This window comes from Panthera pardus, unplaced genomic scaffold, assembly GCF_024362965.1.
Source record: "Panthera pardus isolate Hobbes unplaced genomic scaffold, ASM2436296v1 HiC_scaffold_21, whole genome shotgun sequence".
NCBI classification, from domain to species: Eukaryota; Metazoa; Chordata; class Mammalia; order Carnivora; family Felidae; genus Panthera; species Panthera pardus.
In genome coordinates, this window is record NW_026526777.1 from 909,847 (window position 1) to 1,136,826 (window position 226,980).

A 226,980-nucleotide genomic window follows, 5' to 3' on the forward strand; every position below is an offset into this window, starting at 1 on the left:
CCCTCTGCCGGCCTTCCGGGACGGGTTCCCGCCTCGTTCGGGACGGAACTCCCCACTTGTGCTCCTGTGTGGCCCTGAAAGGACGCAGTGTTTGGAACTGACCTCAACCCTGTCCCCTGCGGTTTCGTCTGCCCGTCGCCCGAGCCGGGCACGGCACGCGTGGACCCCTTCCGACGCGGACGTGTGAAGAAAAGGGGGCACTGGCTTCAGAGACCACAGAGTGGACCGTCACAAAATTACCGAATGTCTAACTGCCGGCATGTACGCACTCCCACCGAGGGAAAACAAGAGTCACCAGAACAGAAAAATATTTTCCAAGGGAAAGATGGCTTTCCTCTTCGGTGACCTGAGAGAATTGACCACGGCTCCATTCAACACCTTCAGGCACTTCACTTTTTTTTTTTTTTTTTAATATCCTTTACCTTTTTAATAAAAAGTAAAAAACAAAAAAAATACATCAATGTCCTGAATAGAACCTCTCTATGTAAAGGTGTCACTAAACAAATAACATAGGACCAGACAGAATAAATGGGGCTGCAAAGAGCAATAGAACATATTATGAAGCGCTTATGCGTGTCTATGTATATTGTATGTGAATGTGCAGGTGCCTGTGTGCACCTATGTGTGTATAAATATGTAAATATTTGCCTACATACGTCACACACACACATATTTATACTGACCTCTTGAGATCGAAGTCCAAGGCACTTTTTACAATGAACAGGTTAAAGCCATTAATTCAGAACACGACCGTTTCTGGGTACATATCGATTTGTGGCGCCCACATCGCAAGTCTCGTTTTCCGTTGCTCACCTCGGAGTGTCTCCGGTGGGTGTCATGACTGAGAGACCGGGAGTGTCTCTAGGCGATTAAACCAACTCCCCTTGCTAGTTCTCTCGGGGGAGGCGAGCGCCCACTGATGGGCGTCGCGGAAGTCACACAGCCCTCTCGCTCTGTCCCGCCTGAGCAGGGCCGGGCCACCCTCCCGCCGGCCCCGCTGGCACAGGCTGAAACCAGAAACCCGGAAGGGGCCTCGAGGTGGCTCTAGGCTACAAAGCAAGTTTTAGAGGAATTAGACTGGGAGAAGACCGCCCGTTTTGTACACGTTATATGACCTCGAGTGGAACTGTTTTTGTCCTCGTGATCGTACGGGACTTGACCTCATCGGGTGATTCTGTAAAGGAGGGTCAAAGAACAAATGGTTTAATTCTCCAGCTACCGCTTAACGTGCACACGGACCACTTGGGGATCTTGTGAAAACGCCAAGTTTCATTAAGTGGGGGGGGGGGGGGGCGAGAGTCTGCATTTCTAAGTTCCCAGGGGCTGCTGGTGCGTCTGTGGGCCACACTGTGCGTCCAGCCACAAACCCGAATTCCTGGCAAGGTCTGCTCTCCCCAAATCGAGAGTTTGCATTTGGTTTTCTTGCTCTAGACCGAAGAGTAACTTTGAGGGGTAAACAAGAATGCACCTGCTCTCTATGAACGTAAAAGTCTTAGTCTGAGAGGCTCTGGAAGAAACAGCCAAAAAAGACAGTTCTGTTTAGCAGCAGAAAAGCAGTGAGGGACAGATCAATTACCACCAGCACATTCATCGGTTAATTGTAAAATTGAGAACTAATTTCCTTTACCCAGTGCTAAACACAGGCGTCCTGCAGTCTGACGGAGCCCAGCCTCACGCGTAACGGAGGGCAGCGCAGACACCGAGAGAGTTTCCTTCACTAAAGACAAAGCGCGAGCAGCCTGAAGCTGGCCGTTTGGAGACTTCTCTTTCAGACGCCCGAGTCACTGACGCCTGGGCCTTCTACACGCGAGCTTGAGAGGGCCCCACCCTGCCCCAGAGAAAGCCTGTTGCCCTGCACTCTGAGCAAGTCTGCGAGAACTTCCGGTCTGGGGAGAAAGGAGACACGGTCCCGGGGGTCCTGGGGCTCCTCGCTTCGCACCTGTGCGGTGTTAGCCCGAAGTGAGGAAAACGAGAGAGGGGCCTCCTGGGGGGAGGCCCACGGATTCTAGAAAACCTTTGTTCTGTAACCAAACACATCCTGTTTTCATCTGGAAATAGTCCCTCCGTCATTCAGAGGAGGGAAGTGAGAAATTCTACATGTGTCTCAGCTATTCAGACGGGGGGGGGGGGGGGGGGGGCGCGGAATTCGTGAGTTGCGTAAGGAGAGAACTTCCCCCAATTCTGCCAGTGAAGACAGCGTCGGTTGAGGCTCCCTTCCTCTCAGCTACACTGGCAGGAAGGGAGCCCGGCTCTGCTGGGTCCAGCCGTTCACTGCTTCCTCCCTCCCTCTGGGCCAAGCCCCGTGTGGGGGTAAACATGGGGAGCCCCTGCTTCCTCCAGGGGCTCGCGCCTGCACGCTGGGTCTCACTGGGCCTCACTGGGCCTCACTGGGCCTCACTGGGTCTCACTGGGCCTCACTGGGTCTCACTGGGCCTCACTGGGCCTCACTGGGCCTCACTGGGTCTCACTGGGCCTCACTGCACCTGCGGAAGTGAAGCTCCAGGTCTGGTCTGACGCTGACACAGATAAGCTCACAGCGCCTAGATTTCGAGCCTTGTGTCACAGGAGCACAGGACTCTTCCTGGACCCGATTCTGACGTCCCTGAAGGCAAAGCCGGGTGGCCGAGTTTGAGACCCCTATCGTTTACGTATTTATGTAGCAGGGTCTTTGCGTTTACACAGAAAGAACCTGAGCATTTTTCGAACTGGCCGGGCACAGCTACCAGGGGGGTCATGGCTTTTAAAATCTCATCTGCAATGGCTTGATAGAATTTAGGGTAGAATTTTTCCTCTAAGCTTGGAACAGGGTTCTTTTGTCTCCAGTGGGCAGGTCTTGGAGAATCAGACTGTGACGGCTCTGTGGGTCCGGGTCGGCAGGGGTCGTTAACAGTGATGTGCACTCAGAAACAGGTGTTGGGAGAGCGGGCGACGCGCAGGCCGCCAAGGACTAGTTTGATACAAAATGTGAATTGAAAGTTACAATATATTTTATAATATAGCAATATATTTCATATTTAAAATAAACTTATGCTTTCTCCTATCATTAAAAAATAGCAAGCAGTACAGAGGCAAGATGCAAATTCATACTGAAGGTCACGTGATTCTGAACACAAACGCTCCGCTTTCTAAGTCGGCCACGAACGTGTTCCCTCCGCTAAATCCTGCCGCTCTCTCGTCTCCTCTTCTGTTCGCTGCACAAAGCGGAGTCTGGGACCGGAGTGAGTAGTGGCGCCATTAAAACCTCTGACGAAGGTGGCTGGGTCCTGGATGGGACTGTTCGACACGGCCGGAGGCTGTCCTTCCTCTGGGAACACGGCTGCTCCCGTCACAGTCATACTGGATTTGTCACTGATTTTTTTTTTTTTTTTTTTGGCTATAAATTCAGCATTTCTTTGGGATCCTAACTACGGGTTGGTGTTAAATTTTGTGCTTTTCCTCCATCAGCTTGATTGGTCACGACACTTCTTTAGTTTCAACACACGGTCCGGCCCAAATGCGGCTTCCAGAATGCGCTTCTCAGGCACGTAAACAACCGTCACTCGACAGTTGGCACCTGGGCGTGGAGGTCAGACGTTGGAGCTTCGAGGACGGTTTTGTTCAGAAGGACTCCAGCCCATGCGGGGCGTTTCCAGGGATAGTCACAGCGCCTCTCCTCTCTGTGTGCGCTCACACTGCCCTGCGCGGAGTGCCGTTTCCACCTATCTCGGCAAAAACCCTACGTGTCAGCCGTCTGACGGGAACTTAACGTTAACTTCCACCCGTGCAGCCCAGGCGAAGCACACTCGCCTCTACTAGCCGGCCGGGGGCTGGCGGTCCAGCCGGGCCCCCGGGACGCCCTCGCCCGGCGCCATCGATGGCCCCAATCTCACTCGGGGTTTCCTTTGGTGGCAGCAGAGAAGGAAGGGACGATGTCTAGGGCATCACTGCGCCGGCCGCCACGCTGGAGGCCACCGGACGGCCGCGTGAGGTGCGGGGGCAGCGTCGTCGAGTTCCTGGGGCGGCATCATGGCCACCGGCCAGCCTGACTCCGCTTCGGAGCCACTGTTGGGGAAGCGGGATGAGTGCCCGGGAGTGGGGACGCACGCCGGGATTTAAAGCAGTAACTTACGGGTGGTGCAAGGACTTCCCGGAATCTTGGCTGCGACGCCTGTGGTCTGGGGTGAAACACTGGTCCTGGGTGGGGGAGGAGCCGGGGCCCGTGTGGCAGTCCCGGGTCCCTCCTGCTGATTTCCCTTCCCAGGTGAGGTGTCCTCATTGCTTTCTGGTGACTCTCGTGCACATTCACACGCAACTCCCAAGCGTGGGCTCGACGGGACCCGGCGTGGCTGCTGCTGAAGGCCGGCGCGACTCTGTCGTAAAATCTATGGAGTACTTTGTACTTAGGGGAGCTACCTATCGGCTTCCCTTTAAGCACAGAGAAACCGAGGCGTGAGGTGGTGACATTAATTGGCCAAAGGCATGGGTCCAGCATTGGAACTTCATTACTCCGATTCTGTATCTCTAGCTTTCTTCCTGTTCCTCTCCTTCATCCACGTGGAAATCACTGGAACTCTGAGGGGGGATTCCTCAAATGTATCAGAATCATTATTTCTTCAACGCTGTTCCTTCTTGGCCTGTAAGCGGCAGCTGTCCTGGCTCACTCGAGACCGGCTGGCGAGGGCGTCCTCTGTGCCTAATTTATGAAGTCGCCGCTACGTGCCCGGCACCCGCTGAGGCTGGAAGGTAGCCACGACCCAGGGCCTCACCCCCCTCGTTCTCTCGAGTGGCGTTAAGCATTTTTAGAGATATCACGTCATGACGTTGCACGTCGTGACGATGGTAAGAGCGGTTCAGACACTTTATGACAATTTATTGATGTCGTGGCCTTCGATCCAAAAGGGGCAGGTTTTTATTGGGACTTCGGTCTAAGGAGGAGCGAGCCCCGAGTCTGGTTGAATTTGCCAACTGACGCCACGTCCCGAAATTCCACAGAGACCAGCGGTCTTAGACTATCACAGTCCATCCCTGACTTTACAGCACATGAGGCTACAATATGGCTTAAGTGACGGGGGGGTGGCTCTGGAGTTTTAATTCAAGTGTCTGGATATCTTAGGGACTCGTAGGTATCTTATCTGGCACTGAGTTATCAGAGAAGGTATAGGAGGGCTCTGCCATTGGGTCGGCCTTCCGCGAGTGGGCAGAACTCAGTTCAGCATTAGAGTGAGGTCATTGTGAGTGAGAGTTTTACGTTAGTTCACACAGCCGATTCTCCAGCAGACAATTAAATCTCCACCGCCACCAGACTCGGAACGAGGGGAACGAGAAGGCACAGCAATCACCCGCTACCTGGTCCCATCTGTCTGTGACGCTGAGGCACAGCGGGATTGGCCACAACGCAGGCTACGGGGAGGAAACCGGGGGGGGGGGGACTACACTTTGGATGATCAATACTGAGGTCATCAAGGTCGACTGCACTCGCAGGAGAGCGGATGACTTCCCCACATGAAGCCGAGGGGCTCCGTCAGGGATGTGCCCTCCCGTTTGCGGTCACAAGATTGGCAAAGACTGGATCACTTTGAAGACTGGGCACGGTGCCGAGGAAGAAAACCCCACACGGCTACTGCACTGCCGTGAGCTCAAGTCCTGCCACAGACGCCCCTGGGTTTCCGGGGGGCCGGTGGCCTCCGCTTCCGGAGAAGACTCCAGCCCCTCTTTACCAGTGTCGCCAGCTTGGTCTTCGGCGTTCGTTTCGGCGCACCGCGTCAGCGAGGGGTTGAAGAATTACCCGCAGACCTCGATGGCTCAACGGTGGCCTGTGCAGGGGGGTGGCAGTGGAACCTTGCGTGCCATTTATCTGAAATTAAGACTAACCCCCTGTGAGCGGGAACGTGCCCACACACGTCATGGGTCACAGCGGAATGGAAAGGGCGAGCAGGAGGTAACGGGCGGGGACCGTCGGTCCGCGACCGGAGACCGGACGCGGTCTCCGCCTTGTGAGTGGAATTGACGCCGTAAAGAAACCGCATGGTTATCTCATCTGCCTCCACATCCGTTTATATGCTCGGCTGCACTGCCACTGAGAACAGGAGCACCATTCTTGGGACACGAAAAAGGAGGGTGATCTGTCAGATGACTGACAGTTAAAAGAACAAGTCGAAAAAGAAAGAGCCAACAGCAGGGGCGGCAGGTGTGATACGCGAAACACCCAACGGACGAGTTCTCCGGTTACCACGAGGAGAACAAGCCCGCTTAGGGAAAATGGCAGCAACAGAAAGAGAGAAAAGGGGAAGGTTAGCAAGACGCCCGAGCTTGCCCGGTGCCAGGGTCACCCGCCTCCTGCCATCTGGTGACTCCCTTGTCCCTAGAAGGCCCGGCCCAGCTGACGTCAGGACGTCAGAGACGGGACGATGTCCTGCGCAAAGGGAGGCCGACCGTTTGCAAATGACACCCTTCCCTGAACAGACGGGATACCGCGAACGGTGTCGTTCGCCGCCCCGCAGCCGAAGTCGAGGACCTCACGACGGGAGCGGTGACGGGGCACGTGACGGCTGCGTCACAGCACACGGGTGGTGGCCAGACACAGAGTAGTAAGGGACCGCGTCCACGCGCCTCGCCTCCCAGCGCCTGTCACGACACTGGGTCTTCACGCTTCTCAAGTTTCTTGGAGTTTGAGACACATTCGAGTAGTTTTCGCACCAAGATCACCGTGGCGCAGAACAGGCTGCTGACAAGCCCGCGTCATCTGTCCCGGCCCACAGGGCTCCCTGAGGGTCCCGTTATTCTCGGAATCTTTCGCTTTGAGGCGGTCTCAGGCCAGGTAGAAGGGACCACGGCCCCCCCCCCCCCCACTTCTTCCAGCTCGGTGGCCCCCAGGTAGGGACTTGGGCCCCTTTGCGCTCCTAACACCTGGGGCTGGAGCCCTGCAGCTGCGTGAACGCAGCCGAGCAAAGCCCCGGACGTGCTGGTCCTCACTCAGGTGTCACTGGGCTGCACCTGCTGGCGCGTGCGTGCGCCCACGTGCAGGGACCCCGTGCCCTGCCCTCACGTGCTCCATGGGAACACGGCTGGCTCAGATATACGGAGGAAACTCTGTGGGGCTGTTATTTCTAGAAGACTGCTCATCCCTCCGGAATGCCAACAAGTCTGGCTGGGCGTTCATCTCTAGCCAAGCAAGCGGGGTGTGCCCCCAGGGGGAGGTGCCCTCTCTAGCCTGCGTCTTTAGGGAAGCTCAGAATATGCCCGACACTAGCAAACCCCCTGAGCTGAAAGCACCCACATTCAGATTCAAGCCAACTCCACGTGCATTACAGAGCGCCTACCGGGTCCCTTTCTAGTGGGTCAAGTTCAAACGAGAAAAGACCTGGGTTGAATGTGGGGTGTGTGCGTGCACAGATGTGCAAACACACAGGTTTATATGGGTATTAATATTGGATGGAAAATCTGGCTTTTTACTTTTTTTTTTGGTCTAAATTGGGTTTTATGACTCCGGCATGAGAGGAGACAGCGCCTGTTTTGGCCGGTGTCATCCAGAGGCAAGGAGAGGGGTGTGCCCAGGAACCCGGTGAGGAGCCCACGCCCAAGCCTGACACCGCCCCCGGGGGACCCTCCTCTGGGCTCCTTCCCCGTTGGCCCCTTCCGTGCACCTGTCTGCCCCCCCACCCCCGCTCCCGCGCGAGACCGGAGATCGCGCTTGGATTTCTGTTCTGCGCCACCGCTTCCTGTCCCCCCGTCTTCCCGCTCCCAAGTGGAGGCACCTAAACAGAGATTAGATTTCCGGTTTCGAGGCGTATCCAACCAAGCACGCCGAACGAACGGGAGCTACTTAATTAGCCGGTCTCTCTTCTTTGCGCTCCCTGGTCCGATCGTTCCTTGATGGCGCAGTGACCAGGACAGAGTCGATTTGCATCTTAAGACCTATGGGTTCCGCTTCCGGAGCGGGCGTTCATTTAGCAGCTGCTGGAGCTCGTGTACGGGGTCGGGAAGGAGGCGGAGCTGACCCCGAGGGGGCTGTCGGAGGGCGGGGGCGTGTGCGGGGTGCCCGCCGCGCCCACCCGGGCCTCGGCGAGGGCAGACAGGAGCTGCTGCTGCTGGCGGAGCGCGTCGGCGATGAGGAGGGGCAGGGAGCTGAAGCCGGCCGCCAGGTGCTCCAGCTTGGACTCCAGGCTGGCGATCTGCTTCTCCAGGTCTTCGCTGCGGTCGTTGAGCTCCGTGATCAGGTCGTACATGACGTTCTGCATCTGGACGGAGAGACGGGCACGGGTCGGCACGGGTCGGCCGGCCCCGGAGCTGCGGCAGAACCGACGCTCCCAGGTCGCGCGGGGGCAACGCCCGCACCAGCGCGTCCGGTCCGGCTGACCACGGACAAAGGCTTACCTTCCGGGGACCTGGAGGTGCGGGCGCGCCGAGTACCGACGCGCCGCGTGGGAACGGCGACGGCCCGTTAGGAAATGCGTTTAATGGGGAAAGAGCTACTGTTTCTCAGAGCGGGGAGTCTCCGGACCGTCTTCGGGCCCTCGCTGACCCCACCGCTCCGCTCAGAGGCTGCGGGAGCCTGACGGTCAAAGACAGGGCAGTGGGCGGGGCCGCGGTCCAAGCACGCGTCTGCAGCCGGGCGGCAGGCCCTGGGCCCCTCTGAACGGTGGGCTCCTTATCGAGCAGGAGTTAATAATAACTGCACGTGGCCCCGGCACCTTGGCCCCCGGCTGCTCCCAGCACCGCGGCCCGCAGAGTGGTGGGTGTCGGTGAGGGACCTAACCCCTCCCCGGGTGGCCCGCGGCCACGCGGAGTTCCTCATGCGGTCGCAGCCCCTCCCCTGCCCGGGCAGTGGGGAGGGGTGCCGCCTCGTCCGGCCCCCCCTCCCACCCCCAAGGGCCGGCTGAGGCTTTGTCCATCTGCCACGGTTCAAAGTCCGCCTCCGTCCTGTCCTGCCTCCTTTACTCGCGATCGGGCCCCCCAGGAAGCCTTCCCGCCTCACTGCCGTCTCCCGGAGCCCGTCGACCTGCCCTGTGTCCCGCGCCCGCTTCACGGCGCAGCCCCGCCCCACGCCCGCTCCAGGTCCTGCCCACCTGCTCCCGTCCCCTTTCGTACCACCTTCTGTGGCGCTAGCCCACTTCTTACCCCTGAGTGTCTGTCCTTGTCTGCGTCACCCACTGTGTCACCCACTGGGAGGGGGACTCCTTCAGGGCAGGGACCCTTCCTTGGTGGGCTCCCTGATGTGTCTCAAGGGCCTAAAACAGACCCTGGCACGTGGGAGAAGCTCCACGAACAGTCGTGGACGGGGTGGGGGGTGGATGTCCGGGGCACGTGGTGGGGGACACAGTTCACAGCACAGATTATCCCCGCGTACCTAGAAGTTTCCTCAGCGTTTACCACCGAGACCTGAGTGGAAGCAAGGGAAGAAGACCGCGAGGGCTCCAGCCCGGGGCTGCCTGTGAACGAACCCCGAAGGAGGCCGTGGGAACAGGGGCAAAGAGGGGAGCCCCCAGGGAGCTGAAAATCAAGTGAAACTCAAGAGCCATCAAATAAGCTTGCTCCTCAGAGGGAAGTCGTAAGACGGTCAGAGCAGAGCTAACAAACGGGGCTCGGGCCGGGCCACCCTTTCCCTCCTGCGTCAGGCGTGTGCCAGGGACCCCGTGTCCCCCAGGAGCCCCACCGCGCCCTCCAGCCGCCTGACCACAGACCTGGGTGCTGCCGCCCCAGCACAAAGTCCCACCCGGCCCGCCTACCCCCTCCAGTCCAGCCCATCATTGCACCCGAACCACGTGGCCCCCAGCCCGAGCCACGGTCATGCCCCACGGTCATGCCCCGACGTCCCGACATCTCCCTCATCAGGCCACTTTCTGATCATAATGTGGCTTCCTGAGTGGGCCTGTCACACACTCCTCTCTGAGACAGCGACATTTCTTAGTAAATTAACAAGTGACAGGGGCGTCTGGATGGCTCTGTCGGTTAAGTGTTTCACTCTTGATCTCGGCTCAGGTCATGATCTCAGTTTTGGGAGCTGGAGCCCCACGTCGGGCTCTGCACTGACAGGGAGGAGTCTGCTTGGGATTCTCTCTCTGCCCCTCCCTCCCTCTGCCCCTCCCCTGCTCTCTCACACACACACACACTCTCTCTCTCTCAAAATAAATAAACTTAAAAAATTAAAAAAACTAACAAAACAGAACAAGTGACACCAGGCTTGGGAGTGAGAGCCACAAGAGCCCTCGGCCCCTGTGGCTCCCAGTCCCCATGGTGGCCGTGGCCGAGGGCCAGGTTGGCGGTTGCCCCCAGGCGATGTGGCCCTTGGTCATCTGCCAGTAACGTCCTGATCTCATTCGTCTCAAACTCCAAGTTAGGCCAGCAAGACGCAGAGACCCTGGTGCCTGGGCCACGGGGGCGGGGACCAAGGGAAAAGCAGAGTAATGGCAGGTGGTCAAGTCTGAGGGCCGGAGAGGCGATGGGGAAGGGGACGCTGAGGGTCCCCGGAGGAGCCGGTGCAGAGGCGGGACGAAGGCAGCCCAGCCCGGGAGCCCCCAGAGGAGACGGGACGTCACCAATGAACAATCCAGAACCTCCTGGAGATGCACGCTGTTTCCGGCACGTTCATTTGCCTGCAGGGCCCGATGAGCCTCCTTTGAGTCTCGGCCTCCCCTCTGCGACAGAATGAGAACGGCCTTCTGCAAACCCCGCCGACAGTTCACGAAGCATCCGCACAGACAGCATCTCATCTGATCGCTTGAGCCTCAGACGTTAGGAATTATCCGCACGCGTTGATTGAAGAAAGCGAAGCCAACGAACAAAGACCCAGGTCCTCCGGCCGCCAGCCCATCACGTCCCGAGGCCACGTGCCCCTTTTCTTCATCTCGAGGGGACCAGAGGGCAGGGGTGGGAAGGCGGCCAGCTGAGAGGACGCGGCGCTACGGTGCCCCCGGCTCCGGTGACTGGCTGCTGCTGCCGGGGCCCGGGGTGGGTCTCCTGGGGGGGGGGGGGAGGGGGGAGCCAGAGCCCCTCTCTCCCAGCCTCACCCCTGCCCCACGCAGCCCTGCCGAGGCCTCCCTCAGCCCCTCCCCGCACACCGGTCCTTCCAGGTAACTCGTTCCGTCACTGACGGTTTAGCTCCCCGAGGGGCTTCCCTCCCCGGGCCTGCCCCTCCCTGGGCCCAGCTCCCGGAGACGCGGCGGGCGGCGTTCAACCAGCGCGGGCGTGAAGGTCGGCTGGTCTGCTGTTCCCAGGGGGACATCCGCCACTGTGTCTGCCAGGCGACGGGTGGGGCCGGAGACCTTGCTGCTCGCGGGAGGACCTCTTGGGTGACGCTGTCGGGGCCCTTCCCGCGTGGCGCTGGGCGGGTCCCCGGCAGCTTCATGCTGGTCGTGAGCGGTCCGCCTCTTGAGAAGTAAAGAGACCCCCCCTCTGAGGCCAGAAAGGCTGGTCTGGGGGGATTCGAGGAGGCAGGAAAACGAATTCCCGGTCGTAGCCGTGTGACCTGGCGCGTGGCCACCGGCGTCTCGGGCGTCCCGTCGGTGTGCGTCGCCCTGGGCCCTGGCCGTGCAGCTGACAGACACGCGGACGTCATCTGCGGTCCGGTCCCCTGCCGTCCCCGAGCACCGAGCGGCCGGCTCCCGGCCGGGTCCTCACGGCCGCACCCGGGAACTCTGGCGGCGCGTCACCTCGGAGAGGGCGTCCCCACGTCCCGCCACGTCCCGCCACTCACCTTGGAGAGGTCCACCAGGGTGTTGGCCTGGTCGCTAAGCTTCCTCTGCTCCATCTTGACGCTCCTCAGTCTGCGGGAAAGAGTCACCGACAGCCGTGCTCTCTGAGCGCGCGCGGCACCGAGCTCCCCGTGCGGCCCCCACGTCCACGCCCGTCCCCCTTGTTCTGGACCCGGCGTGGGGACCTCGAGCACGGGTGACAACTGACCAGAGTCGCGGCTGCTCAGGTCCCCGAGAAAGCAAGGTCTGGTCTCCGTGCACGCTGGCCCTCGGTGGCTTCCACCCCCCTGCCACTCTCAGGTCATCTCTGCCCCCCCCGCCCCCCCCCCCCCCAGCCTCCAATGAGAGAGAAAGGCTTCACCCCTGCTCCTCCACTGTGTTTAAAGTACCTCTCTGTGGGCATCCGCGGAGGTGCAGGTGTGTGCGTGTGACTGTGTGTGTGTGACTGTGTGTGTGTGTATGTGAGCGCGTGATGTGGGGGTCCGCGGAGGTGCAGGTGTGTGTGTGCGAGTGTGTGTGATGTGTGAGTGTGTGAGTGTGTCAGTGTGATGTGGGGGTCCGTGGAGGTGCAGGTATGTGACAGTGAGTGAGTGTGTGTGTGTGAGTGTGTGTGAGTGTGTCTGTGTGTGTGTGTCCGTGTGATGTGGGGGTCCGCGGAGGTGCAGGTGTGTGTGTGCGAGTGTGTGTGTGTGATGTGTGTGTGAGTGTGTGTCCGCGTGATGTGGGGGTCCGCGGAGGTGCTGGTGTGTGTGTGTGTGTGTGTGTGTGTGTGTCCGCGTGATGTGGGGGTCCGCGGAGGTGCAGGTGTGTGTGTGTGAGTGTGTGTGATGTGTGTGAAAGTGTGAGTGTGTGTGTCCGCGTGATGTGCGGGTCCGCGGAGGTGCAGGTGTGTGTGTGAGTGTGTGTGTGTGTGTGGTGTGTGTGTGTTCGCGTGGTGTGCGGGTCTGTGGAGGTGCAGGTGTGTGTGTGCGAGTGAGTGTGCGAGTGTGTGTGAGAGTGTGTGTGTGTCCGTGTGATGTGCGGGTCTGCGGAGGTGCAGGTGTGTGTGTGTGTGTGTCCGCGTGATGTGTGGGTCCGTGGAGGTGCAGGTGTGTGTGTGTGAGTGTGTGCGAGTGTGTGTGTCCACGTGATGTGCGGGTCCGCGGAGGTGCTGGTGTGTGTGTGTGTGTGTGTGTCCGCGTGATGTGGGGGTCCGCGGAGGTGCAGGTGTGTGTGTGATGTGTGTGAAAGTGTGAGTGTGTGTGTCGCGTGGTGTGCGGGTCCGCGGAGGTGCAGGTGTGTGTGTGCGAGTGTGTGTGATGTGCGTGTGAGTGTGTGTGTGTGTCCGCGTGATGTGCGGGTCCGCGGAGGTGCAGGTGTGTGTGTGCGAGTGACTGTGCGAGTGTGCGTGAGCGCGTGATGTGCGGGTCTCGGAGGTGCAGGTGTGTGTGTGCGAGTGTGTGTGATGTGCGTGTGACTGTGTGCGTGTGACTGTGTGTGAGTGTGTGTGTCGCGTGATGTGCAGGTCCGCGGAGGTGCAGGTGTGTGTGTGCGAGTGACTGAGTGTGCGTGAGCGCGTGTCCGTGTGAGGTGCGCGCCCGTGGAGCCTCCCCCTCCTTCCCCTTCCGCAGCGCCCCGCCTGGTGCTTGGGGGCTGCGGACGTGACAGGCGCCCCCGGGGCGTGCGGAGCGGGGACCGCGCGGGTCTGCCCCGTGCTTCCCGGTCAGGGGGTCCCGGCACACACTCACTGGTGGATCGCTTGCAGGAACTTTCTCTGGTGCTTCCGGACCTTGGCGTGGTCGATCTTCTTCAGCAGCTTCGTGTGCTTGTAGATCAGCCACGTTTCCCGAAGGACGTTGGCCGCGGCGTTCTTGATCTGAGGAAAAACCGACAAGGCAGGCGGTCGGGTTAGTCTTCCGAGGTTCACGTCGTCTGTTTGCTACTTTGGCCGCCTCTGGGGACCCGGCTCTGCAAAGACCCCTCGCCTTCAGCGACTCGCGCACCCTGACGGAGAGGGTGCCGGTTCACCTCCTGCCACTCCTGTCTGGGACACAGCGGACGAGCCTGCGGTCGAGGGCGTTTCTTGTCTCTCGGTTACTTCAGGCCGCCTCTCGACCGCTGCTCCCGGTGCTACATTTAGTCAGGCTGCAGCCCCCCCCCCGCCCCCCCGGGCCGGGCGGCCCCGGGGGCCCCCGTGGGCAGAGACACGCGGGCCACCGCTCCCGGCTCTGCCTGGGACCTCCGTCTGGGGCACCCGGCACCTCTCTGGGATTCCGAGAGCAAGCGGGTTTCTTAACGGCGGGCGATTCTGAAAGGCCCTCGGAGGAGAGGCAACGTCTTTCCCGCAAACGGAACCAGGGGCCCCGGCAAAGTCCACCGCGTTCTTTCCCAAACGGCCAAAGGCGTTTAGACGGCGGTTCTGCACGTAAGCGCAGCCGGCGTGAGGCTGAAACGATCTCAAGGCGGCGTCTGAAAATCGGCCAAGACGTTCGGAGCGTGAGGCCCGCACCGCGTCTCGGCCAAGGCCGGCTCCTTCGGGGCGCTCGGCGCTCCACGCCGTCGGCTGTCGACGTGGAAAGCGCCGATCTGCCCGGCTCCCGACTGAGCAGGGACGCGTCAGTGACATCCAGAGGGCAGGGGACGAGGTTTTAATCCAAACACAGACGTCTTCAGCAATTAGTGGCGAGCAAGGGACACTCCCGCACGGAGCGCGAGCCAAGCGGAGTCTGGAGGGGCCGCCCCCGTTTCCGGGAGCCGCGGGAGCCGGCCCGGTGCACATGGAGCCCCCGGCCAGAGGGACTCTGGGGGAAGCGGAGCGCCCGGGCCCGCTTCTTCGGACGGCCGTCCCGGACGGGATGCTGTCAAGACGCCGAGGTGTGTGCGAGGGCCCGGGAGGCACTGTTCTGCAGGCTGAGAACTTCTGTGTGCGTCTGTTGGGAAAATTTATGACCGAGGCTGGAGCATATTTTTCATTGGTGCTGAAGGGATGTTTTTAAAAGAACAGCTAAGTCTTCTCAGAAATGTCTAAGTGACATAAACACTGCTTTTTTGTTCGGTAAAAATCCACTGGGAAAATGGTTTTAAGTGGCTTAATTGCCTGCTTCTGGCACCTTCCTTCCCCGAGAGGAAGCAGGTGTTGGTGAGCAGGAGCTCACACCGGCGGGCGCCCAGGTGAGCGGCGGGGGGGGGGCCGGAGCCCCCTGGACAAGGCAGAGGGCGCACCCCCGCGACTTGCGCGCGGGGAGGCCCATCAGACACGTGCACCCTCCGGTTTGCCCGGGCGCTTAGCCTCCGAGGGAGGCCCCACGGCCAAACAGGAGAAAAACCCTCGCCCTGCGCTTAGGACGATCGGCCGAGCCAGGCTGCACCCTGTCCCCCGTGGGGGGCCGGCCGAGCCCCGGAACACCGCCGCGGGCCCTCGACACGTGTGTCGGCGTTGAAGTGGAGCGGACGGGTGAGACCGGAAAGGCTGCGGGCTCATCCTCGTTCCCGAAGTTCCGGGGCGTTTAGGGGAAGATGCTTAATCACCTCGCAGGTGGGAAACATCAGTCCTTACGCTGAGGCTGTTGTGAGGCCCCAAGGAGGCGGCTATGGTGGTGTGGACGGGGTGTCGGGCCCAGGTCCGAGCGCCTCGCGCTCCAAGTCATCGGCGGGGGCTAGTGCGACCCCCGTGAGACAGACGAAGGAAGAGACACAGCCCAACACCACGGAGTCATGGGTGGTAAACTGAGTCGTCCCGGATTGAAGTGTCGCCAGACTCTACACGCACAGATGATAGTTACCGTCAGCTCGCCCAGACCCCAGGACGCGGCGTGGGACACAGGGCGTGAGGGCTGGAGTCACACGGCCGGCTGGCGGCACAGCCAGGCCCGAGCAGGACGTGAGGTTCCACGTGGTCTGAGGAAAAGACCGGACCAGACTTCGTCTCCACACAGACAACCCTAGTTCCCGTTTTCCAGGATCACGGGATTGGAAAAGCCTTTGCACCTTTATTGTATTGTTTCTACTCCTCGGGGCTCTCGCTTAAGCCACATAACAGAGCAGGGGGTCAGGCCCGCGCCTCACTTCAGCCCAGGTCTCGGCCGGACAAGCACAGCACCGCCCGGGCAGCCGAGCACGCGGTCACGCCGTGTGAGCAGGGGCCCCCGGTGCACTCGGGAAGGGGACGTGAAATGTAAGCCTTGGTGCCGGCTCTGAAATTAACTGCCAGCAAAAAGCCTGGCACAAAGCTAAGCGCCTCGATATCTGCGAAAGGAGAACCGGGCTCTTAGCCGCACCGCGCCCTCCCAGGCTGACGGTCAATGCTACTCGACCAGGGCCCCCCCGGTCACCCGGTTGAGCACTGCCGACGCCACCGGGGGTGTGAGCGGTCGAGGTCGTGTGCCCCTCCTGGGGTCTGCTGCGCTGCTGGGAAGGGGGGACCGGGGACCCTCTGAGCTCTCCTGGCGGGCAGGGCCGCCAGGAGGGCCGGAAGGTCGCCTGGGGCTGGGGGTGGGGGCGGGAAGGGTCAGGGACCCGAGGAGGACCGGGCAAGGTCGGCCGCCATCAGGGGCCCAGGGCTGGGTAGCGGAGGCCTGCCCGCACGCGGCAGGCTGGCTCCAAACGGACGAACACACAAGCTGGCTGGGAGGCCACACGCGGTCTACCCCAGAGGACAGACTCGGTGACCTACGAGCTTCAGGGGCGGCTCTGAGGCCACCGGGCCCTGGGCCAGGAAGGTCCCGCAGAGAGTAGCACAGCTGACGTTTACCCAGCTCACTGTGTGCCAGGCTCTGTGCTAAGCACCTCGTGTTTACACGGTTTCCTTCACCCTCAGGAAAGCCTCGCCGGTGCCTGGAGTTACCGTGTGCTCTTTGGCCGTGCTGCCGAGTGTCCTTCACACAACATGCGATGAGCGCCTGTCCTGGCGGCGAGGACACCGGGGTCCTGCCCTCGTGGGGCACACGATCGTGCCGAGACAGCGCGCAGCTTGTCCTGTCAGGTAGTGAGGGCGGGAGGCAGCACAGGGCAGCACTCAGAGGGTGACGGCAGTGCTGCGGGTCTGTGTCCAGGACGGGGGGAGCCACCGGGCCACAGGGCCCTTCAACGCACAGTGGCTCTGCCTCTGCCCACCCACTGTCCACCCACTGAATGTGAGCTCCCTCCCCGCCCCCACCTCCACCCCCAACCCAAGGAAACGTCACCAAACACGCTTGCCTGTTCCCTGAGCTCTTGGCTGCATCACCCGGGCCAGGGGCTTGCTCCCCGCACCCCCCACCCCCCACCAATGCCCGGGCTGCCTGCCGCTCAGCCCCTCAGAGGGTTGTCAGCTGCAGGAGGACAAGGGGACAGCCTCGGACAGGCACCTTTCCTGGCCCCCGTGCCTCCAGCAGCCTCGGGGAGCCCCCATTGACCCTCCAGGGAAGGAATCGCCAGCCCATTAGCTGCCGGAATGGTCCCCGGTGGGGAGGGTGGTCCACCTGAGGCTGGAGAGGGGACGGGAGAGGAAACAGGGCAGGCCTGGCAGACGCGTTCGAGGAGCTGCCCAGGTTGGATTTAGATGAACAGAGGACATCACGGGTCGGCCCCGTCTTCAGGCACTTGTCGAAGGCCTCTGTCAGCACTGGAGGAGAGGGTCTCGCCCTCCCCACCTGCCAACCCCCTCCCCTCCCTCGCCCTCACCCCCACAGCCTCCCCGCCGGCTTCCTTTCCTCTGTCCACCCGCCCAGTCCTGCCCCGAGTCCTTGCCAGGCTTCACGGTCCGCACCCAGGGGCCAGCCTCAGTGCTGGGAAGGCGGCTCGGCTCGGCCCCTCAGCTGGCAGGAGCGGGGGGCGGGTGGTCCTGTGGTTCCAAGTTAGTCTGAAGCTCCTTGGTCCGAGTGCCAGGGTGGTGGATGGTGCTTAATTCCACAGGGACTTCAGCGTGGCGCTCGGCCTGGGTGCAGGCACACGGGCTTTCTCTCCCGCAGGCCTGGGCCCTAACCGCCGTGCCAGGTGGCCGGTAACTGACTGCTCTGAGAAGCCCACGGGTTATGGCCTGCAGCCCTAGTTAAGGCCCTGCGAGCTGCAGGTAATCCACAGGCCCTTTCTGGGGAGGGTTAGTATTCTCATAACTGGTCAATTGATTACTTGGTAAGGTTTTAAGAGATTAAGACCTGTTATGAGTAAACTTTTGAATTAACCTGCTGGAAGAAAAAGGTTTTTCCAGCAGGATTGTGATAAAACTTTTACATATGCTCATAATGAACAAAGAGTTTTCTTTAGCACCGATCAGTAGATACCGGGGTTACTCAGGGTTTTGAGCGGGGGTGGGGGTGATATGTTCAGAGCTGAGTCTTGGAGCCTAAGGGGACCCACACAGCGCAGGAAGCCCGGAGCCAGAAGGTTCACGAAGCAGGGAGGGCAGCAAGGACCTGTGCCGGTTCTGAGCGTGGTGCGTGGGGTGCCCGGGGGCCAGTGTGCGGGGACAGCCGTGGCCAGATGGAATCCAGGCTCGGGAAGCCCTGTGGGGTCCAGGGCAGAGAGGCAGAGACACTGCTAAGTTTCCAGGCCTGGAGACCAGGGTGGTCAGGAGAAGGAACTAGCCCAGGAAAGATAAGGGCTTGGTTTTGATCTTACTCGTCGACTTCGTGGGGAAATGTATTTAGACAAAGTATCTGTCACAGCAAGGGCAGGGAGACACAGTCCTCAGCCAGTGGCACACGCCGTGGTCCGACGTGGACAGTCCGACGTGCAGACAGGACGCCTCCTGCCCACGGTGCTCCTCAAGCCGTGTGTCCCCGGGGAATGTGCCCAATGAGCAGAGGTGCTCTTTGAGGGTGGGCGGGGACCGCCTGTTACCCACTGTGGTGTCCCCGGAGCACGGAGGGTGGTGGCCCACGGGTGACTGATGACGGGTATGTTCAGTCGCACGGAACAGAGAGACGGGGACTCGTAGCACTGAGTAGGAGGAAAGCTGGGCATCTGGTATCTTTTGCGTGTCTCTGTGTGCATCACACGTATATTGTCTGGCAGCCGAGGGCTCCTGCAGCAAGGTCACTGTGGGCAGGTCTGATTTTTTTGTTTTTAATTTACATCCAAGTTAGTTAGCATATGGTGCAACGGTGATTTCAGGAGTAGATTCCTTAGTGCCCCTCCACCATTTAGCCCACCCCCCTTCCCCAAGCCCTCCCGTAACCCTCAGTTTGTTCTCCGTATTTAAGAGTCTCTTCTGTTTTGTCCCCCTCCCTGTTTTTATATTTGTTTCCCTTCCCTTATGTTCCTCTGTTTTGGCTCTTAAAGTCCTCCTATGAGTGAAGTCCTATGATTTTTGTCTTTCTCTAATTTCACTTAGCTAATTTCACTAATAATAGCCTCCAGTTCCATCCACGTAGCTGCAAACGGCAAGATTTCATTCTTTTTGATTGCCGAGTAATACTCCATTGTGTATATAGACCACATCTTCTTTATCCACTCATCCATCGATGGACATTTGGGCTCTTTCCGTCCTTTGGCTGTTGTCGACAGTGCTGCTGTAAACACGGGGGTGCATGTGTCCCTTCGAAACAGCACACCTGTATCCCTTGGATAAATACCTGGTAGTGCAATTTCTGGGTCGTGGGGTAGTTCTATTTTTAGTTTTTTGAGGAACCTCCATGCTGTTTTCCAGGGTGGCTGCACCAGTTTGCATTCCCACCAGCAGTCCGCATCCTCACCAACATCTGTTGTTGCCTGAGTTGTTCATGTGAGCCATTCTGACAGGTGTAAGGTGGTATCTCATTGTGGTTTTGATTTGTGTTTCCCTGATGATGAGTGACGTTGAGCATTTTTTCATGTGTCGGTTGGCCGTCTGGATGTCTTCTTTGGAGAAGTCTATTCATGTCTTTTGCCCATTTCTTCACTGGATTATTTGTTTTTCAGGTGTTGAGTTTGATAAGTTCTTTATAGATTTTGGATTCTAACCCTTTATCTGATAGGTCGTTTGCAGATATCTTCTCCCATTCTGTCAGTTGCCTTTTAGTTTTGCCGATTGTTTCCTTCGCTGTGCAGAAGCTTTTTATTTTGATAAGGTCCCAGGAGTTCATTTTTGCTTTTGTTTCCCTTTGACTTTTTAAAATATTTATTTTTGAGAGAGAGAGAGACAGAGTGCGAGCAGGGGAGGGGCAGAGAGAAGGAAGACACAGAATCCGAAGCAGGCTCCAGGCTCTGAGCCGTCAACACAGAGCCTGATGCGGGGCCCGAACCCACAAACCACGAAATCATGACCTGAGCCGAAGTCGGACACTTAACTGACTGAGCCACCCAGGCGCCCCGAGAAGGTCTGACTGCACTAAATGCAGGAAGACATTGCCACCAGAGTTGACAAGTTATACAAATGACTGAACAGCCATGGATTCAGGCAAACCAGAAACTGGGTTCTTACCCCGTGCTGCCATTGGCTCCTCCCACCTCTGCGTCTTGCTCTGAGGCTCGGGCAGGTGTCAGAGGAGGGGAGCTGGGCTCTCCGAAAGTGGGTCAAGGTGAGCAGAGGCCAGGGCTGGCCAAGCGCACCTTCCTGCCAAGCAAGGTTTGGAGAAGAGCCTCCGGAAGGCCTGGTCCCTCCAGCTTTGAAAATCCTCGCTCTGAAAGAGGGGCCCCTTCGCTGTGTTTGCTTCTCTGGGAAGAGATTAGACGTTCAAGGGACATTTCAACGGACTTAAGTGTTCTCAGAGAAGCGAGCCACAAATACTTGTTGATTTGGTTTTCAGCCCTACTCTTCAAAAAGTAAGTGGCCTCGAGGAGGATTTACGGAGCGTCTTGGAAGGGAGGAAGCTGGCCACCACAGTCTGCGCTCGCACACTCAGACCGCAGGACGGTCGTTTATTTTCCCGCCGTATGAAGGTGCTGGCTCTCTGAGTAGCCTGAGACAAGGAGCACGGAGCAGACCAGAGGAGACGAGACGGTAAGGAAGCAGCTCCTGAGAAGGGTTCGAGGCCGGCTGTGCTGCCCCTCTCTCGCGCACCGGATCGTTCGTAGGGGAGCCGCCAGGGCGCCTGTGGCCAGGTGCTCCAGTGGCTTAGGTGACCTGCTCAGTCAGCACCCAGCCGGGCCTTGTGTGCACGTGCTGGGGCTGGCATCTGGGAAACCCACTCAGAAACCCGCCGGGAACGGCCCTCAGCGCTGCCGTCTTGAAGGTAAACTGTGTTTTCTCTTGTGCAGTGGACAGTCTGGGCCACGCTGTGCCACGTTCAACCATCCGCATGTCAACGCTAGACTATTTGCCCGGACCCGTTCCTTTCCACATCTGTGGAGGCTCTTTGAAGAATCCGATACATGTAATCAAAGACCAAACAGTCAAACCCCACCAATAGTTCTGCTGAGCATGCAGACGCCTCAGCACCCTCGTGTGCTCCCGCGGCCCCCCCAGCACTGGCCGTCCAGTGGCCGGCTGGGTCCCTCACACTTTCACTGCTGCGGCTGTCATCACAGGGTCCTGGGGAAGGCCTGCCACAGCGGCCAGGTCCCCAGCGCAGGCTCTGATGCCCTCTCGGCTCAGGGACAGGACAGCCTCACAAGACATCCTCTTGCTGACCTGTGTCTTGCCTGCAGCTCTAGAGAGTTCTAGAGAGTTCTCCATAAAAGCTGTCGTTAGGAAACGGCTCCCACCTTGCTTGTGTGGCGGTTGTCCGGGAAGGACCCATCTTGTCCCTCCCACGGGGCCCTCCCCTTGCCTGACGATCTGGCGGGCCTTCTGCGGCCGACCCCTCTCCCCATTCCCGCCTCCAGTTTTCCTCCTCCTTAACCGCCAGTGAGGAGATTGCCCAGAAACCCCAGAAGGGGGCTGGATGATGACACTTAGAAACGTGGGCTCTGCTGTGATGATCGTCTTTAATGATTTTGTGGATTTAGAAGTGGATTTAGATACATTTCCAGTATCATTTTTAAGACCCAACTGCCCTTCCTACTGTGAAAACATCTGAGCCTGAACGAAAACGCTGCCTCGTGCTGAGCGGTTAGTTCGGCGCCGCCGGGAGAGGGCGCGGGCGACACCACCGGGTGCCGCAGAGTCAACCGTGCCTGCACTGCGCACCGTGACCCGCTGGGAGACGGGAGCCCCCGTGTGGAGGCCGCGGGCCGGGCTCTGGGCTCCCCCGACCCCCTGTGGAGAGTGTGCCCCGACCTACATCGCAGGACCGTTTGCCTGCGGCTCGCTGCCACGCGGGTCAGAGTCCCCCCGAGTCGCGGGCGGCGCTGTTTTACCCGTTTGGTGAGCTGAGTGTCCATCATGAAGTTGTGCACGTGCTTCTCCGCCTTGGTGAGCTCCAACTTCCGGGCCACCACGGCCACCACGAGGGCAGTGCAGCCCGCACCCTGTGGGGGACAGCAAGGGGCGGGGGAGGGCACGTGAGCACAAGGCAAGTGCAGGCAGGAGACGGGAGGGACCCCCCTTCGCGCCCACTGCGGGGGTCCTGGGAGTGGACGGGCACCTGGAGCCTTCCGGGGCCCCGACTGCCACCCTCGGGAGGGGCCCGCCAGCCTCCTGGCTTGGCCGAAGGGCTCACCTCCGGGTGCCCGAATCTTCCCACAACCAGCCAGTTCCTAACGGAGCAGGGCGGGGCTGAGGCTCCGGGGACAGTCCCCGGTCATCGGCAAGGCTTTGCGGACACCAGGCCCGCTCTCCGGCTTGCTTGCGCGCGCCCAGCGCCAGCCCCAGACCGGGGCCACGGGAGAAGACCACGCCTACACCAGAGGGGGACCAGCTTCACTGCCCTGGAGACTTTCCCTGGAACCATCCAACAAAGAGACAGCGCAGCCCCAGGCGGCACCCCACGGCTGTGCTCGGCCCGCACTGGGGTCCTTCTGCCCAGAGGCCCCGGCTGCGACGCGGCCCCGGGACTGGCCCTGTCTCCCTCCCACCAGAGGCTCCTCGGGCCCATGCTGTGGACACAGAGCAACACTCCTGCTCCGACCAGGGCTTAAGGGAACCCCCAGACGCCCTCAGTCCTTCCCGGAGCAATGTTCTTACTCTGCGGGGCGGACGGGGGGGTCCCAGAGCCCCCTCCTCGAGCCCTCGGCCGCGTAAGTGACAGTCTGGGGAATGAGCACACCCTGGTGCCCTCCCTTGTCCTCCTGGTGAATCTGAGTCCTGTGCAGTGTCTGTCCCAACCCACCTGCCAGCTCGGGGACAGGGAGGTTTATCCTCTGCTCATCCTTCTGCCCTGCCCTGCTCCAGCCCTGCCCTGCTCATGCCCTACCTCAGCCTTGCCCCTGCCCCTGCCCCTGCTCTATCCCGCACAATGGCCTCATGGGAAGAGAGGAGCACTCTGGCCCTCTAGATGCCACACTGTTTGCCACAAGCCCGGTTTAGCACTTAGAGGTGGCAGGACTGAAAGGCTCCATCCTTGATGTTTTCGGCTCATCAGACTAACGGGATGAGTTAGAAATAGAAATGAGCGCTTTAGAAGGCACATACCCAGTACTGCAGCTGGGAGGGGTGTCCGTGGCGAGGCCCCTCCCCTCCGTGGGCAGCGAGGCCTGTGCGAGGCTTTGGCTGAAGGACCAGTGCGTTCCCTGGCTTTTCAGTGTCCCCATCGGATGGTCTCATGTTTCTCGGTACATTTGGAACCACCATTTCGAGCACGACCAACTGGAAAGGCCCGGGTCTGTGAACCCTCCTTTCTGACCTCGTCTTCCTTTTGTTCAGGGATGGCTGTGTGTTCTTGGCACCTGTGACTTTGCAGAAGACCGTGCCCGCTTTTCAAAGGATGTGTATGGGCACTTGGGCGGCCTGGTCTAATGCTGTAATTGATTTAACCAAGCCTCCAAAAGCAAAAAATAGCTTGAAAGAAGCTGTCCCGGGGGGAAGCTGTGCTCCACTCCCTTCAACCAGACCGCCTATAATCCTGCTCCTTTATACGGGGTTCCAAACGTACTCTGGGCTGACAGTCCAAACACAGGGACTTATCACAGCGTTAAAAATGGACATTAGATGGAGAGGACTCTCCCTAGGCTCCGTTCTCCCTCACCTCCCGGGGTCAGCTCTGCTTAAGTCGCCCCTGAGAGCTGGGGGCAGAAGATGCCTGAGGAGGGGGTCCCCCACTCATCATGTCGCTTTGGGGATTTCATTAAAACAATCACTCAAGCACCGTCCTGGATTTACAGGGTCCGAAAAGAGGGCCCCAGCTCTCGCCATGGCCCACAGCCTAGCTGGTTAAATGCAGGGGCTTCTACTTAGAAGTTAGAGTGTTTTAACTAAGGAACCATCTATTTCTTTTTTAATTTTTTTTTAACGTTTAATTATTTTTGAGACAGAGAGAGACAGAGCATGAACAGGGGAGGGTCAGAGAGAGGGAGACACAGAATCTGAAACAGGCTCCAGGCTCCGAGCTGTCAGCACAGAGCCCGATGCGGGGCTTGAACTCACGGACCGTGAGATCATGACCTGAGCCGAAGTCGGCCGCTTAACCGATTGAGCCACCCAGGCGCCCCAGGAACCATCTATTTTATACAACTAAGATAAATTTCTGCATGGAGACAGTAAGGTGGATTGGATTACATTTTCAATTTCTTTTCACTTAAAGATGCCAAGACTTCCTTGTGGATATTTCTCTGGAGAATGCTAGGTTCTTAACCTCTAATTCTAACCTGAGTACATAAGCAGAGAATACTCTCAACTTTATTTTTTCTTTTGGAAAACCCATCATCTGGATGTAATCAGGGAAGTCGCTAATCATGAAGCCTCACTTGATCATTTCCATGAAAAGACAACTTGTGAAGATGGGGTCAGACATCAGCAACCTCTGGAGAGTGGAGGGCTGAGAGCCGAAATGCAGACTGCTGGTCCTCTGCGCAGTGTGTGTGAGAGAGAGATGGAGAGACAGACAGAGAGGAGGAGGGGAAGAGGGAGGAGGAGGGGGCGGAGGGGGAGCAGAGAGGGAAGGGAGGGGAGGGAGGAGAGGGGTGCAGAGAGAGAGGTTGCTGGAGCAGAGACCAGACAGGGAACACTGGAGCTGCATCCTGAAGCAGCTGGCGGGGGGCAGGGGGCGGGGGTGGGGGCGGAGGGGGGGAGCGGAAGGAGGGAAGGGACAGGGAAGAGGAAAGAAGAGGGAGAGACGACGACGGGGGTGAGTGAGGAGCAGGAGGGACAGGGAGGTGAGGCTGGAGTCAGGAGGTAACGGTCGGTTGGCTCTCTGGTGACGGGAGCCCCTCCTGACGCCGTGTCTGCCAGTAAGCTGTCTAGTGATCACCTATGTTCCCGCCGGGGCAGTGAGCCCTTCTCCAGGCCAGGTGCCCGGGGGCGGGGCCGCGTGGGGAGATGGAGGGGCAGGGTGGCGTGGGATGGAGAGGACGAAGTGGCTGCTGGCGTGACCTCCACAGGGTCACCCTGGGGAGCAAACCCATGACTGAGACCTCGCCTTCAGACGTGCCAAGTGCAGAGTCACAGGTGACACCGGCTAGGCTCCTGGGTCTCCCTGGGCCAGCTCCTACCCCCGAGGGAGGGGCGGGAGGGCAGGGTCCACCTGGACCGTGTGCGGTGAGCAGGCCCACAGGAGCCGCCCACGAGGGTGAAACTGCCAGCTCATCCCTACATCTGGGCCCAGAGACCAGAGTCCTCCTCACCGGTCCCCCCTCCGGAGACCGGAGTCCTCCTCACCAGTCCCCGCTCCAGAGTCCTCCTCACCGGTCCCCCCTCCGGAGACCGGAGTCCTCCTCACCAGTCCCCCCTCCGGAGACCGGAGTCCTCCTCACCGGTCCCCCCTCCGGAGACCGGAGTCCTCCTCACCAGTCCCCCCTCCAGAGTCCTCCTCACCGGTCCCCCCTCCGGAGACCAGAGTCCTCCTCACGGGTCCCCCCTCCGGAGACCGGAGTCCTCCTCACCGGTCCCCCCTCAGGAGTCCGGAGTCCTCCTCACCGGTCCTCCCTCTCCTTGATTCCAAGAAACACTTTCCAGCTGCAAAACCTCAGAATCTGGAAAAACAAGCGTCCGAGGGGGAAAGGATGAAGCGTCCTTAACTAACGAAGCATAAACTAAAACGAGGCGTAAGTTACGGTGACGAATGGGGGAGTCCAGCCCGGAGGGTTTACGCCGTCTCTACAGCAGACTCCGCCCCACAACTAAAAGCACGGCAGTTGGTTTGGAAGCAAGGTGTCTCAGGGCGAGGCTCGTCTTCTCAAACTGACGGGAGGCAGAGGCGCCGCTGAGCCCCCCCCAGGTTCAGAGAGCATCTCTCCTGAGGCCTTGGGGGAGACTCAGCGTCCCCAGCAGACATCCCACAGCTTTGTCTCCGTGTCCCAAACTCAGGAAGGGCCACGGGGCGCGTGTGGCTCGGCTGCACGGAAATGGGGCTCCCGCGGGGTGGTCTGGGCCCCCGGCTCCCCCGACACCCCACACCCCGCAGCCGAGAGGCTTCCAAAGCACCGCCTCCCGGGTGTTGCCATTTCCAGTTCTGGTGGCTAAGAACCGACAGCTTTCTGTCTGCACTGTCACCAGCTCGTGACGTTCTTGGAGGAGAGATGCTGGACTTTGACAGACCTGCTTCTGTGGCTGAAGCCCCTCAAACACGCCGGGTCCGTGCCAACCACGGCAGGTCGTTCAGACCACGGAGCACCTGGCTTAATGGGTGATAATCACCCCCTTTCTAGGATCGCCAAGAGAAAACAATGATTAAGACTATTTACAGCCGCAGCACACAAACCCATCCTCCCCCCTCCCCCCCAGGCCCCGCAGTGTCCATGGTAACCAGGCGGGAAGACCTACCTGTCCTTGGGAAGTACCCGAGGGGCGGGGGTGCTGGGAGGCTGGGGGAGGGGAGGGAGGGCGGCTCAGAAACCCCAGCAAGAATGACTCAGCTAGAAAAGGGCCACTAGGGCTCCCTCGTCTGACCCCAGAGGGAGGTGGTGGACGTTAACGGGGCCACGGCCCTTGACCATACAGCCCCCCCCCCCCGCCCCTGCACCCGGAGAGGGAGACGTTTTGAACAAAAGAGAAGATGAAGGGCCTGAGCTGTGTTGTTCATGCGGGAGGGGATACGGGCTCCCCTCACCCGCTTGCTGCCCCGGCTTCAACCACCCCTCCCTGCACGGGGACACAGCCCTGCGCCCCAGGAGCCGAGGACCCCGCCCCCAGGAGGAGGCTGCCGGCAGGGGCCCAGGGTCCTGGGGAGCACACGCCTGGAGCCTGGGGGGGAAGCTGCCCATGATGCGCTCCGGGGGCACAGCCACGCAGAGCCCCGCCCCCCCCAACCCCCCCCCCCCCCAGCCGAGCCTCTAAGATGCCAAGGCTTCGGCCTTCGGGCCGCGTGTCACTAGGTGCTGGAGGGAGGCCATCGCCTGGTTTCTGATGGCAGCTGGAGTTCGGCCAGACAGACTCCTACCGCCCGATGGACAGGAGGGGACGGCAGGGGATCGTTCTGAGGCCTCGCTCACCACCGGGGATTCACACAGCAGGTGCTAAGCCCCCCCCCTCCCGCCCCCAGGAGGGGCCGTGGGCCAACTTGCTAATGTGCGCCCCCGCCAGGCCTCCATGGGAAGGAGCTGCAGGGGCACGGCGTGTCCAGGCAGGCGCGGCCGCTGGGGGCCCCTGACCCTAGACCCTCCTCTGCTCCGAGGGGCCCGAACTCAGCGGCCTGGTGTCCAAGATGGGTGCCAGAAGGTCAGGTCGGGGGGGGTGGGGCGGCCCCCACCCTGGTGAGAATTTAGCGGCCTTTACGCTGCAAACGGGGATGAATGAAGTCTGAGGAGCACCAAGAGGGAAGCCCCCCCCCCCACCGTGTGGGGGTTGTGGGGGGGCCCCGGGCACCTAGAACTGCAGGCCTGTGCGCGCTCACACCCCCGAGGCCACCCCAGGCTTCCCTGCAGCCTTCTCCTCGGAGCCTTGGGGGTCCTCTCCTGAAGAGAGGTCACTGAGCGGCGGTCCTGGGCCACAGCTGGCCGCACACCGACCCAGGACACGGGCCTCTCGTGGCCAGGTCAGCGCCCGCCCCGGATCCCCGCTCTGGGAGTTCCAGTGACGGTCCCTCGGACGTGGCGCTGAGTCTGTGGGGCCCGAGGGCCCTGTCGCTTGTGGCCGCGGGCTGGTGCCGGTGGGGGCACGGGGGTGGGGGCCAGACCCAGGCCAGCCCAGCCCAGCCCACCTGGGGGGCCGTGGAGAGGCCACGGCGGCCCGGGACGAGGAGCTCTGACTGTGTTGGAAAAGGAAACTGAGCCGAGAAGCACCTTCCTGGCGGTGTGCGGGGAGGGGGCGCCCAGCAGCCGTCCTGCCCGGAGGACCCCTCTTGCGCCCTCACGGCGTTCGCAGGTGGGGAGGGCGACGGGCGGGCCAGGTACTCACCATGATGCCGGTGAGGAGACAGACGCCCTTCCCACAGTACGTGTGTGGGACCATGTCCCCGTAACCGATGGAGAGGAAGGTGATGGAGATGAGCCACATGGCACCCAGGAAGTTACTGGTCACGTCCTGCTGGTCGTGGTACCTGCCGGGGGCGGGGGCGGGGGGGAGACAGCACTTAGTGGAAGGAACTGCCAGCCCCGGACGCAGAGGCCGCGGGCGAACCCGGATGGGGACGGACTGGGTGTTTGCTGAGGTGGACCCAGCGGTGCTGGTGACGGCAGGTGCCACGACTCTGCCAGCCCGGACCCCGCCCCCGCCCCCCGCCCCGGCCCTGACCCTGTCCCCCGCCCCAGCTTGGTCCCAGAGGCCGCGTTGGCCGTGAGTGCACTGTAGACGCCCTTCGAGTGTTGGTAAAATAGCTTCGGATGAAATCACGCGACAATGAAATTCAGACGTTCCCTTACAAGTCGACAGCCTGAGCGGACGTGGACGTGACTGATCCGAAATGATGGCTCCCGAGCAGGGGAGAATGTCAAACCCACCAAACACAGTTAGCAATCTCCCGTAAGGCTGACCGGTCCTGAAGAACCGTCCCGTCACCGCTGTCGGGAGGGGCGCCCCGGGGGCTGTTTCCAGGGGACACTGGGGTCCCCGCAGAGGGACGGTCTCTCTTCTGGGCTGGACGGGGGTCTTGGCTCCCCTGCCCGGGGAGGAACCGGCTGGAAGGACGCGGCCACCACCCCCCTGCCCGGTGCCGAGGGCGCCCCACCCTCTCCCTCCCTGCTCTCACCCCCAGACACCACAGCCCCTGTGTGCTGGCTCCGTGAAAAGTACGGACAAGTACGGAAACACAAAGATGAGCGAGCGGGACACGGCCTGCCCTCAGGGCTCTCGGCTCAGGGGACGGCCGGTGAGGACTTTCGCAGAACTGGGTAGACAGGGCGCTTGAGTGACAGGAGGGAAAGGGCAGTGACCTTGACCCCAACACCGGCAGGTTAGTCAGAGGACGGAGCCCCCAGGCAGGCCGGGAGGAGAGGGGTTCAGGCGGAGGGAGCGCCCTTATGAAAGCCGGGGCTCGGCTGGGGCGCAGCAGGTGCACCTGGGGAGGCGGGGCAGGTGAAGATATTCCCCCGCCCCAGGTGCCACCCCACCCCCAGTCGGGCTCCCCCTCGCGTCCCCTCTGTCCCTTCCACTCCTGCATGCTGCTCTCGGGGGAGCCGTGGAGGCAGACCCCGGCTCTCAGGGCCTGTCCTGGGGTCACCAGTCCGTCCTGAAGAAGTCTCGGGTCAGGTCTGAGACTTGACGGCAAGGTTGGGGCGCAGGGTGGAGAGGAGGTGAGCCGGCGGCCTTGGGCTTGGCTCACCTGGCTTCAAGCCCCACCTCCACATCAAGAGGCTCTGTGCTGTGGGCAAGTGACTTAACCTCTGTGACCCTGTTTCCCTATCTGCTGACAGGGGGGCCAGTGACCAGGAGCACCAGCAGCCCAGGACTCGTCCCAGGACGCGGGCACTCAGTGTGGGCAATGGCCACTGTCAGGGGTGGGGGGGGACAGGTGTCGTCACCCTGAGAAACTATCCACAGCACGACAGAGGCAGGGACTAGGACAGCAGGGGAGCAAGGAGACCTTTGTGAGAGTCTTGAAGTTTGGGCTGCAGATGTAATTGACACAGGAAGGCATCTGCTGCGAGTTCTTGGACACAGAAGGGACACAAGACACTGGTGTCCAAGGAGGACTGTTCCAGCAGCCGCCCGCAAGCCTGAGGAAAGACAGCAAGCCCCGGACACGAGACCCGCTGGAAAGTGTGCAGGTGGCCGGGGAGGAGCAGCGGAGAGCCTCCACCGCCAACCGCGGTTCTGGACTGGATTTGTAGCCTGTCTCCCGAGTGTGTTACTGGCCCCTGGGTCTTCACAGCCCGCCTCTCTGCAAATCCGATGCTTCAACTAGTGTTGCTGGCTGCTCGGCGGCCTCGGGACCCGGGCCTTTCTACCCGCACACGAGTGGTTACGAGAGAAAGAAATTAGAGTCCAGGTTGGGACTCAGTATTAGCAACAGGTAGCTGTCTTTTTGTCACCTTGATGTCTGACTTACTGTTTTGTCTCTACCCTCTCTTTATGTTCTTGTGGGTTTCTTCTTCATTCACAAATACAGTCGCATGGGAGCTGGCCGTGTGTGCTGCAGAGGGAAGCAGGTCTTGAGGACGCCATTCACACACCGCCTGCCAGACTGGAGTGCTGTTCCCTCCGGGGGCGGGGGGGCACAAGGACGTCCCACTGCCCCACGCGGCTCAGCAGGCGGGAGGCCGTGGGTGGGGCCTGAGGGCGGTGGGTGTGGGGACCAAGCCGTCTCGAAACCCACTCACCATCTTACAGTGGCTTACGCCTGTCACCAGCCTGCATAGTCATGTCTTGCCAGTGTTTGCAACAGAGAATTTTTCAGAGCCGTGTTTTGCTCTAAAGGCTAGGGAGGAAAAGGTGTCTTTTTTTTTAAGGACAGTTATTATAGTTATCAGTTTACCGTCAGGGTGTGCTATGGTTTTCCCTTTCTCCTACTATGAAACGGGTGACAGATACAGGGGCCACGTAACAGCCGGTTGCAACTTAAATGCACACACTGTTGCCCTCCGTAGACCCTCCACGCAGGCAGACGACCGGGGTCCCCAGAAATCTAAGGACAGTTGTGAACATGAAAGACACAGACCGAATCAGTTGACAGAGAAGCAGGACTCTCGACCACATACAGACCGTGGCGGAGAAGAGCTCGTGGGGAAAACCCTATAATCAAGGTGAGGGAGCCAGACTCTGGCCCCAGGAGACACGGGTCAGTGCCACACAAGGGGGTCTTTCTGGAAGGGCTGGGGGTCAATGGAGGGGTCTCCCAAAAGGCAGGAAAAGACAGAGATGAAAATACGAGAAAATCACGGAGTCTGTCTACCAATTCAGGTAAGAATAGTTTCAGAAAAAGAACTGGGAAAAAAAAGAGAAGGAGGAGAGAAGTCATCATTAAGGAAATTAAAATAATTTTTTTCCAGAATCAAAGAACATAAGTTTCTAGATCAAGGGCCCCCTGTCCCCAGCACAGTACACGAAAAGACTCACATTCAGGGGCATTATTGTGGAATTTGATAAAACCAGGGGAAAGGAGAGAGGCTATGGAGCTTCCAGAGTTAAGAGAGAGAGGGAGGCAGAGAGAAGAAGAGAGAGGGAGGGAGGGAGGGAGAGAGAGAGAGGGAGAGAGAAGGAGGCAGAGAGAGAGGGAGGGAGGGAGGGAGGGAGAGAGAGGGAAGGAGGGAGAGAGGAGGGAGGGAGGGAGAGAGGAGGCAGGGAGGGAGAGAGAGAGGGAGGGAGGGAGAGAGGAGGGAGAGGTCAAATGTGACGGATCAGAAATCAGAGTAACTTTGGACTCTGACAGCAACCCTGGGAGCCAGCAGTCCATGAAATCAAGGCTTCAAAATTCCAAAGGGAAATTATTTCCGAAGCAGCCAGGGTGTCAGTTAAGTCAGAAGGTGGAGGGAGGACATTTTCAGATGTGCAAGAGCCTCCAACATCTGTCTCCTCTGCACCTCTCACCGGAGGCCACAGGAAGCTGCGTGTCACCCGAAGGAAGGAGGAACCCCCGGACCGAGGAAGCGAGACCCTCCAGGAGGGAGGCCCAGGGGGCCGGTGGCGGGTGGTCCTTGGACGCGGCCGAGCGCCAGGCCTGGAGGGCCACCCGCCCCGGCTAGAGCAGGCCAGAGGCTCTGGGAGACACCTCTCCAAGACGCTGCCCAGGAAGTTAACATCGATGGAAAATCGAACGTGCCCGAACGTCCTGGGAAGCTGGACGGCTGCCAGAATGTGGAGCTGACTTAGTGATAAACACACATAAGGAGCGGGGCAAATGGACTAACGTGGCAGTTGCCCAGGAGAAACAAAAAGATCTGCAGGAAAGGAGCCGCCATCCTCCGCTGAAGGCCCAGCTATGAAGAGCCCGGGGAGTGCTGGCCGGACGTGCAGAAGGCTGCGCAGGAGGGGGTGTGGCGGGCGAGGGGCTGTGTCCTCATCCTCCACCTGGGGGGCCAGTGGGGCGCACAACTGAAGTTTGGGAAAGCAGCAGCCCACGCATGTTACCCGCAGACGTGGAGGCCCGCCCTGGCACGAAGGAGCACAGGAGGGCAGAGGGCTCCCTCTGGAGAGATGCTCCCTCGGGAGGAGTGCTCCCTCTGGAGAGATGCTCCCTCTGGAGAGATGCTCCCTTGGGAGGAATGCTCCCTCTGAGGGGTGCTCCCTCTGGAGAGATGCTCCCTTGGGAGAAATGCTCCCTCGGGAGGAGTGCTCCCTGGGGGAGTGCTCCCTCTGGAGAGATGCTCCCTCTGGAGAGATGCTCCCTTGGGAGGAATGCTCCCTCTGAGGGGTGCTCCCTCTGGAGAGATGCTCCCTTGGGAGAAATGCTCCCTCGGGAGGAGTGCTCCCTGGGGGAGTGCTCCCTCTGGAGAGATGCTCCCTCGGGAGGAGTGCTCCCTCTGAGGGGTGCTCCCTCTGGAGAGATGCTCCCTCCGGGGGAGTGCTCCCCCTGGAAGATGCTTCCTCGAGGGAGTGCTCCCTCCGGAGAGATGCTCCCTCTGGAGAGATGCTCCCTTGGGGGGAGTGCTCCCTCTGGAGAGATGCTCCCTTGGGGGGAGTGCTCCCTCGGGGTGAGTGCTCCCTCTGGGGAGTGCTCCCTCTGGAGAGATGCTCCCTCCGGAAGAGTGCTCTCTCTGGAGAAGGGTAAATGGGAAGATCCGGGGCAGGGCAGCAAATAGCACAGAACAACGGACTCTAAGCGTATCCTTGCATAACTTGCATAATATTGAACACAGAACCAAACCTAAGAGAAAGACCCCAAAAATATGTTAATGTAAAAATCAGTTGGGAAGCCTAGAAACACAATAAGCGTCCCTGAGCTCACTGCAACCTGCCTGCTGGATGGCCTCATGTGCTCTTTGTGTTTGGGCACCGCAGCCGCCGGGGCACAAGCTTCCTGCGTCTTTCCGCACAGGTACAGACACCTGGACAGCGTGTGGTCTAGCTGGGCCTGCTTCCGGGCGCCACAGGGATGAAATCGCACCCCAGGAGTGTGGTCACAGCCTCAGACACGGTCCCCTGCCTCCTCCACGTACTTCTGTAATCCCCTCCTCTGAGAGTGGGCTGGCCCTGGCGACTTGTCTCTGACAGACAGAACACGGCGGAAGCGATGGGCCATCAGCTCTGAAATCCAGCTATAAAAACACCACAGCCTCTGTGCCGAGCGACCCGAACCTTGTTCTCTTTGGGATCGCTCCCGTCCGGGGGAAGCCACTGGCGATGCCGTGAGGTGACCCTACGGAGAGGCCCGCCTGGTGAGGGGCCACAGCATGCCCACAACGGGGTGAGCCAACTTGGAAGCAGAGACCCTCTAACCTGAGCCTTGAGAGGAGACCGCAGCCTGGAGGGCAGCTTGACTGCAATCTCACGAGAAACCCGAGCCGAGGTGCCCGCTCAGGCTGCCCCTGAATTCCTGACCCTTAGCAACGGTGACGTCGGCAACATCTGCCGTCTCAAGCTGCTGAATTATGGGGCAACTTGTTATGCAGCGACAGATAACTGATACGGTGAACTCCTATGGACTGCCTTTTCCCCTCCCACCCGGGCCCCTCCCAACGGGACCCCCCACCCCCAGCCTCTCCCACTCTGGAGTCCTCCCACTGGGACTCCTTTCCCTGGGGCCCCTCCCACCAGGACCCCCTCTTCCTGGGACTCTGCCCCCTCATCCCTCCCCCTCCCTCTGGGACCCCCCCCAGCCCCTCCCACCCTGGGCCCCTCCCACCGGACCCCTCTCCCTGTGGCCCCACCCCCACCCCAGGGCTCCTGTGGCCCACAGTCCATCCGTGGCTCTTCATTGCCCTGCTGCGATCAGCGTGTCTGCAGGCCCCACAACAGCCCAGCCTCACCCCTGACTTTGGTACCCGCTTACCCAGAAAGCCCTTGCCTCAGACGATTTCGGGTCTTTGCTCAAACGTCGGTGTCTCCGTAAGGGGCTCCCTGGTCACCCTGTTTACACGGGCCATCCCGCCCCCCTTTGCCCCACGAACATACCGCCACCTGATATGATATATGCTCTGTCGGCCCCGTTAGAGTGTAAGTCTCAAGGGCAGGACGTTGTGTCCCGTCTGCTGCGCTGTCTCCACTAGTCGGTTCACATGGGTTGAATGAATGAGCGAATGACTCATTTTGTCTCTATCGCAAGCCGGCAGCACAGGGGCTCTTACCCCAAGTAAGCGAAAAGGCTGATTCTACACAGAGCTGCCGTGAGCAGCAGGATGGTGGCCGGGAGGGAGCGGGGGGGGGGGGGGGGGGGGGGGGTTGGCGAGCCTGGCCAGCTCCCACTGAGGGGAGCGGCTCACGAGCACTGGGGCCTCTTCCCGCCCCTGCCTCTGCCGCGTCCCTATAATCAAGGAATGACCCGGTGCCCTCGGAATGCCAGCTTCGGGGAAATCGCTGCCACTCCCCCAAGGGTGTCCCGTCAGCCTCAGTTCAGGGGCGTCTGGAGCCGCTTGCGGCCGGTGAGAGCCGCCGGCCTCGGAAGTCGGGGACCCCGAGCGGCCGATGGGCCAGGCTGGTGGTCGCAGCCGCAGGCGAGTTCACATCAGGGCAAACAAAACCAATGAAGTCCTTTCCCGCCTTAAAAAGCCTTTTCCCGGTAAGCATCTGGAAATGTGAGATGCACGGCCGTGGGGAGCCAGGCTGCCCACGGGGACCCCAGGCCCAGGCGGCGTGTGCACAGAGCCCCCCCGCGTTATTTTCGTGGCCGGCGTCCTGAGTTGTAAGGGCTGGCTTTGAGTTGAGGAGAGTGAGGGGGCTCCCTCCCGCCGGGCGACGCAAGGCCACGGCCGAGGGTCTCTCCGAGGCTGCTCTCGTGCTTTATTTCTAAGAGCTCGCAGCATGGGGGACAGGGCCTCCGGTCGTTTCCGAAAGGGGAGAAAGCCATCACCGCCACCACGCCCACCGAACCAGCTGCGACCCGCCACCGAGCAGATGTGGCCGTTCCCTTCTGCGGACGCAGTTCCCGCGGACCCTCTCGCAGAGGCGGTGGCACGCACGTCTCCGCGGGCGGTTTTCTGGGCGGACTTTGGCCAAACGTGGAAGGTTCGGGACGCGGGCCTGGGGTCGCACGTGGACGTGGCCTTGCTGACAGGCGGGAGGGACTCAGGCGAGAAGGCCCAGCTCAGCCTTCCTGGGCGAGCAGCTCTCCTCCGTCCGGTCTCCTCCTCCCCCGTGGTGCCGAGGCGTCCGGTTTGCCCACGGAGGCGGCAGCCGGGGGACCCAGCCGCCAGTCCCCTTTCTTCACGACGGGTGCCGTCACCCTCTCTGAACGGCTCTGAAACGGGAAACCAGCTGGCTCATCTGGCAAACCCTTCTGAGTCAGTTTCTCTACTCGCAATGTTTTCTTTCTTTGTGTTAAAAAATATTTCCGTGTTTCCTGATTTGGAAATGTTTAATAAAAAGCACGAAACCGGAGAAAAACAGTATGTTTGGAAGAGGCACTGCACCGTGTGGACCGCGGCAAGTGTGCGTTTGGCGGTGTGGGGAGGCGGTGGCCGCGGGCCAGGCCCTGGGTCCCCCCCCCCCCACCCTTCCGTCGTTCCTTCCGGAGCCTCTGCGCTCGGCCTTCTCCCTCGTCCCCCGTCTCCCCCTCCTTTGACCCGCACCCCCAGTCTCTCCTCTCCTCTTCCCCGGTCACTGACTCAGTCGCTCTCTCGCCCTCCCCCTGCCGGGAGGCCCACTTCGTTTCCTTCAGTTCAGCTGCACTTACGCTGCAAACCTGGACTGTGTCCCTACGGGGCGGCCGGACACCGAGGGCCCGCAACCAGCGGACACAGGTCTGTTCCCCCGGCCATCTTGTGTCCACGGACTCAGCGGGCACCTCCCACCCTCTGACACCAGCCCGGTCCCAGCCTGGGGCTTCGCCGAGGGAAAGGGCAGGTCAGCTGACTTGCCCGCCCGCCCCGCCCCGGGGCCCTCCTCCTCCTCCTCCTCCTGCCATCTCCCACCTGCGGGCAGTAAACGCCACCACCCGGCCACGCGGGGACACCTGGCCTCCGCTGCCCGTCCCAGCCACGCCCGCAGTGGCACCCACCTGCACCACTGCCTCAGTGTCCCCAGCCGGCCTCCTTGCTCCAACCCGTGCCCCACTCGGTCGCCAGGCAAGTCTTCCCCAAACACAAGATCCTCCCTGCTTCGTACCCGCCGTGGCTCCCACCGGCCGAGGGTGGGGAGGAGGGTGACCTCGGCGCGCACGCTCTGGGCTACAACAACCGTCGGTCCGGAACCAGCAGTGGCTGAACACCTGATGCTCGTGAACAGCCCACGTTTTGCGTCGGGGAACGTACAAACCCTGCCCCTATGACAAGCTCGCTTTGCTCTCTCGTGCTCTGATTCGCCTTGTCCTTGGGCAAGGAAGCGGGGGGACCCTATAAACCGGGGACCGCCTAGGTTGGGTTTCCCCTGTGTCGCTGGAGTAAGAGACACAAACAGGGTTGGGAGCAGTGGCTTTGGTACAGGATTGAGTCGGAACTCCACCCGGCGAAAGAGGCTGGGCCCCACCGACGCTCTGAGCCTCTCGCGGATGCCCTGGCAAGCATCTGCTGGGCCCCCTCCACCCCATACCCACCCCCCCGGCCACCACTGGATCCCTCTCCCACCCCATACCGCCCTCCACCCCCACTGCTGGACCCCTCTCCCACCCCATACCGCCCTCCACCTCCACTGCTGGGCCCCTCTCCCACCCCATACCAGGCCTGTCTCCTATCCCATACCAGCCCCCTCCACTGCTGGACCCCTCTCCCACCCCATACCGCCCTCCACCCCCACTGCTGGGCCCCTCTCCCACCCCATACCGGCCCCCCCGCCACTGCTGGGCCCCTCTCCCACCCCATACTGGACCCCTCCCGTGCTGGGCCCCTCTCCCACCCCATACCGTCCTCCACCCCCACTGCTGGGCCCCTCTCCCACCCCATACCATGCCCGTCTCCTATCCCATACCGGCCCCCTCCACTGCTGGACCCCTCTCCACCCCATACCCACCCCCCCGCCCACCACTGGATCCCTCTCCCATCCCATACCGGCCCCCCCTCCACTGCTGGGCCCCTCTCCCACCCCATACCGCCCTCCACCCCCACTGCTGGGCCCCTCTCCCACCCCATACCGGCCCCCCCGCCACTGCTGGGCCCCTCTCCCACCCCATACTGGACCCCTCCCGTGCTGGGCCCCTCTCCCACCCCATACCGTCCTCCACCCCCACTGCTGGGCCCCTCTCCCACCCCATACCAGGCCCGTCTCCTATCCCATACCGGCCCCCTCCACTGCTGGACCCCTCTCCACCCCATACCCACCCCCCCCGCCCACCACTGGATCCCTCTCCCATCCCATACCGGCCCCCCCTCCGCTGCTGGGCCCCTCTCCCACCCCATACCGCCCTCCACCCCCACTGCTGGGCCCCTCTCCCACCCCATACCAGCCCCCTCCACTGCTGGGCCCCTCTCCCACCCCATACTGGACCCCTCCCGTGCTGGGCTTCACTCACTCTGGCCCCTTGGGCCCAGGAAGTCGCCTCCTCCAGAAAGCCGTCCTGGATCAGGTGCCCTCCACAGAGCTGCCTCCCCCCCACCCCCCACTTCTCCGTGACAGGAGCTGACGGTGTGCTCACCCCTGGGCTTGCCCTCCTGCATGGCCTCCCCGCCCTCCCCCCTCTCACAGCTGCTACCCTTGGCTTTTGTTCAGCACCACGGACCCCGGCGCCATGTGTAAACTGTTCTCCTCCCGGTCTGGCCTGTTCCCGCCATCCGCCCTCCGTCGTGGAGCTGACCTGGGGGCCACGTTCTCAGCTTTCCACGTACAGACAGAGCGGCCCAGTGGCTGGGGTTCTTGGGGAGGGTCTCCTCAGAGACCGCTCATCTCGCAGTGTCTCTGGGACTCTCTCTGCCAGGTGGGCAGGCTGCACGTCCACTCGGCTTCACAAGGTAACAACGGCCTTTACCGCGCACCACGTGGGCCAGCCTTGGCGCGCATCGTGTTCACGGCAACAAGATTAGGATGGCCACTTGCTGTGGTCTTGAACTGGAAACCCAGGCTCAGCCGCACTAGGGAACTTGCGCAGAATAAAACACCCGCCACGCGACAGAGCCCTTGTGTGAGCTTGGGTCTGGCCCCTCTTGGCCGTTTCATGCCTCTGAGGAAGGGGAGGCTCAGAGGGCTTGATTGGAGAGACTGTGGGGATCCGGCCTTTCTCAGGCATCTCATCCTGGATCCGCATGAGCTGCCTTCACAGGGGGTGAGCCAACGCCAGGGCCGCCCTGCTCAGCTGGCTAGGTTGCACACTGTGCAACTCCACGGAATGCCATTCCCGGAGACTTCAGTGTGCACGCGGCCCCCTGGAGGGCAATGCCCCGTAGGCGGGAGTCCTGGCTGGAGCCTCAGAGGGAAGAAGGGAGGCTTTGTCCTCTCACTTATGACTTCCAAAGAGAACTAAAGGCAGGCAGCTCCCCAGGTGAACAGACGCCGTGGCCGTGCCTGGGCAGGGTTGGGTGGGAGGGAGGTGGGGACCACCCTGGGACCAAAAACAAAGAGGAAGAAGATGGAAGAAAGTCCCGGAAAGAAGTTTTCTCCTTGCGGTTTCCCAGCGCAGTGAGGCTTCCTGGTCAGGGCGTAGAGCCCTGTGTGCACAGCCTCCCCCTGCCACGGGAAGAGTGGGCCCCCGGGAGGGGGCGGCGTGGCTGCGGGGCCTTCCCTGACCATTAGCGGTCTCTGCACGTGGAGTGTGGCTGTCTCTGGCCTCTTCCCACAGGCCTGGGCACCCGGGGGGCACGTGTCCCGGACTGCGGGGGGTGGGCTCTGACCAGGTGAAGAGTGACAAGTCTGGGGAGGCCGGGTCCCAGGGGCTGCTCCAGGCCCACCTGTCCCACAGCCAAACCACCCACACCATGGTTCACATGACTACATGGAAAATTCTGGAACACATCAGAAGTCATGCTAATCCAGAAGCTCAGTACCATGTGAGGAAGAATGGAGAGAGCCAGCACGCACCCAACTTTCCCTGCCGGGGTGGCGGGGGGTGGGGGTGGCGGGGCGCTTTCCTACCGGAGGAATTTGTGAGTCTCCGTGGCTGGCGTACCCCAGCATCCTGGACAGCAGCAGCCGGAAGGAAAGGCTCCCAGCCGGGGCCTGGGCCGAGGGGCTCACGCCCTCCTGACTCATCTCCCGGTCCCGGGAGCAGGAGGGGACACAGCTGGGCCCAGACCACCCTCCGCATCCCGGCTCCTTTTTCCCGCCTCTCGAACTGAGACATTCTTGCTGGAGGAGGGCAAGGGGCATGAGACGGCCCCGGGAGACCCCTTCTCGCTTGCAGGGTCCGCAGGGCATGGTGTCAGGTCACCCTGTCGCTGACCTCTGAGAACGGGCCCAGCCAGCTCCTTCCCCGGCTGCCTCAAGGGGCCGCGTGGGGAGACACAGATACGCAGGAGGCTTGCCCTAAACTGACCCAGTGGTGACGAGTGTCCCAAGGAGCACGGAGATGGCTGCTCTGAGGGTCTCTGCCCACGGAACAGGCTCCTCCAAGGGCACGTTAGCCCAGAGGCCAGGACTGTCTCAGGAAGGGACACACAGACATACGGTCAGGACCTGGGCAGGGGACTTTGCCCCTGGGAGTCACAGTCTTGGGGTTACCCCTAACGCAGCGAACCCCTTCCTTCTAGGTAAAGTGACGGACGCCGGAGAGGGGCATGCTGGGGCCTGTGCCCTCACCCCCCGGCCGCCTCTTTCGGCCTGAGCCACCAGCCACGTGGGCACCGCGGTGGTTACCCCAGGAGAGGACCCAGCTGGGGGCTCAGACTCCAGTTTGCTGTGGGACCCTGGGCCTGGGCTTCCTTATCCGTAAATGGGAGGATTTGGCCAAACGAGCCCAGAACCCCTTCCAGCCCAACGGTGGAGGTTTCTTTGATCGCACCCGGCCCCCCACCCCGCCCCTGCCCAGTCTCTGGGGAGCCTGCGGCTGGGCACGGACCACAGACACAAGCAGCCTTGCCCCAGCACCGCCCCCTCTGCAAACCAAGGGGCTCCGAGTTCCACGGAGCCTCTGCCGGCCCCCGGCCGAGACCTCAGACCCCTGAATACAGGAGGTCCCGGCAACGGGGCAGGAGAGGGTGGGCCGGTGCCACGGCTGGGCTCGGGCCGCCACGCGGGCCCCTTCCTCCGCCTGTCGCCCAGCGAGCCCCCGGCCCCTGTACCCTGGCACCCAGCCCCGCTCTGCTTTACAGGAAGTAGCGTCACAGAAGATGCTCATGACGCGTTGCCAGGAAGCAAGCCTGCCCGGAAACTACAGCCCACCTCTGCCCCTTCACTGGCCAAGACCCCAGAGGAGGGAGCGTCCGAAGCAGACAAGAAGCTGGGGACAGGCAGAGCCCAGGAACTGCAGACAAGGCCACACAGCTGTCTGAGTGCCAGGAAGCAAACAGATGCGGAGGAAAGTCTGGCCCACCCAAAGGAGGGAGACACAGGAGGTGCGGAGGGAAGGCCTCCCGAATTTATTTTTGGGTCAGATCTGTCCTGATTAGCTTCGGGGCTGCTGGCGGTAATGAAAGTGATGGTGATGGCCCCTGGGGTGAGCACATATCTGCTTTTACCTGGCGAGTGGTTTCATGAAACGCATCCTGAGCAACGGAACCGCCGTCCAGAGCCTGCAGGAGACAGAAGGACCCCACTGCCAACGTCGTCACCCCGCTCACCCAAACACAGGTTTGTCGGGCCGTTAGCTCGCGGGGCCTTGGGCCCTGGGGTCTCGGAGCTCTGATGGGTCAGGGAGGGCCAGGCTGGAAGTGCCCAGGCTGGGAGGCACCGGGAGCCGGAGGACCCCGGAGGGGGGCCCGTGGGTGCGTCGGCCTCTCGGGGCGGGTACCCACACGGCTGTGAACGGGAAGACAGGTTCCCCGTGCGCTCGCCTCCTACAAGTGCCGGCACTCAGGTGGACGCTCTCTTAGGGACTCGCCTTCCGCTGGGGGAGAAGCAATCGAGGAAGCTCACACGGCGGCCGAGGCCCCCGCCGCCCTGGGCCCGTTTCTCTCAGTGCTGGAGAAAACACTGGAAGAGATTACCGCGAGGGCGATGGGGAGGATGCGTGCACATAACCAGCACGTGACAAACGGCTCCCTCCCTCCCCCGGGCTCGAGGTGACCCTCGCCTGGGGCTTCCGAGACCCCGGCCCAGAGCCCCACCGGCCCTTGGGCCTAACTTGGCCACAGCGACCGTCTGGCGAGCTCAGGAGGGCACCGTCTAATTTCCGAAATGACGAAAGCCTCGAGACACGCTGCTCCCTAAATAAAACCCGCACTTTAAATTACACGAAAGAACAGAACAAATGACGGGTGCTGGTAACTGAGGGGAGCACTCGCACGCACGAAGCTTGACACGGTAATTACAAAGCTGGACCCAGCTCCCCAGACTCACGTTTCCTTAACTCTGTAAGCTTGACGACATAGTGTTCACGTCATTACTTCTGACGTACACTTTCCCGAAGACCGTCTGCCCCCCGCCCCACGCGGAGGCGTGGCCCCGAGGGCCATGTACCTGAGAGCGGGAAGTGGCTTCGGCGCTCTTCATGGCACCGTCAGCGTCAGCCTAGGAGCCAGACGGCACGTCCCCAGACGATCAGAGGACTTCACAGCCCGAACTGAAGAAAGACTACAGGCGCTTCGCCCATTTTTCTCTTTCTCCCTTGGCCCCAACACACTCACGTAAGACACCCCTCCCCATTTAACACCCCGAGAGCCCTGCTGCAGGCAGTCAGGACCCCAGGGCGCCAGGCCTCCCCGCCCCGCAAGTCGGGGGACGGGACGGGTCACTGAGCCCGGCTGAGCTGTCGGGCCCTAATGCCCCGAAAGGGGACTGGGGCTCTACCTGTCTGCTCCCTTCCCAGGGCGGCCCGGAAGCAGCAGACCCGGGTCCTGGATTTTATGGTCTCCCGGCTTGTCACCTCCTCCTCTCGGAGCTTCATAACCCCGCGAAGGAGGCAAGACAGCTTGAAGCTCCAACCTGCAGGTCAGAACGAGGCCCGGGGAAGGAAGGGGACTGGCTGGGGTCTGACTTCACGAAGGGCAAGTGACTCGTCCAAGGTGGCACAGCCAGTCCCCTATCAGGGCTCGGCTTTGAGTCTGGGCTCTCTGACTTTTTGCCACCGCTTTCGATTCTGGACGCAATAGACTTACATGTAGGAATGCGAGGTGCTATTACAATCTTTGCTAATGTTACTGAACTTGAACCAAGCTGGTTTCATCACAGGTGGTCTAGGTGGGACTGCAAGGGCCCTGGACACTAAAGGGTGCAGCAGGGACTGCGATCCCGAGGGAGCAGTGAAAGGTTTTCAGGGGCAAGAGACGTCCCCGTGGGAGGACAGGCTGACGCCAGACACGCTACCCCTATGGCTGCGTGCAAGGCGGCAGGGCTGTGGCCGGGCGAGGTGGCGGGCAGAGAGGATCTGAGAGACGTTACAGAGTAGGAATAGCAGTCCGATGCCTGAATACAGAGCGAGGGTGCGGGCAGCGTGAGTGGTTTTGAGCCCCGGAGAAACTTATGACCCAGCAGCCCTTCTCCCCTTCTTCGTCAGTAAAAGAACCCAGGAATGAGCAAGGACTATCAATAATAAAGACTATGTTTTTCCATCCGTGTAACCGACCACTGGATGTGAATGAAAACAAGTGTTCCTTCCAGGACAAGTCTTTAAAGGGAGAGCACACATCTTATTTTATCCCTTCCTCCCTCCTGCAGGCTAGAAGGCAAGTGGGATGGCTGGAGCTCCAGCAGCCTTCTTGAACTATGAGGAAGAAACCATGCCCGAGGGCTGGCAGGGCCACAAGACAGAAGGAGCCTGGGTCGCTGATGCTGTGGAGCACCATACCTGCTCTGGACTGACCTTTCCAAGTCTTCTTTTGCATAACAAAGAAACTTCTATTTTGTTTAAGCTGCTATTATTTTGAGTTTCCTGTCACTTGCAGTCGAAAGCTAGTGCTCACTGACAAAGCTCCTGAGAAAAAGAAGACAGAAACAGAGAAGCAGAAAGCAATAACAGGCCGTACGCTGATTCTGAAGATGGACTTGATGTACGGGACACCGGCTTGTGAGAAAACGCATGTGAATCGGCCTGGATGCACATGGGGCGTCTGAGAGCTCTCCTGCCAGGGCCCCACCTCCCCTCCGGGCCACAGCAAAGTGGCTCCCTCCCTACTTCCGGCTTCCTCTCCAGGCAGGTGCCGGACCCATGTTCTTAGAACGAACCAGACCGTGTTACTCTTCTAGGTAAGAATCTTCAGAGGCTTCCCTCCGCCCTTGGCTTCCATGCCCTAGCACCGCCCAAGGCCCCCACCGTGGGCGTCCTGCCCCTCTGTAGCTCAGGCCACGGCCACACGTCCATCCATCTTCTGTCCTTCTGGTGACTCCGCGCACCGCGCCCTTTGCCGGCGCAGAGCCTCTGTACGTGCTGTTCCCTCTTCTTGGACGGCCTGCCCGCTTGGTCTGTAAACGGCTCAGCCGTTCTCTGCTGACGCATGACCTCTCCAGAGCAACCTTCCAGGCACGTCCCGGCTGAGCAGGATGTGGCTGTCCAACCCCATTACTTAAAAAAAATATATATATATTGCAACCTTGTGTTTAACTTCTTCACAGCACGTAGCCTAGATGTGAAATCACTCATTTGGTCCCCGTTACTGGCTTTCTCTGGTAAACTATAAGCCCCGTGAGGGGGAAAACCGTGTGTTTTGTCTTCTAAGGTATATTTAACCCCTAACACAGTGCCTGGTGAGTAGCTGGACCCAATATGACGAATAACACCATTATTTAGCAAGCCGTTCATACTAAAGCATCCTGCTCTGGGAGGCCGGGGCATTCCTGAGCTGGTAGCCGGGTCTCTGGGGCGGGCACGACGGTGGGCACGACAGACGATGTCCAGTCCAGGGAAGCAGATCTGGCAGAGGAAAAACTGGAAGAGACGGTCCAGAAAGCAGGGGAAGAGACCCCGACCCACGGCACTCAGGCCGCTGGCCGGATAACTACGGCTTTCGTCACGGAGACGACCAAGGGGGAGCGACGGACCCCAGGCTGGACGCCCACCCCTGCTAAGGCTGGGAGCAGGACACGGGCCTCTGGACGCTGTGAGCCCCACCGGATCCCCACGTGGCTTAGCGGCCTCCCGGCCTGACCTCAGCTGTGGTTCCTGTCCGGTGGTGCCTCCCGGGGCCAGGGTGCTGGACGCTCGCCTCAGGACTCGGGCCGAGCGGGGCGTCCGCATGCGCTGGGGACAGGTCAAGGGGAGAGCACGGGGCTGCGTGCTGTCCCGGGTCTCACTCCTCCGTCCCAGCCCACGTGCCTGCCCGGCCACTCTCAAGCTGCGTCAGAAGGAGAAGGATGCCAAGAAGAGAGGGGGTGGTGTAACATTAGGGGCGCTGGATTCGGTCTGGGGCCTCCGCCCGGTGGGGGCTCGGACGAGCAGGAGGGAGAGGTCAGGTCAGAACGGAGTCCAAGGAGCAGAGACCATCAGTTTCAAGAAGATGAGACGGGTTCTTGAATATCTAAGGGGCCTTTGGTGGAAGAGGGAACACCAGCCCGCTGCAGTGCAGGCCCGCAGTGAGCTAAACGCTCTCCCCCTGCCGAGGGCTTTCTGGGAATCAGAGGTCCTGCTGTCCCGTGGCTAGCTCGCCCACGGTCACCGCCAGTAGGAGCCCGAAACCATCTCTGGCCAGATGGAGGTGCTTGGAACACCAACCTGTGTTGCTTGAGTTTCTTTTGTGTTGATACAGAAAACAGAGTCAGGACCCAAGTCACAAACTAGGAGAAGGCTAATTATAACCAGCATCAGGAAGTGTTTCTGTCGGAACTGTCTGCTCAGAAGGAACGGTCTTTAGACTGGTGACTTCCTGGTCCCAGGGCGAGTCCAGCAGAGGCTGTAGGACTCCGGTCAGGGTAAGTACATGAACGGTGCGCAAGGCAGACAGTAGAACCAGGAGCCAGGCCGTCCTCTGACTTCAGCCGGGTCGTGTCCATCGCGGGACTCGGCCTCTGTGCACCGACACCCGCTGAGCGTATGTTGGCTCAGCCGAGACATGTTTGAAGTTTCCAAAAGGAGTTTTGCTACCTGGGCCCTGGGCCCTCTCCTGTGGGGTGCCAGGCCCACGTGGCCCGTGTCGGCACGTGTGGGCCGGCCCGCAGGAGCCCCGATGGCAGGCAGCTCCCACGAGCATCCTGGGAGAGTCTGACCGGTGTCAGGGCTGGTGATCCAGTCAGCAGGGGACCGTGGTGGGGCCAAAAGCCATAGGCCGTGCACAGCGGGCAAGTAGGTGTCTAGGTAACGGGGGGTGTCCGGGGGGCACTCAATGAGCTGCCATTTGGGACATGATGTGTCCTCCCCCATTTCCCTTCCTAGCTCAGCCCCTGGGTGCCTGTGGCCCAGTGTCGGGGGTGGGGAGTCTGCATTAAACGGGAGGAGAAAGTCTCACGAAAAGATCCCCCAGGGGCGGTACGGTGACATGGGGACCACAGGGGTCCACACCGGCATGGAAGCGGTGAGGGCGTGCTGACCCTGGGCCACAAGCACGCAGAGAAGGCCTACGGGCGAGGGCCTGGGGCCCTTGCTGGGGGGTGCCTGCCCTCGGGTGCAAGGCACCAGGCGGTCACCAGGGTCACACAAAGCAGCCACACGTGGAAAGCCTGATAGAATGTGGTTTTCCGGTCTTGACTAAGGCCAGCCCACGAGTAGCTGTGGCTGACGTGGCCTACAGGAGCCCCTCCCTTTCCTCACCTTAGCTCCCTCAGAGGGTTCCAACTCTCATAGGATTTTCGGTAACGGTCACCTCCCAGCCCTGAAGCCCTTTTCCACTGTCCCGGGATAAGAATTAAACCCTGGGGCCTTGGGCTACCTGGTAAGAAGAGCTTCCTTCCTTCCCACACACGGTGGTCATTCCATCCAGCCCCCTGCTGTGGAGCTTGGTTCTCGCCCAGACCCAGCCACAGGGAGAAGGCTGGTGCTCAGCAGGGCCTACCTCAAGGCAAAATCCTGGAGGCAGACACTGGCCCCTTCCCAGCAGAGAGCAGTTAGGGAAACCCAGACTTTAGGTTCGACACAGGCTGGCGTACTTTGGGGACCGACTTGCTGAAAAGATCGGATGGTTTCTCCTGAGTGCAAGACGGAGTTCACCTCACACCTGCACGGCCCCAAACGTAGCGCTTAGGAATGCTGGCTTTATGGAAATTCGTCATTTCTCCAATTCTTGACCCTCCTAAGAGGGGTCATCTATTATTATTTAACATAAAAGGCGAATACGATAGTCACAAGTGAACCGTTACGTGCTGAAGTGTCAAAGAGCACAAAATCGCCGCAAATGTGGAGAAGCCTTGCTGAATCACAAACCACCGAGAAAGAGAAAGTGTAGAGGAGTAAAGATGCGGAAAAATGTCAGACAGGCCCCTGAAACCAGAAGGGGGGCTGCTAGGACCGGGAATGGGGGACAACCCTGGAGCAGAGACCCAGCCCCAAGCCCCTGCCGGCCGACCTCACCGTTGAACCTGAATCCCGCGGCCACTGAGACCCCGCCCGCCGGTTCGCACTCCCGGCCCCGCCCCTGCAGACCCCGCCCCCTAGCCCCACCTGTTACCGCTCCCCGCCCCGCCCCTGTCGGCCCCGCCCACCAGCCCCCGAGTTCGCACTCCCGGCCCCGCCCCTGCAGACCCCGCCCTCCGGCCTCACTGTTAGCTCTTCCTACTCCGTGGAGACCCCCTCCTACCCTGCAGACCCCCCCCCCGCCCACTGTTCGCGCTCCCACACCTGCCCCGGGTCGGGGACAAGGCCGCGGCCTCCAGGAGGAACTTCACCTGAGAACAACTGTGTGTAAAACCCCAGCCCTTCAACTTGACCGTCCAAGCCCTGTTGACACGACACCCGAGCTCCTGCCCAGGATGAAAAGAGGGGTCTTGCGGAGGGAGAAGCCGCCCCCCCCCCCCCCCATTCCATTGAGGCATGAACACGAGGGCAGGACATGGGTGCAGAAAACACGATAAAACGGAGGGGAAATCACACCTAACACCCCGCGGAGGGCACTTAGGGTTTCTGTGTTGCCAACCACCTTCCACACGTCTGGTACCGATTTCAGATCGCAACCCCCATACGAGGCAAGCCCTGTGTCACGACTATTCTCCTGCCTTACAGGCCTCAACAGGCTGATTTTTACATCGTCACCCAACTGCCCATCGTAAGGACGCGCGGTGATTTACTTACCTGCTCAAACCCTGGCCTTTAATTTGGTGTCTGACTCTCCACCACTGGAGAGGGTGCCGTGCTGAAGCACCAGCGGGAGTCTCCCGTGGTCCCCCCACCCGGAGGGAGGTCTCCCGTGGTCCCCCCACCCGGAGGGAGGTCTCCCGTGGTCCCCCCACCCGGAGGAACCACCCCCCCACCAACAAAAACAGCTTTCTCCAGCCCTCATTACGCTTATTTAAATTTTTGTCAACTCCAGAGGAGAAAAAGTCATTCTGCGTGTCGTTTCTATGTGTGGTTCTCTGGTTAGCAAGGCTGAAGGAGTGTGTTCTCACTGGCCTTTGTATCTCTTCTGCGGTGGCTGTCCGTTTTTACTTCTGGCATTGTTTTTTGCTTTCTGAGAGGAGTTTTTCTGATGGGGTTCTGAGACTGCTTTGTGTAACAGGGATGTTTACTTCTTGTCACATTTGCTGCAAATATTTTCCCTCGTGTAACATTTGCTTTTTTAAGTAGGCATGTATTTTTTGAAGGGTGGAAATCTAAAGTTGCGCACAGGCCGTGCACAGAGGCGACAGTCTCTCTCTCCATGTTCTCTTCCGAGGTTCCTTCCCATCTCAGGATTGATTAAATATTCACTTTGTTTTCTGGAGCTTACTCGTGGTTTCTTCTTTCACATCTGACTCTTTAATCCGCCTGGAATTTATGTCGACGGCTGGTGAGAGGCGGGCTCTAATTTGATTTTTCATCCAGGGATCTAATCTCCAATCTCCCCGTTAACATTCACTGAAGAACCTACTGCTTCCTATTTGGTTTTCTTTCTCTTATCGCTTCTCAGCCCTTGACTGAGATCAACTGTGGTTTTCTTCCTCATCTACTGGGTTCTTACATAGTAGGGATTATTTCAGGGCTTCCCCTTAGGGTTCACTGATCTATCACTACTGATCCTGCAGTAACAGCACCGGGACTTAGTTTTATAATACATTTTAATATCTAGCAAAGTCCCTCTCGATGATCTTCTTTCAAAACAAGTTAAGCTATTATCGTTTATTTATTAAAACATCACAAAATCAGTACTTACTCCCCCTTAAAATTCCTAATTTTCTTTTATTTTTTATTTATTTATTTTTAATTTTTTTTTTTTAACGTTTATTTATTTTCGAGACAGAGAGAGACAGAGCATGAACAGGGGAGGGTCAGAGAGAGAGGGAGACACAGAATCTGAAACGGGCTCCAGGCTCCGAGCTGTCAGCACAGAGCCCGACGCGGGGCTCGAACTCACGGACCGCGAGATCGTGACCTGAGCCGAAGTCGGATGCTTAACCGACCGAGCCACCCAGGCACCCCCCAATTTTCTTTTAATAAAACCCTTTTTAAAAATGTTTTTAAAGTTCATATGTTTATTCTGAGAGAGGGAGAGGGAGAATCCCAAGCAGGCTCCACGACATCAGCACAGAGCCCGATGTAGGCCTCAAAGTCACAAATCGTGAGATGGTGACCTGAGCCGAAACCAAGAGTCGGACGCCCGACCAACTGAGCTGTCCAGGTGCCCCTTAATAAAAAACTTTAGGGATGTTTTCCCTCCACATACAACTTTGGTCACACCATGACATTTTTGTCAATGGATGCTTAAAAAGAAGATGTATTATTTGTTTACAGGCTACAAAGTTCAATATTTATCAGTTATTAAAGCAGTCAGTGATTCAGGTCTCAATCTCCTTATTTATTTTTGCATGGAAGTTCACAGTGTATGCTACTTTTATCCATATTAAATGGTCCTTCTAGACCATTTAATGCTTTTTTGCTTTGAATTCTAGTTGGTTTAAAACGAGGATTTCTCTTCAATTGCCCTTTGGTTTGTACTTACCTAATAAATCTCGGGTATTCATTTGTTTTTCCAGGTCTTTCTGCTTTAGGAACCTCTTCTGTAAACAGCATGAAATCAAATTTTGCTTTTAAATCCCATCTAGGAGACACTGCTTTCGAACAGCGGAGGGAAACTCAATTACGTTGACTGTTCTAAACTGTGAGGTTTTGTTTTTTTTTTCTCACCTGGCTTCACGCTTTCTGTGGTTTTAAATTCTTCCTACTTCTTTTGTCCTTCTGCTCCTGACGCTGTTTGTGTCTCGTGCAGGGGTGTGGAGGGGGCACGTTCTCAAAGAGGGGAGAGGTGGGGCTCTGGGGCGGGGTTTACGGATCTCAGGTCGGCCACTCCCCAGTCCTGGGGCCAACACGACACGTTGTTTGGACCGCCCTGTGCCTCAGTTTTCTCACAAGGAGGGTAGAGATGAGTGGCAGCAGCCCCCACACCCCACGGAGCTGTGGTTAAGTGACATAACGCGTGGCTGGTGCCACTGCTGTCCTCGTTGTCACACTTCCAAACTCCACCTGTGGTTACCTTTAGGTCTAAAAATTATTTAAACTATATCTCTCTAATTATCAAAATTGAGTGATACGGCTTTAAAATTCTTTTCTACCTGAGAGGACAAAGGCAGTCCGCTCTGACTCATCCTTCTTTGTCTTCTCTCCACTTTCTAATCTGAGGGTTTGCAGCTTCTACCTATTACGCGTTTTTTTCTCCTCGTCTTCCCAGAGTCTGCTGTTTGCCTGACATTGGGGTTGGGTTTTGCAGCCACGGTGTTGCCCACCTCTCTTGCTCTCACATCACCCCATCAAGACCTTTACTGGGATTCATTCCCCGAAACTTCTGAGCCCACAGAACTCCAAGCAGGACTTCTGTTCCTGTGTCCTTGCGGGAATGACACTAATGTCTGAAATGTAGGGCTCCAGAGGAGAAGCGTGCTCTGTGCAGCCCATGTGTCCTGGGATGGCTGAACCTTCAAGTTCAGGCAGTTTTCCAGAAGGAGTTTATTTGCAAACGTGTAGGTATACCTTCATTTCCCTGTTCTTCTATGTGTCCCTCTGTCTCATCTTTTTCAAAAAATTTTAATATTTTTTTGGGAAAGAGAGAGAGAGTGAGAGAGCAGGGGCAGGGAGCAAGGGAGAGACAGAATCCCAAGCAGCCTCCACACTCAGCACAGAGTCCGACACGAGGCTCAAACTCCCCAACCGTGAGATCATGACCTGAGCCAAAACCGAGAGTCGGACGCTGAACTGACTGGACCACCAGGTGCCCCCGATCTGCCTGGTCCTCTCCCCCACCCCCCCCCCTCAGGCCGCCAGTTCTGGAAAAGTTTTCTTGGTGTACATCTTTGATGACGCTTTTTTCTCCAAATTATGCTGGTTCTTGGGTTTGGCCTTGATTCTAGAACCTCCAATTCTGACCCACGATTCACCATCTCTCATCTCTTTGTTCTGTTCTACATTCTGGAAGAACTTTTAAGTTTGTCTTCCACATCCCACATCTTTTAAAAACTCAGTGCCTCCGATGTGAATTTTCTTTTTGCTCAGACAATTTTAGTTTTCTGTAACTCTGTGCCTATGTGAACCAAATACGGTTTCCTTTCATATCTGCTCCCTCTTCTCTGGCACAGAAATCACAGCCTCTTGCACCATTAGAGAAGCCCCAGAACCTTCTAATGTTGCTCTCTCCTCTCCGTGTCTCTCATAACAACGTTCTTCTGCACCTGCAGGATTATTTCCCCGTTCTTAATGCAGCAGGTTTGTTTCCAGGGCCTCGGGGAGGATCCCCCCCACATGCTCTGCCGTGAACTTGCCTCAGTTTTGGGGTGACTGTCCAGACCCGGCACCTGCCTGCCTTGGGCTCTTCTCTGCCCCCAGGGACACTGGCCTCTCCCTCCTCCAGCTGGAGGGCAGGCTTCTTCCAAAGTGGCAGGTGCTCTCCTGTCCTCACTGACTAGCCCTCTGACCCTCCAACCAGTGGTTTGCAAGGTTTCGAAGTCGTGGACTCCCGTTGGTACAAAGATTCTGGGCGCGAACCCCTCTACTGTGTGTGTATTTATCATACGTTGCGCACAAGAGTTACCATCCACTCTCACGGTGAGTACTTAAAGGCTGAAGTTTTGTAGTAAAAATGACTGGACAGAAGTCTTTCCCATCGTCCCCGTGGGTATCAGTGTGCATCCCACGCTGGCGGCCGCACCGCAAACCCCTGGGGGCCCATCAGAACCCACAGCCCCTTCTCAGCTCTGCCCACAAGGGCTTGGCCTGGGGCTGTGTCAGCCCCACCCAGGGGGCCCCCTAGACCGCGTCCCCACTCGTTTCTCAGCCTTGAAGCCCCCTGCCCGTAGTGGCAGGGGTCTGTGGGAGGGAGAGGCCAAGGAGGGGGCTGTCCTCGCTTCTTGGCTTCTGGCTGGCGCAGACCAGACCCAGGGATCAGACCAGACCTGAGACCCAGGCATGGGAAGGTTGGCTCTGTGTGAACGAGAGAAAGAACGGGCCACTGGTGGTTTCCGTCCGGTTCCAGGGGCAGGGCCTCCAGAATCCCATTTCTCGCTGAAGCACAAATGTGTGGAAAGAGATGAACGTTCACACCGTCACCAGCAAAGCCCTGCCGACAGGCTGGCTGTGTGCAGAACTCAGAGCCGGGAGGGAAGGTCCACAGGGAATCCGTTCAAGAGGCTGGAGGTCGTTTGCCAAACTTTACAGATCCCGCCCACGTCATCCTCTGCTCGATCACAAGACTCTCTGCACTTCATCAATGTTGAAGGGTCCTTGTTGCCGTCCCCAGGACGCTGGGGACGCCCGTGGGGGGGGGGGGGGGGCAGGAAAGCCCACTTCCCGAGCCTGCGGCCCCTGAGGCCGGACTCTCCCCCAGCCGGGCTGCTGGCGGCGACAGAGCTTAATGAGGAGGTTCCCACGACAGGCTCGGGGGAGGGCTGTGGGAGGCGGGCAGGCGGCCAGGAGAATCCCGGAGAACGCCCAGGCCACAGCTGTCAGGCCCGCAGCCGTGACGGAAGGCGGCTCCGGGTCCAAGGAAAACAAGCTGTTGTCACTGCCCTGCCGGCAGCCAGGGGCAGCCCGCCCTGGGCGAGGGCCACCTCCGTCTCCTTCCTCAGAAGGAGCAAATGTGCAAACCCGTCCTTGTCGCATAAAAGCCAACCTGAGACACCAGAAACGTCTTTTGAAACGCGTCTTGCCGGAGAGGGGTCTCCATAGCAACCCGGGAGTGTGTGTCCATGACGAGCAGGGGTCCGGGCCGACAACAGCGCCGGGGTGCGGAGCCTGCCCCGGGCATCGGCACATGCGCGATTCTCTAGGACCGCCGCGCTGCTCTGTGACCTCGGGCAAGCCGTGGGCCCCCTGCTGTCCGCGGGGACAGAGGCGTCCCCAGGTCAGCTGGGCCAGATGGAGGTCACCTGCCGGCGGCCCAATGCCACAGCCCCCAGGGCAGCCCAGCTTCGGGCCAGGCTCTGACTGACTGGCTCCTGCCCCTTATCTATGACCCGACACCGGGAAGGGCCATGGCCACTTAAGCTGGACCCTGAAAGAAACTGCTTGGTCACGGCAGGAGGAGCGTTTCCCCGAGTAGGAAAAAGTGCACTCGTTTGTACATGTTGTCACAGTCCCGAAGGCCGGACTCGGGCAGGCTTCCCGCAGGGCTCTCCCGGGGCTGCTCCGGGTATCGGCACCCAGGGTGCAGGGCGCAGGCCAACGGCGGCCGTGAGGTGCCAGGGGTCAGAGGGCGCCTCGGGCGACCCCTCGGGGAGCCCTGGAGCCCGGACGGCCCCGGGTAAAGGCGCTGGGCCTTTACAGGCCTATGCTGACAGGTCTCCGCTGGGGCTTTAACTTGGGCCAGGCAGCTCCCTTCAGCCAGGGCAGCTGTGGGGGAGGGGCAAGGCCTGACAACCCCCTGGGGGGAAGGACTGGGCGTGTGGGTGGCACCTCCACTCGGCCTGAATTTACCCAGAAGTCCCTCCTCACCCCCCTTCACCCCCACCCCGGCCAGGACCACGGTACAGGGGCAGGAGCGCAGACAGCAGAGGCCTGGGGTCTGAGCTCCAGCTGAATGGCCGTGACCCTCTGGGGTCGGGTCTCCTGGTCCCCGGGAGAGGCCAGGCCACAGGTTCCTTGCGAGGGCGAGAGTCGCCTGGGGTGGGAGACATACGTGGGCCGGGTTCACACTCTGGGCCCACACTTGCCAGCTCTCCCACACCTCCACCCCAGGCCGGCGCTTTCCCCCAGCTTCCTCAGCTCTAAAGTGGGGATGCTCAACAAGCCGAGACCACGGAGACGACACACAGAGAGCTGGCGGCAGAGCTCGGAGCCAGGAGCAGCTGCCAAGGCTGGGCTGTGCCTCAGGTGCCATCGAGAGGAAGCCGTCTGGGCAAAGGGCCTTTTCACAAGAGGAGGGGGCCCTTTAGGAGGACTTGGGACTTGCTCACTGTAACTCCGTGCCTTTGCTGGGACCTCAGCACGTCTGCGGGCACGAAGCCAGGGGAGCCCGGCCCGGGCTCAGAAGCCTCGGTGGGCCGTTCAACGCCAAATAAAAGGCAACAGAGTACTTTGCCAACTACGTGCTTATTTTTGAGTCAAAAATAGTCACGGACCCGTGGCAGGTTCAAGTTGCAACGAAACTCACTTGCAGACGTCTTGGTCCCGGTTCAGCCCATTTGCTCGTCTAAAAGCCACAGTGAGCATCACACGCACGCAGGGCTGATGCAAGGGTGTGGGAGGTTTCAGACACCTTAAAGGGCTTGGCGAACTCAATTACAGGTGTCGGAAGGCTCGGCTCCGATCAAGTAGGAAAGAAAACAGGGAAGCACGGGTCCACGTGTGGTAGGAGCTGCTTGCTTCTAATTATACAAAGAGGCCACGAAATTCCCAGGAGTTACCGAAAGATCCCCGTTACGATTGATTTCCACTCTCGCGGTGAGGCAGTGCATGGGCCCCACTCAGCACCGACGACAAGGCCTGGAAAGTAGGTGTTATGACCCCCGCTTGCAGGTGACAGACCTGAGGCCCAGGGAGGTACCGTGACCCGCACAATGTACAGCCAGGAGTACGATCGGGACTTTAGGGCTGGACCCAAGCCCTCCCCGCAGGACGCGCGTCCCCCCCCACCAGGCGAGCTTGTTAACATGCAAATCCTGTCTAGTGGCTCTGGGTGAGGCCTGAGCCTCCACGTCTGACAGGTTCCCGGTGACGCGAGGCTGCCGGTCTGCGGACCGCTCGCCGCGTAGCGAGGCTCCCACAGTGCACACTGAAAAGGGTTTCTGGGTGAATACCTTTGAGAAAGTCTGGACTCAACAAAATGAAACCAGTTTCCTTATGCCGGGACCTCCCAAAGCCTTGAAAATGCCGGTGAGGCATCGTCAACATCCAAGAGGAAGAGACAATACGTAACTGCAAGGTGTTAGCCGCGAGGACGGGCGAGGAACGCACCGGATTCCACGCGGGTTTACAGGGGACACTGAGGACAATGCACGCGGCACCTAGCTTACCCGGCCTGTGGTCCGGCCCCGCCCGCTCCCCGCCCCCCACCACCCCGGTCCCCCGGCCTCGCTGCCGCCCCAGCCGCCGCGGAGCGCACGCGTGTACCTTTCGCAGACACGCACGGTCCAGGCGGCGATGATCCACAGCGAGATGCTGAACACCAGCAGCACGGTGCCGGGGCAGATGGTCATGAGGGTCTTCATGACGAAGCGGGTGTTGAAGTTGATTTTGTTGAGCGCCCCGATGCTGCGGGACGAGGCGTCCGTGAACAGCTTGCTGTGCAGCAGCATGACGCGGGCAATCAGGTACAGGCGCAGGAACATGGGGATGGACAGGATGATGTCCACGTCGGCCTCCGCCCGCGACGGCGTGTAGGAGAAGGCCAGGCGCGCCGTCCAGAAGAACTTGTACTCGCCGGGGACGGGGTGGATGGCGCACACCAGCATCTCCAGGCTGATGCGCAGGACGCGCTCGCAGGTCATGGCTATCCGCCAGTCGTCCGCGCCATTGTCAATCACGAAGAGCTGGGGGGGCAGAGAGCGCGTTAGAGGGGCCAGGGCTCGCCTGGGGCCTCCGGGGAAGGGCCGCGAAGGGGAAGAAGAGGCTCTCGTTTATATTCACAACAGGACGCTGGGCCCCCGCCAGGCCCTCGAGGGGACGCGGAGAGGAAAAGGTGTTTCCTACGCGAGCGAACTCCCAAGGCTGGTGTAGACGCCCGTCCCCGGCAGAGGAGGGATGCCAAGGGCAGCCAGCACCTCGTCCCCACGACGCAGCAGAGTGTTCGCGTGGGGGCCCTAGAGCCAAACTGGCTGGGTCCGGACCCTGAGCCCAACACTAACCAGCACTGGGATCCTGGGGACGTTAGTGAGCCTCACTGTGCCTCAGTTTCCTCATCCGGGGACCAGACAGCACCTGCTATGCAGCCACCACTGGGAGGCTGTGACGGATTAGCCTACGCGACAGGCTTGGCCCCGAGCCGGCACCCAGGAAGCGTTAGCGGTGAGGACTCCGGGCACCACAGACGGACGGGGTCCCGCCTTTCTGTAAAATGAGGGTTGGGCCCAGTGATGGCTGCGGACCTTGGGGCCCTCCCCCGGCTTGAAGCGGAGATTCCTGCTGCCGTGTGGCCGGGCCTGGCTGGCGCTGGGGTTCACATGTGGGGATGTCACATATGGGGATGGCCCTGGCCCCGTTCTCAAGGACCGTCCCGCCTGAGGATGCGAGGTCAAACAGAACAGCTCGGACGGAGCGCAGCCTCCGCGAGGGGCACCGGGAGAGGGCGCTGAGCCCAGCCGCCAGCCGGGACTCCCCTCCCGCCTCCCCCAGGGCAGCCGAGCAGGGGGCTCCCGGACGCAGGTTTCCACCGTCCCCAGACACAGAAAGGCCCTAGTGGCTGCTCCGTGGGTGCCCTCTGCTCCTAAGTGCCACTGACAGGCCACGCCATGGCCGTGTGACTGCTGGCCAGACTCTTCCCACACACAACGAAAACCATCCACCTGTGACAACCAGCGTCGGGTTACTATAGAAACTGGGTTCACTGTGGGCAGGAGCTGAGGCAGTGAGTGGCAGACCTCCCAGACTCCCCGGTGGGGAGGGAGACGGGAAGGCTCTGCCCGGCTTGACAGGAAGGTGCCGGCCCCCCACCCCCCTGGGGGGTACCACGTGCCCCTCAAGGGCCTGCTGGTGTCAGTTTCCCGGGGGGGGGGGGGGCGTGGGGGTCGAGGCCAGTGAGCGGCACTGGAGTGTCTACACCCAGTTATTAGCTGTGTGACCTCAGGCAGGTCAGACCGCTTCTCTGAGCCTGTCTCCACGTCTGTCCCGGGACTGTTAGTGTTGACCCTGCCCGCCTCGGGGGGCCAGCGTCGGGATCCAGTAAGACGGATGATACGAGGAAGTGTGCATCAGCAACCTCTCCACATACGTGAGGCATCCAGGCGGCCGGCCCGGGGGTGGGGGGGGTGGGAGGGGCACTCACACACGGCGTGGGGGAGCGATGGACGGATGGACGGACGGCCATTCCCAGCTGCAGACTGAGAGCCTCTGCCAGATGGGGCTCCAGTGCAGGGACCCACAGGCTGCAGGGTGGCCAGTGTGTCCCAGGAGATCCCACTGCTGTCCCCCATGAGGACACCCTCACGCCCACTCCCATCTGACCCCTGGAGCCCCAGGACGGCCTCGCTGCTCCCAGACTTAGGAAGGACCCCACCCTGCCACGTCCTCCCTCAACTTCCTCCACGGCCCTTACAAACTGCAGATCTTGGGGCGCGTGGGGGGCTCAGTCAGTTAAGCATCTGACTCCTGATCTCGGCTGAGGTCATGATCTCATGGTCTGTGGGATCGAGCCCCACGTCGAACGCTGTGCTGACAGCATGGAGCCTGCTTGGGACCCTGCCCTTCCCCTGCGCGCGCGCGCGTTCTCTCAAAATAAATACATAAACTTAAATAAAATAACAACTTGCAGATCTCAATATGTACCCGTCATGTTTCCTCGGTCCTTGTGGGTCTCTCCCCCCGGGACGCCAGAACTGCTCGGACAGTTTGCTAAGGACACCCCTGCCCGGGGCCATCCAGACCAAGCGGATCCGGAGCTCTGAGTGTGAGGCCCCGGCACTGGGTGTTTTCTTCGAGCTCCCCAGCCGACCGGAGCGCCACCGGGCCGGGGGTCCGGCGATCACAGCGGGAACTCCAGAGGGACAGGGGCTGTGTCCTCCGTGTTCCCTGTGACGCCTCTGTGCCCAGCCCAGCTCCTCACATAGACCAGGTGTTTGATGACTGCTTTCCGTGGGGGCCGGCGTGGCTGAGCTCTCCCCTCGGGCTGGGTCTCCTCCTCTGAGGACTGAGGGGCAGGTCAGATGGTCCCCCGTCTGGCTTGGCCCTCCCACCTCTCTCTCCTCCAGAGCCTGGGTAGACGGTCACTGGGACGAAGGGTGTGCAGGGAGGGGACCGTGTCTCCAGCACCTGGGTGGGTGGTCACTGGGACGTCGGTGACTGAAGGGTGTGTGTGGGGGGGGGGGAGGGGGACAGACCATGTCGAATGGAAAAGCGCAATGTCTCTCGCTGACCACCCGGAGCGGAAGTCCCCACGAGAAACTCACTCCTAAGCCTGAGACCAATGAAATACCTAACGATTCATCCGACGCCGTGGGAAGGACACCCGCCGATGCCCAGGGGTGGTCCAATCTGGAACAAAGTGTCCCAGGTGAACTTCAAGCCCAGAAAGTTCTGGAGCCAATCTGGAACCAGGATCTCAAGCAGCATGGACCAGAGGGGTGAGGACCCTCCTCCCCTGAGCCCCAGCCACGCACCCTGGTTCCGGGGCAGCCTCTGTGCCCCGAGGATGCGGACGTGGGGGCCCTCGAGGTCTGCTCTGGGCAGCCATGGGGCAGAGGCCTCGGAGGCCCGTCCAGGCTGACCGTGAGCGCCCTCCCACGGTCGCCCCAAACACCGGCCACGTCGTCCCAGATGCTGAGAGCTCCTGTCCCCGAGGTAAGGGTGACCTGGGACCAGCGAGCAGCGCCCTGACTCGAGTCCGCTCCACACGTGACCCTCTGCCACCCGAGCAGCGGATCTAGAGCCCCGAGGACACGCAGCCGTTCCTGCCACCCCGACACCTTCAGTACAACCCCGACAACACGGAGCAGTTAGTGAGAGCCGACCACAGACGTGCAGCGGGGCCCCTGAGCCGGTGACCGCGGCCGAGCGCGGGGCACTCGCGGAGCCTCCAGCGGGCCCGAACCATCTCCCGTGAAGCCCGTTTGCTAACGAGATGTGGACGCTGTCCCGTGATGTTCTGGACGCCGTACGGCGAGTGACAGACAGAGCGGCCGCGTGGGGAGAGGCGGTTGCCAGTGCGTCGTCTGCTGACCCTCGTGGCCTCGTGGCTGAGCGCCACGGCCTCTGGCCACGCATCACGAGGGGGGCCGTCTCACACACTCCCAGCCCAAGAAACGACCCACGCTCAAAATTCCCAGTATGATTTCTACCGAATGCACGGGACCTTCACGGCACGGTGAAGTCAGACCAGTGCGCGCGTGACCTCGGGCACAGCAGGCACATGCTCAGAGAGCGACGGCCAACGCTTTCCCACACGGAGAAGGGGACGCTGGGCGGCGGTGCGGTTACGACCCGGCCGGTGGCAACCATTTCACAACGTAGATGTGAAACGTGTGTGATTTTATTTGTCAATCATTCCTCAACACAAAAGAGCCAGGCAGGCGAGGACACAGCGGGCACCTAAATATGGGTCCGACATTCGCCCAGGAACCGGCTTGTGACCTCAGACAGCCCCAGCACAGACAGGCAGGATGGGGAGCCTCTGCGGAAGCTTCTGGAGCGAGGCGGGCCTGGCAGAGCCTGGAAGGCCTGTGTCAGGCAAACCCGGGATGGCCACATTCCTCCCGTCCCCCTCGTACCACCAGCCCCCCCCCCCCACCCCCAGCCTGCATCCTCACACAGGGCTCTGCCTCTCCTCCCAGAGGGAGGTGGCTGTTCCCCAGCCCGGAGGGAATCCCAGCTGGGCCGCAGCCTTGCTGTGGCCTCGGGACATTAGACGCAGCAGCGGAGGGAGAAGGGGCGCAGCGGGGCACCGCCCGCAGGGAAGCCCGTCCAGACTGCTGAACCGTGCCTCACTCAGCCGGCTGGACGGAAGGGTCCCGCAACTCGCCCGCCCGCCCAACACTTGCCTCCTCCTGCCACGGCCCAGAAGGCACCGCCGCACCCCTCCGGCCCTGCATGCCGGCCTGGCCTGTCGAGCATCTGGGCGCCTCTCCGGGGAGGGGACCCTGACGAGGGCACTCCCGCTTCCCGCACCTCTACCCCATCCCGCGGACGCGGCAGGTCACGTATCCGACAGTAGCTCAGAACCTTCAGGAAGCTGCTGTGTACGTGGTGCAGGATCCCGCCTGCTAAGTGCTTCCCACGTGCGAGCCTGAGTCAAAGAACAAGGGCAAGTCGGAACTTACCGGGTGTGCAGGGGAGAAAAAGTGCAGGCAGCTTGGGGACAGTGACTCTTGCCGGCAAATCTGGGGGGTAAACCGATGAGCGGGCAACGAGCAAAGAGGTCAGTGTGAGCGTTCTTGCACTGAACGGCCGGTTAGACGTAGAAAACACCCAATCTATGTTGTTTATGGGGGCGCCTGGGGGGCTCAGTCGGTTAAGCATCTGACTTCGGGGTGAGGTCACGATCTCACAGTTCGTGAGTTCGAGCCCCTTGTCGAGCTCTGTGCTGACAGCTGGGAGCCTGGAGCCTGTTTTGGATTCTGTGTCTCCTGCTCTGCCCCTCCCCCGCGCTCGCTTGCTCTCTCTCTCTCAAAAAATAAACATTAAAAAAAATTTCTTTTCATAAAAAAAAAGAAAACGCCCTATCTCCATTGTTTATGATTCTCCAGAAACACTCGCATTTTAGCTGTGGCTCTCGGTGCAGCACAGACAGCTGTGTCTGCGAAGCCGGCGGGATCCTCCCGGACGCAGCCCTGCCTCGGCGAGACCATCCCCACGCTTCCCTCTGGGAGCCGCTCCCAGAGTCGCCAGGCCGCTCACTGGCTCCGGCAGCCCGACTCTGCAGGGCCGTCCGGTCACCCCAGGACCCCAGTCCCTGCGGCGCCCGAACCCACAGGTGCTTCTGGCCGCAGGGCCCGGACGGGCGGTCTGGACAAGCGGCGGATCCCAGAGGCTCCGGAGTCTCCCCGACACAGCAGGACCCCGCCAGCCAGGCCCGGGAGCCCCTGCCCTTCCCTCCAAGGCACACAGGGGACCAGCCTGTTGTGTTTGGAGGTGATTCACCGGATTCACCAGCTCCCCCATTCTACTCGGAAAGGCCGAGGTCTTTCAGTTGCTTTATGTGAGCAACACCTTTCATCAAAATGCTCTCAGCTATTGGGGGAGATCCTGCTGAGACGTTTTCTTACTAACCTGGCAAACTTTGATTCTCGTGCAAGTATGAATTTTTATTTATTTTTATTTATTTATTTTTTAATATTTTCATGTTTATTTATGAGAGAGAGAGAGAGGGAGACAGCATGAGCGAGGGAGGGGCAGAGACGGGGGAGACACAGAAGCCGAAGCAGGCTCCAGGCTCCCAGCTGTCAGCACAGAGCCCGACGCGGGGCTCGAACTCACAGACCGCGAGATCGTGACCTGAGCTGAAGTCGGATGTTTAACTGACTGAGCCACCCAGGCGCCCCTGAATTTTTTTTAATTAAAGGAGAGAAAGCACAAAAGGCTTTTTGTGTTCTCTGCTGTTCTCTCTCTAGAAGAAAAACTCCATGGAGATTTTCACCATTTAAAAAAATATATGCAGAACAAAAGCAAAAGAAAGAAACTAAAAATTTTCTTAAAATCTAGTAATAATAATATATTATGTAAAAAATATATATATATATATTTTTTTAAATTCTAGAGCATATATTATGCACATATACCAGGACTATGGGGGTTTCCATGGAAACAACATCACAAGTCCTGTAATACCTAATTAGGTTTCCCCAAGGACAAGAACTGATTGCCAGGGGTGAAATGCATGTCCGGGTTTGCAGGGATGGTTAACATAAACCTCCCTTCAGTAAACGTGCCGCGGACCTGCCGAAGAAAGGGACGAGGGGAGCGAAGGCATATCAAATGTACCTCTGAGAGAGGCCAGCTCGTTCGGGGACGGCCAGAAAGGTCTGCCCCCACTGCCACCAAGACTCAGTGGCCGGGGGACGCCCTAGGCGGCTCTGCGTCGAAGAAGGAATCCTCCCCATCTGACACCGTCGTGACCGACTGAGTCAAGGGATGCCGGGCCACGTGTGAAGTCCCACGGTGGCTCTCCAGCCCTGCCGGGCCAGGGTCGCCCCTGGTGCCGCTCCATGGGGCAGAGTCTACCCCCGGTCTCCTGCCAGGTGCATGAGAGCCCACGGGGACTCCTGAGCCTGAAGTTTGCTTGGGACAGTCCGAGACCGGTGGTGACCATGAATCCTTCCTGTCCCCAGTTCTCAGAGAATGAAAGCCAGTCCCAGCATTTGAGGGCACAAGTAATCTTCACTCACACAACGAGAACGTCTTCACCCCCGACACGATACCACTGGGGATGAGCATTTAGTCACTGACTATCCATGCACGTCCTCTTCCCTCTCTGGTCCTCGGATCCCTCCTCTGTGACACGGACGGGTGGGTCCATTTGTGATTTTCCATTTTCTCCCAGACATGGAGCCGTTTCTTCCAATGAGATTTTTCATATAAGTCCAATATGGGGAAGAGATCAACTCAGAGCTGTTTAGGGTAGCGGTAGGGGAGGGGGTTGAGGCATCCACGAGAGTCCTCCGGCTGGGGCATCGGGGAGGGCGGCGAGGGGCGTTCGAGGGGCTCAGGGCCGGGGCTGGTGCCTGTGCCGAGGCCACCCCGGGCCCGAAAGCTAGGGGTCTGTCCACAGTCCTGTCTGGGGCATGTATCTACGGCAGCAGCGGCTGTGTTTTCTGGATTGTCCCCAGGTTAGGCCAACAGGACCCTGCCACTCCATTGTCTCAGCTGGTCTGTCCTACCTCCGCCCACCTTCTATGGCAGCCCCAGGCCTCCAGACTTGCTCTGAAGGGATTTCTGCAGGCAACAGCCGTGAGAAGGGGTCCAGGGGCCAATGTTTGGGAAGGTCTCCCGGAGATTCACTGTGCTTATTTGCATACGAAAGTTTCTGAGACTCTAAAGAAACCTGCTCAGCTTTGAGCGGTGGTTTCCCACCTATGTGACCGTGACTCTGGTCTGGGGGGAGTGGTGCTCAAGATGGACTTGGAAAGGCAGGGTGCAGGTGCTGAGGGGCGCCCCCAGACACCCACACTCGCGTGGCCCGGGACAGCGCGGCCGCGAGCTCGCCGGGGCCTCCGTCCGCCCTCCCGTCAGCCAGGCACGTCCACGGGCTCTGAGGAATTCTACTCAAAGCGGCACCGGGCGCTCACTCAGCGGCAGGCACCGCTCTGGCCGCTCCACGGACACCAGCTTCTCCAACCCCCGGGACAACCCCGTGGGACGGGCCCCATTATTATCGAATTAAAGATGAGGAAACTGAGGCCTGAGTTAGCGACACGCCCAAGGTCACACAGCCGGAAAGTGGTGGGGCTTCTAAGCCGTCTGGCTCCAGGGTCCAGGTGGATTAGCTTTCCACCTGCTGCCGTAACAAATTAGCACAAAGTTCATGACTTAAAACATGTTCTGCTCTTCTGGTTCTGGAGGCCGGAAGCCTGAAATCGGCCTCGCTGGACGGAAGCCACGGCCGTGGGCAGGGCTGGCTTCTGCTGGGCTCCGCACCCCCAGGGGATGTCCCCCACCCCTCGCTTCCTCTCCCGTCACCGGTTCTCCTCCTTTTATGAGGACACGTATGATTACGTTCAGGGTCCCCCCGGAAAATGCGGCATTTATCTCCCTGCCTCGAGATCCCGAGTTTGGCCCCATCTGCAAAGTCCTTCTGCCACACAAGGTGATATTCGCCGACCCCAGGGACCAGGCCCCCGATACTCTGGGGGGCCGTATTCAGCCTGTCACACCATGCTTTCAGCCACTGTGCTACACCAGCCTAATTTCCTAAACAATTCTGGGAGGACGTTGCCGTTAACCCTATTCTAGAGATCAGAAGGCCGGGTCTCTGAGAAGTCAGTGAGCCGGCAGGGGTCACCCAGACGGCAAAGGTCGCAGCCACAACACAAGCGGGGCCTGCGTCTGCCGCTGGGGGGCTCGGGGCGCACAGGCCCCTGGGGGCTCCGAGCAGGTGCTGTTTTTGTTGCCCCCGGAAACCTGACGAGGGCCCTCGATCCGCCGAACCCACGAGATGCGCGGACACTCCGCCATTTGCGGATCCTCTCCGGGGTTCGCGGGCACCGGGTCGAGAACCCTCGCTCTCGAAAGCAAGATCTCGGAGAGGTATTTGCGCCCCGTGTTCACTGTAGTTTACTCCCAGCGGCCAAAGATGGAAGGGGTGGCCCCAGGGCCCGTGTCAGCGGACAAGCGGACGAGGAAAACGGGCTGCGTACAGAAGATCACTCAGCTGTATGAGGAAGGCGCCGACTCTGACCCGTGCCACAGCACGCGTGGGCCCGAGGACACTGTGCTAAGCCAGACACGCCTGCCACAGAAAGACAAACCCCACCACGCCACTTACGTGAGGCCCGTAGAGTCGTGCAACTCGTAGAGACGGAAAGTAGGTGGCGGTCCCGGGGGTGGGAGGAGGGGGATGGAGTTTCGGTTTTGCAGGAAGAAGGTTCTGGAGACGGACGGCGGTGCCGGCTGTACAACACATGAAAACGTACCTAACAGCCCTGAAATGTGCACTTAGGACGGGAAATTCTGTGTTGTGTGTTTACCACAGTGTTTTAAAAAGGAACGCTTGCTTAATCCGAGCGTCCACGCGGGGAGCGGTCACGTCTGTCCCTCCTGTGGCTGGTGGGAGGAGGGGGCTCCACGGCCCTGCGCCTGTCGCTGCTGACCGCTGGCCCCTCTAGAAGCCCCGCAGCCTGGAGATCGAACAGCCAGCCCAAGTGTAGTCAGAAACAAGCACGGTGAAAGCACCGAGGACAGGCAGGAGGAGGCGGCAGGACGAGCGTCCAGCTGCTCACATGGCAGAGAATGGTTCACAGGAACCTCTGAAGGGAGCGCGGGCGCCCATGCGCATTTTGCCAAGAACCCGAAGGCCCTCTGACTTGGTAGCGACCACGCCACGCACGGCCCTCCCGCGGCCACGCACACGGCTCTGGGCAGTGCTGTCCCCGCCGCCAAGTGAGTGGGGTCATGAGATACCTGAGGATTTTTTTAAACTTCTCTGCTGTTTGCAGGAATCCAGAAGGAAGAGCCAGACCCGCTCCAAGACTCACGTCCCCTCGGGCACCGGGCCAGCCTCTCGGATAGCAACCCACCTGCCAGCCTGTCTAAGAACATCCTGTCCGGGGAAGCATCCTTCCACGGGGCCAGGGGGCAGCATGGGAAACAGCGTGATGCAGGAAAATCCGTGCCAGCGCGGCAGGTGGAGGGGAACGACCAGCGGGGGTGGGGGGGGTACCGGGGGTCAGCGCTGAGCGGGGCAGAGGGGAAGGACCAGTGGGGGCTAGGGGGGGTACCGGAGGTCAGCCCCGAACGGGGCGGAGGCACAGGGGCATGACGGTAAGTCCCGTCTGCGCTGTGGTATGAATAGGTGTCCTCACTGCAGGGATCTGGAAGGGGAACAAAGGGCCGCGACATGGCTGACGGGTGTCCCTCTGAGGCCCAGCTCGTCCCCTCCCTGCGCCCCTGCCCTGCTTCTGCAGCCACGCCACATCCTCTCCCCTTACCAGGGAGTTGTGTTAAGTGGCCTTTCATCCAGCGACAGAAGGAGGTGGGCTCTCAGTGGAGCCCAGTCTATAAATATAGGGTAACAATAGGAACCAGAATGTTCCACAGGAAACCGGCATGCCTCGCCCTCCCCACACAGAGCACGGAAGATTTTCACAGGGATTTCTGTGCACGTCTCTCCCAATTACAGTCCCAGAAAGGCAATGGCAAGCTGGTGAGTTTATTCAGGTGATATCCGTGAGACATAGTTCTCTTTAAAAGGAAGGAAATCTGCATGTTTTGTTATTCCCATCCTTCATTCCGTTTTAACTGGTCCCTGAGAGGCTTTAACTACGGCAAGAGGGATTTTGGTTACAGAGATGGCCAAACCTTGCACAGGAAGGGGAGCCCGGGGTGGGGAGGGAAGGGGGGGTTGAAGAAATCCGCCCCCCAGGGAAGTATTTTCTAAGCAGAATCCTGACCCATCCATCTGGGAAAGGAAGTCCTCTCTGGTCTGTTTTGATGGAGTCGCCTTCTCTTGCCTGTGATCCAGGGAGAAGTTTGACGTTTCTCTATCCCTGAAGGGGTCTCTGCGTGCACGTGAGCACTCGCGCGTGCACACACACACACACACACACACACACACCGGATCAAGGGCAGCTCCTCGGCCCCGCACCAAGAGCAGGAAGCCCCCAACCCCAGACCATCCCACGAGGGAGCAAGCACCCCGAAGCCAGTCTGCCCATTCCAAACGGAGATGGACGGTTCCAGAAGAAAGGGCTGTTTAAAAGCTGTAATAAATCATGTGCCCCGTGAGGTGTCAGACATGCAAACAGCGAACGCAAAGTCAGAATTGCAAGAGAAGCCGGGTTTTCAGCCACCAGCAGCCGCCCGGTTCCTTCTGGCCTCAGCACAGGCCCAGGGCCGCGCCAAGCAGTGCGCCCCCGCGGCCGGGGTCCCGCCTGTCTGCCGCTTACAGAGGGGATCCACCTGGATCCCCATCCCTGCCCCTGCAGCAGAGGGGAAGGGAGAGGGCCGTGGGGGCTGGGGCGGGAAAGGCACCCGAGGGTGTGAGGCTTACAGGCTGGGATTGGCAGACCCTGTGAAAGGCAGAAACCACGTGCCTGGGTCAGCAGTTACTAGCGTAGACCCCGACTTTTCAATTACTCGTTAATAATACTTGAAGTAAAGGAAGAATGCACCAAATCAGTACTCAGTCTTGTAACTTATTCAAGAGGCTGGGAACTACCCCCGAGGGTTAAAGGGCGGGGGCTGAGACACAACCGGAGAACGGCCGGCCAGCGCCAGACCCCAGCTCCGCCCGGGGGCCCCACGAGGCTTCGGTGCCCCCACCCCCGCCCCCCGGGCACGGAGGGGGCACAGTGCCAGGAGCTGCAGACGCGGAGCTCGGTGCTGCTCAGGGCCTTCCGCGGTGCAGGTGACCACAGGTGGCCCGCTCATGGCCTGCCGACCGGGGCCGGCCCTCTTCCTCCGCAGCCGCCCCCGCCCCCTGCCGGTCCCGTCCCTCCTCGCTCCCTCCACTTTGCCACACTGGCCGCCTCTCAGGCCGGCGAGCTTTCCCCCGGACACGCGGGGTCTGCGCGTGCTGCTCCCTCAGCTGAGAACGCCCTTCCCTTCACTCCGCGCCAGGTCGGTGGCTCTCTGTCCCCGCCAGCCAGGGCCACCCGGCTGCTCGTGGCACGTGCGCGCTTGCAGTCTCCTGGTTATTTGTGCAGCTACGAGACGGAGGCCAGGAGGCCGTCAGCCGCTGGCGGGAGGGGCCCACAGTCGAACCTGCCTCCGGGGTCCCCCCCGCGACGCCAGGTGCTTAGTGAAGAAGTCGAGGGGCGAGAAAGCGCCTTCGGGGGCTGCCCGGCAGGAAGGACACTCCGTCCTGTGGAACCGGGCCCGGCGGCGCGGGACCCCACAGCCGGCCCTGCTCCCGCGTGGCCCCGCGAGGACTCTGGGAAGACACCTGAGCTCCTGTGGAAGGAACACCGGCGTCACTTAGGCACGTCGGCTCTGCGAGTACCAGGCCCGCGGCCTGTCGTGTGTCACCAGCCCCCTCTGGGGATACAGCCGCGGCCGGGTCCCCGCAGCCCACAGCTCTGCAAGGAGCCCTTACGGCAGTGGCTGAGGTGGACACCACCTCGGGTCACTCGTAGAACACTCTCTGAAACGCCGCCCGTGGACTTCGGGAGAAGGACATGCCAACGTGTCTGGGGGACAGGGCACCGCATCCCTGGGGCCTCGGGGCCTGTGCAGCTCTCGGCTGAACAAACATGGAAGCCCCTGAACAGTCACCTTTGAAATCTGGGAGCCCCGTCCCCTCCCTGACTGGCGTCGGCCGGAAGAGGTGGCCGCCCCAGGCTGACCCCCTGACCCCCTGAGAGGGCGTCCTGGGTACACGCACGGGGATGTGTGAGAAAGGGGACACGGCAGAACCACCTCTGTGGTGACGGTGGTGAGGCCCCGTCTACTGACCACACTGGAAAGAGGCCGGGCCCTCCCAGCTGACATCTGGAAGGAAGTTGTATATAATTTACTCGATTGCCAAACATTCGGCGACACGCGTCTTCTCTGAGACACTGGATAAGGCACTGGGGGGGAGGTGTGCGGCTCAGGGAGGCCGGAGCCTCGAGGGACAGTCACCCAGACACAAGCATCGCACCCAAGAGGCACAGGGGGTGTGTTTGCGGGAGGCCCGGGCTCTGCAAGGGGGAGGGCAGGCTGGAGAGTGAGCCAGGCGAGGAGGGGCGGTGGGAGCAAAGGTGCAGAGCCGGGGCGCAGCAGGGCCGGGGACGTGGGGGGGCCGGCACTGCGTTCAGGGAGGGAAGGGCACGGCCGGACGTGACTGCGGAGCAGGGCAGGGCCAGGCCGCGGCCGCCTCGCTGGGAGATGGTGGTCCAAGGACAGCGAGGCGCTGCTGAGGTCAGACGCGTGTGTCTGTCGGATTCCTCGCGGCGACGCAGGGGGGCTGGGGGTGGGAGGGAGGCGAGGAGGCGGGGTGCCAGCAACGGGGAGACGACGGGCGGACATCGTGAACGCCCCCGTCAAAAAGTATTTTCTCTTAGAAGATGCTCACTCAGCAATGACAGAGAGCTCATGTACGCTTGAGTGCCCCCAGGACGCTTTCCCTGGCCTCCACCCCGCCCCCGCCTCCACCCACCCCCCACCCCCAGCCTCCACCACCCCCCATCTCCACCCCCCTCCCGTCTCCGCACCCCCCCACCTCCACACACACACCGCCCCCCCGCGGCCTCCACACTCCCCTGCCTCCACACCCCCTCCAGCCTCCACCCCACCCCCGCCCTCCATCCCCCCTCCCATCTCCGCATCCCCCCCCACGCCTCCAACCCTGCCCCTGCCTCCACCACCCCCCACCCCCCCACCTCCACACCCCCTCCGGCCTCCACCCCCAGGCCTCCACCGGTATCTGATCCTCCCCCCTGCCGGCCTCCACTGCTCTTTGTTGTTGGTCGGTCTGCAACGCATTACGTGAGGAGCGTCCTCCCCGCCCCCTGTCTGCGATCGGCCGAGGGCAGCACCCGCCTTGCACACTGCTCTAAATTCCACCTGCCAGGCCTGGTGCCCGCCATGCCGCTGACACCCAACCACACACACGCGTGCTTTTGTGCACACACAGATGTGCAGGTGTAATTTTTAATTGCGTCAACAATTTAGGTGCAGCCACTGCCCGGCTACAATTCATCTGTCCACAAAGACTCAGCGAACTGAGTGCAAATTCGCAGTTTGGGGGACGAGTCACGACTCGAGACCTGCTGTGTCCATAAAGCCGTGGGTTCAGAGGTGTGTGAGGCGGGGGCCCCGGGGGAGGAACGTGCCCGCCCCCTCCCCCCCCCCGGGACGCTGCACAGACTCGCGCAGGTGTGCGAGCTGCTTGTCATCCAGGGCGGGACAGGACGTGGCGTCCAGAGGCACGGACCCAGCTTGTCTGATCGTATGGTTTGCTTTTGTGATGAATGGTCGGGTTTTTCAAATGAAGCTGGTGGGATCGAAACAGCCATTAAACCAGGAAATGAAAAGGGCGTTTGGGAGCTGGGACCCAGGCGTGAGCCGACCGTGCGTGCGGAAGCAGGGGCTGTTCTGCCTGCCTTGTGACGCACCCCGGACAAACTGTGACCTTAAAAAGCTGGTCTTCGACAGAGCCCGCTGGCTGCCAACGCGGCCAGTCCCACGAGAAAAGGGAGGAAGGCCGCCCGGGTTCTCACCTCATCTCTCCCAAGAGCAGGAGGCAGACGCATCCTCCCTTGGGGTCTTTCAGTGCCCGTATTCATGGTACCATATCACCATGCACGCTTCGGGCAGGGCTGTGCTGACTCCTGGAGACAAGCAAAGACGGTGGGACAGACAGAGTGGGGTTCAAATCCTCGTCCACACACCAGCTGTGCGGTCTGGGAGAGCTAATTAACCCATCTGAGACTCAGTGTCCCGAGGAGGCAATGTCGCAGTCCGCGGGGAAGGAGGGATGGATATTGGGAGAAATAAACATCATGTCACCGAAACCACCAGCCCAAAGAGGTCTTCCTGGACACCCCACCCTCCCTGGGGCCCCATCAGCCTCCATCGCCGCCCCACTTTGTTCTCTGTCCTCGTCTCCACTGACAGGGGCCCACCCGATCCTTGTGGTGGCACACCTTCCCCACCGGACAGAAGCTGGAGGGCAGGGGTCGTACCCGTCACGTTCATTGTCGTGTCCCCAGTGCCTGGGAACGAGCGAGCACCCTTCCGAGTTCTAGTACCTGAACTTGGACGGGGAAGACAGCGCCGGGCACACAGTGGGAGCCCAAGGGCTGGTGGTCAGTCCGACCCCGACACCTGGGCGGCCCAGCGCGTGGAGCCGGCAGCCAGCTCTGGCCAGGGTCGAGTCCATAACTCGCTGTGTGGACTTGGGTGAGTCTCCTCCCCCTTGGGGCCTCAGTTTCCTCATCTGTTCAAGGAGGAGGGCGGTCTGAAGATGACCGTTGGGGACCCTCCAGCATTCCCTGGCCACACACGGGCTCTGAACAGGACAGGACCCTGGGAACAGCCGGCCCCGGCGCATGTGTGACCCTCAGCTCTGCAATCCCCATGCAGGAGAAACCAGAGGCCTGGGTATGGCTGCTGGGAAGAGGTGGGTGTGGGAGGAGCCAGCAGCCGCCGGAAGCCCCCTCCCCCACTCCCTCAGCCTCACGGCCCAGCATCAGGCCTGGAGGGTCACCAAGACTTACCGGGACAGGGAAGCTCACCTCTTAGCCTTAGACCTGGCTTGAAAACCCAGGAAGGAAGTGGGGAGGCGAGGAGGGGAGGAGGGCAGGAAACAGGTGGGCATGAGCTAGCTGGTGGGGTCCTCACGGCAGCCTGGCGGTATCATTACCCCCCATTCACAGCCCAGGGGGCACTGGTAACACCCGGAAGCGAAGCGGCCAGTGACAAAGCAGGAAACACAGCCGAGCCTTCACCTGGACGCTCCCCACGCGGAGCACCATGGTGGGCATTCACCCCCAGCCCAGCACTCAGGACTGTTCATCAGGGTTCACGCCAAGCGTAAATCAAGGCTGCTTCTGGAGGAGGCGTCGTCCCCTCCGAGGGAGTGACAGGTTGAGAAGCGCTGACGTGCCCAAGGGCTCCGGGGGGGGGGGGGGGGGGGGGGGGAGGGAGCACCTGCCTGTGCACCTGTGGCTCCGTCCTCACCACTGGTGAGCAGCTCGGACCCCACACGAGGAGAAGAGCTGGGCCCCGCGAGGCACCATTCTTGCCGAGGCCACGCAGGCGGGCGGCGCGTTATACGACCCTCACACGCACTGTGCTTCTCTTATGTTAATATAATGTTTGGCACACAGAAAGCACGCTGCATGTAATGATTTTTACTGTCACGAGACCGCGAACGCCATCCAACGGAGATGAACAGAGGCACATGCCCTCCGGTCTCAGTCAGCACTGTCACCAGACGGCCAGGGTCACTCTCTGTGACGGGGCCAAAGTTCAGGATCACTGCTACTCACTGGGTGAATGCCCGGCGGTCCCCCGCATTTGCCTGTCCCGGTCAGGGCCCAGTGCAAACGGCCCCGCCCTGGTCAGAGCCTCCAGGCCCACAACCTGAAGCTGCCAGGGGTCCTGTCCCCTCCCCTGCACGGGATCACGGAGGAATTCAGCTGAACATGCCCCAAAGACTGGCAGGTGGGTGGGGCTTAGCTCCCAGGATAGCCGGGAGAGACCCCCCCGGGGACAGGTGCCCTGGGGACAGGGAGGCAGCAGCTGGCTGCAAGCCGGCCCTGACCTGCACCAGGCAGAGTGCAGGACCCTAGGACGGTCACCGAGATCCCTTCTGCAGCTGGACTTAAGTGGCTTTGAGTGCTGGGGTATCTGGGGCTCTGCACCCCAGGTCAGGAGATAGCTGCCCTGCCCTTCACTCTCTGGACAGTCCTGGGCACGTCCCTTGACCTCTTGGCCCCCCCCCCGGCCGCCCCAGGGCCTAAACACCGGTCTAGTCGTGCGTCTCACGTGTGGGAGACAGCTTTGCAGAAGCGTAGAGTCCTGACCAAACATAAGGGACTCTGACTTTACTATTTCGTCACTGTGCTGTTTCGGATGGTGTCGCTGGCCGTGTTCATACGGAACAGATCACATGAGCAGCTCACTCTGAAATAAAAGGACGGCCTTGTCCCTCCCTGTGCCCCAGCCGGCGGATCGCCCACCGCCTGGAACCACGAGTGACCACCCACCCCTGCCGGAGAAGAAGCTGTACGTTCCTTCCTTGACCATCCAAACTGTCGAATCCCTGCTGGGGCAGGGCCCAGGGCTCCTGCTGGACACCGTGGCGGCCTCCGTCAGTCTCAGAGCGCGGCGGCCCCACGGCAGGACACGCACGAGGAAGCCAGGGCTGGCTCGGGGTTCTCCTGAGCCAAACTCTCACCGAGGAGATGATGCTACGGGCCTGGGTTTGCGGTGGGGTCCCTGTGGGCAGCTCCAGAGCTGGCCTGGTGACACCCGGCCAGAATGCGGGACCCGCAGGGAGAGCAAACAGCACGCAGCCCTTTGCAGACCCCGCTGGCGCCTCCTCCCTGGGCACCAGTGGTGCCAGCCGGCCTGAGGAGGGGTCTTCCCGGGCGCCCAGGGAGCAGCATTCCTTCTTCCCTAGAATCCAGGCTTCCCCAAGAGACACCTGCTAGGAGGAAACACATAAAAACTCTACACTGAGCTGGCCGGGGGTCTCCAGCCTCCAGCCTCCTCTGTTTGAGACTCTGGGGCAGACCAGGGGGAGAGGGAGGGGGAAGACCCCCCCACACCCAGGGGCGGCCCTCCAGTCTTAGGTGGGGAGCCCCGCTTCTTCTCTCACTGTCCCTGACTAAAGAAAACGGTTCGTCTCGGAGAACGGGAGAAGGCCCTTTGTGTTCTGAGACGACGTGTCAGCACGCAGTGACCACTTATGGTCCCAAGATGCCCCTGGAATCGCTTTTTAGTCCTTTCTACGCACGATCACTAGGGGCAACCTCCCTGCAGCTTCTGTAGAACCCACTCACCGGAGGGACGGAGATCAGAGAGCGAGCCAGGCCAAGAGGACAGAGGCCACACGCTCCTGCCCCCTGAAAGGAGAGCTGACCGAAAAAGTTCTCTCAACAGACACCTACTTCTTCTCTTTTCCACGGAGGAACAAAACCTCTCTCTGACTGACCTCTCTCGCGCTTCAAATGATTGCCACTTTCGGGACTTATTTTTAAGTGCACTTGCCTTCGAGTGGGGAGCAAACCCCGGGAAGGGGTCAGCCCCCCCAAACGGCCCAGGTTGGGGGAGGAAGCTCCTGAGAAGGGCCCGAGGGGGTGCCCCCTGAGGGTGTGCACACTGAGTGCCCGGCCTTCGGGGCCCTATGTCGGCTGGGGGAGGGGTACTCAGTGGGGAGGCAGATGGGGGCAGCGGGGGGGGGGGGGCGGGGAGGGTAAGGAGTGGGGGCAGCTGGCTGCCCTGAGTCACACCCTGGCACAGACGCTGAGCCGAGTACCCACTGAGCACCACTTCCTGGACCGGTCACGACCCTTCATGATGGCGCTGAAACGACCCTGCCTCTACAGAGGAGGACACGGAGGCAGAGAGGCTGAAGCCAGGAGCCCCTGGCTCTAGAGACCCTCTGGGCCGCCTCCGGGCCGCACTGTCACCCAGACCGGCAGCACATGCCCTGCCGCGTCCGGGACTCGATCTCCGCTCAGGACTTTGCATAAACGCAGGGAGGGGGCGGGCAGGAGCCGGTCTGCGTCTAGTGACCACAGGGCTGGTCGTCCGGCTCAGGGAAGTGGCTTTACCTAGAAGTCACCGAAGGCGAGGCTCTCCCTCCCCTGACCTGAGCTCTTCTCCCCGTGCAGGCTCCCCGGGACCGGCCGGGAAGAAGGGACCCCACCTGTGTGGCGCAGGGCTTCCTGCAAACACGACACGAGTCACATGACGGCTGCAGCTGAAGTCAGGCTGCGCCCACACAGGCAGCTCTAACTGCTTCCGATAGGAAAACCCTCCGGGCGGTGGGTCAGGATCGACACCTGTCATTTCGGTAACGACCTGGTATCATTACCAGCTCACCTCACGGCCCTTATAAGCACTCTCATCACCCGGGTGATTGTCTTCAGAAGCAGAAAACCTCCAAGCCTGTCGGGCAGACAGGAGCTTCCTTCTCTGAACACATGTTTTACGCTTGGACCCAAAGGGGTGTTGAGTCCTGTTTCCAAGCGTGTTCGACCAAATGGGGACAGGAAGTGATGGTGGGGGTGGGGGGCAAGGCAGCCCGAGCACAGCTGTTCGCACAGCTGGCGGGTCTGTGAGCCGAGCAGCGGGTGGAGGGGACCCAAGGGCTCCTCTGCAAAGCGCCCCTCCCCTCGACGAGTGGGCCGCCTCCTCTCCCACAAATTCACGGCACAAACTTCCCACGTGTGCACGGCTGGCCCCGTCCCGGGCGGTGGTGAGGGCCCCTCACTTGCGGGGCGTGTCCCCTGCCCGAGGGCCGGGGGCTCGGGTTCACAGGCACGCCGTCACTGGCACGGAGGGTCCGAAGCCACACCGTCATCAAGCTCTCGTCCAGGCCAGGCTCTCGTGCACCCTTCCCCCGTGGTGTGGCCGGGGCTCACGGCGCTCCTGCGTGGCCACTGCGATCCGCCTGGGGTGCCGTTAGCAGCAGAGCTTAGAGGGAAACTCCTGGATCCAAACCCAGAACGCGCCGTCCACGTGCTACATTTTCTTTTCATAAAGGCCCCGTTAATATTTCAGCCATTATTGATTGAATCCCGGCAGCATGAGAGCTCGGTCTATCAATCTGTATTTCCACCTTGAAAGGCGCCAGCCATGAAAACGTGGAAGCTTCGAGAACCACAAACTAGATGAGAAACGGGCCCGAAGGGAAGTCGGGGCCAAATGAATAAATGTTGTGTGAGCTCTGAGTGGCCGAAATACGGCCACATGCTGGGGTTTCCCAGGCCCCCGCGTGGACCGGGCAGGTGACGGAGGGTGCGTCCCGTCCCCCCTGAGGCCGACCAGGATTCCCACCGCACTGGAATGTTGCACCAGCCCCAGGAACTAAATTTACCCTGAAGGGACACCCGGATCAGAATGTTCTCTGCCGCACGATCCTGCCCCCGGCGCCCTCGCCCTGTGTCCGGAGCCGGGCAGCCTCCAGCCGTAAAGCTCAGCCCTGTCAGCTCCACTCGAGAGCCATGCGCACGAAGCCAGCCCACAGTGACAGGCACCGCGCGTCCCATGTGAAAGGGGGGAAGGCTGGCGCAAGTGACACAGGACGGCGGCGGGACCCGGGGAGCGAGGCCGGTGTCGACAGCGCTCAGAGGAGGGTACAGGGAAACCTCTGGGCGGCCGGCTCCCGCGCTGGACGCGCCACCAGCAGCAGGGGCCGCACGCGACAGTCTCAGCCTTTGTCTCCCCTGCGCTCGCGCCTCCTGAGCCCGCTGTGAACTGAGAAGCCCCCACGGCAGCCCTGGGTGACGACACTGACCCTGAGGGCCACCGCCAGCCCAGGCCTTGGGGACAGGGGCCCCGTTTGCCAGCACTCTGGAGGGTGGCCCAGCCTCTGTGCGTCCCCACGCCTGCGGGTGGCAGGCCGCGGGCAGAGCAAACGCCTGCTGCAGGGGAAGCTGGGGCTCCAGGCTGCTCGGGAACCGTGTGTTTTTAGGCGGCGGCTGAGTCTGGGAGCAATAAGGGAAAGAACAAAATTGCAAAACCCCAAGGTTCTTGTAAAGGCACCAGCCCAGCCCGCTCCACGTCTAAAAAGACCCAACAGAGCGAGCCCCGTGAGGCCCCGGCTGCCTGGGGGTCATGTCCCACCAGCGAGGACCCTGCTCTCCCCCACCCGGTGGCCACCATCTTTGTTCCCCAGGAGGGAGACGGGTCCACGCTTCCCCTAGTGGCGCCGATGCCAGCTGGGGGCCAGAGGCGGGCCCGTCACCTCCCCCCATCTCCCCCACCCTGTGGGCTCAGCACTGAGTGAGGCTCCCTGGCTCACGGACGACGCTCCACTGACGCAGCTGCGGGACGAGCTCCCTGGCCTCCTGGCCCCGGAGCCCCTTCTGAGAGACGAGGGCCACCGCTGTGCAAGCAGGTGCCGACCCCCCACTCCTGCTCTCCGGCCTCCCTCCAGCCCACCTCTCACCGCTGCCGCACAGGACCTGCACCCCGTCCCTGTGCCACGGCTGCCCGAGCACGTCCCTTCCCCACGGCACCCTCGCCCCCGCCGAGGCCCAGCCCTCGAGGCCCGTCCCAAACGGCAGCCGGGGGTCGCGCGGTGCCCACCGCTCCCTCACTCTGTAGGTGCCCCAGCAGCGGGCAGCCAAGGCAGCGGTGGGACTGGAGTGCCGACCTCCCCATTCGATCATAAGCCCGTTCGGGGCAGGGACCGGGCCGTCCCCGCGGCGCCTGGCTCAGAGCGGACCTTCAGTAGCCCCGCGTCGAGTGCCATCGTCAGCTTCTGTCCAGGCCTCAGCGGAGGCGGAGAGCGGTGGCTATTTCTAACAGCGGCGGGAAGACAAAAACCACCCTGCCCACCACCTCCCCCCATTTCCACACACGGTGGTGGCCATTTCTCGGTGCTCTCAAACCAGTAAGGTTTCTGGCACATTCTAGCAAGAGGCACCAGAGAGGGCTGGGAGGAACCTTGGGAGCATTTAGTCCCTGGCCTGGCTGCGCAGAGGCGGGGGCTGAGGGCGGAACAGTGCTGGCTGGGCGCTGACCCAGGGGCCGGGGCCGCTCTGCACCGGGCGGACGGCTCCACCGTGGCTGGCCACTGATCCCTGGTGTGTGGCCGTGGCCAGCGGAACCATGGGTCAGCAGTCGCGGCCGAGCCCAGCTGCCGTGACACAGCCCGTTGGGGCAACACCGTGATGACCCAGTCTGCTGGTGGCCAAGTTCACGGACGGTGGTCGCACAGAGAAGGCGTCCGCCCGGTGGCTCGCAGCTCTGCGCCGCACTGAGCACGGCCCTGTCGACACCAGCCACGTGAATGCAGAGCCGGGCTTGTTGGGGGAGGGGCATAAAACCACAGCCCACGGGAGGCCACGAAATGCTCAGAACCAGAAAGATCTGCAAATACTGGAACTCCTTTTTCTCCGTTCCTTCTGTCTTTAACCCAACGAGAGGATTCTCTCCCCAGATTCCATTCCTGGCTCCACGTTTGTATCAATGGTTTGGATGAAGCTGCCACAGTCAGGCCCACGGAATGTGGGAGGACAAGAAGGAGGCCACCAGACGCACAGACGAGACCCGGACAGGCCAGAGGCACAGCCCGGGAAAGGCCGGGGACAGAGGAGGCCTCCGCCCCAGAGAGCCAACTGTGCGGCAAGGGTAGGAGCCTGGGCCGGGGGTGGGGAGCCAGGGGCTTAGCGGCTCTGCGACAGAGCGTCTGCGCGAACATTAGATTCAGGGTGAACTAGCGGCCGGAAGCCAGGCAACGGCACTGGCTGTGGCTGCGGGAACGGAACGGGAAGGCAGGCGTGTGGCCCTCTGTGCTGCCCAGCTCACACCCCTCGGCAGGCACAGACCAAGGGGGCCCAGAGCAGAGCAGCAGGGGCAGGGCGGACACGGGGCCCCAACCGTCGGGGATGCTCCGTGTGCAGGGCAGAGGACCCTGGAGGTCCGACCAGGGAGGCGGGGGTGAGGCTGCCGGCCCCCTCAGTACAGCACAGCCAGGAGGAGGAGGGAATGTGGGCGGGGAGACAGGAAGCTGCCGGCCTGACCCGCCCAGGCCACTCACAGCCCAGAGTCAGCGTCTAAAGGGAAGGCCAGATGCAACCCGGGCACACAGCTCAGGGTGGAGGCGGCTCTGAGGGCCGGGGACCAGGCGGGGAGTGTTCAGGCGGCCGGGATTGCTGCCCTGAACGTACCGGACCCCATCTTGGGGCGGCCCTGGGGCCCGAGGGGAGGACGGCAGGGAAACCAGGGGAATGATAGGGTTTCCAATGAGTAGGAGAAGCACCACAGAGCAGAGCAGAGGCTGGGGTCCCCCCTGGAGGGGCTGCCGCGGGGTCTGCTTGCTGTCTGTCCCACGCCGGACTCTGCCGTGGTAACACCTGCCGTCTGGGGAGTGGAGCCCCGTGGCTCAGCCCGACCTCCGGGCTGCTTTTCAGGCCCTGTGGGGCCAGGAGAGGAGGCACGGTCGAGGGGAGAGCTGCGTCCCCGAGGCAGGAAGCCTAGTGGGCCTGCGGACAGCTGGCCGGGCTGGAGCCCAGCCCGGTGTCCCCTTGCCACACGACACTGGCCGTGTGTCTCACCTCTAGGCCTCAGCCGCCTTACCTGTAAAACAGGGATGATAACAGAATCCAGTCCCGCGACTGTCGTGAGGCTTCCCCGAGGTCGTAGAGGGCACGAGCCCGGCACACAGAGATCAGCACGCGGAGGGGCCACCGCCATCGTCGGTGGGTTCACAAACCACTTTCCAAATCTAAGCTCGGGGTCGCACCCTGGGGCCTGTGACGCTGGGCCGGGGACGCAGGTTCAGGGTCTGGAGTGGGGCCTGACGGCGGAGGCGGGAGCCTGGAGAAGGTCACCTCCCGGAGGAGTGTCCACACCCACGGGCCATCGGGGGGGCATAAGGTTACACACAAGGCGACGGTCTGCCCTGGGGCCGGACGGGGACGGCCAGCTGTACAGCAACGTGCAGGAACTCACTTAGAAACAGCTAAAACGGTAAATTTTGTTATGCATGCTTTACCACGGTTTTTAAAAAGCGCTTTTAAATGGCAAAGTCATAGCTTGGCCCCGGGTCTACTGGCCACAGGCCCAGCATCCTTCCCGCAACCCCGCAGGTTTGTGCCAGTGTCGTGTTGGGAAAAAGGCAAATCGTACTGAGTTGTCTAACTCACAGGCTGACCAAGGAGAGCCCAGGTCTCCTCCGGTTATTGGGTTTTGGAGAACCCGGCCAGTGGTGACTTTGCCATCGTTCCTCCTAAAAACAGGACGACGTCATTCCCGCCACGAAGGACACGACCACGCTCAGACTGCTGGTCGTCAGGCGCGGCAACGACACCGTTAACTCCAGGCTGCCGTCCAACCCCCAAGTCCTCAGGGAGGGGTCTCTTCACAATCACTGTGTTCCTACCACTTCCTGCGGCGGGGACGGCCACGTGGGCTGTGCCCGGGGGGAGGGGGGCTCTCCAAACACGAAGCAGTGGTGTTCACTGGCCTTGGGGCCCAGGCAGAGCTCAGGGGGTCTGGTGCCGCCCCCGACGGAGACCCACCACATGGGCAGAAAAGATCAGCAGCTAAAGACAGTAGCAAGCACAATACTAAAGGAGACAAACAGGGTCTGGGCAGGTCGTGGACGGCACACGTGGGCCCTCTCAGGGTCACAGAATGCGACCCGGGGCTGTGGCGAGGGGCAGTCTGTCCTCATGGAAAGAGGCCGGGACTTGGCACCGGGAGGAAGGGAGGTCGGTTACAGGCTTTAATTACCCTAAAAGCTTTCAGATGTCTGACCGGTTCATCCTCGTAAGACTTGTAAGAGTCGCCTTTAAACTAAGATGTTGGAGCCAAAGAACTGTCTTTGTGACTTTTCCCGTTTCAGATGCGAAGAGGGGACGGCCAGTCCCCAGGAGGCTACGTGGAGGGGACGGCCAGGCCCCCGTTGGGCAGAGGCCAGGCGCTCAGGGGAAGGGCAGGAGTGCCACCAGTCTGGGTCCCTGTTACCGGGCCCGCTCACGGCTCCTTCCCGCCATCCTCCCCTCGGACCCTTCGGACACGGAATCCTGATACGATCACAGGCCTGGGAGGCCATCTGACCCCGTCTGCTCCCTCCACAGAGGACAGCACGGCGAGGACGGAGGGCCCCCTCCTGCTCTCGCCCGAGCTCACACGGAGATCAGGCCCCTCGAACCTCGTAGAGGTGACCGAGGCCAGCGACAGGGAGGCCCCCGGCTGGGGCAGCAGCGTGGGCGGCTGTCTGCAGACCCCTCGGTCCACTCAGCCCCCCGAACTGGGATGGACGGTGATGTCTTGCACCCTGGAATTTCAGCGGAAGCTTCTTGAGAAGCGTGTCTCTGCCCCTCACTTCACAGGCACTTCACTGACACTGTGTGGTTTCCGAGGCGACGCAGGGCCTGGGGGGGAGGGGGGGAGTGCTACCAGGTCCTGAGCCAGCAGGGGGGCCGCCTTCCCCCTCCTCCCGAGACTGGCTTCCCTTCCATCCTGCTGCTGGTGTTCGAGGGCAGAGGGCAGCCCTAACCTCTCAGACTCCTGGAGCTGAGGAAGCTTCTGGAGGCCCCGGCAAGAGGCATTTGCATAGGAGTCCAAGAGCTCCCAGGGCCGAGTCTGCGGCCCGGACTGTCCGTCCCGCCGGGCAGGTCTCAACGCGCCCAGGGCAGCGCTGTGCACACCTGTTAACAGTCGCTCCACACGCTTGTCGAGCAGCATGAGACAGCATGACATTTCCAAGCGACAGAACAGAAGGTCCACACAGGGGCCCCACAGGCTCAGGGAGCACAGCAGGCGGGAAAGCCCTCTGCAGCAGAAAGGGTTAAACCCCAAATGTCACACGGAGACCGCCAGGGTAGCCTGGTAACCATGGCAATCGACTGCCAGCTGCACAGGGAGGGAGGCCCAGCGGGCAGAGCGGCAGGGCGGCGGCCGCAGGCTCAGTCTGCACAGAGGCTCTCCTGCCCAGTGAGGGGAGACCTCGGCCCGCCTGCCCCCACCTGCTCTGCTGGGCGCTCGGCTCTGGGACACAACAGTGAGTCACGTCGTCCCCACCGCACAGCAGGGAGCCGGTGGGGCAGGAAACAGACGCTTGATTCAGGGGTCAGGGCCAGGGCCAAGCCAGCTCCCCGCCTGTGGACCGTGGTGACCGGGGAGGCTCCTGGAGGTCTTGGGATCTCTGGGGTCCCCCATCCGGTCAGCCCAAAGGGACTGCCTCGCCCAGCCAGACACCGGCCCGTAGGAAACGTCACCAGATGTGTTCGAGGACACAGGCCCAGCCCCACCGGGGTCAGGCAGCCGCCACGTGGAGGACAGACGGCCCTTCCTTCCTTCTCCGCCGCCCTGAGGTGCCCCAGGCCAGTTCTGTCCGGACGTACAAGGTCTCCGCTCCCGACAAAGATGGGGCTCGGCTAAAGCCTCATCTCCCTGTGAAACTCGCCCCCGTGGCCACACGGTTTCACACACGCCTCACGTCACGGCGCTGAACCTGGTCCCAGCGCATCAAGGTCTTGGACAAGCAGCCTCCAGGGGCCGAGCGCCTGACACCCACGGTCCTCAGGGGAGAGGAAGGGCGAGGGCCCAGAACCAGACTTGGCCTGAGGGGTCCTCCCTTCCCCAGTGGGACGACACCCCGGCTCAGCCAGCACGGGGCCCCGGAGCCTCTGGCCCGTCCGCCTCCTGCGAACCGACGCCCGTGTCGCAAATCCAGGAGGGCGCTCCGACCCACGGACCCGTCGTGCCGTGGGGGTGAGCCCGTCTACAATGTGAGCTGTCTGCTGAATGCGATTTACGTCCTGTAATTTGGAGGAATTTCCCCGTCGGCTGAGGACTTGGTGGCATTTAATAAAAACACCCACTTAACACACACCTGATAGATCACCGGTGTCCATGCGCTTGGAGGCCCCCAGCTGGTCAGCGTCACACTCCCGTCGGGTCCGCACTAGACGGGAGGCCCCCAAACAAGAGCGGGAACCTCAGCCTCACTGTGCACGCGACCCGTGAGCACGCTCACGTCAGCTCCCTCCACAGCTCCGTGGCGAACTTCCCGCCCCTGCTGTGTGCCCGATGGCTTCACCCGGCTCCGCTCCTGCCCCCAGAGGGGTGTGTGCACGCCCACCCCGGCCGGGCTCTGAGCCAGGGCACTTCCCCTCCCCCTCCTGCGCGCTCCTGGACCAGAACCCGGCCCCTTTCTGGCAGCCGGAGGACAGCAGTCCCCGGAAAAGTGGACGAGGACCCTCCCTCCGCACTGTGTCTGCTCCAGCTGCTATCCTGGCGTCCCCGCATTCGCAGGCGACGTCCCAGGAGACTGGCCCGCACTCACCACCTCGCCCCCACTCTGCCCGGGGACGGATCCCGCCACGCCTCATGCAAATGACCAGTGTCCCCAGCTCCACAACAGGGTACCGGTCTCAGCCCCACCCTGCGGAAGGAGATTGACGAGGAGGGATCGGAGGGATCGATCGAGTAACTTGCTAAGGGCTGCCAGACACACTAAAATGTGACAACCACCGCGGTTCGAACCCGAGCTCGCTACTCTGAAGTCTGTTCTCTGGCGACCCGCCTTCCGGGACAGCACCAGGGGCGTCGGCCCAGCCGTGGCTCCGCTCAGGGCGGTCAGTGGAGAGCGCTGGGCCCCTGCGCCGGGCTCTGCACGGAGTGGACCCTGTCGCGCGTGGTGAGTGCGAGAGGGGGGCCGCGCCAGGGGCCCCGACACCACACGCGGGTCTGCAGCCCGGGGAGAGGCGGCCGGCGCCGCCACGGGGCCCGGTGACGCCAAACCGCACGGTCCGTACACCGTGCGAGGTCGGCGGCGTTTTCAAAGTTTTGGTAAATAAACAAAAACGCGTTGGGTTTTGTGTCTTCACTTCCTTCCAGGAAGGTCACACTGGCCTGAGGATAACAGACGCCTGAGCCTTTGAAAGCCCCACCCTCTAAACAGCCAAGGACAAAACCCGAGGAGAAACGTGGCAGGGGCCGCCTTGTGGGACACCTGCCTTTGTGGCTCAGAAGCGCAGTCGGGCTGAGTGCACGTTCCGGGAGACCCCTTCCTGTCCGCAGAGGGGCGGACTTGCCAAAAACCCACGCTGCCTATCACGGGAGAGTGTCCCTCGTCCACAGGAGACCCCTGCACCCACATGAGATCCCCCTCACCCAGAGGAGACGCCTCGTCCACAGGAGACCCCCCCTCACTCACCAGAGACCCCCCTCGCCCACCGGAGGCCTCTGCCCACGGGCAAGCGTCCCTGTCACAGGCGGTACAGGTCACAGAGGTACAGAGGCTCCTGCACGGGTGGGGGTGGGCACCTGGTCACCTCTGGGAGACATCCACACCTGCGGCTCCACAACAGAAAGCCACCCCGTTTCAGAATTCTGCCTCGAGAACACAAGTCATCCAGACTGACACTAGGAATACCATTCTAGAAGGTGCCCCAGGCTTCTGCGCACCGGGGGGGAGGGGGCGCAGACACGGTCATCTGGTCCCTGCTAAAATTGAGCCAAGTCAACAGCAACCCGTGGGCAGTGGGGAGTCTGGGAGCACGTCCTTCACACAAGCCCCTGACACCACCCCAGGGAGGTGATGGGCCACACCCTGCCCTGCTCCCCCTGAGGGCGTTCCCGGCCCAAGGGGGGGCGGGGGCCCTGGACGCTGGCCAGCGTCCAGGCTCTGGGGCAGCCCGCCTCCGCCCTCAGGAAGCAGGTCCCCGGCTGTGCCCAGACCTGCACCGGACAATTACAGAATTAGAAGGCTTCGATTCCCAATTAATAGATGAGGCCCAAGACCACAGAACGGAGGGATGATCTAAATTGCTTTGGAAACCGGGTGTCTAGAATCCAGCACCCTTTCCCTCAGGACGTGCACCGCAGATAACCTGCTCGTCAGACACCATGGGTCCCTGGAAACGTAAAGATAGTGACCTTACCATCCCGAAGTCTGGGGAGAAAGACACAGAACAGAGAACAGTAGGGTCCACCGAGGTGCGTACAAGGGGCCCTGCAGGAGCCGGCCCTCCCCACGCCACCTGGGCCCACGCCATCCCACCTCCCCGTGGCAGGAGAAGGTCGGCGCAGGGAGAACTTTACTGGAAGGGTAAGCTTCCAGAGGGAGCCACGTGCCGGTGACTGCCCCCGTGACGGAGGCCAGGTAGGCTACGGGCACAGCCAGGGCAGCTGAGAGCCAGGCGGGGCTGGCGGGGGTGCGGGAGGAAGCCCAGCCGGCTGCCGGTGCCGGCGGTCAGCAGGGGGCCACCTCGTGGGCCCAGCTGGCACACGGACGGGCGAGGCCCAGCTGGAAGAGTGGGGCAGAGGGGTCCCGTGCCATGACCGCCCACCCTGGACTCCACTGTTCCCGACCCAAAGTGGGTGATGTGACTCCTATACTTCACCCGGGGAAACTGAGGCCTGGAGGCGCTGTTACTGGCCCAGGTCGTGCAGACTGAAGTGTCTGAGCCAGGACTCAATGACACTGGCTTCACTTTGTTTCTGCAAGTGCTGAGCGCCAGGCCCTAACGGCGGAGACAGTGTCCTCTACTGCCCGTAATCAGGACGAAGCAAAGCCTGGCCGCGAGCTGGGGCTGGGACAGAGGGCGCCGGGCGAGGTGGTGTCCCCGCCCCAGGCCGGCGCTGAGGCCACAGGCCCGCAGGAGGGAACCAGGGCCACGAGAGTACGGGAGGGAGGAACGCGTGGCTGAGCGTCACGATTCCCACGATTCCGCCTTTTCTCTTGGGCCCGGGTGACATCTCGCGCAGATCAGGGCGATACGCGCCAAGGGGCTCCCTCCAGATGAGGACGTGAGGGTTTGGTGGGGTTGAGGGAAGCCCCGGGCGCCACGGCTGGTTTGGGGCCCAGACGGTGACCCCCAGCCCTGTCTTGGTCCCTAACCCCCACATCCCCCCCCGGCCGGTGCTGGCTCCTGCCTGGGGTTGATGGGACAGTGGTCTGGGTCGGGCAGTTCAGGCTCCAGGAGGGAAGCTGGTGGCAGTGTCTGAATGCCCTGAGGGCACACGCCTGTCTGAGTACCGCAGCCCCCGGAGACTAGAGTCGCAGCTCCTAGATCCGTGTCCTCTGGTCCTCAGCTGCCTGGAGCCCCGCCAGGGTGGCCGGGAGCCAAGGCTTGCCCATCCAGGCCGGCCGGGGGCCCCCAGACACTGCCAGGAAGGCAGACGGGCCCACCCTGCCCAGAATGCCCCGTAACGGGGACGAGGTTGGCACGGTGTTTCCCGGCTCCCAGAGCACATCCTGTCCTCACAGCAGCCCGAGAAAGGTTGCGGGGCCAAACAAAAACGCCCTGTAGGAAGGGGTCCCAGCCGAGATCCAGCTGGTCTCTCTGACCGCGAGCTCTGGTCTTTGTCAATGTGTTGCCTGCGGCCCAGACGCGAATCGAACTGTGTTCCTCCAGCCCAGGGACCGGGATTATCTCCAGACTCGCATACGTGGGAGAAAAAGCATCTGGAGGTTTTAGAACTACCCGGGTCTCCAGCGGGGCCGGTCAGCCTGCAGGGCCGGGCAGTGCGGGCGCCCCGGTGTCCTGGGAAGATGCCACAGACCCTCTCGCCGTCTACCCTTCCTGGCCCGCATGGGACCCCTGTCAGCCAGGCTGGAAGCTGGGCCCGGAGGCCCAGCCGACGTTTCTCTGGCGCAGTCACTTCCGAGCAGCCCCTCCCCACATCTGACCGGTATTCCGTCTAGAAAATGACCCCTCCCAGCCTTCAGGGTCTGCGGCAGGTAAAGTCTACACCACTCAGAGATACAGAGTCCCGGAGGGATTCGGTGCAATTCGAGTGTGTGTGCGTGTACGTGCGTGTGCAAGGGGACGGGAGATAGGTCTGCCTCCCTGGGGAATTCGGTGGCCAAGGTTCTGAAAGGCCCAGCGAGAGAAGGAAAGCAGTTCTCAGTGCACTGGCATTAAAGAGCCGCCCCCAAATCGTGAAGCCACATTCGCCTCTGGGACCCCCAAATAAGACGGCGTCACAGCTGCTGAAGCCCCAGTTCCCTCGCTCTAAGGGTCCAGACGGGAGGGGAAGAGCCACAGTGTGCGACACCACCAGGCGGCTGCACGGGGTGGGCTTTGGGGTGGGGACGGGTGCTGCTCGCGGAGGGGAGAGGACGGCACCTACCTGGACTTCTCGCGTGTGGTAGGCGACGATCAAGCCCAAGAGGATGATGGTAGACAGGCTGATAAGGCATTTCAGGGCCAGCGAAAACATGGAATCCTGCAGGAGAAATGGAGACAGAATTAGGGCAGCCAGGAAGGGGGCTCCGGGGACGGGGAGTGCAGGCCACGGCACACAGGGAGCCCTTTGGGCTGGGCCGCGAGCCGCTGGGGCCAAGCAGCTACCCCCAGCCCCTGTTTTCTAGGGTGAAGTCCCGTCTGCTCTCCTGGAAGGAGCCGGCAAGACATTTGCCATCCGTGGCTCAGTTTGCTGCTGTGTGGCTCAGAACTGTGCGTCCACGCTCGTAAGTCACGTGAGCACAGTTCCTTTTCGTGCTGCCATGTGGTTTGGGCATCGGTGCTGGCCAGCTTAGGCCTCTCTTCTCTCAGAACAAACCTCAGACAATCCCCGAGGTTCCTTCCGTTTCTGATGATGCAGAGTTCCCTCCGGGACGGATCAGAGCGTCCCAGCAGCTGTTCTCACCCCCAAACTAGGCTCAGAGCAGGGAGGGAGGCAGGGGGGCTGCTGGAGGGCGAAAGGGGCTGAGCGCGGAGCAGAGAGGGTCCCCGTGGAGGGTGGGGCAGACGCGGGCGGGTCCCCTTTGTGCACCCCGTCTACCAGCCCCAGGGCGCGTAGAGAGCCCCAGGGCTGGCAGCATGTGCCCTAGACACGGCCCCTCCTGGCTCTGTGGCTTCGGGCCTCTTACCCCACCTCTGCCTCAGTGGTCTCAAGCGTCTGATGGGGAAGACATTAGGACCCGCCTAGGGGCCTCTGGGAAGAGTAAAGCAGTTTGTGAACGGTCCTAGACGAGCGCTGGCCGCGGACGGCTGGGCTACTTCTGTCATTCACGTCACATCCCCTGCAAATTTGGGGCGTCCAGGCTGGGACTCACCGCCCTCCTGGGCGTTTGGGAGCCAGGAAGTAGGGAGGACTCCGGTCCCAAGGGAGGATGGGAACACAGCCCGAGCAGAGGTAGCGGACGAGAGCCGGGCGGCACTCACTGCCGAGAGACGCACACCATGAACAAACGCCCTGTGCTCACCGGCCACGGCGCATCACCACGCCTGATTTCCCTAAAGCACGCTACGGTTCACAAGGCGGCTTCATGCGTCCGCTCTTGGCCATCACCGCGACACCCCTGGCCTCTCTCCCGACTGTACAGACGTTACAGGTAGAGGCGCAGGGGGAGTGCCTCGTGCCAGAGTTCGGAGCCAAGGTCTCGGGCTCGAGCCCAGAGCCCTGCCCGCGGCCTTTGGGCCGTCCCCGTGACAAGAATCGGCGGAAGGGAAGGCCGGACCCACTTAAGCAGATCTAAACAACGGCCCGACGGGAACGGAGGTATTTCGAAGGCAGGGTGTGACGGACTGCCAACCCCACGGCCTAGTGGGCTCGAGGGAGGAGACCTCACCGCCCCAGAGAGCTTCAGGGGCAGACAGGGGGCTCGGGTCTGCGGGGTCAGACGGTGTCGTCCGGGACGGAAGCACTGGGGCGAGCGGAGGGCCTGTGCCAGCAGGCACCCAAAGCCACGCTCCCACCCCACCCCCGCAGGCTGACGGAGGGAACCTCTCCCGGGGCCCGTCGACCCACCGCTCGTTTACTCGATACAACTATGGGGGCCCACTTTGTGCCAGGCACAAGCTGGCGCTGGAGACTCAAGGGAGGACTCACGAAATAGTTCATGCATTCATTCGTGACGGTTTCCACCACGTCTCATTTCTTGAGCGCCCGCTGCACGAGTGACACCGCGCCAGGGCCGCAGGGTGTCCGGGGAGTGCCCTGCACGCCAGGCCTTCCCACGCGGCTTACGCACAAGCTCCAGCGGCGGACGCCGGGCGGGTCCGTGCGCCCGCTGCGGGAAGTCCCCCGCTCGGTCACTGAGCCTCCACGCTCCACGGCGTACCCAAGAGCAGCCCCCACTCACGGGCCCACACACGCGTCCACGGCTGCAGGGAGGGCACGGAGCACGCGGGGCACAGGGACAGCCCTCAGGAAGGGTCCTACCTTCGAAACCGCGACCCGGTGCCTGAGACGCCGGCCAAGCCCACGGGCCGGGCCTCCGGAGGGGTGAAGGGAGCGGGCACTGAACTCAGACTGCGTTAGAAGACAAACCAGCCTACGGGGGCCGGCGGGGACAGCGCACAGCGCTCTCGACTCAGAAATGACCCTCGCTTCTCCCTCCAAGGGGTCTGAGGGCATCTGGGGAACATCGGGCCTTGGCTGGGAAGGGTTTGCGGTCAGCAGCACATTTCACCCTCTAATTTATTTCTTTTGGCAGAAATCACTAAAATCAGAATCCAAGTCTATTTGCATCACGTCTAGAGGAAGAGGTGGAGGGAGGGGTCTCCTCCTTCGAGCCTCTTCCTTTCGCTCTCAAACTCAGAACCTTCACATAAGAGGCGACTCCCCCCCGCCCCCGCCCCTTGGGTTCACCCAGCCCCGGAGCAGCGGGACCCTCGCGACTCTGCAGATTTCCTCGCATTCTCTATCACGCGTCCACAAAAAGGAAACCGTCGACATGTTTACCAGCCGGAAAATACATCAGAATGGCTGGACTAGATATGTTTCCTACTTGTCAAATGTTGAATTGTCATCTTTTCTTGGCTGCCTGAACTCCATCCAGCGAGGCCTGAGATTAATACGGTTCTTCCGGCGACGGCAGCCAGCGAGGTGGTGGCCGGACGGCACGTGGGGGTACTCGCCTCCCTGCTGAGGGGCCACAGGGACTGACAGGCCACGGGGGGTGGGGGGCCCATCAGCTGGGCGACTCTGCAACTCAGAGCTGTTCAACGACACAGTAGTGACCCTTCATACACAGAATTCTTAGGGACTAAATCCCAACAGATGAGCCATTTTTAAGCCATTTATTCCTAAATGCCCAACACTATCAGAGTGGTTAAATACATTTGGGAATAGCCAGTGATAGACCACTAGGCAGCCACCGAAAACCACTTCTGCAGAGAACGTTTGAAGAGGAAAAGCTCATGGTACAACATCAAGTGAAAAACTCAGACCACAAAGCTGCATATACGGTATTTCCAATCATTTTTAAATGTTTTACTTTTTTAATGTGAAAAAGACCGCAAATGCAGGACCACGCTATATAAAGCATCAGAGTACACAACCACGGCATGAGGCTCACAAGCTCGGGGAGAGCCTGAGAACCAGGGACACTGTGTCCATGCTGTGTGACCTCCGACCTCTGACCACAACAGGTGCTTAATAAGTGCTTCTTGAAATTACTAAACAGAACTTTTACTTTTCCCTGACACTTACTGAGTACCGACTGCGTGCCAGGTCCCAGACTAGGCTTCTACACAAATTACCTCACATCCTCACCCTACAGACAATTCCACAATGTCTCCATTTACTGATTAAAAAAAAAACCAAAAAACAAAAAACAGAGAATAAGAGAGACTTTTCCAAGGTCACACAACTAACCCAGATTTTATCTACACACCAGATTATTCTTTCTTTTTTAATAATTTTTTTTAATGTTTTTATTTATCTTTGAGACAGAGAGACACAAAGCATGAGCAGGGGAGGGGCCGAGAGAGAGGGAGACACGGAATCCGAAGCAGGCTCCAGGCTCTGAGCTGTCAGCACAGAGCCCGACGCGGGGCTCGAACTCACGAACCGTGAGATCATGACCTGAGCCGAAGTCAGACGCTCAACCGACTGAGCCACCCAGGCGCCCCTATTCTTTCTTTTTTAATGTTTATTTATTTATTCTTGACAGAGAGAGACAGAGACAGAGAGAGACAGAGACACAGAGACAGAGCAGGGGAGGGGCAGAGACAGAGGGAGACACAGCATCCGAAACAGGCTCCAGGCTCTGAGCCGTCAGCACGGAGCCCGACGCGGGGCTCGAACCCAGGAACCATGAGTCATGACCTGAGCCCCCCAGGATTCCAGATGTTTCTATTCTTTGCCCCACCACGTGAGTTAGCTCCAGCCATCCTTGCACAGGCCAGCCACCGCCATCAGGGGCCACAGAGGGACTCGTGGCAGAGTGGGAACGTGTGCCAAATGCCCGCAAGCCACCCCCAACCACCAGCCAGCCCTTCCCAGACCTGCGACCCCTCGTTACGACACCCGCCTGTGCTACAGCGGTACCCTCGGCAGTATCATCAACCCGCTTTTGTGGCGGAGGAAACTGAGGCTCGGAGAAGTCAGCTCACCGGGTGAGCAGGCTTCAAGAAGCCAGGATTCCTCCAGACTCCGAGTCCTGCCGGCCCCGGTACCCTGTCTGCCCCGCAGTCGGGCCCTGCTGGCCTCCAGTCTCTGCCGTGAAGACCCTCGGGGCTGCCCGACCGCCTGCCCCAAGGCTGGGTGGAGCGTGGGGGCCTGTGTTCCCCGGCTTCCGAGCCGCCTCGTCGCCTGCCAGAATCGTCACGATTACGGCACATCTTCCCAGAGACGCTGAAGTTCTAAATGTCCTTGATCATTTGGGACACTTGAAAATGACAGAAAAACAGACTCCCGGGCACAAATATCAGCTTAACCAGGACAAGGGTGTGCGGGCACCTCCCCAAGCAAGCTGACGGCCCCAAAGTGTGTGTGTGTGTGTGTGTGTGTGTGTGTGTGCGCGCATGGGTGTGCGCGTGCGGCCGTGCGTGCGCGGAGTGTGCGAGCGCGTGTGCCAGCGTGTGCGCCCTCATACGTATGTGGTCCGCTGATGGCTTGTGTCGCCGGCCGGAGCCCCCATGTTGTGATTCACTTTGGGCCTGACGGCCTTCGGCCGAGCACGCGGGTCACGGGGCACCCCCAGCACGTCTGCCCTCGTCCCTTTTCCCACCTCTGTACCTGACCGGACGGTGAGCAGCGGTCAGCAGTAACGTCGCCCGCGCCGTCTTCACGACAGAACAAGGCCGCGGACAGAGAAGGTCCTCACGAGCCTCCGAAAGTTCGAAAGACCAGAATTCAAGTCCCGGCTCTGCCGTCCCCCGGCCGTGGGACACTGGACCTGTCGCGTAAGCTCTCTGGCCTCCTCCTCTGCAGGCCGGGTCTCACCTGCACCCGCACGCATGGGGCGAAGCAAGAGGAGCCACGGGGACAGACTCCTTCTTCGCCAACGGAAGCCGGACGCGCCCCCGGCACCGGCAGCTCAGAAAGGGCCGAACATGCGTGCCCTCCGGTCACACTGGGCACGCGTGCTGAGCACCTGGCCGCGGCCGGGCCCCGTGCAGGGTACTCAGCCCGCCGCCCCCGCCTGCTGAGCCTGGATCCCACCCGGCCGAGGAAGGGGCAGGTGAGCCGGGCCTGGAGACGCTGGGCTGGGACGGTCAGAAACGGGCAGAAGCCGGGGTGGCGGGACAAACACCTACAGGCGGCCCCTCTAGCGACCGGGGCGTGACCCTGAGCCCACTCCCTGAACGTGGGGCGTGACCAGGGGACGTGAGCGTGAGCCGACGTCCTGAACGTGGGGCGTGACCAGGGGACGTGACCCTGAGCCCACGCCCTGAACGAGGGGCGTGACCAGGGGCGTGACCCTGAGCGGATGTCCTGAACGTGGGGCGAGGAGTGCCCGCGGCACCTTCTCCCCGGAGATGCGACTCGCCGAGGAGACAGGCCCCGGGCCGGCCCTGCGCCGGGAGTCCTGGGGTGGCTGAGGCGTGTCTGACCAGACCCTGGGGCCGGATGGGGGGCTCAGCCCCTGCGGCCTCCCTCACTTCCCTGTTCCGGGTCCCCCACCGCGGCTCGGGTGCGTGAGACATATTCCCCGGGAGCACAGAGCCGAGGCCACACAGGTCACCCTCCTCTCGGACCCAGATGCCGCAGGGACGCTGTGGGCCAGCTGACGGGGGCCGGGCGGGAAGACGGCTCCTCGCCCGTCCTCAATCTTGGGGTGTTGCTCGGTTCACGACCCAGATGCCATGCGGGGTGATCCCTGCACCGAGCAGGCCCCCAGCCCGCCTGGGCCCCAGAACCGCCCGTGTCGCCAGGTCAGCCGCACCTCCGCTGGGAAGCCCAGTTTGCCCACCGATGTGCGCTGGCTCGACCGTCAAGGTGGATGCCCCAGCCTGGGGGGGGGGGGGGGAGGCGGAGTTTCCGATCTGTCCACCTCCGCGCGTGGAGGGTGTGGTCGGGCACGCGGCAGGCCAACAAGTGTCAGCCGAACGTGGCGTATTCGAAGGAAGGGCGCACGTGGCGAGGTGCGTCAGGCAGGAGACACTTGCACCCTGACTTTCCGGACACAGGAAGCAGGGTGCAGGGGAGGGCGGCGGCTGACGCTGACTGTGCGCTGCACTGCCAGGTGCTGGGGCGACTCCGAGCGACCCCCTGGAGCCCGGGACGCTTGCCCAGCAGCCCTGACCGAGGAGGAGGAGGAGGAGGCTGGATTCCAGCGTGGGAAGCAGGAACCAAAGGTCTGTGCTGGCTCCCCCCGGGGAGCGCTGGGACTGGAGGACGGCAGGGATGAGAAGGCACCTTCCAGGCCTTCCCGCGGGGGTTAGCCCCGTGTCACCTGCCCTGATGGGGCCCCAGCCACGTCACCGCTGAGCCTCGGTCACCTTCTGGCACAACAGACCCCAGCAGCCTCAGGTCAGGCGGGGGGTCTGCACCAGCCCAGCAAGTGCAGCCGGGCCCCACCTGGTGTGGGGCGGGCAGGCGGGGACGTGGCCAGTGAGGGAAGCCAGCCTTCCGCGAATAAAACCCACCGAGTCAAGTTGGCCTGGAGCGTTTCTCCGTGGCCTCAGCCTTGTCATTCCCAGAAGGGGATGGAACCTGGCGTGTAAGGGACACCACGCGGTTGACAACAAGGACACTCGGGGCTGAGCGGAGGGGGCCGCGTGATGCTCAGCGAAGCCGGCGTGACGGCCAAGACACCAATTAGGAGGAAATGACCCACCCCGGGCCCTGGCTCTCCCGCTGCCTGATGCCCCAAGGAAGGGAAAAAGGTCACTTGGGAGACTATGGCACCAAAATATCAAGTCAGATGGGTCACCCCCCAAGGCCACAAACATAATTCCAATTAAGGAGATACTTTCCTTTACAAGGTCTGAGCACAGGGGAACTGGCATATCATGAATTCTCTCCCGCCCGCTTGTCTGGAATTTATTTCCCTGCCCCACTTACAACATTGGCAAAGATTCCGTGCAATTCAATCAAATTTTATATTACGTGCTTGCCACATGGCCGGTGGAAACGCGCACGACGGGGTCTTTCCAACCGCTCCGAGGACGGCCCGACTCATCCAGACACACAGTCGGCACCTCACCGATGTTTGCTGGGGGGCTGGGTGTGGAGGGGCCCAGACGGCTCAGACTGGAGCCCTCCAGCAAGGCAGAGTGAAACCCGGGGCTTCTGTCCCCCACCCCCCATCAGGCAGTAGGGGGTGGGGGAAAGCTCACCCGCCAGGCACCACAGTCCCTACCCATCTAGGCCCGAGGGGCCCATGGACTCACTCCAGAACAATTAAATCAGAGTGTCTGCTGGTGAGGCCTGGACACTGACATGTTAAATTTTGAATATTTTGGTGATTCTGATGTGCAGCCAGGGATGAGAGCTGCTGGGCCAGGCGCACAAGAACATTCCGGAAAGCCGGGGCCACCATCACAGCCTGCAGGAGACACTGCCAAGTGGGCACCTGCACACATAAGTAGTGGAGGCCCAGAACCTAAGAGTGAAAAGGAAACTTAAAAGCCATCTAGTTAAATAGCCCAGGTCTCCCTGTAAGAGTCCCAGCACGTGGTCATTCAGTCGGCTTGACTACCTCCAGGGACAGGGAACTCACTCCCTATCAAGGCCGCCCATCTCTACTTTGGAAGGCTCCGATTGTTTCAGAGACCTGGATTCGGCCTTCTGGAGTGCTGTCCTTGGGTGAAGCCTTGCTCTGACGGTGGCGTCGCAGACGCCCGTGCCAAAAGTCCTCACTCTCAACACCCTCCCCTAGACACACACTTGCAACACAGAACGCCGCGCCTGGAGGCATCCTGGGAGATCAGCTAGTCGCCACACTTCGCTCTGTGTGAGGACACAGAGGCCCAAGAGGCCGGCTCAGCCCCCATCAAACACCAGCCTGTGTTGAGCTCAGAACCTGGGTGCTGGGGCCTCCCGGGCCACCCCATCCTGGACACCACCTCCCGCTTTCTCACCCGGCGGCTCTGCCTCCTTCTCCCATAAACACTGTGCCCCTCGTTACCCTTCCTTCCCCGCTGCCCGTGAGGAGGCGAGCGCTCCGGGCCGTGACAGCCTCCTCCCGCGTTGACAGGTGCTCATCCGCCACCAGGGGCGTCTTGGGAAGGCCTGTCGGGAGGGGCACATGTGCCCGGTTGGTCCCGGCAGCCCCGGGCCCTGAGTTACAGACAGCCACCTGACCCTTCCGCGCCGGCGTGCGGCAGAGCCCCACTCTGTCTCCCGTCCCTGTCACCGCGAGGGCTTCCCCTGCAGACGGCCACGGTGCCCCCACCAAGGCCGTGGTCCCCGTGTTTCTTCTGGCCAGCAGGAGCCCCTCTCTTCTTACGTGTTCCAGAATGTGTGAAACAAATAACTGTGCATTCTGTGTGGCTGGCTTTGAAGTCGTTTTATTTGCTCTTATTAAAACCTGTCTGGCCCCAAACCAATAAAACAGCAAGCAAGCACCTTGCCCTGCAGGAAGCTGCGTGCGTGCTGGGCTCCCAGCTCGAACCGAGCGTGCCCGGGCCGGGCCTGTCGCCTCCCGTCCACCCAGGTAGCGGGCCAGACTCGCGGCCCCTCCACAGCGGCTCTGGCAGCCAGTTGCAATGAACCAGTCAGTTCACCTCCGCTGGACGGGCCGCGTCTCCCGGCAGGCACGGGAGCGGGCTTTGGTTTCAAAAATGCCAAGTGAGGCCTACGGACCCGCCTGTGCCCCTCACCTCAGCCTCACCTCCCTGCCATCTTGCCCCTCCTCTGCCCTGCAATCTTGCCTCTGCCTACACCAGAGGCCCCCATCCCCTTCCAGCCCCATCCGGGAACCCCACTGCCAGCCTGGTGCCCGGAGGCGAACCATCTCCGCCCCCACACGGGGCAGAACCATCCCGAGCCTAGCAATGTCTGGGCCGAATGAAAATTTTAAGACGCCCAGGAATCCCATATGGTGAGAAAAACAACCGCCCGCAGGCTCCGCGGGCTGCCTGAAGGCCGTTCTGGAGCCTCCCAGCTAAGGAAGAGCCTGTCCGTGCGCCCCCTGAGCACCCAGGCAGCCGGGAGCAGGACGCTGAGGGCACCTCCACGGCCACGTCCCCCCCGGGGCACGAAGGCAGCAGGTCCTCGGCCAGATGCTGGGACTCAGCTGGAGGGGCCTTCTAGGCGAGCTGCCCCCCACCCCACTCCAGGCCAGGAAAGTGAGGCCCAGAGAGGGACTCTGTCCCGCCCAAGGCCACACAGCCATAGCAGAAAGCGCTAACCTGGCCCTAAGTCTCCAGAAGCTGGGCCAGTGTTTGCCCCACCCGCCTGTCGGGCAGGACCCTGTGTGACTCACTGCCATCCGTCCGCGGGGACCGACCCCGTCTGGGGAGCAGGTGTTCCTGCCGAGGCTGTTTCGGGGCGAATCAGAGAAATAACTTCTGGAAAATAAGTAAAGTTCTGCACCATACGGTGGCCGAGGGGACTAAAACAAGCTCTAGTCCCCAACATAGAGACCCCTCTTCTGGGTTCTTCTTCCTGCGCGCGGGACGCCGCACGGACGTGGAGGGATGGCCGTGCAGGGACCGGCTGGGCCGCGTGGGTCCCAGCGATTGCGTGTGCAGGCCGGCGCGGACGGAGCGGCACCCACCGACTTGCCCGCGTCCTCCTGCCCCCTCTCTCTGGCACCAACGTGGTCGGAGGAACCCTCAGCCCAGAGCCTCCCGCCCGTGTGTGCAGAGCCGGGGTCCCGCCGCCCGGACGGCCTGCCACACCTCGGGGAGCCGGGGGTCTCCGCCCCTCTAGGTACTTATCGCATCCGCTTCCTTCCTGCAGGGACTTGCAGCCCGGACCTCAGGCAGGCGCTCACCCGCCCCAGCGGGTTCGCATCAGAGCTGCTGCGGGGGGACCCCGCGGTCCCCGCAGGGCGCTCTTCCAGGGACTGACCCCAGATTCAAACTCTACAAGGATGTACGCGTCAGGCCTGAGGCTACCGTTGTCACACAGGCGTCACTCGAGCCTCAGCACAACCGTGGTCCCCACTTGACAAACGAGGACACAGGAGGCTCGGGGTGATTGCAGTTTGCTGAGATCACGAGGTAAGCGGAGAGCCTTCTGATTCCGTGCTGCCCGTGGCCGCGGCCCCTTGGCCGCCACTCACCTGAAGCCACGGCTGCCGGCTCATTGTCTCCGCAGGCACGGAGCCCCCGACTCCAGCCAGCGGACGCCTCCGCGTGGGGCCGGCCCCCGGGAAGCCAGGCCACGCCGTCCGTACGGTTCCGTCACTGTCCTTAACACCCACCAGGCAGAGGAAGAGTCCTCTCTTCCTTCCAGACTTCCCGTGAGAAGACCAGAGAGTGCACGTGGAAACACTCTGCTCCCGGGCCCCGGCGTTTACGGTCTGCGCGAGGGGTGAGCGTGCACCCCGGGGCCGGGGGCCGGTGTGCGCCCGTCACCCGCCGCCATCAACAGGAACAGTAACAATTAACGTGATACCAAAGTTTCCCTGTGTAGACAGTGAATCGTGCGATCCGCCGCCACAGGGTCTGAGAGACTTGGGGGCCGGCCCTGCCCCTCCGGCCCACGCCTCCCAGCCTCCACACCCACCACACAGAGGCGGGGGCTGGGATTCGCAGACCTCGGCCAGGGCCCCTGCTCAGGCTCCGCACAGGCCTCGTGTCTGGATCACGGCATCATCAGCGGACACAGTTTTCAGCGAGGCAGTGTCACGGCACCTGCGTTAACCTCGATTACCCGGCCTCCCTTTCGGGTGACCCCATCTGTTACGGACAGTCTCACGCCTGCCTGAGCCCTCGGTGACTTGAATTTCTCAGCACCCAGGAGGCTGTAACTCTGGAGAGGACCGAGTATCAGAATGCATCTGCTACCAAGTACTTGCGTCCTGGGTATCTGCTTAGGGTTCTCCTGCTTACAAAGCATTTTTTGGCCAGGTTTCCTATTTGATTTCGGGGAGGCAGGGAGAGCCACTCCCATCTCAGAGATGGGAAAACTGAGGCTTGGGATATTTGCACAATTCCCCGAGGTCACACAGGCGGGGGCCCCAAATCTCCCAACGTTGTTTTCTGTACAAGCCCGTGAGTGTGACCTGCGTGGGACCCTTGGGAACGCGACCCCCGGGCTTCAGCGGGCGGGCAGCCGGCCACCAGGCAGGCAGAACAGCGTGTGCGGGCGCTTGGAGGCAGGTCTGCCCGGGAGCAGTCACGCCTGCCGCGCAGACTCATCCTGTACCTTGAGCATCTCTCACTGACAGAAAGAAAGCAAAACCAGAAACTCGGAGAAGAATATGTCCACACCAGAAAAACAGGCAAACGTAGAGGCCAGACCCCTGCCTCCGGCGTTGGGCTGGGAGAGCGAGGAGACGGCAGGCCTCCCACAGCCCCTTCGAGGTGTCGCTCACACGGGGACGGGGACACGGTGCCGTCCGCTCGAGGACCCCCTGCCCCGTGTCTACCGCGCCCTGCGCCGGGCCCAGGATGTTAGTCCCGAGCTGATCGCCAAGATCCCCCTCCAGGGGCCTCATTTTACAGATGGGAAACTGAGGCACCAAGCAGGAAGTGAGCGGTCTATGGCCGACTTGCCAGGGCGGGGCTGAGCCACCACGTGGGCCTGTCCTTCTGTGGGTTCTGGGTGGCCACGGCTATGAGCCACAGCGGGGTCTGGGGTGCTGAGTGGGGCAGTCTTGGAGCGCTTGCCGCCTCCTCCCTGCCACGTGCCCCTCCCCGGCCCCGCCTTGCTCTCCGTACCCACGTGGCCTCCCCCCTGCGCTGTGTCCATTTCCCTGTGTCCCAAGAACAGAGGTGACGATCGTCAGCTCAGGGTTCCTGGTCTGAACAAGCTCCCCAGGCTCCACAGCCCCGGGGCTCCCGTGGGCGGTCACCCCAGACCCTAGACTCTTCTGTGCAGGGTCTGCGTCCCATTTGTCTCTCTGTCCCATTACCTCACACAGGGCCTGGCACGTAGGAGTAGGTACTCAAGTACTTGGTGAGGGAATGAATGAATGAATGAATGAGTGAATGAATGAAATATCATGCCAAATTCCCAAGGAGGCAGAATCAAGCTGAACTACCCCATCACAGGTCTGAGCATCCAGGTGGTAAAGTGCACTTATGGTGGGGCCGGGGTGGGGTGGGAACAGGGTGGGGTGGGGGTCCTGGGGCAGAGGGGTGGGGTAGGGGGTCCTGGGTCAGCGGGTGGGGTGGGGGGTCCAGGGATGGGGGTTGGAGGGTCCTGGGGCAGAGGGGTGGGGTGGGGGGGTCCTGGGTCAGCGGGTGGGGTGGGGGTCCAGGGACAGGAGGGTGGGGTGGGGGCGGGCGTCCCGAGCCACCTTTACTTTCCTCATCTCACTGACTAAACAGATACTCACTTGTTCTGAACCCATCCTCTCAGCCGCTAAGCATAACCTGTGAGCAGAGACCCCCAAGCAGCCCCCACCCGGCTCCTTGCCCTGGGGAAGCTGTGGGGCCAGTGCCAAGGCTAACAAACAGCAGAGGGATGATGCTCGTGGAGGAGAGCCCGTCCTCCCCCACAGCCGTCCTCCCTGCACGGTGCTCGGGGCCGGGCAGGAGGACCGGAGGCTGGGGCCCGGCACCCAGTGCCGACGGTGACAAGCCTTAACCAGGTCGGCGTGGAGGAGCAGGATGGCTCTCCAGAGGCACCGAGGTCACTCCGAGGTGTCCCTAGCTTCCGGGCGGCCCCTCCCAGTCCACTGTTGTGTCACTGGGGCCGGGGGCCGGGGGGCCCAGGGGAACCAAATGTCTCCCTGCAGAGCCCAGCTGGGCCCTGGGCTGTGAGTGTGGGGAGCGTCCCTGCGGAACCGTAAGGGGCCAGGTGACGAGAGCCACGGGATTGGGGGAAGTCACCCGGCTGCGTCCAGCTGCCACCAGCTGGGAGTGTGTGGGACAGCCGGGAGACACGGGCCAGGTGGCCAGAGGTGGACGGACACGTACGGAACAAAGGGTCACGGCTCTGGAGAACGTCCTCGCTGGAGCTGGCCGGTCTTACGAGCCAGGACTTGGCCAAGGTCCCCGAGCTGCCGGGTCTAGATCTGGAATCCAGCTCCAGAGACCCCTGCGCTCCTTCTGTGAACCACACACGCTCCACGTCGTTCATAGCAAACACTCACGTGCCGCCCCTCGGCCCAAATCCCTCCGTGGCTCCCCGGGGCCTCCGGGAGAAAGCTGGATCCCCTGAGCACGGCACCTGCATGACGTGACCCCTGCTCACCTCGCTCGGGGCACGGACCTTCCCCTCCCGGCCTTCAAGACCCAGCTGCGGGCTCGCTGCCCCCGCCGCCCGACCCTCCCGAGAGGCCTCCTCTTGTCCGCCTCCTCCCGGGGAGCCCATCTGAGCACATTAACGACCGCGGAGCAGGCCGTGAGCTCTTCGAGTCCAGGAACCAGAACTCTTCTCATCTCTCGGTTTCACCCCGGCCTCCAGCACTTAGCACAGCGCCCGGTGTGTGAGAAAAACTCCATTAATGTTCATGGAATTAATTTTCCAATTAAGAAGCGAGCGAGCGCCCGGGCAGCCCGAGAGAGGACAGACAGGAGCACTCTCAGTCCCCCTCCCCCGCCCTCCGTGTGCGTGACCGCGGCGGGGTCTCCGGCCACAGCCAAGGGGCCAGCAAGGTGGTACCCCCGCGGGGAAAACGGCAGCAAGGCCCAGGGGCCCCTCGGCTGGGACAGGCGCAGGTCACAGAGGGTGGTGGCCGAGCAGGTGCGCTGGCTGCCGAGTCCACTTGTCCCCGAGATGAGCCCGCCAGCACGCGGCTACTGCCACAGAGGGAACCGCGATCGGCGCCCTCCGGAGGCCGGGTGGTGACGTGCGCACCCGCCCACCCTGTTCCCAGGCTCCGGGAGCCGGCGCCGGAACAGGAGCGGGCCCCCATGACCGAAAGGAGACCCCTTGGGGGCCCTCAGCTGTGATTGCACACCTTTTCCCTTCCACGTCCCGTGTCCCTACGCGAGGTAGGAACCGGGCGTTACACCTGCTGTGCGTCCCCGCCACCACCCACTGGGAGGGAGGACGGTGCCCAGCACCCGGCCTGCGCACAAAGAGGGTGGCCCACGCGCGGGCGGCCACGGGCTGGCCCAGACCCCACGGCTCCGCGGGAGGGTCACTGTGCTCAGCCAGGCTCCGCTGTCACCTGGCAAAGTGCCTGGGGCAGACCCACAGCCGCGCATCTGAGCCTTTCCTCCGCGGTCCCGGCCGCCAGCGGGAGTGTTTGGGTGGCGGAGAGCAGACAGCACGCCGTGCGGACGGCCACGTCCAGACCTGCCCCTCAGACCGCTGGCTGCTCCTGCGGGAGGCGCCCCGGGAGTCAGCCTGCCGGTCGGAGGGAACGGCACTGGAGACTGTGTTTCCCTGTTTGGTCGGCCTCTTGGTCTCTTGTAATTTATCTAGTATTTCCCAAAAGGTCACCGGGTGGCGATTTCAATATCGTAAAGTTTGGAGAGATGCTGCGAAAGAAGTGTGCAAATTCCACGGGTTTACACTGGCTTAAAGGTGGTGTATTTTATGAAAGCGTCCATACTGAGTGCACTTTGGATAGGATTTGGTGACCGATTGGTTAGAGACCCAAAAGGCCTTGCTATTAAAAGCCCCGCTGTTGTGGGGGCGGGGGGGGGGGGGGGTAAAAAGAAACAGATCAAAGGCATTTGCCAAGTAGGGTTTGTGGCCAGGCGAGAAGGCGGGGACGTGGTGGGTGACATCACGGAGGAGCCGCCCGAGGCAGGGAACCCCGACTGCCCCCTCAGGGGCCCCAGAGCTAAACCCAGTGTTTGTCACCCGAGGGAAGCTGAGCGAGGAGCTGTCTGAGGGACGAGAGCCCGGGCTGGCTGCAGGCCCCCTCTTGCTCCCGAAGCAGCGGGACACAACGTCCCGGGGCTGAGGGACGGCTGAGGGTCCGCGCTCCCTCGGGCCCGCAGAGCCTCACACCGCCCGAGCCCCGCCCCCACTGTGTCCCCCTGACGCCCTGCCCGGTGCCAGACCAGGTACGCCGCAGGCCTTGTGGGGACCAGCGTCCCATCCCCAAAGCCACCAGGAGGAGACTCACGGGGACACCGGGCTAAGTCACCCTGGAGGGACTCGTCTAGTAACGGCGGCCCTGGACAGACACCTCAGGGTCAGCCCTCGGGGCAAACGCTTCCTCTCCCTCCAGACCCCACGCCAAGCAGAATGAGAGGCAGGGGGAAGAATGAAAAAATAATCCCCTCCCCTGGCTGGGTCCTCCCCGGGGCCCGCGTTACCGCCCTCAACCCCGCACACCTGCGCCGGCAGCTGACGTTCGTGTCGGGGGCGGGGCTTCTAAAAACCCTGACACCCGGGGTTGCACCCCGACCCATAAACAGGGCAGGAGCCGGAAGGAGCTGGAAGCGTCAGCACCGGAAAGATCCGGCTGATTCCAAAATGTAGCCGTCTGGGACCCGCCGAGGGGGGTGTGACTGTTACCCCCGCTGAACAAGGAAACTGATACTCAGGGAAGTTAAGTCTCAGGTCACACAGCCGGTACTGATGGAGTCGGGATCTGTGACTCCAGCGCGGGGCCCCCCAAACTCCAAATTTCTGCAGGCACTGTCCCGCCTCCGCCCCCACCCCTCCCACCCATCCAGGCTTCCCCAGGACCAGGACCCCGCGGGCGGCCCTGGGGGTGTGGGGCAGCCCACTTCAGTTCTCTCCAGAACAAAGCCTGGCCTGAGAGCAGGGGGATGTGGGAGGGAAACACTGAAAAGTACGTGTGTGGGTGAGTCCCAGGCAGGTGAGGAGGAGGAGGGCAGGGAGGCAGGTGAGGAGAAGGAGGAGGGCAGGGAGGCAGGTGAGGAGGAGGAGGGAGGCAGGTGAGGAGGAGGAGGGAGGCAGGTAAGGAGGAGGAGGGCAGGGAGGCAGGTGAGGAGGAGGAGGGAGGCAAGTGAGGAGGAGGAGGGCAGGGAGGCAGGTGAGGAGAAGGAGGAGGGCAGGGAGGCAGGTGAGGAGGAGGAGGGAGGCAGGTGAGGAGGAGGAGGGCAGGGAGGCAGGTGAGGAGGAGGAGGGCAGGGAGGCAGGTGAGGAGGAGGAGGGCAGGGAGGCAGGTGAGGAGAAGGAGGAGGGCAGGGAGGCAGGTGAGGAGGAGGAGGAGGGCAGGGAGGCAGGTGAGGAGGAGAAGGGAGGCTGGGGAGCCAGTAAGTGAGGGAGGGACCGGAAGGCTCAGACCAGAAGCCCGGGGTCAGTCGGCCTCTCCACTGGCTGTGTTTCTCGGGGCACATCACTTCCCTCTCTGAACCCCAGGTCCCCCACTCCTGGGTCTGAGCGGGTGTAGGTATAGGAACACGTGTGGCCTCCTGCAGGCAAACCCCCAGCCCTCAGGGGGGCCTGGCCAGGCTGGGGAGCCCAGTGCACCTGCTGACCCTATGACCCCAGGAGAGGAGCCCCTGGGGGTCACACCCCACACCTGCCCAGACTGACCCCCTGAGCAGGGCTGGTGGCAGGAGGCCGGCTCCACCCCACCAAGTACTGCCCCCCGCGTGGGGCCGAATGGACCCGACATCTGGAGTCACCCCACCTGCCTGAAAGCCCCCCACTCCCCTCCAGGCCGCCGACCCGCGCCCTGTGCTGGCTTCTTCCCAGGTGCCACACAGCGTCTGGTATCCCCACGGGGCTCAGGGCCACCCTCTGTGACCTTCCCTGGGCCTCCGTGACTTCCTGTCTGTGCCACTCTGTTCCTGATGCAAACCTCTCTCCTGGCACACGTCACCCACCACGTGCTCACGCCTCTTTCACCATGAAGACCCTCAAGGGAAGGGTCTGGTGTCAGCAGAGGCAGCAAAGCACCAGGGTCAGGATGCCCCCCCCCCCGGTCATCGCGGGGGGGGGGGATCCCCGCTGGCGCTTACAGTCTACACTGCGTGAAGCGCGGTGACTGTAAATGCGATGGTGTGTGTAGAGAGGGGCTCTGCACAGGGCCGGCTGCTCCACGGGGAGGTCGGTAAATGGGGCCACGAGCCCCGTTCCGTGTCCGTGGTCGGCACGCCGAGCAGGAGCCCCGGCCCGCAAAGCTCGGCGCCTACTGTGTACGCGGCCCCGACAAGCTGCTCAGCCTCTGCGGGAGCTAGATGCCCGCTCCCCGGCTGGGCTCGCCCTGTGGCCGCCGTGCAGACCCCCTTCTCCGGGACACGGAGCTGCCCTCCCGGTGCCAGCAAGCCTGCAGCCCGGGGCTGGGCGAGGGCCCAGGGCGGGAGGAGCAGGTGGCAGGGCCCGCTTCGCAGCCAGGGGCAGAGACCCTGGGAAGCGATGCCCGGAGGTGCCCGGGGGACAGCCGGGGACATCCACGAGGGGCTCTCGGCCACACTGCCCTCAGCGCCCCAGGAAAGCCTATGATGCAGACGGCAGACACGGCCGCTCAGAGACGCGGTGGCCCCCGGGGACTCTCAGGGAAAGCTGTGTGTGCGTGAGGGGGGGCTGGGGGTCCATGAAGCCCCTGCACGTGAGAGGCCCGCTGGGCTGAGGGCAGGGGGACAGAGAGGCCAGCAGGGAAGGCACAGGGGCCGAGAGACACACAGCCCCCCACCCTCACGCTCCCCACGTTCCTCCAGGCCCCCCAGGATGCAAATCAGGTGCCGGCACAGATTTGCATAATCATGCATATTAAACTTACGGTCTCGTCAGGTTTTGGAGCCTATAAAGCAATTTTGCTACCTTTAACGGAGAGTAAGAATCACGGCGAGAGATCTCCTGTCCTTTCCTCATTCAACGTGAAGTCCCAGAATGTGAAGTTGGGGGGGTTTTCCTGGGGTCTCGGGACGGCCACTCTGTTGACACCTCGGCGGAGGTAGGAAGGGCCCCGCGTCAGGTGCGCCTCTCACTCCGCCAGAGAGCAGTCTGGTCCCAGGGGGCAGAGAAGGCAGAGAGGGCGGATGGGACCATCATCAGGTCATCTTGGGTCCCTGGGTGATTGGGCGACAATGGGGGCCCCAGCCTGGGCTTGAATCGCTGCTTATTCTTCGCAAAGTGCTCTCACTCCGCCCTCTCCGTTGGTCCCCCGTCATGTTGGAAGGGCAACCTCCTTACCCCACCCTGCGGCTCCTCCCTACCCCACCCTGCAGACTGTTCTTACCCCACTCTGCTGCTCGTCCTCACTCCACCCTGCGGCTCCTCCCTATCCCACTCTGCAGCTCGTCCTTACCCCTCCCTGGGGCTCAGGAGGCTGGCCCCAGAGAGGGGCAGCTGCTCACCAGGATCAAACACGGGCCCCTCACGCTGTTTCCACTGCACAGGGGTAGGGAGCGGACCCCTTCCCACCCCTGCATCCCTCCTTGCCCAGGACAGACATCACAAATCAATCACCACACTCTCCCCACCAAGCTCACACCTTGGAATCCTTCTCAACACAGCCCTTCGGGCAGTTAGTGCCAATCGTTCAGGGCAGACCCCTGATGGAACCTGCTTGCCCCTTCCTACACCACACCCCACCCTCTCCTCCACATCCTGCCCACGTCGCCATGCGCCACGAGCTTCTGGGAAGGGCCTACGGTCTCAGTGCAGCCTGGCCGCTCACCCACCCACTGGCTTCAAATGGGCTCCAAATGGAACCAGATGCACCTGCATTGGGGAGCAGGCCCAGAAGGGGGGTCTCACCCCCCTCAGGCAGTCACACAGGTGCACTGAGGCCCCCAGTGACTGACACACGTGTGCCTCAGGCACAGCGGGGCCCGCGGTGTCAGGCTCCAGAGCAGACCACGCCTTGCTGTCTCTGGCAAAGAGCCTCCGAGGGTTCAGGCGGAAGAGAGGCCGAGCACACGGTCCTGGGGCCCAGCGCCTCGCCAGCCCGGGGACACCCTCCCCACCCCACCCCCCACGTCCGCTGAGCCTATCCAGTCTAGAGAGAAGCTCCCACAATCCTTCCACGTGGGCCCTCCCACAACGCTGTTTAAATCACGGTAATAAGACTCTGAAAGTGCTCATTTAGATCTTCACGCACGCCCTGTTATGCAAGGTGGGAAAATGTGGGCCCCAGCCTGTCTCCTGTCCCCCCTCCTCGGGAGACAGCGGCCGCCCAGCTGGGGCTTTCCTTCTGGAAGCCGGCAGGTGGGACACACCCTTGTCCCAAGTCCTGGCCACGTCTGAGGGCCCGTGTGGCCCCAGCTCACGGCAGCCACCCGCACCCCACATGCCTCACCCCTGCCCTGCCCTCCTCCCTGCGGGGTCGTGAACGCCCAGTCTCCATATCACCTCCACTGCCCCTGTCGCCCCGCCAGTTTCCCTCTCCTGGACTATCTCCACACAGACAGCGCGGGAGGAGGGAGAATTCTCCGGGAGAATTTTATCACCGACCTTATCTAGAAGAGTTGGAACGTGGTAACAATAAAAGGCAGACTGACTTTGACTTAGTTGTTTCGGTTTTTTTAAATTTTTTTAATGTTTATTTATTTTTGATAGACAGAGCATGAGCGGGGGAGGGGCAGAGAGAGGAGGAGACACAGAATCCGAAGCGGGCTCCGGGCTCCGAGCTGTCAGCACAGAGCCCGAGGCGGGGCTCGAACTCACAGACCGTGAGATCATGACCTGAGCTGCCCAGGCACCCCCATTTTTCACCCTCTCTGCAGAAGACGCTCCCCCTGGCCGTCTGCACTGCCCCACCCCCGCCCCACCCCTGCCCATGCAACCTGTCCACACGGGCCAGGTCTCATCTCTGGAGAGGCAGCCAAGGAGAAGAGCAGAGAGGAAGCCCAGCCCAAGAGGCACCGCCTCCCCCGGCCCAGCACAGGCGGGTGGTTCAGGCCCCCTCAGTCCCCAGGCCGCCCCTCAGGGCGGTCCTGCCCGATCTGCCCACTGTGGGGCCCCATAGGAGGGATGCGTGTGAACTAGGCCTCAGTTCGTCCCGGCGCTTATCCACCCAGACCCATCACTGTCACCGTGCCCAGAGGCAGGCATCACAGTGGCCCCCAGACCCAACCCGGTCCTTGGCCCCCGCCCCCCACACACGGGTGGAGACAGAGGCGCAAAGCCATCCTGGTAATAAGGGCAGAGCCCGAGGCGAGGCCCGGTTTGCCTGACACCTTCACGCCCCCCGCCCCCCCCCCCCACCCGTGCCCTGGGTTCTCCTCACGGGCCACCCCTCCCTGCCCCCGCCCCATCTCTGCGCCGGGCACCGTGGGGCGACCGACACCCCTCACCCCGGGGGATCCCCGTGACGCCCACACTGCCCTGCAGAGAACCCGCATGTCTGTCCGGGTCGCACAGGCAGAGAGGGGCGGAACCGGCGTGGATATCAGGCTATCGATCCCAAAGCCAGGGCCCTTGCCCCTCGGGACTCAGCCCGGGCTGGCCGTGTCGCCCCCCGCTCCCGGGCACCACGCTGGGCTGGCCGGCGGTGCGGCTGGGGTTCTGGAGCGCTGACTCCGAGGGAAGTGAACCACGCCAGAGAAGACCCCGGCGTGGCCCGATTCCTGCCGACATCCTCCTGGGATCCCCCAGCCCCTCAGAGCCCACACATCCAAGACAAAACTCCGTGTCGCAACCCCTTCCCCGACGTGTGTCTGTTTTAAAGGCGACACGGTCCAGGGCGCCTGGGGGCTCACTTGTTAACCATCTGACTTCGGCTCAGGTCACGATCAGGTCACAGTTTGTGAGTTTGAGCCCCGCTTCAGGTGAGCCCCACTTTTCCCTCTCTCTCTCTCTCTCTCCTCTCAAAAAAAAATTTAAAAAGAAATTAAAAACAATAAAGGCGACACAGTCCTGCCCCACCCACCTCATCACGGCCAGTCTGTCACCACCTCTCACGGATGAAACATGGTGGCCGTTTGTTGGGCGAAGAACGTTGCACCTGCGTTCTCCACGACCACCCTGCGGGCATCACTACCCCATTTCACGGGCACAGGGACTGAGGTGCTGGCCCGGCCCTCGCAGGCCCACCAGCCGGGCTGCGACCTGGCACGCCCGGGGCTGTGAAAACAAGCAGGAGGGGGCGACGCCGGGCTGGCGGCTGCTCTCTGGGCTGGGCGGGCTCTGAGCGGGGACGGGACGGCCCGCAGCGACCTGCACGTACAACCGGGGTACTCGGGGCGGAGACGGGGGGGGGGGGGGGGGGGAGGGAGCCCACACCGCCTGCCCCCACCGCAGCCTGCTTCGGCCCCGACTTCCTCCCTGGAACCTTGGCAGGGCCCCTCCCGGCCAGCCTCCTGCTTCGGCCCTCCTACGAGCCTGCCGTGGCTTGGCCACACTGCTGTGCCGCTCAAAGGCCTTCCCTCCCTCTCTGAGCCTTTAGACCCGAGTGCCTGCTGGGCAAGGCCCCGTGACCGGCTTCCACGCCCCTTTCCAGCTTCTGTTCCCAACACTTCTGGAAAAACCCACGTCCTCCCGCCCCTCCCTGAGAACACCCGGAACTCTCCGGTCTTCGGGCCTCAGCCAGACTGTCCCTTCTCCCTTGTCCCACAAAGCCTTACCTTCCTTCACAGCCCAGCCCAGCCCTCACCTCCTCCGAGAAGCCTCCAGACACGAAGAGGCACGGGCGTGGCCCCAGCACGAAGCTGTACCTGCCACCGGTGCCCGCCCCGCTGTGGCCTGACCACCCCAGACCACGTGCTGTCCGCCTGTGTCCCCCTCCGAGACCAGTGCCCAGCAGAGAGCGGGCGTCAGTGAAAGGCTGCCCGGTAGAGGGTCCTCAGCCCCTCAACATGTTGATGCGGACCCTTCCCCGGCTGCAAGCCCTGCCTCTCCCGGGGGTCTTGAGCTCAGAGCAACACTCGTCTCCCGTCGTGGCCACGGGGGAACCCAGAAGGATCCTAGCAATGCCGGGCCGGCGCACCCTACTCTCCCCCTGCGAGGTCTGCTCACCCAGCTCTGTCTCCCGCTCACAGCGGTGCAGAAATAATGGCCCTGCGTTTTCCTGCAAACTCCGCGTCCCAGATGGAGACCAGCCCCACGTGCTCAAGGAAATGCGAAACAAGAGGCCGGATGGAGCAGGTCTGGGAGGACACCGTGCAGCCTTGCAGGGGCAGGGGCGTCCTGGGCTCTCCTCCCCCCGAAGCGTCATTCAGGGCTGGGGCAGAAAGTCTATAGTCGGTCCATGGCCTCTGGTCAGCACGTCGCAGCTGGCCGAGCGGCCCCTGGCCCCAGGTGGCTTCAGAGACACCGCTGTCCCATTTACGGACCTGACCTGGCCTGTGGGGGGACCGCGAGACGCTAGGAACAAGGAAACGCCCACTGAGGCCAGTGTTGACCCGGGCCTTCCCGCCCCGGCCAGAGCCACTGAGCAGAGGGTGTTGTGAGGGTCCGACGCAGCATCGACCGGTTCTCGCCTGAGAGCCGGGGAGGGCCAGTCCCCCAAAGCAGGGTCTCCCAACCTCTGTGACATGTGGGGCCGGGCGATTCTTGTTGTGGGGACGGTGTGGCGTGTGGTGGGGGTGTCCACCAGCCACCGCCCCTCGAGATGTAACCAACCCCTCCCCGACTCGCAGCAACCGATGATGTCAGCAGGCACCGCTGAGGGTGCCCCTGGGGAGCAAAGTCACCGCAGTTGGGCAGCCCCTGACCTAGAGGCAAGGGGTTGGGTCCCAGGTGTCATGGGGGGGGGGGGGGGGGGCGCTATTCACTCTCCCCATCGATGGGGAACAAACCTGCCGCCCTGGAAGGAGGAAGGGCCGAGGGCCAGTCCTTCCTAAGTGTCCGGTCACCGAGTCAGGTCCCGCATCAACACCACCTCACAAAACGGCAAGACAGGCACCGTCACCCCCTTCTCCACGTGGACAGACCCCAACATTAAATCACCAAAGTCCCGACAAGGCTCAAGGGTCCCAGCGGGCCTGGGCTGCCGGAGCAGAGTGGCCCCGGTCCGCAGGTCCTGAGACCCTCGCCCTCCAGGCCCAGGTCCCAGCACGCGTAGACCAACGGAGGAGGCCTTAGGAGCGAGGAGGGGTGGACCCTTTCCCCGAGTCCCCCCCACCCACCCAGCCGTCAGGGGGCAGGTACGGCGGGCCCCGTGCATGGTCCCAGAGAGCCCTGGACACTGGGCTACACGGCGTGTGAGCGTGAGGCTGGCAGGCCCTGCCGCGGTGAGGCCTCTCCCTAATCCCGCCCCCACGCCCTGGTCAGGTGATGCTCGGGAAAATTAGAAACGCAGATCTCGGCCATGCTAGGGGTGCTTTCCACCGCTCAGGACCCTTTTCATTCATCGAACTGCTCTGGGGTCAGCCTAGGGCAGGGAAACCTGACCTTGAAGCATGGTTCTGGCCCAGAAAGACCCCAGCGACCTCCCACGGCCCTCCGACCCGTGATCGTGGTGGTGTTGGAGGAACAGAGAACTGACGTGAATGCTGTTGAAATGTGGCCAGTGGCCACGAACCGTCCCCTGGAATGAACAGCAGGAGCCATCCATCCGTCTCGGCGCGGGGGCCCAGGCAGAGCCTTCCACGCCCCGGGCACATCCTGTGACCTCCCACCACCTCTGGGGCTGCCACCCCCTGACGCACCTCAAACCTCAGTCCAGCCCCAAATCCCACCTTCCCCCCAGTCTTCTCACATTTGTTTGGCCCTCTCCTGACTCCCCTCTGTCTCCCCACCGCCCCTTCCCCAGCACTACCACACCCCACATCCAATCCCCAACTTCCCAAGGATCCAACCGTGTCTCACCTCCCGCTGGTCCCGCCCCCATCCAAAGCACCATGACCCTCACCTGGCCAGCGGCCTTAGCTGGGTCCCCTTTGCCCCCACCCCCCCCTCTGTTCCCAACTCTGTGGCCAGAGGGATCCTATTAAAATGTATGTCAGACCTCACGACGCCCCTCAGAGACCCCACCTCACCCGGGGGAAGAGCCAATTCCCGCAAGATGGACACTGGCCACAAGACCACTGAGCCTGGCAACGTGGCCCGTGCAACAGGATTTCTAAGCATATTTCATTTCCGATAATTTACATTGAAAATCGATGGTCCGTTCATTTATTGGGAAAGCTGTAGACCTATTTGCAACAACTTGGTGTCCAAGTCCACTGTTTTAGCCACAAATTTTGAACTCTAAAGGCAGATCTGGGACTCCTCTGAAGATCTGTGCCCCACTGAGGGTGCTGTGAGACGCACACCGGATTTCAAAGACACGGTAGGAAAAGCAGAAATTAACTGTCTCAGCAATTCCTTCCATTGATTATGTGTTGAAGTGGTAATATTTTTACTATATCGGGTTAAATAAAAAACATTAACGTGAATTTCACATTTCCCTTTCACCTTCTCTAACACGGGCTCCCGGACGGTGTGAAGTTCCAGACGTGGCCCGACTTCGGTCTATACGGGCGTGGCCGTCAGACGCTCAGATGTGGCCCCGACCCCGGCCTCTTTCCTCCTCCTCTTTCAGCTCCGGAAAAACCCCCTCATCACATGTCACCTCTGGGGAGGCCCTCTCTGCCTCCCCACCCAGCTTTGTGTCTCTTCAGGGCATTTAACACCATCTAACGGAGCTCGCAGGTATATTACAAAGTCTACTGTCAGTTTCACCTACTGAAACGTAAGTTCCTGGAGGCTGGGGTTTCTGTCTGCTGTGGTTTCCCCGCTCTGTCTGCAGAGCCTCCAACAATCTGGCCCATGATAGACGTTCAAACCACATCCGCCAAATGCACAGAGTTATCTGTTTTCCTGCTGGCGTGCCTACTCAGCTGCAAATTTCTCAGGGGCAGTGCTAGCACATAGTAGGCTCTCGTGTGGTAGGCTGATCTGTTCCCAGGATCACGGGGGAAACAGAGGCGGCCTGGCCGCCACGGAAGGCAAAAAACCAAGTAGCAAGGGTCCTTGAACCGCACACGTGCCCCCCCCCCCCCCCCACCGCCCCAGGAAGGTACATGTCCTTTCCCTTCCCATCGATTTTTATTCTCCCAGTGAGAAGACAAATCTGTTTCCCTTCCGCCAAAAAGGCCTCAAGCCACGGCTACTTACATTATAGTAATTAAATCCCTGCTGCTAGGAGAGCTCAGGAGGTGAGCAGGCCTCACGCCAAGGGCTGGCCTGCAGGGAGGAGGCAGCAGGGAGGGAGGCTGGCCAGAAGGGCCTGTCTCTCTCAGCTGCTTCCCGAGTGACAAAATCCACTTAGCCACAATGCCTTCGCAGGCTTTCACTCCCGGGCCAGGGGGCCTCGGAAGAGGACCAGCTCGGGGAACCCCAGCCTCCCCGGCTCACTCCCTGGGCCTCACCTCCCCACCGGTGTGGCTGTTCCAGCCCCATCCTCACCTCTCCCATTTGCCAGATGACAAAACCGAGGCCGGGAGACAAGCCTCCCCACCCCAGCGCAGGGACGTCCTCTGCACCTGCACTCCCGACTGGCACTCAGCGCAGGCCCAAACCACATCACGTGCTCTGCCTGTGGGGTGTGCCATTCAATCCTCACAGTTGCCCCAGAAAGAGGGTTTCTGATTAACCCCCAAGGGTAAGAATAGAAACACCAAGACAACTCGCCCAAAGCCACGCACGCAGGCAGTGACGGAGGCAGGCTGTTCTCTCCTGGACAACGTATGCAGCAGGGCCGGCTGGGAGGCGGCTGCGGGCACATGAGAGACGGGGAGGTAGGGGGAGGACAGGCAGGAACGGAGACCCAGCAGGCCTCGTGCACCTGCTTCTGCCCCGCCCAGCCCGCCCGTGAGCCCCACGTCTTGCTCGGTCAGTCCTGGACCCCACAGCCCGGCAGGACACCAGCACCTGTCGGCCTCCTGAGCCAGCTACAACTGGAGACCGAGGGTCGGGGAGCAGAGGGCAGGGAGCGGCTGGGTTTCCTGGGACAGACATGGGCAGGACGGACAGAGGAGAGCGAGCCATGAACTGGGGCTCCACGAACGGGACGAGGCAGGGGGGGTGGCTGCGCAGAGACAGCAGGGGGTCGGGGGCGGCCCCGCAATTTGGGTTCTGGTGAGCACATGCGTCTGGACGTTTCCGATCACACGATGACAGTGTTGGGCACTTCCCCTCCGGGCGAGGGTGGAGTCACGGCACCCCCACCCCCAGGTCTGGAGGCCGAGGTTCCAGAGGCTGACCACCCCCCCTCCCCCACACGGACGCACAGCCAGGAAGCCCAAGAGAGGGGATGGGAATGCGGGGAAAGAACACACTGTCCCCCTGGGGGACCTCGGCCCCAGAGCCCAGCCTGCCCTGCCAGCCTCCCAGGGCTCCTGGAAAGTGAACAAATCCCTCCTCCCAAACCCGAGGCACTCCCCCTCCCCCGAGCTCCAATCACCCATGGGAGGGCCTGGGTCAGAGCGGGGGGGGGGGGGGGGGGGGGGGGGGGGGGTGGCGAGGCTGGCAGGGTGGACGCCTCCAGGAGAAGCACTTTGGCTTGAGAGGGCCAGGCCACAAGGTGGCCACACAGGGGGGTGGGCTTTGAGGGCACTCGTGGGTTCAGACCACAACTCCACTCCCTCCTGGCTGCGAGGCCCGGGGCGAGCCTCCTGACCTCTCTGAGCCTCGGGCGGGCCATCTGTCACTCGAGGGGGCTGTTATGAGGACTGAATGAGACAAGAGGCAGGAAAGCCCTGAGTCATGTCCCGGTCTGGCCTCGTCTTCACTCCCGAATAAGACTACGTTGCTTTGTTGTCGTTTTTATGGAAAGAGAAGACGTTTCCCCTTCATGAGAGCAGCGTGTTCCTCCGAGCTGCTGGACAGGAGCGTTACAGGCGGCCCTGCCCGGCCACAAGGAGACCCTCGGGACCCAGCCTCCACCCCGGACTTGCACTCGGCTCCAGACACTCCTCTCCCCCTGGGGCACCTGCCCCTCGCCGGCGGGCAGGGCGGACCCGGTCTGCGGGTCTGTGTCTCACGCCGAACGTCCTTCCTTCCGGCTCAGCACCGCCACACTCCGGGAGCAGTGACAACGTCTGGTCCAGCCCAGAGCAGGAGGGCAGGGAGTCTCGGGACCAGCTGAGGGATCCCGTGGGGATCCCGTGGCCACTGGTCTCCGGGAAGAAAAAGCAGGCCTCGGAGACCCGCGCGGGCCTAGGAGCCCCCTGGGGCCAGGTCTAAGCCATGCTGAATCGCCCACCTCCAGCCTCAGCAAAAGGCATTACAGTCCCACTTTCCAGACAGAGGCCACCGATCAAGGCCACACAGCTGGACAGATCCGTGGTGGAAGGCTGAGCTGTTTCGGGAGGAGCGGGGGGAGAGCAACACATTCCAGAGGAGAGTCCCCCGTGGCTCACGCGGTGCTTACGGGCGCGGACCCCCGCAGTCCTGGGAGCTGGAACGGGGCCTCCCCGTAGCAGGCGTACTGGGCCCCAGCCTCGCCCTGGCCGCTGGCCACGCCGAGAGGCCTCGGACAAGTCGCACAACTTCCCTGGGCCTCGCCGTCCTGCGAGGAGGCCCGTGGCCCCTGCTCTGCCCCCCTCACGGAGGTGGGCAGGGGCCACAGCCACCCAGGCCAGCACACCTGCAGGGCCGTGGCACGTGGCTGCCCGGCTTACAGGCTCCACCCCGGCCAGGTAGCCACCGGCTCCCCCGGGCCCCCCCTTCACGCCACCAACAACACCGCCGCTCGGAGCCCCTCCAAAGGCCCGACCAAAGGCCCGACCGAGGGTGGCGCACCCTGCCCGAGCCCTCATCTTGGAGGAAGGCGACATCACCTCGGTCAGCGGCTCCCGGCACTGCCACGTGGGGGCCTGTTCGGGCACTGGCTGAGCAAGCCGACCCCCGACCCAGTAGAGGCCGGAAAAGAGAAAACATGGCCAAGCCCCAGTTCGTCAAAAGCAGGAACCTTCTCACGAAGGAGAACAGCTCTACACGAATCCCTGCGAGGATGCAGCCAAGCAGGCGCCCGGCCAGGAAGGACTCCCCTCGCGGGCCACCGGGGGCGGGGGGTGGCTGGGGTGCGGGCCACGAGGCCGCCGGGCCACGAGCACGCTCGCCCCACGTGCACACGGGGAACGCAAGGCTGGCAGAGTCTGAGGTGCCGGCCTCACGGTCACCCGGCAGCGAGGGGCTGCCCAGGCCGGCCCCCGCTCCCCGCGGGCTGCCCCAGGCCGGCCGCCAGCCTGCCAAGGCCTAAGGCCTAAGAGTTCAAGCCGAACCAGACCACGATTCCCACGGGTGCCGCCCGCCGGCCCGGGGCCCGGGCGCTCTCCAGGGCCGACACCAGCCAGTCCAGCCCCCGGGGGAGCGACCTTTCAGGCACCTGCTCGCTTGCTTGACACAGCATCACGCCCGTCCCTTAAGGAAAAGGCCCGGCAAGCGGCCTCAAAATAGCAGGTGCCAACGTGCGTGTTATTTCGCACATCACTTGCGTGTTGTTCATTTAGCACTGCCGGGGCCCCGCTCAGAATACAACTCTTGTTACCTCGCCACCAAGTAGCCCCGTGGGGGGAAACGTGCCCCACACGGGGGCAGGCGCTGACCCCGGCACGACCTCCCCGCCCGCCGCAGCACAGAGCCCAGAAAGCCTCAACCCACAGGCCCCACATCCCCGAATTCCCTGTCACGGGTCTCAGAGGAGAGCCCGTCATCTCGAAGTCACACGAGAAAGCCCCAGCGCTTTCTTGGTCCCCTGGCTCTGTCCCAGGCGGCCCCCCCCGGCTGGCCCTCTCCCTGCCGCCCCTGCTCTCGGGCCTCGTTCTGCCTGGTCATCGTGTGTCCCCCTGACCTTCCTCCTGGACGCTCGGCCTCTGGCCTGACTCCATAGGCTTATTTTTGTTCCCTCTCCACCTGTCCCGTTTGCACGGCCACACCCGGTCAGCTGTGCCCGGGCCGCAGCTTGCTGACCGTGAGCAGGAGAACTGGGTCCCACGAGACGAGGCCAGAAGCCCAGGCCAGGCTAGCGCTGCGGCCCCTCCTCCCGGGGAACGTCCTGCTTCCTCTCACGGCCCAGATGCGCCCGTGCAGACCCGTCCGGGAACATGACCGGGGCTTGTCGTCCAAGGGGGGGCCGTCGGTTTCATCAGAAAGGGGGCACAGGCCACACGTGCTCACCTGGTCCAGAGCCACCGGTGTGGGAGGCGACCTGCGCGCCCACGGTCCTCCGAGTGGCTGTGGGTCGGCGGGAGCGCCATGTCGGCGCGGGGCTCCCCAGGGCAGCAGCGGCACGTGTCAAGGCTGAGTGCGCGCCCGGTTCTGCACCGGGTGCCGTGCTACGGGCAGGGCCGAGATTCCCTCTTGCCGTCTGAGAAGTGAGTTTCAGATCCAGGAAACTCCCTGAGGACCCACCACCACATTCCAAGTCGGAACTCAAACCCAGCGCCCGAGCCCTTGACCGCCACGCTGGGAGGTCGGCCATGCCGATGCGTCACAACTCTGGGGACAGAAGTGCAGCGGGCAGGGCCCCCGCCAACTCGCCATGAAACGGCCCCCACGCCCTTGTCCCTGGTGCAGGCATCCCGCTCCCTGCTTCCAGCCTCTAGGACGACACGTGGCCCCAGCAACCTTCCCGGGCCTCCCTGCTCCACTCCCCTCCTGGCCTCTGCATCCCTCAGCCCCAGCTCCTGAGACTCCTCGTTCCCAGAAAGGCCCCTGCCCGTGACCCTCCCATTCTGGTCTGGTTAACCCTCGGGGACTGTCCGCAGGGAGCCTCCCCAGTAGACGCTGTGGTCGGCCTGGGTGGGTGGCACCTGGGTGCGGGCCTGGCCGAGGACAGAGCTGGAGGACGGCGGCCTGTGTGGTCTTAGCAGTGGAACATCACAGACGCACATTCGGTGGGGTCAGAAAGCTCTGGGACGGGGTTGGGGGGTCAGCGCCAGGGCCCTGCCCTCGTTTCCGAGCCGGAGAACCAGAGGCCCAGAGAGGTGAAGGGCCCTGACAGCAGTTGCACGGCGAGTCAGAAGCAAGAGGGAAGCAGACCAGCCTTTCTGTAACACTCACTGCCGCTCACAGAGCCAAACACGGCCTCACGCCGCCGAGGTAGGAAGCTGAACCTCCAGCGTGAATGAGGAAGGCAATTCTAGAACCAGGACGGAGAAGCTTTTGGAGGTTCCCTCCCTCAAACCCCCAGCAGAGGCCTGTGGCAGCTCGGCACAGGGAGACGGCAGGTGCTGGGGCCCTGGGCTCTGGATCTAGAACCATCTCTCCTGAGAGGGGCACCTGGCACGCCCACGCACCCCTGTGCACCCCACTTCCCACCTGCGAACAGAGCGGCTTGTAGCGACCCCAGGGCCACGGTGGGGTCGCGAGGAGCTGAAAGCACGGAAAAACCGTGAGCAGTGGACAAGCCGAGCCCACGGTCACCCCCAGTGGGCACCCAGGTGGCCGGTACGGAGGAAGAGGCCTCCCGAGGAAGGGCAGGGGCCAGAGCCCGGGGCTGGCGCCAGGTTTGGGGGGCGGGGAGCCTCACAGCGAGAGCTCTTGTTCTGTCTGTAACCCCCACACCCGCCCTGTCCATCATCACCCGGGGGCAGTACGGCCAGGCCTCCAGCACCGCCCCGGGGCCTGTCCACCACCTCACCCGGCACCCAGGCTGCACCTGCCCCGCTCTCCCCGCCCCTCCCCGGTACAGTTCCCTCCCTCCCAGTGTGGGGCACGCGGGTCTCCGGCCTGGCCACCTAGATCTGTCTCTCTGCGGAATCACAAACAGTTTCTCCGGCAGCAGCAGGCGAGGAAAGGCCTCAACTCGGGAGTCAGATGGGCCGAGGGCCCCGGGTTCTCACCCCAGCACCGCCGCCCACTGACAGCGTCCGGCCTGGGGACTTCTCTATGAGGGGACGGGACCACACCCACGCCTCCCAGCACTCCAGCCAGGACAGAGGACAGCCATCGAGGCAGAGCACAGAGCGGCCCCTGCCTCCCCCTCGCCCAGCGGCCGGCACAGGGCCAGCCCCCAGCCCTCCTCCGGCACCCTTGCCTGCAGCCGAGCCCCTGGGGGGCCGGGGGGAGCCCGGGGGCGCCGCGGAACCCTGGCCTCCTCCTGGCCTCCTCCTGCAGACTTTCCTCCGCAGAAGAAAAGGCCCAGAACTTCCTCCCCGCGGCTCCGGGAACAGCGTGGCCTCCCAATCCCCCCCTCATTATTTAAAGAGGAATGACTGATTCTTTCCCTCTCCCTTTGGGGTTTGGAAAGAGAGAGAAGGAAAACAGGTCCGAATGAAGGGCGGGCCTGCCGCTGAGCCAGCACAGCGGGGCCTCCACGCTGCCCCCTCACAACCTCACTCTCTCATACGTACTCATTTTCTCCCCCAAATGTGCTTTACAAATAACTGCCACAGAACCAAAGCTCTGTCTTCTGATTTTACATTTCCATCCAGGCCGCGGCTTCTCTACGGCGGTTACTCGAATTTCCTTTCGGTTTGTGTTGCTTTACCTTCGATGTTTTGAAGTTACCTTTGCGGTCTTTGGACCGCGGCCTCGCCAGTGCCCCTCCCCGAAAGCTCTGTGAGGGGCAGGCGAGGGGGTCCCCCAGCTTTCCGATCAGCCTGCACAGCAGACACGCCCAGCGATGGACGCTGCTTGGGGGGCAGGTGGGGGGGGCAGGCACCCCGAAGTCCCTCCCGGATGGTTACAAACAGCGTGACGATGCCCAAGGGGAAGCAGGTACTGTTGAGTCGTCCCCTCTGGGGTTACAAACGTTTGACTCAGCCGTAGGCCGTCGCGAAGCTCATAAATAAGGTCGCCACCACCCTGGGTGGGAGCAGGGCCTTGCTTCCACGCTCTCAGGGCGGCTCACGAGTCCTCCCTGGGCCAAGACACTCAGCGTGACCTCGGCGCAAAACAGACCCCTGGCTCCGACCCTCCTGCCTCCTGCCGCTGCGCCCTGCAGGCCGTGACGCAGGAGGGTCCCTGGAGGGCTCCGTCCCGTTCAGCAGCGCCAACACACCGGAAACCACAGGCACGGGCACCCCGAGGCCGCTGTCCGCAAACACGCCGCCTACCCGCCCAACGCGGCTCCCGGGTCTGGCAGGAGGCGCGGGCCGGTCACCCCGCCGAGCCCGGCTGCCACTTTGCCCTTATGCAGACAGGGGCTTCCCGCGCGGGGACCCGCGAACCTGCTCGGTCATCCGGGCTGGAGGCCGAGGGTGGACCCCCTGACCTCTGTGAGGTCAGCAAAGACACCCCACAAGTCGGCCCGAGGGGACCCCGTTTTCTTCGCAGCGCGGATGGCCAGGAGCCCAGGCCCCCCTGGGCGTGCGGAGAAGCCTGCCTCCCCCCCCCCCCAGGTGTTCTGAAGGAGGAGCAGCACTGGAGCCGGGGTGGGGGGGAGGCCACGCGTGGGAGGAGATGGGCCAGGGGGACCCGTGGCCGCGGCGGCCCCCACAGCAAGGCCAGGCAGGGGCAGCGGGAAGAGCAGCGGGGCCCCCGGCAGCGGTCAGTTCTGCCAGGGAGGTGAGCCCGGGGGCGGGTAGGGGCTGGAGGTTGGGCACACACGGGGACGGAGACGGCTGCCTTGTGGCAGCAGCATTTCTGCCCCCCCACCTCCGGTGGTCACAGCCGACACCAGAGGTCCCTGCGAGGAGGCCCCCACGGGACCGGCCAGCCGGGGCCGGGGGCTCCTCGGCTCCGGGATGGAGGGGGCCGGGCCCTGTGGTCCCGGTGCACACAGCACAGCCAGAGGTGTGCCTCAGACCAAGTCTGGAGGAGCACGGAATGCCAGGGCGTCCCCAAAGCATCGCTGCCTCCGTCCTGACGGGCACAGACGTGACAGACCACATCCCTGGGACCTCTTGGCGGGACCTCTAACCCCGGCCCTGCCACGGTGTCTACGCCCTTGACATAAAGCACCTATTTGTTTTTTTAACCCTAGACTCTTCGTCCAGTTCAGGGATAGCCCGGAACCAGTCGGAGCCCACGAGGGCCGCCTCGGGCACTTGTCTGCTACGGGGTGGGGGGGACTCATGGCCCCGCCCCTCCTGCCATCTGGACCCTGCTTTGGCCCACCTCCCCCCCCCCCCCCCCCCCGCGTCACCTCAGGCTTGTGAGGAGGGGACCGAGGACCACCCTGGCCGACTTCTCACCTCCTCACTCTGGCTCCCTTTTGCACGAACTCTGAGCCTCAGGGCAGGGCCAGGTTCCGTCTCCAGAGAGCCAGCCCCACGTGGCAGATTCTCCCCCAGCAACAAGTATCGGCCAAAGACGCAAAGGGGGGTCCGCAGCCCCGTGGAGGAAAACAGAGAGCTCCAGAAAGCTGCAGGTCTGGCACCCGTCAGCCGCCTTCAATCACTCGGGGAAGCAGCGGGGACCCCTCCGAGGGCCCGTGAGCGGGAAGCCCCCCACCAGTGCACGGCTACCAGCCCGCCTGGACTACGTCCACACGGGTCAGCAAAGCCACCCGGACACCCAGAGATCCCCAGCGAAAGAGAGGGCAGCCCAGCTTTCCCAGCTGGCGACACTCCTTCCTCCCCCAAACCCGCTGGCCACGGTAGAGCCTGGGGGCAGACGTGCCCTCCCTACCACCCACCCGTGATCGGAGGTGCTTCCAGCCCCTCTCAGAACTTCTCCCCGACAAGACGCAACTTCTCACGCCACTGACGAGCGTTAGCTCCCAGTCTGTCAAGGGCCCAGCTGATTCCGGAGCCAGAGTTGGTGGGAAAGACCTCTCTGCCCTCATCACCACTATTAATAACAATGACATGAGGCCCCGTGTTGGAGCCTTACACTTAGCAAGTTCGCTCTCCCCACTGACAGCTGGGGGACCGGCTCGCAGAAGTTACATGCTTGTCCGAGACCACAGCTCTGGAAGCGACCGAGCTGGGATCCAACCTTCACTCTGATTCCCTAAAATGATCCTGTTTGTGTCTGGGACGAGAGGGGTAGCCGCCTTCCTCCTCCTGGGTACACGGGCCCTGACACGGGAGACCCCAGGAAATGCTGCTTCCCAAATAGACGGCAGACGGGAAGGCTGGCAGGCAGGGAAGCGGGTTAAAGGGAGCCTTGTTTCTACAGCCAGGGCTGTCCCAGGGGCACACAAGGCAGCCACCGCACCAGCTGGGCCCAGCAGGACCTTCCTGGTCATAACCCCTCGTGCCGCCTTGAGCACCAGCGGTTTAGAAGCGGGGGACACCCAGCCCGTTGGCCCCCTGACCCTTGCTCCACACCGGACCCCGCTTCCTCCGGCTCCGGGTGAGGCCCTCTCCCTGCCCTGGCCCCTCTCCTGCCAGTGGCAACCCTCCTGTGACATGAAGAGCACGCGCACAGACCTGCCCCAAGCCGGGTCCTCCGAAGAGCTCCGACCCCCGGGGACACTGGGGTGCTGGCCTCTCCCCTTCCCCCCACCTCCTAGTCCCGGGGCCTTCATCATTCTCCCTCGGTGACGGCTCCTGGTCCCCACGGGTGGCTGGAAGGAGCCAGAGCCCCGCCGAGGGGGACAGCCCCTCCCCCCCCCACCAGCGCCCTGCCCCCCCCCCCCCCAGGCGGCCCTGAGAGCTGCAGCCTTCGGGCATGACTAAGTGAGCTGTTTCGGCCGGGAACCCCACTCACTTCTGCTCTCTGAGGGGCTCAAACCCCATGCTACGGACATGCAGCCAGCTGGGGCGGCCCCCTCTGAGCAGCTGGGGCCCTGGGGGACCCTCTGCACAGAAGGAAGTCTAGGTCCTGGCTACTCAGGTGGCTTGACGGTTCTGCCCGTGCCCTGCTGGAGAGAGAGGCTGGGGACAGGGAAATCCGATCAGCACCTCCTAGGTTTTTGCGGCTGGATCTCAACAAGGAATGTGACAGCCCCACAGCAGCTGGGCCCAGCCTGAAACAGGCTCTATTTGAAACCTCCAACAGCTGAACCCCTCCCAGCCACCCCCTGCCCGAAATGACAAATAGGAAGAGAAATCCAAGGGACAGGCCAGCACGCACACATGCACTCACACACCCTCCTCCCCAACAACAAATCGGGGGTGAGGGGTAGAGTGGGAAGAAATCCGCTTGTCCAATGAGTGCCCGGGTCCCCCGAGCCCTCCAGCCCGCAGCACGAGGGCCCCCAGCAGGCCGAGCGTGGCAGGAACCCACCTGCCGGGAATCACCACCACCCCCCCCACCCCCGCCCCCGCCAAAGGCCGTGATCTCCAAGCCTGAGGCTGAAGCCCAGCCACCAGCCGCCCCGGCTGCACACACGCTCCACCTGACTGATCCGGGAGCCCTGTCAGCCCATCTGAGGGAGAGGTGCTCCCCGGGGCTCAGGCCACGGCGGCACCCACCTGCTCTGCTGGGGACACCTGTAGCCATTTTCGTCAGGCGGCAGCAGCTTTATTCTGAGTGCTCTCTCCCGAGGGAAAGGACCGCGGGTTCCCTCCGCCCCTGTTTTCACCCGTGCCCCCCCCCCCGGGAGACTCGGGTCACGGGTACGTTTCTATTTTGCCCAAAAGTCTGTCGGGGACGAGGAGGAAAAGAGAAACTTGGGAAGAGGGGGAGAAGCCGCAGAGAAGGGACAGGCATGGAGTCCCCACCCCCCACCCAGACATTTATTTCTCTTCCATCCTGGGGAAAATGGAGTGGAGCAGGGCGGGAGCGGAGGGGGAGTCGCGGGGACTGGCAGGCACATCAAGGCAGAGTGTAATTAATTGGTGCGTGAAGCCGCTGGGCTCCGCTTTGGTTCGCGTGAGCCAGGAGGAAAACGGTTTCTCAGAAGGGACTCTTTCAACCTCCCCGGCACAGAGTCTGCAACAGACACAGTGCACGGGGGGTGCTCCCCCCAGAAGGCGAGGAATGAATTCTCCCGGGGTTGGGAAAGCAAGCCAAGTTCGAGCGCTCCATCTAATTGAGCAAACGCCTCTCCCCACCACCGCCCTCCATCAATCTTCTCTCCCTTTCCTCTCCATCCATCTCTCTCTCTCTCTCTCTCTCTCCCCTCTCTCTCTGTTGCTACCTACATATTCCTTTTGTTCAAGGTATAAAGAGAAACTGCAGCCCTACCTTTGAGTACAAACCCCAAGAGAGCTCGGTCTCTATCACCATGACAACAATTCCAAACATCCCAAAAATCAGAGCATAGTCACTGAGACGCTTCCTCTTTTCGAACAGGGCCCTCCTGTGTCCCAGCTTATAGCCAATGTTTTGGTTTTTCCGTTTGTTGGCTTTGGGGAAGGTGGCGCTGCCGGCGGAGGTGGCCGGGCCGGGGCCGGGGCCGGGGCCGGCGTGCTGGTGGTTGTGGGTGGCGTTGGGGGGGTGGAGCAGGGTCTGGTGGGTATGGTTGTCCTCCCGGGAGGAGATGATGATCTCGGGGGGGTTGCTGGGGCTGAAGAGCTGGAGGGGCTGGCCTTCGGGCTCGGCCTCGATGAGGTTCCTCCGGGAGGCGCTCAGCCGGCTCAGGGGCTTCATGACCCCCCCGCTGTACTTGCAGGAGCTCATGGCGATCTCCGTGAAGGGGTTGCTGTCCCGCCGGTGCGCCAGGGGGCTGGCCTGCCGGTGCCGGCCGCCGCCAGCGGGCCCACTTGTGGCTGTGGAGCTTGGAGAGTGGCCGAGCAAGTGGTCATTGAGATTGAACTGGCTGCCTTGCCTGGAGGAGGGGCGGAGGGCAGCGGTGGAGTTGGCCGAAGGGGGGCCCCTGAGCGTCGTGGGTGAGGAGTGCGGCAGGCCGGGCTGGACGGGCTGGCTCTGGACCTGGGCGAGCAGAGACAGGGGACGCGCTGGCTGCTGCTGGGGCTGCTGCGGAGGCTGCAGCAGGGGTCCCGGGGGCTGCTGGGGGGCTGCTGGGGGCGGCGGCGGCGGCGGCGGCGGCGGCTGCTCATCCCCGGACGACGGGCAGGGACCCTTGGGGTCTTCATCCAGGTCCCCCACCCCCGAGTCATGGAAGTGCCCAGAAGTGTCCATCTTGGGGCCTGGCTGGATTCCCTGCGGCACAACCCCCCACCCCAAAGCCACCCTCGCTCCAAAGATGTCCTCAGAGGCAGCCGGGCATCCAAGCCCCCAGCAGGTGTCCTGGCCCCGTCTTCGTTCTCCGGCTCCGGTTCTCTGGGGCTGCCCGGGGTCCAGACGCCGCCACTCAGGGGTGCATGGCCCTGGGCAGGAGGGGCCTGGGGCAAGAAGAAGCGGGGAAGGAACTCCGTCTCAGGAGGCGGCCCTCTGGGAGCGCGCACGGCCAGGCTCAGCCTCGCTCCTCGCGGGCTCAACAGCTCTGCTCTCCCCTCCCGCGGCCAGCGCTCCGCTGCAGGCCCAGCCCACTTGGTGGCAGCGGGGCTCATTGGCTCGGCTCGGGGCGCCGCCGCCTCCTGACTCCGCCCCCGCGCGGGCTCCTCCCCGGGGGAGGGGCCCGCCGCCCCCACCCCACCCCCCACCCCCCACCCCCCACCCCCGGCCCGGGCCGCGCGGCGAGGGCTGGGAGCTGTAGTTTCCGCCGCCCCTCCCACCCCCACCCCCACCCCCCAACCCCGGGCCGGCCCTCTCGGCTGCGACAGGTGTGGCACAAGCCCGCGAGGCGACGGGGACGTGCGCGCGCGCGGCGCGCTGGGGAGGAGGAGCGGGGCCTCGCAAGGAGGGGGCTGCGCACCCTGACGCGGGGGTGGGGCGGGCAGGCCGCCGGTCGTTACCGGCCAGGGTCTACCGCAGGTCGACCCCAGACGCCCGGGGACGTGGGCCTGGTGTCCCCAGTTCACAGCCTGATGCTCCGAGACGTTGAGCTACAGCTCCAGGGGTCACAGAGCAGACGGGCCCCCCAGTCTCCCGACCCCAGGTGGGTAAGCTCACCTACTGAACGCCGGCAGTAAGCGTGCAGGCGCCGCTTTGTTACTTCCACCCCCCACTTCAACCCTATGCAAATGATGTCATCATTCTCCTTTTACAGATGAAAACTGAAGAACAGATCACACAAGCACAGGTAAGTAAATTGCCAGATGTCACCGGGCCGGTGGAGGGTGCTGGGATTTGAACCCAGGTCAGCGGGACCCACAGCTGCTATCCCGTCCGCCCGGAGGCCTTTCCCCTGTGCTGCTCAGGGCAAAGCGGGTCCTCCATGAAGTGGCCCGCGTGCTGGGAAGGAACCAGAGAAGGCTTGCAGGAAAACCGGCCTTCCCACAGCAGGGCGTGTGAAACAGACCAGCTCCCGGGCGCTGCGGCGTCACCACAGCGTCTGGCAGGAAGACTGAAACCCCCCCCCATCCCCACCCCCCCCACCCCCCCCCCCCGCCGTGGCCACTCCCCCACCTGATCTGCCCTGTGGGGCCCTGAGAGTCAGAGCTGGGAACAGCTGCCCGCTTCCCAGGTTCAGAGCCATCATCAAGTATTTATTAAGCTCCCACTGTGTGCAAAGGGAGTTCCAAAGAGATGGGAGCAGAGCAGAATTCATTTCCCCTTCTAACCGCAGCTGATTTAGGGATCAGTGAGGAAGGGGAGGTGACGGGATCCCCAGGCACAGCCGGGGTTTCAGAGGGAGAAATGATTTTTCTGTCCAGGAAGGGGAAGGGCAGGAGAGCCATACACCCTGGTATGTGCACACATGTGTGTACCTAGGTGAGCGAGCACTGGCCCACAAGCATGCTCGTGTGCACACACGTGTGCACGCGCACACACATGCACACACACACAGTGGGTTTCTAAAGCAGCTCTCTTGAATGCCGAGCTGCAAGTGGACAGAGCTCCCAACAAACGGGCCAGAGAGCCCTCTGCGTGCCAGCCTCACCTCTGCAATCCCTGTTGGCTGCGATTAAGAGCTAAATATTACTTGTAATCTAAGCCACAACCCCAGAAACCCGAGTACGGCTGCACACAATAATCCCGATGGTGGTTGTTCTCACCAGCGACGTGGTCGTTCCCCCTGCACCCCCACCCCGCCGGCACCAGTCATAGCGCCCGGGTCAGACCCGAGCCTGGCGTCTCCCGTGCTTGCCCGTGGCCGTGCAGGCCCTCCAGAGCCCACCCGCCCTCCGCATGCCCTGCCCTCCCTCCCTTTCCCCTCTGTCTTCTTGCTCTTCTCCCCCCACCCCCATCCCCAGACAAAGCACCTGTTAGGCTTAATGATTTCCTAATAAATTAGTTGTTAGTAGCCCAACGTGCCGTTAGCATCGGTTCTCAGTGCCAGACACAGCATCTGGGCTGTGAGAATCATTGTTCAGGGCCAGGCTCCTGGGCATTTCTGTGCCCCCTCCGGCACCGTGACCTGCCTCCCGCTTCAGCTGACCCTTCTGGGCCAGCCTCCCGCCTCCGAGTCTCCCGGCTGTGCCCTCTGGATCCGGACAAGGACTGTTACACTATGTCCTGCTGTCACGGACAGCGTGGGGGGACCAAACTGTGCCAGAGCCGAAGGTCCACTGCAGACTCTTCTGGAAATGGCTGGAGCTGGACAGCGGAGCCACGGAATCGGCTCCTCCTCGCGGCCGCCCTGTGGGAGTGGGGAGAGCGCAGAGCCCGGGCTTTCGTGGCCGAGAGCCCAGGCTGGAGTCCCCTCTGCCGCACGGTGGCCACGCGACCACAGGCAGCTAACTACCTTCTGATGTTCAGCTTCCCCCCCGAAAAAACAAGATAAAAGTAGGGTCCCCGCCTCTCGGGGTTGGGGGGAGGGACAGATGCGAGCGGGTATTCGCGGGCCAGCCCACCGGACCACACTGGGAGCTGCTCAGCCCGGCCCGGATGGCATCAGCTCCCCCACCCTGGCCCGCCGCCTCGCCTGCCCTCCACTGCTGCGGGCCGAAGCCCCCCTGCTGGGAAGCCCCAGCCCGTCCCCCAGCCCCCAGCTACACCCAGGTCCTCAGAACAACCGGTGACTTGGAGCCATCAGCCATTTTACAGAGGAGGAAACTGAGGCAGCAGGCGGGTGTTAAAATTTGCCCGCAGTTACTAACGGGGACCTAGTGGCGTGGCCAGAATCAAATCCAACCCCAAAGCCCCAGCACTTTCCACGTGTCCCGAAATCCACATCAGTAGGGCTCGGTCTTCTTGGTATTTATTAAACTAAACGTAATCACAGGCAGCCCTCAGGAGCTTATGGTCTCACCACAGAGGCTATACTTTCATGGATGAAAAGGAGCCGCGACCGAGATCCCAAGTGTGGTGGAGACAGGACGGCTCATTGAAGGCGGAGGTAGCACACTGAGGCTTCGTGGGGGTGGGTGGTGGCGCTTGAGCCACACGATGGGCTCTTCCTTCAGGCGAATCGGCCTCTCCAGGTGCCTCAGAGACACCTCGGGCTCGGTCCCAGCCCCCTGCAGGAAAGTAAATATCGCAAGAAAGCAAGCCAATGAATTTTCCGGTTTCCCCCTGCACACAAAAGTTCTGTTCACTCGGGGCGCCCGGGGGGCTCAGTCGGTTAGGCGTCCGACTCTCCATTTCAGCTCAGGTCATGATCTCCAAGTTTGTGAGTCCGGGCTCCACGTCAGGCTCTGTGCTGTCAGCACGGAGCCTGCTTGGGATGCTCTGTCCTGCACGCTCGCTCTCTCCATCTCTCTCTCTATCAAAAATAAATAAACTTTATTTTTAAAAAGTTATGTTTACACTATGCTATAGTTTACTAAGTATGCAATAGCATTATCTACAAAAACCAACGTATGTACCTTAATTTAAAAATACCTTATCGCGGGGCACCTGGCTGAGTCCGTCAGGGGGCATTGACTCTCGATCTCGGGGTTGTGAGTTCAAGCCCCATGCTGGGTATAGAGATTACTTGAAATCTTTTTGAAAAAGGCTTTATCGCTAAAAACTGCTAACCATCATCCGAACTTTCAACAAGTCGTACTCGCTGATGACGGATCACCATAACAAATATAATAATGAAGAAGTTTGAAATGTTGCAAAAATTACCAAAATAGGACACAGAGACACAGAGGGCGCAAATGCTGTCACAAAAATGACACCGATAGACTTGCTCGACCCAGGGTGGCCACAAACCTTCCATTTGCAAAGTAAAAACATGGAGTACCTGCAAAGCTCAATAAAGCAAGGGACAATAGATAGAGGGGCACCTGTTCAGGGACGAAGGCCAGAGGGTGCGGTGGGGCTCCTGGGCTCGGGGGAAGCGAGTGAGGTTGCGCTCATCAAGCCCGGGAAGGAAGAGACGGCCTTTGGCCACCAGCCCCACACCACGCTGCCCCTCGCCCCACCTCCTCTCCGCTCGCGCCCCACCACCTCCCTCCTTAAGCCCCAATAACACCCGCTTCCGGGTCCTCCAACAAGCCATGCTTCCTTCTGCCTGGCATGCCCTTCTGTCCTCTTCATCTAACAGGTTTCTCTTTGCCCTTCAAGAGATGACTCACAGGTCTTCCTTCTAGAAAGCCTCCCCTGAGCTCCCCAAATCCAGATCAGGGGCCCTTCTTCTATACTTTCACGCCCTGTGCTCTACCCCCGTCTTTATCAAGCAGTGTGGCTGTTACCTGTTTGTGTGTCCTTTTCCCCCTTGACTGTGACCTTCTTGAGGATAGAAATGGTGTCTTGTCCATCACTGTATCTGCACATCTTGCCCATAGTAGATGTTTCATAAAGGTGAACTGAACTGAAATTAAAATCCAGGAGAGGTCATTCAGAAGCAAACAAGAGGACGTTGTAGCATTTTCCACAACAAATAACCACCACGATTTCCCCGTCGGTGAAATGAATGACATAGAAGAGATGATACCTAAGATCACTGACCTTGAAGTCCCATAATCCGTGCTCTGTGGAAACTGTTGCTGCCAAAGGTAGAACTGTCTGAAAACGGGGGTAAGGAAAGTGATGATTTGTGGCTTATATGGCTGTCTTTCCCACTAGACTGCAAACTCAATGAGCACAGAGAAGGCGCCTCATTTTTCTCTGTATCCCCAGAGCTAAGCAAGGATCTACTCAATAAAGGTTTATTGGATGGATGGATGGATGGATGGATGAGGGATGGGTGGATGGAGGGTGGGTGGATGGATGGGATAGATGGATGGAATTTAGATATAGGATAAATAATAGTTTTTAGAAAATCCTATGAGGATGGGGCGCCTGGGTGGCGCAGTCGGTTAAGCGTCCGACTTCAGCCAGGTCACGATCTCGCGGTCCGTGAGTTCGAGCCCCGCGTCAGGCTCTGGGCTGATGGCTCGGAGCCTGGAGCCTGTTTCCGATTCTGTGTCTCCCTCTCTCTGACCCTCCCCCGTTCATGCTCTGTCTCTCTCTGTCCCAAAAATAAATAAAAAACGTTGAAAAAAAAATTAAAAAAAAAAAAAAAAGAAAGAAAATCCTATGAAGAGTGCTTGGGTGGCTCAGTTGGTTGAGCATCTGACTAGATTTTGGCTCAGGTCATGATCTCAGTTTGTGATTGAGCCCCGAGTCAGGCTCTACCCTGAGTGTGGAGCCTGCTTGGCATTCTCTCTCCCTCTGTCTCTCTGAGAGAGAGAGAGAAATAAAATAACAAGGCTTGGCATTTAAGGGATATCCTTAACCTTCCAAGGAGAGACAGTATCAGAAAGTCAACCACACCCTCCCTCAGACCCTGGACGGTTGGGGCATCGGACCAAACAGCTTACTAGCCCATCCAGGTGCGGCCATTACCATGTTCTTATCTAGAAGCCTTATTATTTTAATAATAAAAGCAACTCCAGGGTCCGAACAGCACTCGCACATGAACTACTCCATCCCACCTCCCAGCAGCCCCGAAAGGCAGGTCAGGAAGGCTCTAGTGCCCATCCTTTATGCCGTCCCTCTGTAAACTAATAGTTAGGAAGGTTTAAGTGACTCGCTTGGGTCACCAGTTAGTCGGGGATTTGGACCTGGACCCCTCTGACCCTGGACTCCCGCTCTTTCCCACTCGTGCCGCCGGGAATGCCACCCCCACCCCACTCCGTATCCGGTCCTACTGGAATTTAAGGCGAGCACGCAAAGCCGTCCCAGACCTCCCCTCCTCTGCCCCTTCCCCCAGCGTGACACCATCCCCTCCTGAATTCCCTTAGCACCTTGCTTGTGTCTTTCTGGGGACGCCTTCACCTCACGCCTTGTGCCGTAGCTGTCTCTGTGCATGTCTTTTCCCTGTGTGTAATTCACACCACAAGCCCCTTGGTGACAGGAGCTTATGGTGTACGTTGTAAGGCACACACACAACCCTGCACCTCCCCCAAGCCCCCCTCCCCACATGCACTCAGACCTGCACGGAAGCAGGGAGTGAGCGGGTCTGCAGACACGGGAGTTCAGGGCACTTTGGCCCCGGATACGTTGCTTGCCCCTTACCTGCCACTGGCCATAGGAGGCACTGACCGGTGAGCAAAGTTCTCCCGGGTCCCCGAATGACCAGATGCCTGGGCGGGGGGCTCACAACTAAAACCCACCCAGCCTTTTCCAGGCCTCAACAGAGAACGGGTAAGGCAAGGCCATGGCACCCCCCACCAGCAGCTCCCGGCCACCCGTGGGTGCTGGCCCCTCAGCACCACACTGTCCCCTCCAGCCTCCTGCTTTGCCGGAGAAAAACTGAAACCTCACCCGGGTCGCTCTGATGGGGACACCCGGCGCAGGGAGCCACGCCCTGGGGCATTTACTTGGAGCCGGGCTCCTGCTCCGGTGTTTTCGACAAGCCAGTGGGGTAAGATTAGCGTCCCATTCTGCAGACAAGGAAACGGAGCTCCGGTTCCGAGAAGGTGGCTGGCTCGCTCTTGTTCTCGGGAGGCAAGATGCCCGCTCCAAGCCAGAAGGTCTGCCCACTCGCCGGCCACCCCTGCATGCAGCCACCGCCGCCGAGAAAACGGGCCTCCTGCTCCATCTTCTCCGTGAACCTGCGTCGGACAAAAGGAGCGGGAAGGTGGGGGTCTGTGGGGCTGACGGGGCTCCTGCGGGTCCGGGCGAGGCCTGAGGATGGTGTGGAGCCGCAGGGAACGGGGGCTCGGCCCGTCCGGCTCAGAGCCACCACGGTCCCGCCCGCGGCACACCAGCAGGTGCCCCGCTCTGAGCGCACAGACCCGGCCTGTCCGTGCCTCCCTGCGCAACTGCTTGTGAACATCAGACACGGTTAAATGCCTCTGCGGCAGCTTTGGGGGGAAAACTGGCGCGTCCGGCCAGATGAGTCAGTCCGGATGCCGTGTCTATTTACTTGAGGGGTCAAGGCTCAGAGCAAAGGTGCGGACACCGTGTCTGGAGAGAGGGCATGAGAACTGGGGAGAGAGAGCACTTTGTCACCGTGCTGTGGCCGAGGGAAGGCCCCTGCAGATCCCTGCTTGGCCAGGGCACAGCTCTCAGCCTCGTCCCCAGAGCCTGTCTGCCCAGGACTGACAGGGCCCGTCCGGGGTCACAGGGGTGTGTCCGCTCCGGCCCCACGCTGTAGTAGCATGGGTGAGGGCACCCTTGCCCCTGCAGAGATTCAGCTTCCTGGGGGCAGGGTTTCTGTCTGCTTCGTTCCCTGGGGCCTCCCCAGTGCCTACCACAGTGCCTGGCACAGAGCATGCTCCTGGCCCCAGTCCCAAGGGCTCAGAGGAAGCTAGCACCTCCAGCAGTGTCACAAGCCCAGAACAGGCACCCGAGCTGCCCCCGGGAGGGCCAAGGCCCCCGGTGCCGAGGGAGGCAGTGAGCCCGTCGCCGCTGCCCTCGCTGGACCACCCTCCTGAGTTAGGGGACCGCGAGATCCACCTCTCCCAGGGGCCCGGCGGGCACCTGAGGCCTGAGCCCTGGACGCCAGCTGTTGCTGTCGGCCCCTCCCCAGACCCCAGCTGGCCGGTGGCAACTAAAGCAGGGAGGGCCCGGGGGTTCGCGGCCCAGCTCCGGCCCCGGGACTGAGGCCCAGCGGGCTGGTGCTCACCAACCTGCCCCCCCCACTCCGCTCACGCGGCCTGCCCCGGTTTGTGGGGAGTGTGGCACCCTCTGCTGGTGGCAGATGCGCACAGCTCTGCACTCCCTGCTCCCGGGAGGCGCGCGGGGAGATCCCAGGCAGAACGCCCCCCCTCCGCCCGCCAACCACCTGCCTCCTTCCGTGGAGGCCCAGGGGTGCGTCTGGGGCCAGGATGCACCCTCGTGAACATTTCGCAGAGGTAGCTCCTCCTGGCAGGTTCCTTGACTTTTCCCCCCATCGGGGAAGAATTACCCCTGCTGCCACCCTCGGTGATGCAGGAGGAGAGGGCGGAGGGGCCACGAGCGGCCTCCAGGCCCCGCCCTCTCAGCACGGATGGCCTCCCTCTCCGAGATGGGAGGTCGCCTAGGCCCACAAGTGAGGTGAGGACAAGGGACAGAGCCAGGGTCCCCTCAAGGGGCCTCTCCTCGCTCGATTGATTGCTGCACGGCCCTGGCACGCCACCCTGGCCCTACCTGCCGGCTCCCCCCTCCGCCCACCCCACCCCACCCCCGCCGCACCTCTCCCCACCCCTCCCCACTGGCTCCCCCCTCCCCGCCAGCTCTGCCCTCCCCGCCAACTCCCCCCTCCCCCCCTGCACCTCTTCCCACCCTTCCCCGCCAGCTCTGCCCTCCCGCCAACTCCCCCCTGCCCCCCTGCACCTCTCCCCACCCCTCCCCGCCAGCTCTGCCCTCCCCGCCAACTCCCCCCTTCCCCCCCCCCCGCCCCGCACCTCTCCCCACCCCTTCCCACTGGCTCCCCCCTCCTCACCCCTCCCCGCCAGCTCCCCCCCCCCCCGCGCCCCTTCTCCCCCCTCCCCCCCAGCTCCTCCTCCCCCTCCACCCTCTACCAGCTCCCCCCTCCCCCCCCCCGCACCCCTCCCCCCGGTTCCCCCCTCCCTTCCTGCGCCCCTTCCCACCCCTCCCCGCCAGCTCTGCCCTCCCTGCCAGCTCCACCCTCCCCCGCCCGCGCCCCTCCCCACCACTCCCCACCAGCTCCCCACCCCTGCCCCGTGCCCTCCAAGCCCAGGCCCCTGGCTGCAGCCCGGCCTCGGTGCCCAGCACTTTGATATGAATAATGCAGAAGGGCAGGCATCTGGCTCACTTCCCTGCTTTGCCCCCTTCCCTCCTGGTACAGTGGCAGCTGGAGGGTTGCTATGGACACTGTCCCTCCTCAGTGACAATCCGCAGCCGCCCTCCCTGCTGGAGTCCCCAAGCCGCCGCCCGACCGCCAAGCCTGCAGCAGCGGGAGGCCTCGCGGAAGCGCCGCAGGGGGAGCAGGATCAGATGGGCTGAGGGGAAGCTGGGAGGCGAGATGGAAACTGCACGAAATTGGAAGCAACAAGCTGGACCCGTGCAGGGAGACTGACAAACCGCAGTCGGCTTAGCCAGAATTGGAAAGGCAGTGGTGTCTTGACAGGCTCCCATCGAAACGGACATCAATCACTCGGACAGCATCCCTGGGGCAGGTGCAGGGAGGGGGGTGCAGAGGCCCCGCAATGGAGTGCGCGGATGGTGGGCGGGGTGGACGGGGCGTGGACGGCGCGACGGAGTGGGCGGGGCGGGGGCGTGGACGGGGCGTGGACAGGGGCGTGGACAGGGGCGGGGAAGGGCAGGGGCGCGGACGGTGGGCAGTGTGCCTGAGGGGGCAGCGGGGAAAGACGGTGTGGGTGGCGGGCATGCGGGGCGGTGGTGGGTGGCAATGGGCCGTGGCGGGGAGGGCAGCGGGCGTGGGCCTTGTCTGCAGGAGAGACCTTGACGGCCCCTGGCCCTTATGTAAGGACAACCACGGAGGTCTTCTGAGCTGGACTCGTGGCCACTCTGCTCCCCCGCCTGAGGACACAGCATGCGCCCCTCCACCGATAATGCTGTCTCTGCCTTGAGGACCAGAGCATAATACCTTCTTGAACCTCGGTCCAAGAGATGAGGACAGTGTCACTGTTATTCTTGTCCCTACCACGAGACCAGACCTTGTTCCCCACCACTGAGCTCTGCACCATGAAGTCCGACACCCTCGCCCCTGTCCATGTCCCACAGCTGCCCACCTGCGGGTCACCAGGTCACCAAGACCACAAGCCTCCACCTGCCCAGAGACCTCAGGCCCACCTGGACAGAGGGTCCAACGTCGAGCTTCCTTTCTCTGCTTTCAACCAAAGGCCACATGCTAGCGGGCAGGGCACAGCTGGCCTCACCCTCCAGGGCCCCAGTGGCCACAACGGGCCTTTAATGGGAGGGCCTCTGGGACAGCACACCGGGTCTACACTACACCCGCTGAACACATGCACGATGGTGGGGTGGCCTCGTAGGCTGTGCCCACCCCACTCGGGTGTGGCCATGAGGGGGGCAGAGTAGCTTTGCCTTGCCCTGACCGCCCCCACGCGCCTCTTTCCCGCGGCACTGACCCTGGAGTAAGAGTAGGAGCAGCTGGGGGAAGCCCGTGTCCAGCCTGGAAGGCCCTGGAGACAGAAAGACCCAGACACAGGCAAACACACGCACACGTGAGAGCCCTCGGACACGTGTGTGCATCTGTGTACATGTGCAGAGACAGGGAGGGAGGGAGGGAGGGATCAAAGGTTTTGCCAAGTCCCCACGTTCATCTCTCTCGTGTTTTATTTCTGCCGTAAGATACAGGCAGCAAACCAGAAAGCTCTTCCACGTCCGGACTCTGTGGAAATTCCAGAAGTAACCTTGAACACAGGGCCACAGAGTCCCCACAGAGTAGGCGTAGGGCAGCCAGCTAGGCTCACTCACGAGCGGTGACTCAGTCCAATGCTGATTTTACAACAAGCGAACTCCCATCCCAGCTCAGGAAAGCCACAAATCACCGCCCATCCTGGACCACGAGGCCACTCGGCCACTCAAGGACAGTCCTGTCGCAAACGTTGGGGCCAGGGAGTGGAGGGTCTGCCGTCCTGGGCAGGAGGATGCGCAGCCCTGCGGCCTGGTGTTGACTGCAGCAGAGGAACCTGCTTTGGGCAGAGGCACAGCCCCACGCGGACTTCCCGGGGCCACGGCGCAGCCTACGGCAAGCGTTTCCGACGGAGCAATGGATGCCGGGCTGTAGGGAGCCCTCGGTGGTAGAAGGTGCCGGTAAGCAGCAGCCTGGAGGGCACGTCTCGAGACCGAGGGGCCTTCGGACCTGGCCACGACCTCTACCTGGGGAACCTTGTCTTCCTGCTCACAAGCCCAGGAGATGCGGGAGGGTCAGGGGAGGAGAGAACATTTCGACTCCAGATTTCCAGGCTGCCCGTCACTGGATGGGGAGGCAGGGTGTGCGGCCCACCGGGGGCACCCCTCCGTCGCTCCGTCACCGGACCTGGACTGTGGCTCACAGTCAGACCCGGCCAGCACCGGGGAGCACCTGCCAAGAGCCCGGTGTTGTGCAGCTGCCTCTGTGAGTCACTTCTTGTCCCCCTGTTCCACCGAGCAGCTGGGACCCCGTGAGGCCCGTGTCCTCCCCAAAGACCCAGCACTCTCATCTCGGCCATTTTCCTTTGGGCACTTGGAAGTCCCAGGTCAGAATGGCACCAGGGTGAGGCCGCAGACCTCAGAGAGAATATGTGCCCCGGACCCACCAGGACCCTAACGGGGGTGGGGGGTATGTGCCCCAGACGCACCAGGACCCTAACGGGGGTGGGGGGTATGTGCCCCAGACGCAGCAGGGCCCTAACGGGGGTGGGGGGTATGTGCCCCGGACCCACCAGGACCCTAATGGGGGTGGGGGGTCTGTGCCCCACCCCCAACAGGACCCTAATGGGGGGGATGCAATGCAGGAAAGCCCGCCTCCTCCTTGCGTCTGAGCCTGTGATTTTGTGACAAGAGGCGGCTCCCACGTTCCTTGTGGCCGTGGTCGCGGGGGCTTCTGGGAGGCCTGGTGAGCCACTAACCCTCTTTTCTTGGTGCAAGTTCTTTTTCGTCCTGCAAACCTGGCGATTAAGCCTCCAGCACAGGCAAACGTGAGCCCGGAGTGTAAGGCCAGTGGCTTTGTACTGACTTCTGGTTTCCGCCCCCATTAGAGAAGCTTCTGAACCAGCCAGGAGGGGCAGCCCCGCAGATCCCGCGTCTGGCCCGTCACTGGGGCATTGCTCCACCTCCTAACGAAGGCAGGGAAAGCGCCATCCCCCTCCCCTTGCCCAACAAAGAACTTTTAGGGTCCCACGTGCTGTCAGACCCACGGATCTTGGCCGATGGACCTTCCAGTGTCGAGAAAGGACAACACTACAAGGATCCAGAGACACCTGACCCCCAGGTCTGGGACTGCAGGGACTCGATCTGTGTGTTTGGATACCAAGACAGGAATTTTCCAGAAGAATAGAGTGCCAGGGACAAGCAAGCAGCCAGTATCTCCTAGGTAAGGCTGGACCCGCTCGAACCGGAAAGATCCGGTCTCCTCGTGGTGTAACTGGCCGGAAGCACTTAGCACCACGCGGGCACGCGGCGGGTCCCAGGCAAACGCCCCTTCCTTCTCTGCTCGGTGCATCCCTCTCCCGTGAGGGTGTCCCGCTGGCGGAGAGGGAGGGGGGACAGCAAGGAGCCCTCCACTACTGCATCAGGAGCACGAAGGCGCTGAATGCGGGGAGCACAGCCACACCCAGTTCCTGCGGTTGCTCGGGAGGGAAAGGGCCAGGCCCGCGGCTTTCCACGGGAAGGCGCTCTGAGCAAAGGAGCCCTCGGCCACGGGGCCTGGGGGGCGGGGGGGCGACATCTGCGGCGCTTGCTTCCGCCCACAGGACCCCCAGCTGCCCGTCCTGGGGGAGGCGACGCCAGACTAGCCCAAGGGGTGTCGGGAGCCCGACTCCAAGGCCAAGCTCAGCCAGGCTGGCCCTATTCTTGGCCAGGGGTGGGGGGGGCGGGTTAGCCTCTCGCCTCTCCTCCGGTGGCCCAGCCTTGGCCATTTTGAAGCAGCTTAGCCGAGTGACGCGCCAGACGGGAGAAGAGACACATGCACCCACGTGGCATCCACGTGGCGGTCTGTCAGCTGCACCACAAAAGTGATGGTGGGGGGGCGGCGGAAGCCGGTGACTCAAAGCAGGTTCGGGATTATCTGCTGCTTCCAACCATCCACGTCCCTCATCACCATGGAGAACTGAGAGCTGGGTGTATCTGCCTCCCCCTCAGTGCTGGTGCTGGCATTAGAGGCGTGATTTGTACTTGGGGCAACGGTGGCGAAGGGACCCGGTCTCTGCAGGAAATTCTCTCCAGCGCCGAAATGTCATGAAATAGCTCTCTGCACCTGGTCCCTCCCCTCTTGGTCCCTTTAAAAATGGCTGGAAAGAGGAGCACCTGGGGAGCTCAGTGGGTTGAGCATCTGACTTCGGCTCAGGTCATGATGTTGCAGTTCGTGGGTTCGAGCCCCGTGTCCACCTCTGTGCTGACAGCTCGGAGCCCGGAGCTGCTTCGGATTCTGTGTCTCCCTCTCTCTCTCTGCCCCTCCCCCACTTGTGCTCTCTCTCTGTCTCTCAAAAATAAATAAATATTTTAAAATTCTTTTTAAAAGACATTTGGGGTGCCTGGGTGGCTCAGTCGGTTGAGCGTCTGACTCCGGCTCAGGTCATGATCTCACGGTTCGTGGGTTCTAGCCCCACATCGGGCTCTGTGCTGACAGCTCAGAGCCTAGCGCCTGCTTCGGATTCTGTGTCTCCCTCTCTCTCTCCCCCTCCCCAACTCTCTCTCAAAAATAAATACACAAACTTAAAAAAAAAAACACAAAACAAGGACGTTTATTATCCCACACATTGAGGACTGGAGAGGTTAAAATCGTTCTAGGGGCCATTAATCTGGTGGCATGTGTCCCCGTGAACAGAGGTTGTTTCTGACTTTCTGCCCTACTGTCTTCAGCATGTTGGCTACTTCCTCATGATCACAAGATGGCTGCAGTGCCTCCAGGCATCCCATCACCACCCTTCAAAGTCTAGAAACAGTAAAGAGACACACCAATCTTGGATCTTCTTTTAAGAGAGGAAAACCGTCCCAGAAAACTGTCCTCCATGTCTCACTAGTCAAAAACAGGTTACATGCTCAGAGCTACCCCCATCACCCACCGAGGCAGGTGGGGGCCATGTTGGCTAGACTGGGGCCTGTCTTCCTCTGAAGCAGATGCTGACGGGTTGAGCACTGAATCAAGGAATCAGAGATTCAAGGAGGAAGCGAGCCCAGCACTGCGTCCACCAGACCAGCCGGAGGCCCAGATGCACTCACCATAAGGATTCTCCCCCACCAGGACAGCTCCCCAGTGTAGACGGCGAGGACGGTGCCGGCCCAGTGTCCTTGTGACTCAGATAAGAAGGGGTGAGACGCTGGCTCGCACCGAAATGAGAACCGCCAGCCTTACTGTGAGCTCGCTTATCTAGAAGACACGCGTCCACCTTCCTTAGAGAGATCTGGGGAAGGGATCCTATTAAAGATGTGGCCTCCACGCACCCGGGAAGCAAAGCCTCTGGCGAAGGCCAGCGGGCCGTGCAGGTGATGGGCGCCGCTGCGCGGTGCCCGGGTCTTTAATTTCCTGCAGGAAACCTGACGGCTCCCTGTCTGGAGATGTGTCCGCTCACACAGGAGCGGGGAGCCGGAGTGGAAGAGCCCTTCACACTTTCACGTCACGGACTCAGGCTCCTTGAAGAGACGCCTGTCCAGAGACGCGCCCGCCGACTCCGCCCCCTCTGAGCACCCTCACGGGCAAGTTGGGGCTCGCTCTTTGGAACCAAGTAAGGGGGTGACCCAGAGCCAGGCAGGCGACGAGGAGGAGGGGGGAGAGAGGTGTGCAGAGCTGGGGGACAGAGCAGCCCTGGGAGGGCCCGCCAGCGGCTCGAAGGCCGAGGGGCCGGCCGCACGGAGGGGACACGTGGAGGGAAGGGAGGCCGCGGCAGAGGACAGAGGACAGAGGACAGAAGGAGGAGAGCCCGAGGGGAAAGGCCTCGAGGGCTCGGCTCACAGCCCCCCGGCCACCACTTTCTCAGGGACTCTTGTCAACACCGACACTTGCCGTGGGAATTTCCAGCTGTGGGTCACCTTCTCGCGGCCGAGGACAGAGATCCAGGGGGTCACGCCCCGTCTTTCCAGCCGGGCAGGACCCAGATGTTTCCAGACCCGGGACCAGGCAGTACTGAGAGGCCGAGCGGTCATTTTCCAAAGAGGCCTGGGACACACAGGAGTCTTGGTTAAAGGGAGGGAAGACACAGCCAGGACCCCCAGGGTCGTGATGACGTGTGTGCTCAGACCTTCGACCCTTGTCCTCCTGAGCCCCGCGGCTGGGAGGACCGCGGTCTGCAGACAATCCACACACCCCGGCGTCCCTCACAGCGCACGTGGGCATCTCCAAAAGTAATCCCCAACGTGGCATACGCTGTGTCCCTCGATAGGCTGCCTAGAGAACTCTTTTTCATCCCTCAAGGCCCTGTTCAAACGAGCCTCCTTCGTGAGACCCTCCCTGATCCCCACAGCCCCAAACAGGGTCAGCCGTGACCTCTGCCATGAGCCTCCGACACTGTAGGGACTCCCAGCGGGAGTGGCTTGTCCTTACGCGTCTGTGTGCCCGGCGTGGGGGACAACACCAGGAACAGACAGGGATGCCACACACTTGGGAACTAACAGATGAGCAAATAAAGAAGTCTGACTAGAGCGTGAGCTTCTCAGCTCACACGGAATTAAATCAAATCCCAGAACTTTGAAGCCAACGGGGCTCGGTGTTCACCAAGCCCTTCTCACATCCCTGGAAATACTTTTCTAATCTATGCCAACCTGTACACATAGGAGGCTTTCAGTGTTTTTATTTACTTCTCAGGGGCGCCTGGGTGGCTCAGTCGGTTGAGTGGCCGACTTCAGCTCAGTTCGTGATCTCACAGTTCGTGGGTTCGAGCCCCGCGTCAGGCTCTGGGCTGACAGCTCGGAGCCTGGAGCCTGCTTCGGATTGTGTGTCTCCCTCTCTCTCTGCCTCTCCCCTGCTCGCACTCTCTCTGTCTCTCTCTCTCAAAAATAAACATTAAAAAAAATTACTTCTCTGAATTCTCATAGTAATATTTGCTTGCTCATATAAAAATCTGGAAAGAACAGAAAACAATAAAGGAGAAAATGTATAAGCCACCTACCTGAAGTATCGTTAACGTTTAGCAGACTGCAGTCTTCTCTGTGCATTGTGCTTTCCCTGCACAGCTGAGACCGTCGGTTTCAGCGCAGTTGTAGTGAGCGTGTACCTGATACTTTCTGTCTCGCTGATTTCATTAAAGGAAGCCGCGCAGATACATTAAATTGCATCCCACTAAGACGCCACCACCAACCCCACCCGCCTGGCATCTTCGTTAGGTGGCGCCGCGCTCCCCGTCCGGCTCCAGGCTGTGCTCAGCCGCTCACGAGTCTCAGGCACTTGTCAGGTCCTGCTGTTCCCGGCGCCACTGCCCTGAACCTCCGGGAGGAAGGTGTGTGTGTCTGGGCAGCACCAGACGTGGGCTCCGGAAGGGCCTCCTCTCGGCCAGCTCGGGCGCAGGGGACGCTACGTGTGCTGGGGCCCGCGAGCTGACCCTAAAGGCAGCACCCCTGGTGTCCGGACGCACACGAGGTGAGCTCAAGGGGCAGGACCCGCCTGTCTTCTTGCCATGACCCACCCGGAGCCTCCACAGAGCCCAGCACGTGGTGGGTGAGTGAATGAGTGAGTGAATGAGTGAGTGAATGAGTGAATGAATGAGTGAATGAATGAGTGAACGAATGAGTGAACGAATGACTGAACGAATGAGTGAATGAATGAGTGAATGAATGAGTGAATGAATGAGTCAATGAATGAATGAATGAATGAGTGAATGAATGAGTGAATGAATGAGTGACTGAGTGAGTGAATGAATGAGTCAATGAATGAGTCAATGAATGAATGAATGAGTGACTGAGCAGTGCGGCCAGGGGTGGGTGAGCTGTGCCTTCCACGTGTCACACCCCACGACGGCAAACACAGAACCCCAAGCCTCTGGGGAAGTCTGGGGACATAATGTGGCAGTGGCAGGACAGTGTTCCACGTGCCTGGGCCAGAGAGTGGCGGGGCGGCCAGACCACGGCCCCAGCTGAGCCGCAAACACTAAGGAAGCGCGAGGCCCCCATCTCCCACCCCCTCCCTCTCTCACACCTACACAGTCACTGCTATGCACCTGTGCCTCTCCGATGGCATCCGGGGCAACCAGCTGGACAGGAAGCCCACCAGGTGAGGAAGGCCATAGCGGGGCTCTCCCGTGGTCACCCGAGGAGCGGCTCTTGTGTGACGGCCGCTCGGCGGACAAAGCGGGTCAGCAAGCCCGAGGGCATCTGTCCAGTGGGTCACTCGCCGGGCCCCACACCTGAGAGCCAGGGGTGAACGTGTGTCCCTCCTTGCGGCGCCCACCTCTCTGTCCCCCACACCACCCCCCCAGAGCCCCAGCACCTCACATGGCAGGTGTGCCCCCGGTCCTGGTGACCCAGCCTCGTGACAGCTCCCAACATCGCCCTCCCTCCGTCCCTGCCCCTCTGCCCCAAGTCACATCCCTCACACCTAACTGGCCCCACCGCCGTCCCCCCTGCCCTCAAACCCGCCTCCGCAGGGCAGCACAGAAATCGCTGGAAAACGCAAATCTGACCGTGCCGCCCCTTCCTCTGCTTCAGACCCTGGAAAGGCTTCCCGGAGCTGCAGGATAAAAGCCAAGTCCTCGTGGGTGGCCCCCCGAGGCCTGGCTCTCTTCCGTGCCGCGCCCTTCCCACCCCACCTGCCACACACGCTCTCCCAGCCCCTGGAGAGCCCAACCCTTCACCACCCAGGGCTCCTCTGCCTGGAACTCTGGCAACGTCCCCCCCCCCCTCCACCTTCTTCATCTGCCTGCCAGGCCCTCCCCCCGCAGGACTCCCAGGCGACCACCACCTCCTCCGGGAAGCCGTCCCTAACTCCTCAGGCTACTCCGGTAACACCCTGCACCTGTCCATCAGGGTGTCCGTGGTAATCAGTGTGTGCTTAGCACTGGCGCCCCCCAGCCTGACACCCACTGAAACAGAAGCCCCAAGGAGTGGGCACCTGTTACCCTAGGGCCTGGAGCACAGAGGTGCCACAAGACATTGTTAAGTGACAAATACAGTGCGGGGCCAGGGTCTGTGACAGTGGGGAGAGCCACGTGTGTCAACCCAGGAGAGTGGGCGGGGCTGAGGGCATCTCCCTGTATAATGAGGGGAAGGGCTGGGGCGTCTCCCTGGAGAGAGGGCGGAGCTGGGGAGAGTGGGCGGGGCGGGGGCGTCTCCCAGCATAGTGGGCGGGGCCGGGAGTGTCCTCGGAGAGTGGGCGGGGCGGGAGCGGCTCCCCGGAGAGTGGGCGGGGCTGGGAGGTCTCCCTGGAGAGGGGGCGGGGGTGGGGTCCTTTCCCAGGGTCTGTAACGCTTGAGCTGAGTTCTGATGGGAGGACCCGTGAGCCAGCTGGGGAGCAGAAGCCAGGGTAGTCTCACTTCCGGCTGAGAGCAAGCTTCCAGTCCCGCTGGGGAGAGTGGGGATAATCCCACATGGCCTGTGCTCAGTGAGTTTGAGAGCACTCCTTAAGACAGGTGCCAGAGAATAAGTAGGAGGCAGGTGCGAAGGGCCTTACAAGCAGGACAAGTAGTTAGAAGAGGGAGCATGAAAGGATTTACGCAGGGGGTGCCCCTGCTCCGGCTGCAGAAAGCGGGCATAGGACCGAGGCTGGAGACAGGAAGGCCAGCCAGTGTGGAGGCCACTGCAGCCATCCGGGGGGTGGGGCCTGTACTCCAACGGGGTGGAGAGAAAGAGCAAAATTGGAGAGTCATCAGACAGGACTGACAGGGCTTGGTGACAGGAGGGATATGGGGTTGGGAGAGAAAGGATCATCCCCAAATCCTGCCCTGAGCAGCTCTAGAAGGTACATTCCCCGAGACCCAGAATGCAGGAGAAAGAAGGGGCCGGAGGTGCTGACACAGCACTTTTCCGGGGCTGGGACAAACCGTGCACGGGCCAGACAGGCCTGGAGCTCAGGACAGACGCCAACAGGGCTGTAGTTCAGTTCAGAAAAGATTCGTCGAGCCCCTGGGACGAAAGGCCAGTGCTCACAAGTGTGAGCACCACAGAGCTGTGGGAGTGGGGTGCACAGCTCCCAGAGGGACCCCAGACACGGCCCGGGATCCCCGGCAAGTGCCGGGGAGCTGGCGGTGCAAGGTGGGGAGAGGCGCACGAAGGGCAGGTCGCCGGAGCCCCCAGTGTCCTTCTGGTGACCTGACACTCGGAAGTTGCCGTGTAGCCCCTGGAGGGGGTGATCAAAACTCTGACACGGTCAGATGTCTGGCCACGTTGGGAGACAGTCAGACAGAGGGTAACAGACCCCACCAGCCACGGCCCCCCTACTTCCTCGTAACAGAACCCAAGGTTTGCTCAGTCCTTCACCTCCCATGGGGCCGAATGTCTCAGAGAAGGGGGCTACACCTGTGGGCCCAGGGGTCGAGTCACAGCTGGTCGGAGGCCACTGCGGTGACCCCAGTACCCTTCACGGGCCAAGGACGCCCCTGGAATGAGAAGAGGTGGGCAGGAGAAGAGGGGCAGGATTAGGATGAAGTGGACATAGAAGTAAGGATGTGCCTTCAACAGCACCGTCCACACCGCTCGCCCACAAGAGGCACCACGCAGACTACACCCAGAACTACAAAATGAGTCTCGCTCACTTTGGAAGAATTTAAGCCACATAAAAATATTCCCTGACCGAAAGGAACCTCAATCAGAAATCAGCAACAGAAAGATCGCAGAAGCCTCCAACACTTACAGGCTAAATACCACACTTCCAAATAACCCACGGGCCGCACAGGAGATGGGGAGAGACGGAAAATGTTTTGAACAAAAAGAAAACACAACAAATTGGAATTTGGGCAAAAGCGGTACTTAGGGAGCTGATAGCCTGTAAGGCTACAGGGATCAAACGCCTGCATCAGAGAAGAGAGAAGGCCCTGAGTGAACGACTTCAGCTCTTACATTAAGAAATTAGGAAAAAGAAGAGAAAACAACCCTAAGTAAACGAAACAAAGGAAGATCAGGGTTGGAAATCACTGAAGTAGAGAACATAAAAGCATTAGAAAAAATCCATCCAACCAAAAGCTGGATCTTTGAGAAATTAAAAAAAATGGGGGCGTCTGGGTGGCTCAGTTGGTTAAGCATCTGACTTCAGCTTAGGTCATGATCTCACAGTTTGTGAGTTTGAGCCCCACATCTGGCTCTGTGCTGACAGCTCAGAGCCTGGAGCCTGCTTCGGATTCTGGGTCTCCCTCTCTCTCTGCCCCTCCCCTGCTCATGCTCTCTCTGTCTCTCAAAAATAATAAACAAATGTTTTTTAAAAAGTTATTAAAAAATAAACATTTTTTAAAAATTGATGATTCTGTAGCCAGACCAATCAGAAAAAGAGAATAGTCGAAAATTTGTCAGTCTCAGGAATGAGAAGATAACATCCTTACAGATTCTCAGATGCCAACAGGATATTAGGAAGCATTGTAAATAACTCCATGCCAACTCGTCTGACAGCTCAGAGAAAATTTAAAGCCTGGTTTAGTGTGAAAGATGCAAACCACTAAAGTTCACACAAGAAAAAATAAATAATGTGAGTAATCCTATATGTAGCAAAAAACTGAATTTGTAGTTTAAAAACTCCCCACAAGGAAGCCCCAGACGGCTTCAGTGGTAAATCCTAAATAACACTAGTTCTACACAAACTCATCCAGAAAACTGAACGGAAGGAAATATTCCCAATTCATTCTATGAGACTAGAATTACCAAGATACCACCACAAAACAAAGACATTATAAGAAAATGCAGACCAAATTCCTCACAAACACAGGTACAAAAATTCTAAACCACAATTTAGCAAATTGAATCCAACAATATATAAAAAGGATAAAACACCACAATCAGTGGGATTTAGCCAAGGAAAGCAAGGTTGGTTTAAGGCTTGAAAAATCAATGAGTAGAACTCACATGTTAACCAACTAAAAAAGAAAAATATATATGATATAATTTCAGAAAACGTATTTGATAACATTCAATACACATTCATGATGAAAACCCTTCAGAAAACTAGGAATGGAACAAACCACCTCAACCCGATACACGGCATCTACAAAAAGCCTACAGCTAACAGCAGACTGAACGGTTAAATGCTGAGAGCTTCCCCCTGGGAATGGAGAATCATTCTTGCCCACTCTCATGACCTTTTCGACATGAAGTTCTGGCCAGTACCGTAAGACAAGAAAAAGAAATCGAAAGCATCCAGATTAAAAAGGAAGAAGCGAAACTGTCTTTATTCAGAGATGTCATGAATATCCAATAATCTATGGAGAAAATTTGGTAAAACTCTCCAAAAAAGTTACTAGAACTGATGTGTGAGTTCAAAAGGTTTCAGGATAAAAGCTCAACATAGAAAACTCCGTGGTATTTCTACATATTGGCCATCGACAACCAGAAATTGAAATAAACAATGCCAATTACAGGAGCATCAAAACTATGACACAGGGATAGTTCTGATCAAGGACATGCACCGTCTGTGCCCTGAAAATCACAAAACGTGGCTGAGAAAAATTAGAGATGTAAGAAATGGCAGGACGCATAGCAGGGTCATGGGCCAGAGGCTCAAGATGGTTCAGAGGCCAACTTCCCGACTGATCCATAGGTTCAATGCGATCCCGATTAAAACCTCAGTGGGCTTCTTAACAGACATTTAGGAGCTTATTCTAAAGTTTATGTGGAAACGCAAAGGACCTAAAGAAGCCAAACTTTGAAAAAGAAAGTGGGAGGATGCACGCTGCCTGATTTCCAGAGTCATTACTGAGCTGAAATAATTGAGACAGTATGGAGCTGGGACAAAAATAGACACAAAGATCCGTGGAACAAAGCAGACCCCACACAGCCGTGGACTCCTGGCTTTCAACAAGTCGGCAAAGGCTGTTCAGCAGAGGGGAAAGAGCCCTTCCAACAAATAACGCTGTAACACCTGGAAATCTATATGCAAAAAGATTAGCTTTGACCCTTACCTCACACCATGTACAGAAATTCACGTACAATGGACTGCAGATTTCCATGTAAAACGTCAATGTATGAAAATGTCCAGAGGACAGCGTGGGAGAAAATCCTGGTGACCTTGGGTCGGGCTGGTCACCGGATCTATGCATTAGCGCAGGACCTCTGCACAGCGCGCCCAGCGCCACGGGCCCGTGGACCTCGTTGGCTGCACGCCTGGCGGCCGTCACCCCTTCTCCCCCAGAGCTCTCCCTCTGGGAGCCACCCCCACCCCCGTACTTCGTAGCAGCCACGTGTCTGGGTAGGACGGACCCCGTGCCAGTTCCCAGGTGGTCCCCGCCTGGCACAAGCCATCCTTCGTATCGCACAACGACTGATTCAGGCCCAGGAAGTGATGCCAACCTAATCACAGGATGCCAGCCTTACAGCTGATCCTAATCCGGATCAGCCCAGTCCAGCCACAGGGGACTTCTGCCCCGTGGCTGGGGCAGAAGACATTCTCTCTTGCAGCCCACACGTGAGCAGGATGAATGTGTCGTCCACAGGGTGGGGGCAGCCACCGTGCCCTGGGGAGAAGTCAGCCTGAGAAAGAAGCCAGCACCTAGAGGAGAGTGGAGTCTAGGGAGCTAATGGGAATGAGAGCCTGAGCCCTGATCAAACCATGCCTGAAGTTAGTCACTTCTGAAATTCGGTCATCTGAGATGATGAATCCTCTTTATTGCATAAGTCTATTGGGATTCATTTTCCTCCGTTACCTGCAACCAAAAGCATCCTCACTGATCCGGGAGAAAAGAAGAAGGCCATTAATTGCATCTGGTAACACGGCGGAGTGGGGGGCGGGGGGAGCGTCTTTCCAGAGAGGAGGTCCTTTCGCTTTGATCTATAGGATGAGTAGCAGTTCACTAAGAACCAAGAAAGGTAAGAGTGATGGGGGCTGAGCCCGCCAGGCAGCTGGTCACCTCCAAGTGACCTTGAGGGCAGCCCGGCAGCCTCCTCTCCGTTCAGCCCTCCGGCACTGAGTGAGTGCAGGCCAAGTGAGTGCAAAGTCAGGAGAACCTGCTGGAGAAACCCCAGGGCATAACAAAGGACACACCCAGCTGTGCAGTCATTCAGAATCTTCAATCTTGCAAGCTGCCTCCTGCCTGGGAGGGCCTGGAGACCAAGACCGGTGGGGTCTGGAATTTTCCCAGCCTGGGCACTCCTCACCCACAGCCCCGTGTGCCTTTGTCTCACAGCCAACAACCTCAACAACAAATCCACGTGTGATCATGACATCCCCAAGTAAGTACAATGAATCCTTTTTCCTTTTGAAAAACAATCCTCTCTCTCTTGGGCTGAAATCAAACCCCAGCCTTCCATGTGGCCTGTTAGCTTCCCGCTGATGAGTTCCAGCACATTAGCTCATGTGAACTTCACAGCAGCCCTGGAATGGGGGCGGGGGGGGGGGGGGCATTACTGGCCCCAGGTAGCAGGTGGAGACCCGGAATGGCTTGCTCAAGGCAACAAGGCTAATATCTGCTGGAGGTGAGACTTGACAGAAGCTTTTGGGGCCAGTTCCTGGGCCCTGCACTGCCTCTCTCGTTACACAAATTCTCAGAAGACCATCTTACTGCTTACCCAGTCTGCATGCAGACAGCAGCAAACCTCACCAGAACAGCAGAGTATTTCTGTCCTCCCAGAAATCTAGGAACCCCCCGGGACCACGTTGGGGCTCAGCTGCCAACGTGAGGCCTGGGGCAAGTCACGCGAGGGGTCGGAGCCTCAAATCCCTGCACGGGGAAGGGAGACCAGCCGCCCTGCTGGCAGTGGGGAGAATCAAGCGGAGTCTCTGTGCTCTTCCCACAGGCTGGCATTCACCTTGGGCCAGAGCCACCTGCAGAAACCGCCCCCAGCTGGCGGGGCGGCACGGGAGCCAAGGGCTGCAGGGCACCCCGCTCGGCTTGGGGACCGTGGGAAAGCCGCTCATGGCAGAAAGGGGTCAGGGGAAGGGCAACTTCCGACCTGCTCCCTGGGAACCGCACTCGGGTTCCACCCCAGTCACCCGGCCCCGCAGCCGCTCCCTTTCCCACGCCGAAATCCCGCCTGCGACCGCCCCTGCCTGCTGCCCGCCCCACCGGAACCACAGAGCCAGGAGGCCTCGGACAGACGGCGGCTCCCGTCCAGCCTGCCCAGTGCCCCCCTCTTCCCCCCACCCCGCCCCATCTCCTGCCTGCCCAGGGCCAGGGAGGCTCCGCTTTATCCCACAAGCGTGCCTCCCCTCTCCTCCTTCCGTCCCAGACCCCTTGCCTTCCACCTCCTATGCCCTGCAGAGGGAGAGAAGGAGGGGGGCGCCCCGCCGAGGGAGAGGAGGAGCAGGGAGGGGAAGGGGGGGGTGGACGCCCCTCCAACGGACAGAAGGAGGAGGGGGATGCCCCACCATGGGAGAGAAGGAGCAGCCTTCGGCAGCAGAAAAGCTGGCCTGGCAGAAGGGCAGAGGCTCCCCTCTGAATAAACGTCTGGGGACGGTTGCAAATCAGCCTCAGGTGGGTCCCTGAGAGGAAGTGTCCCCCGTCATCCCTCCCTCGCCCCCCCCCCCAGCACCCCATGCCAGCACCACCACACCAAGGGTCTGCTTCTTGCGTCCTGGGGAGACCTGGATGGAATCTGGCAGGAACCCGTCCGGCCCTCGGTGCCCCCCCCCGCCCCACCGCCCAGGAGGACGCGGGGTGTCCCTGCTCCAGTCCCGAGTCGGATCCCACCCTCCTTCCTCCTAAGACCAGGCTCCGGCCCGTCCTCTGCTGCATCATCAATGTCTCCTTTTCCACCCGAGCCGCCAGCATGGTGCCCACCGACCTTCCCCTCCTTGAATGCGGTTATTCTCTTGCTTTGGGTCTCGATTTGCATCTTCTCGGCCTCCTGCCTTAGAAGCACCGCTTCCTTGGTTTCATCTTTCAGCGTCGTCGAGGACCTCCGGGCTCTTCCCAGGGCCCTCCTCCTCTCTGGACGCTCCCCGGGGTGGGGGGGGGAGGGGGGCCGCCTCCTGTCCCCGGGGCTGGAAACTGTATCTATGTGCTTCTGGCTCCCAAATGTAGAACTCCGGGGTCTCCTGTCCGGGTCTCCAGACGCCGTTCCCAACCGCCTACGGGCGGCCCCCTGTGGGTGTTTGATGAGCCTCTCAAACTTTGTCTTGGGCAGAACAGACTCCGGACGCCCTACCCCTAAATCCATTCCTCCCTCAGTGTCCCCTCCTCAGCAAATCACATCGCCTCGTGTGCTACCTCGTTACTGCGTCCAAAGTCCGTCCGCTCCACTCCCCCCCCCCCCCCCCACAGCTGCGCTCCTGCCCGAGGAGGCGCCTCGGTCCCTCCTGACGGTCTCCCTGCTTGGCTCTTGCCCTGTTACCTGTTCCCTCCCCAGTGAGGGTGACCTTCCAAAAAACAACTCGGTCACATCGCTGCCGTGATGAAAACCTTCCAACGGCTTCTCTTCACACTTAAAATTCAAACCTCTTGCCCTAGCTCGAAAACCTGTACCCGGCCAGGCCCCGGCCAGGCCCCGCACCCACATCTCGCCCCCGCTCTGCCCAGCGCCCGCCCTGGCTGCCTTCCCTCCTGCCTTCCGGCCTCCGCACACGCTGCCCCCCCGACTCCCGACCTTGTTTTCCCCAGAAATTATTTTCTCGGCCAGCCCGGCTCGGCCAGCCCCCCTCCCCCCACCGTCACACCCGAATCAGCGCTCAGGACGGCAGCCACAGCTGCCTGGGTGGCTGCCTGGCGTTTGCTGCTTCGTGCGTTTGACGTCCGCATCCCGCGACGGGAAGGAGCCCCACAGCGGCGGGAACCTCACCGTCTTCGTTCTGCGCTGTGCTTGAACGGGGCGCGCACTGAACAGCCACCGACTGTTTGTTGACTGGATTAATTTTTTCAAAAAAAATGTCTTATGTTTATTTTTGAGAGAGACAGAGCACAAGCAGGGGAGGGGGCGAGAGAGAGGGAGACACAGAATCCCAAGCAGGCGCCAGGCTCTCAGCACAGAGCCTGACTCGGGGCTCGAACCCACGAACTGTGAGATCATGACCTGAGCCGAAGTTGGACGCTCAGCCGAGTCCCCCGGCGCCCCTTGAATGAACGGGTTTGTTGAGTTGGCAAGGTCACAGCTAGACCCTGGTACTGGATACATTAATACGCAAAAGGAGAGAGGCTGGGTATGGAGGGGCCGCCAGAGACAAGAGCCAAGGCCAGCAAGGACGACGCAGGCCAGCCACACCGGGAGGGTGGGGCCAGCATCCTCGTGACGGGTCCGCAACAGCACAGAGCTGTCCCTCTTCCAGAAGGGAATTCGCTCTCTGTTTAAAATAGGCAGCGGTCGTGACCTCCGACCCAGCACTCCCCCTTCTGGGGGTTTATCCTGTAGAAAAACTCCCACAAATGTGCGCAGAGACATTCACTGTTGGCAAAGCAGAAACCCGGACCCCCCGGACGTCCAGAGTAGGGACCGACCGCACGGCCACGGCAGAGCCGCACGGCAGACCACGTGCAGGAGAACAAGGCAGATTCACCTGCATTTTCACGGGAAGACGTCCACGCATTTCAATGAGAGAAAACAAGTTACGAGATGAGCGGTACGTACAATTCTACCCTAGTTTTGTTTTTGAAAAGAAATGACAGTGTGCTCGTATGTGCATAGAATTTGGGAGAGCAGACGCTCGCTTGTGAATAGTGGTTATTTGGGGGACTCGGCACGGGGCGCTCTGCCCTCTGCGCTTGGCACTCCCGCGTTTGGGTGTGTACATCTGTGCGCCGCTTTCCGCGTTCAGAAAACACAAACGGGAGGTCACGACTGGCAGGCAGGTGGTCCAGGCCTGTGGCAAAGGGAGGGACGCACGTGAGTCCGCAGACAAGGAGGCAGGGTCCACAGAAGCTGTGCCACGAAATTTAAACCTGGACGTGGCGGCCTCGTGACCACCCTGTTCACGTTCCCCAATACGCAGGCCAACCTGGAGCCTCCCATCCCAGGGTGACACCTCTTCCGAGAAACCACAGCCCCCCCCCCCCGGCCCCCACCGGAGGAGGCGCTCCTGTTCTGAGGTCCCTCGGATGATAACACATCTCCTGTCTCCCGATTCCCCTGGAAGGCACCCGCGAGAGCTGCAGGGCCACGGACCTCACGCTGCTTCCCGTCCAGTGAGGAGGCAGCCACACGGTCACAGGGCCCAGCCACTACAGCCCTGTGGCCAGCGCCCTGGCCTCAGTGTCCTGCAGGTGAGGTGTCAGTGTGCCCGGCGCGCCCGGGCAGCACCTTCACTGGCCTCGGGAGGCTGAATGGGAACACAGTCTGCACACCAGAACAGACAGCAGTTAAATTCACAGATTGACCCCAGAACCGAGCATGCATCAGACGCAGACCTCTGGCCCAAGTGTCGGGGGGCTGGGCCCCTGCAAGCACGCTCAGGGCCCGTCACCCCTCTGTCCCGGGAGCAGCAGTGAACGCCCTTCGGGCAACTTTCCCAGAGCAAGGGAGCTGCCTGTCCCCAGTGATGGAGTCACCACCCCCAAAGACAAAAACTTGTGACTTTTCCTTGACAGTATTTCCCTTCTCGATTCATCACGTTTCCAAACACCAGTCTGAGACAGGCACCCGGCACGTGCACCTACAGGCAGGAGCGGGTCTGCGGGCGAGGACGAGGCCAGTCGAGGGGAGCCTGTGGGACACCCGTGCAGAGAAGCAAGAACATTCAGAAGTCAGCCCCGTCACCTCAGGACACACTGGCCAGGGGAGAGGGAGAGAGAGGGCAGAGGCCAGCAGAGGAGAGAGAGAACCGCCAGGACCAGAAGAGGGAGGAGGCACCACAGATAGGGCGGGGCCAGAGGCGGGAGATGGAGGAGGGAGGAGGGAGGAGGGAGGAGGGAGGGGGTGGCCGCTGACGCTGGCTGCATCCCTGGTGGGGGGCCTTCAGGGAGCGGCTTTGCAGAGAGAAGAGCAGAGGCCGAATTGGAATTGCTAAGCGTTGAGGAGAGAGCCCAGGTGGCGCCCACAGGTCAGCAGACACAGGGGAGGACGGACGACGGGGAATCCGAGGGAGGCCAGGCCCGGATGGGGACACAGGGCAGAGGGAGCCGAGCGCAGGCAGGAACCGAGGGCAGGCCCACTACCCCCACGCGTGGACTGTTTTCTGAGCTGGTGGGGTTCAATCCCACTGATGTCACCACAGTGAGGCCCATGGAGAAAGACCGACAGGAGGACAGCAGGTGTGAACCTGCCCCGAGCTTGCGCATCCAGGACATGCTGAGTGCAGACCTCAAACACCCGCCGGTTTTCAACTAGAAAACCACAGGCGGTCCATGCGGGGAGGGTTCTGGTCCCAAGGTGTGCAGAGAAGCCGCTCTGGGCCTGGGGCCACCGAAGGGCGCCCCTGAGCCTGCTCCAGGGCAGACTCTGCCTGGCCACCCACGTCCTCCTCGTTCAGGGTGGGCTCCTGCAGCCCCTCAGGGGGCCCGTGCTTAGGGCCCACTGCCAGAGGAGGGGTGCAGAAACTTCTGGGAGGGCCCGAGGACACCAGACGACCTGCTGGGAGGCCTGGGAAAGTCTGGGCCAGCCAGACATGCGGAGAGGGAACGAAGGAGGAGGGTCAGCGTGGGGAGCCCCGGGGAAGCGAGTGGGGAGTCAGCACCACACAGGCTCAGCATCAGCCCTCTGCCCTTTGTTCACACGCCCATCTCTAGATTGCTGTTTCCCTTTATTTCTTTTGGCTTCTTTCTAAATGGTTTGTTTATTTTGAGACAGAAAGAGACAAAGAGAACGAGGAGGGGAGAGAGGGAGACAGAGAGAGGAAGGGAGAGAGAAGGAGAGAGAGAATCCCAAGCAGACTCTGAGCAGTCAGCACAGAGCCCGACCGAACCGTGAGATCACGACCTAAGCCGAAACCAAGAGTCAGACGCTTAACCGACTGAGCCACCCAGGGGCCCCATCCTTTAGTTCTTAGTAAGAACTCATTTCCCAAAAACGCCACTTTTCCACGTGTGCCAGCGGGCCGGATGGGGGAACCGAGGTTCAGCTCCAGGCCCAGACCTACCAGGTGGCTGCCTGCTCTGGGGCAAGGTGGGCCAGGAGGTCACGGCCCTGTGCTCCTGCACGAGCACCACGCCCTGGAACACGCCTGACCCCAGGAGCCGGGTCCCCAACGCTACCAGCCAAGGCCACGGCTCAGAAGGGGCCCGACTGGGGCAAGTTGCCACAGGGAGTCCAACCCGACCACACAGCACACTCGACAAAGTCCCTTCACCTCTCTGTGTCCCCCGTGTCTTCAGTTTTAACAAGGGAACAGGAGCCATCGGCGCGAAAGCACGCGGGAGTCGCCAGCCCGGCCCGGCTTGGCCACCACGCAGTGGCATTTGTCGCACATGTCCGGGTGTGCCGGCCCAGCGCCCCACCTGGGGCCCGCAGTCGTCTTCAGGGCCAGCCCGAGGGACCCGGCCGCCGCTGGTGCGGGCTGGATGCGCCTGGAAACTCACCGGAGCCGTCACGGCACGGGGACGTTGCTGGGGAAGCGTCCACTGGCAGGTGCCCTCAGCGCCCCCGAGGAACAGCACGTGTGAGTCTGCACCCGTCTCTCTGGTCCTTGTCCCCCGGTGCGCCAGGACCGTCCCCTTCCGGGAAGTGGCCCCGTGGCCTCCTCGCCCGGATGCAGCTTGATTTACCAGAGCAAGACACGCCGGGCGGCCCTGGCCTCCCCGGGAGGCACGAACCGGGCCGAGCTCCCGAGGGCTCGGCTGGGCGTTCTCTGCCGCCCTGTGGGAGAGGTCTCGCGCTCTCTCGGGGACACGGAGGGCAGGGGACGCGCCCGGAGGGAGCTCAGGAGCCCCGGGACCCGGTCACCGCCAGGTGCTCCAGGACCTGAGCAAACCAGCCCCCTCACCGCAGCTCAGTTTCCTCACGTGCAAGCACGGCATCTGGAGCTCGGGGCCATTACACGTGCATCCCGGGACATCACGTATCCAGGCAGCCCCCGGTCCCTGACACAGCGCCCCCCCAAGCCCCGGAACCGGAAGCCGTCACGACAAAGCCAGTCAGCAGGCAGCAGGGCCCGCGTCCCTGACACCTGGGGCGCCCCCGCCGCCCTCAGCCGGGGCCCCCGAGGAGCGCAGCTTGGTCCGGACGCTCTCTGGACCCCCTGGAAGAAAACGGTTAAAAACCCAGGTGGACAGAGGGGCTCAGCACCCCACCCGGCTGTCGGACGAGGGGGTCCTGGCTCAGGTCCTGGCTGTCCGGGTCCTGGCTCAGGTCACGCTAAGGCCACACCCGGGCAGCCGCTCATCTGCCCGCCGGACCGCACGGGCACTTGATGGCTGAGACGCCCGAACGTCCTCGTCGTTCCTCAGGAATGCTTTACGGGAACCGTGAGCACTGGCGTTTCAGGTGTCCGCCTCGCCTTGGAGCATGCCAGCATGTGAATTCCAAAAATAAAGGGGAAAAAAAATCCAGAAGCATCTAGACAGGGAGAGGAGGCTACCTTCAGAGGGACAAAACTCAGGGCGGCCTCAAGCTCAGCAACATCAAAGGGCAGCGGACGGCGGAACCAGGCCACGGGGCCACGTCCACGTGTAGACGCAACGGAACGGCACGGCCTCGTTCACAGGGGCTCCGAAGACAGACAGACGCACCACTTTCGAAAAGAATCCTTTGAGGGGCGCCTGGGGGGCTCGGCTGGTCAAGCTTCTGACTCGACTTCGGCTCAGATCGTGAGCTCGGGGTCCGTGAGTTCGAGCCCCGCGTCAGGCTCTGTGTTGACAGCTCAGAGTCAGCTTGGGATTCTGTCTCTCCCTCGCTCTCTGCCCCTCCCCCGCTTGCTCGCGCGCGTGCTCTCTCTCCCCCTCTCTCTCTCTCAAAATAATTTAATAATTTAAAAACATTTAAAAAAAAAAGAAAAAGATATCCGAAGGCACATCCACCGTCTGGAGAGGAATTAAAATACCAAATTTTTAAACGGGTCAGTTGAGCCGTCACGAAAGGCCCAAAGTGAGCAGTAAACCCGTGAAGTCTTCCAAATAAATTCCCGTCATAAACGCGTTTTAGAACGGGCTGTTAACCGCCTGTGTGGATCTGTCGACCAGGCGGCTGTAATCTGCGGCGGAAGAAGCGGAAGCCGCAGGGGCTCCGGGGGGGCAGGGGCTCCGGGGGGGCGGGGGGCAGGGGGCAGGCACACGGCTCCACTCACGTGCGGAATCCAGACGACGACACACAGAAGGCGGAGGAGACCGACCCGTGGACGCAGGCAACAAGCTGGCGGCCGCAGGGGGCACGGGGGTGGGGGCAGGGGTGGGAGGTGCCCGCCGGGGGACGGGTGAGTCAGGCCAGGGGCACCGCAATGACCTACACGCCGGTCAAATGGCTACGCTGGACACCCGAAGCTGCTGCAACGCTGTGCTCCAACTATACCTCAGTAAAATAATTCTTTCAAGTTTATTTTGAGAGAGACACAGACAGCACGAGCGGGGGAGGGGCAGAGAGGGGGAAACAGCGGATCCCAAGCAGGCTCCACACCGTCCGCGCAGAGCCCAGGCGCGGGGCTCGATCTCACGGACCACGAGACCACGACCCGAGCCGAGATCGAGAGTCGGACACTCAACTGGCTGAGCCCCCCGGGCGCCCCTCGCATGTGCTTCACCAGGCCCGACCCTAACTACCTCACGTTTTCATGCTACTGCGATTTCAACCTTTGTCGTTCGTTGCTAATAAACAGTGACACAATAGGTTTTTATGACTCGACCTTGTATCCCACAATCTTGTCGAACTCACCTATCAATTCTATGAACTTTCTTTTTTTTTTAAATTTTTTAATGTTTATTTGTTTTTTGTGTTTTTTTTTTAATTTTTTTTTCAACATTTTTAATTTTATTTTTGGGACAGAGAGAGACAGAGCATGAACGGGGGAGGGGCAGAGAGAGAGGGAGACACAGAATCGGAAACAGGCCCCAGGCTCCGAGCCATCAGCCCAGAGCCTGACGCGGGGCTCGAACTCACGGACCGCGAGATCGTGACCTGGCTGAAGTCGGACGCTTAACCGACTGCGCCACCCAGGCGCCCCAATGTTTATTTGTTTTTGAGAGAGAGACAGACAAGGGCGTGAGCAGCGGAGGGATAGAGAGAGAGGGAGACACAGAATCCAAAGCAGGCTCCAGCCTCCGAGCTGTCGGCACAGAGCCCGACGCAGGGGCTCGAACTCATGAACCTCGAGACCATGACCTGAGCTGAAGTCAGGTGCTCAACTGACTGAGCCACCCAGGAGCCCCAAATTGTACACTTCAAAAATGTGCGGTTACTACAGATCAATTATATCTCAATAAAGCTGTTCAGAAATGGATCAAATAAATTTTTAAGAGAATGTCAGTGCTACAGATCATTATTAAAACCACGTGTACCAGGGCCCTGGGTGGCTCAGTCCGTTAGGTGTTCAACTTTGGCTCGGGTCGTGATTTTGCTGTTTGTGAGTTGGAGCCCCACGTCAGGCTGCCTGCTGTCAGCCCAGAGCCTGGAGCCTGCTTCGGATCCTCGGTCCCCCTCTTTCTCTGCCCCTCCCCTACTTGTGCGCGCTCTCTCTCTCTCAACGTGAATGGATTTTAAAAAATAAAAAATAGCACGACGTGACATAAGAACAACTTCACAGCAATCCTCGGATACCACACCCACAGACAGAGTTGGCAAAGACGAGCGCAGTGGGGTGGGGAGAAGGTCCTGACATAAAAGCAGCTGACGTGCTCATCATAACACAGGGCATCAAAAGTTGGGGTTATTCTTGACTTTGATATTTAGAGAAACGTGCGGCTTTTTCCAAGTACAGAGGAACTTCAAATCCAGCAGAGGTGACTCTGGTCGGCCACCGGGCCCCCACGTGAGGGGGGCGTCAGGGCCAACCTGTCGAAGGGCGGGGGACGGACCCGCCGGCCTCCCGGGCCACATCCTGTGACTCTTCCAAATACCCAGAGCCAGGAACCAGGTGGGCAGCCCTCCCGGGGCGGGCCCGCCAGCCCCCTCCCCTGCCCCAGCGCTCCTGACGGGAGGCTCCCTGATCGACCGGTGATCAGTGATCACCTGTAGGAGAGGAAAGCACTACCTAGAAAACACGTCTCACCCCCACGTGCACCACTGCCACACGCACAACAGCCAAGACGTGGAAACACTGCACCCGGGGACGGACGGACGGATGAGGAAACTGCACTCACGCATACACACGTGTGCACACACCTCACACCCCACACCCCCCTGCAGACCCTCACACACACACCCCCGCACACCCTCACGCCACACACTCACGTACACACACGACGTACGGGGCACTGAGGCGCTGGCTAGCCGTGCTCTGCGGTGACCGCTCACGACACACACGGACAGTCACGCGGAACGCCTACACTTACACGTTGGCGTGTGTGCATCACATCTCAAAAAGCTGGGGGGAAAGGACAACCTGCGATCCTTTCTCCAGCACCCCACGACCCAGGTTCAGGCCCTCCTGAGCCCCAAACAACCCCGTGTGCGGGCGGGGACAGCCGCTCCGGGTGGAGGGTGGCCGAGGGACACTCGCCTGGAAGGCGGACAAACAGGGCTTCCGGGCCCAAGCGTGGGGGATGGACACGCAGGCCCCTGGAAGCATCCACGGGGCCCTCGCGTGGTTCCTGGTGCGACGGGAGTGAGGACACCTGCCTCTGGGTGACAGACAGTGACCCCAGAAGCCCAGGCTGTCGCGTGACCACCAAGGCCGTGGCCGCCAGACCCGCACCGACACGGTTCACCACGTCCACACCTTCCGCTCGTCCTTCGTTCTTCGCTTTCCGACGGACTATTTACATCCCGTGGCGCCTGGCAGGCGCTCAGTAATGGTCTCTCGTCCCTGCCATCACCGCCTTTGCTGGGCCAGGCGCTGGGGACCTGGGTAAGCAGGCACAGGCTCATTCCTCGGGTCCCCTGGGTGCACCCCCGGACCTGAGGAAAGCGCCACGAGACATCCGTGGGCCCTCGAGGGGAGGAGGCTGGGACTCACGACAGCCCGTCCCCTTGTCCCCTCGTCCCCCGGAGACCCCCACTTCTGAACAACCTGTCAGAAACGACCGCGAGTCACCGGGGCTGAGTCTGGTGAACACGGGAGGCTCCCTCGGGGTCACACACCCGGAGCGGGCGTGACGCGTCAGGGCGGGGGGCTCACAAGCAGCCTCCGCTGGCAGCTCTGAGGGCCCCCAAGAGCCCGTCTTGGAGCCAGCTCGGCGCCGGCCCAACGGCTGGAATGGAGGCCCCTGGGGGTGAGGAAGCCTGTGCCGCGGTGACACGCACACCCCAACCTCCCGGCACCTGCCGGGGGCCAGCACGGCTCTGGGAGCCAGGGTCACGACTGCCAGACGGACGTGGCCGGCCGGTGAGAATCGGAAGGGGGACACGGGGACGGCCACCGCAGAAGAGGACAGGGAGGAGCCCACGGCGCCGGCGGCCCTCCAGAGCCAGGGAGCTGACGTCGGGAACGGTGAGCCGGGCGGCAGGTCTGGGCGGCGACACGCGCAGATTGGTTTGGGGGCCGTGTGGGCGGGGGGGCGGGGCACAGAGCCGGGTGCCCGGGGAGGCCAGGGCAGTGGGGCCCACAGCCACCAGGACGGGCTGTGCCCGCGTGCGGGAAAGGAGAGACGTGGGCTCTGAGTGGGCTCCAAGGCGGTTTATTAGGACCCACGCTGGGGAGCCGGGCCCCTGCCTGGAACGAGGGGCTGAGAGCGTCCCCACGGGGAGGCAGGGCCACCCACGCTCACGGGCCGGGCACCGTGGACACGGTTCAGGCACGGCCAGTCCCCTCCACAAAGAAACGAGGTCCCCGGGGCTGCCTCGACTTGCCTGGCGCCTGCCAGCCCCCCAGGAACGGGGCCCCGGGCCCCCGGCCTCTCCTCACGCCAGCCGGTGTCGGAGACCACGGTCCGGCAGGGGCGCCCCGGAACCCAAAGCTACAGTCTGGAGCGGACAAAGGCCACCAGGCTCTGCAGCTGCTCCTCCAGGCGCCCCGCGTCCCCGTGGTTCTCCACGACCCAGTCGAAGTCCTCCAAGTCGTCCAGGCCACACTCCGACTCCGCGTCGTCCACCCCTGTGCAGGAAGCAAGGTGACGTCGGCCCCGGCCAGCCCCGGAGGCCCGAGGGCCCCAGATGGAGCTGCCACCGCCCAGCCACACGGCCACCGCCCACAGAGGGTGGAAGGGCCTCCTGAAACCACACGAGACCCCAGACGAGCCGGAAGGGCGGCTCCACGTCCACCCCCGCTCGGCCCTCCGGGAGGCGGCTGCTGGGCGGGCTGACCGTGACCGAGGCGAGGTCGAGTGTCCGCGGAAGTGCCCACGCCCAGGAGACTGCAGCGTCGGGAGCCGAAGCTCCCCGGCCCACGGGGCCTCGCGCGGGAGCGGGGCTTCAGCGGTGTCCCAGCTGCCACAGGGCAGGTCCCGGGCTTGCACCGCTGGGGCCGCCTTGCCCACCACACACAGACACTCCGTGCGTCGCACGGGATGCCCGCTGACCCAGCAGGCCGGCAGGCCGGGTCCCGGACACATCTCGCGAAGCCCACCCGCCTGGAGAGGACAGGGAAGGGCACCAGCCCCGGGTCATGAGGAGCCTTTAGCCCGAGGACACCCTCCCCCACCCACGTTCCAATCTGGGGACGGTCCTGAGCCACAGGCCCCCAGGTTCCCTTTCACGACCCATCGCTCACGCCCCCACAGCCTGCCAGGAAGAGGGCAGGAGACCCCGACCATGGAGGCGGGGGCCAGGGTCTACGGCGGGGTGGCGGCCGGCGTGCCAAGCCTCGGGGGCCAAGGCCGGGCGCAGCTCACCTGGAGTGAACACCCAGCCCCGCTGCCGTCGGCTCTGCTCCGGGGCCACCACGCGGACCGTCCGGGTCAAAGCCCCGTAGGCCTCCCGAAACCACTGGATGTCCGACACCCTCCGCGTGTCACTCACCAGCTGCAGGAAAGAGACACGGGCAGGTGACCGACAGGACACGGTGTGACGGGACAGGGCCCCAGGGAATAAGCAGGTGCATGGGGATGTGGGGGGGGGGGCTATAGAGCCCAGACAGGTGTGGTGCCCCTCCCCATTCTCACCCACCGTCCGTCCTCCCTGCGGGCAGCCCTCCCTGGTCACGCAGTCCACAGCCCGCTCTGCCCACACGTGTCTGCGGTCGACACACCACGTTCCGTGGTCACCGCTGAGCTGAAGACGAAGCCTCGGGCTTTGAGGCCAGATCAGCGGGCCCAACAAAGTAATTCTACAGACAGACAAACCGAGGCCAGAAACAAAGGTGCTCTAACTGGTCCCTGCTCACGAGCACTTTTCACAACCTAAGCCTGACTTTCTCAGGCCAGGGCACCCCACCTCTCAAAGGGCCCCCATCATTCTAAGAAGATCCAAAGCCCTAACCCCAGCTTCCGAGGGCCTACGAGATCCGGCACTACTCCCGTGGCCTTCGTGCATCCGCTCCGCTGCAGCCGGCCGGTCCCCCTCTCCCACACGCCAGCCGCGTCCTCCTCGGGGCCCTGGCACGAGCGGCTCCCTCTGCATGGACGAGCGCAGGCCAGGGCCCCCCACTTCATGCCCATCTCCGCTCCGGCGTCCCTCCTCCGGGAGGCCTTTCCTACGGCCCGACCCCCTTCCTGTCCCTCTGGGTCCAGACACGCTGTCCACGAAGTGCTCTTGCCACCGTCACCATCTGCCGGGAGGTTGTGTTCACTGCCCGCCCGCCCCAGGTCCGTACCCGCGGCCACATCCCAGGCCCCGGCGCGCCGTGCGGCACAGGAACCCTCGGGAGCACGCGTTCGACAACCGAATCCGTGAACAGAACGGCCGGCTGTTCCCCCTCCGACGCGGACACGTTCCGTTCACTCACCAATTACCAAACATGTGGCACAGCGAACCCGTGTGTGGGCGCGGAGGGGGCGGGAGCCAAGCGGCCGGCGCTCACCCCCTCGGGGCCCAGTCTGGGGGGCAGACGGCGGCCTCCGGTGCGGTCAGCGCTGTCTGCAGGCGCGTCAAGCTCGGCACGACCGAGACCGAACTCCCCGTCTTCTCCCCAGGCCTTCCCTGCTCAGAACCACCTCCCGCCTCCCACCCTGCAGCCACGGCCCAGCAGGCTCAGCCTTCGCGGCCCGTGCGGAGCCCACCGTTCTGAGCCACAGCCCCACCGCCCCCTCCCAGCAGCCTCGCCTCTCCCCTGCTCAGTGGCCCCGAAGCACCAGAGCCCGGGCCTCACCTCCTGCCACGTGCCCCCCCCCCCGGCCGCCCAAACACCCACTTGGCTCAGCCCCTTGTCTCCTGCAGGCTCTGCTCAGGTGACATCGAGTGGGGGAAACCTCCCCGGCGCCCCGCAGGGCAGCAGCCCAGCCCCCCATGGAGCCCTGGACTCCTTTACTTTGCTCCTCAGTATTTCTCTTCACCCCACAGGACACGTTCTGTATCTGTTTCCGGCCTAACTCCCTCCAGCCCCAGTAATAACGTAAGCACCCACCCCGAGGGCAGGGGCTTCATCCCGTTCTTGCCCTGATACGTCCTCAAATCACCTGGAGCCGGGCCAGGTCCAAGGAGATACTACTGGCTCCCAGAGCGAGGACGGAGCGAAGGGGTGAGGTGCTGGGGGAGCACCTGGCAGCATCACTTAGGCTCAGGTATCAGGGCAGGCTTCCTGGTGGAGGCGCCATGTAAGCGGGGCTGGAGGGAACCAGATGAGGACGGAAAGAAAGGGCGGTCCTGGCAGGCAGAACTGCACAAAGGCCCGGCCTCCAGAAGGACCTTGTGTGTCTGAGGAACGGAGAGAAGGCGGGTGTAGTGACAGCCTAGGGAGCAAGAAGGCCGGCAGGGCAGCAGGGCCCGGTCACACAAAGCCTAGAGGTCTCCGTGAAGGGTTTCACTGCGGCTTGTGGGAACAATGGACAAAGGTCCCAAACAGAGGAGTGACAAGCGTTGGATTATTTTTAACAGGCCGTTCTGGCTGCTGGGTGACGAATGGGACACGTGGGACCGGGGCAGGAGCTAGGAGGCCACGGATGAGAAGTGGCGGGAGGCGGGGCCAGTGGAGTCACAGGCGGAAAAGGCGGAACGCAGCCCTGAGCACACTCACCCAGACGGGCTGGGAGATGCCCTCCACCACCTTCCTGCAGAAGAAGCCGGGGTCGGCCTGGCGCTTCTCCTCGCCCCAGCGGATCATGTCCCTCCGGTAGGCCTCCTTGTAGGTGCTGGCGTCCAGGAGTCTCTCGAAGTCCAGGCCGTGCTCCTGCCCAAAGCACATGCACCGTCTGCACCTCCGGTCTCCGGCCTCACTGGTCCCTCCTGAAACAGGAGGAGGGCAGCCCTGCCCTCTCCCCCCACCCCTCCCCGGGGACCGATGCAAGGACCACGAGGTCGCCACCAGGACCCTGGGCTGCAGGGAGTAAGGAACCCCAAACAGCAGCAGATGGAAGAAAAGCCTGGGGATAATCCAGAAATCACTTCGGTGTCTTTAAGTCGTGTGATGTGGTTTTCTCTTCTGCGACAGCTTTACCTCCCCAGTGATTCCTGGCTTAAACTAATCCTGAAATTAGTCTGCGTCCCCTGGGCACAGGCTGAGCCTCCAACCGAAGAGGGAAATGTGAAACAGCGCACCTCTTCTGGCCCAGTCCAGCCCCACCCCGGCCCAGGACACCTGGCGGCCCCCTCCCGCATCCCGCTGCCCCCGCCCCCGCCCCCCAAGCTCCTGGCACCTCTGCGGAAACAGCAGATGCTCCTGGGGCAGGGGGAGCTGCCTGGACCACCCCCGCCTCCCCTCCCTAGGGACACAGCCAGATGAGGGGTCCATCCAGGGCCCTGGGGCGGGCCGGGGTCTGAGACAGCTTCCAGCTACTCTCCTCACTCCCTGCAGCTCCACCCTCTTGGGCTCGTTTCTCCCCTGCAAACTGAAGGGCCACGACCGACCGTGCGAGTCCAGTCACCTTCCTGTGCCCTGCCCGAGGCGAGGCCGGCGGCTACCTCCTGTCTGTAAACTGGTTTCCCACGCTCTCTAGCAGAGGCAGGGAGAGTGGCCGCCAGGAGCGGTAGGTTCTGTGTTTCCATTAGATCTCTCATGGTGACTTGAGAAACGCAACGCATTAAACGTTTCATTTTGGATTTTTTTTTAAGTATGCTCCACACCCAACACGGGGCTGAACTCACAACCCTGAGGTCAAGAGTCACGTGCTCTTCCCCCTGAGCCAGCCAGATGCCAGTGGAGTTGTTTTTAGTGGGAATAGGAGTGGTACAGGGGTAGGCTGGCCTATCCGTTTCCTATCGAGGTTTTTAAGATGCAAACTCCTGCCCACGCCACACCCACGCCAGCCTGGCTCGTAGGTCTGGAGTGGGGGCTGATCTGGGAACTCTGGAGCGCAGATCAGTGGTTTTCAAACTACTCCTCAGAACCCTGGGGTTCCCCAGAAGTGCCCAGGCCCCAGGGGACAGGCCGGGAGCCCCCTCCTCCACCCTCTGTCCCCCTGCACCTCCCCCACCAGAGACCCTCAGGTCTGTCTACCGGGTACCAGGAACTTCCTCCTCTAACGCCATTTGGGAAAGGTTCCCACTAAAAAAATCGTAGGGGCACCTGGGTGGCTCAGCTGGCTGAGCGTCTGGCTCTTGACTGAGGCTCAGGTCATGATCTCATGGTTTGTGGGTTCAAGTCCCATGTCTGGGCTCTGCTTGGGACTCTCTCTCTCCTGTTCTCTCTGCTCCTCCCCTGCTTACGCTCTCTCAAAATAAAAAAATAAATAATAAATGAATTAATTTTAAAACCACTGCACCTGTTATCCCCAGGACCCGCCAGGCTGCTACAATGCTACAGTGATCCCCTACCTCCTACAAATGGGTCTGTTTAGCTGGTGGGAGAAAACCAAAAGGCACAGGAGAATACTGCCATGCATATGGACTGATGCATGGAAGGGGGGGCAGATTCATTCTGTGTGGCCCCAGAAGACCAGACTCAGGCCGACTGACCAAAGTGCACCTAGAAGTCAAGGGCAGAAATCTAAGCAACGAGGGCTCCTCACTGCATGGGAAGCTGATCTGACCCTCCAGGCTCCCTGTCTGAAAGCTAAGGCTCTAAAAGTTCCCATTTAGTTTTTACAATCCTTTTTTTTTTTTCAATGCTTATTTATTTTTGAGAGAGAAAAAGAGAGAGAACACGTGTGCGTGCAAATAGGGCAGGAGCAGAGACACAAGGGGGACAGAGAATTCCAAGCAGGCTCTGAGCTGTCAGCACGGAGCCTAATGCGGGGCTCCGACTCACGAATCTTGAAATCATGACCTGAGCTGAAGTCAAACGCTTAACCGACTGAGCCACCCAGGCGCCCCCTACGATCCTTTTTTTTTTTCTTTAAATCCACATGGTCCAAAATTCAAAAGTTACGTATTTGTTTAGAGTGAAAACTCTCTGCCCGGCCCCTGCTTGCCCCTTCCTGGAGGCACCCAGTGACAGTGGCCTGCGTACCCCGCCCAGGCTTCACACAGCCCCAGCGCTGGCAACAGTGAACCCAAGGAGGGCCCCCCACAGATATCGGTTACCTGGCTGAAAGTGTAAGCAAACGTATTCAGAACTCTCCTCCGTTTACATATAAATGGAGTATTCCCTATGCACGTTTCTACATCTTGCTTTCTTCACTTAATGATCATCTTCACAACTCAGGTGATTACATTTCTAAGGGGAGAATCCCAGCTCAAGTCCGCAGCGTTTCCTGGATACGCGCTGGGGGAGGGGCCCGGAAGCGAGTGACAAGGTGAAAATGGCCCCAAACGGTCCAGCACGCTGCCAACGGTAGTCACAGAGACCCTGCTAGTGACCACAGCAGGCTCCTTCCAACCCACCAAATGCCGCGAGGCCGCCACCTACCCGCGCGTACTGCTCCTTGAGTGGCCCGGACAGCCGCAGGACAGCGCAGACATCAGCTCCGAGCCTACAGGACAGGGAGGTCCAAGCCCAGTTAACCTAGTTTCCAGACGAGGCTGGAAGGGGACGGAAGTCCCCTTCCTTTTTTAAAGTAAGCTCCACACCTAACGTGGGCCTCGAACTCATGACCCTGAGATCCACAGTCACAGGGTCTCCGGACTGAGCCAGCCGGGCGCCCCTCTGCAGTTGCGTTTCTGCTGCTAGTATCCGTAACTGTCAACGTCTCATCCTCCCTGACCCTAACTGCTCATCTACAAAGCGGAACAGCACTCTCTGTTCGGTCTCCTACAGGATTATTCCCAAACTGGAATGGGAGAGTTCCGCTCACAGGCAGAACAAACATCACAATTACACGTGCACGGCCGCCACCGGCGATGCTCTGGCTCGACGAGGTCGCTGCTGGGCCCTTGAACTAGTTTTCTCACGGTCCGGGTGTATGCGTGTGCACGGACTTGGTCATCACAACAGAATTCACTCGCTCCTTCAGTTGTCCGACGTACTCAATCCACCACCTGTCGGGTGCTGTGTCTGGACCCAGGTACACCGTCCCCGCCCTGACCGTGAGGTGCTGACACTTTGACTCAAACACTGACACAGCGAGACAGGCGTTCTTAGCTCTATGCTTCACACGAGGAAACGGAGGCAGAGTGAGACCCGATACGCTCAAAACAACACTGCAAGTAATGAAGCCAATGTAGATAAAGTGCAGATACCAGCCAGCATTTACTTCCTGTGCCTTTACTAGACGGCAAGAATTGTTCTGAGCCCTTCACGTGCATTGTCTCATGTCATCCTTTCGACCACCCTATCTTTAGCCCCATTTCACAGAGGACAAAACTGAGACACGGAGTGGAGGAGAATGCTGTGCAAGGTCACAGGGGGACACGCGGGGAGTCAGGGTGCGAATTCCAGCAGTCCAACTGCACACGCTGCTCCTGTCCACTGCCTGACTCCTGTGCTGGGGACAAGGAGAAAGGCAAGCAGGAAAGGTGGTAGGACGCTTGTGCGGAGCCAGAGGCGACCTCTGCCCCGGGTCCCCTCCCCCACAACCTCGTCGACCCCTGTGGTGCACGACCCCCCCCCCCCAGCAGCAACGCCTGGTCCCCCACCCACCGGCGTGCGCCCACGCTTTGCGATCCTCGCTCTCGTCCAGCACAACCGTTCGACCACGACGTTCAGGGTAAACAGACTCAAGCTGAATCTGAAGCCTGGACCTACGGATCCCTTGGTGACCCCCCACCTTTCAGAGCACCCTCAGCTACTAACACCCCAACAGGGAACCTAACAAAGGAATCTTGGGGTTCGACGGGATCGCGCACGGAGGACTCCACGACCCCCGACCACGGAGCGGCCGCCCCTGCCGTTGTCGGGCCGCGGCCGACCCCGCCCCAAGCCCAGCGTCCGCGCCCCGCCCCGCAGACACCTGCTCCGCAGCGCCTCGGCCACGAAGTCCTTCCCGGACTTCCTCTTCCCGCTGAGCAGCAGCACCAGGCGCGGGGCGCCTGCTTGCGGGGCCATGCCGTCCTCCCCCCCGCCGCCCGGCCACCCGGCCGCCCCGCCGCCCCGCCGTGCTCTCCGCTCCGACGCGAGTACTCCGGGAGCTGCTCCTGCGCAGCCGCGGAGAGGCCTGTCCGTGGGCACGTCCACCGCCAAACGCCGAGGGGGGGCGTGGCTCTCAGGGCGGCCTTCGCCCGAAAGACGCTCCCCCACAGGGATCACTTGGAACGGCCCGGCCCCGCCCAGAGCCTAACGTCACCTGGACACAACCATTCCCCTGGTAGCGGGACGTCTCTAAATTTCCCGACGTGAGCGTCACGTTGCCTACCACCCAACCCTACAAACATTATGGGAAACGATCAAACGAGATCACGCTGAAGAGGTCTGCGAACCCGCCTCCTTATTTGTGCAACGCAACCCATGTGTTCAAGCTAATCTGTCTGTACCCCGCAGTGAATGTGGGTCCTCCCGGAAGCCACCCGCGGCTGAGGCGCCGGGGGCGTGGCCGTGGCGTCACGCGGGGAGGGGCTTGGGCCGGCGCTCGCGTGGCCGGCCGCGCGGGTTTGGAGGCGCCGCCTGTTCTTCCCCAGGGAAGTGCAGGGACTTCACAGCGCAAAGCGCTGACCCCGACGGGGTGGGCTCTGGGGCTTGGAGGCCAGCCCCGGACGGGATTGCCTAACTTTATGCGGAGTCCAGTCGGGAGCTGCGAGGGTCTGTCCCCTCCTCGAAGGCCCGCTGCCGTGACAGCCGGTCCCAGAGGAGTAAGCGCAGTGGCCTCCAGCCCTGACCGTGGGCCCGTATCTCTGAGCTCGTCAAAACGGATCCCGGAGCCCATTCCTGCGAGCCACAGAGTCACTCAAGGAGAAGGGGGGAGAGGACGCCGGACCCGCGTGGGAGGAGCCGGAAAACGGCACAGGAGCGATGAAGGAATGGCCATGGGTCAGATGCAAAAAGGACGGTCTCCAGGAACATCTTTTTTTTTTTTTTTTGAAGCAACTCTGAGATCACGCACTCATCAGTGCACTTAGAAGGCAGCCCCAAGTGGGGTTTTAATCCCAGCTCAGACACTTCTCCGGTCACCCTGGTTCATCACTGGTAACGCCCACCTCACAGGGTTGCCTTGAGAAGGAAATGGGAAAAACACAATGTAATTAAAACCCTTTGTAACTTCTCAAGCGTCATCCAGATGTGGAGTTGTTATTTATGCTGAGCACGGTGTGGTTTTAGAATTCAGCACAGGATCCGATCTCCCAGCCCACCTTCACAGAAAGCTCAGATCCCTCCTCTTCTGTCACTAGAAAGGACTCCGAACTGCCCCCCACTTTCTTTTTCACCTGACTCAGACCTCACTCCTGCCTTTCCTATCCCCGCTGGAATTCCCTACTGATGATCAGCACATCCTAACCTCTTAGAGCTTCTCTCCTGCTCCCTGCCTCAACTGTGTCTCACTGTCCCCTGCTGCCCTCTCGCATAGAGTCTTATCACCTCCCCCCCCCCCCCAGCCCTCAGATCTCAGCATAGAGTGTCTGTGGCCCCCTTCCTTCCCATATCAGCTTCCTGACCTTCACTCCCGTGCCTCTTGGGAAACTCCAGCTCCTACAAGGCTCATAGCCACCAGGCTGGGTGGCCTTTGCCCTCGTCAGTGCTGACAGCCACCAATCCTGGCACCTGTTCCCATTCAGGCAGCTTAGCCACAGGCTCCCGTCACCACTGTCTGTGATCTTCCTGCCTGCTTGGTTTGACCGCTCCGTCCCTTGGCCTCAGACACCAGCTCCCATGGGGACACCCTGGGCCTTGCCACCCCCCAGAGCCATCCAGCCTGCAAATTTGCACACTCAGCCACCTTGCTCTCCAAGGTCACCTGCTCAGATAGTCTCCGGAGCAGTGCTTCCCTCTCAGGGACACATTAGCCCTTGAGACTCTGTTGTATGGCACCGCCTCTTCCCTCCACAACCAAAAAGAACTCACAAGAGTCAGCAGGTGTGAGATGACAGGCGGGACGCTGCAGACAATGAGGCAGGAAAGAGGGAGGAACAGGACTGTCCGCAGGACAGACAAGCTCCCTCACAGACAAGCTGGGAGGGAGTGGCCAGAAGCCTGGCGGGTGGGGGGGGGGGGGGGACTGCGATGAGAAGCTGGGGATGCCAGACACGCTGCCTCACGGGGCTGCCTCACGGGGCTTCCAGAAGCTGATGCTTGAGGAAGCGGGTGCTGGCCTCGGACCACAGAGCAGTGGCCCCACGACTCAGGAACACAATTACCCCAGAGGGTCACTCCTCACTAAAAAGGCAGACGGTCTGTGGGGCACCTGGGGGGCTCAGCCAGTTAGGCGTCTGACCCTTGATTTCAGCTCAGGTCGTGATGTCATGGTTCACGGGATTGAACCCCACGTCCGGCTCTGTGCTGACAATGTGGAGCCTCCTTGGGATTCCCTCTCTCTCTCTCTCTCTCTCTCTCTCTGCGCCTCCCTCCGCTCACACATTCTCTCACACAAAGTAAGTAAATAACAAAAAAATAAAAATAAAGAGAGGTTTGCTTCACTGACCCAGAAGACGGCTCGGAAGTCAAGTCCAGGCCTATTGGAGGAAGCCCGCTCACGGTGTCACCAAACCCAGAACAGTTTGAGCCCGCAGGGGACCAGGGCCTACACTCCTGCCGAGCCGAGAGGAGGGAGGGAGGGAGGAGGCGGGCTTTGTCAGTGCCCTCCCAGCACCGCCCGGGGCGAGGGAGCCCCGATAGGTGGCACCACGGTCCACCCCTGCGAGGCCAGCCTGCCCCATAGATGCCACGTGGCTCAGTGGTACCACCGGTTACCCTTCCTTCCGCTTCTGGCTCCTCTTCCTGTGGCCGTTGTGCAGCTGACCCAGCGCCGTCCTGCACCAGTGCCTGTGACCGTGGCCTCGGGGGCCGTGCAGCGGGGCAGGTGAGGCAGAGCGTGGGGCGGAAGGAGCGCCCAAGAGGAAGAGAAGAGAGGCAGTCTGAGTCCTTGGGAGCCGAGGGAGAGAAGTCCGTTCGTTCGTTCATTCGTTCGTTCATTCGACGTCTGTAAATGCCTGAGACGCACCAGGTACCGCTAGAGCTGGGACAGTGAGCGAACGAGAGCCTGCTCAAAGAGCATTTGTTCCCCTGAGGGACCGGCAACGATAAAGCAGCTTCAAAATAGAGCGTGAGAAATTTCATCCCAAAACTGGAGAGGGGAACAGACATAAATTAACATCCGCCTGATGCTCTGATAGAAGCTGTAAGTGGCTCTAAGTGGCACCATCGTGTGGTTCCCCCTGCCTGAAACACCCTTCCAGCTGTCTTTCTGCGGAGCAGACTCTGAGTTGTACTCCAGCACTTAGCCTGTGACACCTCCTCCCCGCCTCCCCACCCCTCTGCCTTGGATCCCTGCTTCCTATGCTCCTGACATACCTCACGCTCACCTCACACTTGCTTACCACTTACTCACACATCCCCCCCACACACATAGGTAAGAGTTACTATCTACTGAGCGTTTACTACGTGCCAGACATTTATTTACTCAATCATGTGACATAAACACTACTATCCCTACTTAAAGATGAGGCAACTTTAAGTGGCACAATTATTAAATTTTTTCAAGTGTATTTATTTTGAGAGAGAGACCGTGAGAGGGGAGGGGCAGAGAGAGAGAGAGAGAGAGAGAGAGAATCCCAAGCAATATCCATGCCTCCAGTGCAGAGCCTGATGTGGGGCTCGAACCCACGAAACCCTGAGATCATGACCTGAGCCGAAACCAAGAGTTGGACGCTTAACCGGCTGAGCCTCCCGGGCGCCCCGAAGTGTCACAATTATGATGAGGCTCATTATAATTGAGACACTTGCCCAGACATCTATTAAATAGATTATTGTACATAGCGCCCCACCCCCCGGGATCACTCCGGAGAGAAGGGGCAAAATGCTTCTAAACACACAGGTGGACAGTCAGAGACTTACGACCCGTCCCCTCTCGTGACCCGCCTTCCCTAAGTTGCTAAGTGCTCAGCAAGGGTGAACCCAGAGGAAGGACAAGGCACCGGCCAGCTGTGAGTTTGTAAGTTCTCCGGCCTTAAGAAACGCCACACGCCGACATCCCTGGAGGTGAGAGGCGTCGAACCTCTCACTGGACAGTGCGCGCTCCCAAAAGACCGACGGAAAGTTGGATTCCCCTGCTCAGTCCTCGGTCTATGAATTATCTCCGCCGCTATGAGGTAAGTGTGTGACCTTCGCTCTTATGGCCGAAGCCGTTCAGAGGGCACGTAGCAGAGTCTGTTGGCACCTCCAACTCCAGCTCCCGGCTGATCTCACCCAGAACGCCGGGCAAAGCAGGGATCCTCCGATGTTCAAAAGAAACAAGCTCTAAAAAGTCAGCTAGTCTGCCCATGGATGGTGGCCACGGCTCAATCTGGAATACGACACAAGAACAAACAGGATTTTTGCTTAAGCAAGCCCTATACCCGTGGGGGGGCTTGACCTCATGAGCCAGAGACCAGGAGTCGTGGGCTCCACCGACCCAGCCGGGCGCCCTTAAGCAAAGATTTTTTTTTTTTTTTAAATAAAGATTCAGGATTTAGAAAAATCTTTTTGTTCTGTGAGATTATGATGTACTGAATGCCAGCTTTGGAGCTGGGGACTGGCCCCACCTCAGCCGTTGAAGAGCGATGTGTTGATTTCATGTCACCGTTTTTCACCATCTTCGAGACAGACGCTGGTATTTACTCTCAAAAGGAGATGGACAGACTCAGCTCCAAACCAGGAGCTGGAAGTGGCCGAGCTGGGTCTGCGTGGCTCCAAAGCCAGCGGTTCTGGCAGCCAGGGGGGCCTCCGGGACCCTCCCCGCCCCCCCCCCCCCCCCCCCCCCCCGCCCCGCCTCGGCCTGCCGTGTAGGTCCTCGCCTGTGTCCCTCCCCAGGCTGCCAGAAGGCAGGTCTGGTGGCGCCAGCCGGGCCAGGCCTGGGGAAGCGCTGCATGAGCCACGATAAATAAATGAATGAGCAAATGGATGGCTCTTTGGGGGAGAGTCTGGAGGCCAGGCCTCTGCTCCTGAGGCCCCGAGGGCATTTGCAGGCACCCTCAAGGCCGAGCCTCGGAACCCCACACCCCGTTGTTCCGGTCCCGGGGCGGCTCCCCCCGCCTCCGCCCCGCTGCAGTCCTCCACGGGCAGCCTCCTGTCTGTCTGGCTGCCGCTTCTCCGAGTGGCAGAGGGGACACCAGACGTCCCTACAGCACCAGCTCGAGCCACCCAAGGGTGACTTCAAAGCTCAAGGGCAGAGGGAGGAAGAACCGGTTCCCCCAGACCTCGCCTTACAAGCTTGAGGAGCGGAGGGAGGTGGGGGGGGGGGGGGACAGGACGGGGACAGGGGACTCTTAGGGGTTGACAGCCAAGGGCTCCAGCCCCAACCCACCCCTAGCAAGCTTCGTGACCCCAGACAAGTGATTTCTCTTTCTGGGCCTCACTTCTCACTCTGAACCAGAGGCCGGCTTCATGCCCGTGAAGGGCCGCTCCGGACCCAGCCTCCTCCTGCCCACAAGCTGGGGCGCATAAGGGGCTGCGGTGGCCAGAGAGGAAGTGCCACAGGGCCAGGTACCCACGTGGCTGGGTGGGGGTGTATGGACCAGACAGAGACACGGGTGGGAGCTCGGGCTTCCCGGCCTGGGGCCTCCTGGGGAAGGTGGACAGTGCCCGCGGATGGTCTTGGTCACTGTCCAGCTGTGACAGGACCATAGGCAAGCCACCTCCTCTCTCTCTCTCTCTCTCTCTCTCTCTCTCTCTCTCACTTGTCTGTAAGAGGGTACTGACGGTCTTACCCTCTCTAACATCTGCTTGTCCGTGAGATGGGAGAGCCGAAAAGTCTGTGGCCCAGGCGGGTAAGGGGTGGCCGGTCTCCGGGCAGGCCTCACGCCACGTGGGGTTTCTGCAAGGGCCCGAGGCCACGTTCCGGATGAGCCAGCGTGGCAGGCCTGTTTGGTCTGTGGGTGACTGACGTTCCAAAGGGGGCTAACCCTTCCTCTCCACGGTGCACGGCTTAAGTTTCTGCCTTCCCTGCCCCAGCCTGGCGACCTGTCCCTCTGACCCTCAGCAGACAGGTCACTCCCCCTCCGGGCCACTCCCCCCACCCTTCAGGCTCAGTAAGGTTAAGAGTCTGACGCTGGTTGGACCTTCTCCAAGGGGGCCCTGACTTGGGGGGATGGGGAGAGGGGACGCACAGCCGGGGAGCAGTGAGGGACCTGCTGGGAGGCTGGCTGCCCCCCCATATCTGGCAAAGTCAAGCCCAGCTGCCTTCCCCTCTCCACCCCCCCCCCCCCGACAAGACCAGCCCCGCCCCTCCTCCTCTGCCAGCACTGCGGGGCGGGGGGGGGGGGGGGGGGGGGGGCCTGCTCTACCACCTGTGCCAGGGCTGGGAAACCCAGCGTGTCCTCGACCGCCCGCTTTCCCCTGGCCTTGTCCCATCCAGGCCTGGGCCACTCGAACTCGCTGCTCCGGCCACGTTGCCTCTCTCCCAGGCTGTTGGCTGACACCTTGAAACTACCCCGATGTCACATCCTGGCCACCCGCTGCACAGCGCCCAAGCCTACCGGCCCTGGTACAGGCGCCCAGCCTCCACTGCCCGTGGCAAAGCCCCTCCTTAGACTTGCAGGTGGGCCTGTGGGAGAACGGTGAGCATGAACTTAACCATCTGGCCCCAAGGCTGTTCCCCCTCCCCGGGCCTCACCTCTGCCCTCATGGCAAATCCTACTGTCCTTCAAAGTCCAGGTCAGAGGCCAGCCTTCCCTCCTCTTCACGCCCTGCTGACTCCTCCCTGGCAGCGTGAAGAGAGAATTCTGCCTGTTAAATCCATCCAGCTGCTTGCAGGGGCGGGGGGGGGGGGGGGGGTGCGGGCAGCACTGGGATCTGCACAGCACCGGGCAGAGTGAGATGCAAGCTGGCACCCCTCCCCCACCCCTGCCAGCTCCTGCCAGGCGGTTTGGGAAAATGCTCTCGGTGTCCACTGTACTGATGGGGAAGCTCACCCTGAAAGCAAGGGGGCGCCCGGCCTGAGGCCCGCAGGTGGGAGCCGGTGGGGACCCGGGACTGGTTTCCCCCGTCTTAGCTTGCTCAGACCAAAGGTCTGGTTAGAGGAGACCTGGGCGGGGCCTCCATCGGGCCCAGAATGAAGAGGAGGGGCTGAGCGGGGCGGGGCCTCTTCTGGAAGCTGAGGCCGGAAGCTGCCCAGCAGGCACGTATCTCAGCGGTAAAATGGGAGGGGAGGGGGCTGCTGTCGTCGGGGTTCAGGGATAGGCAGCCCGGTCCCACCCTGCAGCTCCCTACCAGCCCCCCATAAGCACGTGCAGGTGAGGGCCCGGGCACCCCTGCATCAGGGTGGCCCCGGGAGGTCCCTCAGGCAACAGCTGGTCTGGCAGAGGCGGCTGGGAGAGGGTCTTGGGAGGAACACACACCCCTGACCTTCAAGGAGCCTCTGGGGAGCGGGGGGGTGCCGGCCCCAAACTCACCCAGGACCACATCTCTGCCTCCAGGATGGGTGATGGGAAGCAGTAGGGAGAGGAGGCAGGGGGACCCCAGGGGCGGTAAGGGCTGGCAGGGGCACCAGCGAGGGAAGGCGGGGCTGAGGGCAGCTGGGAAAGGGCAGTGGAGGAGCCTGGGCAGGGGTGAGGGGCACAGATGGCGGGCTGGGGGACAGATGAGAAGTGAGTTTGGGGACCAGCCAAAGGAAGCAGGAGGCCCAAGGGGGCGCCCCTGACTCACGTGATTCCCCCAAGTTGCCCCTTGCCCCTGGGGCTGAGCTCTTAGCTGGGGGGGAGGGGTGGAAGGTCTCAGAGGAAAGGGCAGAAAGGCCCAGAGCTTAAACTGGAGGGGTCCAGACCAGACCCTGGGGGGCCACGCAGGGCTGGGGGCAGACGCCAGTGGGTTCGCTCCCAGGTTCCCCCACCCCTGTGGGTACCAGCCAGAGCTGCTGTGGGTACATGAGGGTGACAGAGAGAGGGGCCTCGTGTCCTGTGATGGGAGTGAGGATCACCTACCTAGGCCAGCCCAGACACAGGGTGGCCACCGGGCAGTGGCCCTGGTGTCCTGACCGTCCCCAACAGACCCCTGGGGCTCCTGGCTCTCTTTTTCTCTCGGATACAGGGGACACAGCGGCTTCGGAGACCTCAGACCCAGCTCAGCGCTCCTACTCCCTGAGGGGCTAAGAGGGGCAGGGGGCTTGGGGACCCTTCCCAGCCTCCCCCAGACTTTGCGATGCTTTTCAGACCCTGAAAAGCCCCCAGCACCCACAACCTCTGGGAACCCAGGGAGGCCAGGCTGTGACCCCTCCCCTGAAGCCAGGCCCCTCCCCGGATGAGGAATCTGGCCTCCCTTCTAGCCTGAACCCCTGCCCTGGAGACTCAAGCTGACCAGTCAGCTGTTCACGCAGCATAAATTCTGAGCACCTGCAGGCGGTGAGAAAGGTGAACAGGATAAAAAGGCATCCTCAAGAGGGGACGACGGTCTACAGAGGGGACAGTCTACGGAGGGGACGAGGGTCCATGGATGGGGCAAGGGTCCATGGAGGGGACGACAGTCCACGGAGGAGACAAGGGCCCAGAGGGGACGACAGTCTGTGGAAGAGACAGTCCGTGGAGGGGACGACAGTCCGTGGAGGGGACAGGGGTTCAGAGGGGACAACAGTCTGGAGGGGACAGTCTGTGAAGGGGACGAGGGTCCAGAGGGGATGAGGGTCCACGGAGGGGACGACAGTCTGTGGAGGGGACAAGGGTCCAGAGGGGATGACAGTCTGGAGGGGACAGTCCGTGGAGGGGACGAGGGTCCATGGAGGGGATGACAGTCAGTGGAGGGAACAAGGGTCCAGAGGGGACAACAGTCTGGAGGGGACAGTCCATGGAGGGGACGAAGGTCCATGTGGGGGGGGGGGTGAGGGTCCATGGAGGGGACAACAGTCCACGGAGGGGACAAGGGTCCAGAGGGGATGACAGTCTGTGGAGGGGACAGTCCGTGGAGGGGACGAGGGTCCACGGAGGGGGGGTGAGGGTCCACGGAGGGGGGGTGAAGGTCCATGGAGGGGACGAAGGTCCACAGAGGGGGCGCCTCCTCACACACACCCTGCGCTCCTGGTTCAGCCCCCAGCCAGAGGCCCGCAGGAGCCCGTTGGCTCACAGCCCTACGACAGCCAGCGGTCCCTCCTCAGCCCCCGCCGCCCACCACAGCCCCTTCTGGAGCCGGCAGGCGCTCTCCCCTTCCTGAAGTCACACTGCGCCATTCCGTCCCTACACTCGCACGGGACGTGCAGGCCGGTCGAGGAGCCCGGTCAGGAAGGACTTCTGGGCAGTAAGTGGCCCAGCGGACTCTGGGTCTTGGGTGGGCGCAGGCCCTCACCTCACCTGGCCGGGTGGGTCTGGGTCTGGGGCTCTAAGCCGTGCGGGAGGCGAGGTCAGCGGCAAACGTGGAGCCGGGGCGCCACCTAGTGGCTTCCCACCTCCCAGCCCAGAGCCCGGTGGGGGTCCTCCGCCCCTTCCTCACACCCTCTGGCCGGCGACAGCTTTTGAGTGCCAAATACAGAACAGGCATTTTGCTTACATCGCTTTATGTAATCTCTCCCCAGCCCCCCAGTCCCTTTGTTTGAGGATCAGAAACCCAAGGTTCCCAGAAATTAACCTGCCGAGATCTCTCGGCCGGGACGGGGGCCCAAGGCTCACCCTCGGGAACCCATGGCCCTCGGCAGCTGTGAGCTCCGGCCCTGAGGGCCCGAGGCGGGTGGGGAGGATGAGGTGGGGACAAGGTGGGTGTGGGGTCCCCTGTGCTTACACGCCAGCCCAGTGACGGAGCCCCCAGCCGACAGCACAGCCCCAACAGCGTTTCCTGGGGCTGAGTCTTCAGTTCCCATGAGGTGGGGACGGGGAGGAGGCAGAAGGAGACTTCAGTCCCCGGGGGCTACCGCTTTCAAATGTAACAAAACCCCAAGGAAAGCCCTCGTGCTGGGCCTCCATCCCAGGGGGCACAGGCCAGTGTGTGCAGCCAAGGGGCCCCTCTGGGGGCACATGCACCAAGGCTCTCTGGCTGCAGAATCAGATTCCTGTCCCCCCACAGCCCCCCCCCCCGCCCGCTGGCCCCCAATCATTTGCATATATTTGCATGAACAGCAAGGCAGGTCCAGCTAAAGCCTTTTCTTGGCAACAGTGGCATCAGTGCAAGGCCGGGTGACTCTCCTAGGGAGCCGGAGAAGACGACAGTTCAACGGTCCCCGGGGTCAGGGGACCCCGGGCCTCAGCCCCTCCCCGGGCTCCGGAAGTGTCTGTCCTTCTTCCCTGACCTGTGGGGAGACCAGGTGGGGGCAGGAAGAGGCCTTCAGGACCACGCCGCGTGGTGAGAAGAGGCTCCTGTAGCAGCGGGGACCTGTCCCCCCTAAGGCAGGGGGGGACGGACCCACCCTCCCAGTGTGAGGTCCCCGGCCAGCGAGGCAGGAAGCCTCCTCGGCACTGCAGGTACACGCTGGACGCAAGTACTCGGGAGGAAAGGGCCCCCCAGCCCGAGGGGGCTCCCAGGACCACCGTGGAGCGAGCACAGGCGGCCTCCTGACCTCAAGGGAAGACCGGAGCGCATCTGGATGCTGCTCGAAGGGGAGCCCGCCGTGGATTACAAACTCAAGACTGGGACTCAGGGCCTGTGCTCCCTCACCCCCCGCCCCCCCCCCCGGCCCCCGCCCACAGCTGCCCACCTCTTCTTCAGTGCTTTGTCTCCAAAGAAGTGGCTGAAGATGAAGCCCTCAAAGTCATCCACCTCATCGTCGTCACCCGTCTGCCTCACCGCCACCTCCTCCAGGCTGTCCTCCAAGGCATCCACAAAGTCCCGGAAGCGGAGGCGGTCATGGCGGAAGATGCCATCCTCCCCAAAGTAAGCGGGCGAGAGCGGCAGCTCCTGGGTCAGCTGCCCGGCCCAGGGCAGCCGCGCCAGGTAAGTGGTCAGCACAGAGGCCAGCTCCTGTCGCTGCACCGGGGCCAGCTCTGCCCCGAAGGCCAGGCCCTCCTGCCGGGCACACTCGCGCACGGCCTGAGCAGCCCTGCGGGGCCCGGTACTTGCGCCTCAATAGCTCGGCCCACGGTGCCGGTGCCGGGCGGCCTCGCCCGTCGCTAGCGCCCTCCTCCCGCTGAGGGTGCTGCTGCCCCCCGGGGGGGTGAGGGCTCCCACTCCTCCTAGGGCGCTCCTCAGGGCCCTGCCGCCTGGCGTCCTTCCTGCTGCCCCACTCCGCCCCCTGCGGCTTGCCCTCCCCCCAGCCCTCTGCCACCTCCCGGCCCTCACCCCCCCAGTTCTTTCTCTCTCGACCAGACCCCTCCTTCTTGTGCCTCCGGGGCTCAGCGCTCCGGTCCCCCTGCCCACCCCGCCGCTTCTCCTTTCCACTCCACTCCCTGGGACTCTGGAAGCGGGGCTCCCGGTGCCCGGCCTCTGAGGCGTTGGCACCGACCCCGGGGTGCCCGCCCCACTTCTCCAGGCCCTGCAGCTTCTGGGCCAGTCTGCGGCCCAGCTCGGCCAGGTCCCCTCGGCCCGCACCGCTCAAGCTCTGCTCCAGGTCCTGCCGCACCGCCCCCAGCAGCCGCCGCTGCCTCTCCAACTCGCGCCTTAATGCCTGGGCCTCCGCCTCCAGCCGTTCCTGCTGCTCAGGGAGGCCAGGGCCCGGCTCCCACTCCCCGGAGACCCCGCCGCCCAGAGGGCCTCCGCTCCAGGGGACGCACACCCCGTCTGGGCCCCGCACGCAGCCGGCCCGCAGCCGCTGCAGCTCGGACTCCAGGGTGCGCTGGGCGGCCTCGCCCCGCCGCAGGGCCCCCCGCAGCCGCGCGTTCTCCTCTTCCAGCTCTCGGGGCTGGCGCACCAGGCTCTGAAGCTCCTCCTTCTGGGCCTGTGGTGGAGGGTGCCACAGGAGGGTCGGGAAGGGCCCGGTGCCTCCCGCCCCGCTTCCGCCCAAGGGAGTCGGCAGGACACGGCCTAGGACGCTCAGAGAGTCTGGTTCTCAACCTCCTCGCCATCCACAACCTGCACCGAGCCCGTGACCCCAAATTCCGTCACAGACCTCAGCTTCCACGTCCTCTACAAGGACACACTTCGATCCACCTGAGATCGACCAGACGCGGCTCTCACGGCCCTTTCTGCCTCCCACACCCAGAAGAGACGTTATTAATCGAGCCTCGGCAGTCCTACCGATCCCTGTTCACACGGGGCCCCGGGCAGACTGCACCCATCAGGCAGGGTGGCCTCAGGCAGCGGGGGCGCCAGCCGGGATGCCAGCCGGGCCTGGGCCGTGGCCGCAGGGTGTGAGCAGAGAGCCAGGAAGAAAGCCTAACTCCAGTGGACAGAGGAGATGGTGGTGGGAGGCGAGCAGAGGCAACCTGTAGGACACACACCCCTCCCACCCCTCCCCTCACCCCTGCGTGTGCCCACCTGGAGCTGGGCCTGAAGCAGCCGAATGTCCTGGTTCTCCTTGGCCAGCTTGTCCAGCAGGAGGGCCATGCTCTGCAGGCTGGGCACCCTGTCGGGGGGTGCTGAGGCCTGCAGCGGCTGCCCCAGTCCATCCTAAGGGCACAGGAGCCAGTGACCCCTCCCGCCCCACAGCCAGGCCGCCCCGAGTCTCCCGGACGGTCCCCGCGCCCCCCACGCCATCCAGCACCTCCGCATCCGAGCCGGTGTCTGGGAAGGCCTGTGGCTGTGCTTCCTCCGTGGGCCCTGTGGGAAACCAAAGTCCCAAAACTGGCCCGCTCCCTCACCCCTGCACACACACGGTCACCCGCCTGCCCTGGGCCTACCCTACGGCTGAGAAGTCCAGCAGGAGAGGGCCGAGGGTCGCCCTGAACAGCTGAGAAGGTCAGTGACTGAGCAATGAATGCACAGCCCAGGGGCCCTACTTCTGACTCGGGGAACCGCCAGTGGCCTCCCTGAGGCCGGGCAGGGACGAGCCAGGGCCCCGCCCCACTCACCGCTGTCAAACTCCGAGAGGCCGCCTGAGGATGGAGACAGAGGGGCTCGGTGAGGCCAGAGCGGAGGAGAGGGGCAGGAGGGGTCGCGGAGACAGGGAGGAGGCCGCGGCAGGGAGGTAGCGCTCACCGCAGAAGAGCAGGATTCCCAGGCCCAGCAGAACCAGGGCCCCAAGGAGACACACGTTGGGGGAGAGGCCCGGCTCCCCGCCCGCGCCCTCGCCGCGGGCCTGGCCCTCCACGCCCAGGGCCGCCACGGGCCGGGGGGTGCTGGGCTCCCGTCCCCGCCGCCTCCGCAGCCCCTCTGCCTCCACGTCTGTGTCTGTGTCGTCCTCACTGCTGGAGTGGCGGGCCTCCTCCACGGGCCAGGCTGGAGAAGCAGTGGGCACGAGGCAGTGAGGTGACCGCAGAGAGAGACATAGTCAGGGACCCTGCCCCCGTCCACCTGGGCGGTCTTCAGATGCCCGGCCTATGGGGGGTGGGGGTGGGGAGGGGCGGTCCTTCTATCTGCAAACTCAGGGAGCAGCTCTTCCCTAAAAGCACCCCCTCCTCCACACGTGCCCCCCACCCAGCTCCCTCGGCAGCTCCTGTGCCCGCCGGGCGCTGCCTCTCAGTCCGTCCTGGCTCTTCCCGGTCCTAAAGGCGAGGGTCCCGCGGGGCCCGGCCATCTCCCCGCACAGTCACCCACATCACTGACTTTCCTCCGTAGCAGATGAGCCCCCAGTCCGTAGATCCTGACCTGGCCTGCCCACGGCCCCGGGCCTGATGACCATCTGCCAGCCACCCTACCTGAGTGTCACCTGGGGACCAAGCTCTCAGTACCCCACCCTCCACACCGGTGCCCCCCCCACCCCTGTTCAGAGAACGACCCCACTGCTACCACCTGGCCACCTGAGCCCTCCCCCCGGGCCCTCCCCCCACACCCCTGCCTCGTGTCTGCCTACCCTCTCTTCGGCAGCTTTGCGCGAGCACCTCGCTCGTGCCCTAAACGGCCCAGGTCTTGCCCTCTCCCTCCACCCCGTCCTTCAGCAGAGAAGGACTCGCCCACTCCTTGGCCACAGCCTTGGCCAAAGGCTCCTCAGCGCGGGACAGGCGGCCCGTGCCTCTGCTGACGACCAACGGCCTGCTCCTTCTCAAGATGCCCTCCAACCTGAACCTTCCCCCGACCGCTCCCGCCCCTCTCTCCTTTCCCTCAACTGTCCCCTGGCTGAACCACTCTCCCCTCCCCTCCCTCCTCTCCCCTTCCCCCTCCTTTCCCCACGCTCTTGTTCTGACTTCCATTTGGTTCAGACGAGTCTGCCTCTCACACGGGCCACGCACCGCCCACTCCCCCTCCCCTCCTGGGCACAGAACTGACATGTGAAAGAGGCTCAGGGAACAAGAGTTGAATCTAGAAGCAAGAAAAGAAGGGGGGCGCCTGGGTGGCGCAGTCGGTTAAGCGTCCAACTTCAGCCAGGTCACGATCTCGTGGTCCGTGAGTTCGAGCCCCGCGTCAGGCTCTGGGCTGATGGCTCGGAGCCTGGAGCCTGTTTCCGATTCTGTGTCTCCCTCTCTCTCTGCCCCTCCCCCGTTCATGCTCTGTCTCTCTCTGTCCCAAAAATAAATAAAAAACGTTGAAAAAAAAAAAAAATTTAAAAAAAAAAAAAAAAAAGAAAAGAAAAGAAGGGGCCTCGTGGCACAAGGGAAAGAGTCAAGCAGACCCAGGCCCTGCCGCTTACCAGCTGTGTGACCTCGGTCAAGTCACTTGACCTCCCTGAATCCTCGGGGGTAGTGGTGAGGTTTCACTGACACAGGGCAAGGCGAGTACTACGCTGCTAAGTGCTGGGGCCTGGACCAGAACCGTGCTCAGCAGCAAACGCCCTGCCCCCCGTTCCTTCCAGAAGGAGAGGAAAGACGGAGACCAAAAGGCTCTCACCTGCGTTGGGAGATGAGGGCAGGCTCTGTGGGGGGCTGTGACCCTCCAGGTCCTGCGTGTCTCGTGTGTCTTCTGGGCCTGCCACCACAGGGGCCTCCTCCAAGTCTCTCTGGACCACCATGTCTCCCAGGCCGGAGGGCTTCGTGGCACAAGCGTCACCTTCCAGGACACCCTGAGCAGACACAGCCACGAGCGGCTCCAGGCCTCCCCCCTCTCCAGTTGCCCTCCCCAAACCGGTGAAGATCCTCACCTCGGCCTCGGTCTTCTCTGGCAGAAGGGGACCGCACTGGGGACTTTCAGTCTGGAAGGGGGTCTCTGCAGCAGACGAAAAGGCCCAGGAAACATACCACTGTCCCCCAGATGAACTTCCTACACAGCCCTCTGGCTCCCACAGGCCCTACCAGATTAGAAGGGGCAGGAGACCCCGCAGCGTAGAGGAAGGCGGCTGCACCCGCCCTCAGGAGGGCCTGTTACCTTCTCCATTCATGGCCCCAGCTAGTTCATCAGCAGCTGCCTCGAAGTGGCTCCGAGGGGCCTGGGGAGCTTTCCCGGGTTCTGGGTCCATCCTGGATTCTGGGCCCAAGGTCTCCACGGGCAGGCCCTGGGGGAGGGGGTGCTCCAAACCAGGAGCACGGGTGCTCTGCTGGGGTCCCTGGGGCCAGCCGCACGGCCCGGGGACCCCCACCCACATCTCACAAAAACCTACGCGTGCCATAGCGAGCTAACGCGAGGTGGGGGAGGGCGGCGGGCGGCAGCTCCTCTCCCTGACCTCCCTGACCTCGCTTGACCTCCCCTCCCTGCCCTGCCCTGCCACCGTGAGGGACTTCCAGAGGCAGCTGCTGGCCAATGGAAAAGTGCGGCTGGGCCAAGACACCCCATCACCTAGGAACCTGGTGCCCCCCACCCTCCCAAAGAAGCCGGCCAAGGCCGGGGTCTCCCACCTCCCCACCAATGGAAGCTGCTGACTGGCTGGGAGGTGGGCGGGCGGCAAGAGAACAGAGCCCCCTGGCCACTTAAAGGTCACGATCACGTTCCCCATGGGTTTCCCTGCAGCGTCCACTCGACAGGCCGCCCACTTTACTCGCATCTTCCAGGCTTTTCTGGCCTCTTCCACTGCCCCAGACGCAGCTGCTGGCAGCCGACAACTTGGCCCCCCCCCGCCCCAGTTCTGCCCTCCCTGCACACCCCTGCCCAGCAGGCCTGCCACCCGCTCACCCAAGCAGGGCTTCTGCAAGCCCTCCAAGGATCGTTGTGCGCCTCAGTCCGTTTCTGTGCGGTTTTCAAACCGCTCGTTTCACCACGGCCACCCCTCTAAGCCAGGAATCACAACCCCCTCTTACAGCGGGGGACAGAGAGGAAGGCCCCGCAGTCGTTCTGGGCCGGGGCTCTGGCCCCGGGCCCTGTGTCCTGCCCTCGCTCCCACCCTCACACCCCTCCCCCTGGCGGTCCTAACACTCCAAGTCACGGGGCCCGGGGCCCTTGACGAGCTTTCTCCGGCCCCCTCCCCCTTCTTGGTGGCTTTGGGGGCACAGGAGCCCACTGGCTTCCTGCCCCCACTGCCAGCCGCGCTGCCCGACCTTCAAAACACTCCCTCGTTCACCCCACCCACAGGCGGTGACTGTCCCGAGGCCCTCGAACTCACAGCCCTTCTGTGACTCCCCCACCCAGGAGGAGGCCTGCGTGCTGGGGCCTGCTCCCCCTCCTCCTGCCCCTGGAGCTCCTCTCGGCCGCCAGCAGGAGGTGACACAGGTGCCCGGCAGAACCGAGCAAGGGGACAGACCCAAAAGGCAACCCAGCCCCGCAGGAACTTCTCTCCCACAGGGTTCCCAGGCCTGCGTCCTACCTCCGAGCCGGCAAGCACCCAGCTGTTGTCAGAGTCTGGGCAGGAAGCCATGGTTGCTGGGGTCCCCGAGGGGGCTGTGGCTGCCACCTGCGGAGAAAAGTGCTCTTAAGGACCCCGGTTCCCTTCGGCGAAGGCAGGATGCAGAGAGCAGCCTTGGCTGGGTTCCCGGGGCTGAGCAGTGGCTTCCAGAACCAACCCTTCGAACCCTGACACTTGAACTTTCCTGGGCAGTATCAGCTCTTACAGATCAACACCTGTCAGCACACACAGAGAAGTTCACCTGTGGTCCCTGGGAGACTGAACTGATTTTGAAAGGTCCGAGCACGGAGCTGGAGAGGATCTGGGGGTACCCGGGCCAGCGCCCCCAGGTTAGAGCCAGCGGAAACGGAGGCGTCAAGGCTGCTGACCTGCCCGGGACGAACAGCTAATGGGAGGAGGGAAGAGAACAACCACCCAGGCCCCCCCACAATCACTCCCCAAGCCCCTCACCGGGGCCCAGAAGCTGAGACTGGACGGCCTCCTTCCCACTGAAGTGTCCTGCCCACCATACATCCTTCCTACAGGCTGGTCAGGGGTTCTCAACGCTGGCTGCACACCGGGGCCGCCCGAGATTCTGATTCAACTGATTTCGGGTCAGACCCAGGCATGGGTCTTGGGGGTTTTTGTTGTTGTTGTTTATTTGTTTTTTAAATTTTTCTCTTTAATGTTTATTTATTTTTGAGAGAGAGAGAGAGAGACAGAGTGAGAGTGTCAGACGGGCAGAGAGAGGGAGATACAGAATTCGAAGCAGGCTCCAGGCTCTGAGCTGTCAACACAGAGCCCAACTTGGGGCTCGAACTCACAGACGGTGAGATCATGACCCGAGCCGAAATCGGACGGCTCCACTGACTGAGCCCCCAGGCGCCCCCCCCCCCCGCCCCCGCCAGGCATGGGTCTTCTTGGAAACCTCCCAGAAGGCTCTCTCCTGTGCAGTCCGGCCTGAGAACACCTGACATGGCCCAGACGCGTTTCAGCACACCCTTGGTAAATCTCCTCATCACACTGACTCTCCATTCTAAGTTCTGTTTCCTTTCTATGTAATCTGCAGGGTCATCCCATGGAACTCAAGGCAACTGGGAAAAGGGTTTAAAGACAGCCATCGTTTGTCAAGGCCTTACGGTTTGCAAAGTGCAGACGAAAATCAGGGCTGCGGCCCTGCGCCCTGCTACTCGCCTCTGACTCGGCAGGTGGGGGTGGGAAGTCACGCCAGCTTCTGAAGCCTGACACAAAGTGGGGTAAGGAGAGGGAGACCTGTCCTGTCACTCCAGCCAAGACTGTCCCCTGAGTCTGGGCAGCTGTGACGGGGACCTGGCACAAGGCAGGAGGATAAGATGAGCTGACCCCCCCCCCCCAAGTCTTGGGCTGTGGTCCTTCAGAGGAGGACACAGGACCACTCACAGAGGGGCCAAACGGGGGGCACAGGAGCAGGGCTCTGTAAGGAAACGCTAGGAAGGGAAGTGAGGCTTGGGAAGAAACGCTTAGGGACCCCCTGGCGGCCCCCATCTGTTTAAGCTGGTGCCAAGTCCTGCGCAGGGTCCTGATACTCCTGTGGCCTTTCAAGACCCACGCCCGGGACAGACAGCTGACGGTGTCTTCCCCAAGGCCTGTGCCTCCTAGACACGCACAGCCGTCCCACAGGCAGACAGGAGAATGGCTGCAAGGACCCCCACACCACATCCAACGGGACCCCCTGGCCAGCTTCTGAAGGCATCCACACAGCCAGCCCTGTTAGGCCTGCCTGCCACTCTCGGGCCTTCCACCGCCTTCTGTCACCATCTCCCCATTCCCAGTTGCTGCGCGTGACTGTTAACAGGTGGTGGCAGGAAGGAAGTGGCAGCAGCTTGGGCTGAAGTCTCTGTTTCTCCCTGGCTGTGTACAGCCTGCTCGGGTCCTCCAGAACCAGGAACCATGGCAACCAGGGTGATGTCAGACTCACTGTCTCCATGGAAACCAGCCCCGGCATTTGGGTCAACAAAGACAAATACTTCTGAGCCCCAAACAGGAGACAGTCTGGAACCCCTGCACCCAGAGTTCCAAACTCTGCCACTGCTCTGTCCGTAGAGTGCATCCAAGATTCCAAAAGATGGCCCCGTTCTCCTCAGCCCGCATCGCTTTACCTTTTTAGGAAGTTCCCTTCTCGGTCCAACCTACATCGTTCCCCGTGGGGTTTCAGATCTCGTTCCGGTCTACCTCTCCACCTCCACCCTCCCCACAAAAACGGACCTTAAGGCTTGTCAGACACTCTGCTGTTCCTAGAGGACAGCTAAAGGGGGAGCTCTCCCCCCTGCACAAGCTGGCAAGTCTGGCCCAACTCAAGCCCTGTAGGGGTGGCTGCCCCAAACCTCGGAAGCAAAGGACCCCCGCGCCACCAGAGCATGCCCGGGGCGCCCGAGCAAGTGCCGGTCCGGGACACGGCCGTCCCGGACGCCGCCTCTCCAGGCCCAGCAGGGACCAGCGTCTCCACGCCCCTCCCGTGTGATGGGGTCCGCGCGACCCCTGCCCCGCCGGGGCCTCACCTGACCCAGCAGTACCCGCAGTCCTCACCCGACTTGTTGCGGCCTCCCCGGGTTTCCAGCCCAGGAGAGGAGGGGCCCACGTGACCGGGACTGGCCAATGGAGAACCAGTGTCCCGGAGAGGGCGGAAACTTTGGGCCAATCAGCGCTGGAATCGAGAGCCGGCGGAGGGGAGGGGGACCTGCCGGGCCCCCAGCCCCGGGCTCTCCTCCCACGGTCGGCTGGGCTTCCCGCAAGCTGGGTTTTCGGCGACCTCGCCTACTTTCCCAGTGTAGAAACAGTTGCTAGGGGGAAGACCCAAAACTGAAAGCGAAGGGTGGTACCTCCCGAGACCGCAGGGGCCAGGTCGACCCCAGGACAGACAGGGACAGCTGCAGGATGGGGGAAGGGAGATGGCATCCCGTGGGTTGGAAATAACCCTCCCACCGCTCTCCTCGCCCTGCGCCAGTGCAGATTAAGGATGCCACCGCTACTTTTCTAAAGGGGACACCTGGAAAGCATCCCCAAGTGAAATCTGCTAGACCAGGGGCAGCCCCCTTCCCACTGCACTTGACCTGGAGCTCTACTTGACCCCTAACCCAAACAACTGGGGGAGGGGCAGTAGGCGCTAAACCCAGAAACACCAACGGCACTTGCCTCCCTGGGGCCCTGGCTCCAGGCCGGGTCCAGGAATGTGCCCAGAAAAGAACTGCTTTCCCACACCAGGGACGCAGGGGGAGGGGTGGCGCACACAGGCCTCCCTCGGCTCCTCGCCTCGCACCAAGGTCAGCTCAGGGGCCAGAATCTCCACCATTCTCTCTTCCAGGAACCCTGGGCACGTAGGTATCCTCACCCCTCAGGCATCCGCGCCGGCGGTGGCAGAGGTTAGTTCCAACCTTCGTGTGCTGAAACAGCCAGGAGTCCTCGTCTGGACTTTCAAGTCATTTTATTAATCCAACCGTACAAAAGACCCCCACCACCACATCTCTGCCACCCCCAGTTCCTTCCAAATAGTGTAGAGGGGGCGATTGAGCAGACCCCTCCCCAGGAGCCACTTACAAAAGGCGGAGATGGCGGAGGAATGGGGGGGGGGGGGAGACGTCACAAAAATAGCAACAGATAAAAGAGGGGCCACAGAACCACAAACACAACACACAGCTGGGGGCGGGAGGCCGGACACCGCGGGAGCGAAGCCGAGGCCCCTCCCTCCCTTCCCACGGCCTCGAAAACGGCTGGCTCCACCCGTGCAGGCAAATGAGTTCTTCACATGCTAAAGTCACGGGGGGGGGGGGGGGCGGTGTGTGTATGTGTGTAGGGTGGTGGGTGGGTGTGTGTGTGGGTGTATGTGTAGGGTGCAGGCAACCCCTAGCTCCTCGCCAGACCACACGTGTGCCTGCTTCCCCGCCCCGCTGAGGAACGTGTGCAGGAGCCCGGCCGGCCGGGGGCCCATACCCGGCAGGCAGCGCCTACGAATCCGTATATGAACCCATCCAGCCCAGTGTGGGGCTCTGGCGGAGAGGAGTGAGAACTGCTAGATCACCTGGCCCCAAAAGATCTACAGAAAGGTAGCACACACCCAGGCTACGGACTGCACTTCGGGGGCCATGGCTATGACAGTCCCACGGCCTCCCTCCCCCACGGGCTGGGCCAGGGAGCCTTGTCAGGAGATGAGGTATAAGGGCTCCGTGCCTTTTCAAGCTTTCCTTCAGTCAAGCCAGGGAGGCAGAGGGATATAGGTGACGAAAGCTCTAGACCAGCGCCAACACTACTGTGCAACAAACCGAGGGGGGGGGGGGAGGCATGGGGAGCACTGTACAACCAGAGTCCCAGGTCCCAGGTCCCAGGACAGTCCAAACCTCAGATATTCTGGTCAGACCACATATCCCAATTTTTGGCAAAAATATGGTCATTAAAAGCCCAAGAGAGGCTGAGAAAGGGCCAGTGGCTTTGGTATGAGGGACACAGGTCCGGACAGCATCTCTCTCGCACAGTCTCGAAGCCCCAAATCACCAAGAAACTGCCCCAGCCGAGCGCTCTCCTGCTTCTCCAAGCTATTTGGTTGTCTGAGGGGGTGAGGCCTGGGTACGTCGTGGAGGAGGCAAGGGGAGGGTAAGAAAAGGGAAAATTCCCCATTCATTACCTAAAGCTGTCTCCTAAAGCCCATGAAAGTGTTACCGCGGGGATGGGACCCCGACTCCTCTGGCCAGAAACCTTTAACACTTCACTCCAAAAACTAAGGCTGCAGCTGCGGGGCTGGACAGGCGTGTTAGGCACAGGTGCTGGGGCGTCCGTCATCCGCACAGAGGAGACCCCTGCCCTCCGGATCTTCTTCCAGCCTCTTCTCCGTTGCAGCCATACCCCTAGGCCTTCAGAGACGGGAGCCACCACAACGCTGGTAGGGCTTTGGTTTCCTGATCTCTGCAGATCTCAACGTGTACAGGTAATTTTCCAGAAAGGCGAGCGATCCAGACTCTTCTGCCTGCCCACCTCAGGTCCTTCTCTGCCCTCAGGAGCCACCGTATCTCTGCCCCCTGGGGACAGGAGGCCAGTGGAAACGAGGACCGAGAGCCAGACTTGGGAACCCTCACCCTCGCCAGGGTCAGCCATCGTTAGCAGCCACCAGCTGCCCCACGCCCTCGCGGATGTACACAGACTGGATCTCCTTGGTCTTGAGGCAGAGATCGCAAGCCCAGACGGCGGAGGCCTCGGTGGTCAGCAGCCCGTACGCGCTCTCAGTCATGCCTGTGCACTCGCGATGGAACCACTTCTGGCAGGAGGCCTCGCACAGGATGGCGTCCTGGTCGTCATTCACCTCGCTGCGACAGGCGCCACACGGGTACACCAGGCCCGGGGGAGGCTGAGGCCCTGACCCCCCGCCAGCTTTGCTGGGGGGCGCCAGGCTGTTGGCATCTGGGGTTCCCCCCCCCCCGCCCACTGCTGTTTGGGGGGAAGCTGGGCTGGTTCCCGTTAACCGCAGCAGCTGGGGAGCCCGAGTGAGGCTCTGGGGGAAAAGCAGTGGGAGCGGGGGGATTCAAGGGCTTTCCCCCATCCTCACCACCAGGGCCAGGAAAGCCAGGGTCCGGACCAGGGAAGGGACTTGTGTTTGGGGGCAGGCTGGGGAGCCCCTGACCAGGTCTCTGGAGAGGAGAAGGGCCAAAAGGTGCCCCTGGCTGGGCAAAGCGTTGGGGGAGAGAAGGAGGGCCCAGCTCCCCTCTGGGAGGCTGTCCCATGGTGGGTGAGATCATGGGGCCAAATCCTCCCACCGGGCCTGGCATCATCTGCCCACCAGGAGGGCTGAAGTTCTGGCCCAGAGGCTGGTTGAAGGGTTGGCCGGGAAAGTTCATGTTGCCTGGAGGTGCGTAGCCAGGGCCCTGGGGGGGCATGTTGAAAGCTGGGCCCATAGGATTGGGAGGGAAAGGAGGGGGCTGGCGACGGAGAGGCTGGGGACCCCCTCCACCCCCAGTGCCGTAGCCTGGGGGTACCTGGCCTGCCATGCCCCCCTGTACGCGGAAGCCTCCAAAAGGGACAGGACTGCCAAGGAACGGAGGGGCTGCGCCCCCCACCTTAGGGGCTCCGAAGTCATCCTCAAAAGGGTTGGATGCAACCAGGTGATCCACCATGGGAGTCGGGGGTGGTGCAAACTCCGTCAGATGTGAGTATGCAGGGCCCTAGTGGGGAACAGAGGACGAAGAAAGGATCACAGAAGGAAACACACAGCTAGAAGCCAGCAGAGCCGTAGAAATGCAGGACTTGTTCTGGAGGCTGGTAAAGGCCAGCTCGGATCCCAAGTCAAGACAAGCCTCAGAACATAACGGAAACAGGGGGTGGAAAAAGCAGACAGAACCGCGCTGGAATCCTAGCTCTGACTCCAAACAATCTGGAGACCCTCGAACAGGTACTCAACTTGTTAAAGCCTCAGATCCTCATGTGTAAAATAGGGGCAGTGCCCATCTCCCAAAGCTGCTGAAGTACTAACAGCACAAAGTGCTAGAAAAAAGACGGCTCTTCCTGACAGATAAGATCCTTGGTCAAGTGGCCTCACACACAGCCCTCGCGCCCCCCCCCCCCCCCCGCCGTCGTTAGGAAGTTGAGGGACAGGACCAGAAGCAAGAAAACTTTCTCTTCTCCCCGCACGAGAGGCTACATCCCAGCCTACTGGAGTGGCAGCTAGGAGTCACCCCCACCGTCAAGCACCATTCACCTGAGTATTTGACTTCCTTCGCTTCTTTTCTGGGCTCTTCATCTGCAGACCTAGGAAGAGCAGCAGAATGCAGACCCAAACGCATCTCCCTGAGGCTGCCCCGACCTCCTGCCTCCCGGACGCGCCGGAGCAGCTCTTCTAACTTGGACACGCACTCGCTCATTCACTTAACAAACACGAACAAAGGTGCGCTACGAAGAACGCTGCACGGCCGCACTCTCGGCTGCCTCCTCCCTTAAATGAGACACCCCCCACCCCGATGCCCTCAGACTCCCAAGTGGCTCCTGGAGTCCGTGCGTCTCCAAACCCTAGGGTCCCCAATCTGTGACAAGGACCCCCCCCGTCCCCCCGCCCGAGCCTCCCTTCGGGTCCCCCGGTCCCAGGAACCCCCGCCTGCGCCCACCCGCCAACGTCCCCCCGGCCGCCAGGTCCTGGGCGCTCTCACCGGCCTTGCCCTGCTTCCTCCCGGTGCCGGGCGGCGCAGGGGGCGGTGCGGGGCCGCCACCTCCCTCCAGCTTGTCCGGTGGGGGCGGCGCCGAGGCGGCCATGGGGCGGGGGGGCCGGGGTCAGCGGCGGCGGCGGACGGACGCGCCCTCGGGCGGCACCATCGCCGGGAGGGGGCTCGGGGCGCCCGCAAGGAGCGGCCAGGCCGGGCGGCGAGGCCAGGCGCCGAGCACAGCGCCAGCCGCCCGCCCGCGGCCGCGGCAGCAGCCGGAAGCGGAAGTCGGCGTGGCCGCCGCCGCGCGGCGAGGGGCGGGGCCCGGGCCGGACCACCCGGAGCCGGAGCCTGGGGGGAAGGGGGGAGGCTGGAGATCCCGCTGCGGGAGGGGCCGCCCCGCCTCCCCCTCCCCCTCCCCCACTCCCACCCTCGCCCGGCCGCGGCCAACCACAAGCAGCAGGGACCTTGAGGCCGAGGTAGAAGAAACAGGGACTTTAATAAAGAGGATTTCCCTTTGGTATAAGTGACACCCGCGAAGACACCCAAACAAAAAGGCGAGGACGAAGACCGTGGAGACACTCCCCCACTCCCAGTCCGCAGGCAGGGCCCCCAGCAGCAGGGCTGGCTCCCGGGGTGGGGGGGCGGGGGGCGTCAGCCTGACACCGAAGCTCAGAAGCTCAGGTCGTGCACTAGGCCGCCTGGCCTCCGGGAGGCCCAGGCTTTCCTAATCCCGGCTCGCGATCCACCTCCAAGGCCGCAGCCTCTGGCGGAAAAGATCGTGCCCAGGCCAGGAGGAGGGAAATGCTAGTCCTTATAAAAGGGCTTCGAAAAGGCAAAGAGGTGATGTGTACATGTAATTGACTATTATCATTCTGTGCTCCAGATAAGCCAGAGAAAACAAATAAGGAAAGTAAATCCACAGCCATAAAATATACGCGTATAAAATCAAAATAAGTGTAGTTCCAAATCTACAGATGGTATTTGGGGATTGTCTACTGCTTTAGTCTCATTGCCCTCCGTTCCTGCCTCCACAAACCCGCAGTTACCAGTTCAGGAGGCCTGAATCCTGTCACACACACCCCCCCACCCCCGCCCCAGCAAGAGGCAGGGAAGAGGCTGCAGGACCCAGGGCGACGCTTTGGCTGTAGAGTAGAACACGCATGCAAATTGGGAGGTGGGGGAGGGACTTACAAAATGTATATACAGACCCCTTGGGTGAGGGGCCCCCCCTGGCCAGGAGGCACTGAGCAAGGGAGGGGTCCATCTCCCCACTGGCCAGGGAGTGCGGGGGCTCTGAGGCAATCTCTAAGGGTTGCATTTTCCCCGGGGACAGGGGCCAGCTGCCATTCCTGCCTCTGCTCTCCCAACCTAAACTGGGGTGGAGGTGGAGTGGGTGCTGAGCAAGGAGAGGACAGGGTCCCCGAAGCCAAGGTGTCAGCACTCCCATCCTCGACCTCAGGGGCTCAAGAACTCTTTGCATAAAATCTCTTCAGACCTAGGATGGTCAAAGGCACAAAGTTTAACCACCGGGAGGGAGAGTTGTTGAGAGGGATCTGAGCCCAAGGGTAGACCAAAGGTGTGATTCGTTCCCCCTTCCCTAGAAAGGTGATTGCCCCATTAGGCTTTTCCCATTTCAAGGAGGCACGCTGCCCAGGCCTCAAGCACCCACCTTCTTGGGGAAGGGGGTATCAGATTGGCACAGGAGAGGCCCAGGGAAGGGGCTACTCTGTACATTAATACTTTGGTAAGGTTCGGGGAGAAACAGGATTCTACCCCAGGCTTCCAACAAACCCTCTCATTCAGCCGATGCTGAACCGTGTCCACACTACTCCCAGCTCCAACACAAGGCCCAGCCCACAAAACACTCCCAAGTGAAGTCCTGAGAATCAAGGAACAGGGTGGAAGGGGTGAGAGGGCCCCTTCGGGGAGAAAGCACTTTGCTGGATCACAGCTTCCGCTCCACAGGCTGCTGGAGACATAGTTCACTGCCCGCAGAGATGATGGGCAAGTGATTGTCCACGTGGTAGCTGATGAGGTGGCTGACGCTCTCAAAGCGGTGATCCTTTGTCCGAACCTGGTGAGTGTAAAGGGAGAAGGTCAATGCAGGTGAAGAGTCAAAGTAAGACCTCAGCCCCCAAGGCTGAGGAAGCCGGAATATTCAAGAGGGTTGAAGAAGGAGAAAAGGATGGCGGGATGGGAGGATTGTCAGTCCTGATCACTGAAGCTTCTCGAGAAGGAGAGTCCGGAGCTGGCCCCGGGAACAGACAGCTCAGTGAGCTGGGAAAAGGCAGAGGGGACGTCTGCCCAGGAACCGTGACGCTGAGGGCTATCTACTCCTCTTCTGACCCGGGAGGTGACACGCAGTGCAGAAAAGACAGGGAAACGAGACGGAGACTGCTCTAGAAAAGAGCCCAAAGTTATGAGGGGCAGTGGAGCAGTGCAGAGACACAACAGGACACTGGTCTGAGCCCTGAGTCTGGAGGACCGGGGGCGGCTCCTCTCCAGGACGGTTTCCTCATTTGTTAAAAGAGGGGCTCAGGCAAGAAGAACACCTTCCTGCACAGATGGGCTAGGGGGCTGGGGCTTTGCAGGCTGAAAGGAACAGAGCTCAGGCCCGGGGGTGTGAGGGAAGGAACCTGGACTGCTGGAGAAGGGTGCCTGCGCACAAACGCCAAGCAGGGACAGTAGGAAGCAGTGAGGGAAGAAGGGGGCCGCAGCCTCCCGCCTACCCCCACCACTCACCACGCCCTCCGGGTCCACCAGGAGCAGGTGCTTGGGCTGCCCACTCTGCAGGCCGGTGAGCACGTACTGGCCCGGCGTGGTCGTGCTTTCCCGCACCAGGAAGTCCCCGTTGAGCTGCAGCAGGGCCTCGGCCTCCCGCCGGCTCAGCTTCCCGTGGAACCAGGGCTCCCCTCGCAGCTGCTCGGCCATGGCCACTGACTGGGGAGGTGGAGGCACGCGAAGGGCATCCTCGAAGGGCTCTGGGGGTGCAAAGAGAAGGCTAAGAAAGGCAGGGGGCACGACACACGCCAGGACCCAGACCTCCCGGGAGGAAGGCGCAGGGCAGAAGAAGAGGAGCCAAGTGGGAAGACAGCCATGCAGAGAGGAGAGGGGAGCACTCACTCATGTCAAAGAGGTCTCGGGGCGCGCTGCCATTGATGGCAGGATTGGGGGGCCCGGCCCCACCCCCTGCTTGCCGGGCCTTGTCTAGGTTCTGGACGTTGACGTAGGAAGGATCGTCGAAGAGCTCCCTACCTGCTGAGGAGAGAGAGGCTTCACAGTGACCCCAGTCCAGCCTCCTGCGCCCCGACTCCGCCCCCCCCCCCCCCCACCGCCCCAGCTCCCTTCACACCTGGGCAGGGCGGTGGAGGTGGCATCTGTTTGCGAATTTCTGGGTCTCCCCCAACAGGCTGCCCCACAGGCTGCGGGGACAAAAACAAGACATTGCCAGAAGCCCAAACCTGCTACTGCCAACCCGGGCCCAGCCCACCTCCTTCCGAGCCACTTACCAGCGTTGCTCCCAGGTGGCTGGGGGTCTGGACCCCGGGTGGAGTGGGTCGAGCAGCCCCGGGGGGAGCTCCTTCCCGAAGCCTCATGTCCACCACTCCCCCGAGAGGCGGCTCCTTCCCCGGGAAGTCATTATAGTACTGGTGGTCAGGTGGCTCTTCCTCCTCCTCGTCCCAAGCCGAGCCATCAAAACCAGCCATCCTGAGAGGGGCAGGAGAGAGGGAGGGCACAGACGGTGGCCACGGGCTGGGCGCTGCCTGCGGGGTGGGCCCAAGGCCAGCTGTTTTCTACACACAGCCAGCCGCACCACCCTCCCGGGGGCCCTGCAAGTAGCTATTACTTCCTTCTCCAAAGTTAGAGACGAGAGAGGCCGGTCAGAGCCGGAGAATCTGCCCGAGGCTTCACAATCACACGGCGGTGGAGCAGAGCCACAGAATCGGATTCGACCCTAAAGTTCACACCCTTGGTTGTTATGCTGTCTCCCGAAAGGGAGGGGAGGCACAGGGTAAAAGGAAAGGATACGATCCAGACTAGTTTAATCTCCTCCAAATACTCAATAGCTACCAGCCTAAGGCAGGAAGGAAAGGTAGAGATCGTGGGAATAAAACATCCTCCTGCACCCCAAATTCCTGATGGCTTCCACGGGCAGGAAAATGAAAAACCAAGGATGGCCAAATGGGCAAGAAAAGAGAAGCGCACTGGCACCAAGGTGGCTGGGGATAGAAAGGTCCACGCAGGCAGGGACGGTGGGGGCGTGGAGTCTGGCACGTGAGAAGAGGAACCGGCCTGCAGCAGGCAGGATACATTCTCCAGATGGCCGCGGGCACACAGGTTCCATGCCCCGACCCCCTCTGAGCTCGCGTGTGGGCAGTGGAGCAGACTCGCTCTCTCAGTTCCGGCCTGGGGCCCGGGAGCCGCCCCACCCCCAGACCCGCTCACCTGTCGTGAGGGGTGACCAGCTTGGGCGGGTTCCTGAGGTACTGTTTGAAGCGCAGCTCGAAGGCCTGGCCGATGGTGCTGATGACGTCCTGAGCAAGCCCTTCGGGACACTCCAGGATGTGGCAGGCTGCGGGCACAGCACAGGCTGTCGGTGAGCTCGGGGGCGGACTGCTGGGGGGGGGGGTGGCGGGGGCGCAGACAGGGCCCTCGCCTTCCAGGGCCCCCGCTTGGCTCCCCAGGTCCTGCTCACCTGCCTCACGGACAGCCGGCCCCACCCAGCGCTCCCCACCGCGCCTCACCTCTCTGATTGACCGGGTCTTTGGCAACATAGGCGACGTACTCAGCTGTGTCCTGGGGTCGGGCAGGGTCAGAAGAAGCCACTTAGCTCAACTGTATAGCCCCGCATCACCCCCACCCCCGACAACCTGGTGCTTTTCAGACACCACACCACCGCTTCCAGCCAGTGTCTCCCCAGCGCCTGGCCCCTACTCTGCCCCCACCACCTGTGCCCCGTTCGGCCACTCACCGGGTCCCCACCGGACGCAAATGAGATAGACTGCATGTGGTGGTTGGCGATGATCTGAGGGTCAGGGCGGGGGACAGAGGAGGGGAATGAAACACGTCAGGCAGCCTCAGGGCCTACCTGGGCGACCGCAGCCCCGAGCCCTGGCGGCCGGTCCCGCCCTTCTGGCCTCTCAGCCCAGGCCCTTCTAAGCTCCTCCTTCCTGACTGTCCTGGCTCCTGGCACTGTGACCAGGTCCTGCTCGGCCCTTCCAGCAGTGTTTCTGGCCCCCTCGCCCAACCCCACCAACCTGTTTGCAATCTGCGGCCATGAGGTTGAGGCTGCTGGTGGAGACGGTGAGAGTGATCGGCATTCCTGCAAACTTCAGGTTACTCCTCCCCAGAATGGAGCTGAGTGGGCGGCCACAGGGCTAGGGGAGGGCCCAAGGCTCTCAGAAGCTGCGGTTCCCCACCCCAGGAAAACCCCCCCCCCACCGCCACCCCATGTTTCCCAGCAGCACCTCCAGCCCCACCGGCCCCGGGTACCTTTCTCCTCCTTGTTGCCCCCTTCGCACCGGGCACAGCCTCACACACCAGACTGATGGCCTCCCTGGGGAGAGAGAGGTCCTCAGACCCAGGGCCTGCCTCCCACTCAGCTTGGGCTGCCATGGGGCAGGGGGAGGGGAAGACCAGGCCAGACTCCAGGGGCACTCCAGGCTCTTTGTCGTGGTGGATTGAATTAAGGGCCTTTAATATTTGATGACACGGAGAGGCCACTTCCTGGCTGATTGGGTTAGGGCCTCAGCGGGCCCGGCCCCACCCCCTTCCAGCTAGCGAATGATCCCTCCCCTTCCCAAAGGCAGCAGTCACCGACCATCCGACCATCCGCCCAGCTTCCACTCAGGCTCCAGCTGCCAACTGGGGCTTTGCCACGGCCCCCGCAGCTCCCGGGCCGGAGGAGGAAGGATCCAGATGAGAGCTGCCTCTTTTCATTCAGACTCAGTCCCGCTCCCCTAACTTTCTCTCCATCCCCTTTACCAAAAGATAAGCTACCGCCTGCAAGCCACCAAGTGACCCGCGTCCCTCCTCCCCCAGTCTGCTCCCACCCCACTAACCTGGTGACCTGGGTGCGGGTGTTGAAGTCCAGGGCGCGCATCGACTGCAGGACCTCCACACAGCCCATGTACTGAGGGGAGGGGACCGAGGGTGACGGGTCAGCCGCCTCCCCTCACCCCTTCACAGAAAGCCCCGCTCTTTCCCCTCTGAGCCGCCAAGGGAAGAGTGAAGATGAAGGCATCTCGCCCACTGCCCGAGGCTACACCCCACAACGTGCAAGACAACAGGAAACGAGGGGAAGAGGCAGGCTGGGAGAACCTCATGCATCTGGGAAGAGACTCCAGAGGACAGCGACAGGCACGGGGCGGGGTGGGGGGGGGGGAGTGACATCTCCAGGGGGAGGAGACCGGAGGACACAATCCAGGGTCACTCATTCCAACACTTACTAGGGGCCTCCGCCACGCTGGGCGGCATGCTGAGCAGGAGGGGGGGAAGGGGGTGGGGGGGGGGGGAGTCACAAGAAGGAAGGGGCCCAGGGAGGGGTCCAGAATGGGAGAAGGGGCAAGAAAGGTTTGAGAAACAGGACCCTGAAAGCAAGGCGGTGCTGGGAGATGGGTGGGCAGAGGGACTGGAGGCTCTGGAGGGAGCGGGGAGGCTGGGGCGTGCTCACTCACCCGAACCAAGTAGGAAACCCCGGGTCCCATGACTTTGTCGTTGGGATGCAGCCAGCCCCGCGTGGGCTTATTGACAAAGCTCCCGTGGCGGGTCCACTCCTCGCCCCCCAGCTGGCCCCCTTCCACCCGAGTCCTGCGCCCGCCGCCTCCACTCAGCTTGTTCATGTCCTGGAGGAGGGGCAGGGGGCCTGAGTCTGGCGCGGCCGCCCCTACGATCCCCTCCCCATCCTCAGCCACCCTCCCTGGCTCCCCCTTTGGCCCCGGGCGCCCCCCAGCTGGGTTGGCCAGCTTCAGGTTGCTCATCCGGGGGAAGAAGGAGCACAGGGTGGTGGGACTCTCGTCCCCAGGCAGAGGGGGCAGGATAGGCCCCAGGGACGAGGCCGAGGGGGAAGGCGGCTCCTCCGGCGGGGTGGACCCCGAAGCCCCCTCCTCCAGCGGTGACAGAGACTCATTCCGAAGCGGATTGTACTTGGGCTTGGGGGGCAGGAGATCCATGGCTGGAGTGAGAGGGAGGCTGCTGCCCAGCCTGGCCCCCCTGCCGGTCAGGGCAAGGGGGCCAGGCAGGGGGCATCCCCAGGCCCTTAGCCTGACCGGACCTCTCTGGCCCAGGGATCTCAAGGATCCTGGGAAGGGAGAGGGTAAGTGGCACCAGAGCCCACCCCCGCTCAGACCCAGAGAGTTTCAGGCCCCATCCCCGCCCAGCGTGGAGCCTCTTCTCCGGCGGAGAAGAGAACAGGCTGGACCCAGAGCTGCCTGGCTCCTCCCCAGGGGCGGGGAGCTAAGCCGAGAGCCCAATCCTGAGGACAGTGCTGACTCACAGGCTCTAAGGGGCTGAACCCCCACCAATGCCACAGCCCCGGACTCGGCAGGGACAGAGCTATGCGTGTCCCCACCCTGCCCCCAGACAAACACCAGTAATCGGGGAGGGGAGCAAAGTGGGGGTGGCAGGGAAGCATGTAGGAATGAGAAGGAAAGGAGGGAAATAAGGATAGGTCTGGATCAATCCCAACAGGACATGGGCAGGCCAAAGGGAGCAGGAAGCCACGGGAGAGTAGGGGGGAATGAGAGAGGAAACAGAGGCAGCTGGGGGTGGAAAAGGGAGGGGATCCCTGAGCTCAGCACGTCCCTTCCTGTCCTGGCTGAACACTCAAAGTCCCCCCTCCCGCAGCCCAGGCCAGGCTACCCCCACCGCCAAGGCACAGTGGGGTGGCGGCTCTAGGGAGCCTGGGTCATCAGCACCCTCGGCTACGACAGCTGTGGACAGGAGGTAAAGAAATGGGGAAAGGATGGCAGTGGCCCCAGTGGACGCAGAGGGGCAGGAGGAAGGGCAAAGCCTGTGTTGTAAGGGGAACAAAGTCCAACCTGGGTGGTGCCTCGGGGAACCACCTGGTAGGAGGTGGAACAGAGGTCAAGCTGACGGAGCCGCGTCCTCACCGTGGCACCCACCATGCCGAGGCACCCACCATGCCGAGGCACCCACCATGCCGTGGCACCCACCATGCCGTGGCACCCACCATGCCGAGGCTTAGCGGCCAGCACTCGTGTCTCCCCCCCACCCTCCACGGGCCTGGTTAGCAAAGCAAGCTGTCAAGGGTGGGTGGGTGGCAAGACACTGACACGAAGGTCGGCTCCCTGAACGCACTCTCTTGCAGTGACCAGGGAAGGTGCGGGTGTCCGCCAGGGGCAGAACGTGACTGAAGGACGTGGGAGAGTGAAACAGCTGTCCCTCCAACAGAAGCGGGGGTTACGGGCCACAAAGGGACTGAGGGGGCAGATGGCAAATCTGTGCCAAGGGGCGCCAGGGATGGGCTGAGGCTGGACGCAGGGAACAGCCCCAAACCCATCCCTCCCACCCACAGCTTCCTGCCACAGCTCTGCTTGAGGGGGGCCACGGAGGAAGATGGGGGGGGGGGTCAGCAAACAAGTAGCAAAAGATACGCAGAACCCCCACGTTCACCTCGGAATCATCGACTCTCAAATTTACTTAAGATAAGGGTGCAAATGATATGATTATAATGATTAATAATGCCACCACTTCACTCTTTCACCTGCCCTAGTCCTCAATCGAGGACAGCTTGGTCACTCCCGAGCACAATTCTATCACTCCACGTCCGAGAGAATGAGGATAGGCTTCGCCACAGCCTCACACCCCCCACACCTGCCAAGACGTCCTCCAGCCGCGGGAGCCCGCGGAATCCAGAGGCCGGGAACGAGCGACAGGTGTGGGCGTTCGGAAGAAAAGAAGGAGGAAGTAGGGCTTTTTAAATTTGCATAGGAAAAAAGGAGCCCGCCTCCCGGGAGTCCGGGTGGCCGGGTGTGGGGGTGAAGCCGCTGGTGGCTTCCCAGCCCAGCAGGGAGGAGGAGGAGGAGGCAAGTAGCAGGAAATGGCGAAAGCCTCAGGAATGTTTCCAGAAGGGAAGGCCGGGCGAGCGGGCCCAGGAGGAATGCCCAGGCAGGAACTCTGCTTAGGGGGAGGGGAAGGGCCAAAGGAGCGGTGGGGGTTGAGGAGTCCCTGCAAAAGGGCCACTGTCCCCTCCACCCCTCCAAGCCGCTGTCCCCTGGCAGCGGACAGCGCTCGCTCCTGTCGCACCCACAGGTCGCACACCGACAAACCCATGGCCCTACCAGCTCCCGAGGTGCAGGTGTGAGACCTACAGCTGTCCCTGGGGCGGAGTCGGTCCTGGGAGGGGAAGCTCCGGCAGCGGGGCTGGGAACCCCGGAGCAAGCCTCGCTCCCCAAGTCCAGCCCCCTTCACGCGGGCCCACCCTGGGAAGGGGGCAGGGGGAGGCCAAGGGCTGCCTCTAACCTCTCACCGCTCAGAACCGGCGGGGACACTTTGACGTCCCACCTGCTGGGGCACGAGCGCTCAGGAAAACGGAGCCCGAGGCCCAAAAGAGAAAAGGGAACTATGTGAGCCAGGGTCTTCGGAGCTGAAGACCGCGCTTCCGAGGCGGGGACCGGGGTCGCCCCCCGAGCAGCCCCTCAGGGGGCGTGGCCCCTAGGTCGCGGGCACCCGAGACTTCTAGCAGGCGGGGTGTCCGCTCAGCCCGACGTGGTTGGGGAGAGGCGGGGCCTCGGGGAGGCGTGGCTTCACGCGTCCCTAGCGTTCTTTGAGGGGCGGCGCTCTGCTCTTTCGAGAGATAGGCTCTTTGATGGACAGGAGTTAGCGGAGACCCGTCGCGAGGAGGCGGGGTCTCGGGGAATTGGAAGGACTACCGTCGGGTCTCTTGCACTAGGGCTTGGAAGCATGTCCGGGGGTGGGGCTTCCAGGAAAGCTGGGCGGCAGGGTGGGGTCGTGGACAATAAGCAGAAAACAAGTCGGGGTTCGGGGAGCCCCCTGAAGTTGGGGGGTGGGACTTCCGGGGAGGGGGTCTCAGGGGGCGGGACTTCTCCACGAAGACCGGAAGTAGGGTCCCGGGAGAGGGGTTCCGGGGTGGAGGAGCGGGTCACCTAAGGAGAAGGGAAAGGCCCAACTCACCAGGGCCTCATGGAGTCGCCGCACCGCACCGCGGCCCGATTTGGTTCCGGATCACGCTACTGTCTCCTTAGGTTGTCGTTCCAACTTTCTCCCCGGCCCGGCCTCCCTGAAGAAACTTTATTGCACTTACTTCCGGCCTCACTAACCCCTGACCCTCTACCTCGGTCCCTCCTTTACCCAGCCCACTTTCCCGAATCAGCCAATGGCAGCGCGAGAACGCGCACGGGGGCAGGGATAGCCAATTACAGGCGCTTTTTTTACCGACGCTCGTTCTTGAGGAACGTGAGAGGTGCACTCCAATAAGGACTCGAGGAGAAGCGAATCTAAGCCAATCCGAGGCTTGAAGGTAGAGCTGACCCGCCTTAAGCCAAAGGGACCAATGGGAAGCGCGGGCGGCGTGTTTGAAAGCGAGGCCAAAGTGGGTGGGAGCGCGTGCTGCTGGGAGTTGTTCGGTGGTTGGCGGCGCGGGGCTGACGATCCTCAGGCCGAGCGGTCATGTCGCACAAACAGATTTACTATTCGGACAAATACGACGACGAGGAGTTCGAGTACCGGTTAGTGCCGGCGCGGGGCCCACCGCGAGGTCGTGAACTTCGACAAGTGAGGGCAAGAAGAGTTAGGAACCGGAGCTGAAGCGACGGGACCGGCGCATGCGCGGGAGACCCGAGCCGCGGGCTGGGGACGGTCGCCGAGAGCGTACGGCGCACGCGCCAGGGCCTGGCGGCACCGGGGAAAGTAGAAAGTGGCGGACTCGGAGTGGGCGTGGCTAGGGGCTCTAGGCCGAAGGCCCCGCTCCCTCGGCGGAGCGAGTTGTGCTTGCCTTCTGGAGACTGCTGGTGTCGCGGCGACACCTCGGGGCCTCCGGGGCCTACTGAGAGGAGGTGGCCACGGATTCCTGCAAAGGGAGCGTGGGCTTGTTTCAGGAAGGGGGCTTCCAGGACCTGCGAGGGGGTGAAGCTGGCCGAGGGCTTTGAGGAAGGACTTGGCAGGGGCCTGCCGGATGCCCTTCGAACATTCGAAACAGTTACGGAGCGCCTCCAGGTGTTGTGTTAAGTGCGGGCATGAGCCCTGGCCTCTGCTCCCCACTGCCCGAGACGTTTGTGGAAACGCTGCAGGCGTCAGAGAGAGGGCGAGAAGGGACGTGATGGACATAGGTGCAGGTTATGTGGGAGCAACAGAGCTCGGCGAGGATGGTGAAGAAGGGGGTCCTTACAGAGCCTCGGAGTTTGGAGTTAATCCAACTCCGTGATTCCAGGTTGAAAGATTCGGGAAGACCAAGGATTCTGCAAATGAGGGCATGATCCTTGAAACAACTTCCTAGTTCGTGTCTTGTCCCCAAAATTGAAGAACGTGCAATGCAAACTTGCTTTGGTTGTGTTTCTCTTCCGCCTAGTGCGGGGCTGGGCCCTGTGGCCGGCTGGGTGCGTGCTGACAGGTGCAGATTCAGGACCGCGGTGACGCCAGCTGCTTGGGGAAGACCCGCAGCTCCGCTGGGGCCCGTTAACTTTTTCCTCCCCATGTGAACTAAGCGCTTACGGCATCTCTGTGGGACTAGGGAGAAGTCACGGGTTTCATCTCTCCGGAAGTTGTAGATCTTGGCAGTGGTAGCTTGGTTTAAGAGACAGCTTGTCGTGAGGGGGTCTGTTTGGTGCAGTGTGCCAGGGACTTGTTAGAATGTAAGCTATTTTCAGATACGTAGACTGGAATCCTGTCTCTGGGAAGCATCTCGGTTTCTAGCGCGGGGAGCGTTTAGTGTATTTTCACCGAGCACGATGAACTGTATCAGGATTCGTGGCAGAGTAATACTTTTTGGCCATGAAAGGAGACTTATCCTTGGTTAGGAAGACGAGGCGTTTCCCCAGGGAAGTCCCATGGCACATCCCTTCAGAGTCAGGAAAATGAAATCGAGCGTAGATTTAAAGGGTTTTCGTTGACCGTTCATCCTTTGTGAGGGCTCTTCCACACAGCGCTCTGTAAGAGGCCTTTCTTCACCGGTCCACCTCTAAACTACCCCTGTTATTACCACTCTGCTGTGGGGCTGCCGTTCTGTTGACTCCGAGTAGTCAAGCAGGGGACTGGGCTCCAGGAGGCCAGAGGTAGTGCATCAACAGCGCCTGGAAGTTAGGTGCTCATTCGCTCGCCTTGCTCATTAATTTGTGCTTTGTGATATACTTGCAGGGGGATTTGCAGAACTTGGCCTTTAATTCTAGCTGCCTTTACCCCACAATAAATTTATGTAAACTCCCTACTATCAGAAACCAATTTTTCCTTTCTTTCCTCTCTTGGCTTTGTATGTAAGCACTTGTCTAACGGACTGTCCCCAGTACTGATGTGAGTCCCCCCACCTGTCCATGTTTCTGTTACAGGCACGTCATGTTGCCCAAGGACATAGCCAAGCTGGTCCCTAAAACCCATTTGATGTCTGAATCTGAGTGGCGGAATCTCGGCGTTCAGCAGAGTCAGGGATGGGTCCATTATATGATCCACGAACCAGGTTGGTGCAGTGGCTGAGAGCAAGCATACGGGTTCCTTCACTGAGGGCAAGAGAGAGCGATAAGATCGCATAACCCAAAGAAATCAGGGGAAGGTAACGGTGGTTTATAGGTTCCTCACCAGCCGTCTAGAAAAACTGAAGTGACCAGAAGTAAGAGTAAAGTATCAGATGGGAAGTTCAGAGACAAGGTGTCACTGAAAAAAACCTCTTTTAATCTCTAACTTCGTCCGAGCGTAGTCTTTTTTTTTTTAAGGCCACATACACCCCGGAGGAGGCTGTGGCTCCTTCATTCTCCATCAGAAAGTGAGTTCTTGGACGTTATCCAAATAAGCCAAGGAAAGTGTATTTCTTGATAAGACACCAGACACCAAGCTGCCAGGCAAAACTAATAAAGGGCTCCCCCGGGGCTGCACAAACACGGCAAAAGAACTGATACTAACAATTCTGTACTCGGCAGACAGGCCCAGCTTTTGGGTCTGGTTCTAAGGCCACGTGCTGACGTCGTAATTTAGTCGTGAAGATCTGATCGCTGTATCTGGGAGGTGCGGGTGGGAGACCGTAGGCTGTGCGCAGACGAGTGTGAGCTTGCCTCTTAGGTTTCGCTCGCTCTTTCAGAACCTCACATCTTGTTGTTCCGGCGACCACTGCCCAAGAAGCCAAAGAAATGAAGCCGGCAGCCACCTTTCGGCCTCAGGCTTCGCACAGCTGTCCTCACGTGCTAACGACATCTTCGGATGACATTATTCCACTGCCTTCTTGCTTCCCACTTTGATATTGAAAGGATGTTCAGACCGTTTGACTGTGCCGGTGACCGCTTCGCCTGAGCCAACAGCAGCACGGCCCGGCCGGCTGAGCGCCGTTCGGGCCGCAGCCTCGGCCGAGTGTGACCCCAGAAGCCCCGCCGAGCTCTGTATCCTGCAGAACACACTTGGTAGAGGGAGGAAGCGGCTCCTCTAAGCATAAGGCCGTGGCCGTTGCAGGGATTGCGTAAACTTGCCGTTTTGTTTCTTCCTGCCAGGTGTTGTATGTTGTGTGGTGGTCCATGTTTCATTGTACTGGAAACTGTCCGTTTTATTCAAGAAACCTGTTCCGTGTTAAAAAGCCTTGATTAAAGAGGAAGTTTTTACGATCTGATTCTTTGCTTGTCAAGGTCTCCCCTCTTGGGGTCGCTGCGAGCAGCACCCTGTTTGTGGTGGTGCCCCCTTCGCTTAGATAATGAAGCCCAGCTCTTTGCTAGTAATGAGGGTCGTTTCAACATTCGTGTAACTGGTTTTTAACCTACTTCAAGCAGACTTTCTGTCAAACACCTGAAACGATATGCTGCTCTATTAGCCTGAGCTAAAGGCTGTCCGGAGACATCACCTCAGGAAAGCAAACGAACTGTTTCCTACAGCCCGGGATGGCGCCTTCACTGTAGTCCTGGTATGTGAAGGGCACGAGAGGGTGAAGGGAGGAGGCCGTCAGCCAGAGGCTGCTCTGTGCCCCCTTCCTGCCCGGCCCAAGGCTCAGGCACACCTGCGGGGAGTGGAGGGCAGCTCCTGCTGTTTTTCCTGGCAAGTTCTGATGCCTGAGCCGACCCTGAGAGATGTTGACTTAATTGGTCTGGGGTGTGGCCTGGATGTGGGAATTTCAAGCATTTTTCTGCAGGTAGCTGGAGTACCAACCTTTGGGGAAACAGGTAGAAGCTGTAGTTGTTTGAGAAAACATCTCTCCAAGGGGCCCCTGGCTGGCTCAGTCGGTGGAGCATGCAACCCTTGACCTCAGGGTCGTGAGTGCGAGTCCCATGTCGGGTGAAGAGATTACTTCAAAATAAAACCTTAAAAAGAAAAAAAACAGAAAGAAAGCATTCTTCCAAATAATAGCTTACCCCCTACTTTTAAAAATCACAGCAGTGGGGCGCCTGGGTGGCTCAGTCGGTTGAGCGTCCGACTTCGGCTCAGGTCACGATCTCGCGGTCCGTGAGTTCGAGCCCCACGTCGGGCTCTGGGCTGACGGCTCAGAGCCTGGAGCCTGCTTCTGAGTCTGTGTCTTCCTCTCTCTCTCTGCCCCTCCCCCGTTCATGCTCTGTCTCTCTCTGTCTCAAAAATAAATAAACATTAAAAAAAAATTAATTAAAAAAAAAATAAAGCTTTGGGGTGCCTGGGTGGCTCAGTCGGTTGAGCGTCCGACTTCGGCTCAGGTCACGATCTCGCGGTCCGTGAGTTCGAGCCCCGCGTCAGGCTCTGGGCTGATGGCTCAGAGCCTGGAGCCTGCTTCCGATTCTGTGTCTCCCTCTCTCTCTGCCCCTCCCCCGTTCATGCTCTGTCTCTCTCTGTCTCAAAAATAAATAAACGTAAAAAAAAAAATAAATAAAAAATCACAGCAGTACTAAATAAAGGAAATTATCTCCCTGCCCCCCCCCCCCCCATCATCCACCCATTTACTACTATGGCAGGAGTTCAGTTGTGGTCCCTGAACCAGAGCATGACTTCACCTCAAGCCTTGTTAGAAATGCAAATTATTGGACTCCACCCTAGACCTGCTGAATCAGAAACTCTGACGGTTAGGGCTAGCAAGGTTTTAACAGGCTCTCTAGGTGATTCTGGCGCCCACTCAAGCTTGAGAACCCACAGATAGAGGATTGGATCAGAGCTGTTGGGGGGGCTGGTGGGGAGACACTATCACCATTGCTAGTCAAGATGATGGATCATGTGACATTGTTAGGCAAGTGGGACTTTTGTTTTGCCTTTAAATTTGCTTTATAGGGGCATCTGGCTGGGCCAGTTGGTACAGCACAGAGCTCTTGATCTTGGGGTCGTGAGTTTGAACCCCACGCTGAGTGCGGAGATCACTTTAAAATCTTTAAAAAAAAATTTTTTTTTTTTTGAGCTGAGGTTCTTTTAATTGAAAAACACACACAGGGCTTATCGCTTGAGAAAGAAGAGTCTAGAAGTCTGGCTCTACCTTTTTTGTTTTGGGGTTGCTGGATGGCATCCCTTCCTTTTTCTTAGCCTGTTGTCCATCTGTAAAATGCATATCATCTATCTGGGGCTTTTGGAGAGTAAAATGAGGGTGGGTGTGGTTCGGCTGTCCTCCCAGTGATGCATGAATTTTATGTGTTTACTACAGAAAACATAGTCCAGGTACCAGCAGCGTCAGCATGACAGGAGAGCTTGTTAAATGCAGATCTCAAGCTCCCACCCAAACCTCCTGAATGGGGGAGACTTAATCAGCATATTAAAGTCCCAGATGGGGAGCCTGGCTAGTGCACTCCATACAGCATGCAACTCTCTCCTGGTCATCAGTTCAAGTCCCATGTTGGGCATAGAGATTATTTAAAAAAATTAAAACAAATTTTTAAAAGGAGGGTCCCAGATGATCAAACATTAAAATTTAAGAAGCACTTTTAGATCAAAGGCAACTGAAATGAGAGTAAGCTAGGATGATGTAAGAATCGAAAGTGGACACGTGGCATCCCCTAGTCACTGTCCTCACTGGTACCTAGAAGACCCAAACTGGCAAAGGTGATGTTCAAATTAAGCACTATCTGGACGGGGCGGCAGGGGGGGGGGGGGGAGGGGGGAGGGGGGGATAAGGCTTTTTCTTGTCAAGAGAGTTAAGTACATAGCTTTACCGTTTATAATAGAAATAAATGAAAGCTGGGATGCCTAGATTGCTCAGTGGTTAAGCCTCCGACTTCAGCTCAGGTCATGATCTTACGGTTCCTGAGTTTAAGCCCTGCGTTGGGCTCTGTGCTGACAGGCTCAGAGCCTGGAGCCTGCTTCGGGTTCTGTGTCTCCCTCTCTCTCTGCCCCTCCACTGCGTGAGCTCTCGCTCTGTCTCAAAAATACACATTTTTTGGCACAAAAACAGACACTCAGATCAATGGAACAGAACAGAGAACCTAGAAATGGACCCACAAACATACGGCCAAATAATCTTTGACAAAGCAGGAAAGAATATCCAATGGAATAAAGACAGTCTCTTCAGCAAGTCGTACTGGGAAAACTGGACAGCGACATGCAGAAGAATGAACCCAGACCACTTTCTAACACCACACACAAAAACAAACTCAAAATGAATGAAAGACCTCAATGTAAAACAGGAAGCCATCAAAAGCCTCAAGGAGAAAGCAGGCAAAAACCTCTTTGATCTTGGCCATTGCAACTTCTTACTCAACATGTCTCCAAAGGCAAGGGAAACAAAAGCAAACATGAACTATTGGGACCTCATCAAGGTAAAAAGCTTCTGCACAGTGAAGGAAACAATCAGCAAAACTAAAAGGCAACCGACAGAATGGAAGAAGATATCTGCAAACGACATATCAGATAAAGGGTTAGTATCCAAAATCTAGAAAGAACTTGTCAAACTCAACACCCAAAAAATAAATAATCCAGTGAAGAAATGTGCAAAAGATATGAATAGATACTTTTCCAAAGAAGACACCCAGATGGCCCACCAACACATGAAAAGATGCTCAACATCACTCATCATCAGGGAAACACAAATCAAAACCACAACGAGATGCTACCTCACACCTGTCAGAATGGCTCACATTAACAACTCGGGCAACAACAGATGTTGGTGAGGGTGCGGACTGCTGGTGGGAATGCAAACTGGTGCAGTCGTTCTGGAAAACAGTATGGAGGTTCCTGAAAAAATTAAAAGAACTACCCTACCACCCAGCAATTGCACTACCAGGTATTTATCCAAGGGATACAGGTGGGCTGTTTCGAAGGGACACATGCACCCCATGTTTATAGCAGCGCTGTCGACAACAGCCAAAGTATGGAAGGAGCCCAAATGTCCATCGATGGATGAATGGATAAAGAAGATGTGGTCTATATATACGATGGAGTATTACTCGAAATCAAAAAGAATGAAATCTTGCCATTTGCAGCTACGTGGATGGAACTGGAGGGTATTATGCTAAGTGAAATTAGTCAGAGAAAGACAAAAATCATAGGACTTCACCCATATGAGGACTTTAAGAGGCAAAACAGATGAACAAAAGGGAAGGGAAGCAAAAATAATATAAAAACAGGGAGGGGAACAAAACATAAAAGACTCTTAAATACGGAGAACAAACAGGGTTACTGGAGGGGTGGTGGGAGGGGGGATGGGCTAAATGGGCAAGGGGCACTAAGGAATCTACTCCTGAAATCACTGTTGTGCTATATGCTAACTTGGATGTAAATTACACAATAAATGAATTAATAAAAAAAAATAACTGCTGACAGGGAAGGACTTAAAAAAAGAAATAAACATTTAAAAAGAAAAAAATAAATGAAAGTTCCACGCACTAAAAAGTCCTCTCCAAGCTCAATGCTGATACTTGGTGTCCCTCCAAGGGCCAAGCGCTACAAGATAAATCCCCTTTGCCTAGAATTCGAGTCGGGGTTAAAGACCGCTAGCACTGCACACAAGAACCCGAAAACGGGACCGAGGTTAGAATCACACCTCCCTTTCCCGCCAGCACCAGGAGCAGCAGCCGAGGTCCCCCCCCCCTCCGTCGGCCCCGCCCCCGCAGTTCCGGGTGAGGGTGACCACGTGCTTGTCGCCCATAACAACCCCGCGCTGCTCCCGCCCCCGGGCTGGGGCTGGCGAGCGACGGCCGCCTGCACCCGTGGGCCCTTGGAGGCAGTCTGAGCGACAGCCGAGATGGCCAACTGACGTGGCAGGCGCGATCCAAGGCGGGACGCTGCGTGCGGAAGCCGCCCGGGGCCGTGCGGGAGCGGAGGGCGCCGGCCGGGAAGGCAGGTGGGGACCCGGGGCAGCTGGGCGGGCGGGGGCGGGGTGGCGGGGACGGGGACAGCAGGCCAGAAAGGGTGCGGGCCCCGGCGGTCCCGGCGCCTGAGCTCGGCCCGCGGCGGAGGGAGGGGCCGCGTTTAAAGGGGGGGGGGGGGGGGTCGAGACGCTTAAAGGGACCTGTCCCCAAAGAGGAGAGATATTTAAAGGTGCAGGCTGCCGGGCTGTCGCCGGCCAGGGGGGGCCGAGCTCGGCGCGCAGGAGACCTATGTAAAGTGGTAGGTGCTCGGGAGACCAGGACGCTTTAAGGAGACCAGAGCCAAGCTTGTGAAGAGGCTGGGATGGGGTGAGAACACGTCCGTCCGTGGAAGGCAGGGATAAAGGAGTCGCTTGTCAAGGGCCCGGCGAGGTCTCCCCCTAAGGAAAAAAGAACGTGCACTCCTGCTCTCCCCCAATGTCCTTTCTGGCTCCTCCAGGTTCCCTTGACCCCGGACCCCCCTGTTCCCAGGCTATGGCCCCCAGTGCCCTGTAGACCTGGCGCGACTCCCGTGCTTTCGACCCCCATTTGGGGCCCTGGGTGGCTACTGGAGGGCCTTGCAGAGGGGCAGAGAAGGCAGGACCATGGCATCTAGGGCCTCTGAACCTCCCTCAGGGCGCAGCGTGACGGCGGGCATCATCATTGTTGGAGATGAGATCCTCAAGGTGCGTCTGGGACAGAAGGGGGGTGTGTGGCATGCTTCTGTCCTTAAGATCCTGCTGCACGATCTGTTGAGGGAAGGCAGGCCAGGGCGGGAGCCCCCTTGCTGCCGTGGAGTCCTGGAGTGAGCCCAGCATGTTAGAGGGAAAGTGACCCTTGTGCTTTCCATCACTGTGTTGAAAACTTGTAGCAAGGTGGCTTCAGTTTGTCCAGCAACTTGATAGGAGTAGGAGGGGCTTCACAGAAATGACGGGGAGTCCGACTTGTGAAGGGGGTACAGGTGCATGTGTTATTGAAGAGTTACAGCCAGCCTGTTTGGAAAATGACCCAAGGCACTTGGCAGAGTGAGTAAGCGAAATAGAAGGAAACTACTGGACGGAAGAAATCCGTCGGATTCTTCTGAGCAATCGAGGGAAATCTTGTTAAAGGTCGTGGTAGGCGTCGGGTTTGAGGTAGTGATCTTGACCCTTCCTTTTTGAGTGCTTACTAGGGCCCGCGACTGTGCTTCTAGATCACATGTGCGGTTTTACTAACCCTTAGAACAATCCCCTGAGGTTCAATACTTTTATTATAAATGTCCATTAATAGATTATGAGACCGAGAAGCTAGCTTGTCCAAGGTTCCATAGCCAGGAGGTGGTAGAGGGGGGGATTCCAACCTGAGTCCCTCTTACTCCAAGTAACCCCTGTCTGCTAAGCTCTCTGGAGAGAAGTCGAAGGAGAAGGGGCTGCAAAGGAAGATCGTGTGCACACCGCAGGCAGCCTCAAATGTTCTGCAAAGGAATGTGAACTTTATTCTGTATATGTTTGGAAACAACACAGGGCTTTTGAGCCCAAGAGTGATGCAATCCCAGTAACACATTAGAAAGGTTAGTCAGAAGGCACTGGGCAGAGCGCTGGGGCTGGCGGCCGGGAGCCTGGCCAGGGGGCCTCGACAATGTCCAGATGACAGGTGCCAAGGACCTGCCCGGCGGCAGTAGGGACCAAGAGAAGAGAGCAGATGGGGAGACATTTCAGTACACTTGACGGTAGGAGGACCTCACTGGCGGTGGACAGTGTCTGGGGAGGCCACTGGCCAAAGTGACAACGGCCAGGAATACGGCAGAGATGCCCGATAGGTAGGCAGAACCAAGGAGCTGAAACCGTCAGGGTCGGGGAGGAAGTGGATGGGTCGTCCACATAGAATTGGCCACCGAATCCTCAGGCATAGATGAGGTCAAGGTCAAAGCACGGAGAAGGAGGCCCAAGGTGGCTCACGCGACCCCCGGCTGTTCACCTGGATTTTCTCACCCTCGTACCCAGTCCAGGCTTTAGAGCCTCACGAGGCAGCGTCCCCCAAAAGAGCACGATGCCCCACACGGCTGTCACCCCTTCCCCTTTGCCCTCGAGTCCTGCAGCACTGACACTCTCATCGTCCCCATCTCATCTCCCAGGGACACACTCAGGACACCAACACCTACTTTCTATGCCGGACGCTGCGCTCCCTGGGGGTCCAGGTGTGCCGGGTCTCTGTCGTACCCGACGAGGTGGCCACCATCGCGGCAGAGGTCACTTCTTTCTCCAGCCGCTTCACCCACGTCCTCACGGCAGGGGGCATCGGCCCCACTCACGATGATGTGACCTTTGAGGCGGTAGCACAGGCCTTCGGGGATGAGCTCAAGCCGCACCCCGAGCTAGAAGCGGCCATCCGAGCCCTCGGAGGGAAGGGCTGCGAGAAGCTGTCCGTAGTGCCCTCCTCCGCCCGCCTGCATTACGGCACAGACCCTCACACGGGCCGGCCCTTCAAGTTCCCGCTGGTCTCCGTCCGAAATGTCTACCTCTTCCCAGGCATTCCCGAGCTGCTGCGGAGGGTGCTGGAGGGGCTGCAGGGGCTGTTCCGAAACACAGCGGTGCAGTTCCACCTGCGGGAGCTGTACGTGGCCGCCGACGAGGCCTCCATCGCCCCCGTGCTGGCTGAGGCGCAGGCCCACTTTGGGCGCAGGCTCGGCCTGGGCTCCTACCCCGACTGGGGCAGCAACTACTATCGGGTGAAGCTGTCCTTGGACTCGGAGGAAGAAGGGCCGCTGGAGGAGTGCCTGGCCTACCTGACTGCCCGTCTGCCCCCGGGATCGCTGGTCCCCTACGTGCCCGACGCCGTGGGGCAGGCCAGGGAGGCTGTCTACCAGCTCGCAGAATCAGGTAGGGGCCTGGGGGCGTGGGGGCTGCACGTGCCCACCCCACCCCTGCCCAGGTCTCGGGAACGTAGGGTCTGAGAGAGGGGGGATAGCTCCGGTGCCGCCGGTCATTCTTCCAGTAAATGTCAACCTGGTGCCCGCTCCTGCCAGCACTGTGCTGGGTACCGCGGACCGAGCTCAACAGGACAGTGTGTTACACGCCACGGCCTTCTGGGCCGGCAGTGTAACAAGAAAGGTAGGCATCAGGCACGAGACGTCGGTCTCAGCGGCCTCCACGGTGGGGAGGTCAGCCTTGACCCGGGCGTATGTACGTTAAATACAGTCTGCTGGGCGAGTGTCGGACGTGTGGGCCGATGAGGAGGACTGGGCCCCACCGGGAGGTGGGCGAGAGCAAACAGGATGGGGTTTAGGGGAACGAAGGAGAGCAGGGCCCCCCGAGGGAAGACACTGAGGTGAAGGGTTCTGAATGGCAGGCCGGGACAGACTCTAAGAGCATGTAGGACTCCAGCCTTTACTCTGGGAACACTGGGAAGCCTGGAGAGGCTTCAGGCCGGGGCAGTGTGGCGCCCCCCCCCCCCATTGCCCTCTGACGGCCACGTGTACGTATCTTCTTGTCTGTCTCCTTGCAGGGTCTTCTCTGGGGGGGAAGGTGGCAGGCGCCCTGCAGACCATTGAGACCGCCCTGGCTCAGTACGACCTCAGCCACCTTTGCGTGGGCTTCAATGGAGGCAAGGACTGCACGGCCCTCCTGCACCTCTTCCACGCGGCCGTGCAGAGGTGAGCCCACGCCCCGGGGCGAAGGCAGCAAGGAGGGAGAGGGCGGCCAGGTGTGGTTTGGGAGGGAGGGAGCCGTGGTGACCTCTCCGTGCTCTTCCCCCGCCACGTTGACTGAGCATCTGACATCTGGGTGGCCCTGGGTGGCCCTGGGTGGACGTGTAGGCCACCGGCCCTGAGCACAGGGAGGTCACAGTCCATCCAGGAGCAGAGAGAACAGTGTGCGAGCTCTCTGGGGACATTGCTCGGCCAAGCCTGTGCGTCCTCCCCTCCCCAGGACACGCCCCGATACTCAGGAGCCCCTCCAGATCCTGTACGTCCGCAACATCTGCCCCTTCCCCGAGCTGGAGCAGTTCCTACAGGACACCATCAAGAGGTACGGAGGGCCTGGAAGTGTGGGCTCCGGGTGCGGCTCAGCAGTGCCCGCTTCTGACCCCCGCCCCGCCCCTCCCCTCCTCAGGTATAATCTGCAGGTGCTGGAGGCCGAGGGCCACATGAAGCAGGCCCTGTGTGAGCTGCGGGCCCGGCACCCCCGGCTGGAGGCCGTCCTGATGGGCACCCGCCGCACCGACCCCTACTCCTGCAGCCTCCACCCCTTCAGCCCCACGGACCCTGGCTGGCCTGCCTTCGTGCGCGTCAACCCGCTGCTGGTAACGGGGAGGGGGCCGCAGCGCCTCCCGTCTCCCGACCCCTGTCGCTTATCGCGTGAGGGACCCCCATCACCCAAGGGAGGCTGTGCTGCTCGGCCATTCAGCTTTCTGACCATTCTGTATGGAGCACCGATTCAGTGGCTTGTGCTTTCTACCTTTAGGCCTGCGCTGCCCAGGATGGCACCCACTAGCCTTGTATCGATACTCAAATTACAACCTACTGAAATGAAAGAAAGACCCCAAGCCGGTCCCTGGGGGGTGGCTTGGGGGTGGACGGAGACGGGCAAAGGTTTCCGTTTTGCGTTGTGTGGCCGCACCCAGCAGGCTGTGCCCGAGAATCCCGGAGAATCCCAGAGAATCCCACAGGAGGCCTCCCTCAGAGCCCGGGAAGCAGAAGAGCTCTAGGCGGGCCCCTGCCCAGGCGGCAGGCCGCGGTGTGGGAGGGGGGACTTTGTGACCCCACCCCACTCTGACCCCCAGGACTGGACCTACAGAGACATCTGGGACTTCCTGCGGCAGCTGTTTGTCCCGTACTGTGTCCTATATGACCGAGGGTAAGGGTGCTGGGAGAGGACGGGTGTCGTGGGCGTGGGGACGAGGTGGGGGCGCTGCGGTGGGGAGAGCCTGCCCCGAACTCGCCTGCCTCCTCCCTGCTCCAGCTACACGTCGCTGGGGGGCCGCGAGAACACCGTGAGGAACCCGGCCCTGAAGTGCCTGAGCCCGGGGGGCCAGCCCACCTACCGGCCAGCCTACCTCCTGGAGAACGAAGACGAGGAGAGGAACTCGCGCACGTGACCCCGAGCAGCCAGAGGGAGGCCGCCCTGGGGTGTCCCCTGTCAATAAACCGCCTCTTGCGTGCCCGGTGCTCTGCCTGTGTCTTCCTGCTCCAGGGGACGGGACGGGAGAAGCAGACGTGGGCCGGGCTCTGCCAGCTCCCGGCTGGCAGCGCTCCCTCTGAGGAACAGGGGCGGTGGGGGGGGCAACAGGGCGACGTGCTGGGGGGACGTACACAGAACACTCGGCAGGAGCCCACCGGAGGGCAGGGTCGGGAGCCACGCCAGCCCCTGGGGGAGAGGCACCCCGGGCAGGACGCCGAGGTTTGGAGAGCCAGGCTGGGAGAAGGGAAGCTGGGCTGGCCTGGCTGCGGAGGACAGAAGACGGGGTGTCTTCCCCCGCCCTAACCCAGCCCCCACCCCTGCCCATGGAGGCTGACTCAGCCCATTCGTGGGCCCAGAACCATCCCTGTGCTAGACCCCGGGGCCTTTGTCCCCATAGTCATGAGGTCTGAGGGGGTGGGGACGCTGCTGATAAAAGGCCCGCGAGACAGCTCTGTGCGCCTCAGAGCTGCGGCCCGTATGCAGCCCCGGACACGGCCCCTCGCCCAGGCCCTGCCTTTCTCCTTCAGAAGGGCCCTGTGGGGCACCGGGTTCCAGGTGCCGGTCATGAAGATGGGCACAGGATGGGAGGGCCTGCAGCAGACCCTGAAGGAAGTTGCCTACATCCTCCTCTGCTGCTGGTGCATCAAGGAACTGCTGGATTGATGCCCCCGGGACCGCCCCCGCCCCGCCCGCCCCTGCACCGCTCAGGTGGGCCTGGATCCGCCCCTTCCCCTCCCGCCCCGCACCCCGCACCACTCAGGTGGGTGGCCAGGGTCGCAGACCCAGGCGCAGGGCCACAGCTTCTGTGACAGAGCCCGCCTCCCAGCTTCCTGTTCTCTCCTCCAGTGCCGGGCCCAGCCCCCGTCGAGCACCACCACCCCCACCCCACCCCCGGCCCCCACCTCCAGGCCAGCTGTGCTTGACCAACGATGGGCCACAAACAACGGGGGAAGTATGGACCCTGCTTCGAGTTTGTGCCATGTGCCAGCCTCCGTTCCCGCCCCCACCTCTGCTGGACCTCCGGTGCAGGTGCACGGGAGCTGCCTGGCTGCTGGCCGGGACCCGGATAAGACTGCCGCGGGACCCGCACCGTGAGCCCACCGGCCCAGATGGTTGATTTTTCTGTACTCAGTGCCAGGAATGGGCTGAGGATCACTAAACTGTGTGTGCGTGCATGTGTGTGCATAAATGTATATGTATATATATATATATATATATATATGTATGTATGTATATACATATACCATCTGCTGTGTGCCAATCCTGGTGCTCTGAACACATCAGTGAACAAAACAGGCCCCTGTACTCACAGAGCTTATGTTCTGCTGGGCAGAGGCAGGAAATAAGATGTAAACAAAAAATAAGGATATAGATGTTCTATATAAAATAAATAGGCCTTGAGGCCAAACGTGCTAAATGTCTAAAAGGGACTCCAAACAACTCAGCACTAAAAGGGTCTTGGAGCCAGAGCCAGCGTTCAGACCAGGGAGGGAAGGAGATGGGCGCCGGGGCGGCCTGGTCGGTTGAGCGTCCGACTCAGGTCATGATCTTGCGGTTCATGGGTGCGAGACCCTCGGCAGGCTCTGTGCTAACAGCTGGGAGCTGGCTTTGGATTCTGCTGCCCCTCCCCCACTCGCACTCTGCCTCTCTCTCTCTCTCTCTCTCTCAAAAATAAACATTACCAAAAAATCATTTTTAAAGAAGGGAGGGAAGGAGGTTGTCCTGGATACAACCCACACTGAAAACCAGGTTTTCCGACTCGCTGGTTGGGGAGGGTGGAGGGTGGAAAGCCCAGGTTCCTCCCCCAACCGGTGGGTAGGGAGGGGTCCGGCTTGGGTGGGGTCCCGCGCCTTAAGCCAGGAACTCAAATAGAAGACGTGGCCTGGCCAGCTCCCTGCCTTGAGGATCTTGGGAGAAGCCCTGGGCCCTTGCTAGCCCCAAGCCCACGGGAAGTCGGGCCCCGCTCCCCCTGGTCACACATGAGGCTGCAAGAGAAAGGCACCCGGGTGGCCGCGCAGGTTCCTCAGGCTTGTCACCGTGCACAAGCACAAACAGCCAGAATGAGCACCGCTCCCTCTCTTCCCCTTGGCAGCTGAAACACACGCTGACCCTGAATCACGCCCAGCAGTGGCCACGCGTCAGCCACTGACACCATCTTGGTCACACTTCCCGACACGCCCACTCAGCCCCCCACAACCGCAGAGCCTCTTGGGGCCAGTTGTTGCCCCCTCCCTTCCGTCCTGGGGCACAAGCCTGGAGATGGTGTGTGGGACTCTCTCCTCACCCCAGGGACCAGCTTTTCCCAGACTTGTTAGTGAACTCCTTTTCCTCTGGGTGTGTTTTGTCTCTCTTGGTAAAGGTGACCCATACCTAGAGTAAGCAGTTCTGGTGAGAAGTGACCCCCCCCCCCCCACGACCACTCTCCCTGCTGGGGTGGCTCAGATTCAGCAGCCCCTGGGAGGGCATTTGGGAGAGAGTGCTGCACGCGCCTCGCCCTCCTCTTCCCTCGTTCGTGCAACAAATGTTAGGGAGCACCCTCTGTGTGCCAATCTCCGTGCTCCCGGCACCACCGCGGTGAGCAAAACAGGCCCCAGGACTCACGGAGCTTCCGTTCCAGTGGGCAGAGACAGGAAATAAAATGTAAACAAAACAATGGGAACATAGCTGTGATTAGAAGATGCGGGCTATGAGCTGGGGTGGGTGTGAGGCAGGTCGTGACGTGCCAGTGGCTCAGGGCAGGCTTAATAGCAAGAGCAGTGGAGAGAAGGGCTGGCCTGCGCGCGTACACATTCCTTTTTTTTTTGTTTTTTTAAGAGTTTTTCTATTTTTCAGTAATATCTGGCCCCAACATGGGGCTCGAACTCACAACCCCGAGACCGAGAATCACGCACTCTGCGGACTGAGCCAGCCAGGCACCCTGAGCCCGGAGGAATTCTCGGAGTTGCTAACATGGTCTCCACACGGCGCTGCCCCCTGGTTTTTCCCCTCCGACGAGGCAGGGACTCCGCAGGGGGCACACACGGAGCCTGCTCCCTCTTTCCTGCGTGGTTCTCCATAGTACTCCCGCTCAAGGTAGTCTTTATCCGGGTAGCTTGGCGACCTTCAGGCCTGCACAAAATGCAGGTAGGTCAGCCTTCTCGCCGGGTCCCTTCAGAGCCCACCTCACCCCAGGACACAGCAGTGGGAAGAGGTAAGAGCTTGAATCCAACCAGAGAGAGGTTAGCGGTGGAGGACACAGAATTCACCTTTCCACACAAGTGTGGGGCTCCTGCCTCCCCTCACAGCCTGCACCCCTGCTTGGTCGGCCCGTCCCTGACTCGAGCTCTGGCCTTCTGCCTCCCTTTTCCTTTCTTTCTTTCTTTTTCTTTTTTTTTTCTAATTTTTTTTGTTTGTTTGTTTGCTTATTTTTGAGATAGAGAGAGAGCATGAGCAGGGGAGGGGCAAAGAGGGAGAAGGAGACACAGAATCCAAAGCAGGCTCCAGGCTCAGAGCTGTCAGCACAGAGCACCAGGCGGATATCGAACTCGTGATTTGTGAGATCAGGACCTGAACCCAAGTCGGACGCTTAATCCACTGAGCCATGCTGGCATCCCCAGCATGTTTGACTTTTATATTTAGGAGGGGAAAAAACTGTTTTTCATGTTTATTTACTTTTAGAGAAATAGAGTGTGAGCAGGGGAGGGGCAGACAGAGAGGGAGACAAAGAATCGGAAACAGAATCCAGACTCCGAGCTGTCAGCCCAGAGCCCCCCCTCCCCCCCACGGGGTCCAACTCACGAACCCTGAGGTCATGACCTGAGCCGAATTGGGACATTTAACTGATTGAGCCTCCCAGGCGCCCCTCTCCCTTTCCTTTCTCAGACCCCACTCCCACTGAGCCACCGAGCAGGGACAGGGCCTCGGGCTGGATCCTAGAGTCAGAGTTCTGAGCACAAGCGCCCTCGACAGCAGAGGGGATATCTGGCGAAGGCCACCAGGGAAGCGGTAGGTGTCGGAAGGCAGGGCCCAGGAAGTTGACGGAGAGAGAAGAGGAGAGACTGCGGGTGGCCCAAGAGGAGTGTCGGCCCTCAAGGGAGCCCTGAGAGTGGAAAGTACGGGGCAAGGAGCGGGGAGGATAAGAAAAACCGTGTATGCCGTTCTGAGAACCCTTGCCACACTACAGTGTTGGACACTTACACAAGCCCGCTTGAAAAGCAGGCTGGACAAGGGCAACTATCCCAGGTTAGCTTGAAAGAAACAGGCCAAGAGAGGCGATGTGACCCGCTGAAGGCCAAACCCACAGTACACCGCAGTGCGGTAGTCAGCTGGCGAACCCCGATTTTCTCGTCTCATATTCGGGGCTCCTCTGGGCCAGCCAGACTTCCTCTTCTGATAGTGCACTTCGGGTGGTGGCCTGGGGGCCTGGGGGCGGGGCCAAGCGTGCAAAGGTGTGGGGAGGACTCCCGCGCCCATTCTGCACCCACTCCACCTCCCCCCCCACCTCCACTCTCAGCCGGCCTTCCTCTTGCTCCGCCCGCTCCTTTGGGGGTCCCAGATACGTCTTTTTCACCTAGACCACACAGGCCGGGACCCGGTTCCCGCCTACACCTCCCCAGTGCTCTCCAAGGGAAAAAGATGCGGCCGCTTCCCTGCAACGTCCTCTTCCCAGCTGGGATAAGCTCACGTTTGGAGGGTCCAGACTCCGCTCGGGGCTCATTGGAGGGCGGAAGATGGCGGAAGAGGGGAGCTGAGTGCCAAGAATACGAGGGCTGGGGAAGAGCTAGCTCATTTGCCCCTGGGCGCCCAGGGGCCCTCTGGTGGCCACAAGGGGAAGGGGAAGGGGCGGGGTAAAACCGAGAAGAAGCCTCGGCAAAGCTGGAAGCGACCCCCAGAGGCTGCAGCACTAGAAGGATTCTACCCAGGATTCCTAGCCGATCAGGTCGATAGAAGACCCTCCACGGTGTGCGAGAGGCAGGTGGAGGAGAGGGGTCCTGGCGAAGTGGTCGGAAGAGCCGCCCGCACTCATCTGGCTATTATAGTAAAGATCTCGGTGGGGTCCTGAGTTCTCGCAGCAACGCTCAGAAGCGCTTGGGAAGAGGGGTGTGGCAGTCGCTGCCCCCACGCCGGGGCGTGGACCCCCAAGGCCACCACGATCTTCCCGATCTTCCCCGAGTCCCTACCTGCATCTCGTTTGCACGGGAGTTATTTCCCCTTCGAAAGGCAGAAGTCCCCAACCCCTTTCTCAGTCACTGCCAGCCGAGACTTTTTACTCCGGCCTTTGGCCGTTCTTCCGGCCGTCCTCCCGCCCCTCTGGCCGCCGCCCCCAGGACCTTCCGTCCTTCACCTGTGCCAGCTTCTCGGCGGCCACCCACCACCCGATCCCAGCTGGGTACGAGCAGCCGAGACACCTGCGCCGCCTGCCGGTTGGCGGGAGGGAGGCTGAGGGCAGAGGGGTTCTGTTTCGCCTTCTGCGGGACGTGGAGTTTTGGAAAATGTTCCCCGAGCTTCCTGAGGCTAAATTTATCCCCCCCGGCCCTGGGGGGCGCAGAGATCCCGGAGACGATTAGCGCTGAGGCGCAGCCGGCTCCCGCCCAGAGGCCCGGAATAGGCGCCGAGTTATAAATAGTGCGCCCGCAGGTGTGGGGGGAGTCGGCGGGAGGGGGCAACCCTGGCAGCCACGGCCCCTTCAGGTGGGTTGGGCGGTCGCGGTGGGGGCGCCGGGGGGCGGCGGGCGGGGGGGCTGCGGTCTGTGCGCCCCCAGCGGTTTCCTGGGCGGCGGGTTTTTCGAGGGAAGCGGGGGCAGCCCGGGGAAGGGGGGGAGGGCGGGGAAGAGGTGGGCGCCCAGCGCAGGCTGTCGCTCCGCTTCCAGCTCAGCCCTCCCCCTTCCAAAACAGGCCCCCAGACCCACTCATTCAGGACCCCGCCCACACAGAGCCGTGCCTTTCTTCCGCCAGAAGCCCTCTCCCTCCACGCGCGGCAAGCATCTAACTCTCCCGCAGCTGCCCCGGAGCGCACGTGGCCCAGCCAGTCCGGGCACCTGGCTGTCACTCAGAATCGCTGTCCCCAGCCCCAGGTACACAGTACTTCCGAGGAGGGATTAACTCCTGCCACTTTCTCCTCTAAACTAAGGTCTAGCTGGTCGCCTGAGATTTAAGTCTGTACGTGCGGATCTGGGATGCCCCCGCCCCCCCCGCCCCGGCCCCCGTCTCTCCAGGAAGTCCCCTGCAGGCCGCACACCTGCCCTCGGGTTCCCGGTGCCAGTCCGGCGCTGGCGGCGGGGCGGGGGCGGCAGCGGGGCCCCGGACCCAGCCGGGAGTTTCGTGGGAGGGGAGCAGCCCCCAGTCTGCAGTCAGCGTTTCTCGGCTGCCGCATCTCAGTGGTTTGGCGCGGTGAGGGCCAGGAGTCAGAGGGGAGGCGGGAATTTCAAGTCGGGGTTCCCCCCTCCGACTTCTGAGCCAGGAAGGAAGCTGTATGGACCAGAAGAGAAACGTGGTGGTGGTTGGGGGGTGGGGAGGGTCACTGAGGAACAAACAGGAGGTTCCGGGGCTGTCGAGACTGGAGAATGGCATTCCGGGTGCCCACAGATCCAGGCTGGGTCCAGCAAGGCTCCGGAGGCGACCCCCAGAGTTGGGGGACGGGGCGGGCCCGAGGCACTGGGCGCCTTTCGTCTCTTTGTACCTAAGGGCTGGTGCCAGGGCGCCCGCCCTCCTACTGCCTCTGGAGGCCCAGGCTCTGCCCTCCCAGAACCGCTTTCCTGCCCTTCTTCCCCGGGGCCATGCAGCCCCCTTCCGTTTCACGTGTCCTTCTGGCCCTGCCGTCCTGCCCCCAGCCCCAGGCGCGGCTCTTCCCCAGTCTGGCGCGACCCCGACGGCTGGAGAAGGGAGGGAAAAACCCTGCCTGGACCCCACCGACTCCGGGGCACTCACCGACTAGAATCTGTCCGGCGGGGCCGAGAAGAAAACCCGGAGCAGTGACCCGCCTCGGGGCCCAAGGGGGACGGGGCGGATAGGAAAACCCGGAGCGGATCGAGCGAGCGGGAGCGCCCCAAGCCTGCTGCCACCCCCTCCTTCCTATAGCCCCCCTAATTCTCCAGTGAGATAATGTCTGAGGTGGGGGGCTGTTTGGTTTGGCCTGGGCCCTCAGGGGCGCCTCACACTTTCCGCCCCTGGCTGGGGCGCAGGGCAGCGGCCCCGAGGCTGAGTCACGGCCGGAGAGGAGGGAGGGCGGGACCCGGACTCCGCCCCTCCCCCTGCGCGGGGATCCCGGGTCAGCCCGGGTGAGGGCCAGGGCCCCCCTGGCGCCGCCCATTGTGGTCCAACAGGTTGAGCTGGTGCCCCGCGGAGCCACCTGCTGGAAAGGGAGGGAGGCCCCCTGCGTGGGGGTTGGGGCGGAGGCGGCGAGTCCGACCCGGTTCGGCCCGGCCGGCCGCGGGGAGCGGAACCCGGCTCCCGTGGCCGGACTGGATTCCGTTTTACACTAGTGGGAGGGGCCCTCTGGGGGACGCAGCGCTGCAGGCCCAGCTGGAAGCGTCCCCACCGGCCACCTTCCTCAGTTGTGGGGGCGCTGAAGTACGCATTCTGTCCCCCCCCCCCCCGAATCCACATACACATCCTGAAACACCGAGGCTCCCCTCGCCACCTGGGTCTCCGAGCGAGTCCCTGTCGAGAGGGTCCCTCCTTCGCAGAGACTCAGTTTCTCCACTTAGGGAGCAGGCGGGATGGAGGCGGGGTGCAGGAGCGAGAGCGCGCCGCCCCCCCCCCCCCCCCCGCCGCCGCCGCGGCCCCGGCCCCTCCCCTCTGACAATGCCAAGGCCGCAGCGGGCACCGGCTGGAGCGCAGAGGCCGCTTGCCCAGGGCGCCGCTCCCTCCCCGCGGGGCGCCGTCACGCGTGGGGAGGGAGGCAGGGTGCCCGCAGCCTCCACTCCCCCGCTCCCTCGGAGGCGGGGTGGGGCGTAGGAGCTGAAGCTGGTGGCCTGGTGGCTCCCCTCCCCCTACCTCCCGGGGCACTGACCTGATTATAGCCCCTCTCGGGACCCCCTCCTTCAGTCCTGGAAGTCCCCGCCTCACCCCCACCTAGCCTGTCTCTAACCTCTCCTACCCTTCCCTCCCGAGGAGGTGACCGCACAAGAGCCCCTCACGGACTGTGAGAGCCCTCGATGGGGGCGCTCGGTTCCCGGGCCACTGCGGACACTGCCCCCTCCCCCTTTCCCTCCTCCAGGTTTCAGGCCGGCCCCCTCGACTCCGCCCCCTCCCTGGCGGAACGCAAGGCGGGACCCACTTGAGATGGGCGGGAGCCCAGGCCAATGGGCGGACTGGGCGGTGGAGTGCAGGGGGTGGGGCGGAGCAGCGGCGGAGGGCTGGATGGGGGTCGGGGGCGGAGCTCGAGTTAAGGTGGACTGGGAGAGATAGGGGCTAGAGGAGAAAGCGGGAGAGGGAGGGGGAGAGGGATCGCGGCAGGTGGAGGGAGAGAGAGACCGAAGGAAAGAAGGAGGGAAAAAGAGGAGGGTGGGCAAGGCTCAGAGAGCGAAGTAAAAGCTTGGAGGAAGGGAGCGAAAAGGGAGGGAGGGACCCATCTGCGCCCTTCGGGGACTGGCTGGACCGAGGGGTTGAAGTTTATATCCTTATTGGGCGGAGGGAGGGGGCCCTGGGGGGGGCGGGTGAAAAACCAGGAAGTGACAGAGGGTGTTGCTAAGGGTTGGGGGGGGGAGTTTGGGGGGTGGCAGGGGGGCGGGGGGAGGGAGGGGAGGGATGGGGGGAAAGCCAGCGGGAGGACAGGTGAGACAGCAGGACAGGTGAGGCGGGCCCAGAGGGGGGGGCGGGTGGGAGCCAGGTGAATGTACGGTTCTCGGCGGCCGAGGGGGGGGCGGGCGGCAGGAGGAGGCCGAGGACTGCGGAGGAGGAGCCCCCCAGCAGAGAGCGGCGAGCGACTGACCGCGGCCTTCTGACCAGGACCGGCGCAGGGCCCCAAGCCCCCGGGCCCGGCGGGGGACGCGCTTCTCTCCACACCCGGTGCTTCAGCAGTTCCGGCCCGCGGACCCTTAGGCGGAGAGGTGAGTGTACCCCATTTTTGTCGCCGGCTCGGGGTCCCCCAGACGCGAGACTACTGCAGTGTCCTTCGTCTGTCCTGGAAGTGGGACCCCCCCACGCACACGCATGCAGACCGGACTCCCACCACTCCCCTTCCCTGCGCCTTCCCGGCACCCCGACGCTTTGGAACTGATTTTAACTGAGAGAAAAGGTGGGCGGAGGGTCCCCAGAAACTTTCTCCGCACTTCTGGGATCAGGCAGACTGGCGGCTCCGGGATGGAGAGAGGGTGAGGCGGCGCCGAGCGCTCCCCCGCTGTCCCCGGTGACTCGAGGGGAGACCCCCGAGCCGCGCGGGCTGAGGGAATGGAAAGGCTGACGGACTCTAACTAGGACACGGCGCCCCCCCCCCTCCCCGCGCCCCCTGGCGCGGTGGGCTGGACCCGGGCCAGTTGCAGGGGGGGGCGGGGGGTAGCGCAGGAGGAGCCGCGGCTGGGGGGAAAGTTACCGGCTGGACTATTCGGTTTCCTGCGCCTCCGGAGCCGCGCTCCCTCTCCCGCGGCGGGGCTCGGCCGCAACGTCCCGGCGACACCGACTGGGCCCCCGTCCCTTCCTCCAGGCGCCGCTCCCGCCGCCACCCTTCCCAAGCCGGCCCAGGCCCCTAGAACCCGACAGCGAGGGTGGGTGACCGGGAGGCGCCCGCGCACCTGCCCCTCCACCGGGTGGGGGTCGCTACTGTGTAGTCGTGGAAGCTACTGGCAGCGCCGCTGACAGAGGGCTGCCATTCAAAGGGGTGGGGGGCGCCGCTTTCCATTCCCAGCTCTCGCTCTCTCCTCCCACCCCACCCCAAGTAAGAGAGCGACGTGTCCCGGCCAGAGCGGGGGGGGGGGGGGGGGGCGGGAGTGGGGGGGCGGCGTGGGCAGCGGGTTGTGCCCGGACACGTGCCTGCCCAGGCGCCCCGGCCCTGCTGGTGTTTGGAGAGAGGGCGGGTCCCCTGCCCCCCGCCCCGCACAACCCCCACGTATCAAAGGGCGGCTGAGACGTGGTGAGACCTCGGGGCGCCCTGGGGGGGGGGGGGGGGCAGGGAGCCCGGGTCCGGAGCAGGGGAGGGGCAGAGGCGCGGGTGCTAGCTGACCCACAGGAAACGAGCGCCGCTGACCTAGTTTGGGACACCGGAAGTGGGTGCTGAGGAGAGGGGGAGACCAGCAGGCTGTCCTGGCTTCCGGGCCAGGTGGAGGGCGTTCTTGAATTGACCCCCGCCCGACCGCCTCGCAGACCCCTAGCTGCGGCCGGGAATGGGAGTGAGTCAGCGCAGAGAGTCCCCCTTCCCCCAACTTATTCCTGGCGGAGGGAGGCAGTTGGTCAGGGCCAGGGGGAGCCAGGCTGAGCTGTGAGGGGTTAAACCAGGATGGGAACTCTCTGCTCCCTGAGGGTGCAGCGTGTAGGGGGGGTGAGGCCTGGAGGATTACGGGGTTGCCTCCTGCTCCCCGGCACACACCGACTGGTTCGGTCACCCCTGTACCTGCCTGGCAGACCCGGCATGGAGTGGGCACCAGGCTGGGAGGGGAGAGCGGGTGCGAGGAGTGTGGTGCAGGGCTGGACAGGGACGTGGCTGTGACTGAGTCTGGGTGGCAGGGAGTGCTCCCTGTCACTGGTGGCTGGGGAGGAGAGCAGGGGGCTCCCCCTGGAGCAGCTGATGAAACCAGAAGAAATCTCCGCCGGTGCCTCCTGTCCCCGGCCCCCGGGACCCCAGCTCCCCCAGCGCGCCTCTGTTACACGGTTGCCGCAGGCATGGTGCAGCCCGCCGCCAGCACCCCCCAGACGCTGTCCCCTCCCTTGAGTCCCACACCCGCCCCCCAGCCTTGACACAGGGGTCAGAAAGCGGTCACTGCCACCCGAAGGGGGCTCTGGGGAAGGAGGAGAGCGGTGCCCGCTAGGTTCAGGTGTCAGGGAGCGAGGCCTGCTCTGATAGGCACTCTCATCAGTACGAAGCTCTGGCTACTGTGGACCCCAGTGTCTGGGAGACAGGTGTTGACCTCTTGCTCCTTCCCCGTGGTGCCCCCTGGCACCCAGGGCCCCCAGCTCCTCCTTGGCCTAGTGCCCGCCCCGGGAGGGCGCGGCGGGCAGCGGGGGCTGGGCTAACAATGCACCATCAGGCCCTTTGTGTGCCTGCACTTGGCACCCTGGGGAAGGGTGGGGGAGGGGGCCCAGCGGGCATGGGGGGGGGCGGAGCGCCTCTGGGGTGGGGACGGTGAAGGCTGGGGGAGAGAAGCAGAGAACGAAAGCAGGTGGGGAGGAAAGGGAAGTAGGTCAGATAGGGTGCTGGCCCCCCATTCCAAGCCAAGACGGAGCAGACCAGCCCCTGATCTTATGGCCGCCCAGATGGCACCATGCTGCCTGAGGCGCAGCCTAGGACTGGCCATTTGGGGTCAGAAGTCACTGCCCGGGGGACTGCCCGGATGGAGGAAGCCTGGCCTGGTACTGCCCCCTTCTTGGTGGCTGAGAGACCCAGTTCTGGTCAAGGCCAAGGCCCTAAGACTGGGTAGTAAATGGGCTCCAGGCAGGGCACTGCCCTCTGACGGAGCCTCTGGACCTGCTTCGGGGCTTCCTGCCTCCGGGCTGCTTGGTTCCTTGACCTTCTGAAAGTGAAGGCTCTCTGGCCACCAGGCCTTGGGGCCTATGCCTACTGCCTAGGGCTGAAGAGAAGAGTGGAGGGGGGGAGGAAGGTGGGGAGAGGAGATGGCTAGGACCCTGGCATGGGGTGTGTCGCTCTAGCCTCTTCCCCCTCCTTCTGCTGAGTAAACTCGTGAGTAAACTTGACGTTTTGCCCGGACAGTTTGAAGTTGCCTCGCTGCCCCCCCACCCCTAGTCCTGCCAACACACAGGCGGCCAAGCGCCAAGGCGGGCCTGGGGGACTGGGGGGAAGGGGTTAGAGCGACTGTCGTCCACTATCAAGGGCTTTGGAGGGGCAAGGAAGACCTCCCCCCCCACCCCCGCCCCAGCCACACTCAGGTCTTGGCAAGAGTCTTAGCTGAGGCCTGTAAGCATCTATCTGGGAGCCTTGGGGAGCCCAGAGAACGCGGCCTCAAAACAGAGCCTCTGACCACTTCTGACCTCCACCCCCTACTAAGGAAAGACACCCAGCTGACATCTGGCCCCTGAGTTGCCACCTTTAACGTTCAAGGCTGCCTGGCCCAGAGGGAAAGCTACCTTTAGCAAATTCCACAGGGAAAGCGAAGAGGGCTGCCCTCTCCACTGCATCCCTTGGTTGGGGTGGGCGGAGGCTGGTAGCCTTGGCGACTTAGCCCTCTCTTCGCCGAGGCCTCCCAGCTGCCATGGCCTTGGTCCTGGAAGGTAGCGTCCTCATTTGCCAGCGTGATTCCTTGACCTCACACCTGGACCTAACCCCACATGTACCTCCGCCCAGCACACTCCCCATCAGGCCTGGCCCTGACCTCCCCCATCCTCTTCCTCCGCCTCCTATCATCCCAGAACCAAGTCAGCCTTCAGATTTCTCCAGCCAGCAAATACCTGCGCCAGATCCAGAGGTTGAAAAGCGCCCCAGGCAAAAGAGGGCTTGTGGCAGGCAAATGGAGCCAGTGACCCCAACAAGCACACCAGCCAGCTATCAGTTGACATCACTAATTCCTCTTAGAGCCCCCAGGCCACCAGAATGGCAGGGGAAATGCTTTCCCAGTCCCTGCCAGGCTTCGGAGTCAGGCTCCACCAGGCCTTTGCTTTCGACCTCATGTCTCTGGCTTCAGTTTCCTTCCTGTTTCCACCCCCCCCCCCCAACTCCTCCCCACCCATATGCCCCTTTCAACAGACATCCTCTCCTCCTTCCTTCCTCCTTTCCTCCCCTTCGCCTGGGAGAAGGGGTCCTCTCGCCCCACCGTGGACCTCCTAGCCTTTTACCTCTTCCAAACACAGTCCCCTTAGAGACTTCTGACCAAGTCCTCTGCTCTGCCCTCCTGTCCCCATCAGCAAGGCTCTGGGGAAGAGCACGCAGGACTTCTCTTGGGAACTACAACTCCCAAGGTACATGCAGAGCAATTGTGGTGCATACTGGGAGTTGTAGTCCTCTTTGCTCTCTCACTTTGGTTAAGTCTGGAAACGTTGCAAGATGAGAGTAAAAGCCAGGACAGGCATGAACTGGAAGGTGGGTACCCTCTGCATCTCCCACCCCGCCCCGTCCTCACCGTCCTGTGCCCACATGACACCGCGTACCCATGATTAACATCCCTCTCCTCTGCTGGGACAGGCTACCGTTCTTACCATAGGCCCCACCCAAGAGGTGCCCCCACCCTGCCCTGCTGCCCCTGGCAGGGGTAAAATGGAGGGGCCCCTTCCCTGCCCCCTGCCCTCTAGGCTGGTTCCCTGCCTTTATGGGGATCAAAGGGCAGAGAGCAGCCCCACCCCACTCTCTTGCAGGCTGCGGGCACCAAGGCTCTCAGGAATTGTGGGGACTTTGGTGCCCAAGCAAATGTTCAAGCAGAGGGAATGCTGGGAGGCCGGCACCCACTTTGGGGAATGGAGCTCTCAATGAGTGTTCACTAGGCTGTCCACAGTCTCCTGGGCTCTCGTGTAGGCCCTGACTTGTGCACTGCGTCTTGAGGAGATGGCTCGAGAACAGGGTCTTGGGCCTTATCTGTAGCACCTAGGGGCCCGGACCCGCCTGACTGGCACCAAGGCACGGGGGTGACCCTCCCCCACCCCAGGCCCACAGTTGGCACGGGGCACCGGGAGCAGGGGGGTAGGAGGGAGAGGAGGGCAGGACTGCCAGCATCCTGGTGGGTAGGTGCCAGCCGGGCCGGGAGCTGGTGAGGGGCAGCAGGCCAGCGGCACTGAGCCAGCAGCTGTTGGGGGGAAAGGGGAGGGGTGTTTTAGGGGGCATTTCTGTGGTCCTCCCCGCCCCGGGAGGGCCTGGATCGCCTCGCATCTAGGGAACATTAGGGTACCCCTTGTTCCAGGAATAAGAGACCCTAGGAGTTGGAGGGGAACTTTGTGGCCCACCCATCTCTGGGCTCACAGCCCTCCTGAGTTGCCCCTCAGGCCCAGGCGGGTCCCACCCAACCGGCCAGGGTGGCAGCTTGCGCAAGGGGTGGGGCTAGGCGCTTCCCAGCAGATGCCCCCTCCTGGCTCCTTCCTCTTTCGGTGCCCTCAGCTCCCCCCATCTGTCCGCCCCCTCAGGCCAGCCCCGTCCCCCTGGTCCCCCTGGCCATTGGGGGCTGGCATGAGTGCTGCCCCCTGGCCTGGTTGGCAGGGGCTGGCGCCCGGGCAAGGAGCTGTGGTATGTGAGTGGGTTTGGGGTGAGGCGCAGGGAGGGCGGGGGTGCCGCCTTGCCCAGCCCCTGAGGGCCCCGGCCCATGCAGGCGGAGGGGCAGTGGGGGGGTGGGGGGAGAATTCGGCCAGCTCCCAGGGGTCCGAGGGGACCACTGGAGTCCGGAGGGCCTCCCCGTGGTCCCCTCTGGGACCGCGTGCCCTGAGGGGCTGGGACCTGGGCACCTGTCAGCCCTGGCACTGACTGTCCAGGGTTCCCCTCCTCCCTCTCCCGGCCACTGCCGCCTCCTGTCCCCTCCCCTCCCTTCTTCCTTCTCCTGGTCCCACCTCCAGCAGCCTCTCCCGTGGCTCCTCCTCACCTCTGTCCTCCTGGACTGTCCCGGCTCCTACCTTGCCTACGCTCACCTTTTTCCCCTTTCGGGACTGAGCGAGGACGAGCGGGGGTGGGTACAGCTGGGGCTTCGGGCACCACAGGCAGAGACTTTAGGCCCTCTCCCACGCTGCCAGCCCTCCGGTAACCCCTCCCTCCAAGCTGGGGGGGAGGGGGGGGCAGCACCCAGAGGGTTAAGGCTGTAGGGGGGAGGGGCTGGGCCAGGTCGTGGGCGGCCCCTTTGAAGGAGGGAGCTGGAGCGGGGAACAGCCACCCCACCTCCCCCCCCCCCAGCCCGGCCCTCCCCCACCCCTCCCAACCTGCTCCCCCCAGGGGCCAAGAGGAGTTGCCGGAGAGGCCCCTCAGCGTTCAGGTGAGTAGGCCCTTCTCTGGCTTGGGAGATCAGGCCCCAGGGGAGGCTTGGAGGCCTAGAATTGGCCAAGGGTCAGAGAGGGACTGAAAAACAGGCTAGGAAGAGGGTGTCCAAACTTCCCTGGGAAGGTGTGGGGAGCTGAGGGTCTGAAGAGCTGGTGTGTGGGGAAGCTTCAGCATTTAGGGGACCCAGGAGGACAGGGGAGCAGAAGGGGCCTACGGGAGCCGAGGGATCGCTGGGCCAGGACAGGAGGTTGGACAGGCTGGCAGAGAGCCGGGCTCCGGGGATCGGGCTGGGGTGTCCTCTGGGGCTGGGGGGCTCAGGTTTCTGCCCGCGGCTTGGCGGGTGTGGGGTTA

At 61.5% G+C, this 226,980-nt stretch overlaps 9 protein-coding genes and 2 long non-coding RNA genes across 21 annotated transcripts; 3 read left to right on the forward strand and 8 right to left on the reverse strand.

The window, feature by feature from the left end:
* Positions 1–7,424: 7,424 nt before the first annotated feature.
* On the reverse strand, positions 7,425–122,831 carry KCNN3 (potassium calcium-activated channel subfamily N member 3). Of its 4 annotated transcripts, XM_053908732.1 has the most exons (9): positions 122,750–122,831; positions 120,980–122,079; positions 85,100–85,195; positions 54,656–55,074; positions 27,916–28,057; positions 21,846–21,956; positions 13,397–13,524; positions 11,672–11,741; positions 7,425–8,216 (listed from the first exon to the last, which is right to left on the reverse strand). In XM_053908732.1, the coding sequence occupies exons 2-9, from the start codon at positions 121,874–121,876 to the stop codon at positions 7,926–7,928; spliced, it is 2,154 nt and encodes a 717-aa protein (XP_053764707.1). In that variant the 5' UTR covers positions 121,877–122,079; positions 122,750–122,831; the 3' UTR covers positions 7,425–7,925. The 4 variants fall into 4 exon arrangements, with proteins under 4 accessions (XP_053764707.1, XP_019287042.1, XP_053764708.1 ...); XM_019431497.2 differs by lacking the exons at positions 120,980–122,079; positions 122,750–122,831 and adding an exon at positions 120,265–120,366; XM_053908733.1 differs by lacking the exons at positions 120,980–122,079; positions 122,750–122,831 and adding an exon at positions 90,456–90,586.
* Positions 122,832–124,813: 1,982 nt separating this feature from the next.
* On the reverse strand, positions 124,814–127,585 carry LOC109256236 (uncharacterized). Its single transcript, XR_002075562.2, has 4 exons — positions 127,499–127,585; positions 126,620–126,676; positions 126,364–126,482; positions 124,814–126,228 (listed from the first exon to the last, which is right to left on the reverse strand). It is a non-coding gene; the product is annotated as an uncharacterized LOC109256236 (long non-coding RNA).
* An 8,103-nt stretch (positions 127,586–135,688) lies between these two features.
* On the reverse strand, positions 135,689–139,569 carry LOC109256371 (uncharacterized). Its single transcript, XR_002075626.2, has 2 exons — positions 138,877–139,569; positions 135,689–136,883 (listed from the first exon to the last, which is right to left on the reverse strand). It is a non-coding gene; the product is annotated as an uncharacterized LOC109256371 (long non-coding RNA).
* Positions 139,570–156,398: 16,829 nt separating this feature from the next.
* Positions 156,399–164,229, reverse strand: PMVK (phosphomevalonate kinase). 2 transcript variants are annotated; one of them, XM_019431570.2, is made up of 5 exons: positions 164,095–164,229; positions 162,615–162,678; positions 159,846–159,998; positions 157,567–157,696; positions 156,399–156,830 (listed from the first exon to the last, which is right to left on the reverse strand). In XM_019431570.2, exons 1-5 carry the CDS (start codon positions 164,187–164,189, stop codon positions 156,694–156,696), a joined length of 579 nt encoding a protein of 192 aa, XP_019287115.1. In that variant the 5' UTR covers positions 164,190–164,229; the 3' UTR covers positions 156,399–156,693. The 2 variants fall into 2 exon arrangements, with proteins under 2 accessions (XP_019287115.1, XP_019287116.1); XM_019431571.2 differs by lacking the exon at positions 162,615–162,678 and having other exon boundaries at positions 164,095–164,181.
* A 3,429-nt stretch (positions 164,230–167,658) lies between these two features.
* On the reverse strand, positions 167,659–173,871 carry LOC109256365 (uncharacterized). Its single transcript, XM_053909514.1, has 6 exons — positions 173,858–173,871; positions 172,560–172,594; positions 172,187–172,480; positions 170,881–170,967; positions 169,976–170,082; positions 167,659–168,573 (listed from the first exon to the last, which is right to left on the reverse strand). The coding sequence occupies exons 1-6, from the start codon at positions 173,869–173,871 to the stop codon at positions 168,373–168,375; spliced, it is 738 nt and encodes a 245-aa protein (XP_053765489.1). The 3' UTR covers positions 167,659–168,372.
* PBXIP1 (PBX homeobox interacting protein 1) lies at positions 173,729–183,497 on the reverse strand. The gene is given in 12 exon segments (XM_019431376.2): positions 173,729–174,471; positions 174,877–175,205; positions 175,207–176,052; positions 176,592–176,723; positions 176,818–176,873; positions 177,125–177,148; positions 177,252–177,491; positions 179,037–179,208; positions 179,287–179,351; positions 179,511–179,637; positions 180,880–180,966; positions 183,463–183,497. Coding segments are annotated over 11 exon segments (2,088 nt in total). The 5' UTR covers positions 180,931–180,966; positions 183,463–183,497; the 3' UTR covers positions 173,729–174,425.
* Positions 183,498–184,340: 843 nt separating this feature from the next.
* PYGO2 (pygopus family PHD finger 2) lies at positions 184,341–188,336 on the reverse strand. Its single transcript, XM_053908735.1, is given in 4 exon segments — positions 184,341–186,337; positions 186,339–187,079; positions 187,613–187,662; positions 188,058–188,336. Coding segments are annotated over 4 exon segments (1,221 nt in total). The 5' UTR covers positions 188,161–188,336; the 3' UTR covers positions 184,341–186,010.
* A 192-nt stretch (positions 188,337–188,528) lies between these two features.
* SHC1 (SHC adaptor protein 1) lies at positions 188,529–198,350 on the reverse strand. Of its 4 annotated transcripts, none has more exons than XM_019431381.2 (13): positions 198,207–198,350; positions 194,729–194,896; positions 194,114–194,184; positions 193,545–193,608; positions 193,310–193,429; positions 193,024–193,077; positions 192,797–192,848; positions 192,498–192,624; positions 191,561–191,759; positions 191,404–191,473; positions 191,175–191,324; positions 190,794–191,032; positions 188,529–190,125 (listed from the first exon to the last, which is right to left on the reverse strand). In XM_019431381.2, the coding sequence occupies exons 2-13, from the start codon at positions 194,891–194,893 to the stop codon at positions 189,997–189,999; spliced, it is 1,440 nt and encodes a 479-aa protein (XP_019286926.1). In that variant the 5' UTR covers positions 194,894–194,896; positions 198,207–198,350; the 3' UTR covers positions 188,529–189,996. The 4 variants fall into 4 exon arrangements, with proteins under 4 accessions (XP_019286926.1, XP_019286925.1, XP_019286924.1 ...); XM_019431380.2 differs by lacking the exon at positions 198,207–198,350 and adding an exon at positions 196,226–196,649 and having other exon boundaries at positions 191,175–191,306; positions 194,729–196,157; XM_019431379.2 differs by lacking the exon at positions 198,207–198,350 and adding an exon at positions 196,226–196,649 and having other exon boundaries at positions 191,175–191,309; positions 194,729–196,157.
* CKS1B (CDC28 protein kinase regulatory subunit 1B) lies at positions 196,727–201,834 on the forward strand. Of its 2 annotated transcripts, none has more exons than XM_019431388.2 (3): positions 196,727–196,948; positions 200,573–200,700; positions 201,316–201,834. In XM_019431388.2, the coding sequence occupies exons 1-3, from the start codon at positions 196,848–196,850 to the stop codon at positions 201,366–201,368; spliced, it is 282 nt and encodes a 93-aa protein (XP_019286933.1). In that variant the 5' UTR covers positions 196,727–196,847; the 3' UTR covers positions 201,369–201,834. The 2 variants fall into 2 exon arrangements, with proteins under 2 accessions (XP_019286933.1, XP_019286934.1); XM_019431389.2 differs by lacking the exon at positions 196,727–196,948 and adding an exon at positions 198,619–198,760.
* A 4,446-nt stretch (positions 201,835–206,280) lies between these two features.
* FLAD1 (flavin adenine dinucleotide synthetase 1) lies at positions 206,281–211,579 on the forward strand. Of its 3 annotated transcripts, none has more exons than XM_053908738.1 (8): positions 206,281–206,439; positions 206,936–207,129; positions 208,557–209,301; positions 209,927–210,074; positions 210,349–210,447; positions 210,532–210,721; positions 211,202–211,275; positions 211,381–211,579. In XM_053908738.1, the coding sequence occupies exons 2-8, from the start codon at positions 207,049–207,051 to the stop codon at positions 211,514–211,516; spliced, it is 1,473 nt and encodes a 490-aa protein (XP_053764713.1). In that variant the 5' UTR covers positions 206,281–206,439; positions 206,936–207,048; the 3' UTR covers positions 211,517–211,579. The 3 variants fall into 3 exon arrangements, with proteins under 3 accessions (XP_053764713.1, XP_053764711.1, XP_053764712.1); XM_053908736.1 differs by having other exon boundaries at positions 206,318–206,439; positions 206,904–207,129; XM_053908737.1 differs by lacking the exons at positions 206,281–206,439; positions 211,202–211,275; positions 211,381–211,579 and adding an exon at positions 209,417–209,532 and having other exon boundaries at positions 206,588–207,129; positions 210,532–210,678.
* A 338-nt stretch (positions 211,580–211,917) lies between these two features.
* Positions 211,918–212,475, forward strand: LENEP (lens epithelial protein). The gene has a single exon (XM_019431390.2). It carries the CDS (start codon positions 211,999–212,001, stop codon positions 212,260–212,262), a length of 264 nt encoding a protein of 87 aa, XP_019286935.2. The 5' UTR covers positions 211,918–211,998; the 3' UTR covers positions 212,263–212,475.
* Positions 212,476–226,980: the final 14,505 nt, after the last annotated feature.

What these genes read in the sequence shown, in the direction of transcription:
- KCNN3 (XM_053908732.1), bottom strand. Translation starts at nt 121,876, where the DNA reads ATGGACACTTCTGGGCACTTCCATGACTCGGGGGTGGGGGACCTGGAT. An exon ending in ACCACACGCGAGAAGTCCAG is followed by an intron (nt 55,075 to 85,099) that starts GTAGGTGCCGTC and finishes CTGCCCCCCCAG; the next exon opens with CTCTTCGTGATTGACAATGG. An exon ending in ACCGTGCGTGTCTGCGAAAG is followed by an intron (nt 28,058 to 54,655) that starts GTACACGCGTGC and finishes CGCCCCCGGCAG; the next exon opens with GTACCACGACCAGCAGGACG.
- PMVK (XM_019431570.2), bottom strand. Translation starts at nt 164,189, where the DNA reads ATGGCCCCGCAAGCAGGCGCCCCGCGCCTGGTGCTGCTGCTCAGCGGG. An exon ending in TCAAGGAGCAGTACGCGCGG is followed by an intron (nt 159,999 to 162,614) that starts GTAGGTGGCGGC and finishes TGCTTTGGGCAG; the next exon opens with GAGCACGGCCTGGACTTCGA. An exon ending in GCATCTCCCAGCCCGTCTGG is followed by an intron (nt 157,697 to 159,845) that starts GTGAGTGTGCTC and finishes TCTTTCCTGCAG; the next exon opens with CTGGTGAGTGACACGCGGAG.
- LOC109256365 (XM_053909514.1), bottom strand. An exon ending in GATTTGCCATGAGGGCAGAG is followed by an intron (nt 170,083 to 170,880) that starts GTGAGGCCCGGG and finishes GGGCCCTTGCAG; the next exon opens with AAACCCCACGTGGCGTGAGG. An exon ending in ACAAGCAGATGTTAGAGAGG is followed by an intron (nt 168,574 to 169,975) that starts GTAAGACCGTCA and finishes GTCGTATTCCAG; the next exon opens with ATTGAGCCGTGGCCACCATC.
- SHC1 (XM_019431377.2), bottom strand. Translation starts at nt 195,223, where the DNA reads ATGGATCTCCTGCCCCCCAAGCCCAAGTACAATCCGCTTCGGAATGAG. An exon ending in ACCCGCACCCAGGTCACCAG is followed by an intron (nt 193,609 to 194,113) that starts GTTAGTGGGGTG and finishes CTCTCTCCCCAG; the next exon opens with GGAGGCCATCAGTCTGGTGT. An exon ending in CTGGTCACCCCTCACGACAG is followed by an intron (nt 191,760 to 192,497) that starts GTGAGCGGGTCT and finishes TGCCCCTCTCAG; the next exon opens with GATGGCTGGTTTTGATGGCT.
- CKS1B (XM_019431388.2), top strand. Translation starts at nt 196,848, where the DNA reads ATGAGGATAGGCTTCGCCACAGCCTCACACCCCCCACACCTGCCAAGA. An exon ending in AGGCCGGGAACGAGCGACAG is followed by an intron (nt 196,949 to 200,572) that starts GTGTGGGCGTTC and finishes TTTCTGTTACAG; the next exon opens with GCACGTCATGTTGCCCAAGG. An exon ending in TTATATGATCCACGAACCAG is followed by an intron (nt 200,701 to 201,315) that starts GTTGGTGCAGTG and finishes TCGCTCTTTCAG; the next exon opens with AACCTCACATCTTGTTGTTC.
- FLAD1 (XM_053908738.1), top strand. Translation starts at nt 207,049, where the DNA reads ATGGCATCTAGGGCCTCTGAACCTCCCTCAGGGCGCAGCGTGACGGCG. An exon ending in CTACAGGACACCATCAAGAG is followed by an intron (nt 210,448 to 210,531) that starts GTACGGAGGGCC and finishes TCCCCTCCTCAG; the next exon opens with GTATAATCTGCAGGTGCTGG. An exon ending in TGTGTCCTATATGACCGAGG is followed by an intron (nt 211,276 to 211,380) that starts GTAAGGGTGCTG and finishes TCCCTGCTCCAG; the next exon opens with CTACACGTCGCTGGGGGGCC.
- LENEP (XM_019431390.2), top strand. Translation starts at nt 211,999, where the DNA reads ATGAGGTCTGAGGGGGTGGGGACGCTGCTGATAAAAGGCCCGCGAGAC.